The following is a 226452-nucleotide window of genomic DNA, read 5'->3' on the forward strand; positions in this document are numbered from 1 at the left end:
CAGCCAATGAAGCACTTTTTGAAGTATAATCATTGTTGTAATATAGGAAACAACAATTTGCATACAGCAAGCTATCACAAACAACAATGTGATAATGACCAGATAATCTGTTTTAGTGATGTTGATGGAGGGATTGGCCAGGACACAGGGCTAACTCCCCTGCTCGTCTTTAAAATAGTGTCTTTGGATTTTTTACATGCACCTGAGAGGGCAGACAAGGCCTCCGTTTAACATCCCATCTGAAAGATAGCACCTCCAACAGTGCAGCACTCTCTTAATACTGCACTGACAGTCTAGATTTTTGTGCTCAAGCCTCTGGAGTGGAGCCCACAACCTTCTAACTCAGAGGCGAGAGTGTTACCAACTGAGCCACAGCTGTCACTTAGTGTTAGAAGAGGAAATCCTGTCTGCCCAACTTCCTTAACTTCATTGAGGAAGTGGCCCCCCAAGTGAACAGTGGTAAGCACATTACAACAGTGACCACATTCCAAAAGTACTTCATTGGCTGTAAAGTGCTTTGAGACATCCGGTGAAAGGCGCTATATAAATGCAAGTCTTCCTTTCTTTAAGCCTTACAATGTGTAGTAACTAGACTTTTAGAAGGCATTTGACAAATTTTCACACAGTAAAATTAGTTAAGCTCAAATTTGTGGAAATTTGGGTATATTTTGGGCATGGATAAGAAATTAGCTGAAGGGTAGAAAACAATGCATACTCATTGGAGTTACTTCAGGGCATGGGGAAGTACTGAGTGAAGTAAATGTTGTGACCACTACTGTAATTTACATCAATGATTTGAACTCAAAACCCAATGCAAATGTATGAAGTTTGGATATGATACTAAAACTAGGAAGGTCAGTGGAATTGGAGGCAGCTCAGAGATTACAGAATGAGCTGGAAAAATATGCAAGAGGAAAGAACTGTGCCAGATGAAATTGGACTGGTTGGACCGAATGGCCTGTATCTGTGCCGTATATTCTATGTAATCCTATGTAAATTGTGTACAGACTTGTACATGTAAAGTACTGCATGTCAGAAGGCGTACTCTGTAAATAGTGTTGAAATAGCTAAGGATGAAACTGAAAGAGAATTAGGAGTCTTAGCAGACTCCATGCTCGACATGTTCAATCAACACAGAGCAGCAAGCAACAAACGAATAGAATGTGGAACTACACAGATAAAACAAGTCAGAAGAAATCATGGTTTATGCTCTGGTCACACCACACCTTGAATACTATGTTCAGTTTTGATTGACAAGAAACAGAGCCACAAAACTGATCCCTAGTGTTAGGAATCTGAATGACAAGGAAAGACTGGAGAGACATCTTAGTGTTGATCTTATAGACATATATAAGGCAGTAAATAGTATGTAAAAGGTAAATCTGGAATACTGCTTTAAATTTAACAGCAAGGAATAGAACAAGGACACACAGGTTCAATTTAATAAAAAGCAATTTTAGGATTGATATCAGGAAGTTCTTCTTCACACAGAGACTGATCAACAGCAACAGTGTAAAGTCCTGTCCCCTCAGTACAGATTCACACGAGGCATGTAGTGAAGTCAAGGTCACTCTGGACCTGCACCTTTATTTCACAGCTCTGGAATGCTGCACTTGCCTGAGACCTGTCCTTATATACCTGTCTCTTGCAAGTGCACCCCTGGTAGTAAGGTGTGCTGGTGGTTACAGGTCATATCTTATTACAGTCATGTATAGCATGTTAGGATACAGTTATATATAATAATGTAAGATACATGACATCACCCTCCCCCAAGGTCTTATTGTCTTTATAGGTTCAGTCTCTCAGGTGGTCTACGCTCTCGCGTGGAGCGTCTGAGATGTGGTTCAGTTGTTTGCCTTGGTGTCTGTTTTTCTTTGGGTGTGGTTGCTGGTATCTCGCCTGGGCTGTCTGTTTCGATTGGTGTGATTGTTGTTGACTCGCCTGGGCTGCCTGTTGGGATTGCCCTTTCCTCAGGTTGTTCCCTCTGTCTGTCCACCAGGTGTGGTGCGAGTTTCACATTGTAGTCTGCCTCTGGTTCCGCAGTGTTATTGGTAAATCTGCTTTTGACTTGGTCTACATGCCTCCGGCAGGTTTTGCCATTGTCCATTTGTACTACCAGTAGCCTGTTTCCTTCCTTGCCCGTTACTGTCCCTGCAAGCCATTTGGGACCCCTGCCATAGTTTAGTACAAACACTTTGTCCCCTACCTCATTCCATCTCCCCCTCGAATTTCTGTCATGGTACTCAGTCAGCTTACGGCGCTTTGCCTCAACGATTTTGTGCATGTCTGGGAGGATTAATGAGAGCCCTGTTTTTAAAGTCCTTTTCATCAACAGTTGCGCGGGGGGGGAATCCCAGTCATTGAGTGCGGACGAGATCTGTATGCCAGCAGCAGTCGCAACAGGCGACCCTGCAGCGTGGGACCTTGGATTTTAAGCATGCCTTGTTTAATGATTTGCACTGCTCTCTCCGCCTGGCCATTGGAGGCCGGCTTGAACGGTGCCGTCTTGACGTGATTTATGCCGTGGTCAATTATAAAGTCTTGGAATTCTGCGCTGGTGAAGCACGGACCATTGTCACTGACCAGTATGTCAGGGATTCTGTGCGTTGCAAACATGGTTGCGCGGCTCTCCACAGTGGTGGAAGTTGTGTTCGAGTTTAAAATGGTGCATTCGATCCACTTTGAAAATGCATCTACAACTACGAGGAACATTTTGCCCATGAATGGGCCCGCATAGTCTACGTGCACTCGCGACCACGGTTTGGTAGGCCAGGGCCAGGGGCTCAGTGGAGCCTACCTGGGGGCATTGCTGAGTTGGGCACAAATGGTGCACCTTCGGACGCAGAGCTCCAAGTCCGCGTCAATATCAGGCCACCAGACGTGGGATCTGGCTATGGCCTTCATGAGAACGATTCCCGGGTGCTCGCGGTGGAGCTCCCGGACAAATGCCTCTCTGCCTCGCAGAGGCATGACTACTCGGCTGCCCCACATCAGGCAGTCTGCTTGTAGTGATAGCTCATGCATGCACCTGTGAAAGGGTTTTATTTCCTCGGGGCAGGCATCGCAAGCCTCTGCCCAGTCACTGGTTAGGACACATCTTTTTACTAAGGATAACGTGGGGTCGCTGGCTGTCCAGGCTCTGATTTGGCGAGCCGTCATGGGCGAACCTGTGGACTCAAAGGCATTGATTGCCATGACTATCTCACAGTCCTGTTCGTCAGACCCTTCCGTGGTCGCCAGGGGTAGCCTGCTGAGCGCGTCGGCACAGTTGTCTGTGGCTGGTCTGTGCCTTATGGTATAGTCGTAGGACGCCAGCATGAGTGCCCACCATTGAATTCACGCCGAGGCGTTGGCGTTTATTGCCTTGCTCTCGGATAGGAGGGACATGAGGGGCTTGTGGTCGGTTTCTAATGCGAACTTGGCCCCGAAAAGGTATTGGTGCATCTTTTTGACACCGTACACGCACGCGAGCGCCTCCTTCTCTACCATTCCGTACCCGCGCTCCGCCCGCGAAAGTGACCTGGAGGCATAAGCTATGGGTTGTAATTTGCCCGCACTATTGAAATGTGGCAAAACGCACCCGACCCCATACACTGATGCATCGCATGTGAGAACTAGCTTTTTACCTGGGTCAAAGAAAGTCAAAACACTGTTGGAACACAGAAGGTTGCGTGCCTTATTGAAGGCGCGTTCCTGGGCGTCCTCCCAAAACCAATCGCACCCCTTCCTGAGTAGCACGTGGAGAGGCTCCAGCAGCGTGCTTAAGTTCTGCATAAAGTTCCCAAAGTAATTGAGTAGCCCGAGAAAGGCACGCAGCTCTGAGACATTCCGCGGCCTGGGTGCCAGGCGAATTGCTTCTGTTTTGGACTCTGTTGGGCGGATTCCATCAGCGGCAATCCTTCTGCCCAAAAATTCAACCTCGGGTGCGAGAAACAGGCTCTTGGATTTCTTGACTCGTAGGCCTACCCGATCCAACCGCTTTAGTACTTCCTCCAAATTACGGAGATGGGAGTCGGTGTCCCTGCCTGTGATAAGTATGTCGTCTTGAAATACAACCGTCCCCGGGATGGACTTGAGCAGACTCTCCATGTTGCGCTGGAATATGGAAGCTGCCGACCTGATGTCGAATGGGCATCAATTGTACATGAAAAGGCCTCGATGTGAGTAGCTTGGATTCCTCGGTCAATTCTTGCATCATATACGCAGATGTGAGGTCTAATTTTGAGAAAAGTTTACCTCCAGCCAATGTGGCAAATAAGTCCTCCGCTCTGGGCAGCGAGTACTGGTCCTGTAGGGAGACTCTGCTTATGGTAGATTTGTAGTCCCCACAGATTCGTACGGATCCATCAGGCTTCATGACTGGGACGATGGGACTTGCCCAGTCGCTAAATTCCACAGGTGATATAATGCCTTCCCGCAGAAGCCTGTCTAGTTCATGTTCAATCTTTTCCCTCATCACATAGGGTACAGCTCTGGCCTTGTGATAGACCGGTCTAGCATCCTGTGTGATGTAGATTTTGACTTTGGCCCCTTTGAAAATGCCCACACCTGGCTGAAAGAGATGTTCAAATCGCTTTATAACTGTTGAGCAGGAGGTCCGTTCCTCTAATGACATGGCATGGACATCATCCCATTTCCAGTTTAGTTTTGCCAGCCAGCTTCTCCCCAGCAGTGCTGTGGGGTCTCCGGGGACAATCCACAGGGGAAGTTGGTTCACTGTCCCTTTGTGTGTGACAGAGAGCATGGCGCTGCTGAGAACTGGTACAATTTCTTTGGTATAGGTCCTTAGTGTGGTGTCGACCCTTGTGAGTTTTGGTCTGTCTCTTTTACGTGGTCACAGTTGTTCAAATTGTTGAGCGCCCATGAGAGATTGACTTGCTCCCGTATCCAGCTCCATGTTGACAGATATCCCATTGAGTAGGACCCTCATCATTATAGGAGGCGTCCTGTTATAGGAGCAGCGGCCATTGATTGTGTTGACCCGCTGTACACCGGTGTCCCGGGTACTGTCCCCACCATCTTCTGGTCTGCTTTCCGACCCATCTGATTCGTATACCAGCCGAGCTGCCGTTGTTTTGCACATGCGGGCCAAATGCCCTGTATATTCACAATTTCTGCAAACAGCCTGCTGAAATCGACATCCCCTTGACGAGTGCCCACCCCCACACCTCCAGCACAGACCTGTTCCATTGTTCAAAGAGTTCCCAAAGAATGAGCTGCATCTGGCTGATCTCTCTTGAGCTTCTCTCAGTTTGTAGTTGATTGCTCGCATTGTGGGTTGATGAGGTGTGAACGGCCGTTCCTGTGGCCCTTGATGGTCTCAGCCTGCTATCAAGAGCCTGTTCTCCCGGTTTTGTCTGTGTATGGGGGTAGCAGCTTGTTTAGTGCTGTGAACTTCTTCTTCCGATATTTCGTTAGTTGTCGTACCTGCATTGTAAATCAACCTCGTTTCTTCTTCCCCTACCAAGAATGTCTGTGCAACCAGTGCTGCTGCTTCTAAGGTCAGGTTCTTGGTCTCTATGAGCTTTCGGAATATGCCTGCGTGGCCTATTCCTTCAATGAAAAAGTCTCTCAGCATTTCTCTCCTCAGTTCATCGGAGAACTCACATAAACTAGCCAACCTCCGAAGTTCCGCCACGAAGTCGGGTATGCTCTGGCCCACACAGCGTCTGTAGTTGTAGAACCTGTGTCTGGCCATGTGTAGGCTGCTCGCTGGCTTCAGGTGGTCTCCTACCAGTGTGCTCAATTCTTCAAATGACTTGCTTGCTGGTTTCTCGGGTGCCAACAGATCCTTCATTAAAGTGTATGTTTTCGAGCCACAGCTGGTCAAGAGATGGGCTCTTCTCTTGTCTGCCTTATCGTCACTTAACCAGTCTTTGGTTACAAAGCTTTGCTGGAGCCTTTCTATAAAGTCCTCCCAATTGCCTCCCGCATTGTACTTTTCATCTGATCCGTTGTTCGCCATTCTGTGGATTCTGTAATCCCATCCTCGTCGCCACTGTAAAGTCCTGTCCCCTCAGTACAGATTCACACGAGGCATGTAGTGAAGTCAAGGTCACTCTGGACCTGCACCTTTATTTCACAGCTCTGGAATGCTGCACTTGCCTGAGACCTGTCCTTATATATCTGTCTCTTGCAAGTGCACCCTGGTGGTAAGGTATGCTGGTGGTTACAGGTCATATCTTATTACAGTCATGTATAGCATGTTAGGATACAGTTATATATAATAATGTAAGATACATGACAAACAGTTTGCATTTATATAGCGTCTTTAACCTTAGAAAATGTCCTATAGAACGTCATAGTAGCGTAAGGAAAAAAACTTGACATCCTGTCTGACCCTGAACTGAGCTTCCAAATTCATATCCTCTCCATGAGAAAGACCTCTTCCACCTCTGTAACCTCTGCCCCTACCTTTGCCCACCTACTGTTGAAACTGTCATCCATGCCTTCGTTACCTTCAGATTCAACTCTTTCGGTGCTCGTCTGGCCAGCCTCCCATCTTAAAATTTTCCAACAGAAATTAGGAGGGGTGAGTAAAAGCTTGGTCAAAGCTGAGGGTTTTAATGGAATTTTAAAAGGACGATTAGAAGATGGATAGTTGAGGGCATTTAGTTGATAAATTTCAGTGTCTGGGTGGTTGAAGGCATGGCCATTAAAGGTGGTGCAAAGGAATAGAGTGAAGCACAAGAGGCTGGAGTCAGAAGAATGGAAAGTTTGGTGTGGTGAGAATTTTAAATTTGAGGTGCTAGGAGACCAGGAGCCAATAAAGGTCAGTGAGGACAGGAGTTATAGGCAAACTGGTCTTGGTGTGGAATAGGATATGAAGTTTTAGATGACTTGAACTTTAGAGAAACATTAAGATGGGAGGCTGGCCAGACGAGCACTGAAAGAGTTGAATCTGAAGGTAACAAAGGCATGGATGACAGTTTCAAGAGCAGGTAGGCAAAGGTAGGGGCAGAGGTTACAGAGGTGGAAGTGGTCGTTGTCATGGAGAGGATATGAATTTGGAAGCTCAGTTCAGGGTCGGACAGGATGTCAAGTTTGCGAACAGTCTGATTCAGCCTGACAGAGTGACCAGGGAGGGCAAATGGAATTGGTGGCAAGTGGTCCATGTGCTTTCCTGGACTGGCTTTGATTGCTTCTGGGGGTCGAACAAGAATCTTTCAGAGTATTTTTTCCCTTATCAGCCCTGAGAATGTTCTGGTTTTTTGCCTCTCCCAGGAGATTCCCTAGTGGTTGGGTGGTAGTTGGGGGTTGTAGGAAGTGCCTACTCATGATGTTCCAGCCATCATGAGTATGGGGCAAACTTGATGGACTAGCTGGTCTTTTGCTGCCTGTCAAGGGCTGAAGACCGAGGCTTTGGTCTTCCCAATATTTAGCAAATTGCAGCTCATCCAAGACTGGTAGTTGGAAGCAGTCTGGTAACACAGAGACAAATATGTCCTTACTATGCACACGAGGCCCATACTTGAGAGAAGGTCACTCTGTGACCAGTAACCTTTATTAGCCAGCACTGAAGTGATGAAGGTGGGTGGAGCTTCCCCTTTTATACCTGAAAGTACAGGTTAGGAATGTCTCCCACAAGTTCACCACCTAGTGGTCAGTGTTCTCACAGTGTACAACTTAGGTCAGTTAATACATGACAGTGGAATACATGACATCACCTCCCCCCCAAAGACTTATTGGGATCACAGGTTAAGTCTCTCTGATGGTTTATGCTCCCTTGTAGAGCGCCTGAGTTGGGGCTCCGGTTTCTGGGCGCTGGCCTGAGTGTCTGCTGTTTGCGGTGCCTCAGGCCTGTCCGGACTGCCCACAGTGACTGGGCTCTCCTCCACTTGGTTCCGGTATTCGGTCACCTGTGTTAGAGTGAACTCTACATCGTGTTCTTCCTCTGCTGCTTGTATGGGGTTGCTGAACCTCCTTTTTGTTTGATCCACGTATTTGCGGCAGATTTGTCCATTGGTAATTTTAACTGCCAGGATCCTATTTCCCTCTTTGGTAATCACAGTGCCTGCGAGCCATTTGGGCCCTGCAGCATAGATGAGGACAAAGACAGGGTCATTGACATCAATATATCGCGCCGTCGCATTCCTGTCATGGTAGTCACATTGTGACTGACGCCTGCTCTCAACAATTTCTTTCATGGTGGGGTGTATAAGGGATAACCTGGTTTTGAGCGTCCTTTTCATTAGCAGCTCTGCGGGTGGAACCCTGGTGAGCGAGTGTAGTCGGGATCTATTGGCTAACAGGAGGCGTGATAAGCGGCTTTGTAGGGAACCCCCTTGGATTCTGAGCATCCCGTTTGATTATCTGCACTGCTCGTTTCGCCTGGCCGTTTGAGGCCGGCTTGAACAGTGCCGTTCTGACATGGTTGATACCATTTCCTGCCATGAAGTCCTGGAATTCAATGCTTGTAAAGCACGGGCCATTGTCGCTGACCAAGACGTCCGGTAGACCGTGGGCAGGGAACATTGGAATTGGAAAGCAGCTAATGTAATGCCTCTGTTTAAAAAGGGGGCAGACAAAAGGCAGGTAACTATAGGCCGGTTAGTTTAACATCTGTAGTGGGGAAAATGCTTGAAGCTATCATTAAGGAAGAAATAGCGGGACATCTAGATAGGAATAGTGCAATGAAGCAGACGCAATATGGATTCATGAAGGGGAAATCATGTTTAACTAATTTACTGGAATTCTTTGAGGATATAATGAGCATGGTGGATAGAGGTGTACCGATGGATGTGGTGTATTTAGATTTCCAAAAGGCATTCGATAAGGTGCCACACAAAAGGTTACTGCAGAAGATAAAGATACGCGGAGTCAGAGGAAATGTATTAGCATGGATCGAGAATTGGCTAGCTAACAGAAAGCAGAGAGTCGGGATTAATGGGTCCTTTTCGGGTTGGAAATCAGTGGTTAGTGGAGTGCCAGAGGGATCGGTGCTGGGACCACAATTGTTTACAATATACATAGATGACCTGGAAGAGGGGACAGAGTGTAGTGGAACAAAATTTGCAGATGACACGAAGATTAGTGGGAAAGCGGGTTGTGTAGAGGACACAGAGAGGCTGCAAAGAGATTGAGATAGGTTAAGCGAATGGGCTAAGGTTTGGCAGATAGAATACAATGTCAGAAAATGTGAGGTCATCCACCTTGGAAAAAAACAGTAAAAGGGAATATTATTTGAATGGGGAGAAATTACAACATGCTGCGGTGCAGAGGGACCTGGGGGTCCTTGTGCATGAAACTCTTTTAGAGTCTACCTGTAAAACATAAAACATTAAACCGTGCCACCCGCCCTGGATGACACAGCAGACATTTACAAGGCCCTTTTTGTCTTTTTTGTGTTTTTTTTTGTGTTTTTCTTTTTTTTTTCTTTTTTTTTTTGGGCGCTAAAATCACATTTTTTCCAGTGTCCCCTATAAAAGGGGAGGGGGACACTAAAAGCACCGGCAATTAAAACAAATTAAACTTTAAAACGTAAAATCAAATTAAAATTTGGTTGCCGGGCGTGATGATGCACTCCAGTCCCTCCGGTGCCCACCTCTCGCGGAAGGCCGCGAGCGTACCGGTGGACACCGCGTGCTCCATCGCCAAGGACACCCTGGACCGGATGTAAGAGTGGAAGAGAGGCAGGCAGTCAGGTTGAACGACCCCCTCAACCGCCCGCTGCCTGGACCGGCTGATGGCACCCTTGGCCGTGCCCAGGAGCAATCCTACGAGGAGGACCTCGGACCTACCCGCTCCCCTCCGCACAGGGTGCCCAAAGATCAGGAGAGTGGGACTGAAGTGCAGCCAGAATTTCAGGAGCAGCCCCTTTAGATAATGAAACAGGGGCTGCAACCTCGTGCACTCAGTAAAAACATGGAACACGGACTCCTCCAGACCGCAGAAATTGCAGGCAGCCTGGGAGTCCGTGAACCGGCTTAAAAATTTGTTGCACGGCACTGCTCCGTGCACCACCCTCCAGGCCAAGTCCTCGATGAATAGTGGGAGGACTCCCACATAGAGTGCCCTCCATCGGGGACCCCCGCCTCCTCCGGACGGCAAGATGGTACGCCATGGCGTGTCCGGACGGCCGGCGAGGATGGCAAAGTTGAGAGTGTGCAGGAGCAGCCCATACAGGGAACCCCTCCGCGCGGAACTGAAAGGCACGGAGGGGATTTCCCCGAGGCGGCTCAAGTTGTGAGGCGCCGGCCCCCGAGGGAGGTTCCGGGGTTTGGCGCCGATGAGGAATTCCGTCTGGACGGGGGTCAGTTCGGATGGGATCTCCCCACGTGCTTGAGCCTCCTCGATGCACCTAACAGAGTCAGGGCCCAAAGCTGTTTTTAGCGACTCGATGGCTTCGGCCGCGTGGCAGACGTCGGCTGAATTTAGGCGCCGCGCCAGCGTGTCTGGCGCCATCCAGCTCGCTCCTCCGCCATCGAGCAGGTCCCTGACCCTGGTCACCTCACCAGCCACAGCCCGATCTTCCGACCGCCACATAAAACCTCGGTCGTGGAGGTACGGATTCCCGAGCAGCGGCTCCTGCAGGACAGCCGCCACTCCAGCCGGCGGAGAACTGCGCTTGGTGGAGACTTTGTTCCAGACCCTGATGAGTTCCTTGTAAAAGACAGGCAGCTCCCGGAGGGCGGTCCTGACACCCCCCAAGTTCACAAACAGGAGCTGCATGTCGTAGTTGAGGTCGCGCTGCTGGCGGAAGAAATACGTCGCCAGAGCGCACCACCTAGGAGGGGGCTCGACGTAAGGGTATCTCTGCAGGGTCTGAAGACGGAAAGTCGCGAGCTGGGCGCTGACGCACACCAACGACTGACCGCCCTCCTCAAGCGGGAGACTCAAGACCGCAGCAGAGACCCAGTGCTTCCTGTTGTTCCAGAAGAAGTCCATCAGCTTCTTCTGTATCTTGGCGACAAACGCAGGGGGAGGGGTCAAAGTGACCAGCTGGTACCACAACATTGCGGCCACCAGCTGGTTTATGACTAGCGCTCGACCCCTGTAGGACAGCACTCGGAGCAGTCCTGTCCAGCGCCCTAGGCGAGCGGCGACCTTGGCCTCCAGTTCCTGCCAGTTCGCCGGCCAGGCTCCCTCGTCGGGGCTAAGGTAGACTCCCAGATAGAGGAGATGGGTCGTGCTCCAGGCAAAAGGCCTGAGCTCCTCAGGCAGGGAGTCCACCCGCCACTGACCCACCAGGAGTCCGGAACATTTCTCCCAGTTGATTCTGGCGGAGGATGCGGCCGAGTAAATCTCTTGGCACTCACGCATCCTCCGCAGGTCAGCGGGATCCTCTATCGCGAGGAGCACGTCATCGGCGTAAGCCGAGAGGACGACCTCCACGCCCGGCCCTTGCAGAGCCATTCCCGTCAACCTCGTCCGCAAGAGGCGCAGGAAAGGCTCCACGCAGATGGCATATAACTGGCCGGACATGGGGCATCCCTGGCGCACCCCTCTCCTAAAGCGAAGGGGCGCCGTCAAGGACCCGTTAACCTTAATCAGACACTCCGCGGCGGCGTACAAAAGTCGGATCCGGGCGACGAAGTGCGTCCCGAACCCGAAAGCGCGCAGAGTTCCGAGCAGATAGTCGTGATCCACCCTGTCGAACGCCTTCTCTTGGTCGAGGGATAGGAAGGCGACCGACAGACCAGCCTCCTGGGAATAATGGATGAGGTCCCGGACCAGATGGATGTTGTCGTATTGTCCGGCCCGGGACCGTGTCGGACTGGTCGGGGTGGATCATGTGGTCCAGCACGGCACCAAGGCGAGCAGACATCGCCCTGGCGAAGATTTTGTAGTCCGTGCTGAGGAGGGAGACCGGGCGCCAGTTCTTAAGGAGGCAGAGATCGCCCTTCTTAGGCAGCAGGACGATGACTGCCCTGCGCCAAGAGAGGGGCATCTCCCCGGTCGCCAGACCTTCCCCCAGGACCCGCGCGTAGTCGCCCCCCAGGACGTCCCAGAACGCCCTGTGGAACTCCACGGTCAGCCCGTCCAGCCCCGGGGATTTTCCCCTCGAGAGCCGGTCGAGGGCGCCGGTCAGCTCCGCCAAGCTTAGCGGAGCTTCCAGATTTTCGGCGCCGTCCGGGCTGACCTTCGGCAGGTCCTCCCACAAAACTCTACGCGCTTCCTCGCTGGACGGCTCCAGAGAGAACAGGGCCCCGTAATATTCTCGGGCCCTGTTGTTGACGCCCTCCGGATCCGAGACGAGAGAGCCGTCGTCGGCCAGCAGCGTCAAGAGCTGCTTACGGACACTCTGCCTTTTTTCCAGCGAGTAGAAGAAGGGGGAGCCGCGGTCCAGATCCCGCAGGAACCGGATCCGCAACCTCACGAACGCGCCTCGGGACCCAACGAGCTGCAGGTCCTTCAGCGCGGCCTTCTTCGCTTCGTACACCGTCTGCAGGGCCGGGTCCCCGACGACTTGACCGAGACGGGATTCCAGGTCGAGCACCTCTTTTTCTAGGCGCCCGACCCTGGCCGCCCGCCTCTTGGTCGACCCCCTCGCGTACTCTTGACAGAAGACGCGGACGTGAGCCTTGCCCACGTCCCACCATAGCCTCAAGGAGGGGAAGCCCCCCTGCTTCCTTCTCCAGTCGGACCAGAATCGACGGAACGAGTCCTGGAACCGCATGTCCTCCAGCAGCCGGTTGTTAAAGTGCCAGTACGCGGACCCCGTCCTCGCGTGGAGCGAAGTGAGCGCCGCCCACACCAGGTGGTGGTCCGAACACGGCACCGGCCGCATGGAGGCCGCCGGGACGCAGGAAACGTACGCCCGAGACACGTAAAGGCGGTCGACTCTAGACCATCCTACTCCAGGCCTCACCCAAGTAAAGGCGCTGGAGTCGGGGTGGAGATTTCGCCAGACGTCCACCAAGTCGAAGGACCCGACCAGGTCCCTCAACTTCTCCATCGCCGTCATGCACTGCGGGGCACCGGAGCGGTCCCTCGCCTCGAGGGTGCAGTTAAAATCCCCCCCGAGGACAATGCAGTCGCCGACGTCGACGGAGCCAAGAAGAGCGGACACCTCTTCGAAGAAGGGCGTTTGCTGCGGGCCGGGCTGAGGGGCGTACACGTTCACGAGATGGAGCGGCACGTCCCCCAGGCGAACCGTTACGTGCAGCAAGCGGCCTGGCACGGGCTCCTCGACCCCCAAGATCTCCGGCTGAAAATGCGGGCCCAGCAAGATGGCCACCCCACTAGAAGTGGCGGTGAGCTGGTTCATGCGGACCTCTTCTTGCCATTCCAGGAGCCACGTGGCTTCGTCTCCCGGAACGGTGTGGGTTTCTTGCAGGAAGCACATCGCATATTTTCCCTCCCGCAGGAGCGAAAAATTGTTAAATCTACGGCGTGCCTCTCTGCTGCCGTTGATGTTGAGGCTGGCTATGGTTATCTTCATGACTAGAGCATGGTGCAACCTCTACCTAACCTATTGTGGGGGGGGGTGGAGTCGTTTGTTGACCTCCACTCCTTCAGCAGCCCAGCGAGGAACTTTTTGAGCCGGCGCAGCTCAAGGCCTTGCGCCCTTGATAAGGGCCCGCCTGCGGCCATGGTTTTAGCGGTGGCGCAGACGGACGCGACGAGCAGCCCCGGCTCGGACCATCTTTCCAGGGCCAGACGGGCTTGGTCGCGGCGACCCCGGCACTGGACCAAAAAGTCCCGGAGTTCCTCTACGGGAATGAGGAGGGTCTCAGCGGCGGAAGCGAGCAGATCCACCGCCTCACTGGCGATGGACTTGAGATCTTCACCCGCGTCCTCCACTGAGTCCCCGTCCCCCTCCGGGAGGTCGCCGCTAGTAGCCGGCCTGTCGACCGCACGAGGTACGGCAAACGGCCCGGCCGCTCCATCTGGCCCTGGCTCTGCCCCGATCCCACCCCCAGGATCGTCGGCAGAGGAGTCCCCACTGGGCTCTTTTAAAATTGGTGCTGGGTCGGGAAGCGACAGCGGAAGGGGTTCCTCCTCCGCCCCAGGAGCCGGGGAACACGGAGAGACCTGGTTTAGGAAGTTCTCCAGGTCCACCAAGTCCCTCAGCTCCAAAGCAGGGGGGCGAGCGTTGTTGTTCTTCCCCCTCCCCGCCGCCACCCCCCAGCCCAGCGTGTACAGATTCCTTAAAATTCAAAATTTCCGTTTGTGCCGAGTCGAGCAAGTCCCGGGGGAAGTCGGTTATTGGCTGGGCGGGCTCAGGTGCGGCCTTTTTGGCCCCGCCCGCCTCAGTCCCCGGGACGCTCGACCCGGCGGCTACGCATTCTTTCGCTGGCCCCACGCCCCCCACGACAGGCAGATCTTCCACGCCATCCCCAGGAGGCAGCGGCTGGGCAGCCTCGACTGCCTCACCCTCCCCGGGGACAGATACCTCGCGCCTGCAGCGCAATTTGGGGGCGCTGGTGGGGGACGCGGGACACACGGCGGGCACCGACTCCTCCGCGGAGGGATGTTGTTCCCCCTCCGCCTCATTGGGGCGGTGCCTCTTTTTGTTCCTGGGGGTGCGCGAAGGCAGGGAGACCTCCATGTCTGCCGAGGCCTCCCGCTCCGCCCCCCACTTTTCCTTTTCTTGCCCGCGCCCGGGCCCCTCTGCGGTGTTGTTCAAGGGCTCGGGCACGGGCTCAGGGCACCCCGCGCTCGCCGGTGACTGGGTTGGGCCGAGCGCGGTGGTCAAACTTTCTGCCGCACTGAGGGGACCCGCCTCTAGATGTTTCGCCTTGTTCCGCGCCTTCTTTCTGGTCGGACGCTCTCCCTCCCCCCCGCCGGAGGCCATGAAAACAAAGGCCTCCGACGATGCCCGTGCACCTACGGCTCCCGGCACGCGGACGCAACTAGGGGGAGGGGTGGCGGCGGCGCCAGCCTTGGCCGCCTTCGGTGGTTTGGCGGCCTTGGAGGCGGGGCAGTTCTTGCGAACGTGCCCCACCTCCCTGCAGGCATGGCACCGCACGCCGTCCGATGTCCAGAAGACGCGGTAGGCAGTCCCCTCGTGCACCACATTAAAATGCCCTTCCGTCGTCTCCTCCCGCGCCAGCCGGACAAAGAGCTGGCGGCGGAAGGAGAACATGTGGCGCAGGCTGTTCTCCCTGAAGCCGAGCGGTATGGGGTTGATCCCCGACCTTACCTCCCCCAGTTGGTGTAGGTGAGGGAGGAGGAGCTCAGCGGGAACAAAGGGCGGGACGTTCGATATGATGACCCTCTGCGCGGTGGCCTCGAGAGGGTCCACCGGCAGGAACGTCCCGCCCACCGTGAGCCCCTTTTCGAGGGCCAGGGACACCGCCCGCTCCGACCCCAGGAAGAACACAGCCTTCCCAGACATCTTGGAGGCTGCGACAATGGCCGAGGGGCCGACTACCCCAGCCATCGCCCGCACGCACTCCTCGATGCTCATTGTGGGGTGAGTGTAGTTCTTGACCCCGTGTTTCCTGGTTATAAGTCTGAATGGTGGCAGGGCAGCGGGTGGCGCAGGAGGTGCCGTGGAAGCGGTTGCCACCTGCGCATATGTCCTTGCTGGCCCTGCCACCGGCGTGGATGGGGTCGCCATCACGGGGTCCCTTTAAGGGCTACACCCACCCCAAAGTCACAGGCCTTAATGATCTTGGTTGGCCTCGTTTGATAAGACTGAGCAGAGGAGCTCTTAACGAGGCACACCTCTCCCCTAGTTGGCAATTGGGGAGGGGCCTTGCTCCCTCTGCTCAGTTGTTTTATTTTTTTTTTTTAATTTGGAGGAAAGGGCTCTCAGAGAGAGAGGGGAGAGACAGAGAGAGAGAGATAGAGAAAAGGGGGTGCGGGAAAGAGGGAGACTGCGAGGGCAGGTCTCCTCTCACAGCGATGGGTGGGTGTTTTTCTTGGGGTGCACTCCCCAGATGGCAAAAACAAAACACAGTCTTTGGGGTGGTCTTCGGGTGGGGGGAGAAGATGTCTTCACCTGGGGCAGCTAGAGCCACCAGGCACACACTCCTAATGATGTTCAATAGGGTACTTAAATATTCTTCAGCCTGGTAGCTCCAGCTATCCCAGGCTAGGCAATGGGGGGAGGGGTGTTTCAATTGTGTGTGGGGCCTAGTTGTAAGCAAGGCCCCCACACACACTTCCACACACACACACCCCCCGCGATGTTCCGGCCCTCAGTGGTCTTCTTTCCTCCCCCCACCGATACAACAAAGTCTATTGGGGAATGCACCAAAACACACCCACCTGTCGAAGATGTGGAAATGACTCTCCCTCCTTCCACATTGGATGGTGTTTCCTCAGGTTGTTCTTTCCCCCTCTCTCCAACTCTCTGTAGTTGTAATAAATGATAATTGTTCAGCTCTCCACCTCTCCCTCCGGATGTTGAATGGGTAGCAAGCTAGCCCTTTCCTCCTCTTCCTGGGCTGGTCTCAGGGCTCTCCAGGCCTTCCAAGGCAGGAGCAAAAGTTGATAGCTCCTTCTCTCACTGCTCACTCAGCCAACTGAGCAGGACACGCCTCCACTGCTCCACGATTGGTTCCTTGTGCATGAAACTCAAAGTTAGTTTGCAGGTGCAGCAGGTAATCAGGAAGGCGAATGGAATGTTGGCCTTCATTGCGAGAGGGATGGAGTACAAAAGCAGGGAGGTCCTGCTGCAACTGTACAAGGCCGCACCTGGAGTACTGCGTGCAGTTTTGGTCACCTTACTTAAGGAAGGATATACTAGCTTTGGAGGGGGTACAGAGACGATTCACTAGGCTGATTCCAGAGATGAGGGGGTTACCTTTTGATGATAGATTGAGTAGACTGGGTCTTTACTCGTTGGAGTTCAGAAGGATGAGGGGTGATCTTATAGAAACATTTAAAATAATGAAAGGGATAGACAAGATAGAGGCAGAGAGGTTGTTTCCACTGGTCGGGGAGACGAGAACTTGGGGGCACAGCCTCAAAATACGGGGGAGCCAATTTAAAACCGAGTTGAGAAGGAGAAGAAATTTCTTCTCCCAGAGGGTTGTGAATCTGTGGAATTCTCTGCCCAAGGAAGCAGTTGAGGCAAGCTCATTGAATGTATTCAAATCACAGATAGATAGATTTTTAACCAATAAGGGAATTAAGGGTTATGGGGAGCGGGCGGGTAAGTGGAGCTGAGTCCATGGCCAGATCAGCCATGATCTTGTTGAATGGCGGAGCAGGCTCGAGGGGCTAGATGGCCTACTCCTGTTCCTAATTCTTATGTTCTTATTGCCCGTAGACTTTTTACCGTGGCAGAGGATGTGCTTGAATTAAGAATGTCACACTCGATCCATTTGAAGTAGGCGTCTACTACAACCAAAAACATTTTTCCCATGAAAGGACTTGCGTAGTCCACATGGATGCGTGATCATGGCTTGGCGGGCCAGGACCAGGGGCTAAGGGGAGCCTCCCTGGGCACATTGCCCAGCTGGGCACACGTGTTGCACCTGCAAACACAAAGTTCCAGGTCTGCATCTATCCCTGGCCACCAAACGTGTGACCTAGCAATTACCTTCATCATGACAATGCCCAGGTGCTCATTGTGGAGTTCTCTGATGAACACCTCTCTGCCCATCAGGGGCATGACTACTCGGGGGTTTCCCCATAGTAGTTAATCAGCCTGAATCGAGAGTTCATCCCTGCGCCTGTGAAATGGTTTCAATTCCTCAGGGCATGCCCCGTACGTGGCTGCCCAGTCCCCATTCAGGACACATTTGCACACTACGGACAGTAGCGGGTCACTATTTGTCCAGATCTGACGGGCTGTCACGGGTGAGCCTTCGCTTTCGAAAGCTTCAACAGCCATGACCAGCTCAGCAGCATGCTCGGTTGCCCCCTCGGTGGTGGCTAGTGGGAGCCTGCTGAGTGCATCATGCAGTTTTCTTTGCCCGGTCTGTGCCGAATTGTATAGTCATAGGCGGCTAAAGTGAGTGCCCACCTCTGTATGCGGGCCGATGCATTTGCATTTATGGCCTTGTTGTCGGCCAAAAGGGGCGTTAGGGGTTTGTGATCTGTCTCCAGCTCAAATTTCCTGCCAAACAGGTACTGGTGCATTTTTCTTGCTGCATATATACATGCAAGCGCTTTCTTTTCTACCATCCTGTAGCCCCTTTCTGCCTGGGACAGGCTTCTGGAGGCATAAGCTACCGGCTGTAACTGACCCTTGGCATTAACATGCTGCAACACACACCCAACCCCATAGGATGACACATCGCACGTTAAAACAAGTTTCTTACATGGGTCATATAGATTGTTGGTGCATAACAAATTGCGTGCTCTATCAAAAGCCCTTTCCTGACTGTCCCCCCAGACCCATTCACGACCTTTGCATAGGAGCACGTGTAGCGGTTCTAACAGCATGCTCAATTTGGGAAGAAATGGTTTCAATTCCTCAGGGCATGCCCTGTACATGGCTGCCCAGTCCCCATTCAGGACACATTTACACACTACAGACCAAAATAGTTATCAAAATAGTTCAGGAGCCCCAGGAATGAATGCAGCTCCATCGTGTTACGGGGTCTGGGTGCTCTCCAGATCGCTTCCATTTTGGACGCAGTAGGTCTGATCCCATCTGCTGCTACCTTCATCCCCAAGAATTCTACCTCTGGAGCTAGGAAGACGCACTTCGCCTTTTTCAATCGCAGCCCTACCCGGTCCAGTCTGCATAGCACCTCCTGCAGGTTGTGGAAATGTTCTTCAGTATTGCAACCCGTGATAAGGATGTCGTCTTGAAAAACCACCGTCCTTGGAATCGACTTGAGGAGGCTTTCCATATTTCGTTGAAAGATCGCGGCGGCCGAGCGAATCCCGAATGGACATCTGTTGTACTCAAACAACCCCTTGTGTGTCATGATGGTGGTCAGCTTCTTCGAGTCACTTACCAGCTCCTGGGTCATGTAAGCTGAGGTCAGGTCCAATTTTGAAAAAAGTTTGCCACCGGATAGCGTCGCAAAGAGGTCCTCCGCTCTCGGTAGCGAGTACTGGTCTTGGAGTGACACACGATTGTTGGTGGCCTTGTAATCGCCACATATCCTGACCGACCCATCCGCCTTGAGCACCGGCACAATCAGGCTCACCCTATCACTGAATTCGACTGGCGAGATGATGCCTTCCCTCAGCAGGCGGTCCAATTCGCATTCTATCTTTTCCCACATCACGTACGGCACCGCCCTGGCCCTGTGGTGTACTGGCCTGGCGTCCGGGTTTATGTGAATCACTACCTTGGTCCCCATGAAAGTGCCAATGCCGGGTTGAAATAATGAGTCAAATCTGTCCAGGACCTGTGAGCATGATACTCGCTCCACAGAAGAAATTGTATTGACATCGCCCCATTTCCAGTTCATGACAGCAAGCCAATTCCTCTCCAGTAGTGTGGGACCATCCACCGGGACAATCCAGAGTGGCAACCTGTTCTCTGAATCTTTGTGGGTCACGACGACCGTGGCGTTGCTTAGCACCGGAATGATCTCCTTTGTATATGTCCGTAGCTGTGCATCAATCGGCATTAATTTTGACCTCGGACGCCCACAACTTGTCGAACTGTTTGATGCTCATCAGGGACTGGCTGGCCTCTATGTCTAGCTCCATTGATACTGGGATGCCATCATTATCATTGACGTCCTGGTGTATGAACTGTATATGTGTTCCACATGAACTCGCTGAACTTCAGCTTCCAGCGATTTCCCCCAGTGTTCATTTGGCCTCATAGGGCTTACATTGGGCCCGTCCTCCTCGTACATCAACCTGGCTGCAGGCTTCCTGCACATACGCGCCAAGTGACTGCTGATGTTGCAGTTTCTGCAGGTATATTGCTAATACCTGCAAGCTCTGGCTGGGTGTTTGCCTCCACACCTCCAACATGAGCCGTTGTTGGAAACAAAAGGTCCATTACCAGTCGATCGTCTCCGACTGTCTCTGTAACTGTCCTTAAGCGCACTATTGACAGGTGTTGATGGCCCCATTATTGGCCGCATTATCCCTTGCGATGGCATGAATCGCCGTTCAGCTAACCATTGTCTCTGTTGAATTCCCCTTTTGGGTTCGACTACATGCTCGGGCATGTCCGATTGCCCCTGCCTGCCTGGAGAACTGTGTCCCGCGTTAACCATGTTGACTCCCTGTCCATTTACTGCATTTAAGCCAAGATTTTTGTCAAACATCATTCTGGTCTCTTCCTCTCCTGAGATAAATGTCTGGGCCATCAAAGCCGCCGCTTCCAGGGTCAAGTCTTTGGTCTCAATCAGTTTCCTGAAAACCTCAGCGTGCCCGATGCCCTCAATAAAAAAGTCTCGCAGCATCTCCGCTCTGCATGCATCTGGGAACTTACATAGGCTCGCCAGTCGTCGGAGGTCTGCCACGAAGTCTGGAACTCTTTGCCCTTCTCGCCATGTGCATGCTGCTCGCCGGTTTAAAATGTTCCCTGATCAATTTACTGAGCTCTTCAAAAGTTTTGTCCGCCGGCTTCTCTGGCGCTAGAAGGTCCTTCATCAGGGAGTACGTCCTGGATCCACAAACCGTCAGGAGATGAGATCTGCGTTTGTCGGCCGAATCCTGTCCCAACCATTCCTTGGTGAAGAAACTTTGCTGTAGTCTCTCAATAAAATCGTCCCAATCATCACCAACACAGTACCTCTCGTCTGTGCTGCTAGTGGCCATGCTCGCGTGGTTTAAATCCCAGTTTCTCATCGCCAATAATATGTCCTTACTATACAGTATAAATGCACACGAGGCCCATACTTGAGAGAAGGTCACTCTGTGACCAGTAACCTTTATTAGCCAGCACTGAAGTGATGAAGGTGGGTGGAGCTTCCCCTTTTATACCTGAAAGTCCAGGTTAGGAGTGTCTCCCACAAGTTCACCACCTAGTGGTCAGTGTTGTCACGGTGTACAACTTAGGTCAGTTAATACATGGGTTACAATGACAATGGAATACATGACAGAGACAGTGGAATGGACTTTCTGATAGAACAGTCAAGGTCAAAATCCTGGAATCATTTAATGAAGAATTAGGTGCAGCAATGGGAGAAAATGTGTTTCAGATACTGACTGACCCAATGTGCGTTTTGAGCAAATTATGATTATTTAACCTTACTGACCTTTTAAAAGAACCAGTGATTCTTAAATAACTATCTGATTTGATTTTGTATACCGCTCTGCTTCCATGATTTTAAAAAGGAGGCATTAGCTGATAAACTAGCAGAGAAGTGTTGAGCCATTTAGATTAGCAAGGTCTCAGGTTTGATCCACATTCTATGGAGGGGAAATTAGCCTAGATTCCTGCTCCTGATATGTATCAAGAAATCCCTGGCTGTGATAGAGGACCAAATGAAGAGGTGTAGGCCATTCAGCCTCTCAAGGCTGTTCTCTGCCATTCAGTTAGATCATGACTGATCTGTACCTTAACTGCATTTATCCACCATTGCTCTATATCCCTTGATGTCCTTATCTAACCAACATCTGAAAAAAAATAGCAAGCACTCTAGGCTGATTTCACAGTGGTAATCAAATCATGGGAGCCTTGGCTAAATACCTTTTGAGTGCCAATATATTTTTAAAATAAACTTTTTAAAGGAGTATGGCAACAGGGTCTTGCCACTATCACCCACATCCAAAGAACAAAGAGAAAAAAAGTTTTATAAAACCCTGCTGCCACTCAGAATGGCACGAGTACAAGATAAAATATCACCCAACACCTAAGGAACCATAAAAGGAATCAAAACCTTTAAGAGAGGATGAAGGGAACAAAATATGTTCGCTTTTTCTTTTGTTGCTTCAGAAGAACTTCACAGCTTTATCACCTGTAATATTTCAACAGCATTTCTGAATAGTTTCTCAGAATATCTGTTACAGAAGTAACAGTTGATGTTAAATTTTGGGTAGTTTATATTGAAGGCTTGCTTTTAGTAAACCAGTGCTCCTATCCACAGGGGATCCTAATGCTCTGGAATCTGATCCACTTTCATAATGTTGCAGATTTCAGAGTACCGGCAACAACATATTTAATAAAAATCATAATCACAACTTTCATGTTCTGGCCACAAATCTTCCACACGATTGTGAAAAGGTCTGTAATGATCAGGAGTGCAAGAAAAGCACTACAGGCTACAGCGGGATGATTAGCCATTTTTACAGACTAGAGATTCAGTAAACCATCTGGTAAAGCCTAGATTGTATTTGATCCTTCTTAATCTATGGGCCTATTAAATTTAATAATGATCAATTTTGTTTGCCAATTATCTGAGAAGAATTTGAGTAAAGATTTCATATATGTTAAAATATTTTGGTTGAGAAATCTACTATAATAATCAGAGATATTTTACTTGATATGTAAAGTTAGCTCTCGGTCAGGAATAATATTCATAATTCGCTTTGGAGAAATGTAGATTCAGAAGAGATATGAAGGGCCAATCCTGAGCCCAGCCAAAGACGTAATGCTAAACCTAATGCTCAGCCATTGGTTAGGCCACAGTTAGAACACTGTGGCTAGCTTTGGGGTACTACATATATTCAAGGGCAGAATGCAACAACAACTTGCATTTATATAGTGCCTTTAATGTAGCAAAATGTTCTAAGATGCATCACAGGAGTGTCATTGAACAAAATTAGACACCGAGCCACATAAGGAGGTACTAGGACAGGTGAGATAGGATTAAATGAGTGTCTTTAAGGAGGAGAGAGATAGATAGGCTTACGGAGGGAATTCCAGAGCTTAAGGTCCAGGCAGCTGAAGGCATGGTCGCCAATAGTGGAGCGATTAAAATCGGGGATGCACAAGAGGCCAGAATTGGAGGAACGCAGAGATCTTGGAGGGTTGTAAGGGGTTACAGAGATAGAGAGGGGTGAGGCCATGGAGGTATTTGAAAATAAGGATGAGAATTTTAAAATCAAAGCATGGCCGGACCGGGAGCCAATGTAGGTTGGCAAGCACAGGGTTGATGGCTGAACAGGACTTGGTGCGAATTAGAATACAGTTAGATGAGTTTTGGATGAGTTCAAGTTTATAAAGGGTGGATGATGGGCGGCCGGCCAGGAGAACATTGGAATGGTCAAGTCTAGAGATAACAAAGGCATTAACGAGACTTCAGCAGCATATGCGCTGTGGCCTGGGTGGAAATGGGCAATGTTATGGAGGTGGATGACCGTCTTGGTGATGGAGCGGATATGTAGTCGGAAGCTCATCTCAGGGTCAAATAGGACGCCAAGGTTGCAAGTGGTCTATTTCAGCCTCAGGCAGTGACCAGAGAGAGGGATGGTGTTGGTGGCTAGGAAACAGAGTATGTGGCGGGAACTGAAGACAATGGCTTCGGTCTTCCCAATATTTTGTTGGAGGAAATTTCTGACAATTTAGAGACAATGGAGGTGGGGGTGAGGTCCATTGGCAAGACAGACGCATCAACGTCAGTGTTCTCGCTCAGGCCAACATCCCCAGCATCGAAGCATTGACCACGCTTGATCAGATACGTTGGCACATTGTCCACATGCCCAATACGAGACTCGGAGCTTCAACACGGCAAGTGAGCCCAGGTGGGCAGAGGAAACGCTTCAAGGACACCCTCAAAGCCTCCTTGACAAAGTGCAACATCTCCATCGACTCCTGGGAATCCCTGGCCCATGACCGCCCAAAGTGGAGGAAGAGCCTACGGGAGGGTGCTGAGCACCTCGAGTCCCATCGCCGAGAACAAGCAGAAATCAAGCGTAAGAAGCGGAAGGACCGTGCGTCAACCCAGGCTCCCCGACCACCCTTTCCTTCATCCACTGTCTGCCCCACCTGTGACAGAGACTGTAGGTTCCGCATTGGACTCCTCAGTCACCTGAGAACTCACTTTTAGAGTGGAAGCAAGTCATCCTCGACTCCGAGGGATTGCCGATGAGAGCTGGGTGTTGTCAGCATAAATGTGGAAACTGACATTGTGTTTTTGGATATTGTCGCTGAGGGGCAGCATGTAGATGAGAAATAGCAAGGGCCAAAGGTAGATCCTTGGGGGTAACGGTGCGGGAGCAGGAAGAGAGAGATTTCAGGTGATTCTCTGGCTACGAATGAAATCAGGTGACAGCAGTCCCACTAAGCTGGATGACGGAGAGGCGTTGGAAGAGGATGGTGTGGTCAACTGTATCAAAGGTTGCAGACAGGTCAAGAAGGATGAGGAGCTATAGCTTGCCATGGTAAACAGAATGCACTACCAGAACCAGTAGTGAAGCAGAACTGGTAATAGCTTATAAAACACAAGTGGATAAATACTTGAAAAATTACTATTTAAAAGGGATGGGCAATGAAACTAAGTGGATAACCCTTTCAGAGAGCCGGTTCAGGCACGAAGGGCTGAATGCCTTCCTTCTGTGCTGTAAAATCCTATGATCTTTGGAAGTTATGATTGATGGGGGGGGGGCGGCAGGGAGTCTAGAGTGTGTCATTATTTGCAGGGGTTTCCCCAGAGCAAAAGGACATAGGAACAGGAGTAGGCCGTTTAGTCCCTCGAGCCTGGTCCACCATTCAACGAGATCATGGCTGATCTGCGACCTAACTCTATATAGCCACCCGCCTTTGGCCCATATCCCTTAATAGCTTTGGTTAACAAAAGTCTATCAATCTCAAATTTAAAATTAACAATGATCAAAACAGCAATTGCCATTTTCGGAAGAGAGTTCTAAACTTCTACCACCCTGTGTGTGTAGAAGTGTTTCCTAATTTCACTCCTGGTTCTCATTTTTAGACTATGCCCCCTAGTCCCCAACCCGTGGAAATTGTTTATCTCCATCTGTTCCCTTTCATAGCTTGAAAAGCTTTGAGCAAACTACTACAGGGTAGTGTAAAATTTGCTGAGAACTCAATCATTTTTTATAAAATTCATGTCATGGGATGTGAGTGTCGCTGGTAAGGCCAGCATTTATTGCCCCTTGAGGTGGTGGTGAGCCACCATTTCAGAGGACAGTTAAGAGTGAACCACTCTTGCTGTGGGTCTGAGTCTGGTATCATATACAGGCCAGATTGGGTTAAGGACAGCAGATTTTCTTCCCTAAATTAAATTAGTGAACCAGATAGTCATCATTACTGATACTAACTTTTTATTCCAGATGTATTTAATTGACTGAATTTAAATTCCCCATGCTGTGGTGGGATTTGAACTCATGTTTCCAGATCGTTAAGTCCAGGCCTCTGGATTTCTAATACAAAAGCAAAATGCTGCAGATGCTGAAATCTGAAATAAAAACAGAAAATGCTGGAAATACTCAGCAGGTCAGGCAGCATCTATGGAGAGAGAAACAGAGTTAACGTTTCAGGTGGATGACCCTTCGTCAGAACTGGAAAAAGTTAGAAATGTAACAGGTTTTTAAGCAAGTGCATTCCTCTAATTCTGTCCTCTTGAGCATCCCTGATTATAATCACTCAACATTGGTAGCCATGCCTTCAGTTGCCCAGGCCCCAAGCTCAGGAACTCACTGCCTAAGCCTCTCCGCCTTTCTTTCCTCCTTTAAGACGTTCCTTAAAATTTCTCTTTGACTAAGCTTTTGGTCAGCTGCGCTAATTTCTACTTATGCGGCTTGGTGTCAAATTTTTTGAAATCGTGTAATACTCCTGTGAAGCGCCTTGGGACATTTCACTACGTTAAAGGCTCTATAGGAATACAAGTTGTTGTAGGGGCAGGGAAAGGGGAGGAGGGGAAGGAAAGAACAAAAGGGAATCAACTCCAGCACATAAGAAATAGGTGCAGGAACAGGAGAAGGCCATTTGGCCCCTCGAGCCTGCTCCACCATTCAATAAAATCATGGCTGATCTGATCTTGGCCTCAACTTCACTTCGCTGTCCACTCCCCATAACCCTTAACGTTCAAAAATTCTGCCTATCTCCACCTTAACCCTTAACTCCCTTGAACACCAGCTTCCGCAGATGCTGCCTGACCCGTTGAGCATTTCCAGCATTTTGTTTTTAACCTCTAGGATTACTAGCCCAGTAACATAACCACTCATCATAGGCAGTCCCTCGGAATCGAGGAAGACTTGCTTCCACTCCCAGTGAGTTCTTTGATGGCTGAACAGTCCAATACAAGAGCCACAGGCCCTGTTACAGGTGGGACAGACATTCGTTGAGGGAAAGGGTGGGTGGGGCTGGTTTGCCGCTCGCTCCTTCCGCTGCCTGCCTCTTCGCGCTCTCAGCGTTGAGACTCGAAGAGTTCGACGCCCTCCCGGATGGACTTTCTCCACCTCGGGCGGTCTGCGGCCAGGGTCTCCCAGGTGTCAGTGGTGATGTGGCACTTTACCAGGGAGGCTTTGAGGGTGTCCTTGTAGCGTTTCCACTGCCCACCTTAGCCCAGTAACATAACCACTATGCTACCTTCACCCCACATTGCACCTTTGCCTTGTTTGGCTGAGCGGCAGGGGGCGCGCGCATGCGTGCTGGGCTGCGCAGCCTCGGTCGGGGGAGGGACGGGTGTGTAATCTGGAAGCGGTTGGCGCCGGCAGTCCGCGTAAACCGAGAGCACGGAGCTGAAGGCCGAGGGGCGGGCCGTCTGCAAAATACTTAGTTGTTTTTTTTGTCTTATATATATATATATATATATTTAAAATGTTCTAAGCCCGGTATTGCGGAGTAATTTTTCTTCATCGAGCGACATAAAAATCGTCGATTGTGGGGGGGAAGTAAAGCAATCACAAAAAATGCTGAGGGCTCCGTGGAAAGTGGCTCCGCCGCTAAAGGTAGGATGGCGAACGTCGGTCGGTGATGTGATGGCGAATGGTGAGCATTAGTGTGCTGATTCTCCTGTCTCTATGGGGAGCGGGGCCGCCCTTTGCCCTCTCCCTGACAATGAATCGGGCCGCACGGCGCTCCGTCCAGGGCCGTTAACCCAACCGAACTTAGTCGGCCGCAGTGAAGGGGGTGATTGACGTGGGCGTGCACCAATCAGACGGGTCGTTCGCCCCCCTCCGTCTAATCAGCAGCCCGTTGGGGCGGGGCCAGGGACAGTGTCTGCCGGGTAAAACTTATCAGGCTAGGTTGACGTGCAGCCGGGCGGCAATGACAGAGTGGGGATGTTCTAAAGCGCCTGCAAAATGTAATTGGGGGGGGGGGGGGAGTGACACTGTTATTTAATTCAATTTAAAATGTACGACGTCTGGCTGCTACGCCTCCCCCACCCCCCCCCCCTAAATTGGCAACGTAGAGGAAACCATTGTATTTCCAGAGAGAACGGCGTGACCTTGTACGTGAACATAGCAACTTTATACATGTTTGCCAAGAACATGCATGAGTCCCATGTGGGTTTTTTAAAAACATTTTCAGTTCTTAAACTTTTCAACAATCTTGAACTCCCCTGCAGTTCAATATATTTTAGTATGTAGACTTACAGATCTCAGGACACCAGGGAAATAACAGTTCTTCAAAGAGTTGGTAAACCCAGTTAAAAATGTTTTTATTTGTTCATGGGATGTGGGCGTCGCTGGCAAGATGGACATTTATTGCCCATCCCTAATTGCCCTTGAGAAGGTGGTGGAGGCGAGCCGCCCCCTTGAACCGCTGCAGTCCCTGTGGTGAAGGTACTCCCGCAGTGCTGTTAGGGAGGGAGTTCCAGGATTTTGACCCAGTGACAATGGAGAAACGGCGATATATTTCCAAGTTACAATGGTGTGTGACTTGGAAAGGAACTTTCAGGTGATTATGTTCCCATGTGCCAGCTGCCCTTGTCCTCTTAGGTGATAGAGGTCATGGGTTTGGGAGGTCCTGTTGAAGAAGCATTGGCAAGTTGCTGCAGTGCATCTTGTAAATGATACCCACTGCTGCCATGTTGCAATATTTAAGGTGGTAGATGGGGTACCAATCAAACAGGCTGCTTTGTCCTAGATGTTGTCGAGCTTCTTGAGTGTTGTTGGAGCTGCACTCATCCAGGCAAGTAGAGAGTATTCCTTCACACTCCTGACTTGCAAATGGTGGAAAGGATTTGGGGAGTCAGGAGGTGAGACACTCGCCGCAGAATACCCAGCCTCTGACCTGCTCTTGTAGCCACAGTATTTATGTGGCTGGTCTAGTTAAGTTTCTGGTGAATGATGATGTTGCGGAATTCGGCAATGGTAATGCCTTTGAATGTCAAGGAACGGTGGTGAGATGCTCTCTTCCATTACTGCCTGGCACTTGTGTGGCATGAATGTTACTTGTCACTTATCAACCCAAGCCTGAATGTCGTCTAGAGTAGTATTTACATTTCATCTCATCCCATTCTTGACAGATTTCCGAGTAATGTATTACAGTTGAAAGTTACTTTTGTAATTGGGAGCGGGGTTATGTCCCATAATGAAAACTATAGGCGAGACAAGTAGTGGTTAGGCGTACCTTAAAATGAGGTGCCAACCTGGGAAAGCTGCAACACATCATAGGCACTCCCTCGAAGCGAGGATGACTTGCTTCCACGCCAAAAAGGGATGAGTTCGCAGGTGTTTCAATGAAGGACCTAATATTCCAGATACCAAACAACATATTGAAGGGTGGAAGATGCCTGTGCATGGATTTTTTTAACGTGTGGTGGCCGTTGCACACCAGCCATCACACACCAGCCATCACACGGGCTTGACAGAGCTAGGTCTTAGTCCAGTGGCAAGGATTACCTAAGACGAACTGGACACCAGCTCTGCTGTACGGACCGATCGTGCACACATATCGCAGTGTGGGCTGGCCCGTGCTGCCTCTGGGCCCAGATTCGCGCCGCTCCTGGGCCCCGATCACTTCCATCTACAACTGTTCCCGCTCCTTCGCCCATCCTGCTGTGCCTGCCCGCACTGCAATCAGCAACCTGGCTTCGCAGCCGTCGCCCTCCTGCAGCAGCACGCGAGACTCCCTGCAGCGGCATGCAGGAAGGCAGATTATGGCAAAGGATACTTAAAGGATTGATGGTGGATAAGCAATGACAAACATTTAAAGATCACATGGATGAATTTCAGCAATTGTACATCCCTGTCTGGAGTAAAAATAAAACGTGGAAGGTGGCTCAACCGTGGCTAACAAGAGAAATTAAGGATAGTATTAAAACCAAGGAAGAGGCATATAAATTGGCTAGAAAAAGTAATAAACTTGAGGATTGGGAGAAATTTAGAATTCAACAGAGAAGTTCTAAGGGTTTAATTAAGAGGGAGAAAATAGAGTACGAGAGGAAGCTTGCAGGGAACATAAAAGCTGACTGCAAAAGCTTCTATAAATATGTGAAGAGAAAAAGATTAGTGAAGACAAATGTAGGTCCCTTGCAATCGGATTCAGGTGAACTTATACTGGGGAACAAAGAAATGGCAGACTAATTGAACAAATACTTCAGTTCTGTCTTCACGAAGGAAGACACGAATAACCTTCCGAATGTACTGGGGACAGTGGGTCTAGTGAGAAGGAGGAACTGAGGGATATCCTTATTAGGCAGGAAATTGTGTTGGGGAAAGTGATGGGATTGAAGGCCGATAAATCCCCGGGGCCTGATAGTCTGCATCCCAGAGTACTTAAGGAATTGGCCCTAGAAATAGTGGATGCATTGGTGATCATTTTCCAACAGTCTATCGACTCTGGATCAGTTCCTATGGACTGGAGGGTAGCTAATGTAACACCACTTTTTTAAAAAGTAGGGAGAGAGAAAACGCCTAATTATAGACCGGTTAGCCTGACATCAGTAGTGGGGAAAATTTTGGAATCAATCATTAAAGATGAAATAGCAGTGCATTTGGAAAGCAGTGACAGGATCAGTCCAAGTCAGCATGGATTTATGAAGGGGAAATCAGGCTTGACGAATTTTCTGGAATTTTTTGAGGATGTAACAAGCAGAATGGACAAGGGAGAATCAGTGGATGTGGTGTATTTGGACTTTCAAAAGGCTTTTGACAAGGTCCTACACAAGCGATTGGTGTGCAAAGTCAAAGCGCTTGGTATTGGGGGTAATGTACTGACGTGGATAGAGAACTGATTGGCAGACAGGAAGCAGAGAGTCGGGATAAATGGGTCCTTTTCAGAATGGCAGGCAGTGACTAGTGGAGTGCCGCAGGGCTCAGTGCTGGGACCCCAGCTCTTTACAATATACATTAACGATTTGGATGAAGGAATTGAGTGTAATATCTCCAAGTTTGCAGATGACACTAAACTGGGTGGCGGAGTGAGCTGTGAGGGGAACGCGAAGAGGCTGCAGGGTGACTTGGACAGGTTAGGTGAATGGGCAAATGCATGGCAGATGCAGTATAATGTGGATAAATATGAGCTTATCCATTTTGGGGGCAAAAACGCGAAGGCAGAATATTATCTGAATGGCGGCAGATTAGGAAAAGGGAAGGTGCAATGAGACCTGGGCGTCGGTTCATCAGTCATTGAAGATTGGCATGCAGGTACAACAGGCGGTGAAGAAGGCAAATGCTATGTTGGCCTTCATAGCAAGAGGATTTGAGTATAGGAGCAGGGAGGTCTTCCTGCAGTTGTACAGGGCCTTAGTGAGGCCTCACCTGGAATATTGTGTTCAGTTTTGGTCTCCTAATCTGAGGAAGGACATTCTTGCTATTGAGGGAGTGCAGCGAAGGTTCACCAGACTGATTCCAGGGATGGCTGGACTGACATATGAGGAGAGACTGGATCAACTGGGCCTTTATTCACTGGAGTTTAGAAGGATGAGAGGGGATCGCATAGAAACGTACAAGATTCTGACGGGACTGGACAGGTTAGATGCAGGAAGAATGTTCCTGATGTTGGGGAAGTCCAGAACCAGGGGACATAGTCTTCGGATAAGGGGTAGGCCATTTAGGACTGAGATGAGGAGAATCTTCTTCACTCAGAGAGTTGTTAATCTGTGGAATTCCCTGCCGCAGAGAGTTGTTGATGCCAGTTCATTGGATATATTCAAGATGGAGTTAGATATAGCCCTTACGGCTAAGGGGATCAAGGGGTATGGAGAGAAAGCAGTAAAGAGGGAGTGATCAGTCATGATATTGAATGGCGGTGCAGGCTCGAAGGGCCGAATGACCTATTCCTGTACCTATTTTCTATGTTTCTATGTTTCTATGTTTCTATTATCTGAATGGTGACAGATTAATAAAAGGGGAGGTGCAACGAGACCTGGGTATCATGGTACATCAGTCATTGAAGGTACGCATGCAGGTACAGCAGGCAGTAAAGAAAGCAAATGGCATGCTGGCCTTCATAGCAAGGGAATTTGAGTATAGGAGCAAGGAGGTCTTGCTGCAGTTGTACAGGGCCTTGGTGAGACCACACCTTGAATATTGTGTGCAGTTTTGGTCTCCTAATCTGAGGAAGGACATTCTTGCTATTGAGGGAATGCAGCGAAGGTTCACCAGACTGATTCGCGGGATGGCAGGACTGACATATGAAGAAAGACTGGATTGACTAGGCTTATATTCACTGGAATTTAGAAGAATGAGAGGGGATCTCATAGAAATATATCAAATTCTGACGAGATTGGACAGGTTAGATGCAGGTAGAATGTTCCCGATGTTGGGGAAGTTCAGAACCAGGGGTCACAGTCTAAGGATAAGGGGTAAGCCATTTAGGACCGAGATGAGGAGAAACTTCTTCACTCAGAGAATTGTGAACCTGTGGAATTCTCTACCGCAGAAACTTGTTGAGGCCAGTTCATTAGATATATTCAAAAGGGAGTTCGATATGGCCCTTACGGCTAAAGGGATCAAGGGGTATGGAGAGAAAGCAGGATTGGGGTACTGAAGTTGCATGATCAGCCATGATTTTGAATGGCGGTGCAGGCTCGAATGGCCTTACTCCTGCACCTATTTTCTATGTTTTGTTTTGGGTGTCTAATATCGGGCATGCAGACGATGTGGCCCGTCCATCGGAGCTGATCGAGCGTGGTCAATGCTTCGATGCTGGGAATGTTGGCCTGAGTGAGAACACTGACGTTTGTGCACCTATCCTGCCAATGGATTTGCAGGATCTTGCGGAGGCAGCGTTGGTGGTATTTCTCCAGTGCTTTAAGGTGCCTGCTGTACATAGTCCATGTCTCTGAAGCATATAGGAGGATGGGTATCACTACTGCTCTGTAGACCATGAGCTTGGTGCCGGGTTTGAGGTCCTGGTCTTCAAACACTCTCTTCCTCAAGTGACCGAAGGCTGCACTGGCACACTTAAGGCGGTGTTGGACTTTGTCATCGATGTCTGTGCTTGTTGATAGTAGGCCCCTGAGTATGGAAAATGGTCCATGTTGTCCAAGGCCTCATCATGGCTTTTGATAATCAGGGGCTGTACTGTGTGGTGGGGGTAGGTTGGTAGAGGATCTTTGTCTTACGGATGTGTAGTGTGAGGCCCATGCTCTCATATGCTTTGGTGAAGGTGTTGACGATAGTTTGGAGTTCGACCAACAAGTGCGCGCATACGCAAGCGTCGTCTGCATACTGTAATTCAATGACCGAGGATGGGATGACCTTGGATCTGGACTGGAGGCGGCGGTGGTTGAACAGTTTCCCATTTGTTCTGTAGATTAACTCCACTGCGACGTGGAGCTTATTGAGGGTGAGATCGAGTATTGCAGCAAGGGATTGAGAAGAGCTTTGGTGCGATGACACAACCTTGCTTGACACTGGTCTCTACGTGAATTGGGTTTGTGGTGGATCCGTTGGTTAGGATCGTAGCTTGCATGTCATCGTGGAGTAGGCGGAGGACGGTGACAAACTTCTGAGGGCAGCCAAATTTGAGGAGGACACTCCATAATCCCTCACAGTTGACAGTGCCGAAGGCCTTTGAGGTCAAAGAAGGCCATGTACAAGGGTTGGTGCTGTTCCCTGCATGTCTCTTGTATTTGACGCATAGTGAAGATCATGTCCATTGTGCTCCTTAGTGGGTGGAATCCGTATTGCGACTCTGGGAGGAGCTCTTCAGCCACTGGGAGAAGGCCCAAACCCGCGACCTCTACCACATAGAAGGACAAGGGCAATAGGCGCCTACACGTTCCCCTCCAAGTCACACATCATCCTGACTTGGAAGTAAATTGCCGTTACTTCACCGTCGCAGGGTCAAAATCCTGGAACTCCCTCCCTAACAGCACTGTGGGAGTACCTTCACCACACGGACTGTAGCGATGAAAGAAGGCGACTCACCACCATCTTCTCCAGGGCAATTCGGGATGGGCCAGCGATGCCCACATCCCATGAATTAATTTTTAAAAATAGATAAAGCTAAGTTTGGATTTAACTTTGAGGGGAGCAAAGTTAAAGTCCATCTCTGAGTATGAGGCTAATTCTCAATCTGTAGTAGAGGAGAGATGAATAATTAAAGACTGTAGCACTGGTATAGAATCAGTCCATTTGCAATGTTGACTGTTGCTTGATGGGCCTGATTACATTGAGAGTGTCCAGTGACAGCCGTAACATACTACACCAATAATAAATTCAGCAGTGTTCCATAGAATATTTGCTGTTGGCACAATATGATTTGCATGGTTTGGATCTAATTTGAATCGGTAGCTTCACAAAATGATGACTTTTTTTTTTACAATTCTCGGGAAGAAAGTAGTTGAAATGTAGAATTTTAAAAAATAGTGTTCCATGATCAGTTTGCAATCATTAATACTTGTATGCGCCTGTGTGTGTATTGGCATCCTGTGGGCAGCTCCCTCAGCACCTGCGCACACACTCCACTGACTGACGGCCACTCTAGTCAATCGGCGAACACACTCACTGACTGACAGCCACACCAGTCAATCAAAACTTTTTTTTTAATAAACCTCCTCTCCCTCAGGCCCAACAAATGCCGAACCACGGATGCTTCCAGACCAGAGTGGTTCAACCTGTATTTAATTGGAAGAAATTTCTTCTCATTTGGTACTCCTCATCTCAGACCTAAATGGCTTACCCCTTATCCTTAGACTGTGTCCTCTGGTTCTGGACTCCCCAACATCGGGAACATTCTTCCTGCATCTAACCTGTCCAGTCCCGTCAGAATTTTATGTTTCTATGAGATCCCATCTCATCCTTCTAAACTCCAGTGAATACAGGCCCAGTCGATCCAGTCTCTCCTCATATGTCAGTCCTGCCATCCCAGGAATCAGTCTGGTGAACCTTCGCTGCACTCCCTCAATAGCAAGAATGTTCTTCCTCAGATTAGGAGACCAAAACTGAACACAATATTCCAGGAGAGACCTCACCAAGGCCCTGTACAACTGCAATAAGACCTCCCTGCTCCTATACTCAAATCCCCTAGCTATGAAGGCCAACATACCATTTGCCTTCTTCACCGCCTGCTGTACCTGCATGCCAACTTTCAATGACTGATGTACCATGATAACCAGGTCTCGTTGCACCTCCCCTTTTCCTAATCTGCCGCCATTCAGATAATATTCTGCCTTCGTGTTTTTGCCCCCAAAGTGGATAACCTCACATTTATCCACATTATACTGCATCTGCCATGCATTTGCCCACTCGCCTAACGTGTCCAAGTCACCCTGCAGCCTCTTGGCATCCTCCTCACAGCTCACACCGCCACCCAGCTTAGTGTCATCTGCAAACTTGGAGATATTACACTCAATTCCTTCATCAAAATCATTGATGTATATTGTAAGTAGCTGGAGTCCCAGCACTGAGCCCTACGGCATCCCACTAGTCACTGCCTGACATTCTGAAAAGGTCCCGACTCTCTGCTTCCTGTCTGCCAGCCAGTTCTCTATCCACATCGGTACATTACCCCCAATACCATGTGCTTTAATTTTGCACACCAATCTCTTTTGTGTGGGACCTTGTCAAAGGCCTTTTGAAAATCCAAATACACCACATCCACTGGTTCTCCCATGCCAACTCTACTAGTTACATCCTCAAAAAATTTTAGAAGATTTGTCAAGCATGATTTCCCTTTCATAAATCCATGCTGACTTGGATCGATCCTGTCACTGCTTTCCAAATGCATTGCTATTTCATCCTTAATGATTGATTCCAACATTTTTCCCACTACTGATGTCAGGCTAACCGGTCTATAATTACCTGTTTTCTCTCTCCCTCCTTTTTTAAAAAGTGGTGTTACATTAGCTACACTCCAGTTCATAGGAATTGATCCAGAGTCGCTGGACTGTTGGAAAATGATCACCAATGCATCCACTATTTCTAGGGCCACTTCCTTAAGTACTCTGGGATGCAGACTATCAGGTCCCGGGGATTTATCTGCCTTCAATCCCATCAATTTCCCTAACCAATTTCCTGACTAATAAGGATTTCCTTCAGTTCCTCCTTCTCACTAGACCCTCAGTCCGCTAATATTTCCGGAAAGGTTATTTGTGTCTTCCTTCATGAAGACAGAACCAAAGTATTTGTTCAACTGGTCTGCCATTTCTTCCCCATTAAAATTCACCTGAATCTGACTGCAAGGGACCTACATTTGTCTTCACTAATCTTTTTCTCTTCACATATCTATAGAAGCTTTTGCAGTCAGTTTTTATGTTCCCAGCAAGCTTTCTCTGTACTCTATTTTCCCCCTCATAATTAAACCCTTTGTCCTCCTCTGCTGAATTCTAAATTTCTCCCAGTCTTCAGGTTTGCTGCTTTTTCTGACCAATTTATATGCCTCTTCCTTGGATTTAACACTATCCTTAATTTCTCTTGTGAGCCACGGTTGAGCCACCTTCCCCGTTTTATTTTTACTCCAGACAGGGATATACAATCGTTGAAGTTCATCCATGTGATCTTTAAATGTTTGCCATTGTCTATCCACCATCAACCCTTTAAGTATCATTCGCCAGTCTATTCTAGCCAATTCACGTCTCATACCATCAAAGTTACCTTTCCTTAAGTTCAGGACCCTAGTCTCTGAATTAACTGTGTCACTCTCCATCTTAACAAAGAATTCTACCATATTATGGTCACTCTTCCCCAAGGGGCTTCGCAAAACAAGATTGATAATTAGTCCTTTCTCATTACACATCACCCAGTCTGGGATGGCCAGCCCTCTAGTTGGTTCTTCGACATGTTGGTCTAGAAAACCATCCCTAATACACTTCAGGAAATCATCCTCCACCGTATTGCTACCAGTTTGGTTAGCCCAATCTATATGTAGATTAAAGCCCATGATGACTGCTGTACCTTTATTGCACGCATCCCTAATTTCTTGTTTGATGCTGTCCCCAACCCCTCTACTACTGTTTGGTGGTCTATACACAACTCCCACTAGCATTTTCTGCCCTTTGGTATTCTGCAGCTCCACCCATACAGATTCCACATCGTCCAAGCTAATGTCCTTCCTTACTATTGCGTTAATTTCCTCTTTAACCAGCAACACTACCCCACCTCCTTTTCCTCTCTGTCTATCCTTCCTGAAAGTTGAATACCCCGGATGTTGAGTTCCCAGCCTTGGTCACCCTGGAGCCATGTCTCTGTGATGCCAATGATATCTTATTCATTAATTGCTGCCTGTGCAGTTAATTCGTTCACCTTATTATGAATACTCCTCGCATTGAGGCACTGAGCCTTCAGGCTTGTCTTTTTAACACACTTTGCCCTTTTTGAAATTTTGCTGTAATGTGGCCCTTTTTGATTTTTGCCTTGGGTTTCTCTGCCCTCCACTTTTACTTTTCTTCTTTCTATCTTTTGCTTCTGCCCCCATTTTATTTCCCTCTGTCTCACTGCATAGGTTCCCATCCCCCTGCCATGTTAGTTTAACCCCTCCCCAACCATACTAGCAAACACTCCCCCCGAGGAAATTGGTTCCGATCCTGCCCAGGTGCGGACCGTCCAGTTTGTACTGGTCCCATCTCCCCCAGAACCGGTTCCAATGTCGCAGGAATTTGAATCCCTCCCTTCTGCACCACTCTTCAAGCCACAAATTCATCTGAGCTATCCTGCGATTCCTGCTCTGACTAGCACGTGGCACTGGTAGCAATCCTGAGATTACTACCTTTGAGATCCTACTTTTAAATTTTAACTCCTAGCTCCCTAAATTCAGCTTGTAGGGCCTCATCCCATTTTTACCCATATTTTGTATGGTAGAAGCCATTAAAAACATCCCAATAAAGGATAATCAAGGGGCTATAGGGAGGGAGGAACTTGAAACAATCACTCTCACTAAAGAAGTACTCAGTAAAATAATGGGACTAAAGGTGGACAAGTCCCCTGGACCTGATGGCTTACATCCTAGGGCCTTAAATAAGTGGCTGCAGAGAGATTGGATGCATTGGTTGTAATCTACGTAAATTCCCTGGATTCTGGGGAGGTCCCAGCGGATTGGAAAACCGCAAATGTAACGCCCCTATTTAAAAAAGGAGGCAGACAGAAAGCAGGAAGCTATAGACCAATTAGCCTAACATCTGTTGTTGGGAAAATGCTGCAGTCCATTATTAAGAAAGCCGTAGCAGGACATTGAATTATGCTTTTCCAAATCAAGCAGAGTCAACATGATTTTATGAAAGGGAAATCATGTTTGACAAATTTGCTGGAGTTCTTTGTGGATGTAACGAGCAGGGTGAATAAGCGGGAACCAGTGGATGTACTTTATTTGGATTTCCAGAAGGCATTTGATAAGGTGCCACATAAAAGGTTACTACACAAGATAAAAGTTCGCGGGGTTGGGGGTAATATATTAGAAACATAGAAAATAGATGTAGGAGCAGGCCGTTCGTCCCATCGAGTCTGCACCGCCATTCAATATGATCATGGCTGATCATTCAACCTCAGTCCCCAGCCCAGCCTTCTCTCCATACCCCTGATCCCTTGAGCAGTATGGGCCACATCTAACTCCCTTTTGAATATGTCCAACGAACTGGATGCAACAACTTTCTGTGGCAGAGAATTCCACAGGTTCACAACTCTGGGTGAAAAAGTTTCTCCTCATTTCGGTCCTATATGGCTTACCCCTTATCCTTAGACTATGTCCGCTGGTTCTGAACTTCCCCAACATCGGGGACATTCTTCTTGCATCTAACCTGTCCAGTCCCGTCAGAATTTTATACATTTCTATGAGATCCCCTTTCATTCTTCTAAATTCCAGTGAGTATAAGCCTAGCCGATCCAGTCTGACTTCATATGTCAGTCCTGCCATCCTGGGAATCAGTCTGGTGAACCTTCGCTGCACTCGCTCAATAGCAAGTACATCCTTCCTCAGATTAGGTGACGAAAACGGCACACAATACTCAAGGTGTGGTCTCACCAAGGCCCTGTACAACTACAGCAAGATCGCCATGCTCCTATACTCAAATCCCCTCGCTATGAAGGCCAACATGCCATTTGCTTTCTTTACTGCCTGCTGTACCTGCATGCCTACCTTCAATGACTGATGTACCATGATACCCAGGTCTCGTTGCACCTCCCCTTTTACTAATCTGTCACCATTCAGATAATATTCTGCCTTCCTGTTATTGCCACCAAAGTGGATAACCTCACATTTATCCACATTATACTGCATCTGCCATGCATTTTTCCATTCACCTAACCTGTCCCCCTGCAGCCTCTTAGCACCCTCCTCCCAGCTTGCACTGCCACCCAGCTTAGTGTCTTCTGCAAATTTGGAGCTATTACATTCAATTCCTTGTCTAAATCATTAATGTATATTGTAAATAGCTGGGGTCCCAGCACTGAACCCTGCGGCACCCCACTGGTCATTGCCTGCCATTCTGAAAAGGACCCGTTTATTCCCCTCTTTGCTTCCTGTCTGCCAACCATTTCTCTATCCACGTCAATACATTACCCCAGTACCATGCGCCTTAATTTTGCACACTAATCTCTTGTGTGGGACCTTGTCAAAAGGCTTTTGAAAGTCCAAATACACCATATCCACTGGTTCTCCCTTATCCACTCTACTTGTTACATCCTCAAAAACTCTAGAAGATTTGTCAAGCATGATTTCCCTTTCATAAATCCATGCTGACTTGGACCGATCCTGTCACAGCTTTCCAAATGCGCTGCTATTACATCTTTAATAATTGACTCCAGCATTTTCCCCACCACCGATGTCCGGCTAACCGGGCTATAATTCCCTGTTCTCTCTCCCTCCTTTTTTTAAACGTGGGGTTACATTAGCTACCCTCCAATCCATCGGAACTGATCCAGAGTCCATGGAATGTTGGAAAATGACCACCACTGCATCCACTATTTCTAGGGCCACTTCCTTAAGTACTCTGGGATGCAAACTATCAGGCCCTGGGAAAAAGATTAGTGAAGACTAATGTAGGGCCCTTGCAGTCAGAATCAGGTGAATTTATAATGGGGAACAAGGAAATGGCAGACCAATTGAACAAATATTTTGGTACTGTCTTCACTAAGGAAGACACGAATAACCTCCAGAAAATACTAGGGGGCCTTCAGTCCCTTCATTTTCCACAACACCATTTCCTGACTAAAAAGGATTTCCCTTAGTTCTCCCTTCTCGCTAGACCCTCGGTCCCCTACTATTTCCGGGAGGTTATTCATGTCTTCCTTCGTGAAGACCGAACCAAAATATTTGTTCAATTGGTCTGCCATTTCCTTGTTCCCCATTATAAATTCACCTGATTCTGACTGCAAGGGACCTACATTAGTCTTCACATATCTATAGAAGCTTTTGCAGTTTTTATGTTCCCTGCAAGCTTACTCTCGTACTCTATTTCCCTCTCTTAATTAAACCCTTAGTCCTCCTCTGCTGAATTCTAAATTTCTCCCAGTTCTCAGGTTTGCTGCTTTTTCTGGCCAATTTATATGCCTCTTCCTTGGATTTAACACTTTCCCTAATTTCCCTTGTTAGCCACGGTTGAGCCACCTTCTCTTTATTTTTTACATCACACAGGGATGTACAATTGTTGTAGTTCATCCATGTGATCTTTAAATGTCTGCCATTGCCTATCCACCGTCAACCCTTTAAGTATCATTCGCCAATCTATCCTAGCCAATTCACATCTCCTAGCATCAAAGTTACCTTTCCTTAAGTTCAGGATCCTAGTCTCTGAATTAATTGTGTCACTCTCCATCTTAATAAAGAATTCTACCATATTATGGTCACTCTTCCCCAAAGGGCCTTGCACGACCAGATTGCTAATTAATCCTCTCTCGTTACACAAGACCCAGTCTAGGATGGCCTACTCTCTAGTTGGTTCCTCGACATATTGGTCTAGAAAACCATCCCTTATACACTCCAGGAACAACTCCTCCACAGTATTGCTATCAGTTTGGTTAGCCCAATCAATATGTAGATTAAAGTCGGCCATGATAACTGCTGTACACTGTGTCCCTAATTTCCTGTTTGATGCCGTCCCCAACTTCCCTACTACTGTTTGGTGGTCTGTACACAACTCCCACTAATGATTTCTGCCCTTTGTTGCTTCGCAGCTCTACCCATATAGATTCCAAATCATCCACGCTAATGTCCTTCCTTAATATTGCGTTAATCTCCTATTTAACCAGTAAACCTACCCCACCTCCTTTTCCTTCCTGTCTATCCTTCCTGAATATTAAATGCCCCTGGATGTTGAGTTCCCAGCCTTGGTTACCCTGGAGCCATGTCTCCGTAATCCCAATTACATCATATCCGTTAACAGCGATCTGCGCAGTTAATTCATCCACCTTATTACGAATGCTCCTCGCATTGAGACACAGAGCCTTCAGACTTGTTTGTTCAACACTTTGTCCTTTTAGAATTGTGTTGTAATGTGGCCCTTTTTGATTTTTGCCCTTGATTTCTCTGCTCTGCACTCTTGTTTTTCTCCTTCCTACCTTTTGCTTCTGCTCCCTTTTTACTTCCCTCTGTCTCCCTGCATAGACTCCCATCCCCCTGCCATTTTAGTTTAAACCCCCCCCGGACAGCACTAGCAAACACTCTGCCTAGGACATCGGTTCCGGTTCTGCCCAGGTGCAGACTGTCCGGTTTGTACTGGTCCCACCTCCCCCAGAACCGGTTCCAATGTCCCAGGAATTTGAATCCCTCCCCCTTGCACCATTCCTCAAGCCACATATTCATCTGAGCTATCCTGCAATTCCTGCTCTGACTAACACGTGGCACTGGTAGCAACCTGAGATTACTACCTTTTGAAGTCCCACTTTTTAATTTAACTCCTAGCTCCCTAAATTCAGCTTGTAGGACCTCATTCTGTTTTTTACCTATATCGTTGGTACCTTTCTGCACCACGACAGCTGGCTGTTCACCCTCCCCCCTCCAGAATGCGCTGCAGCCGCTCCGAGACATCCTTGACCCTTGCACCAGGGAGGCAACATACCATCCTGGAGTCTCGTTTGCGGCCGCATAAACGCCTGTCTATTCCCCTTACAAACAATCCCCTATCACTATAGCTCTCCCACTCTTTTTCCTGCCCTCCTCTGCAGTAGAGTCACCCTTGGTGCCATGGAATTGGGTGCTGCTGCCTTCCCCTGCTGAGCCACCTCCCTCAACAGTAACCAAAACGGTGTATCTGTTTTGGAGGTGACCGCAGGGGACCCCTGCACTACCTGCCTTCCCTCGCTCTTCCTGATGGTCACCCATTCCCTATCTGGTTGTGCAATCTTTACCTACGGTGTGACTAACTCACTAAACGTGCTAATCACGACATCCTCAGCATCGCAGATGCTCCAGAATGAATCCATCCGCAGCTCCAGCGCTGCAATGTGGTCTGTTAGGAGCTGCAGCCGGATACACTTCCCGCACATGTAGTAGTCAGGGACACTGGTAGTGTCCCTGATTTCCCACATAGCACAGGAGGAGCATGACATGGGTTTGGGCTCTCCTGCCATGACTTAACCTTGAGATTAACTTAATTTGTAACAATGCCAAAGGTTTCTTACTGTTAAGAAAAATAAAAGATCAAATACTCACTAACCAGCCAATCACTTACCCGCTTGGTTGTGATGTCCCACTTCGATTTCTTCTTACTACTTTGTTTACCTTCTGTCCCTGTCCCTGCACCAGCTAGCCTCCTCCGACTCTCGGGCCTTTATAGGCCGCTCGACTGCCCGAATTTCCGCTCCTGTGGCCGCCTCCTCCGACTCTCGGGCCTTTATAGGCCACTTGACTGCCCAAACCCTCGCTCCTGTCTGCAGTCTGGGGTATATTAGCATGGATAGAGGATTGGCTAGCTAACAGAAAACAGAGTTTCGGGATAAATAGGTCATTTTCCGTTTGGCAAACAGTAACTAGTGGGGTGCCACAGGGACCGGTGCTGAGTCCTCAACTATTTACAATCTATATTAATGATTTGTATGAAGAGACCGAGTGTAATGTAGCTAAGTTTGCTGATGGTACAAAGATGGGTGGGAAAGCAAGTTGTGAGGAGGACGCACAAAAATCTGCAAAGGGATATTGACAGGATAAGTGAGTGGGCAAAAATTTTGCAGATGGAGTATAATGTGGGAAAATGTGAGATTATCCACTTTGGCAGAATAAATAAAGCAAATTATTATTTAAATGGAGAAAAATTATAAAATGCTGCAGTACAGAGGGACCTGGGGGTCCTTGTGCATGAAACACACAAAGTTATTATGCAGGTACATCAAGTAACCAGGAAGGCAAATGGAATGTTGGCCTTTATTGCAAGGGGGATGGAGTATAAAAGCAGAGAAGTCCTGTTACAATTGTACAGGGTATTGGTGATGCCACACCTAGAGTACTGCGGATAGCTTTGGTCTTCTTATTTAAGGAGGAATGTACTTGCATTGGAGGCAGTTCAGAGAAGGTTCACTGGGTTGATTCCTGAGATGAAGGGTTTGACTTATGAAGAAAGGTTGAGTAGGTTGGGCCTGTACTCACTGGAGATTAGAGGAATGAGAGGTGATCTTATTGAAATATATAACATAATGAGAGAGCTCAACAAGGTAGATGCAGAGAGGATGTTTCCCCTTGTGAGGAAATCTAGAACTAGGGGCATAGTTTCAGAATAAGGGGTCACCCACTTAAAACTGAAATGAGGAGGAATTTCTTGTAAATCTGTGGAATTCTCTGCCCCAGAGAGTTGTGGAGGCTGGGTCATTGAATATATTTAAGGCGGAGATAGACAGATGTTTGAGCGATAAGGGAGTGAAGGGTTATGGGGAGCGGGCAGGGAAGTGGAGCTGAACCCATAATCAGATCAGCCATGATCTTATTGAATAGTGGAGCAGGCTCGAGAGGCCAAATGGCCTACTCCTGCTCCTATTTCTTATGTAGACATTTTATTGGCTGTCTCTTGCTGCCAGGCACAGTATTACTGAGCAGAGCTTGATTGTTGGTCAGGCTATAACTTATCTTCTGCCTGTTTGGCTGACAAGCTTAAAAAACAAGTATGTATGTATGTATCCGTCAACTCATAATCGTAATTTGCCTGATAGAAGTATTATGAATTCTGGAATAATCTACTCGGTTCTGTGAAATACCAACTTTGCCTCTGCAGTCTTGTACATTACCTTGTTTGCGCCTGCTATGTGTATGCATACTGTTAATTTATCTAGTTTTGTGTGCTGGGGCTACTTTCCTGCACGTTACCCAGTGTTTGAGAGTTGGCCCTTTTGATGATCTGAAAACCGTGCATTTCAAGAATTGGTCATTAGAATATTTTTTATTACTCCACACATTCTAGCTTTAATTCCAAGAATTAGGATGTTCAAGATGTTGGACAAAATGTTCTATAGATAGTTGAAATCCTGTGTGTACAAAGATAGAAGGCACTCTGCATGCCATGTCCAATCTAATCTCTCCCATGCTTAAGTATCCTGAATTCCCTCAGTGTCTGTTCATGTGCACATTTTGGCTGCCAATCTGGACCCAAGCCCATTACAGGTAGAACATCTGAAAACCGGACATTACAGATTGCAGGAGTCGACATCCGTACTCCGGAAATAGGTTTTGAAAACCGGACTTTTTGTTAACGGTGCATGAGTCGTCTAGAATTCGGAAATCTGTTCCAAAAAACGGAATTTTTTTTTAAGGGCGTATGAAGCAATGAGCTGTCCTTGTGCGAATGGCCTTGTAGAAGTCTGAAACATCGTCCCATGTCATTAAAGAAAACTGGCTCAATGAGTACCTCATTAACATACCAATTCCCTCTTTGTCCAAGGGGCTTTAAGCATTTCCCCAAGTTGAATGCAACCAGAAAGTTATATCTTTGTAAATTAACTCTCAAAGACCAAACCTGAGATTATAGTGGAATCCTGTTCCTGCTTTTAAAAAGATCTCCTAAATCCATTAACCATTTCACGCCTGCTAGAAAAATAAACATTCCTGTACAGAGAAAAGAGCACTGGAAGTTTCCCGAGTCCATTGAAATATATATTAACACCATAAAACTCGGCCCAGGGGTTTCTGGATTCGAGACTTCGGATTTCTATTCCGAAATCCAGAAAAAACGGAATAGCCTCGTCCCGCAATTTCCGGATTTCGGAGGTTGTACCTGTACTTGTATCGCCCTATATTTTCTCTCTTGGCCCACTCTCTTCTCCGCTTCCTGTCACCCGATCATGCCACCTTTCATTTCGCCCCTCTCAAGTACTTTTACCCCCAACCAATCGCAACTCCTTTGCCTTCCTTCTCGCCTGCTGCCATTTCAGGGTTGAATCCACCTTAAATAAGCCCACAGCTACCATATGTGCCTCTTGGCATTCTTTGGAGGGCCCATTGAGCCACCTGTTACTGACTCCTTATGAGGAGCAGTTCCAGCTAGCCCATCCTCTCTCGCCGACCTTCTCGCCTTGTATGTCCGCTGACAGCTAAAGTCGCTAATCTCTCCTGTCCCAATCATCCCACTCACCACTACCCCTTTGTACCCTGCCTGCGGATCAGCAATCGCCTCCCTTTTCTGCATTTTCCTCTACGATGTCCATGCACTTGCAAACTAGAATCTTGCCATTCGCAACCTTATTGTAGATGAATGCATTGACATCCTGGCTTTGACTGAAACTTAGCTCACAGTGGTGACATCTTTTTCCTTACCAAAGCCTCCTGGCTTAGCTATTCTTTCCACTGCCTACCCTTCCCAGATCATCACAATGGTGGTGTAGCCATAATCACCAAGTCACACCTTGATATCTCCCCCTACTCCCTGGTACATCTCTTCCTTGGAGCATCTCATCTTGTTCCACAGCTCTTGACTCTCCGATAAAATTCTTGTTGTCGATTGCTCCTGGCCCCACTGAGTTTCTTCCCGAAATATCTTTCCTCCCACTCATCATCATCCTTGATTTTAATCTCCAACCCAGCTCGCCTTGCTTTCTCTCTTCTAAATTCACTGCCCTCCTGTCATCAAAAAAAAATCTCCCTCCATATAAACTCTCCTACCCGTATTCACAATCTTGCCAGGTTCCGTAGTGTCTGTACTCCTATGGTCTTGATCACTGACACGGCCATCTTCCTTGTATTCCGCATCACCTGCGTCCTCAACCCCTTTCCAAGCCCACTTCCTTCTACGTCTGTCTCTGGGGGAAATAAATTGTTTCCCCAAGTCATTTACAACTTCACTTCCAAGCTGCCAAATTCCCAACCTTTGGCCCTCCATTCACCATGATACTTCAAGCTATCAATTTAGTCAACCATTCTCTCACTTCCACCTTTGATACCCTTGTCCCCAGCAAAATCTTGAATCTCTCCCTCCCTCATATCCAAGTGGTACAGGTGAGCGTGTTTGGCATAACTGGAATAGTCATCCATCACCAAATCTGACTGGGCCACATCAAGTGATATCAAGCCGCACTTTCTTCTGCCAAAGCCGCTCACTACTCCAATGGTGATTTTGGAGTGCAAGATGACCCCCCCCCTCCCCCGGCTTTTTTCCACTACCAACAGTCACTAAAATCCTTTCTCCCGCATCTAGCGCCTTCCACAGAAAGCGAGAGGAGCTCATAGGCTCAGTGACAAAGAAGTCCAAAATCATCTGTTTAATTGCCTCTGCTGTTTCTCCCTCTTATTACCCACCAAGCCAAACCACTCCCTTGTCCTGGCTTTGAGCCCACGACTGTCTCTACTTTCTCTCTCATCTCCTCTCTCATGCCGTCTCTGAGCTCATCTCGTGAATAAAACTCTCCGCCTGCTCCTTTTGGACTCTATTACAGTTAAACTGTAAGTTCCAGTCCTGGCCCCCATCCTAGCCGACATTTTAAATGGTTCTTTATCCTCAGGTACTGGCCCCCTCCTATTCAAAACTACCATCATCAACCCCCTGCTCAAAAAGCTTAACCGCGACCCTCCTTGCAAACTACTACCCCATCTCCATCTCCCTTTCCATCAATGTAACATTACCCGCCACTACTTCAGCCTATCGGTTGCTGAAACCTTGAACCAAGTCATTTTCACTTCCATCATCCCATCAACTTCAGCTTACTCTATACTCTGCCCGTATTCTATCCTGCACCAAGTCCTGCTCACCCATTGCTCCTGTCCTCGCCTAATCTACAATATTTCCCAGTTCTTCAATCCCTCAACTTAAAAATTCTTATCCCTGTGCTTTAAATCCCTTTGTGGCCTGAACCCCTCCCCCTCTGTTCCTCTGACTCTGGCCTCTAGAGCATTTCCTCTCTCTTCGCCCCACCATTGGCAGCCATGACCTCAGCTGCCTATGCCTCATGCTCTGGAAATCCCTCACTAAATCCCTCCACCTCCCTTTGCTTATTTAAGACCCATCTTAAAATCCAACTCGGATCAAGATTGTGGCCAGCCTTTTCGTGCAGAATTGTTTTTTTGTTACACTTTGGGACATTTCTACATTAAAAGATTCTTTATAAAAATGCAAATTGTGGTAGGTTAACACAAAGTGGATATAATACTTTCCCTATTATTTTATGCCATGTCCATTATGTCCAATGGTAGACAAAGTCACTCATGAGAGGGCTCTACAAAATATAATTGGATTGTATTCATTAAAATTGTATATCCTGTTTGTCACATCATATCTAATGCATAACAAATGTTAACATTTTCTGTCAATGTTCAAAAATCATAGTTTGTGAGGTCACAACCAGTAGTGCATAATCTGAGAACTCCGTTTTTTAAAATGTACAAGTATTTTATTGAAAAAAATTCCGTCTAAAATGGTTCAAGAGTTGTAAGACAGCAGCAGATGGACTGCATTGTCTTCGTGTCCTGTACTTTCTGATATTTTATGAAAATGTATCTGGGAAATAGTAAATGAACTTGTTGTGTCAATTGATTTATATTGTGCACAGATTTTGAATTAAAATGGGTGCATTAATTAGGGTACCCTTTTCTGGTAACGCTGCATTGAACTGTGTTCTGCCACAAATTCTGCCAGAGCCCGTGTGACAGATGTCAGGTTGCAAATACATCTGAGAATCAGGCTATATAGAGAAAGGTCAGAGGAGGTGAAAAAGAAAATAAGAGGGGCAAAGAGAGAGGGTATGAGAATAGATTGGCAGCCAACATAAAAGGTAATCCAAATGTATTCTACAGGCATATAAATAGGAAATGGGTAGTAAGAGGAGGGGTATGGCCGATTAGGGACTAAAAAGGAGACCTATGCTGGAGGCAAAGGGTATGACTGAGGTACTAAATGAGTACTTTGCATCTGTATTCACCAAGGAAGATGCAGCCATAGACATAGTGAAGGAGGAGGTAGTGGAGACACTTGATAGGATAAAAATTGATAAAGAAGAGCTATTAGAAAGGCTGGCTGTACTTAAAGTAGATAAATCACCAGGAGCAGATGGGGTGCATCCGAGGATGCTGAGGAGATTGAGAGCGGAAATCGCAGAGGCACTGGCCACAGTATTCCAATCCTCCATAGATATGGGAGTGGTGCCAGAGGACGGGGGAATTGCAAATGAACCATTGTTCAAAAAAGGGAGTAAAGATAAACCCAGCATCTACAGGCCAGTCAATTTAACCTCAGTAATGGGGAAGCTTTTAGAAACAGTGATCAGGGACAAAATTAATAGTAGGGGTGGATTAACTTAAGGAAAACCAGCACAGATTCGTTAAAGGCAAATCGTGTTTAACCAACTTAATTGAGTTTTTTGATGAGGCAATAGAGAGGGTTGATGAGGTTAATGTGGTTGTCATAGTGTACATGGATTTCCAAAAGGCGTTCGACAAAGTGCCACACAATAGACTTGCCAGCAAAATTGAAGCCCATGAAATAAAAGGGACAGTGGCAGCCTGGATATTAAATTGGCGAAGTGACAGGCATCAGAGAGTAGTGGTGAATGGTTGTTTTTCGGATTGGAGGAAGGTATACAGTGGTGTTCCCCAAGGATTGATTCTAGGACCACTGCTTTTCGTGATATCTATTAATGACTTGGACGTGGGTGTGCAGGGCACAATTTCAAAATTAGCAGATGACACAAACTTGGAAGTATAGTGAACGAAGTAGCTATTTTTACAGATTTTTTTGACAGCCGTCCGTCAAGCCCCCCCCACCCATATTGCACTTTTTTTTGACTGACAGACGACAAGGCCGCACCCTTTCAAGCTCCGCCCCTGCGCCCCGAATCATTCCCTCCACGCGGTGCCAAGAAGTAGGACTTGAGGCCCAAGACTCCGCTGAGGCCCTGACTCTCTTCCGCCGCTAATTCCCCGAGGACTCGCCCTCACTAGGCCCAACTCGCTCCGACTCTCTTTCTCCCCTTCCAGGACTCCCTAGGCCCCGACTCGCTCCCTCGCCGACTTCCTTCCTCCCCCGACTCGCTAGGCCTCGACTCGCACCCTTGCTGATTGCGGCAGTCCTGGGCCCAAGAGCGGTTAGAATGGGCCCGATTGCAAGAGAGAAGCTGGTGAGTGGGGAGGATGTACTTGGCCTAGGGTACGGCACTTCGGCTGGGGGAGGGATGTACTTGGACTGGGGTAAGGCACTTTGGCTGGCCCTTGCTGTCTTCTGGGGTGCTCTGTCCTCTGTCGCTTCAGGAAGTCAAAGTGGATTGAATTACAATTTGCAAAGTCAGTGAGACCTTGGGATGCACGGTTCCAGTTACACACTCCATTGAAACTTCAGGGTGTGGCTTATCCTCCAAGGGGACCAATCATAGACAAGGGGTGGAGCATGGTGGCCATTTTCACAATACAAATAAGCGCGTCCTATAGTGAACAGAGAGGAGGAAAGTGATAGACTTCAGCAAGCCATTGACAGGCTGGTGAAATGGGTGAATACATAGCAGAAAAAGTTTAATGCAGAAAAGTGTGAAGTGATGCAATTTACATAAGAAATAGGAGCAGGAGTAGGCCATATGACCCCTCAAGCCTGCTCCGCCATTTTATACGATCTTGGCTAATCCGATCATGGACTCAGCTCCACTTTCCTGCCCTGTCCCCATAACCCCTTATCGGTTAAAAAACTGTCTATCTCTGTCTTAAATTTATTCAATCCCCCAGCTTCCACAGCTCTCTGAGGCAGCAAATTCCACAGATTTACAATCCTCTGAGAAAATAAATTTCTCCTCATAGAAACATAGAAAAACATAGAAACATAGAAAATAGTGCAGGAGTAGGCCATTCGGCCCTTCTAGCCTGCACCGTCATTCAATGAGTTCATGGCTGAACATGCAACTTCAGTACCCCATTCCTGCTTTCTCGCCATACCCCTTGATCCCTCTAGTAGTAAGGACTTCATCTAACTCCTTTTTGAATATATTTAGTGAATAAATGGGCGGCCCCTTATTCTAAGATTATGCCCCCTAGTTCTAGTCTTCCCTATCATTGGAAACATCCTCTCTGCATCCACCTTGTCAAGCCCCTTCATAATCTTATACGTTTCGATAAGATCACCTCTCTTCTGAATTCCAATGAGCAGAGGCCCAACCTACTCAACTTTTCCTCATAAGTCAGCCCCCTCATCTCCGGAATCAACCGAGTGAACCTTCTCTGAACTGCCTCCAAAGCAAGTATATCCTTTTGTAAATATGGAAACCAAAACTGCGCGCAGTATTCCAGGTGTGGCCTCGCCAATACCCTGTATAGCTGTAGCAAGACTTCCCTGCTTTTATACTCCATTCCCTTTGCAATAAAGGCCAAGATTCCATTGGCCTTCCTGATCACTTGCTGTACCTGCATACTAAACTTTTGTGTTTCATACACAAATACCCCCAGGTCCCGCTGTACTGCAGCACTTTGCAATATTTCTCCATTTAAATAATAACTTGCTCTTTGATTTTTTTTCTGCCAAAGTGCATGACTTCACACTTTCCAACATTATATTCCATCTGCCCAATTTTTGCCCACTCACTTAGCCTGTCTATGTCCTTTTTGTGTCCTCGAAGATTGCTTTTCCTCCCATTTTTGTATCGTCAGCAAACTTGGCTACGTTACACTCAGTCCCTTCTTCCAAGTCGTTAATATCGATTGTAAATAGTTGGGGTCCCAGCACTGATCCCTGCAGCACCTCACTAGTTACTGATTGCCAACCCGAGAATGAACCATTTATCCCGACTCTGTTTTCTGTTCGTTAGCCAATCCTCTCTCCGTGCTAATACATTACCCCCAACCCCATGAACTTTTATCTTGTGCAGTAACCTTTTATATAGCACCTTGTCAGAATATTTTCTGGAAGTCCAAATGCACCAAATCCACTAGTTCCCCTTTATCAACCCTGTTTGTTACATTCTCAAAGTATTCCAGCAAATTTGTCAAACATGACTTCCCCTTCATAAATCCATGCTGACTCTGCCTGACCGAATTATGCTTTTTCAAATGTTCTGCTACTACTTCTTTAATAATGGATTCCAACATTTTCCCAACCATAGATGTTAGGCTAACTGGTCTATAGTTTCCTGCTTTTCGTCTGCCTCCTTTTTTAAATAGGGGCTTTACATTTGCAGTTTTCCAATCTGTTGGGACCTCCCCAGAATCCAGGGAATTTTGGTAAATTACAACCAATGCATCCACCATCCCTGCCGCTACTTCTCTTAAGACCCTAGGATGCAAGCCATCAGGTCCAGGGGATTTATCTGTCTTTAGTCCCATTATCTTACTGAGTACCACCTCCTTAGTGATTGTGATTGTGTTAAGTTCCTCCTCCTCCCAACCCCCCATTGCCCCTAGACTATCCACTGTTGGGATATTGTTAGTGTCCTCCACTGTAAAGACTGATGCAAAGTATTTGTTCAGAGTTTCTGCCATCTCCATGTTCCCCATTAGTAATTTCTTGGTCACGTCCTCTAAGGGACCAACATTAACTCTAGCCATTCTTTCTCTTTTTATATACCTATAGAAACTCTTGCTATCTGTTTTGGTAGAAAGAATGAGGAAAGGACATATAAACTAAATGGTACAATCCTAAAGCAGGTGCATGATCAGAGAGACCTGGGGGTATTTGTGCACAAGTCGTTGAAGGTGGCAGGGCAGGTTGAGAAAGTAGTTTGGGATCCTGAGCTTCATAAATAGAGGTATGGAGTACAAAAGTGTGGAAATTAGGATGAACCTGGATAAAACACTGGTTCGACCCCAACTGGGGTATTGTGTCCAATTCTGGACATCACACTTTAGGAAGGATATGAAGGCCTTGGAGAGGGTGCAGAAAAGATTTACAAGAATTATTCCATGGATGAGGGACTTCAGTTATGTGGATAGACTGGAGAGCTGGGGTTGTTCTCAGAGCAAAGATGAGTGAGAGGAGATTTAATAGAGGTGTTCAAAATCATGAGGGCTCGGGACACAGTAGGTAGAGAGAAACTGTTCCCATTGGTGGAATGGCCGGGAACCAGAGGACACAGATTTAAGGTGATTGGTAAAAGAACGAGGCGACACGAGGAAAAACTATTTTACGCAGCGAGCAGTTAGGATCTGGAATGCACTGCCTGAAAGGATGATGGAGGCAGGCTCAATAATGCCTTTCAAAAAGAGTTGGATAAGTACCTGAAGGAAAAAAAAATGTGCAGGGCTTTGGGGAAAGGGCGGGGAGTGGGACTATCTGAGGTGCTCTTGTAGAGAGCTGGTGTGGGTTCGATAGGCCGAGAGACCTTCTGTGCTGTAGCCATTCTATAATTCTATGATAACTGTTACAAATCTCTGGTTAGTCCTTAGCTGGAGCATTGTGTACATTTCCGAGAACCACACTTTAGGAAGGATGTTAAGGCCCAGGAGAGGGTACAGAGGAGGTTTACCAGAATGGTGCCAGTTTGGGAACGACCCTGTAGTCACGTTGTTACAGTGCTGCATATTCTAAATGTTTCATGTAATTGGCTGAAATTAGTGGTGTGGCGGCAGGTCAGTGCTATTATATACCAAACCTGTCACTCGATCACGAACTACAGTATATTACAAAATGAAACAATTTGAGTACAGTATTTTGAGGAACAATAAGGTTCTTTCTCCAATAGAGACTTTGGTCAAACTTTTTATTAAACTGTTCTTTCTTCCTCTTCACAGAAGTGCCTTTGTGGTAAATCACAGCTCCGTCCTTTGCAACAATGCCGTGGTTACACAACTGGGAGTACTACTGGGTGTGTATACATATTTTTTAAAAAGGTGGCATATTTATTTCTAGTTCACTTCCTTTTATTGTGTGGTAAGATAGTTAAATATTCCTCCCCCTCCCCAAAAAAAGGAGGGTGCTTGTTAAAAAGAAAGAAAGATTTGCATTTATATAGCGCCTTTCTCGACCACCGGACATCTCAAAGCACTTTACAGCCAATGAAGTACTTTTGGAGTGGTCTAAGAAAAACTCTTCTGAGGTGGGGTTAGTTATTCCTTGTTGCATGTGCATCGCGACCCGAAAACCAGCTTTTATGAGGCCTCACCGGGTCCGTGCGCACTTCATGTGGACCCAGCAAGGCAGGAATTTTCGGCCAATTAAGTTTCTAAACAATTACTGCATTTGTCTTTCAAATGTACTACATTTCATTTTTTTCCACAGTGCCTCAGCAGGCAAAATTGTAGGAGGAAGTGTCCTGTTTATTGGAGGAGGCCTTGGTGGCACTATATTGTATGCGAAGTGGGATCCCAAATTTCGAGAGAATGTAGAGAAAACTGTCCCGTACTCTGAAAAAGTGTTTGAACTGGCCCTTGGGCCTGCACCATATAACATGCCTCTATTAAAGAAACAGGTATGTATGTATAAGACATTGAAATTTATTGCACTCGCACGCCATTGTTCATTCCAGTTGACTTCATAGATTAGTACAGCACAGAAGGAGGCTATTTGGCCCCTTGAGTCTCTGCCGACTCTTACGAAGAGCAGTCCAATTAGTCCCACTCCTCCGCTCTTTCTCCATATACCTGCATATTATTTCTCCTTCAAGTGTTTATCCAATTCCTTTTTGAAGGCTACTATTGAATCTGTTTTCACCTCCCTTTCTGGCAGTGCATTCCAAATCCTAACCACTCTTTGCGTAAAAACGTTTTTCCTCGTGTCGCCTCTGGTTCTTTTGCCAATCACCTTAAATCTGTGTCCTCTGGTTATCAGCCCTTCAACCATTGGAAGCAGTTTCTCTTTAGTTACTCTATCTAAACACTTCATGATTTTAAACACCTCTATCATATCTCCTCTTGGCCTTCTCTGCTCCTAAGAGAACAACTCCAGCTTCTCAATCTGTAAACCTTCACAACTGTAATCCTTCATCCCTGGATCCATTCTAGAAAATCTCTTCTGTACCCTCTCCAAAGCCTTCACGTCCTTCCTAAAGTGTGGTTACCAGAATTGAATACACCAGCTGGGGCCGAACTAATGTTTTATATAGGTTTAGCCTAACTTCTTGGCTTTGGTACTCCATGCCTCTGTTTATAAAGCACGGTCCAGCCCACACTGCGAAATGTGTGCGCACTAGGTCCGTGCAGCAGAGCTGGTCTCCGGTCGTCTAAGTTAATCCTTGCTACTGGACCAAGACTTAGCTCTGTTAAGCCCATGTGGTGGCTGGTATGCAATGGTCACCACACATTAAAAAAAATCCAAACACAGACATCTTCCACCCTTCAAGATTTAGTTCGGACCTGGAATTTTAGGTCCATCATTGAAACACCTGTGAACTTTTTGACGTGGAAGCAATTCATCCTCGATTCGAGGGACTGCCTATGATGATAGAAAGCCGAGGATCCCATATGCTTTATTAACATAGAAACATAAAAAATAGGTGCAGGAGTAGGCCATTCGGCCCTTCGAGCCTGCACCGCCATTCAATATGATCATGGCTGAACATGCAACTTCAGTACCCCATTCCTGCTTTCTCGCCATACCCCTTGATCCCCCCCGAGTAGTAAGGACTACATCTAACTCCTTTTTGAATATATTGAGTGAATTGGTCTCAACAACTTTCTGTGGTAGAGAATTCCACAGGTTCACCACTCTCTGGGTGAAGAAGTTTCTCCTCATCTCGGTCCTAAATGGCTTACCTCTTATCCTTAAACTGTGACCCCTGGTTCTGGACTTCCCCAACATTGAAAACCTTCTTCCTGCATCTAACCTGTCTAAACCTGTTAGAATTTTAAACGTTTCTATGAGATCCCCTCTCATTCTTCTGAACCCCAGTGAATACAAGCCCAATTAATCCAATCTTTCTTGATATGTCAGTCCCACCATCCCGGGAATCAGTCTGGTGAACCTTCGCTGCACTCCCTCAGTAGCAAGAATGTCCTTCCTCAACTTAGGAGACCAAAACTGTACACAATACTCCAGGTGTGGCCTCACCAAGGCCCTGTATAACTGTAGTAACACCTCCCTGCCCCTGAACTCTCATCCCCTCGCTATGAAGGCCAACATGCCATTTGCTTTCTAACCGCCTGCTGTACCTGCATGCCAACCTTCAATGACTGATGTACCATGACATCCAGGTCTCGTTGCACCTCTCCTTTTCCTAATCTGTCATCATTCAGATAATAGTCTGTCTCTCTGTTTTTACCACCAAAGTGGATAACCTCACATTTATCCACATTATACTTCATCTGCCATGCATTTGCCCACTCACCTAACCTATCCAAGTCACTCTGCAGCCTCATAGCATCCTCCTCGCAGCTCACACTGCCACCCAACTTAGTGTCATCCGCAAATTTGGAGATACTACATTTAATCCCCTCATCTAAATCATTAATGTACAATGTAAACAGCTGGGGCCCCAGCACAGAACCTTGCGGTACCCCACTAGTCACTGCCTGCCATTCTGAAAAGTACCCATTTACTCCTACTCTTTGCTTCCTGTCTGCCAACCAGTTCTCAATCCACGCCAGCACACTACCCCCAATCCCATGTGCTGTAACTTTGCAAATTAATCTCTTGTGTGGGACCTTGTCGAAAGCCTTCTGAAAGTCCAAATACACCACGTCAACTGGTTTTCCCTTGTCTACTCTACTGGAAACATCCTCAAAAAATTCCAGAAGATTTGTCAAGCATGATTTCCCTTTCACAAATCCATGCTGACTTCGACCTATCATGGCACCTCTTTCCAAATGCGCTGCTATGGCATCCTTAATAATTGATTCCATCATTTTACCCACTACCGATGTCAGGCTGACCGGTCTATAATTCCCTGTTTTCTCTCTCCCTCCTTTTTTAAAAAGTGGGGTTACATTGGCTACCCTCCACTCCATAGGAACTGGTCCAGAGTCTATGGAATGTTGGAAAATGACTGTCAATGCATCCGCTATTTCCAAGGCCACCTCCTTAAGTACTCTGGGATGCAGTCCATCAGGCCCTGGGGATTTATCGGCCTTTAATCCCATCAATTTCCCCAACACAATTTCCCGACTAAGAAGGATTTCCCTCCGTTCCTCCTTCTTACTAGACCCTCTGACCCCTTTTATATCCGGAAGGTTGTTTGTGTCCTCCTTAGTGAATACCGAACCAAAGTACTTGTTCAATTGGTCTGCCATTTCTTTGTTCCCCGTTATGACTTCCCCTGATTCTGACTGCAGGGGACCTACATTTGTCTTTACTAACCTTTTTCTCTTTATATATCTATAGAAGCTTTTGCAGTCCGTCTTAATGTTCCCTGCAAGCTTCCTCTCGTACTCTATTTTCCCTGCCCTAATCAAACCCTTTGTCCTCCTCTGCTGAGTTCTAAATTTCTCCCAGTCCCCGGGTTCGCTGCTATTTCTGGCCAATTTGTATGCCACTTCCTTGGCTTTAATATTATCCCTGATTTCCCTTGATAGCCACGGTTGAGCCACCTTCCCTTTTTTATTTTTACGCCAGACAGGGATGTACAATTGTTGTAGTTCATCCATGCGGTCTCTAAATGTCTGCAATTGCCCATCCACTGTCAACCCCTTAAGTATCATTCGCCAATCTATCCTAGCCAATTCACGCCTCATACCTTCAAAGTTACCCTTCTTTAAGTTCTGGACCATGGTCTCTGAATTAACTGTTTCATTCTCCATCCTAATGTAGAATTCCACCATATTATGGTCACTCTTCCCCAAGGGGCCTCGCACAATGAGATTGCCAATTAATCCTCTCTCATTACACAATACCCAGTCTAAGATGGCCTCCCCCCTAGTTGGTTCTTCGACATATTGGTCTAGAAAACCATCCCTTATGCTTCCAGGAAATCCTCTTCCACCGTATTGCTTCAGTTTGGTTAGCCCAATCTATATGCATATTAAAGTCACCCAAGATAACTGCTGCACCTTTATTGCATGCACCCCTAATTTCCTGTTTGATGCCCTCCCCAACATCACTACTACTGTTTGGAGGTCTGTACACAACTCCCGCTAATGTTTTTTACCCTTTGGTGTTCTGCAGCTCTACCCATATAGATTCCACATCATCCAAGCTAATGTCCTTCCTAACTATTGCATTAATCTCCTCTTTAACCAGCAATGCTACCCCACCTCCTTTTCCTTTTATTCTATCCTTCCTGAACTGCTTTGTTAACCTGTCCTGCCACCTTCAAAGATTTGTTCACAAAGACCCCTCATCGGTCTCTTGCACTCCCTTTAAAATTGTACCATTCAGCATGTATTGTCTCTCCTCATTCTTCTTATCAAAATGTATCACCTCACATTTTCTGCATTGAATTACATCTGACATTTATCCACCCACTCCACCAGCCTGTCTCTATCCTCTTAAAGTCGATTGCTACACTTCCAAGTTTTGTGTCATTGGCATATTTTGAAATTGTGCCAAGTCCAAGTCATTAATGTATTTCAAAACAAGGGTGGTTCTCATACTGAACCTTGATGAACTGCACTGTATAGCTCCCTCCAGTCTGAAAAACAGCCATTCACCACAACTCTGTTTTCTATCCATGCTACTACTGTCCCTTTTATCCCATGGGCTTTAATTTTGCTAACAAGTCTAAATGGTACTTTTTATCAAATGCCTTTGGGCTTTGACAAATTTGCTGGAGTTCTTTTAGGATGTAACGAGCAGGGTGGATGGGGGGGAACCAGTGGATGTGGTGTATTTGGATTTCCAGAAGGCATTCGATAAGGTGCCACATAAAAGGATACTGCACAAGATAAGAGCTCACGGGGTTGGGGTAATATATTTGCATGGATAGTGGATTGGCTAACTAACAGAAAACAGAGAGTCGGGATAAATGGGGTCATTTCCCGATTGGCAAATAGTAACTAGTGGGGTGCCACAGGGATCGGTGCTGGGGCCTCAACTATTTACAATCTACATTAATGACTTGGATGAAGGGACTGAGTGTAATGTAGCCAAGTTTGCTGACGATACAAAGATGGGTGGGAAAGCAAGTTGTGAGGAGGACACAAAAAATCTGCAAAGGGATATAGACAGGCTAAGTGAGTGGGCAAAAATTTGGCAGATGGAGTATAATGTGGGAAAGTGTGAGGTTATCCACTTTGGCAGGAAAAATAAAAAAGCAAATTATTATTTAAATAGGGAGAGATTACAAAATGCTGCAGTATAGAAGGACCTGGCAGGCCTTGTGCATGAAACACAGGTACAGCAAGTAATCAGGAAGGCAAATGGAATGTTGACCTTTGTTGCAAACAGGATGGTGTATAAAAGCAGGGAAGTCCTACAACTGTACAGGGTATTGGTGAGGTCACACCTGGGAGTTTTGGCCTCCTTATTTAAGGAGGGATATACTTGCATTGGAGGCAGTTCAGAGAAGGTTCACTAGATTGATTCCTGAGATGAAGAGGTTGACTTATGAAGAAAGGTTGAGCAGGTTGGGCCTATATTCATTGGAGTTTAGAGAATGAGAGGTGATCTTTTTGAAACATATAAGATACTGAGGAGGCTCGACAAGGTGGATGCAGAGAGGATGTTTCCCCTCGTGGGGGAATCTGGAACTAGGGGGCATAGTTTCAGAATAAGGGGTTGCCCACTTAGAACTGAGATGAGAAGGGATTTCCTCTCCTGACTGTTGTAAATCTGTGGAATTCTCTGCCCCAGAGAGCTGTGGAGGCTGGGTCATTGAATATATTTAAGGCGGAGATAGACAGATCTTTGAGTGATATGGGGTGAGGGCAGGGAAGTGGAGCTGAGCCCAAGATCAGATCAGCCATGATTTTATTGACTGCTCCTATTTCTTATGTTCTCATACACAACACTGCCTTCATCCACCCTCTGTTACCTTGAGCAAAATGATTTTCTTCTGGTCTACTTTGATTTCCCCCATGCCACACACCATGAATTCCACTAGCAGAATCTCCCAGATACTATGATCTAGACTGGAAATCACTATTTATGGTAGGAATATGCAAGCATTTTGTCGTTGTTGGAGCCATGCATGCCACATACAAAGTTTAATTCCATGGTCCCTTGGTTTGCACATTTTTCAAGTTGCTGATATTAGTAGATCTTAATGCTGTGTTTAGAATATATCAAACAATGAGGCAACAATGCTAAGAAACGGCCTTTCCAAATTCTCAGGCCCATAATATTCACATAACAAACCCACAAATTAAAAAAATATAAGCACAAGCTGGACTGAGCTGTCTGGACTGAGATGATGTGAAATGGTGGGCACAGATCCAATTCCTACTCTGATGTCTCGCACTCGTCTCCTTCTTGACCTGTGGATGTATCTCAGTTCTCAGATATGTGAAGGCAATATCACCTGTTGGGCAGAATCCTTCAAAATAAGTTTCTAGGGCTGGAGAAAGTTACAGATATGGAAGTTAGACTTTGTGGACTGAAACTGGTCTAGTTTGACTCTCCTCCCTCTTCAATTAGCATCCCAAAAATCTGATCGAGTACTTTTATGTTTTTTGTCTGGTTCCTTAGTCACTGCAGGGTGCAAGAATGTGGAGAGCTGGTGGTAGAGCCGTTATTTATTAAAGCTAATACTCTAGAATCTGTTATGCTGAAATAGAGTTTGTGGGTTACAATGTTACATATTTTCGGCAAACATGGTTTGATGCTGTGATATAAATTTCAACATGAGCAACTGTCTGCAGTATCCTACCTATTTATGGTCAAGTATTTCCAGTTCTGAGTTATATTTTGAAGTATGTAGGGTGGCAGTGGTTAATTCTTCATTTAAATTTCTCCTTGTTTTGTTTTAAGGATATGGAGGGTCCATTGAAAATATCAACGACAGCTGAAGTGTTAAAAGAATCCAAACTGCCGCAATCCATGCATAATAACGATAAAGAAGCTTCACCCATTGAAGAGGCCATGGGAGAAAGTAATTCTGAATCTCGTAGTAAAGATTTCAGTGTGCATTATTTAGTGTTGTCTGAAAACCCAGGTTGAGTTTATGAAACTACTCTCCAATACGTGACGAGGATTGTTGTCTGAAATGTTCAGGGTTGAACTGTGATTCTAGTAATAGCTCATCCCACACTAATTTGAATAGGGTATAAATGATATGAGCAATATGACTGTCCTGCTTTGTGCTTCAGTGATGTCTTAAATAGATTAGCCTCAGAAACATTGGTGCTGAAAAGTTCATTTTGATTCAATCTTTCAAACTTTCTTAACAGACGGTTTTTACATAGAATAACGTAGAAATTACAGAAATGGGCCCAACTGGTCTATGCCAATGTTAATGCTGCACACAAGCCTCCTCCCACCATACTTCATCTAACCCTATCAGCATTATCCTCCTAACTCTTGTACTGTTAGTTGACTCAACAGATGAGATGGTAGATGGTAATTAAAAACAGGTGGATACATTAAATCAAATGTGCAAAAGTAACTAAGTTTTTTTTTTTGCATTGCTGAGATTAGAAATTGCAAAACAAAATATACGGTTGTGCTTTTCAGAAAACACTGAGATGTAATAAATAATGGAAAAGCTGCATTTCTTTCAACTTGCCTATGAGCTTATATCCTTTCTCTTGAGGGCATTTGCTCTTTAGTGAAAGACCTATGTCCTCAATTTTCTCTAATTGTACATAGGTTGTGTCTCAGTCCTGTTCTGGGCAAGCAGGCTAATTCCAGCACCCACTGTTGGTTAGTTCCTACAATATGAGAATATTCAGCTGTTTTGCTTCCTTCTGCCCAGCATCATTCAGTAAGGGACTGAGTTGAAAGGAGAATCTAATCTGTTTCCTTCTACTGTAGTTTTAAGTCCAAACAACTAAAATTTATCTTTTTTTAATGCTTTAATTGCGCACTGTCAAAATTGTCTTGCCTTTTTTCATGCATGTTAACAAGTATTGACCCTTTTGTGACCCCTCTCCCTGCATAATCCTTTCATCAATTTGCCCTTCTGCCAGGACATTTGTCCAGTAGAGCTGTAGCGTTGTTCACACAAGTGTTTGAACACAAGTGAACACCAGTTTGAACACAAGTGTTTGAACACAAGTGAACACCAGTTTGAACGCAAGTGTTTGAACACAAGTGAACACCAGTTTGAACACAAGTGAACAACAGTTTGAACGCAAGTGTTTGAACACAAGTGAACACCAGTTTGAACACAAGTGTTTGAACACAAGTGAACACCAGTTTGAACGCAAGTGTTTGAACACAAGTGAACACCAGTTTGAACACAAGTGTTTGAACACAAGTGAACACCAGTTTGAACACAAGTGAACACCAGTTTGAACACAAGTGTTTGCGGGTCAACTGGTGGAAAGCAAACCTTTACTTGAAAGCGATTTAAGAAGTCGCCTTGTACTTTTACCGTGGATTTGAGATGAAGCTGTGAACTGCCAATTGAAGTACTTAATGCAGCATTGGGGAATGCAGGAAAAACTATTTGAATAAGTGTTCAGAAAAGAAAAGAAAATGGGTTTTCTTTTTCTTTTTTTGTGGTGCGGAGTATAGATTAGAGAAGGAACCTTTACTGCATTTACTAATATTGGGACAGGTCTCCGATCAAATCTTTATTTAGTATGGGATAGCATGAACTTTTGAAAATTGAATTGAGGAAGGAGCTTCAAGATTTGGGGGAAGGGCAGATAAAGGATTAAGAGAAGGAAAACAAAGCAATCATAAATAATGAAGGCCTAAGAAGAAGGATAAATAGGAGGATAAGAGATTCAATAGATAACGTCTAGGGAAAAAATAGTTTATTTAAAAAAAAAAAGGAAATCGTGTGCAATGAAGAGTTAGATCCCCATAAAAGTGAAAGTGTGGACAACTGTAGAATGGAACAGAAAAAAGAAGAGTTATTAAGAGAGTGGGGTGGACATTGAAAGAAAACGAAAGCCAAAATATGAAATAAAATAAGTTTTATTAAAGGATAAATATATGAAGGAGCTACAATGAAGAATAAATCTATAGGGAAAAAAGTTGTGGAAAAATGCACCTGTACAAAGAGTCCCACCTGTACAAAGAGTCCCACCTGTACAAAGAGTCCCACCTGGAAGAGTGCATTGTGAAAATATTCGGCTCACTTTGAACAATTATTGGTTTTTCACAAGAAGTGTTGCAAAGATAATATGAAAAGGTATAGTACTCGGGGAATTGGTGCCAAGCCTTAAATCAGTTAGTGTAGAAGCGTGAGGCGAATGCCTGACTGCATTTCTCTCTGATGCTTTACTTGAAAGCATGATTTTGAAGCTGTAATAATCCTCTTGCCTTCCTCAAACCCCACCCTGTATTCAGGATCTTCTAAAGATGCAGCTGCAATTATTTCCGCTGTTGGTGATTCTCCATCAATCCCTGCTCCTGTGGTGCAAGTTGAACCCAGTACCCTTGCCAGTGAGCACAGCCCAGGAACCACGCATGAACATGAAATGGAACACAAACATATTCCAAGTGGTAAGTAAAGTGGATGTATTTATGGACAAACAAAGTTATGCCTGACACACCCAAAGATGATGTTTTGGTTAATTAGAGAGCGCTATTCATCACCAGGTTGCTTATTCTATAGCCTCTTTTGATGACTTTGGCCTTTACATTTTCATATGTATAATTGTTGGTGGAGAAATTGGTTTTAAAAAAAGATCAATACCAATCACATAAAGCAGATGACAAACTATCAGCTGGAGCCTGAGCGATAGAGACTATTGGTTGCAGTACTGCTCAGAGAAAGAGACCGAGAAAGGGAATGACTGTATCCTACCAGCAGTAGACCTAGTTCTAAATGAAGAGAAAGGATACGGTAACATAGATGACTAGCAATCCATAGGCCTGGACTAAAGATCCAGAGACATGAGTTCAAATCCCACCACAGTAGCTGGGGAATTTAAATTCAGTTTATTTTTTTTTAAATTTGGAATAAAAAGCCTCGGGTGAGCCGCCTTCTTGAATACACTTGAATGGCTTGCTCGGCCATTTCAGAGGGCAGTTAAGACTCAACCACATTGCTGTGGGTCTGGAGTCACATACAGGCCAGACTGGGTGAGGATGGCAGATTTTCTTCCCTAAATGACATTAGTGAAACAGATGGGTGTTTACGACAGTTTCAGCATTACTGATACTAGCGCTTTATTCCAGATTTTTATTTAATTAATTCCCCAGCTGCCGTAGTGGGGTTTGAACTCATTTCTCGGAATTATCTGTCCATCTCCTGGGTTAATAGTCCAGTAACATAATCACTATTCTACCGTACCTTATACTTATAATAAATTAGATGGTTAGATGCTTTTAAAATAAAACAAAGTCCCTGAGGGACAACTGGCTTCCCCACCTGTTCAAGAAGATGAGAACACAAATTAGTGAAACTGTAACTGACAGTAAATGAGGGGATAAAATTCTAAGGATTGGTAACTGACCAACATCGCCACATTAGAAACATAGAAACATAGAAAATAGGTGCAGGAGTAGGCCATTCGGCCCTTCTAGCCTGCACCGCCATTCAATGAGTTCATGGCTGAACATTCAACTTCAGTACCCCATTCCTGCTTTCTCGCCATACCCCTTGATCCCCCTAGTAGTAAGGACCTCATCTAACTCCTTTTTGAATATATTTAGTGAATTGGCCTCAACAACTTTCTGTGGTAGAGAATTCCACAGGTTCACCACTCTCTGGGTGAAGAAGTTCCTCCGCATCTCGGTCCTAAATGGCTTACCCCTTATCCTTAGACTGTGACCTCTGGTTCTGGACTTCCCCAACATTGGGAACATTCTTCCTGCATCTAACCTGTCTAACCCCGTCAGAATTTTAAATGTTTCTATGAGGTCCCCTCTCATTCTTCTGAACTCCAGTGAATACAAGCGCCCAGTTGATCCAGTCTTTCTTGATAGGTCAGTCCCGCCATCCCGGGAATCAGTCTGGTGAACCTTTGCTGCACTCCCTCAATAGCAAGAATGTCCTTCCTCAGGTTAGGAGACCAAAACTGTACACAATACTCCAGGTGTGGCCTCACCAATGCCCTGTACAACTGTAGCAACACCTCCCTGCCCCTGTACTCAAATCCCCTTGCTATGAAGGCCAACATGCCATTTGCTTTCTTAACCGCCTGCTGCACCTGCATGCCAACCTTCAATGACTGATGTACCATGACATTTTAATGTCACTTACCGGGAAAATATCTATCAATTTTAAGTGCTTTAAGTTGGAGACCACTTTGGTAAAGCATAACTTGTTAAAGTGCATGGATTATGGAAGAGACAGCCATGCTGGAGTTTCTTTAAGATGTTGCTGATGAGATGGAAAATGTGGTTGATATAAGTTACCAGGGACACCATTGAATTGTGCAGTATAAATGTGTTCAATAGGCAACTACATGTGTTCCTGGAGAGAGAAGGGAATTGAAGAATATGTTGAGTACTTGAGTTGAGCTCTTTTTTAAGGAAACATTTGTGGTGTAAAGCCGTCTTTTCCTGGCCTTTTGTTCTTAAAAGGTGAAAGCTGTGGTTGTGAAAATAAAGCCATCGCAGTAAAAGAACGCTCTTCTCAGGAGGTTGCAGAACACCTAGCTCGACAAGATCAAGAGGAGCACGTCAAAGTTGTTGGTAAATAAAAACAATTTCAGATCCCTTTACTTCCAACAAATATATTTTGTAACTCGCACGAGCCGTAGACGCCATACCCCAACTGCGAGAGTGGTAGGTCTCCCGCCTGCAGAGTTCTTTGGTACATGAGGTTGTCTTTTTTCTTAATTTTCTCCCATCCTCTCCTGCAGGTGGCAGTTCATGCTGAATTAGGGTTCCACAGACTCTTGCAGCTCACTATTTCCTCCAAGTAAAGAAAGAAAGACTTCATTTATATAGCGCCTTTCATGGCCTCAGGATGCCACAAAGCGGCTTTGCAGCCAATGAAGTACTTTTGAAGTGTAGTAACTAATGTAGGAAACACTGCAGCAAAATGCGCACAGCAAGCTCCCACAAACAGCAATGTGATACTGACCAGATCATCTGTTTTAATCGTGTTGGTTGAGTGATAAATATTGGCCAAGGCATCACGAAAAATTCCCTCGCTATACTTCGAAATAGTGCCATGGGATCTTTTACGTCCACCTGAGAGGGCAGTCAAGGCCTTAGTTTAATGTCCATACTCTTAATGTTTTTACCACAAATGGAACTTGTTATTTTCTCTCTTTTATTCTTGTTTTGTTTGCATGGTAAACTTATCTTGTCCTATCTCCCTTGTTTCACTTCGGCAAATGCACCATCTACTGTGTAATCTCCAATATTCAATCCTTAGCCTGTGCTGAGTTAGCTAATCTCACCCTGGGAAGGGGAATTCAGGGTTCCCATTCCTGACTTGCATTACAGTAAGTCCTGTTAGAGAATGCATGTGTAGATGTCAGATAAGGACAAGCTGAGACACGACTTGTGATGGATAGTCAAATACTCTGCCAATGCTCTACCCCAAGGTTCACGTGTGAAGAATTGATCACTTGACATTAAACTTTAGAGAGAAACCAGTGAACCCATTCTGCTTCATTGAATACCCTCATAATAATTGCGTGTGGAGTAAGAGGAAGTTGTTCCGTTGGGACTGGGCTTCACTTGAACCATGCTGGTACTAGTGTCCTGGCGAATCGAATAACAAGGGCTGTAGAGAGGGCTTTAAACTACATAGTGGGGGGGGAGGGTTCAGGTGAATGAAAATTTAAAAAGTCAAAGAGCAAGGAGAAGGCAATAGAGCAGGGTAGCACTGGGAGAAATGATAACCAGTGTGTGACCGAGAATGTATAAACATAAGAGTGTATCAGAAAGTGGGGTCAAAGCAGGAAAAAATGGTAAAAAAAACAAAATGAAAAGCTCTTTATCTGAATGCTTGCAGCATTCGTAACAAAATAGATGAGTTGACAGCACAAATAAATATAAATGGGTATGATCTGATGGGCATTACAGAGACGTGGTTGCAAGGTGGCCAAGGCTGGGAACTGAATATTCAATTTGGAAGAATAGACAGAAAGGAAAAGGAGGTGGGGTAGCTCTGTTAATAAAGGATGGGATCAGTGCAGTAGTGAGAAATGATAAATTGGTTCGGAAGATCACGATGTAGAATCAGTTTGGGTGGAGATAAAAAAATAATAAGGGGAAGAAGTCACTGGTGGGCGTAGTCCAGAGGCCCCTTAACAGTAGTTACACTATTGGGCGGAGTGTAAATCAAGAAATAATGGAGGCTTGTAAAAAAGGAACGGCAATAATCATGGGTGATTTTAATCTTCATATTGATTGGACAAATCAAATTAGCCAAGGTAGCCTTGAGGAGGAGTTCATATAGTGTATCTGAGATGGTTTCCTTGAACAGTATGTTGCGGAACCAACCAGGGAGCAGGCTAGCTTAGATCTGGTACTGTGTAATGAAACAGGATTAATAAATGATCTTCTAGTAAAGGATCCTCTAGGAAAGAGTGACCATAGCATGGTTGAATTTCAAATTCAGTTGGAGGATGAGAAAGTTGGATCTCAAACCAGTGTCCTGCGCTTAAATAAAGGAGACGACAAAGGTATGAAGGCAGAGTTGGCTAAAGTGGACTGGTCAAATAAATTAAAGTGTAAGACAGTTGATAAGCAGTGGCGGACATTTAAAGAGAGAGTTCATAACTCTCAACAAAAATATCTCCCAGTGAGAAGGGAAGAATTTAAAAGAGGGAAGAACTGTCCGTGGCTAACTAAGGAAATAAAGGGACTGAGATTCAGGGTCTCAAAGAGCCCTGTTAATGCCCGTTTGCAGTGACCATTCTTAAAAATCGAAAGGCCGTCACTTTGGGGTCAATTGGCCAACCCGACGTAAATTCAGGTCGGGGATTTTTCAGCCTAGACCCGATCCTGCCCAATTCTGATGACCGTCAAAAGCAAGTCATCAGGGGTTGCACCACCAATTTTATTAAACAAAAATACTTGCCTTCTGATGTTCAGCTCCATCCACCGATCCCCTGCCGCCTGGTATATCTGACAGGTTTTTCTGTCAGTGCACCCTCTGCAGAGTGAGTACGGCCCGACAGCGCAGCGGCCCTTAAAGGGGAGGGCCCACTGCCGTGGTCACAATGTAAAAAATTTTGCCAGCTGACTACCCGATCGGCCGGTGAAGTACTGTCCCCCCCGGGTTCGGCCGGGCCACCAACGGGCAGTCTGGTACTCCCTCTTGGGTGCCAGGCCGCTGGCCTGGCCAAAACCCTCCCTGGTGCCCCAGTGGCCAAAATAACAGAATCTCTCCCCTGTGACGTCACCACTACTCCACCACTGATGACAGCGGCGGAGTCCCGGTCCCGACCGATTTTCAGCCAGTCAGCAAAGCATACAATGTGGCCAAGACTAGTGGGAGGCCAGAGGATTGGATAATTTTTAAAAGCCAGCAGAGAACGACTAAAAAAATGATTGAGAGGGAAGATAGATTATGAAAGTAAACTAGCACGAAATATAAAAACAGATAGTAAGAGTTTCTACAGGTACATAAAAAGGAAAAGAGTGGCTAAAGTAAATGTTGGTCCCTTAGAGGATGAGACTGGGGAATTAATATTGAGGAACAAGGAAATGGTAGAGACTTTGAACAAATATTTTGTATCAGTCTTCACGGTAGAAGACAGTAAAATCATCGCAATAGTGGATAATCAAGGTGCTATAGGGAGGGAGGAACTATCACTAAAGAAAAAGTATTCGGTAAAATGATGGGACAAAAGATGGACAAGTCCCCTGGACCTGACTGCTTACTTCGTAGGGTCGTAAAAGAAGTGGCAGCAGAGAAAGTGGATGTATTGGTTGTTGTAATCTACCAAAATTCCCTGGATTCTGGGGAGGTCTCTGCAGATTGGAAAACTGCCCCTATTTAAAAAGGGAGACAGACAGAAAGGAGGAAACTATAGACCAGTTAGCCTAACATCTGTCGTTGGGGAAAATGCTGGAGTCCATTATTAAAGAAGCAGTAGCAGGACATTTGGAAAAGCATAATACAATCAAGCAGAGTCAACATGGTTTTATGAAAGGGAAATCATGTTTGACAAATTTGCTGGGAGTTCTTTGAGGATGTAACAAGCAGGGTGGATAAGGGGGAACCAGTGGATGTGGTGTATTTGGATTTCCAGAAGGCATTCGATAAGGTGCCACATAAAAGGTTACTGCACAAAATAAAAGTTCACAGGGTTGGGAGTAATATATTAGCATGGATAGAGAATTGGCTAACTGATAGAAAACAGAGAGTCAGGATAAATGGATCATTTTCCAGTTGGCAAACGGTAACTAGTGTGGTGCCACAGGGATCGGTGCTGGGGCCTCAACTATTTACAGTTAAATTAATGACTTGGATGAAGGGACTGAGTATAATGTAGCCAAGTTTGCTGATGATACAAAGATGGGTGGGAAAGCAAGTTGTGAGGAGGACACAAAAAATCTTCAAAGGGATAAAGACAGGCTAAGTGAGTGGGCAAGCATTTGGCAGATGGTGAGGTTATCCAATTTGGCAGGAAAAATAAAAAAGCAAATTATATTTAAATGGAGAGAAATTACAAAATGCTGCAGTACAGAGAGCCTGGGGGTCCTTGTGCTTGAAATACAAAAAGATGGTATGTAGGTACAGCAAGTAATCAGAAAAGCAAATGGAATGTTGGCCTTTATTGCAAAGTATAAAAGCAGAGAAGTCCAGCTACAACTGAGGCCACACCTGGAGTACTGTATACAGTTTTGGTCTCCATATTTAAAGAGAGATATACTTGCATTGGAGGCAGTTCAGAGAAGATTGATTCCTGAGATGATGGGGTTCACTTATAAGGAAAGGTTGAGTAGGTTGGGCCTATATCCATTGGAGTTTAGAAGAACGTGAGGTGATTTTATTGAAACATATAAGATACTGAGGGGGCTCGACAGGGTGGATGCAGATAGGATTTTTCTCTTCGTGGGGGAATCTAGAGCTAGGGGGCATAGTTTCAGAAGGGGCCGCCCATTTAAAACTGATGAGAAATTTCTTCTGAGGGTTGTAAATCTATGGAATTCTCTGCCCCAGAGAGCTGTGGAGGCTGGATCATTGAATATATTTAAGGTGGAGATGGACAGATTTTTGAGCGATAAGGGAGTAAAGGGTTATGGGGAGCGGGCAGGGAAGTGGAGCTGAGCCCAAGATCAGATCAGCCATGATCTTAATGAATGGCGGAGCAGGCTTGAGGTGCCAAATGGTCTACTCCTGCTATTTTTTATGGTCTTAATGTTCTTGTGCCCTGGGATAGACTGGTGGTTCTTGAAGTTTAAAAAAAAACATTTTGTAATGCTGTGCTTTTTAAAAAGTGCATTATTCCTGTGCAGCACTAACATCAACTTTGGAAGATGCTCTTGGTAGAAGTGCCCAAGTAACACTCAAGGCAATTGAAGCTCAGGATTCAGCAATAGAAGCCATTACCTCTCATGCCCAGAGGTTAAAGGAAGCCATGGATGATTCTGAGGTAAAACCTATGAAGAAGACTGTGAACTTTTAAAGTGAAATGTTATTGTAAGGAAATTCTTATTTTAAATCAAGTCTATTTTGTTTGGGGAACTTGGCTCATGTTGTACTTGTTCTTTCCTGCATGGCAACATATGTGTCATTGATAGAATCATAGAATGATACAGCACCGAAGGAGGCTATTCAACCCACCGTGCCTGCACCGGCTCTTTGAAAGAGCTATCTAATTAGTCCCATTCTCCTGCCCATTTCCCCATACCCCTGCAAATCTTTCCCCTTCAACTATTTATCCAATTCCCTTTTGTAAGTTATTACTGAATGTGCTTCCACACCCTTTCAAGCAGTGCACTCCAGATCATCATAATTTGCTACGTAAAATAAATTCTCCTCATCTCGCCTCTGGTTCTTTTGCCAATTATCTTACATCTGTGTCCTTTGGTTACCGACCTGTCTGCCACTGAAAACAGTTTCTCCTATTTACTCTATCAAATCCCATCATGATTTTGAATACCTTTATTAAATCTCCCCTTAACCTTTCCTGCTCTCAGGAAATCAACCCCGGCTTCTGTAGTCTCTCCACATAACTGAAGTCTCGCATCCCTGGTACCATTCCAATAAATCTCCTCTGCAACCTCTCGAATGCCATGGCATCATTTCTAAAGTGTGGTGTCCAGAATTGGACATAATATGCCAGCTAGCCTAACCAATGATTTATAAAGGTTTAGCATAATTTCCTTGCTTTTATACTCGATGCCTCTGTTTATAAAGACAAGAATCTCGTATGCTTTTTTAAACAATCTTCTCAACTTCTCCTGACACCTTCGGGTCTCTCTGCTCTGTCACCCCCCCCTTTAAAATTGTACCATTTACTTTATATTGCCTCTCCGCATTCTTTCGACAAAAATGTATCACTTTGCACTTTTCTGCGTTAAATTACATCTGCCACATGTCTGCCCATATTACCAGCCTGTCTATGTCCTCCTGAAGTCTGTTACTATCCTCCTCGCTGTTTACTACATTTCTGAATTCCATGTTTTCTGTAAATTTTGAAATTATGCCCTGTATACCCAAGTCTAGGTCATTAATATATATCGAAAAGAGCAATGATCCCAATACCGACCCCTGGGGGACACCAATGTATACTTCCCTCCAGTCTGAAAACCCACCATTCCTCTTTTTTGAACAGGGTTGTAACACTTCCAATTATCCAGCCCTATGGCACTGCTCCCATATCTAACAGGATTGACAGATTGTGGCCAAAGCCTCTGTAATTTCCACCCTTCCCTCAGCAACCTAGGATACACCCACCTGCACCAGGTGACTTTTCTGCTTTGAGGACTACCAACCTTTTAAGAACCTCTTTTATCTATTTTTTATCATATCTAACGTTTCTACTACCTCTTCCTTTACTGTGGCTGCATCCTCTGTAGTGAAGGCAGATGCAAAGTATCATTTAGTACCTCAGCCATGCCCTCTGCCTCCACAAGAAGTTCTCCTTTTTGGTGCTGTCTTATTGCTCTGTGTATCACGATTGTCAACTTTATCCAAGTCCTAAACCAGACCGAGGACAGTGCGGGATCAGAGAGTAGAATGATAAGTTGAGTTCTGATATTTACTTTCCTGATGATGAAAATTAATTGAAACCAATAAACGGAGTGGGGAAAAAGGGCTTTGAGTATGACGTTTGTACTCTCGGAAATCCCCAGACAGCCCACTTAACAACTGGACTGTCTGATCCAAAACTTTCGGTGACAGCTGTGATCCCAGTGAATTGTCTGTGCAGCAGTTCCTGCTCCAGGCAGCAGCATTGAGCAGCATGGATCTGTTACTGTCGTGTACTGAATACAAAATCTCCACTGTGATGTTTGTTTGCTTCACCCTATGTGGTAAATGATCTGGAGCATAATCCTGTGTCAAAATGTTTCTGTTTTGTTCTAAATTAGGAATATAAAGAACGTACAATTTATATAGTGCCTTTATTTAGACACCTTATATAGGGCCCAAGTTTCCACATGATTTGCGCCTGATTTTTAGGAGCAACTGGTGGAGAACGTACTATCTTAGAAATCGCAATTCTCCACATTTTTTTTTCTGCAGTTCTAGTCAGGTAGAACAGTTCTACTTTGGAACAGAATTTTTTCTTCAAAAGGGGGCGTGTCCGGCCACTGACGCCTGATTTCAAAGTTTCCACAGTGAAAACGTACTCCAAACTAAGTTAGAATGGAGCAAGTGAAGATTTTTGTAGAACTCAAAAAACCTGTTCTACACATTAAAAAATCAGGCGCAGGTTACAAATTAGGCGTCCAGAACGAGGTGGGGGGGTGGGGGAAGGGAAGTCATTAAATTCTACAATAAATCCTTATTTATACTTCTACAAATATTATACAAATAAATCCAACCTGAATAAACATTTATAAGCAAAGAAAAGATTAAATAAACCATCTTCCTACCTGTGTGAAAGTGCTTCAGACACAGAGAATGCTGCAGTCAGCCTGAGGCGCCCGTTCTTCCTGCGGGGGGGCGGGGGGAGGAGGCGCCTGTTCTTTCCCCCGGGGGGGGGGGGGAAGGCGCCCGTTCTTTCCCGCGGGGGGGGGAAGAGAAGGCACCCGTTCTTTCCCGCGGGGGGGAGAGGAGGCGCCCATTCTTCCCGGGGCGGGGGGGGGGGGCGCCCGTTCTTCCCGCGGGGGGGGGGGGGAGAGGAGGCGCCCGTTCTTTCCCGCGGGGGGGGGGAAGGCGCCCGTTCTTCCCGCGGGGGGGGGGGGAGAGGAGGCGCCCATTCTTTCCCGCGGGGGGGGGGAGAGGAGGCGCCCGTTCTTTCCCGCGGGGGGGGGGAGAGGAGGCGCCCGTTCTTCACGCGGGGGGAGGGGGAAGGAGATGCCTGTTCTTCCCGCGGGGGGGGGGGGGGGGGGGGATGCGCCCGTTCTTTCCCGCGGGGGGGGGGAGAGGAGGCGCCCGTTCTTCACGCGGGGGGAGGGGGAAGGAGATGCCTGTTCTTCCCGCGGGGGGGGGGGGGGGGGGGGAGGCGCCCGTTCTTTCCCGCGGCGGGGCGGGGGGAAGGCGCCCGTTCTTCCCGCTTGGGGGGGGGGGAGAGAGGAGGCGCCCATTCTTTCCCGCGGGGGGGGGGGGGGAGGAGGCGCCCGTTCTTCACGCGGGGGGAGGGGAAGGACATGCCTGTTCTTCCCGCGGGGGGGGGGGAGGAGGCGCCCGTTCTTTCCCGGGGCGGGGGGAAGGCGCCCGTTCTTCCCGCTGTGGGGGGGGGGAGAGGAGGCGCCCATTCTTTCCCGCGGGGGGGGGGGTGGGGAGGAGGCGCCCGTTCTTTCCCGGGGCGGGGGGAAGGCGCCCGTTCTTCCCGCTGTGGGGGGGGGGAGAGGAGGCGCCCATTCTTTCCCGCGGGGGGGGGGGGGGAGAGGAGGCGCCCGTTCTTCCCGCGGGGGGAGGGGGAAGGAGGAGACAGTGAGAAGGCTGCAAGTGCTGATGTGCTGATGGCAATGTGCTTTTATTAAAAAAATGTTCAAAAATTAACAGCTACAAAGAACTACAAAAATGGCCGAGTGCCAATGTTTTTTCCGCACTGCGCGGTAAATAGTACCCGCCCCCTCCCACTTATAAAATCGGCGTGAGTGTAGGCTCCGCCCCCCTGGGCGCCGCGCCAAACAGACAAGGAGCTGCAGGGCGCTCCAGAATCGCGAGTTTTTTTTAGGCGCGAAAAACGGGCACCCAGCTTGGAGGGGCGCCCGTTTTTTATCGTGTGGAAACTTGGGCCCATGGTGTCACATTTTTATCGCATAATACTGTGAAGCGCCTTGGAATGTTTCACTACGTTAAAGGCGTTACATAAATACAAGTTGTTGTTGTTTCACATCCTCAGGATGTCCCAAAGCACCTTACAGCCAATGAATTATTTATAAGTGTAGTCAGTATTGTTCTATAGGCAATAGAAAATGCTGGAAATCTCAGCAGGTCAGGCAGCATCTGTGGAGAGAAAGCAGAGTTGACGTTTTGGGTCAATGACCCTTCATCAGAACCCGACCCGAAACGTTAACTCTGCTTTCTCTCCACTGATGCTGCCTGACCTGCTGAGATTTCCAGCATTTTCTGTTTTTATTCCAGATTCCAGCATCTGCAGTATTTTGCTTTTGTTATGTAGGCAAATGTGTTAACCAATTTGTGCACTGCAAGGTTCCACAAGCAGCGATCAGTTAATCTGATTTTGGTGTTTTGAGGAATAAATGTGGACCAGGACATGAGGACAACTTTGTTCTATTTATTTGGGATGCCTTTCAGATTTACTACATCATTGTGCAGAAGATTTATTTTATTGATTAATTCTGTTCCTGTCAGAGTACTACTGATCGAAAGTCAGAACAGTGGCGAGCCTTGGAAAACGCTCTGAGTGTCCGCAGCAAGGTTGTAGGCAGAGCCACTGAAGCACTGACGAAGGCCAAGTAAGTTTGCGTTTTCTATTTTGTTTGTTTCTAAAATTCAATTTCCTTTTAGATTAGAATAGTAGCTACCTTTTGTCATGAAGTCTTAGTATTACCATGTTTATGATTTGCCCCGAGATCAAGAGATGTTATGCTGGGCAGCCAATATTCAGGGAGAGTTGTGTAAAGTTCAGTGATGGGTAACAGCAACATTAGCATATCGAGTGAAGCAGGTTGGGGTTAAACCTTTCCTTTAAAGTTACACAAATCATCCTGCTTATCCTTGTTGATAATTATAGACGATACTTCAGATATAAATTTCAGATGGGTGAGAGCAGAAGTACCTGTCAGTAAATGAAAAATAAGGAGAGAATAGAAGATAAGTATATTGAAATGTTACTCTTGGATCAAGCATCTGTTTAAATGGAGTAGTAACATATGCTAAAATGAAAGCGTTGTGCTGTTAAAGGGAAGTTGATAGTGGAGTGGGTAAAAACACTAATCTTTCTTTGTAAATGTGAACTTAAATGCAGCCCTTACTAACGAGACATTACTCCGAGTAGCTGATGACACTAATGCTTCGGCTTGACTAACCAAAAATTTACACATGACTCGTGTTTTATCATCTGTTCTTTATTGTTTTTGTTCAATTTTAGAGAAGAATTGGACAATCTACGGAATACAATTGAAGAAGCCAAACAGACTCAGATCTCTGCTGTTAGACCACAGCTTCTGGCTGCAGAAGAGAACCTTCACCACATGATGGTGGATCTGGATCACGTAGTAAGGAAGGTAATAAACAGTTCACTTTTTTTTTAAGTTAAAATAAAACTCTCCCCCTCTCAAGTTTTCCCTTTATCAAAGGCAGCAACTCGTGCTGTGGTACAATTTGACCGGCAGCAGCAGCTTTTAACATCTCTCCAAATTAGCCATTCATCTATCAGCTAGACAGCGTGTGTTGGTGGGCTGATGACTACCGTCGGCTTGTGTATACTCCAGAAGAAATTCTGGATGGCGATCCTGAATGGAGGACCCTGTCTAGTTTCCCGTCTCTACTGTGGACGAATCAGTTATTGTAGCATTTCCATCTAACTTGACATAAAAAAGATCAAATTTGTATTCAAATTAGGAGTCATCGCGCAGTCTCTTTCTTCCTAAAATCTTCATGCTAGTTAAAATAAAATAGTCTTTGAAAACAAGCTTAATGGATGGCCGAATACCGAAGCTGCTTGATTGTGTTGTCTGATAATCATGCTATGCAGCTCTATTTTAGTGAAAATTTACATGACCATCTGCCTTTTGAAGAGCTGAAACAATTAACAAGGTTTGTCATTTACCCATGCTATGTGCAAGCATGAGTAAGAAAACTGTACAGTATCTTTGTGGGAATTTGGAAAATAAATTCAAAGGTTGATCACAAATATATATTCTTGCACATTTAATTAATATTTTATGCTCGGCAAACCTTGTTATACTATGTATCAGTGAATATTCCTGTAGTCAATTCAAGAGGTAACCAAAACTAGTAATAACTCCAGTCTTTGGGTGCAGTATATTGTCAGTAATCCAATCCCATGGGGCTGGTATCAAATGCAGACCACCGAGTTTTGTGGCTTATGACTTGCACTGCATTGAAAGAAAGAAATAAAGAACCGCATTTATATAGCGTCTTTCACGACTTCTGGTCATCCGAAAGTGTTTTACAGCCAATTAATTACTTTTCAAGTGTAGTTACTGTTGTAACGTAGGAAACACGGCAGCCAATTTTGCATAAAGCAAGCTTTTGTGATGTTAATTGAGGAATAAATATTGGCTAGGACATGAGGGATAACTCCTCTGCTCTTCTTCAAAATAGTGCCACGGGATCTTTTTAATCTACCTTGGAGAGCAGACGGTGCCTCGGTTTAACGTCTCATCCTTCAGCTGTTTGGGCTCTAAGCTCTGGAACTCCCTCCCTAAACCCTTCTACCTCTCTTTCCTCCTTTAAGATACTCCTTAAAACCTACCTCTTTGACCAAGCTTTTGATCATCTGCCTTAATTTCTTCTTTTGTGGCTCAGTGTCACATTTATCTGTTTTATCTTGTAACACTGTTGTGAAGCGCCTTGGGACGTTTTATTACTTTAAAGGCGCTATATAAATAAAAGTTGTTGTTGTTATCCCTCCGTACTACACTGGAGTGTCAGCCTAGATTTTTGTGCTCAAGTCTCTGGAATGGGACAACCTTCTGACTCAGAGGCAAGAGTGCGACCAACTGAACCACGGCTGACACTGCATTATATTGCAACCAATGGTCTTAGACAGCTGGTTCCAAATAGACAGTACCTCCATTACAGGTACTTGACCTGACTCGAACTGCAATTTTCCTGCCCTGGAGAGAGTTCTGTGCATGTGCACGCAAATGTACAGAGCTCTTCATCTAGTGTTCACAGTTAAATATTCAGAGATCGTGAGTGGGAGAGTCCATACTCTAAATTTTTAAATCAACTACAAGGCAATTTTAAAAGGTGTCTGGGAGGCTAAGGAGACACATGAGAACTTTGTCAGCCAGGTTCGTTTTCACACTGGAATTGTACTCCCTGCGATATCAAACCCAAGTACAAATTACCAACTCCAGGGGGTCTTACATGTCTTCTTTCCACAGTTGGATTGGGTGCTGAATATACTGTTAGACTCCAACCTTTGTATTGAGTTGTTTTAAAATGATGTTAAAAGCACAACTGTAGACAGCTGGCAACGCCAGAGATTTCTGGATGTGAATGTTGGTCTGGCCATTTGAAAAAAAACACAAGATCCTCCATGAGGTTGAAAATGCGAGTATCAGGAATAATTATTACTATAACAATTAAACTTCAATAGAATGTTTTAAAAACTTTCTCTTTTTTTCTATTTTCTTTAAAAGTATTTTACATTCATTACCGAGTTTAACTTCTATTACTTTGTTACCATACAAAAATAGAATCCTATCTCTTGCCTTGCCTGCATTGTTCCACTGCCCATTTCTGATCTGGGACTCTCATAAGTAAAAGTCGATTTAACAGAAAAACTATTCTAAATGCTTATTAACCAACTAATTCGCAGACTACGTTAATGCTAACCTGCTAGTGTCACTTTTTGATGCCTTTTTTTCAGGTTGGATTTGGAAAGACGAAAGTACCCCATGTAATAAATCGCCAGAAATCCAGGGCTTAACCAGCCTGAGCCCTGGGATTGAATTATGCTCACTTAGAATTTTGGCAGCAGTATTTTATTCTTTATAACCAGTATTCTCCAACAGCTCGCTCTTCCAGATGGCACTGCTTCTCAATCTGAGTAATTGCGGTATCTTCCTGCTGAAATACCTGCTTTTTGTTTAGGTGCAGGCAGCTCAATCAGAAGCCAAAATAGTTGTTCAGTACAGTGAGCTGGTGGCTATGGCCAGGGATGAATTCAGGAAGGAACTGGAGAGCATTACTCCGGATGTACAGACTGGCTGGAAAAATCTCAGTAAGTACAGTATTTGGTTCTTGTGTTGTCATTTTGATTAAGTTGTATTGTACAGTCAAATTCAAATCAGCAAAAGACACAATTACACGAGGCTTTGACTTGAGTATTGTTTCCATAAATTTTAGCACAAAGTTTTTATCTTTTAATTTGCTTTTATAAAAACTATTTGCACCTATATAGCAGTACTTAAATTCACAGTAGTTCTAGATTTAAAAAAATAATGTTTTCAGCAAAGCAACCAAAGCAACAACAATGCAAAAGGAAGATGCTTTTATTTACAGGAAAAAGCAATGAATCCGCACAAGAGTCTTGAAGAATATTATTAGCTTTTGTTTTGATGGCATGTGCAACCAGGATTGTTAAACTTTTGGTTTATTTTCGCATGCATCCTATGAGCTGATGTATAAGTATATATTTCAGTTTTTAATACACAGAACTGTAACTTGTATTTGTTTAAGAAAATATTTGAGAGGGCACATGATTGAGACTTTTAAAATGCTATGAAGAATTGATAATGCAAGTAGGTTACTTGGACTAAACTAGAAGCAATGGGCTAGATTTTCGTTTTTCAGCGAAAACGGTAGTTTTACGCCAAAATTACTATTTTTGCTGCGCTACCGTTTTTAGGCCTAACTTTCAGCCTTTACATCTGGACGCATCGGTAAAGTTGCCATTGCATGAGGATTTGCGGCGCAAACCGCGAGTTTCGGCAACTTTAGTCCAGAGCCGGTAGCGCTGCGAGAGAGGCCTTTGGAGGGGGGGAAAACAAAAAGATATTGTCACAGTGGTTGATACAGAGATTATTGAATATTTTTAAGGGAACATTGGATAAATATTTGAAGCAAGGTAAGATACAGAGACATTGACGAGAGCAGGGCAGTGGAGTTTTGGATTGCTCTTGCAAAGAGCTGGCACACACCTGATGGGCTGAGTGGTCTTCTACGCTGCAAGCTTCTAGGGTTATATAAGTCTTTTCTTGTATCTTTATTCAGTGAGAAATTACTGCTCCTTTATTTTTTTAGTCTTCAAACCATGCTGTAGTAGTTGAAATTGTTTACGTATCAGACCATAAGCAGGCTAAAATAATAATCGTATCTGTTATGGGACTGAGTAGTTCAGTTGATTAATGCACGCAGACATAGAAACATAGAAAATAGGAGTAGGAGTAGGCCATTTGGCCCTTCGAGCCAGCATCACCATTCAATATGATCATGGCTGATTATGCAACTTCAGTACCCCATTCCTGCTTTCTCACCATACCCCTTGATCCCTTTAGCTGTAAGGGGCACATCTAACTCCATTTTGAATATATCTAATGAACTGACCTCAACAACTTTCTGTGGTAGAGAATCCCACATGCTCACAACTCTCTGAGTGAAGAAGTTTCTCCTCATCTCGGTCCTAAATGGCTCACGCCTTATCCTTAGACTGTGACCCCTGGTTCTGGACTTCACCAACATCGGGAACTTTCTTCCTGCATCTAACCTGTCCAATCCCGTCAGAATTTTATGTTTCTATGAGATCCCCTCTCATTCTTCTAAATTCCATTGAATATAAGCCTAGTCGATCCAGTCTTTCTTCATATGTCAGGCCTGTCATCCCGGGAATCAGTCTGGTGAACCTTCGCTGCATTCCCTCAGTAGCAAGAATGTCCTTCCTCAGATTAGGAGACCTTTCACGCCCAGACCTTGATCTGAATTCAGCTCGGCTTCAATACTGGCTGTAATGTGAAATTAGCTTGTCAGTGGGCATTAGTTGCTAGTGGGCATGGCCCAGCACAACACTATTTGACACCAATTGACTCAGAAGTGTAAGGGGAGCTTGGGGTGTGGGTTCGAATCCACACTCCCCTGGGGTTCTGTACATGCGATTTATGAGGATGGGTGAGTAATGAGGCACCAGACACAGTGGGTAAGAGTGCAAAATGGCTAATGTTGTTTATTTAGAATAGTAAACACCAAGATAGAGGGCATAGGAAGAGGTCGTAAATAGCAGTAATGGTACAATCTCACTCAACAGCACAAAAAAATCTCGCAACAGGGAAGGGAAGATAAGAGGTTGAAACATTCCACTCACACACAACCCCACCTCCCACTTCCACCCTTCTTACCAATTCCTATCCTAAATTGAGTCTGTGAGGGGCTTTGGGCTCTACTCACAATCCTATCAACTCCAGGGTCCTGGGGGCCCTTATTGCAGCTCGGGGTCCCTCTGGGGTGGGTTTTACATTGTTGTTCGGTTTTCCTCCTCGATGTTGCGTCGGTTTCTTCTATTTGCCTCTCGGTTGGCTCCTAAGCAAAAAGCTGCTGGAATTAAGCACACCTTCCCCAGAGCAAGGGCCCTGTGAAGAGTTGACTGAACTCCCCTTTAACTCAACTCAACCACAATGAAAACTGACTCCCGCCTTCTTAACTCAACTCTACAACTCAGTGCGAAAGCTGACTCCAACCTCCAACACCTCCAACTCCCAACCTCCAAAACCTCCAACTTTCTTTGTGTGTTTTTGCCGCTTTTCTTAAAACTGCATGTCATTGTCTTGGGTCTTCCTTGAATAAAAAAAGGGTGTGAACGGCAGTTCAATGTGTATTGATCTGTCTGGAATGGGAGATTAGTCACACCTCCTGTATCCTGTCGCTCGCTGATGGGGTGAATGAAGATGATTGTTCACTATCTCGACAGAGGTGCCACTCTGTCTGGGCTGGCCAAAATGATTGCATCAGACCTGTGGGCCTTTGTTTAATTATTCAAACTGATACCCTTAGTGTTGCCTTGTGTATTACTGTGGAGATTTTGCCTGGACATGTTGCCTCTTCTGTGAGGGTTTTACATGAAAAGCTGGAGAAATGTCCTTTTAAAATATAAAGTTGCCTTGTATCCATTTTCCTGGAAGAACCGAATGTACACTCTTCCCCCTTACGGTAGCTGGCACATCCCCCGTCTGGTTCCGTGCCCCGCAACACACTCTGTTACTGTACTGGGTGGCCAGAATCCCATCATTCTCCGCGGTTTACAGGCTGTTGGCTGCAGTTGGTCATTTTAAACATGGCATCTTCCCATTCTCCCTGCCATATGTCTCCGTGGTTGGTTTTGCAGAACCTTACAGAAGCCACAGGCTGCACAGACATGGGAAGTGGAAAATGTCCTCCTGGTGCAGTAGAGGTGCTCTTCTACAGTGTGGGCCCACAGAAGCCAGGTGAGGTAAATGGACAGTGACTCTAATAACACATGCAGTAGGTGACCTGGCAGAGTTTGGTATTCTATTTCTATAAGCTTGGCTTTATGAACCCTGCAAAATTACCAAGAAGTTTAAAAGGAAGAACAAAAGTTCCAGTTGATTTAAATCATGCCTTGAGATTAATCAGGCTAAAACTTGATGTGCTAAATATCACTGCTCCACAGCAAATGTTGGACCATCAACAATGTCAAATTAAAGGAAAAGTTACTTTCTTCCCATGCTTTGTCCTATGCGCTATCTGCACAGGTAATAGTAAGAAAATGACAAAGTTAGAATAACTTGATACGAGCAGAAAGCATCATGGTTTAATTGGTATAGGGGGCTATAGTGAATGTGTAGACAGGCAAGAGAGAATATCTGAAAGCCAGAGATATTTCTGTGCAAAGACAGACTACTTGAGCAAAATGAGACAATTGGTGTAGTAATTAACTATGCTTGTAGACAATAGACTCTTAGATGAAAATTGTATCACATGAATTAAGTTTAAGATAGTTAGGGGAGTTGCTGACGTATAATGGAGAAAGTGCTGACACAGTACAGATAGGAGATATTTCCTTGAATAATACCAGTTAGAAAAGGGATGAACACTGTTGAACAGTAAGGAACATAACTGTGTGAAGCACAGATAGGAAAGTGCTGACCCCAGGGGTCAGCCTGACCCCTCGGGTGTGTGGAATGTTAGGAGAACAATGAACAATGGAACCACAGTGCGACTGCACGAGAGGGAAGACATTGTCGACATGACTACTGCTGTACTTGCCTACTGAACGGTATAAAAGATACACAATATTAGGAATCTGTAGGAACTATAACATAAGAACATAAGAATTAGGAGCAGGAGTAGGCCATTCAGCCGCTCGAGCCTGTTCCGCCATTCAATAAGATCATAGTTGATCTTCTACCTCAACTCTACTTTCCTGCGCTGTCCCCATATCCCTTGATTCCCTTAATATTCAAAAATTATCGATCTCAGTCTTGAATATACTCAAATCCCTCTGGGGTAGGGAATTCCAAAGATTCACCACCCTCTGAGTGAAGAAATTTCTTCTCGTCTCGGTCCTAAATGGCAGACCCCTTATTCTGAGACTCTGACCCCTGGTTCTAGATTTCCCAGCCAGAGGAAACATCCACCCTGCATCTACCCTGTCGAGCCCTAAAAGAATTTTGTATGTTTCAATGAGATCACCTCATTCTTCTAAACCCAAGAAAATATCGGCCTACTCCACTCAATCTCTCCTCATAGGACAATCCCCCCATCCCAGGAATCAGTTTGGTGAACCTTCATTGCACTTCCTCTATGGTAAGTATATCCTTCCTTAGGTAAGACCAAAACTGTACACAATATTCCAGGTGAGGTCTCACCAGGGCCCTATATAATTGCAATAAGATGGTTTACTCTTTTATACTCAAATCCTCTTGCAATAAAGGCCAACTTATCATTTGCTTTCTTAATTACTTGCTGTACCTGCATTTTAACTTTTAGTAATTCATGTACAAGGACACCCAGGTCCCTCTGAACACCAACATTTCCCAATCTCTCACCCTTATTAAAAAAAAATGCTCTGCTTTTCTATTTTTCCAGCAAAGTGGATAACTTCACATTTCTCCACATTATATTCCATTTGCCATGTTCTTGTCACTCACATGGCCTGTCTATATCCCCTTGAAGCCACTTTGAAACCTCTTTGCACCCTCCTCACAACTTACATTCCCACCTAGCTTTGTATCATCAGCAAACTTGGATATATTACATTTGGTCCCCTCATCCAAATCATTGAGCTTGGACTTGTAAAACATCAAGGACCTCAAGCTAACTGTCCATGTTAGTCCTTCTACCATTTGAAGGCTAATGTCCATCAAATAACTTCTATGGAATCTCTGTCTGGAAGGTGTTATTTGGAGATCGACTATGTGACTATAAGCTCGTATAGCCAATATTGATGCTATGACTATTGGGTTGCAGAGCTGTATCTTGAAGTGGTGTGTTCATGCTGAGGTCAGGCTGATGGTAATGGACTCTCGGGTTATGCGGCTGACCCTGTTGTTCAGGAGGAGTTCTTTGTACCTGCTGTCTGTCGAGCAGGGGCTCAAACCCTTGCTGGCTAGTTGGCTCCAGAATGACATGACCTGTTGATCAGAGATTGGAACTGAGTAAACCTGACTGAATTGGTGATCCAATTCTTGTGCCAGGCTGATTGACGTTACTTCAGGACACTATTGATTATTGACCAGCCAGCGTAGCTGGTTGCTGGGCCCTGAAGGTGGAGACCTGTCATTCGTGTTGGAATTCTTCCCACTCTCCAGATAACCCCTTAAGCCAGTACATTAACTAGTACGATGGCCCTAGCTGGAGAAGCAGTAAGAATCTTGCATGTACCCTGGCAAATTGTGTGGCTTTAGCTGGTTAGACTTGAGCAGTATCCCTATGAACACTATGGAGTGAGGGTGGCATCTGTAAGCTTTGGCCAACCTGTGCCAAGCCTTGGGTAAGTGAGGTGTGTAAGCCTTTTTAAGCATGGTTATGGATTTCCATGCATGACAAATACCTGACTAAGAAGAAATAGATTGCCACATATTTACCAGGTACTATAGTATAGTGGTCATGTTACTAAACTAGTAACCCAGAGGCTTGGACTAATAATCCAGAGAACACGAGTTCAAATAACACTGGGTAGTTTGAGAAATTGAATTCAGTTTTTTTTTTAAATGGAAGGAACAGGCACCAGTAAAAGTGACCATGAAAAAAGTGACTGTAATAATCCAACTAGTTCATTCATGTCCTTTGGGGAAGGAAACCTGCCATTCTTACCGGGCCTTGCCTATATGTGACAACAGCATGGTTGACTTTTAACTGCCCCCTGAAGTGGCCTAGAAAACCCACTCCGTTTTATCAAACCACTCATCATTATCAGAGGTAGTCCCTCGGAATCGAGGAAGACTTGCTGCCACACTTAGAATGAGTCCTTAGATGGCTGAACAGTCCAATGCGAGAGCCACAGTCCCTGTCACAAGTGGGACAGATAGTCGTTGAGGGAAAGGGAGGATGATATAGGTTTGCCGCACGCTCTTTCCGCTGCCTGCGCTTGATTTCTGCATGCTCTCGGCGATGAGACTCGAGGTGCTCAGCACCCTCCCGGATGCACTTCCTCCACTTAGGGCGGTCTATGGCCAGGGACTCCCAGGTGTCGGTGGGGATGTTGCACTTTATCAGGGAGGCTTTGAGGGTGTTCCTGTAACGTTTCCTCCGCCCACCTTTGGCTCGTTTGCCGTGAAGGAATTCCGAGTAGAGCGCTTGCTCCGCTACCAGTGATTCAAGAAGGCCCACCACCTTCTCGGTGAATCTAGGGATGAGGAATAAATGCTGGCCTTGTAAGAGACGCCCATATCCCGAGAATAATTTTATTTTTAAATTGCAACAAAATGCTTGCAGCTTGGGTGGAGAATTATTGTTGCCCTTTGCTGGTGTAAATGATTAAAATTGGCTGCTGATGGATTTTATTTATGCATGGCTTTCAGAGTGTAGTGCTTCGGTTTAGAGTTTGTTAACATTCTCAGTTTGTTTAATATTTTATGTCTCTTATTTGTCCTAACTAATTTTGAAGCTATGTATATTATTAAAAAAAAAAGTGAAGGGCTTCCTTACTAAAATGAATGTGTAGTGTGTGTTCTCATTTGCACTGTAACAGTTTGCCTGAGTGACTACTTCTAGTGGTGCTGTTGTCAACTCGCAGTAATTCTTCCCACCCTTTTCATTGCAGAGGTGTCTGATTTAGGTGAGTCTGGCTATAGTTTGTTGTACATTCTTACGAACCCACTGAACCTTAGCCACTTTCATTAGACTGTGAAATCCTTGCATAGTTGAGGATTCTCAGCAGAATAAGGGGCTTTTGAAATCCTTGTCACTGTAATTCAGGAAGTATCGTGATCCTCCTTCCCCAACCCAACAAGATTCAAGGAAACATTGAGTTTCCAAGTAAAAACAGAGTACATACAGAAATTGTAAAATGCTGAAAACAACCCAGTGTATAGTAAATGTTGAAATATTTATGTGCATTAAGTGCTTCTAGTTGAAGAAGTATTTAGGGTGTATTTGCATTATTTTTTTTTATTCGACCATGCTTCAGTTCTATAATTTGTAAAGAAAACGCTGTTTATTGGGAAATGGTGACGCATTGGAATACAAGACACTGCCAGATTAAGTCAGCTGTCAGGAATATGCAGCTTGAGAATAAAAATATCTAGCTCTGAGGTTTCCTCATAGCATAGTGGATAAATGAGTCTTAAAGCATTGAGCTAGACTAGAAGAACCCTAGGTTTGACTGTTTGATTCTCACTGAGTCAGCTGATTTCAGTGAGGCAGTGGTTTGTTGTTAAAATGTGCCATAATTCCTGGGGTAATGAGGGGAAAATTGGATAGGTTACTCCTGCTGGAAAATTGCATTTGTGAAGACATCATTTAGGGCTTGATTGCTCCCACAATTGAATAGCCTGTTGACGCTCAACTATCTAGGCTCATGTGAAGAATCACTTAGCCCAGCATGATTCAACACCTTCAAGAAAAGAGGGGGGGATAGTTGCAGAAAGATGAAAGCTAAATTGTACTGCTGGTACAATAGGAGATCTTTAGAACTTGCAGTATAGGAACATGGTGAGTATGATATAAGGGAACCTGTTTATTGTAGGAGTTTTTGATGCTGACACTGATGGCAAAATGGCTCCAGCATTATTATTGAACGTTTTTCTGAGAACCAAACAGAAAGGAAGCAGCAGTTTCTTGTACTGCAATCTGGTTGCACAACTTAAGCACTGTCTAAATTACTGGGTTGGAGTTCGAACGTCCAGAGTTACAGTGACATGCATTACCTCGGTATTTTATACTTCTATTCCACACTATAAAGTGAAGTTACTTTCCTTAGCATACCATTGTGCTTAGTAAGATTACACCCAAAATGTGAAATCGTATAGCTGTAGAGTAGCTGTTAATTTGACAGATGAGCTATCAGAATTCAAGGCTTTGGATCATATTTACAAATATTGTCCCTGTGCCAAGGAAAGTAATACACGTTTGCTGATCAGAAAGTAATACACTTTTGAAAATCAAAGCTAGCTTAACATGATTCCCAGATTGGATCTGTTCCCTTTTTCTGATGTCTTAATTGGTACCTGTGGTCTACATATGCCACATTTGTTTAATATTCAGATTAAAAACAGAATTGGAATTATATGTCATTCAGTTAAATGCCACATTGGTTATAAAACAATCATAAGCAATGATTTATGGATGTATTTTCCTTCAATATGTGATGAATAATGCTTGCCTAATTTCTGTTTTAAGGATTGTTCACAGTGCTGCAATTACCAATTAGGTTATTGCTAACCTAGTAAAGTTTATTGCCACTCTTACTTACCATGACAGAAAATATAGTTTCACAAATGTTTTTGCAGAATGCTTTCACAAAGGGAATACACACAAGGCTTTCAGATTACAAATTATAATAATTATTACTGTCTTTTAGATAGTTTTAACAAACTATGCTAAAGAATGGAAACAAGTTTTAAAATATTACCATAATCCTAGAAAATATCCCATCTAATATCAAAAATTAATTTATGTATTTATTGGAAAAGTTTTTCCCTTCCTCAACATTACTGTGTACATAGCATACTTTCCAAGTATGGGTTTGTAAATGTGAGCTGCTAAACTGAGCTTTCTGCAAATTCATTGTACTATATGCGTAAAGTAACTGGCATATAGATGTGTAATTGAGATTCTAATTGTGAATTTTTTTGTGTGTTTGTATTTAAATTTTTGTAATACAAAGCAACTTTAGACCCAAACAAATGGTTGTTACCGAATCTGCTAATCCAGAGTATACTTGTTCCATGCTATTTTTAATGATGTTTCCAAACTGTAGCTGGCCAGCTGAGCACTGATGACCTGAACTCCTTGATTGCCCATGCCCATCGTCGTATTGACCAGTTGAACAGAGAGCTGGCAGAACAGCATGTGCGGGAGCAGCAGCAAATTGAAGTGGCGCTTGAGCACCAGAGACTGGAGGATAAGAAAGCTTTGGAATCGGCAGTGAAAAAGGCGCTGGAGCATTATCGATCAGAAATCATTCTGGAGAAGGACAAAAAGGCAAGGCAGAGCCCTATCCTGCAAGAACTTTACTACTCAACATCTCGCAGACACAAACTATATACAGATTATTATAAACACTAGTCAATTAATAACCACATCATCAACCAGACCCTGTGCAGTTAAAATTTGAAAAGCTTAATTTCTCACATTCCTTCCCAGTTCATAGCTGAGGTGATAGAGTGGCAAACCATTTTGAAACCTCTACAGCTGTTGCTGTGAAACCAGCTGAGTCCTGTGCGAGAGCCTTAGAAAAGTGCTGTCCTTTCACACACTTCTTCCCCAAGTGGGAAATTGCAACTGGGAACCTGTTTCCATGGAGAACTAAATTTCCTCTTGTGCAGTTAATCATTTAAACACTGAAGAGAACCTGGAGAAAATACAGATTGGTTATGATTTTAGTAAAACAGAGGCACTGATGGCTACAGAGGATCGCTCTTTCAACCCCAAATTCCACTGATGCTTCACGTCCCTTTATGGTCTAAGTTTTGCCAATTCTGGCACCACTGATGGAGTGTTTCATAACCATGGAATGCTCCATTTTGGAGGGGGATGTTGTCCACACAGTAAAACGTCAGCTGATGCAAAGTAACATTGACACTTACTTGAATGCCCCAGGATAAGACCCCATGGTGTCTTTATCCTTGACTGCCTGTCTGCAAAATATATCTGTATCTCATGCTTAAAAATAATTTTAGTCTGTGTTTTGAGGATTAAAGCAATGTGTCAGCACCCACCCAGATCACGCCACCCTCCACATGATGAAGTATTCATTCAATGTACAAAGATGATAGGTAAGGTGAACGAGGGGCTGAAAGGGGAGATAATGGGGTGCAAAGGGAGATCAGAAATGTTAAAGTATTCTAAAAACACATTGGAATAATTTATACTTACTAAATATTCTCAAACATCATAACTGAGAGGCGGAATAATGAGTGATTGGTTTTATTGATTGACAAATTGGTAACGAAGATGCATAGACTTCGGATTAAACAAATGGGATTGGAGTAGATAACAGTAAATATTTGAAGCAGAGAAAGATAAAGGGAGGGAGTAAACAAGACTGGGGGTTAATTTTGGATTGCTCTAGTAAACAGTAGCAGCGACATGACAACAATCAATCAATTTGCCTTTAAATGAAATGACTACTAATCTGGCCTTCCTGCCCTGCTGCAATTTCACTTTCTATTCAGCAGTATTGGTGTCAGTTGTGATATAGACTACACTATTTCCAAGATGATGGGAAGGCATCAGAGAAAAGAGGGCAAAGTCGAAGTGAAATCAATTGAGTGTTTTTTAAAATTCAGGCAGAAGAAGTACGAGAAGTGATGGAGGCTGAGATGCGAACCCAGCTACGCAGGCAAGCTGCTGCTCACACTGATCATCTGAGGGAGGTGCTGAAGGTTCAGGAACAGGAGATCAAAGGGAAATATCAGGAGGTAAACTGTATACTGAATGTTAAGCCATGTATGGCGAAATAAAATAAAACTTCAAAGGCAGTCATAGCTTGCTCTTCAAATTATTTCTAACGGCTCCCTAATTGCAATGCAGGTGTTTAGTTTTCTCAAAGTATAAAGGTTAACATATTCCTTTGTGCAGTATTTTGTTTCTAACTGGTTAACAACTGTATTAAAGTAATATTAAAAGGAACTTTAAACAAGCACAGTGTGCTGCAAGAGGAAACCCAGCAGTCAGAGATTTAGAGCTTAACATTGCAGGTTTTATTGTGTTTAAAATTCTTGCACTTGGCCTCATGTTTTTAAAAAAAAATGTTCTTTGCAATCCCTCATCACATGCCCTCACAAGTCTCTGCCCGTGTCTATTGATCTGGCCGCTAGATATCTGCAGGTTGGCTCATTCATGAACGTTCGCCTTCTGGGGACTCGCCTTTCCTTTCACATGACACTGCTGAGCATGAATTTGGTGTGAGAATTATGGAATTAGATCCAAATCCGGCACTGTGATACATTGTTTTGATTCGTGCAATATGCTGGGCCATAGGGTCAGACCTAAAACTCCATACGTTAAAGAGAGTAAACCAGATTTTACTGTACATATTGTGTGATTAGTACCTAGAGTTCTACTCGCGTTTGTACATTCCTAATCTTTTGTCCTTCACATTTTGTCCACTATTCTCCCAGTGTTTGGTGCAGTATGATTCCAGAAGCATTGGCAGCCCTTGGGTACCTTGCCCAAATGGCCATTTTGAAGTTGTGACCCTGGACAGAGTGATAGCTGATTAGTTGACATTGAAGGGCATCATGACTCGGGCAGGGCCTGTCCTCACCCAACATTCAGTAACATTAATTTCCAGTAGGGGTTTACTGAACAGCAACCAGTGGTTTTATTTTTCCTACTTCTTAGTCCAAACATAGAAGTCAGTTGCAGTGTACTAACTAACTGACTTAAGCTAACTCAGCACAGGCAAAATGGAACATTGCTCATTTTTGTTTAAACACTGCCAAGTGTAATTTTGAGTATGAAATGTGTGTGTGTGTGCATTTCCCACCTTTCACAATCGGTGTCCGCATCAAAGACTCTCAGATGTCTGAAAAATACAATTAGAGTCAACTTTGAGAAGGACATCGCTGATCTTTCCATTTCCACACAAGCCAATCATGTAATCTTGACTGAAAGTGTCTGCTTACGGCCAATTAGTGCTGAGTTGGGTGCAGTTTTGGTACTTTAAAAAAAAAAGTTTTATACCACTTGATTCGTTGCATTTTTTAAACATTTGCAGGATTTGCAACAAAAGCTATCTGAATATGAGATTCAGTACAGACGCTTATCTCAGGAACAACTGGACAACTTTACCTTGGACATGAATGTAGCTTATTCCAGGTTGAAGGGTATTGAACAGGCGATGGAGAGTGAGTGATTATTTGTCATTGCAAATATATTTGTAAACTTTTGGTAGGATGCAATCAGAAATATATTGCAGCAAATATTCTTATTACTGGAAGATTTTCTGACAAAGAATGTGGGTGAAGAGTCACCAAATTAATTCTTAGGTTATTTTTAAAAACTTAATCCCCGTCTCATGCAGTGGTGTCTGATATCTGTCAACACATTGCTAGAATAATTAATTTGGTTTCTGGTGTAATGCCATTATTGTCCACTGGATGGTGCATATTGCATTTTTACATTATACAGTTGAAAAAGGGAGCACGAGTGAAACAAACATTGACCGGAAGCTTAACAGGACCAGTCATTTCAACACTGTGGCTACAAGAACAGATCAGAGCTTGGGTACTCTGTGACAAGTAGCTCACCTCCAGAATTTCTTCACCATCTACAAGGTGCAAGTTAGGAGTGTGATAGAATACTCACCACTTGCTTAGATAGGTACAACCACAACAACACTCAAGAAGCCACTCACCACCCAGGACAGAGTAGCTCTGCCACTGGACTTAAAATCCACCCCTCCATGCCTGGAGCACTGGCTGCAGTGTGTCCTGTCTGCATGGTTTGCTGCAGCAACTCACCAAGGTTATTTGAACAGCACCTCCCTCCTGTGCGGCCTTAATCACTGAGCAGGACAAGAACTGCAATGTTCTGGGAACACAATCACCTCCAAGTTGCATGCCATATCCCCATTCCTTCATTGTTGCTCAGTCCAAATCCTGGAATTCCAAACCCAACACCATCATGGGAGCATCATCACCACAAAGACAGCGTCAGTTCAAGGCAAAGGGCCCACCACCACCTTCTCGGGACCACCAAGGATGGGCAATATATATAGCTTTGCCAGCATCACCCACATTCTGGGAACAGATTTTTTTTTTTTTTTAAACACAAATGTGAGAACTGGACAGAAGGACAAATCAGGTAAAAGATATTTTGTCCTATGTTGGTCTTGTAGTGTAATAAAAATATGATCGAATCACACTTGCTGATGTGACAGACGAACAGAATATGCGAGTGGGCAAAACTATGGCGGTCAAATTCAATGTGCAGAAGTGTGAGGTCATCCACTTTGGATCCCATTGAAATATTTTCTTAATGGTGACAGACTAGGTAGGGGCTGTGGAGGAACAACACGATTTAGGTGTCTGGGTACACAAATCACTAAAAGCCAGTGCACAGGTACAAAAAGTAATCAAAAAGGTTAATAGATTGTTAGCCTTTATCTCAAGGGGGTTGGAATTTTAACAGTGAAGAAGTTTCGCATCAGTTGTACCGAGCCTTGGTCAGACCCCATCTGGAGTATTACATTCAATTTTAGGCACTGCATCTCGGGCAAGATATATTGGAGGGGGTATAGTGCAGATTCAGCAGAAAGATACCAGGGCTTTTAAGGTTCAAGTTATGAGGAGAGGTTGCATAAACTTGATTTGTATTCCCTTGAGTTTAGAAGATTGAATAATGATCTAGTCAAGGTCTTTAAAATGATAACAGGATTCAATAGGGTAGATACAGAGAAATTATTTCCTCAGGCAGGGGAATCCAGAACAAGGGGGTATAATCTTAAAATTGGAGCTAGGCCTTTTAGGAGTGAAATCACAAAGCACTTTTTCCACAGAGTAGTGGAAACCTCTCCCCTATGGGGTTGTGGTTTCTGAGTCTATTGACATTTTCAAGACTGAGATAGATAGTTTGTTGTTAGGTAAGGGTATCCAGGGATTTGGTTCAAAGTAGGATAAATGGAGTTGAGGTACAGATCATCTAATTGAATGGCAGAACAGGCTCAAGGGTTTAATGGCCTACTCCTGTTCCTATATTCCTACAGTTGGGGCTCTATACTGGACACTGACACAGTCTGATTAAATTACACAATTGTGAGATATTACATGTTGCTAAAAATCAAAATGCTGCTGAAGATGGAAATCTGAAATAAAAACAGAAAATGCTGAAAACACTCGGCAGGTCAGGCAGCATCTGGAGAGAAAGGTAGGGTTAACGTTTCAGGTCGATGACCTTTCATCAGAATTGTTGCAGATTAACAATTTATAAGGAGGAACAGATCCAAGGAAGAAGAAAACAAAATGGTCTGTGACTAGGTGGAGGTCAGGAGATGATTAGTGACAGAAGTGCTGGTGGTATGACAATAAGAAGCAATAATTAGAGAAATATCCAAGCATGTGTATATGGTTACAGCAGAAGAGTAGAGGGTGGGAGAAGGCTCCTGTGATCCGGGAGTATGATAAAGGAAAGAGGCAGATGAGACCAGTGGTGCAGACTACCCTGTTGGCCATATATTAATGGGGGATCCCCACTGCAATCACCAGCTCAGAATCTTCCCCCATATGCCTTGAGTGTTATGACTAAAATGCAAAAAGAACAGTGGGAGGATAACATCTGCTTTGGTACAGATAGACAGTGGCTTTCAAATTAACTTAAAGGCTGGTTGGGGAAAGGTGCTGAGTACATAGGAACAGGAGTGGGCAATTCAGCCCTGCAAGCCTGTTCCACCACTCTTGCATCATAGTAGAGGCAACACATTTCCCCAACCGTAGAAAGTAGGATGAATCGAGCTATATTGTTCCACATGTATATATTTATAATTAACAGCTAGGTACTTTCTTTAATCGCCTTTAGTAAGTTGTATAATGCTGCCTCGTTTCAGGTCATGCCATTGCTGAAGAGGAGGCTAGGAAGGCGCATCAGCTCTGGCTCGCCATAGAAGCTCTACAATACACACTAAAAACGGCCTCTGGTGATAGCCCGACAGAACCGCTACAGAATGCCCTAGAAGCTATTACAAATAGCTGCGGAGATGATCAGTTCACACAGGCCTTGGCTGGAGCTCTTCCTCAAGAGTGTCTCTCCCGTGGCGTGTACAGCGAAGAGGCATTACGTCATCGGTTCTACACAGTACGGAAAATAGCACGGCGTGTGGCCATGATAGATGAGACGAGAAATAGCCTCTATCAATACTTCCTCTCCTACCTGCAGTCCTTCCTATTAATGGAGCCCCAGGTAGCGAAGCCCCCTGCGGAACTTAGCCCTGATGACCTGGACACATTTAAACTATTATCGTACGCATCATTCTGCATTGAACATGGCGACCTAGAGCTTGCAGCTAAATTTGTCAACCAACTTCGTGGCGAACCGAGAAGGGTGGCACAAGACTGGCTGACAGAAGCTCGTCTGACCCTAGAAACAAAGCAAATAGTAGAAATCCTTTCAGCTTATGCCAATGCGGTCGGTTTGGGTACCACACAAGTGGAATAATTCAACAGAACACAGTCCTTATCACGACAGAAAAATGGAGTCCAACCCCATAAGCACTATTCTGTAAGCACTCTGTTACTGACTTCACTGGCTGTTCCAGTGTAATTCCAGTAGACGATACAATGAAGTAATATGTCGGGAATGTGTGTCTGTAATTTGGTATAATAGTTTTATGGATTGGACTTTGTAATTGAACCAAATAAATCATTTCAACGCATTGTATGTTGATTTTTCCCTTCAGATGCATATCAATAAAACCAAATTAAACAATGAATGGAAAATTGATATTGATGTATTAAAGAACATAAAATTAGAGTACGACCAGTTACTAGAACAAGTGATAGTGAATGATCAGATGAGTTCTTAGCTAGCTCTGTAGATGATCAACTAAGGTTGGAATAACTTGTTTAGTTACCCCTTGATTTGTAGTGACTCAAGTCTGTTGAATGACTGGCTCTGTACAGATGCGTTGAGCCCAAGTAAAGACATGAATCATCGCAACATCCTCCAAGAAGATGCCAAGGGTGGAACCGAAAGAGATCTAGGAGTTAGCATAATGTTTTCAGTAAGGCTCTTGAATATTGAAGTCAGGTGCATACAATAGTACTTAAACAAGCACTTAAATGGTAGTACAGGTACAGCGTTTGAAATCCGGAATCCTCGGGACAGAGTTTGTGCCGGTTTTGGGGTTTTTCCAGATTTCAGACAAAATCAATATTCTGAAATCCGGAATCCTTCGGACCGAATCTGCCGGATTTCGAACCTCGCCGCCTGCCGATCCTCCGCTTCTCGCCATTTGCTGAAATGTCTGGTTTTCGGACAATTCCAGATTTTGTATTCTGGATTCGGGACGTTGCACCTGTACTTACAACCACACCCAATGACAGTTGGGGATTCAAACCTGAGCTTAATATCTTCAGCCTTTACGAATCCAAATACTCATTACAATCTGCCAGATTTTATACATTTCTTTTATGCCCTCTTTGACAATCCACACCATTCAGCATTACATAATTATATAAAAGTTAAAATACAACTCCATATAAGGAGAATTTAATTGATTTATCGTTTAATTTTCCTTGTTTAACAAGCTCCCGTTGAGCTAACAAGTAGAACTCCCTTACTTTTATCTTATCAATAGTTTCACTCTTGTTCCACGTAATTGCTATTATACCAAGTGAAACTTAATTACAAGTCTGTTTTAACAATCGCTAAACACCCCAATTAAAAATGCCCAAATGTTTTCCTTTGCAGTTCTAACGTTTCCCACACTGTTATCAAATGATTCTCTTACTTGCTTCATCCTGACACTGGCCCAATAGCACAGTGGTACTTTCAATTGATTTGTACTTCGCTGCTTAACAGGCCATGGCTTAAAGGTTAACAGGAGGGTTGACCTATGAGGAGAGATTGAGTAAATTGGGCCTATATTCTCTGGAGTTTTGAAGAATTAGAGGTGATCTCATTGAAAAATATAAGATTCTGAGGGGGATTGACAGAGTAGATGCTAAGAGGTTGTTTTCCCTGGCTGGAGAGTCTAGAACTAGGGGGCATATTTAAGACTGAGGTTCGGAGGAATTTCTTCACCCAGAGAGTTGTGAATCATCAGAATTCTCTACCCCAAAGGACTGTGGACATGGAATCGTTGAGTATATTCAAGGCTGAGATTTTTGGACTTGAGGGGCATCAAGGGATTATGGGGATCGGACGAGATTGAAGATCAGCCATGATCTTTTTAAATGGCGGAGTAGGCTCAAGGAGCCTTATGGTCTACTGCTCCTTATTCTTAAGTTATGTTCTTTGTATTGTAGTAAAGAGAAATCAATAGAAGTGTAACATTGGTAGACTTCAGGAGAGTCTGATATTTCCTTAGAATAATAGAATCGATGCTTAATACGCCAACAATATAGAGCATTAATAAATATAGCCAATAGTCTGAATTATTTCCCCATCCCTCATTTAGTGTCACAGGACACTTAAGGTTATCTTTAATGTATTTTTCAAGCACCAGGCCATTGTGACATCAAATACTAAAGTAACGGGGAGCTTTTCTATATTTGGTGGGCTGTGAGGAGAGAAGGAAGCAAATGTAATTCAACATGCTCAAGCGCCTATTGCTGGTGAATTGATGGAGAGACCCGCTCACATCTTAACCAGCTTAAATAAGATGTTTGGTGGCCAGCGTCCCATTGAAAATTGTACTTTTGTCATCTTTCAGAAGTTACTTTCTGCATCGAGGATACCAAAGCACTTCAGGGTGCCCTGAGGTTGTGAAATGCAAGTTCTTTCAAAGAGGAATGGCCAAGCTTTTTGTATTTGTGGGATTAACAAAACAGCTTCCTTCCTATTTAAATCTAGCATAAGGCTGTTTAAGCACCATGGGACATTTTTTTATGTTTGAAGGCACTAAACAAGAGCAAGTAATTGTTGGTTGGGGCATCAGTGATGACAACGTGAAGATCCTAACAAATTGGCAACATTTTTGCTGGTTGTCATTGTTAAAAAAACTAATATGTAGGTATTATTCAGGCTGTTTTTCTTGTGTAAACAACTTAAGTTTCTGTAAGTGCACCATGTCTATGAACCAAAACCGATCCCTATCCAACTAGAATGTATAATATAATCAACTCTGGACCACTTTTTAAAGGCTAAATTACTGATCAAATTTATTTACAATTAAAATGATTCACAGAAACAAGATGCAGCACAATCACAGTAATTATAATAAATAGAACAATGATGACTGTTTGCCCATTTCCTTCTGGTAAATTCTTGGAAAGATAGTCACTGGTGGTAAATTCATAAGAAATAGGAGCAGGAGTAGGCCATTTGGCCCCTCGAGTTTGCTCTGCCATTTAATATGATCATGGCTGATCCGATCATAGACTCCAGTCCTGTTCCCTGCCCATTCCCCTTTATCGCTCAAAAATCTGTCTATTTCCGCCTTAAATATATTCAATCACCCAGCCTCCACAGCTCTCAGGGACAAAATTCCACAGAATTATGATCCTCTGAGAGAAGAAATTCCTCCTCATCTCCGTTCTAAATGGGTGACTCCTTATTCTGAAACTATGCCCCCTAGTTCTAGATTCCCCCACGAGGAGAAACATCCTCTGTGCATCTACCTTGTCGAGCCCCCTCAGTATCTTATATGTTTCAATAAGATCACCTCATTCTTCTAAACCCCAATGAGTAGAGGCCCAACCTGCTCAACCTTTCTTCATAAGACAACCACTTCATCTCAGGAATCAACCCAGTGAACCTTCTCTGAACTGCCTCCAATGCAAGTATATCCCTCCTTAAATAAGGAGACCAAAACTACGCAATACACCAGGTGTGGCCCTACCAATACCCTATACAGTTGTCGCAGGACTTCCCTGCTTTTATACTCTATCCCCCTTGCAATAAAGGCCAACATTCCATTTGCCTTCCTGATTACTTGGCTGTACCTGCATACTAACTTTTTGTGTTTCATGTACAAGGACCCCCAGGGCCCTCTACTGCAGCATTTTGTAATCTCTCCATTTAAATAATAATTTGCTTTTTTATTTTTCCTGCCAAAGTGGATAACCTCACACATTACCACATTAAACTCCATCTGCCAAATGTTTGCCCACTCACTTAGCCTGTCTATATCCCTTTTGTGTCCTCACAATTTGCTTTCCCACCCATCTTTGTATCATCAGCAAACTTGGCTACATTAAACTATGTACTTTCATCCAAGTCATTAATATAGATTGTGAATAGTTGAGGACCCAGCACCGATCCCTTTGGCACCCCACTAGTTACCATTTGCCAACCGGAAAATGACCCATTTATCCCGACTCTCTGTTTTCTGTTAATTAGCCAATCCACAATCAATGCTAATATATTACCCCCAACCCTGTGAGCTCTTGTGTAGTAACCTTTTATGTGACACCTTAGTGAATGCCTTCTGGAAATCCAAATACACCACATCCACTAGTTCCCCCTTATTCACCCTGCTCGTTACATCCTCAAAAGAACTCCAGCAAATTTGACACACATGATTTCCCTTTCATAAAGCCATGCTGACTCTGCTTGATTATTATGCTTTTCCAAATGTCTTGCTACTGCTTCCTTAATAATGGACTCCAGCATTTTCCCAATGACAGATGTTAGACTAACTGGTCTATAGTTTCCTGCTTTCGTCTCCCTTTTTTAAACAGGGGCATCACATTTGTGGTTTTCCAATCCGCTGGGACCGTCCAAGAATCCAAGGAATTTTGGTAGATTACAACCAATGCATCCACTATCTCTGCAGCCACTTCTTTTAAGTCCCTAGGATGCAGGCCATCAGGTCCAGGGGACTTGTCCGCCTTTAGTCCCATTATTTTACCAAGTACTTTTTCTTTAGTGATGGTGATTGTTTTAAGTTCCTCCCTCCCTATAACCCCTTGATTATTATTGAGATGTTTTTAGTGTCTTCTACTGTGAAGACCGATACAAAATATTTGTTCAAAGACTCTGCCATTTCTCTGTTTCCCCCTTGTTAATTCCCCAGTCTCATCCTCTAAGAGACCAATGTTTACTTTAGCTACTCTTTTTATATACCTGTAGAAGCTTTTGCTATCTTGTTTTTATATTTCTTGCTAGTTTACTCTCAATCTGTTTTTTAGTCATCCTTTGCTGTTTTTAAAAAAATTACCAATCCTCTGGCCTCCCATTAATCTTGGCAACTTTGTATGCCTTTGTTTTCTATTTGATACCATCCTTTACTTACTTAGTTAGCCACGGATGGATCTCCCTTCTCTTAAAGTCTGTCCTTCTCACTGGATTATATTTTCGTTGAGAGTTATGAAATAATCTTAAATGTCTGACACTACTTATCAACCGTTTTGCACTTTAATCTATTTTCCCAGTCCACTTGAGCCAACTTTGCCTTCATACCTTTATTTAAGATCAGGACACTGGTTTGAGATCCAATTTTCTCATCCTCCAACTGAATTTGAAATTCAACCATGTTATGATCACTCTTTCCTAGAGGATCCTTTACTATGAGATCATTTATTAATCCTGTCTCATTACACAGTACCAGATCCAGGATGGCCTGTTCCCTGGTTGGTTCTGCAATGTACTGTTTAAGGAAACCGTCCCGGATACACTATATGAACTCTTCCTCAAGGCTACCTTGACCAATTTGATTTGTCCAATCAAGATGAAGATTAAAATCGCTCATGATTATTGCCGTACCTTTCTTAAGCCTACATTATTTTTTGATTCATACTCTGTCCAACAGGGTAATTACTGTTAGGGGGCCTATAGACTATGCCCACCAGTGACTTCCCTTTATTATTTCTTATCTCCACCCAAACTGATTCTACATCTTGATCTTCTGAGCCAATATCATTTCTCACTACTGCACTGATCTCATCTTTTATTAAGAGCTACCCTACCTCCATTTTCTTTCTGTCTATCCTTCCAAATTGTCAAATACCCCTGAATATTCAGTTCCCAGCCTTGGTCACCTTGCAACCACGTCTCTAATGGCTATAAGATCACACCCATTTATATCTGCCGTCAATTCATCTATCTTGTTACGAATGCTGCGTGCATTCAGATAAAGAGCTTTTCATTTTTTTACCATTTTTTGCTGCTTTGACCCCACTTTCTGATATTATTTTAATACATTCTGTCTTTTCCTGTCACACTCTGGTTATCAGTTCCCCACTGCTACCCTGCTCTATTTCCGCCTTGCTCTTTGACTTTTAAAATTTCTGCTCAGTTGAACTCTTCCACCCACTATTTAGTTTAAAGCCCTCTCGATAGCCCTAGTTATTCGATTCGCCAGGACAGTGATCCCAGCCTGGTTCAAGTGAAGCCTGTCCCAACTCTTACCCCAGTGCCCCATGAATCGAAACCCATTTCTCCCACAACAGTCTTTGAGCTACGTGTTCATCTCCCTGATCTTATGTACCCTGTGCAAATTTGCTCGTGGCTCGGGTAGTAATCCAGAGATTATTACCTTTGTGATTCTGCTTTTTATTTTGCCCCTAGCTGCTCATACTCCCTCATCAGAACCTTTTTCTTTGTCCTATCTATGTCGTTGGTACCTACGTGGACCATGACAATTTGATCTTCCCCCTCCCACTCGAAGTTCCTTTCCAGCCCAGAAGAGATGTCCTTAACCCTGGCAACACACAAAATGCTGGAAATAGTCAGCATCTATGGAGAGAGAAACTGAGTTAATGTTTTAGGTAGATGACCTTTAGTCATAACAAAGTATAAAGAGTAATTCAGAAATAGGAGGGATCAGATCCGGGGTGGAGGAATGCCAGGCAGACTAAGGTGGGTTTAGAGTGCATGTGCATAAATTTGCAGAGCGTGGTGAATAAGGTTGGTGAGCTGCAGGCACAAGTAGCCACATGGGGTTATGATATTGTGGCAGTAACGGAGACCTGGCTCGAACAAGGGGAGGAATGGACACTTAATATTCCTGGTTATAATGTATTCAGGAAGGGAAACAAAGGAGGGTGGGGTGGTAATATTGATCAAATATACTGTTACAGCACTAGAAAGAGAGATAATGTACTTGAGGGTTCAAAGACAAAATTTGTTTGATTAGAATTAAGGAACAATAGAGGAGCTGCTGGGTGTATACCATAGGCTACCAAATAGTAGGAAAGAGATAGAGGGGCAAATTGCAGAAACATAGAAACATAGAAAATAGGTGCAGGAGTAGGCCATTTAGCCCGTCGAGCCTGCACCACCATTCAATAAGATCATGGCTGATCATTCCCTCAGTACCCCTTTCCTGCTTTCTCTCCATACCCCTTGATCCCCTTAGCCGTAAGGGCCATATCTAACTCCCTCTTGAATATATCCAATGAACTGGCATCACAACTCTCTGCGGTAGGGAATTCCACAGGTTAACAACTCTGAGTGAAGAAGTTTCTCCTCATTTTAGTCCTAAATGGCCTACCCTTTATCCTAAAGACTATGTCCCCTGGTTCTGGACTTCCCCAACATCGGGAACATTCTTCCCGCATCTAACCTGTCCAGTACCATCAGAACCTTATACGTTTCTATGAGATCCCCTCTCATCTTTCTAAACTCCAGTGAATAAAGGCCCAGTTGATCCAGTCTCTCCTCATATGACAGTCCAGCCATCCCTGGAATTAGTCTGGTGAACCTTCATTGCACTCCCTCAATAGCAAGAACGTCCCTCCTCATACTAGGAGACCAAAACTGAACACAATATTCCAGGTGAGGCCTCACTAAGGCCCTGTACAACTGCAGTAAGACCTCTCTGCTCCTATACTCAAATCCCCGAGCTATGAAAGCCAACATACCATTTGCCTTCTTCACTGCCTGCTGTACCTGCATGCTAACTTTCAGTGACTGATGAACCATGGCACCCAGATCTCGTTGCACCTCCCCTTTTCCCAATCTGCTGCCACTCAGATAATATTCTGCCTTTGTGTTTTTGCCCCCAAAATGGATAACCTCACATTTATCCACATTATACTGCATCTGCCATGCATTTACCCACTCACCTAACCTGTCCAAGTCACCCTGCAGCCTCTTAGCGTCCTCCTCACAGTTCACACCGCCATCCAGTTTGGTGTCATCTGCAAACTTGGAGATATTACACTCAATTCCTTCATCTAAATCATTAATGTATATTGTAAAGAGCTGGGGTCCCAGCACTGAGCCCTGGGCACTCCACTAGTCACTGCCTGCCATTTATCTCAACTCTCTGCTTCCTGTCTGCCAACCAGTTCTCTATCCACGTCAGTACATTACCCCCAATACCATGTGCTTTGATTTTGCACACCAATCTCTTGTGCGAGACCTTGTCAAAAGCCTTTTGAAAGTCCAAATACACCACATCCACTGGTTCTCCCTTGTCCACTCTGCTAGTTACATCCTCAAAAAATTCCAGAAGATTCGTCAAGCATGATTTCCCTTTCGTAAATCCATGCTGACTTGGTCCGATCCTATCACTGCTTTCCAAATGCGCTATTTCACCTTTCATAATTGATTCCATTTTCCCCACTACTGATATCAGGCGAACCAGTCTATAATTACCCGTTTTCTCGCTCCCTCCTTTTAAAATGTGGTGTTACATTAGCTACCCTCCAGTCCATAGGAATTGATCCAGAGTCAATAGACTGTTGGAAAATGATCACCAATGCATCCACTATTTCTCGGGCCACTTCCTTCAGTACTCTGGGATGCAGGCTATCAGGATGCAGATGGAAGAAGCTTAGAGTAGTAATAATGGGGGATTTCAATTATCCTAATATAGACTGGGAAACAAAGTGTAAAGGGCAGTGGGGTGGGGGACTTCTGAAATATGTGCAAGAGAACTTTATTGATCAGTGTGTTTTCAGTCCAGTGAGGAAGGAAGCAGTGCTGGATGTGGTTCTGGAGGATGAAGTGGGGAACGTGGAGTAGGTTGCAGTGGGGGAGCATTTGGCAAATAGTGATCACAATTCCATTCGGGTTAGAGCAGGTATGAAAATGGACAAGGAAAAATACTAATTTCAATGAGTTGAAAAGGGATCTGGCCTAGGTGGATTGGAATCAAAGATTGGCAAGTAAAGCTGTAAATGAGCAATGGAAGGCCTTCAAAGGAGATAGTTTGGGTACAGGCTAGACATATTCTCAGGAAGGGGAAAGTAAGAGCATCCAAAGCCAGAGCTCCCTGGATGACTAGGGCTGGGTTTTCGGCTCTCCCGATTTCAGGGCGTTAATCGCGACGGGGCGGTCCCAATACTGCCTGAAAAAAGTTTGCGCCTTCGACTGGAAATTTCAACAAAAAATGAGATCCATGATTGGGTGGAGTTAAATCAGATGTTACACAATGGACTTTGTGCGCCCGAGCTGAAAATCGCAGCTTTAAAAGATGCGGCCATTTTGCGTATGCGCAGTGGCGTTTTTGTTTTCCTGGGCACAGACGTTATTTCAGGCATGGCGGCTTCCTCCGCGCATGCACATGTGACCCGCCCGACTTCTGGCACTTCTGCCGAGATGGAGCAGCAGGAGGGCAGGCAGCGTGCAGCAGGAGGGCAGGCAGCGTGCCAGACGTTTATCAACGGAGGTGTTGAGCTGTTAGTCCACGCAGTGGAGAGGAGGTGGACATCATTCCATCTGGTTGGGGGAGAGAAACCGCTGTCAACAATTTTCAAAAGAGCATGGCGTGAAATTGCTCAGGAGCTCTCTGCGGCAGACACAGTTGCCAGAACTGGCACCCAATGCCGCAAAAAGTTCAATGACCTAATCAGGGTCGTCAGGGTGAGTACCCTTCACATTTATGTATGCCCGCTATCCTTCCAACATGAATGTCAGACACTATGTGAAGTCTTTCATGTATCTACCCATCTTCAAAGTCTTGCAGCCTGTGGTGTGGGTTTCACAATGCATCACAAAGCTGAAGGACGACTTCTCCAGACATTGCCTCTTAATTAAGGATGCACATACCCTCTTGTTCCCTAATTATTGAGAACCTTCCTCGCAATACACTTCCATTGCTGATATGGGTTTCATAATGATCACCTGCAGGTCCTATGCCACCTCCTTCTCACCTGCCAATCACTCACAAAGCTCATGCAACATCCACACAGATTGAAGTGAAGACATTTATACCTCCACACAGTCTCAGCTATTGAACTGTGGTAGGTATATGTGGCACAACAGGAAGTGTAACCTTTCTGAACCCTTCCTATTTTTCTCATTGCAGGCGAAGCTCTCTCACATCAGGTGTCAGCAGCGCTGGACAGGCGGGGGTTTGCCTCAGCTCCTCGATTTAACAGATGTGGAGGAACGGGTGTCTGCCTTCATTGGAGCACCAGCTCGGACAGTTGCCGGGGGCGATGCTGAGACCCCTTCGGGTAGTGAGGGTATGTAAATGGATTGCGCGACTGATGTGACTGCATTGAAATGTATCATCATGGGAGAAATTTGACACTCCACAAATATAAAAATTAGTTTTTCATGGCCAAAGTGTTTGTTTAGCAATCACCAATAAAGAATCAGTGGATGTGGTGTATTTGGACTTTCAAAAGGCTTTTGACAAGGTCCCACACAAGAGATTGGTATGCAAAATCAAAGCACATGGTATTGGGGGCAATGTACTGACGTGGATAGAGAACTGGTTGGCAGGCAGGAATTAAGTAAATAAAGTAAATGTTGGTCCCTTAGAAGATGAGAAGGGGGATTTAATAATGGGAAATGTGGAAATGGCTGAGACCTTAAACAATTATTTTGCTTCGGTCTTCACAGTGGAAGACACAAAAACCATGCCAAAAATTGCTGGTCACGGGAATGTGGGAAGGGAGGACCTTGAGACAATCAGGGACTCAAGGTAGACAAGTCCCCTGGTCCTGATGAAATGCATCCCAGGGTATTAAAAGAGATGGCGGAACTTATAGCAGATGCATTCGTTATAATCTACCAAAATTCTCTGGACTCTGGGGAGGTACCAGCAGATTGGAAAGCAGCTAATGTAACGCCTCTGTTTAAAAAAGGGGGCAGACAAAAGGCAGGTAACTATAGGCCGGATAGTTTAACATCTATAGTGGGGAAAATGCTTGAAGCTATCATTAAGGAAGAAATAGCGGGACATCTAGATAGGAATAGTGCAATCAAGCAGACGCAACATGGATTCATGAAGGGGAAATCATGTTTAATTAATTTACTGGAATTCTTTGAGGATATAACGAGCATGGTGGATAGAGGTGTACCGATGGATGTGGTATATTTAGATTTCCAAAAGGCATTCGATAAGGTGCCACACAAAAGGTTACTGCAGAAGATAAAGGTACGCGGAGTCAGAGGAAATGTATTAGCATGGATAGAGAATTGGCTGGCGAACAGAAAACAGAGAGTCAGGATAAATGGGTCCTTTTCGGGTTGGAAATCGGTGGTTAGTGGTGTACCACAGGGATCGGTGCTGGGACCACAACTGTTTACAATATACATAGATGACCTGGAAGAGGGGACAGAGTATAGTGTAACAAAATTTGCAGATGACACAAAGATTAGTGGGAAAGCAGGTTGTGTAGAGGACACAGAGAGGCTGCAAAGAGATTTAGATAGATTAAGCAAATGGGCTAAGGTTTGGCAGATTGAATACAATGTCAGAAAATGTGAGGTCATCCACCTTGGAAAAAAAAACAGTAAAAGGGAATATTATTTGAATGGGGAGAAATTACAACATGCTGTGGTGCAGAGGGACCTGGGGGTCCTTGTGCATGAATCCCAAAAAGTTAGTTTGCAGGTGCAGCAGGTAATCAGGAAGGCGAACGGAATGTTGGCCTTCATTGCGAGAGGGATGGAGTACAAAAGCAGGGAGGTCCTGCTGCAACTGTATAGGGTATTGGTGAGGCCGCATTTGGTACATTGTACTCTTCAATGTTAACTAAAGAATCAACAATGTTTCAGAATTCCTAGGTGATTTAACTCAAAACACTATTCAGCCTTAAAATGCTCAAATTCATTTTGGATGATGTGAATTAAATGTCTCCCCCTATTTGTACTTTAGTGTTCTGAGGCATTGAATAATACAATTTTGGATTTGCTCACAATCACTATTTTATTGGATATATAAAAGTGTCGGACACTTTCCAACTGTACATCTTGTTTACACATGTTAGTTATGTTCTGAATCATTTTGGAGAAACTATAGGAGGATTCCATTGCTGTCACTGACATCTATGGTTGCCAACTCTGATTTGACGTATTCCTGGAGAATTGGTCATGTAACATTTGATCACATGACACTGTTCATGTGATGGTTAATCACATGACATTTGATTACGTGACTGTTGTGTGTGCGCACTAGGTCCGCACTAGGTCTCCAGTCGTCTTAGTTAATCCTTGCCACTGGATAAAGGCCTATCTCTGTCAAGCCCATGTGGTGGCTGATGTGCAACGGTCACCACACGTTAAAAAAATCCACGCACAGGCATCTTCCACCCCCTCAACTGGAGTTTAGGACTGGAACGTCGGGTCCTTCATTGAAACATCTGTGAACTCTCGTGGAAGCAGGTCATCCATGTTCGAGGGACTGCCTATGATGATGATTATGAAGTGGTGTGGGGCCTTCACATGTACATGTGCAATGCCAACTTCCTGCTATTACCCTGCTGCTAACCACATGTTTGTTGTTTACTGCTTGCAGAAGAACAGCCACAATCGCGACAGGTGTCCAGGGAGCCATGGACATCTGGCCATGGAGGAAGATGATGAGGCGTTCAAGGAGACTGTAATGTCTGAGCCACAGAGCCCACCAATTGGCCCGTCGCAACAAAGCACATCTGGTGATGAGTCCAATTTCCCTGCCTTTGAGTCGTCGGAGGCTCCTGGCCCCAGTCTCCTACAGCAACGCACAGTGCGAGGGGAATCTCGGAGGTCAGCTCTCCGGAGGGTGAGTTGGCAAAGTTGGTGTGCTCAACAACAGGCAGACATGGAACTAGACATGGTGGAAATGTCCAGGGAAAACGCAGGCATGCACCGTGATCTCATGGCTGCATTGGGTCGGATTCCAGAGAGCATCGACAAACTTTCTGCAACTGTTGCGGAGGCAGCATCACACATTGTTGATGCAACTCAGGACTCCAGCGAGGCCACCATTGCCCACTCACAGAGACAGGTGGCCTCCAGCAGTGACAGTGGCGTTCCAGAGTGTGTGGCGCGTGCCATTGATCACGTTGCAGCATCGATCAAATTGCAGGCACAAGCTACGCTGCAGCTTGGTGATGTGACGCGGTCGATGACTGGTGCCATCCTTTGTGTGTTCCCCACTGTCCAACGGGGAAAGGATGGTGCCAAAGCAGGCCAGCAAGTTGTGGAGACATATCATAGAATCATAGAAGTTTACAGCACGGAAGGAGGCCATTTCGGCCCATTGTATCCGTGCCGGCCAACAAGAGGCTATCCAGCCTAATCCCATTTTCCAGCTCTAGGTCCGTAACACTGCAGGTTACGGCACTTCAAGTGCACATCCAAGTACTTTGTAAATGTGGTGAGGGTTTCTGCCTCTACCACCCTTTCAGTCAGTGAGTTCCAGACCTCCACAACCCTCTGCGTAAATAAATTTCCCCTCAAATCCCCTCTAAACCTTCCACCAATCACTTTAAATTTATGCCCCCTGGTTGTTGACCGCTATGCTGAGGGAAATAGGCCCTTTCTATGCACTATGTCTAGGCCCCTCATAATTTTATTCACCTCAATGAGATCTCCCCTCAGCCTCCTCTGTTCCAAGGAAAACAAACCCAGCCTATCCAATCTGTCCTCCTAGCTAAGATTCTCCACTCCTGGCAACATCCTCGTAATCTCCTCTGTACCCTCTCCAGTGCAATCACGTGCTTCCTGTAATGCGGTGACCAGAACTGCACGCAGCACTCCAGCTGTGGCCTAACCAGTGTTTTATACAGTTCAAGCATAACCCCTCTGCTCTTGTATTCTATGCCTCGGCTAATAAAGACAAGCATTCCGTATGCCTTCTTAACCACCTTATCCACCTGGCCTGCTATCTTCAGGGATCTGTGGACATGCACTCCCAGGTCCCTTGTTCCTCTACATTTCTCTGTGTCCTACCATTTAATGTTTATTCCCTTTCCTTGTTAGCCCTCCCCAAATGCATTACCTCACACTTCGCCGGATTAAATTCCATCAGCCACTGTTCTGCCCACCTGACCAGTTGATTGATACTTTCCTGCAGTCCGCAGCTTTCTTCTTCATTTTCAACCACACAGCCTATTTTAGTATCATCTGCAAACTTCTTAATCATACCCCCTATAATCAAGTTTGGATCATTGATGTAAACCACAAAAAGCAAGGGGACCTAGTACTGAGCCCTGTGGAACCCCACTAGAAACATCCTTCCTGTAACAAAAACACCCATCAACGATTACCCTTTGCTTCCTGCCTCTGAGCCAATTTGGGATCCAATTTGTCACTTTGCCCTGGATCCCATGGGCATTTACTTTTGTGACCTGTCTGCCATGTGGGACATTATCAAAAGCTTTGCTAAAATCCATATACACTACATCATATGCACCGCCCTCATTGACGCTCCTGGTTACCTCCTCGAAAAATTCAATCAAGTTAGTCAGACACAACCTTCCCTTAACAAATCCGTGCTGAGTTTCCTTGATTAATCTGTGTCTTTCTAAATGAAGATTTATCTTGTCCCTCAGGATTTTTTCCAATAATTTTCCCACTGTTGAGGTTAGGCTGACTGGCCTGTAATTACTCGGTCTATCCCTTTCTCCCTTTTTAAACAAAGGTACCACATTAGCAGTCCTTCAGTCCTCTGGCACCATACCTGAAGCCAGAGAGGATTGGAAAATGATGGTCAAAGCCTCTGCTATTTTCTCTTTTGCTTCGCTTAACAGCCTGGGATACATTTCATCCGGGCCTGGGGACTTATCCACTTTCAAAGCTGCTAAACTCTTTAATACCTCCTCTCTCACAATGTTTATTTCATCTAATATTTCACACTCCTCCTCCTCAATAGCAGTGTCTGCATCGCCCCTCTCTTTTGTGAAAACAGACGCAAAGTATTAATTAAGAACCTTACACACATCTTCCGTCTCCACACACACATTACCCTTATGGTCTCTAATAGGCCCTACCCTTTCTTTAGTTATCCTCTTGCCCTTAATATATTTATAAAACATCTTTGGGTTTTCATTGATTTTACTTGCCAATAATATTTCATGCTCCCTCTTTCCTTTCCTAGTATAATTTTGAATTTCAGCCCTGGACTTTCTATACTCCTTGAGAGATTCTGCAGTATTTAGTCCTCGGTATCTGTCACAAGCTTCCCTTTTTTTCTTTATCCTATCCTGGATGTCTAGAGCTCTAGATTTGTTAGTCCCACCTTTTTTCTTTAAGGGCACATATTTGGCTTGAACCCTCCGGATCTCCTCCTTGAATGCCTCCCACTGCTCTGATACTGATTTACCTTCAAGTAGCTGTTTCCAGTCCACTATGGCTGAATCAGCTCTCAGCTGAGCAAAGTTGGCTTTTCCCCCAATTTAGAACTTTTATTCCTGTGCTCTGGATGTTGAGGCCCAGCCCCGTCGGAGTCTCAGTGGCTCCCAGGAAATGGAAAGTGCTGCCCTTCTTCAGGAAGACAGCATTCCGGCTCCCACCACTGACTCGCCAACCATGCACCCTACAGGGTACACACCCGAGCCACCAGTGACTGCTTCTGCTGATGATGAGGCGTAGTAGTCCATAGCCGGGCCTTCTAGGCCCAGAGCTAGTCCAGGGCGTCCTTATACGCCATCTGCACAGTCTGTCCCCCTAACACTGCTGCCTTGCTGTATGCGCTGAGGCCTCATTGAGGAGGAGGAGCAGGTGTGGGAGCAGGATGAAGGGGCGGGGGGGGCAATCTCAGGCCAAGTCCCATTAAGGGACCGGTCAGCCTTCTGCAGGTGCCTTACTACATTGAGAACGCCTGTAAATAGTAGTTTCTTAATAATGCACTTGTTAAGTTACTTGCAGCAGAATGCTGTTTATTGTATCATTTGGTTATGTTGGGGGAGCATTGCTTGTGACTTTTTTTGATAAAAATGTCACTTTGATCCTTTGCCATTTGTATCATTCGAAAGTTCAGTGTAGATGTGCCTGTATGTACCTGTATGGTGGCACACAGCATGGCCAGTATTCGATGCATCCCTCAGCTTCCTCCATTCAACCAACCATTATGAGGCTCTTGGACACGGCTTCCCCCGTGGATGGGGTAGCTGTGCAATCGGGGCCGCGCCAGGCACCTCTTCATCGTCCTCCTCCTCCGGAGGTGGGCCTGTAATCCCCAAGTATGGCTGCACTGACAGGTTTTGTCAATGTTCAATTTTATTTCCCCACAAACTTTTCTCTTTATACACAGCAATTATTCCCTTAAACTTCAGTTAGATTTTCCTTTCTCAAGTGTTTGAATTGCAGCTCTACTTAAGAGCCCAAGGAGTTAATTTGTCAAATCATAATTTTCCTTCTGAAAATATTCACGTAAAAGTAAGAAACTATCTTTAAAATTTAATTCAGCAATTCAAAAAATGGTTCCTTGCTGAATTAAGAAAACACATGTCAGCAGAAAGGGTTAACTTCTTTCTAGGTTTATAAGGCGGAGAAAAATATTGTTTGACATCATTACATCACTTCACGTAATTTCATTTTTTCCTTTAAAAGAAAATTCCCGATATTTTTATCCAAGTCTTTTACCTTCAAAACTTCCTCTCCCGATTTTACACATTAATTTCAATTTTAAAAACAAGTGATAGTTTACAAAGTATCGTAACATTAGAGACACAAGTGCTCGCAATTCATTTACAAGGCTACTTCCATATCTTATCTCATCTTCCCCAAAGGGCATTTCTGTCTGAGAAAATGGCATGTCTCAAAATTACAATCTTTTTATTCGAAATGATTTAAAACAAGACCACACATTTTTTATTTAAACTATGTAAGACAATTGCAATAGCTCCATAACTCATTCAAAATAAATCCACACCTGCATTTCCAACTTAAAATGTAATTCAATTCTAGGTACACAATATAAACACAGAAACATAAAAAATAGGTGCAGGAATAGGCCATTTGGCCCTTCGAGCCTGCACCACCATTCAATATGATCATGGCTGATCATGCACTTCAGTACCCCGTTCCTGCTTTCTTTCCACACCCCTTGATCCCTTTAGCTGTAAGGGCCACATCTAAGTCCCTTTTGAATATATCAAATGAACTGGCCTCAACAACTTTCTGTGGTAGAGAATTCTACAGGTTCACAACTCTCTGAGTGAAGACGTTTCTCCTCATCTCGGTCCTAAATGGCTTGCGCCTTATCCTTAGAGTATGACCCCAACATCGGGAACATTGTTCCTGCATCTAACCTGTCCAATCCTGTCAGAATTTTATATGTTTCTATGAGACCCCTTCTCATTCTTCTAAATTCCAGTGAATATAAGCCTAGTCGATCCAGTCTTTCTTCATATGTCAGTCCTGCCATCCCGGGCACCAGTCTGGTGAACTTTTGCTGTACTCCCTCAATAACAAGAATGTCCTTCCTCAGATTAGGAGACCAAAACTTTACACAATATTCAAGGTGTGGCCTCGCCAAGGCCCTGTACAACTGTAGTAAGACCAGCCTGCTTCTATACACAAATCCTCTTGCTATGAAGGCCAACATGCCATTTGCCTTCTTCACTGCCTGCCGTACCTGCATGCCAACTTTCAATGACTGATGTATCATGACACCCAGGTCTCGTTGTACTTCCCCTTTTAGTAATCTGTCACCATTCAGATAATAATCTGCCTTCCTGTTTTTACCACCAAAGTGGATAACCTCACATTTATCTACATTATTCCGATTCTGCCATATATTTGCCCACGCACCTAACCTGTCCAAGTCACCCTGCAGCCTCTTAGCATCCTCCTCACAGCTCACACTGCCATCCAGCTTAGTATCACCTGCAAATCTGGAGATATTACATTCAATTCCTTCGTCTAAATCATTAATGTATATTGTAAATAGCTTGGGTCCCAGCACTGAACCTTGCGGTACCCGACTAGTCACTGCCTGCCATTCTGAAAAGGACCCGTTTATTCCTACTCTTTGCTTCCTGTCTGCCAACCAGTTCTCTATCCACGTCAATACATTACCCCGAATACCATGTGCTTTAATTTTGCACGCTAATCGCTTGATTAGGGACCTTGTCAAAAGCCTTTTGAAAGTCTAAATACACATCCACTGGCTCCCCCTTGTCCACTCTACTAGTTACATCCTCAAAAATTCTAGATTTGTCAAGCATGAATTTCCCTTTCATAAATCCATGCTGACTTGGACCGATCCGGTCACTGCTTTCCAAATGCGCTGCTATTACATCTTTAATAATTGATTCCAGCATTTTCCCCACTACTGATATCAGGCTAACCGGTCTATAATTCTCTCTCCCTCCTTTTTTAAAAAGTGGGGTTACATTAGCTACACTCCAGTACACAGGAAATGATCCAGAGTCTATAGAATGTTGGAAAATGACCACCAATGCATCCACTATTTCTCAGGCCACTTTCTTAAGTACTCTGGGATACAGACTATCAGGCCCTGGGGATTTATCGGCCTTCAATCCCATCAATGTTCCTAACACAATTTGCTGATTAATGAGGATTTCCTTTAGTTCCTCCTTCTCGCTAGACCCTTGGTCCCCTAGTATTTCCAGGTTATTTGTGTCTTCCTTAGTGAAGACAGAACCAAAGTACTTGTTCAATTGGTCTGCCATTTCTTTGTTCCCCATTATAAATGCACCTATTTTGTTTCATTCACTTGGGATACTCTCTCACCCAAGTGCTTACAATTTGCACCAGATTCATCAAATTTCGGGCTGTAATTTAAGGGTCACCCATTAAGGCTCTCCGTGAATCATCTAATTGTCTAGAGGCAGTTATTATCTTTTGCAATGTGTGAGGACACAAAAAATCTGCAAAAGGACATAGACAGGCTAAGTGAGTGGGCAAAAATTTGGCAGATGGAGTATAATGTTAGAAAGTGAGGTCATGCACTTTGGCAGAAAAAAAAATCAAAGAGCAAGTTATTATTTAAATGGAGAAAGATTGCAAAGTGCTGCAGTACAGTGGGACCTGGGGATACTTGTGCATGAAACACAAAAGGATAGTATGCAGGTACAGCAAGTGATGAGGAAGGCCAATGTTATCTTGGCCTTTATTGCAAAGGGGATGGAGTATAAAAGCAGGGGAAGTCTTGCTACAGCTATGTAAGATATTGGTGAGGCTACACCTGGAATACTGTGTGCAGTTTTGGTTTCCATATTTACGAAAGGATATACTTGCTTTGGAGACAGTTCAGAGAAGGTTCACTAGGTTGATTCCGGGGATAAGAGGTTTGACTTATGAGGAAAGGTTGAGTAGGTTGGGCCTCTACTCATTGGAATTCAGAAGAATGAGATGTGATCTTATCGAAACGTGTAAGATTATGAGGGAGCTTGACAGGGTGGATGCAGAGAGGATGTTTCCACTGATGGGGGACTAGAGGGCATGATCTTAGAATAAGGGGCCGCCCATTTAAAACAGATGAGAAATTTCTTCTGAGGGTTGTAAATCTGTGGAATTCACTGCCTCAGAGCTGTGGAAGCTGGGACATTGAATAAATTTAAGACAGAAATAGAGTTTCTTAAACGATAAGGGGATAAAGGGTTATGGGAAGCGGGTGGGGAGCAGAGTCCATGATCAGATCGTCCATGATCAGATCAGCCATGATCTTACAGAATGGCGGAGCAGGCGCGAGGGGCTGTATAGCCTACTCCTGTTCCTATTTCTTATGTTCTTTTATTAGAGTATCTATCTGACACCTGGCTTTGTCAAGATTCTGTTGTTCATGCATTCCATCATCCTGGTCAAGGATGACAGCGCTCTCTCCACGCAGTACATTGCTGCATACACAATCAAACTTTAGACACTCCACTACTAGTATCTCTACCAGTGTCTCATCAGACTGCTTACCTAACTTCACTTCATATTCCTTCCAAAGATCCCCTTTCAGCATCTTGGTGTACGTAAGAGATACTATCGGATAATTTAAACTCACTCCCTCTCACAAGGTTAACCCCACAAGGATTGAACGTTTGGTCAGACGAACCCTTGCCCCGTTGTCTCATTCACAATAAACCTGGTTTGAGTTGTGGTCAAAGTCCCTTCACTGGTCGCCAGTTGCAAGATTTATAATATGTCAGAAGAGACCTGTCCGTGACCACAACAAACCACCCTGGGAACAGGTAGATTGTAAATAAGCAGTTGTGATATAATTACAGCACGAGAAGTCTGTGAAAAGTCAGTCATTTATTTACTTGCAAGGAAGATACGGATATCTCTTATCAGCAATTTACTGAGCTCTAAAATCCGATCTCAAAGATTCACTGAGGTGCGTAGCATTTATACAGAAAGCAAGTAGGCGTGTACATTCATTGTCCATCTACATTACCGTTTTCGATCAAAGATACAGATATATGACTTGTTTTGATAAATTCAGAGAGTTTGGACCTTTGGGGACTTTCTACATTTCTAGCATCCTTTGTTCTAAGAAATGCAGATTGCTAGGCTTCCTGTTGTTCAACACCTAGCCTGACCACAAGTCTTAATATAGACCTGGTGATGTGTGTTGCCATGGCCAATTTTAAAACTACTAATGCAGGCTGTTGGGTAAAGCAGGCCCAATTCCTTCTTCAAGCACAACAGGTTTTATTAAGTAGTTTACTTCCAGTACAAAGAAATAATACTCAACAAGGCGATAGACAGTCTGTTCCTTGAAACCGCAACGAAAGCCACTAAGTGACTGTGGTACAGTCGCTTGCTGTGTTATGTTGACTAGTTCTTCTCCAGTCTTCCTCTGTGTTTGCGCTGCTTTGAGAGTTCAATAGCTATTACTCTTGTATTGTAAGGCTTAAACAGCTGCATCATTCCAAGACTCCTGCCTTTGACCTTCTATAGTACAATACGACAGTCTAATGTTATCTCTATCCTCCCTTCCTTCTGTAGAAGGAATCATTTCTCTTCCGAGAACTTTTACACAGACAACTTTACATATCATTCATTATTGAGCTTGGCGTTGCAAAATCAGAATACAAAGTGATACATGCTGCATACCTTTATCTTACTGATTAATATTCTGGCCTTGACCACTCTAGCTCTAAATAAAGCTCGTCTCAGCAGTTACAAAAATGGTTAACATAATATTGGCTCAATTTACCATGATGCTTTGCTTCTCAATTTTTACAATGGTTAGCTAAGTTTACACAGATTTAGTTACTTTTATCATACAACAGTTAAACAAAAGCATTATTAAAACACTATCACAACAAGCAGTCAAGTTTAATCTTACACATTGACTAACATCCACAGCCCTCTGGGGTTCACCACCCTGTGAGTGAAGAAATTTTTCCTCATCTCAATCCTAAATGCTGAGACCATGCCCCCTTCAACCAGGAACATCAATCATCAATATGCGAGAAATTTTTCACAAACTACAGGAGCAATTGCAAGGGAGTCAATCAATTTCATATTGGTCATTTTTAATATTTCAGATACTTAAAACTTACATAATTTTGTAATATGGCATCAGTAATACAGCAGATTTCCTGCAACTTTTACAGTTTTATTTCAACACACCAACACCTGTGCAACATTCAGTCCAGTGCAGAGGTCTGCTGCTCACACTGGGAACAAGTACCAAGACCAATCCTTAGACAATCATTCCCATGTTTAAAAGGAATAGCATTTGATGGACCCAGGATGATCAAACGTTATTCTCGATCGCTATCACTACTGTCACTACTGTCGCTGCTGGTGGCTTCCAGCTCTTCCAGGGATCTTCTGTTTATATGTGTAAAAAGAAAAAGGAAAAATATTAAACCCGTTTAAAAATAAATTCACCAGTTTACTTTGTAATAGATCTCAATCAGTTGCCACGTACCGTATATACTCGCGTATCCTGCGATCTCGCGTATCATGCGACCCCTAAATTTTCGGCCCCAAAACATGATTTTACCATATATCTCATGTATCATGCGAGTCACTTTTTTGAGATCGAATACAGACCTTAACATGAAACATCGAGTGGATTCTGTTGTGAAAGCTGTTCGCGAATCGAACACCGATACAGCAATCGTTCCAGCTGGCTTGACTAGCGTCGTTCAGCCACAGCCTCTACTGTGTTTGCGGGTAAAAGAAGCATGGGCTGAGATAGATGGAGCCTCTAATAATGCAACAAACTTCAGAGGGAGTTGTGGGTGGCGGAGGTCGGGTCACCGGAGGGGTGGGGGGGGGGTGAAGAGGAGGTCGGGTTGGGTCACCGGGGGGGAAGCGGAGGTCGGGTTGCCGGGTGTGGGGGGGGGAGTTGGGGGAGCGGAGGTCGGGTCGCCGGGGTAGGGAGAGCGGGGGTCAGGTCGGATCCGGTCCGGTCTCTTTCCTCCCCGCCCCCCCCCCCCGACCTCCCTCATCCCCCCCCCGATACAGTACAAGCGACAATAGAGGCTGCAATCCAGCCCAGGAGATACCGGCCGAGATTCAGCGTGGATACGGTCTGCTTAACAGCCTAACAGCCTAATCTTGGCCAGCACTTCACACCCGCAAATTTTGTATCTCGCGTATCATGCGACCCCCCAAATTTAGGTTACAATTTAGGTCTTCAAAAGTCGCATGATACGCGAGTATATACGGTATTTAAAAAATAACCTATGTGCACAGAATCGGCAGCCACATGGAATAGTACGAATGAGGTCGAACATGCACGTTTCCCCTCCGCCCCAGTAAAAAGGGAAACATTTAAAACACTGGTTACAAACTTGAACTATGCTGAGGAGACAGGCTTACTTCTCTTCTTCAGTCAGCTCGAATTCGGTGGTTACCCGGTCGAAGAGCTCTGATGTAGCGGGTAAACTGAAAGCACTGGCTAGCTTCACCAAGTCAAGAGCCAGAGCCTTGTTACCGCTTTCCTTTGCCTGATCCAAAAACTCATCTAGTAGATCTTTACTGCATATAAAATAAAGAGATGTCAGATAGTCCATAAAAGCTCCCCTGTTAAATTTCAAAAACACAATAAGCAATCTCTAAAACTTAATTTTGAAATTTACAGGTCCACACGACATTAATATGAATAGACGAACATTAACACAGGGACAACTTACCCAGGAACTCTGTTGTTTGTTTTAAAAAGTTGCAGCATTCCCCTGGGGACAAAGATGACAAGTTATTGCACACACATTACTGACTGGTTAAAGTCACAAATTGTCTCTCTCTCTCGGGTTGAAATTTCGTCACCAGATGAGAATGCAAGTGATCTACAAATATCAAGGTGTGGAGTGAGACATGCTGTAATTAGGGGAAAATATCTTCCTCGGACTTCCAATACAGCAGGAGCTCCTGTACGATCCACACTCTTGCATATAATTTACAGCACAGGTGACCATTCGACCCTTCTTGCCTGTGCCAGCTCTTTGGTAGAGCTATTCAGTTAATGCCATTCACCAACACTTTCCCCTGTACATTTTTTTCCTTTCAAGTATTTATCAAATTCTCTTTTGAATGTTACTATTGAATCTGATTCCACCAGGCTTTTCCAGCAGTGCATTGCAAATCACAACAGCTCTGTGTAAAAAAGACATTGCCTCAGGTCACTGATCCTTCTGCCACAGAAAAGTTTATTTCCTTCTATAAAAAACATTAATTGGAACTTTTTTTTCATGGGGGGGGGGGGGGGGGGGGAGCTACTGGGAGGTGAAGCTATTGCTCACAGCGGTTCAAGCAAAATGAATGACCTGTCACCTTACTGGCATTCACGTCAAATCAAATTTTAAAGAAAACCTGATAGAGGTACCTGAGTTATGAAGTGGTTCAATGGGGTTGATGTAGAGAAACAGTTTCCACTTGTGGGCGAGTCCAGAACAAGGGAGGCCTAAATAGAAGATAGCCACTAAGAGATCAAATAATTAATTTAGGAGAAAATGCTTTATACGAGAGCGGTGAGAATGTGGAACCCATTGCCACAAAGTGGTTGAAGATAGCATGGACACATTCAAAGAGAGGCTTGATACATACGAGATAGAAGGGAATAGATGGACATGAGAGCAGGATGGGAAGAGTTAGAGTGGGAAAAGTATAAACACCAGCATTGACCAGTTGGATCGAATGGCCTGTTTCTGTGCTGCACATTCTATGTAATTCTACATAAATGTCTCCATCATGCACAGCTTCAAAAGCAAATTGCCAACCAGTTTTTTTCTTTGCTAATTTGTTGGCTAAGTTCAGTACTCATCGAGCAAAGATTGAACATCTTCCTGCTTCAGGCACCTATTGTCAGGAGTTGAGTTTGGGTGAGGAAGTACCTTGTGATTTCACCATTAAGCAGTTTCAGATCAACTAGCAAAGCACAGGCAACAACGGAATTAAGCTCCCTCTACTTTTCCCCAACAAAATAATGCCAAAGTTCTGAAGAGCATTCTCTGCACACTGTTACCCCCTCAGTGAGATTACCACTGAGTAACTAGAGCCAGTTTAGTTTCATTGGGCTCAATTTTCCCCAGTATTTGCACTGTTTTTTTTTTAAAAAAGAGGAGGCTGCTTTTTCTGGCCTAACTTAAAAATCCCCAGTTTCCCCAATCAATTTGCACCAGCGTAACTCAATTTTTCCGAATTTTTTAAGTTAGTTTTTTTTTCAGCCAAAGGGGGCGTAACCAGCCACCTTCGGCACTTCTGGCCATTTAGGGAAGTTTGGCCGGCTGAGAGTTACTCCAGTTCTGATTAGGCCAGCGTATGTAGCCTGTCCTGAAAAACTTTCCCTAGAGTTAAGGAAATTGGCACAGGTAAGGAAAGCAGCTGCCCGGACACAGCGAAAGAATTAAAAAATACATAGCAGCAACTTGCCTCCAACTCCACCCGAAGGCTGTCCAGTCCCATTCTCGGTCCCCGGTTCACACACACAGGAAGGCTGTACGGTTCCATTCTGAGTCCCCGGTTCACACACAGGAAACTGTCCGGTTCCAGGGGGTGGAAGAAAAAGGAGAGAGAGAGAAAAGAGGGAAAAAGAGAAAAAGTGGGAAAAAGAGAAAAAAGAAAGAGAGAGAGAAAAAAGAGAGAGCGAGTGAGCCGAACCTGTGACCGGACAGTCTTCTGTTGAAGGTAAGGTGGTGCTGTGTTTTTCAATTCTTTTAATGTGTTGGGAAGTGGCTGGCTGTATGGCCTCAGCTCGCATTGTGTCCCTGGTTACCATGGCAGCCCGATATTTTTGGCGCAGATCAAGGCTTCACCCCCCCCCCCCCTCAGGTTAGGCCACGCCAAAATGAAAATCCAACCGGGAAACTTGCAACACTTTTTTTTTGGCGTACTTGGCCCACAAAAAAAATCGGGTGTAACTCTTCAACTACGCCAAAAAAATGCTTTGGGAAAAATTGAGACCCAAGACCCACATCCCTTGAAAGTTGTAGGAGAACCCTCAACACCAACAGAGAGCAGACTTGCATTCCATCGGCCGGCGCTGAATATAAACTCATGACAGAAGTGAAAGAATACTGCATCTCACCAGTGAAAGACTCATTAATCCAGTCCCTGCTCCTTTTATATTATTGCCAGATATATTGTGAAACTCAAATTACCAGAGTCATCATTTTTTTAAAAATAGTATTTTAATAACTAGTTTTATTTCTAAAGTATATAAAAAAAGAGATGAAATATCTCCTTCTGCATTAACATGGTCATTTCAAAGAGGGTTTGGCCAGCCATAAATTACTCTCCAGAATACTTACCAAGCATCTTGAGTTCGACCTCCCCTCAAAAGCAGAGCAGTCACATTTCCCAAAGAAGTAGCTGTCCACTGTAAGTTACGGAATTGGTCCCGTATATACACAGCCTTTATATCCAGTGCGCAGTCAGCAAATGCAACTTGTAACTGTAAAAAAAAATTCCACAAACGAATAAAGTACCTCAATATACAAGAACATAAAAAATAGCAGAAGTAGTCCATAAGGCCCCTCGAGCCTGTTCCGACATTCAATAAGATCATGACTGATCTGATCCTGGCCTCAACTCCACTTTCCTGCCTATTCCCCATAACCCTCGACTCCCCTATAGCTCAAGAATTGGTCTATCTCAGCTGTAAATATATTCAATGACTCAGCTTCCACAGCTTTCTGGGGTAGAGAATTCCAAAGATTCATGACCCTCCAAGAGAAGAAATAATGGAAACCTCATCTCCCTTCCGTCCTGGGGATGATGGAATTGGGATACACTTGCAGAGCTTTTGGCAGGATCCGAAGGAGATGCCTTTACTCTTCCCACTGTTAAATTGAAGAAGGTTTTAGCTCATCCACGACTTGATATCGGGACAAACAACCTTCCAAGCCAGGAGGTTTATTCCAGGCCGGAATGTCCTACCTGAGCCGATGCAGGTAACATTACTAAATATAATTACACTGTTCTGTTCTTTCACTTGACTCTTGGGTCTGCTATGGAACTGGACTCATCCCTTCCTAATATTGATGTCTATTTCCTCCTCATTTTCATCCCAATTACTTGTTCCTTGTGTAAATTCCACGCCATTCTGCTCCCAGGTGTCCCAGTCAGAAACCAAGCCTTATGTTCCACCATTGTTAGTCTTCATCAAGACTCTCATTTTATCTTGGTCATAGTTGATACAACCTTTAGGCATTACAGTTGGTTATCTTAATCTTGCCTCAGCTATTGAACTATAATAATCGTGCACTTAAATTTGGTCTCAAGATAAATACGGATAAGGAAATCCATTCGACCTATCTAAGCTCATCCATCCAGAATGAATTTGTGGCTTGTACTCCGCCTGAAAGCCTATTCCTCATACTGTGCGAGGACTGAAGTCATGTTCGTTGGCTCTGGACAAACTCCACACCTTTACAATGAACTCCACCCCCTTTCCTTTGTCACCGTCTTAGGCTGAATCAAATTGTTTGCAATCACAGCATCTTGTTGGAACCAGAGCTGAACCTTTGATCCTGTATCTGTTCCATTAGAGAAGAATCTACAACCACAATTGTAATATCACCACCTCAGCTCTGCCCTTGCTGACCAACATGGGATTCTAGTTCAAGAATCAAATTTAAAATTCCAACCCTCCCCGCAACCCCCTACCCCACTGTACCCCCATAGCCTTGTCCTTCGAACCCTGTTCTACACACGTCACCAAAGTCTCCATTGTTCCAACTCAGTCCTTTCCAAACCCTCTGCATTTTCCACTCTACCACTGGCATCCATACCTTCAGTGCATTCGGTCCCATACTCTAGAATGCCCTCCTTCTCCAAATCCCTCATCCGCTCTCCTCCTTGAAGATCCTCCTCAGAATAAGGGTCTAGTCGCCTCTCTTAATCTTGCCTTATTGGTTTGAAGTCCATTTTTCCTTGCACTTGTGATGCACTTTAGGATGTTTTTTTGTTAAAGGGGATATATGAATGCAAGTTGTTGTTCCTAAATTTGTCCATTGCCAGTTTGTATCCCATAATCCAGTGCCATGGTTTAGTTTGAAGTAATAATGTGGATTGACTTCTATATGGTTTACTATATGAAATACCTCTACAAGGGGCCCTGTCTATCTCCTTTAAAAGGTGAATAGTCAAAGTTTGTCCGGTCTTCCCCATAAAATCAGTTGTCTGATGCTCTTCTCTGCACTGTCTCTGGGGTTTGAATCCAGCCCCTTATGTCTTGGTGGGCAAAACTGGACAAGATAGTCAAGGTGCAGTCTGACCAGAGTACTGTACAGTTTTAGCAAGATGTCCTTTGTGTTGCACTCTACGGTTTTGGCTAAAAGGTTTCGCAACACAATTGCTTAGTTGATTGCTGCCCTGTAGTGACTGGACATGCTAAAAGCCAAGTCTACTGATATCCCCAATATAGTTCAACTTCACCCTCGGTTTCATTGTCGCCGGGCCAAAACCACGGAATTTCCTTCCGCTGCGGGAGCACCAGCCCCACAAGGACTGCAGCGGTTCAAGAAGGCAGCCCACCAACATCTTCTTAGGGCAACTAGGGATGGCCAATAAATGCAGGTCATCTACTTTTTCCCATTGTATGCAATACTTATTTATATTGAAGTTCATCGGTCAATGTATTGTTGCAGTATTCTGCTCTACCTATATAATGGGACATTCATTTATACTTCTGCCTATTAACTTACATTATATTATTGCTACACAATTCAACAAAGTTAAACCCACAAATAACAATGTTGACCTGAAGAACATTAATTACCTCCGGACTGTGTTTGTCCCGACTCATCAGTTTAAGCACCTCCTCCACAAGATCCTGCTTGTTACTGTGACCAAGTTGCTTAATGTCTGTGTGAAAGACAAACAAAATACAAAGACCTCACCCTTCACTTAAGAGTTGGGAAATTTCAATTTTTCTCAATTCCTCCAATGGTCAAACAGGCTGCACTAACCTTTCCAGATGTGTGGAATCAGCTGAAATTGGTTTTCAGTGTCCAATGCCTGCAGCAGATCCTTCATACCTTGCACATTGGGATAGTACAGCTGTAAACATGTTGGCACTTTAGTATTTTCGCCAATTAAATGTTTCTTGTTGTTCCATTAAGTGCAACACTCATTTTTTTTTTAAAAAAAGCACAAAACACTGGAAATACATGGGTCAAGCAGCTTCAGAAAAGGTGTATATCCTCTTCTAGAACTAGAAAGATAAATGATGGCCTCTAACAAAATAGGTGCTGTTATGGCTCCTCTACCTATCTCCTTTGGACCTTCACTACTGAACACCCAAGTCATAACATTTTACCCCTCCCCTCCCCTCCCCCCCCATGTTCTTTATCCTTAAACTGCCTGTTTCTATCCCCTCTCAGAAGTTTATAAGAACATAAGAAATAGGAGTGGGCCATACGGCCCCTCGAGCCTGCTCCGCCATTTAATACAATCATGGCTGATCCGATCATGGATTCAGGCCCACTCTCCATAACCCTTGATTCCCTTATTGGTTAAGAAACTGTCTACCACTGTCTTAAATTTATTCAATGACCCAGCTTGCACAGCTCTCTGGGGCAGCGAATTCCAGAGATTTACAGCCCTCTGAGAGAAGAAATTTCTCCTTATCTCAGTTTTAAATGGGCAGCCCCTTATTCTAAGATTATGCCTTCTAGTTCTAGTCTCCCCCATCAGTGGAAACATCCTCTCTGCATCCACCTTGTCAAGCCCCCTCATAATCTTATAAGTTTTGATAAGATCACCTCTTTATAAACAGAACTATCTCTGCTGGCTCATTCCGGTTCCACCAGGCTTATCTCCCCTTAACCCCAATCTTGCTCCCCTTGTCCAGTTTCAACCCCAATGACCTTTGCGTTCCCCGAGCACGTGGACGACCCTGATGAAAAATCCTGCTGAAAGCACTAACCTACTGTTTCTCTTTCAGGTGCAGATCAATTAGACATATGTTCGTATCACTTTCTGGTTTCAATTCATGTTTAAAAAATAACACAAAATTTCTGCTTTATCTTCAGAACACAAAATCAGTACTTCAGCTGGCTATCGACTGGGAATTGTTATTTTAACTTTATTAAGAACGCTGTAAAATAAACCTACCGACGGAATGAGGGCTTTGTACCACTTGAGAACCACGTCAATGCTCTCCATCATGCACAAGACATTAAAGAACCTCCCACTGAGAATGAAAGACAGAAACTAATCAGGATATTAATGCTCACTAAGGTTTATTACCACCAACAACAGCTTGCATTTATATAGCGCATTTGATGTAGTAAAATAACCCAAGACATGTCACAGGAGCGTTAACACACAGCTGCAAGAAAATAGAACATTTGAGCGCCAAACTCCAATGCAAACAAAAGAGCTTCAATTCTGCCTGTGCACTTGGTGCAACTAAACTTTTACATTTCTCCAAATTAACAATTAACAAAATTCACAAATGACTGTGAGCACTCTCTCAATGTGAAACCTTTGGATCCTAATTTGAAATTTGACTCTGAAATTAAATTAGCCTTGAAGGGGTTTCTTCTGACACCTAAAATCCTTTCCTTTTCTCTGCACTCCTCCAATTCTGGCCTCGTGCGCAGCCCCGATTTGCTTCGCTCTACCACTGGCGGCCGTGCCTTCAGTAGTCTAGGCCTTCAGTTCTGAAATTCCCTACCCCTCTCTCCGCCTTTAAGACGCTCCTTAGAACTAATTTACTTTGACCAAACTTTTGCTCACTGGTGCCAATTTTTCCTTCTGTGGCTTCAATGTCAGAATTGTGTTTGATAACGCTGCTGCAAAGCACCATGGGGCATTTTATGTTAAAGGCGCTATTTAAATGCAAGCTGTTGTTTTACAGTCAACCAATTTCACTCAAGATTCAGCTGTTGTATTGTCAAGAAGTTTCACAGCAATTCTCTGCACAACATCACAATTTAAATCAATTCCCACACTAATCATCCCCCTCGGAGATTCAAAATTACCTCGCTCCAATCTCACTTCCCAACATAAAACAAGGTATTTAGGCATCCGCTTCTTCAGAATCTTCTCCATTCAATTGGTAAAAAACACCTTCAATTAGATTCAAACTCAAGGACCAGTTCTTCAATTACATTCTGCTAGTTTAATTTTTATTTTAAACTGCGCACCCCAATTGCACAGATACACCAGGTAAGGTTGTGGAGGGGTTCTATCACTGGACTAATAATCCAGAGGGCTTGACTAATAAAACCAGAGCGTCAGCTGTGGCTCAGTGGGTAGCACACTCAGACATAAATCTAGGCCGACACTCTAGTGCTGCACTGTCGGAGGTGCTGTCTTTCGGATGAGACGGCAAACTGAAGCTCGTCTGCTCCCTCAGGTGGACGTAAAAGATCCCATGGCACTATTTCGAAGAAGAGCAGGGGAGTTATTCCCAGTGTCCTGGCCAATATTTATCCCTCAAACAACATCACTAAAACAGATTATCTGGTCATTATCACACAGCTGTGCACAAATTAGCCGCCGCATTTCCCACATTACAACAGTGACTACACTCCAAAAGTATTTCATTGGCTGTAAAGTGCTTTGAGATGTCTGGTGGTCGTGAAAGGCGCTGTATATAAGCATGTCTTTCTTTCTCTGAGAAATATATAGGGTTCCAAATCCCACATGGGCAGTTTCAGAATTTGAATTCAGTTTAAAAAAAAGTGTAAAAATCCAACTGGAAGGAAACCTGCCGGCCTTACCCAGTTTGACCCAGGTGTCTCTTCAGTCCCACACAAATTTGGCTGACACTGAAGTGGCCTAACAAACATTCAGTTGTCCCATCACATTTCCAGGGAAGCTAGGGATTGATGACAGCCACATCCTTGAGTGAAAAAGATACATCTTGACACTGGCGGTAGAACCAAGATCACCCATACCATTACGGCACTGGTTTGCAGGGGTTACTTGGAGCTAAAGGGCGGGCGGGGGGGGTGGGGCGAATCCCAGGTTCCAGTGATGGGCTTACTTGGTCAATCATCATCATCATAAGCCCGCGGTCCAAGTATCAGATTATCAGGTTTACAAGCTCTTAATATCAGGTGAATATGTGTCAAACGCTCTTACTAATAAATACTTTGCTGATAGGAATCGCCCAATAATGTCCAGTTGTTTCCAGTTTCAAGAATCTTGTGTAATCTGTAAGCCAATTCAAGGTCTTTCAATTCCAAACACTGCAGGAGGGAAACAAGACAAATCATTTTTGTTAATTTGAATGAGTCAGACTTTGCAGCATTTAAATCTACTGACTGTAGAATTAAGGAACTTAAAAAAGTAGCTTACACACAATGATCATCCTATTTGTTGCATTTTCAAATCTGACAAAATCTGTCCAACTTACTGCCCAATCTCCCCATCCTCCAATTAGTTCCAACTCCACTGGCCCTTTACTAGGGGCCATCAATATAAGATAGTCACCAAGAAATCCAATAGGGAATTCAGGAGAAACTTCTTTACCCAGAGAGTGGTGAGAATGTGGAACTCGCCATCACAAGGAGTGGTTGAAGTGAATATTATAGATGCATTTAAAGGGAGAGTAGGCAAGCATGAGGGAGATGCGAAGAGAGGGTTATGTTGACAGTTAGATGAGGAAAGACGGGAGGAGGCACGAGTGGAGCATAAACGCCTGCATGGACGGGTTGGGCCCAATGGCCCGTTTCTGTGCCGCATATTCTATGTATCTGCATAGAAATTGATCCAATTTACCTTTAAGTACATTAGCTAAACCAGTACGCACTGCCACCAGGTGGCAGTGTTCCAGAGGTCACCTCCAAACAAAATATTTCTCGATTTTAGAATGAGCCCCTCAGTTCTCCTATTCATAGAATCATAGGGGTCAAGTTTCGGCTCGCGTTGCTCCTATTTTTTTGGAACAACTAGTTTAGAATGGAGTATCTTAGAAATTGCAATTCTCGGCCTTTAGTTTGCTCCAGTTCTAGTGAGCTAGAACAGAACAGATTATTTTTTCAAAAGGGGGCATGTCCGGCCACTTACGCCTGTTTTGCAAGTTTAGGCAGCGAAAACTTACTCCAAACTAACTTAGAATGGAGTAAGTGTAGATTTTCGTACGCTCAAAAAAACCTTGCCTACACTTAGAAAATCAGGCGTAGGGAATGGGGGGGTGGGGGGGTTAACAAACACAAATAAAGAGCCATTATCAATAACAAACCAATAAATCAATCCAAATAAATTAAAAAATTAAAAATCACAATAAATTAAAAAAAAAATTTCTACTCGCCTACTGCAGCACCAGGGAGGAGAGGGGAAGAGATGATGGGGTGGTGGGGGAAGAGGGAGAGAAGATGATTGGGGGGGGGGGGGGAGGGAGAGAAGATGATATGGGGGTGGGGGGGAAGGGAAGGGAGAGATGATGATTGGGGGGGGAGGGAAGGGAGAGATGATGATTGGGGGGGAGGGGAGAAGGGAAGGGAGAGAAGATGATTGGGGGGGGGGTAAGGGAGAGATGATGATATGGGGGTGGGGGGGAAGGAAAGGGAGAGAAGATGATGGGGGGGGGGGAAGAGAGAAGATGATATGGGGGTGGGGGAGGAGAGATGATGATATGGGGGTGGGGGAGGAGAGATGATGATATGGGGGTGGGGGAGGAGAGAAGATGATATGGGGAGGGGGAAGGGAAGGGAGAGAAGATGATGGGGGGGGGGGGGAAGAGAGAAGATGATATGGGGGTGGGGGAGGAGAGAAGATGATATGGGGAGGGGGAAGGGAAGGGAGAGAAGATGATGGGGGGGGGGGGGGAGGAGAGAAGATGATATGGGGGTGGGGGAGGAGAGATGATGATATGGGGGTGGGGGAGGAGAGATGATGATATGGGGGTGGGGGAGGAGAGATGATGATATGGGGGTGGGGGAGGAGATGATGATGATATGGGGGTGGGGGAGGAGAGATGATGATATGGGGGTGGGGGAGGAGAGATGATGATATGGGGGTGGGGGAGGAGAGAAGATGATATGGGGGTGGGGGAGGAGAGAAGATGATATGGGGGAGGGGGAAGGGAAGGGAGAGAAGATGATGGGGGGGAGGAAAGACAAGATGATGGGGGGGGGGGGGGGAGAGAAGATGATTGGGGGGGGTGGGGGGAAGAGAGGAGAGAAGCTGATGGGGGGTGTGTAGAGGAGAGATGATGATTGGGGTGGGGGGGGGGGGGAGAGAAGAGAGATGATGATTGGGGTGGGAGGGGGGGGGAGAGAAGAGAGATGATGATTGGGGGGGGGGGGGGGAAGAGAGATGATGATTGGGGTGGGGGTGGGGGAAAGAGAGGAGAGAAGCTGATGGGGGGGGGGGGTGTAGAGGAGAGAAGAGAGATGATGATTGGGGGGGGGGGGGGGTGAGGGAAGATGATGGGGGAGGGGAGAAGGTGATGATGGATGGGCTGCTGCCGCTGCCACCGACTCTGCTGCCGAGGACTTTGGGCGGGCCCCGCACGCAGCCGATGCCGGGCTGTCGATGACTCTGCGGGCGGGGCTCACCCCAGCGAGAGGCCGGGCGGGCGGGCCCCGCCGCCGAGGTAAGATGCGCAGGCCACTCGGCCCGGGGATAGGGGTGACGTCCATTCGGCCTGTGATAGGGTCGTCGCCCCAGAGACAGGACGCCGGCTGCTACTGCGCACGCGCGCAGCTGCCGGCACTGTTTTCGTTGCAGGGCTGTAGCTCCGCCCCCAGCAGCTCCTGCTGTGCCGAGCCGAGGTGGAATTGGGCCTACAGATATTGGAGAATCGCGAGCTAAGTATTCGGCGCAATTTTTGTTCTATAAATTAGGCGGGCCTCTCCGATGTGCGCCGTTCTAGCGGGCGGCTGAAACTTCACCCCATAGAATGCTTATAGCACAGAAGTCAGTAATTCGGCCCGTCGAGCTCAGCTAGTCCCATTCCCCCGCCTTTTCCCCATAGCTCTGCAAATGTTTTTTTTCAGGTACTTATCCAATTCCCTTTAGAAAACCGTGATCGTCTGCCTCCACCACACTTTCCAGGTTTGCACGAACTTTCATCCACATCAACAACTTCCTTCATTTTGCTGTTTAAATCATCTTTTTCCTACTGAATAGATTTAGCTTCCTCAGCCGCTTTGTAACTCAAGTAAACTGAAATGATCTCTGCAACCCTTACCTAAACTCGTCACAGGTTTCTGTATCTCTTTGGTTGGTTCCAATAATCAGGGTTGTCTCTAAGTGTCGGAGACTTGTATACCATGAATGCACTAACAACCCACCATTCTTCTCAAATTCCATACTCTGCAACACTTGGGCCAGCTATTACACTTGGATACTTCTCCTCAATCACTTGAAGTGCAATTCAATGATAACCACACACCTGAATAAATCTGCACAAATGCAGGAAGGCTACTGTTGATTATTCAGACTATTTTGTGGGGTGAGAGTGGGGGTGGAGGGGAAAGAGTATTACATGGAATATACAACACAGAAACAGGCCATTTGGTCCAACTAGTCTGTGCTGATGTTTATACTCCACATTCCATCTACCCCATCTCAGCCTTTCAGCATATCTTTCCATTCCCTTTACTCTCATGTACTCGTCTTGCTTCATTTTGAAAACATCCAAGCTATTTGCCCCAACCACTTCCTCTAGTTCCATATTCTAACAACCCGAGTAAAGAAATTTCCCCTCATTTCCCCATGGGATTTATTAGTAACTATTTTGTACAAGAAATCAAAAGATAGTTTAAATCGAGCTTCTGCAAATCTCGAATCACATTTAGCTTCAATTATAGAAAAACTTCAGATCCGCTTTAATCAGGTTGCATCAAGTCGGAAGAGTGTTTGAAAGGTTGAGCACGCAGTCACTACAGCCAGTGTTGGTGAGATAATTAGTTTTTCCCCCACTGCTCAAATAGCACCACCCTCCAGTTATTAGTTAAGAGACAACCCTATAGTATTTTCTTTCTCCAAGACCGGACACTGGCAGCAGTTACACGAACCAGCCAACCACCAACGATGGAAGGAGGAAAAAACCACTGCTTCATGTATGCAAGTGTAAATGTGTCAGAATGAGATAAATACTTACCAGCCTCATAGCGCTGGTAAAGAAGTTCACTGCAGAGAAAGAAAACAAGATCAGTTAATCTTTTATTGTTAGTGATGTTAGTAGAGCGAGGAGTGCTGGACAGGCCTAATGGCAACACATCCAAAAGATGTTAATGCAGCATACCCTCAGTACTGTATTTAAAGGCCAATTTCCTGGTGAGACTGAACCCACAACCTGCTTACTCACAGGTGACAATGCTACCAAGCTGGTACTTCAGCAGCACTCCTTATACAATTTGTCCTAGAAAAATACACGGGTACAGGAAGAGCATGAAGGATAAAAATCATTTAATGTTAGCTAACTGGATAAACCTTGCCTAAAGTGCTGCTAAACTGTAATATGTTGCTGCACAGCTCAATCCGTCAGCAAATCTGGAACAAACCAGATGATAACAAAAACAAACCGATGGAATTATTGAACATGTTTACATTAAAAAAAATGATTGAATAATTCCGGTTCTACCCCAGGATGAATTACCATTGCTTACTCTACTCCTCACGTACCATCATCAGGATCCCGGGGCTCAAAACGCTTCTCTTTCATGTTATCGAGCACTTCAAAGATAATGTCAGTCTGTGACCAGTTAGCTGCAGCTGTGAGGATAAAGAGGGAAAACATTAGCGCACTGTAGGGAGGTCTGGGTATCATTTAAGCACAGAAGTTGTTTGGTTGCCTGGATCTCCATCAATGAAAGTGAAACCCTGAATCTGCAGACAGACCAAGATACAGATGACGTTGCCCACAAATGCCACGCTGGAATCAGGAACTTCGCTGCACAGCGGGGCTGAATGAAATCATACAAGGCCATTGAGTGATTTGAAAATAAGGATAAGAATTTTGAAATTGAGATGTTGCTTAACTGGAAGCCAATGAAGGTCAGCGAGCACAGGGGTGATGGGCGAGCAGGATTTGGTGCGAGTTAAGACACGGGCAGCCGAGTTTTGGAACACCTCTAGTTTACGTAGGGTAGAATATGGGAGGCCAGCTAGGAAAGAGTTGGAATTAAGTCTAACATAGAAAATAGGTGCAGGAGTAGGCCATTCGGCCCTTCGAGCCTGCACCACCATTCAATAAGATCATGGCTGATCATTCACCTCAGTATCCCTTTCCTGCTTTCTCTCCATACCTCTTGATCCCTTTAGCCATAAGGGCCATATCTAACTCCCTCTTGAATATATCCAATGAACTGGCATCAACAACTCTCTGCGGTAGGTAATTCCACAGGTTGACAACTCTCTGAGTGAAGAAGTTTCTCCTCATCGAGGTCCTAAATGGCTTACCCCTTATCCTTTGGACTGTGTCCCCTGGTTCTGGACTTCTCCAACATCGGGAACATTCTGCCTGCATCTAACCTGTCCAGTCCCGTCAGAATTTTATATGTTTCTATGAGATCCCCTCTCATCCTTCTAAACTCCAGTAAATAAAGGCCCAGTCGATCCAGTCTCTCCTCATATGAAAGTCCAGCCATCCCTGGAATCAGTCTGGTGAACCTTCGCTGCACTCCCTCAATAGCAAGAACGTCCTTCCTCAGATTAGGAGACCAAAACTGAACACAATATTTCAGACGAGGCCTCACCAAGGCCCTGTACAACTGCAGTAAGACCTCCCTGCTCCTATACTCAAAACCCCTAGCTATGAAGGCCAACATACCATTTGCCTTCTTCACCACCTGCTGTACCTGCATGCCAAATTTCAATGACTGATGTACCATGACACCCAGGTCTCATTGCACCTCCCCTTTTCCTAATCTGCCGCCATTCAGATAATATTCTGCCTTTGTGTTTTTGCCCCCAAAGTGGATAACCTCACATTTATCCACATTATACTGCATCAGCCATGCATTTGCCCACTCACCTAACCTGTGCAAGTCACCCTGCAGCCTCTTAGCTTCCTCCTCACAGCGCCACCTAGTTTAGTGTCATCTGGAAACTTGGAGATATTACACTCAATTCATTCATCCAAATCAGTAATGTATATTTGTAAATAGCTGAGGTCCCAGCACGGAGCCCTGCGGCACCATTAGTTACTGCCTGCCATTCTGAAAAGGATCCGTTTATCCTAACTCTCCTGTCTGCCAACCAATTCTCTATCCACCAATACCATGTGCTTTAATTTTGCACACCAATCTCTTGCGTGGGACCTTGTCAAAAGCGTTTTGAAAGTCCAAATGCACCACATCCACTGGTTCTCCCTTGTCCACTCTACTAGTTACATCTTCAAAAAATTCCAGAAGATTTGTCAAGCATGATTTCCCTTTCATAAATCCATGTTGACTTGGACCGATCCTGTCACTGCTTTCCAAATGCGTTGTTATTTCATCTTTAATAATTGATTCCAACATTTTCCCCACTACTGATGTCAGGCTAACCAGTCTATAATTACCAGTTTTCTCTCTCCCTCCTTTTTAAAAAAGTGTTGTTACATTAGCTACCCTCCAGTCCATAGGAACTGATCCAGAGTCAAGAGACTGTTGGAAAATGATCACCAATGCATCCACCATTTCTAGGGCCACTTCCTTAAGTACCCTGGGATGCAGACTATCAGGCCCCGGAGATGTATCGACCTTCAATCCCATCAATTTCCCTAACACAATTTCCCGCCTAATAAGGATATCCTTCAGTTCCTCCTTCTCACTAGACCCTCGGTCCCCTAGTACTTTCAGAGGTAACAAAGGCATGGATGAGGGTTTCAGCAGCGGATGAGCTGAGGCAAGGACAGAGACGGGCGATGTTTCAGAGGTGGAAGTAGGCGGTCTTAGTTATGGTGTGCATGTGGTCGAATGTGACACCAAGGCTGCGAACAGCCTGGTTCAGCCTCAGACAGAAGTTGGGGAGAAGGAGCTAATCCAGGGGTTTATCCAGACCCATCTTGTGATGGAGTCAATCACGCACATTAGCTTTCATTGTTCAGTGTGAGGTACAGTACCTCATACCTTAACCCACCCACCCACCGATTGTATGGAAACTGTGATTACACATTACGTCCCAAGAGATCCAGCTTTTAAATCACAGCAGCAGTGGCTCAGGCATAGGCGATTTTTATCGTGCAGATGCTCCTTGAAAAGTCCACCACACGTAGGCTGAACAAAGAACACCCACACTCAGCTCCCATTATCCAGCTGAGGTCTGTACCCCTGCGCCACTCATCATTGCCAGCTGTTCTGCGTACCAGCCCACGACACAGTCAGTCACTTTAGGCAAACAGCAAGTTAACCGCAACCACTAAATGTTTCCATTTCAAGTATTTCCCCAGAAAAATGCATGGAGTAGAGGATAATTACATAATCTAAATTATACATGCAAAATCAGTCCCCAGACTGGGTGTGATTGATGGGGGAAATTACCCAATCACCTACATTCTGGCCCGGACTTGTGGTGTCATTATATGCTGCCTTTATTATTTAGGACACTCAATAGGATTAGCTCCGGACATATGGAAAGGCTTCAGTGCCACAACTCATAAGGCACAAACCTGCAAGCTAATCAAAGCACCTCTTCGGAACAGGAATGGTGTCACACTTCCTATTGAACACACTCTTAAAACCAAATACAGGCCACCTCGACGTTTACTGCTCCACAACCAGAGCGTGGAACACTACCAAAGAGCAAGTTAAATGGTGGATAAAATCTAAATTAGAATACACACAGAGAGTGATGGTTTATTGAATTGGTTATTATGGCTTGACACTTGCGACCCAAGTGGTTGGTTGCAGCTGCTTTATTGCATACAGCCCAAATCCCAGGCACACACGCTCTACTCTACAGCCCATGCCCCAGGCACACATGCTCCACTCCATACAGCCCATGCCCCAGGCACACACGCTCTACTCCACACAGCCCATGCCCCAGGCACGCATCTCCGCTCCATACAGCCCAGGACCCAGGCGCGCATGCTCCACATGAGGAGAGCCAAGAAGTGCACTGCAGACAATTTAGGACATGTTGCCTTTTGTTGAGGTGTAACTGAACTGGAAGCCAGTTAAAAAGTAACACTATATCTAAAAAAAAAATGCTAAAAAAATAATTCCACTTGCATTGCACTTACTTGCAATAACTATGGTTCTCTTTATGATACGAAGAGCTACAGTTTCTAGCCTGTGTTCACTTACCAGATTTATAGAATATACCAAGTAGGTGATCGAAGGTGGCCAAACTTGGTTCTAAAAAAAGGCCATTAAAAAAAAAGAACAGGGTTAGAACTCACATGAACTGGAATGTGTTTCATGCTCGAAAGAAAGAGAATAAGGAAAAAATAGACCAGAAATGAGACACGCCTGATGCGCCTTCAGCTAAAATACAGACAGACCATAAGATAATCAGAGCCACCAACACCTTTACACCGCCATAGTTCAAAAAAAGAATCACGTTAACAAATTTAGGATCGCACTTCCTTTAGGTTGAGTTACACTCAAAACCTTTTCAAGTGCTGGCTCAGATCTAGGCGTTTTTCTCGTGCAGACGCTTCTCAAACAGCCCACCACATGTAAGCCGAGCGAGAGACATCCACACTCAGCTCCCATTCTCCAGCTGAGGTCCGTACCCCTGCGCCAATCATCATCGCCAGCAGACAGGTTTATTTAGATTCATTTTACACACACAACTAGAATACATTAAAAATCTTCACTTGTGGCCTACAAAACCGTACTCCCTGTAGACATGCTCGGTCACACTTTCCCCATTAGAAGTTGCTACATCATTTATAATGGAAACTGCCTATGTCAACTTCTCATGATGCAATTACACCTTCCCACCAATGGTGATGCTTTAGCACCTCAGATTCACACCTCCCAGCTCCTCAGTTCCCAGTGTAGAGAAACTCCAACTTTTACTACTTTGCTGTCCAAATTGATGCAAAAAAAAACTATTTAATATAAAAATCTAAATATTTGACAGAATGTACAACTTTGAAATGGGGACAGAATTAGATCTGTGCTCCTTGGTCCAATTATTCCCTGCCCTCTAATCCTACTTCACTTCAAGATTATACTTGGATCTTGACTAGGGGAATATGACTAGGATATACATTACTGCACCCATCCTATTCCAGTTTACACTTTGAGGAACTGAGATTACTATGATTATTCAAACAAAGCATTTCACGATTTCATAAAAAGGCAGTGATTCCCTTTGCGATGTTTGGCACATCTGGCACGCTCCCAGTCCATTCCCCACCCCCACTACAATTCTCTCCGGAGCATAAAAACATAAGAAATAGGAGCAGGAGTCGGGCCTCTCGAGCCCACTCCGCCATTTAATAAGATCATGTCTGATCTGATCATGGACTCAGCTCCACTTCCCTGCCTGCTCTCCACAACCCTTTACTCCCTTATCGCTCAAAAATCTGTCTCTATCTCTGCCTTAAATATATTCAATGACCCAACCATCCACAGCTCTCTGGGCACAGATTTACAACCCTCAGAAGAAATTCCTCCTCATCTCAGTTTTAAATTGGCAGCCCCTTATTCTGACTATGTTTTAGTTTGAGTTTCCCCTATGAGTGGACATATCCTCTCTGCATCCATCTTGTCAAGCCCCCTCATTATCTTATATGTTTCGATAAGATCACCTCTCATTCTTCTGAACTCCAATGAGTATGGGCCCAACCTACTCAATCTTTCCTCATAAGTCAACCCCCTCATCTCCGGAATCATGTGAACCTAGCGAACCTTCTCTGAACAGCTTCCAACGCAAGTATATCCTTCCTTAAATACAGAGACCAAAACTACGCAGTACTCCAGATGTGGCCTCACCAGTACCCTGTACAGTCCTAGCAGGACGTCTCTGCTTTTATACTCTATCCCCCCTTGCAATAAAGGCGAATATTCCATTTGTCTTCTTGATTACTTGCAACTAACTTCTTGTGTTTCATTCACAAGAACCCCCAGGTCCCTCTGTACTGCAGCACTTTGCAATTTTTATCCATTTAAAATTATATTTTCTATTTTTTCTGCCAAAGTGGATAGCCTCACATTTTCCCACATTATACTCCATTTGCCAAATTTTTGCCCACTCAGCCTATCTATATCCCTAACAGCACAGAGCATCTTTACCACACAGACTGCAGTGGTTTAAGAGGCAAAATGATCTAGTTTGTAAAGAGTGCAATGGTAAGGTGTTTCTTCTTTAATTTTCACCTCTGAGGTCTGCTGAGACGTCATAGGGAATCTCGCCCAGGTTCCCAACTTTCATGTGAAGCTACGCCGGCAAGCCATTCACACCCATGCCTGATCCCGTTAACATCCACGGTAACACTGAGCAGTTATCAGTAGTAGGAACAGTGGTTGATTTTCTCTCTCCAGCCAAGTGTTCAGTTGCTACACCAGCTAAGACAAACTAAAACCAGGAAACCTTTTTTAAAGAAATATTCATTCTGGGGATTATAGGCATCACTGGAAGTCCAGCATTTATTGCCCATCCCTAGTTGCACGAGAAGCCGAGACACCTTCTTGAACCGTCGCAGTGTGTGTGGTGAAGATGCTCTCAGTGCGGTTAGGGAGGGAGTTGCAGGATATTGACCCAGTGACGATTAAGGTACAGCGCTATATGGCAAGTTGCTGTGCATTCAAGGTACGGTCATGCTTTTACAATTCAATTATTGTAGCATCAATGTACAAAATAACTAATAAATACTGCGATACATGGGGTAACAAACATAAAAAGGACAATGCTCAATTACGTACCAATATTTAGGGATTTCATTTCATTCATTATTTGCAGAGAAAGCCCTTTGGCAATTGAACCGCACTTTCGGAGACTTTTCAATGCAGAATTAAAAGTTAACAAGTTCGGCTGCACCTTTTGTTCAGCCATTTGCTTCAGCAGCTCCTGTTTTAAAACAAAGTCAAAGGAAGAGTTCATCAAGGAACACGAACACCATAATCAAATACCGATATCACATTGCAAGATCTAAAACATTCCCGCAGCCATCATCATCATAGGCAGTCCCTTGGAATCGAGGAAGACTTGCTTCCACTCTTAACATGAGTTCTTAGGTGGCTGAACAATCCAATAGAAGAACAACTGTCTCCAACACAGGTGGGACAGATAGTCGTTGAGGGTGAGACTGGTTTGCCGCAGACTCTTTCCGCTGCCTGCGCTTGACGACGATACTCGAGGTGCTCAGCGTCCTACTGGATGCGCTTCCTCCACTTAGGGCGGTCTTTGGCCAGGGACTCCCAGGTATCAGTGGGGATGTTGTACTTTATCAGGGAGGCTTTGAGGGTGTCCTTGTAACGTTTCCGCTGCCCACCTTTGGCTCGTTTGCCGTGAAGGAGTTCAGAGTAGGGCGCTTGCTTTGGGAGTCTAGTGTCTGGCATGCGAACTATGTGGCGTGCCCAGTGGAGCTAATCAAGTGTGATCAGTGCTTCAATGCTGGGGATGTTAGCCTGGTCGAGGACGCTAATGTTGGTGCGCCTGTCCTCCCAGGGGATTTGTAGGATCTTGCGGAGACATCGTTGGTGGTATTTCTCCAGCGACTAGAGGTGTCTACTATACATGGTCCATGTCTCTAAGCCATACAGGAGGGCGGGTATTACTACAGCCCTTTAGACCATGAGCTTGGTGGCAGTTTTGAGGGCCTGGTCTTCAAACACTCTTTTCCTCAGGCGGCCGAAGGTTGCACTGGAGGCGGTGTTGGATCTTGTCGTCAACAACTGCTCTTGTTAATAGGCTCCTGAGATATGGGAAGTGGTCCACGTTGTCTAGGGCTGCGCCGTGGATCTTGATGACTGGGGGGGGGGGGGGGGGGGCAGTGCTCTGTGGTGAGGACAGACTGGTGGAGGACCTTTGTCTTACGGATGTTTAGCGTAAGGCCCATGCTTTCGTACGCCTCAGTAAATACATTGACTATGTCCTGGAGTTCAGCCTCTGTATGTGTGTAGACGTAGGCGTCGTCCGCGTACTGTAACTTGACGACAGAGGTTGGGGTGGTCTTGGATCTGGCCTGGAGACGGCGAAGGTTGAACAGGTTCCCACTGCTTCTGTAGTGTAGTTCCGCTCCAGCGGGGAGCTTGTCGACTCTGAGGTGGAGCATGGCAGCGAGGAAGATTGAGAAGAGGGTTGGGGTGATGTAGCCCCATTTGACCCCGGTCTGGACATAGATTGGGTCTGTGATGGATCCAGTGGTAAGGAACAGTGCATGTCGTCGTGGAGCAGGCGGAGGATGGTGACGAACTTTTGGGGGCATCCGAAGTGGAGGAGGACGCTCCATAGACTCTCGCGGTTGACAGTGTCAAAGGCCTTCGTAAGGTCGAAGAAGGCCATGTATAAGGGCTGGTACTGTTCCCTGCAGCTGTCACTGCATGATTCCCGCAGCAACACACCAATGAAAGGGTGGTGGAAGCAAATGCAAGAATTACTTGCAAAAGGGGAACAGGACAGAGACACACAGAGGAAAGCTTTGCAGGACTATGGGGAACAAGCAGTGGACTGTTCTTTTAAAGAGCGGGCACAAGCATGATGGGCCAAATGGCTTCCTTTTGCGCTGTATGATTCTATGAAAGGAATTGAAGATAAAAACACAGACGTAGGCAGGGCGAGTGATTCGTTATTGTTTGGAAACCAGCATTTTCACCGTCTTAGAATGCAAAACTCGGAGAAGAATCACCCCACATGTGGCAAGAAATGAAGTGTGCACGGTTTATTTGGCATGTCACAGAATACAAAATGCTCTTTGCGTTGAGCCCAAGTAATTGTCTCCTATGGTGCCCAACCAGTAGGGCTCAATAATGCAGATTGTAATATTAAGCCTGATGGCCTCACAGTTTTCATTGCTGTGCTGGTCCTAAAATTTCATAACTTGTATTTATATAGCGCCTTTAACGTAGTAAAACATCCCAAGGCGCTTCACAGGAGTGTTATAAGACAAAACAAATAAATTTGACACCGAGCCACACAAGAAGAAATTACAGATGATCAAAAGCTTGGTCAAAAAGGTAGGTTTTAAGGAGAGTGTTAAAGGAGGAAAGAGCGGAAGAGAGGCGGAGAGGTTTGGGGAGGGGGGTTCAAGAGTTTGGGGTTCCTATTACCTCTGGGGTGGGATAGTGAGGTGTGGTGTTAGGGCCTTCTATGAAGTTCCCTCTTTGGTTGTTCACCGTCCTCAGGTTGTTGAGTCCATGACAATACAAATTCTACTTGGCCAATTGGATCCAAGTGCGCTTAATGGCTTTTTAGTTCCAAAGTTGGCTCTTATTTTGGGGACACGAGGACTGAGAAGTGAAACATGTGGCATCAAGCACTCGGGTATAAAGCAGATCAGATCCTTTTCTTCTTAGGCAGTCCCTCGGAGTCGAGGATGACTTTCTTCCACACAAAAAACACGAGTTCTCAGGTGACTGAAGAGTCCAATGCGGGACCTACAGTCTCTGTCACGGGTGGGGCAGATGGTGGTTGAAGGAACAGGTGAGTGGGGTGCCTGGGTTGCCGCGCGCTCCTTCTGCTGTCGACGCCTGGCCCCAGCTTGCTCCCGGCGAAGAGACTCGAGGCACTCAGCGCATTTCTCTTCCTCCATTTTGGGCAGTCTTGGGCCAGGGATTCCCAGGTGTCGGTGGGGATGTTGCACTTTATCAAGGAGGCTTTGAGGGTGTCCTTGAAGCGTTTCCTCTTCCCACCTGGGGCTCGAAGCTCCGAGTAGAGTGCTTGTTTTAGGAGTCTCATGTCAGGCATGCGGAAGATGTAGCCCAACGGAGCTGATCGAGCGTGATCAATGCTGGGAATGTTGGCCTGAGTGAGAACACAGACGCTGGTGCATCTATCCAGACAATGGATTTGCAGGATCTTGCGGAGGTAGTGCTGGTGGTACTTCGCCAGCGTTTTAAGGTGTCTGCTGTATATAGTCCGCATCTCTGAGCCATATAGAAGGGTGGGTATCACTACTGTATCTGAGCAGGTTGGATACAGTTGCATTCTTTACATCACCCCAACAATCTCAGAAACACCACTGTGACAAGTCTCACCCGTATAAAGACACAGAACGGTGGCAATACACAGCACCTTGATCATCACCCGACAGTGCAAGACAGGTTAATGCTGTGGCTTTCTACTCACCAGAATAAAATCCACTTTCTCGTTGTACATCTCCTTTAATTCTGGGACCGCTGATATTAGTGCATTAAAAGTATGAACATCCGCTGGAAGACAAATTAAGTAACCTGCATTCCAATAACATTCAAGAAAATATATCCTATTTAAGCTGCTAATTCTCTTTTGTTACTACCCACTCAAATTATTTTAAATATTGATACAGATCAGAAATAGTGTAGCCTATCAAACTGCACCATAAAATTAAATAAAAGCTGTACTTCCATTTCTCAGTTGTTCTTTATTACAGGTGCAACATCCCGAATCCGAACTCCGAAAACCAGAATTGTCCGAAAACCGGACATTTTTGCGCATAGCTGATGGAGTCGTCCGGAATTATTGTCCAAAAACAGGACATTTTTGAGGCAAAACCCAAAACCCAGCACGGATTATGTCGAGGATTCCAGATTTCAGACAAGAAAATCAAGCCTGAAATCCAGAATCCGCTACCGAATCCATGCCGGATTTCGGACCTCGTCACTCAAAACCCGGCACTGGCCTGAAATCCGGAAAACCGGAACAGACTCAGTCCCGAGGATTCCGGATGTTGTACCTGTATTAGTGTTGATAGCTTAGAACTGGATTTGGGGACACTAAGGGAATCAAAGAATATGGGGACAGTACGGAAAGGTAGAGTTGCGGCAGAAGATCAGCCATGATCTTATTGAATGGCAGAGCAGGCTCAAAGGGCCGAATGGCCTACTCCTGCTCATATTATGTCCTTATGTATCTACTGGTTGGAAGCAGTTTGAAAGAATGCAGGTTTTCTACAACATGCCATACAAAATCTCAGTTGGGCCAGTCAAGTAGGAATTCAAGACAAAATAGTCATCCCCAGACTGCCTCCAGCCCCAGTTAAACGTGAGGCAACTTAAAACAGCAAATTAACATAGGGATTCAGAGATAACACTGAACGATTATCCAGCCATGCAACAGAATTCTACCTAACCTCACCCCGCCCGCCCCCCCCATAAATTCTCAAAGTGACACCCAATGCCTCTAAAGTGTGCTTGGTAGACAATCATAGACCGTGCCAAAAAAGGTTCTTTTAAGTTTGTTTCCTCCCTGAAGTCGCCATGTGGCTGCTGACTACCAACCCAACAATGTTTAGAGAGTGAAATGGAGTTGCGGTACGGATCAGCCATGGTCTGATTGAATTGTCTATTCCTGCTCTCAAGATACTATGCCCCAATCAGGACTACCTGCAGTCATATATACTGCACAACGAAGACACCTACATCCATTCAAAATTTAGGGAATGTGTACAATCAGTTAAACCACTTTTCCAACACTCACCTTTCATGCGGTTGTTCAGCAAGTCGGTGTACATGTTGATGGCCTTTGTAGAAGCGCCATACTGAGCAAACACAAACGGGAAGTTAGCTATACTTCAAATCAAAGGCACGATATAAAATGAGTGGCATGATGGATCACCAACAATACCTTAATCATTCCTCGAATCATCGTACAAAGAGAATGTGCGTTCCTTTCGGGCATCAGGTTAAATATCCTCTCCGCATTATTGTTCTCCCTAAACAGAAGGAAAAATATAAAGTTTCAGTTTAAACTATTTCTCAAACATACGTGTGATTTTTGGTAGGGTTTTAAATGAAACATTGGATAACAAGCAAATGACAGGATTTAAGTATTTTTTAACTAGTGCACTTCGTGGCAACAACTTGTATTTAAATTAATATAGTGCCTTTAACGTAGTGAAACGTCCCATGGCGCTTCACAGGAGTATGGAGATAAAAATTTGACACAGAGCTGCGTAAGTAGAAGTTAGCGCAGGTGACCAAAAGCTTGGTCAAACTGGTATAGAAACATAGAAAATAGGTGCAGGAGTAGGCCATTCGGCCCTTCTAGCCTGCACCGCCATTCAATGAGTTCATGGCTGAACATGCAACTTCAGTACCCCATTCCTGCTTTCTCACCATACCCCTTGATTCCCCTAGTAGTAAGGACTTCATCTAACTCCTTTTTGAATATATTTAGTGAATTGGCCTCAACAACTTTCTGTGGTAGAGAATTCCACAGGTTCACCACTCTCTGGGTGAAGAAATTCCTCCTCATCTCGGTCCTAAATGGCTTCCCCCTTATCCTTAGACTGTGTCCCCTGGTTCTGGACTTCCCCAACATTGGGAACATTCTTCCTGCATCTAACCTGTCTAACCCCGTCAGAATTTTAAACGTTTCTATGAGGTCCCCTCTCATTCTTCTGAACTCCAGTGAATACAAGCCCAGTTGATCCAGTCTTTCTTGATAGGTCAGTCCCGCCATCCCGGGAATCAGTCTGGTGAACCTTCGCTGCACTCCCTCAATAGCAAGAATGTCCTTCCTCAGGTTAGGAGACCAAAACTGTACACAATACTCCAGGTGTGGCCTCACCAAGGCCCTGTACAATTGTAGCAACACCTCCCTGCCCTTGTACTCAAATCCCCTCGCTATGAAGGCCAACATGCCATTTGCTTTCTTAACCGCCTGCTGTACCTGCATGCCAACCTTCAATGACTGATGTACCATGACACCCAGGTCTCTTTGCACCTGCCCTTTTCCTAATCTGTCACCATTCAGATAATAGTTTGTCTCTCTGTTTTTACCACCAAAGTGGATAACCTCACATTTATCCACATTATACTTCATCTGCCATGCATTTGCCCACTCACCTAACCTATCCAAGTCGCTCTGCAGCCTCATAGAATCCTCCTTGCAGCTCACACTGCCACCCAACTTAGTGTCATCCGCAAATTTGGAGATACTACATTTAATCCCCTCGTCTAAATCATTAATGTACAGTGTAAACAGCTGGGGCCCCAGCACAGAACCTTGCGATACCCCACTAGTCACTGCCTGCCATTCTGAAAAGTCCCCATTTACTCCTACTCTTTGCTTCCTGTCTGACAACCAGTTCTCAATCCATGTCAGCACACTACCCCCAATCCCATGTGCTTTAACTTTGCACATTAATCTCTTGTGTGGGACCTTGTCGAAAGCCTTCTGAAAGTCCAAATATACCACATCAACTGGTTCTCCCTTGTCCACTCTACTGGAAACATCCTCAAAAAATTCCAGAAGATTTGTCAAGCATGATTTCCCTTTCACAAATCCATGCTGACTTGGACCTATCATATTACCTCTTTCCAAATGCACTGCGATGGCATCCTTAATAATTGATTCCATCATTTTACCCACTACCGATGTCAGGCTGACCGGTCTGTAATTCCCTGTTTTCTCTTTCCCTCCTTTTTTAAAAAGTGGGGTTACATTGGCTACCCTCCACTCCATAGGAACTGATCCAGAGTCAATGGAATGTTGGAAAATGACTGTCAATGCATCCACTATTTCCAAGGCCACCTCCTTAAGTACTCTGGGATGCAGTCCATCAGGCCCTGGGGATTTATCGGCCTTCAATCCCATCAATTTCCCCAACACAATTTCCCGACTAATAAGGATTTCCTTCAGTTCCTCCTCCTTACTAGACCCTCCGACCCCTTTTATATCCGGAAGGTTGTTTGTGTCCTCCTCAGTGAATACCGAACCAAAGTACTTGTTCAATTGGTCCGCCATTTCTTTGTTCCCCGTTATGACTTCCCCTGATTCTGACTGCAGGGGACCTACGTTTGTCTTTACTAACCTTTTTCTCTTTACATATCTATAGAAACTTTTGCAATCCGTCTTAATGTTCCCTGCAAGCTTCTTCTCGTACTCCATTTTCCCTGCCCTAATCAAACCCTTTGTCCTCCTCTGCGGAGTTCTAAATTTCTCCCAGTCCCCGGGTTCTCTGCTATTTCTGGCCAATTTGTATGCCACTTCCTTGGCTTTAATGCTATCCCTGATTTCCCTTGATAGCCACGGTTGAGCCACCTTCCCTTTTTTATTTTTACGACAGACAGGAATGTACAATTGTTGTAGTTCATCCATGCGGTCTCTAAATGTCTGCCATTGCCCATCCACAGTCAACCCCTTCAGTATCATTCGCCAATCTATCCTAGCCAATTCACGCCTCATACCTTCAAAGTTACCCTTCTTTAAGTTCTGGACCATGGTCTCTGAATTAACTGTTTCATTCTCCATCCTAATGCAGAATTCCACCATATTATGGTCACTCTTCCCCAAGGGGCCTCGCACAACGAGATTGCTAATTAATCCTCTCTCATTACACAACACCCAGTCTAAGATGGCCTCCCCCCTAGTTGGTTCCTCGACATATTGGTCTCGAAAACCATCCCTTATGCACTCCAGGAAATCCTCCTCTACCGTATTGCTTCCAGTTTGGTTAACCCAATCTATGTGCATATTAAAGTCACCCATTATAACTGCTGCACCTTTATTGCACGCACCCCTAATTTCATGTTTGATGCCCTCCCCAACATCACTACTACTGTTTGGAGGTCTGTACACAACTCCCACTAACGTTTTTTGTCCTTTGGTATTCTGCAGCTCTACCCATATAGATTCCACATCATCCAAGCTAATGTCCTTCCGAACTATTGCCTTAACTATTGCTCCTTAACCAGCAATGCTACCCCACCTCCTTTTCCTTTTATTCTATCTTTCCTGAATGTTGAATACCCCTGGATGTTGAGTTCCCAGCCCTGATCATCCTGGAGCCACGTCTCCGTAATCCCAATCACATCATATTTGTTAACATCTATTTGCACAGTTAATTCATCCACTTTATTGCGGATACTCCTTGCATTAAGACACAAAGCCTTCAGGCTTGTTCTTTTAACACCCTTTGTCCTTTTAGAATTTTGCTGTACAGTGGCCCTTTTTGTTCTTTGCCTTGGGTTTCTCTGCCCTCCACTTTTCCTCATCTCCTTTCTGTCTTTTGCTTTTGCCTCCTTTTTGTTTCCCTCTGTCTCCCTGCATTGGTTCCCATTGGTTTTAAGGAGTGCCTTGAAGGAGGAAAGAAAAGGAGAGAGGCGGAGAGGTTTAGGCAGGGAGTTCCAGAGCTTGGGGCCTAGGCAACAGCGATTATAATCAGGGATGCTCAAGAGGGCAGAATTAGAGGAACGCAGACATTTTGGGGGGCTTAACCGGAAATCAATGTTGGTCAGCGAGCATAGGGGTGATGGGCGAGTGGAACTTGATGTGAGTTGGGACACGGGCAGACGAGTTTTGGAGCCTCTACATCATGAGCAGTAATGGCCCGGATTTTATTGCCAGAACAACAGTGAGGCTATTGCCGCTCTTTGGAACTCTCTACCCCAAAGGGCCATAGATGCTGAATCGTTGAGCATATTCAAGGCGGAAACTCTAGAGGAATCAAGGGATATGGAGATCGGACAGGAAAGTGGAGTTGAGATCGAAGATCAGCTGTGTTCTTATTGAATGGCGGAGCAGGCTCGAGGGACAGTATGGCCGACTCTCGCTCCCTATTCTTATGTTTTTCTGAAAAACCTCTGGACAACTGTACTCGAGATGAATGCCGAACGCCGTTCCTTTGATGCGGGAAGTAAAATTTGGGCCAATAAGTTTGATTTGTTAATCTGCATGATGAAATGAAGGATGAAATATTGCACACTGATAATAAAGTCACCTCCAGCAGCCATGAACCCTAAACATTTTGTAAAAAGGAGATGGTTAAACAGCTGTAGCAACAGTAAAGCTCAGATAGGTAAACATTTTATTTTGTCCTTGCAATACCCAATAGACCCTTTTTTTAAAAAAGGGACAAACTCAGGTTAGGGTCAGGAAAATGGGACAAAATGGGTTTCTTCTTGCCCAGTGCTGTTCTTTGCTAAGATACAGTTCTACAATACGAGCTGCCTTCCAGGATCTCATCCAAGTGGCCTGGATATCGATTATCAATAATGAAAGTTTCCAAATTGCTGTTAAAAGCCCAAATAGTTAACTAATGTATTTTGGGGAAAGGAACCTAAAGCAGAGAAGTCCTGCTACAACTGTACAGGATATTGGTGAGGCCACACCTGGAGTACTGCATAGAGTTTTGGTCTCTGTATTTAAGGAAGGATATACTTGCATTGGAGGCTGTTCAGAGAAAGTTCACTAGGTTGATTCCGGAGATGAGGGGGTTGACTTATGAAGATAGGTTGAGCCTATACTCATTGGAATTCAGAAGAATGAAAGGTGGTCTTATCGAAACATACAAAATAAGGAGGGGGCTCGACAAGGTGGATGCAGAGAGGATATTTCCACTCATAGGGGAAACTAAAACTAAAGGACATTGGGCCCAAGTTTCCACATGATTCGCGCCTGATTTTTAGGAGAAACTGGTGGAGAACGGACTATTTTAGAAATCGCAATTCTCCACATTTTTTTTTCTGCAGTTCTAGTCAGGTAGAACAGTTCTAGTTTAAAACAGAATTTTTTCTTCAAAAGGGGGCGTGTCCGGCCACTGATGCCTGATTTGAAAGTTTCCACAGTGAAAATGTACTCCAAACTAAAGTAGAATGGAGCCAGTGAAGATTTTTGTAGAACTGAAAAAACCTGTTCTACACATTAAAAAATCAGGCGCAGGTTACAAATTAGGCGTCCAGAACGAGGTGGGGGGGGGAGGCGGGGGTAAGGGAACTCATTAAATTCGACAATAAATCCTATTTAAAATTCTACAAATATTATACAAATAAATCCGACCTGAATAAACATTTATAAGCCAAGAAAAGTATAATTAAACCATCTTCCTACCTGTGTGAAAGTGCTTCAGCCAGGGAGAATTCTGCAGCCGTTCGTGCCGCTGAGCGGGAGGGGGGGGTGGGGGGAGAAAGCCGTTCGTGTCGCTGAGCAGGAGGGGGAGGAGAGAGAGAGGGAGGGAGGGAGGGAGGGAGAGAGAGAGAGAGAGAGAGAGAGAGAGAGAGAGAGAGAGAGAGAGAGAGAGAGAGAGAGAGGGAGAGAGAGAGAGGGGGGGGGAGGGAGGGAGAGAGAGAGAGAGAGAGAGGGGGGAGGGAGAGAGAGAGAGAGGAGAGAGGAGAGAGAGAGAGCGAGCGGGGGGGGGGGGGGGGGAGAGAAAGAGAGAGAGCGGGGGGGAGGGGGGGGGGGTGTGGGCGGGGGAAGGGGAGAGCGGGTCTCGGGTCGGGGCGGGAGAGAGAGGGGGGGGGGGGGGGGAGAGGGAAGGGGAGAGCGGGTCTCGGGTCGGGGCGGGGGGGGGGGGGGAGGAGAGCGGGTGTCGGGTCGGGTCGGCGGGGGGGGGGGGGGGAGAGCAGGTGTCGGGTCTTGTCGGGGGCGGGGAGCAGGAGCTGGCCGTGGGAGGAGCTTTATTCCCGCAGCCCCAGTGAGGCCATTCAGCCAGGGCAAGGGGCTGCGTGCTTCAGGCCCCTCCCACACAGTTCGGCGCCTGGAGCTACTGCACTTGCGTGCCGACTGTAGCGCACATGTGCAGAGGTCCCGGCACTGTTTTCAGCGCCGGGACCTGGCTCCGCCCCCCCCACAGCTCGTGCTGGCTGCGCCGAGGGCCAGAGGACCTGTAAGTAGGTGGAGAATACCGAAGATTTTTTAAGGCGCCGTTTTAGGCGCGAAAAACGGGTGCCCAGCTCGGAGGGGCGCCCGTTTTTTTTCTTGTGGAAACTTGGTCCCATTGTCTCAGAATAAGGTGCCGCCCATTTAAAACTGAGATGGTGGAGGAATTTCTTCTCTCAGAAGGTTGTAAATCTATGGGATTCTCTGCCCCAGAGAGCTGTGGAGACTGGGTCATTGAACAGATTTTTGAATGATAAGGGAGTAAAGGGTTATGGGGAGCGGGCAGGGAAGTGGAGCTGAGTCCATGATCAGATCAGCCATGATCTTATTGAATGGTGGAGTGGGCTCGAGGTGCCAAATGGCCTACTCCTGTTCTTATTTCTTATGTTCTTATGTAGCCCTACACCTGGTCTGGCTTACACACTCCTTCAGTCCCATGCTATGTGGTTGACATATTAATTTTTTAATATAATGTGGTCTCAGACATTTTTCAGCACAGATTCTGTCATTAACGTTCACTCTGAAACTCAGATTGCGCAGTGGGCTAGTCATCATTGACCACTTTTAGGTTTGGACATCTACTTTTTAAAAAAAAACCAACACTCTGACAATGCTCTCACAACCACCACCCCACACTAATCTCCCTGCCGTGCTCATTAAATATAAAGACCCTTGCAAAATATAGCCAAATTTAAAAAAAATACCCAAATGAAAGAAGGATTAAGGAAAAAAATAAAATGAAAAAGGATACAGTTCACATAAAGACTTGGCAAAAACTAGTGTACATCTTTTCCAAAAAGGGCAGAACTGGGAGCACCACGTTTCCTAAGAACATAAGAATTAGGAGGAGTAGGCCTTATGGCCCCTCGAGCCTGCTCCAACTTTCAATAAGATCATAGCTGATCTACCTCAACTCCACATTTCTGCCCGATCCCCATGGAGTCCAATAATCTATCGCAGCCTTGAATATACAGCGATTCAAAAGATTCACAATCCTCACCAAAGCCCTGCACAATTGTAGCAAGACTTGCTTACTCTTATACTCCAACCCCCTTGTAATAAAGGCCAACATGCCATTTGCTTTCCTAATTGTTTGCTGTACCTGCATACTAATTCATGTGTTTCCTATCGGACATCTAAATCTCTGTGAACATCAACACTTAATAGATTCGCCCCATTTAAAAAATATCCTGTCCTTTTCCCAACTCAATGTCCTTCAGGAAAAACTGGGGATGGACAATAAATGTGACCGTGCTAGTGTTGCCCACATCCCAAAATGTAATCCCCTGGGTGAGAGATCAGTTCGATCAGCACTGACTGGAGATTCAACCCTGGAACCTTCTTGGCTTGTGAAGCTCAACACCACACTGGGCAGTCGCTCTACCAAATGAGCATCGACACAGCTGCTACTAATTTAATGAAAATTTGTTGCTAAAATAGAGGTCAAAAACTGTAAAGCCAAACAAACAGAACTTTCTAGGCACTCTGCATTTCACTGCCTAGAGTTTAAAGGTTGAAGCAACCTTATTTGTTGAAGAAGACTGAAATAAAACTCAACAAACATAGAAAATAGGTGCAGGAGTAGGCCATTCGGCCCTTCGAGCCTGCACCACCATTCAATAAGATCATGGCTGATCATTCACCTCAGTACCCCTTTCCTGCTTTCTCTCCATACCCCTTGATCCCTTTAGCCGTAAGGGCCATATCTAACTCCCTCTTAAATATATCCAATGAACTGGCATCACAACTCTCTGCGGTAGGGAATTCCACAGGTTAACAACTCATCTGTGCATTGAGTGAACCCACCAGGAGGCAGATGTTATAATGTTGTAGTTTTAATCCCCTCCCCCACCACAACAACTTCACCGAGAACGATAACGTTGCCGAAGCAGAAAGCTGTACAGTTCCCGAAAACACGAGCATTTTACCTCCAGGTGACACTAAGCAAATCTGACGCTTTGCGTAGACGACCCTTCCGCCTCTTCTGCAAATCCCCGGTCACCTCGTCCTAAAGGGACACATCCGCAAGAATTATTACACAACTCCTTGGTAAGAAAAAGCACAGATACAATTTTAAAAACAGAACGCCACACTTCAAACATCGCTCTCTACATCATCAACAGCTGCGCCAAAAATATCTGGCGGAAATGAAATTCTTAACCGGAGAGAAAGATCAAGGAGGAAAAATATCTTCACCAGTTTTTAAAATGAATATTAAATATATAAGAAACAAAGTGTCAATGCCAAGTCTAAACTGTACAAGGTTCTCAGGCGACAGAAGTGTTTAGCATCAACAACAATGTGCATTTATATAGCATCTTCAATGTAGTGAAACATAAACATAAGAACATAAGAATTAGGAACAGGAGTAGGCCATCTAGCCCCTCGAGCCTGCTCCACCATTCAATAAGATCATGGCTGATCTGGCCGTGGACTCAGCTCCACTTACCCACCCGCTCTCCGTAACCCTTAATTCCCTTATTGGTTAAAAATCTATCTATCTGTGACTTGAATACATTCAATGAGCTAGCCTCAACTGCTTCCTTGGGCAGAGAATTCCACAGATTCACAACCCTCTGGGAGAAGAAATTCCTTCTCAACTCGGTTTTAAATTGGCTCCCCCGTATTTTGAGGCTGTGCCCCCTAGTTCTAGTCTCCCTGACCAGTGGTAACAACCTCTCTGCCTTTATCCTGTCTATCCCTTTCATTATTTTAAATGTTTCTACAAGATCACCCCTCATCCTTCTGAACTCCAACGAGTAAAGACCCAGTCTATTCAATCTATCATCATAAGGTAACCCTTTCATCTCCGGAATCAGCCTAGTGAATCGTCTCTGTACCCCCTCCAAAGCTAGTATATCCTTCCTTAAGTAAGGTGACCAAAACTGCACGCAGTACTCCAGGTGCGGCCTCACCAATACCCTATACAGTTGCAGAAGGACCTCCCTGCTTTTGTACTCCATCCCTCTCGCAATGAAGGCCAACATTCCATTCGCCTTCCTGATTACCTGCTGCACCTGCAAACTAACATTTTGGGATTCATGCGCAAGGACCCCCAGGTCCCTCTGCACCGCAGCATGTTGTAATTTCTTCCCATTCAAATAATATTCCCTTTTACTGTGTTTTTTGCAAGGTGGATGACCTCACATTTTCCGACATTGTATTCCATCTGCCGAACCTTAGCCCATTCGCGTAACCTATCTAAATCTCTTTCCAGCCTCTCTGTGTCCTCTACACAACCCGCTTTCCCACTAATCTGTGTGTCATCTGCAAATTTTGTTACACTACACTCTGTCCCCTCCTCTAGGTCATCTATGTATATTGTAAACAGTTGTGGTCCCAGCACCGATCCCTGTGGCACACCACTAACCACAGATTTCCAACCCGAAAAGGACCCATTTATCCCGACTCTCTGCTTTCTGTTCACCAGCCAATTCTCTATCCATGCTAATACATTTCCTCTGACTCCGCGTACCTTTATTTTCTGCAGTAACCTTTTGTGTGGCATCTTATCGAATGCCTTTTGGAAATCTAAATACACCACATCCATCGGTACACCTCTATCCACCATGCTCGTTATATCCTCAAAGAATTCCAGTAAATTAATTAAACATGATTTCCCCTTCATGAATCCATGTTACGTCTGCTTGATTGCACTATTCCTATCTAGATGTCCCGCTATTTCTTCCTTAATAATAGCTTCAAGCATTTTCCCCACTACAGATGTTAAACTAACCGGCCTATAGTTACCTGCCTTTTGTCTGCCCCCTTTTTTAAACAGAGGCGTTACATTAGCTGCTTTCCAATCCGCTGGTATGTCCCCAGAGTCCAGAGAATTTTGATAGATTATAACGAATGCATCTGCTGTAACTTCCGCCATCTCTTTTAATACCCTGGGATGCATTTCATCAGGACCAGGGGACTTGTCTACCTTGAGTCCCATTAGCCTGTCCAGCACTACCCCCCTAGTGATAGTGATTATCTCAAGGTCCTCCCTTTCCACATTCCTGTGACCAGCAATTTTTGACATGGTTTTTGTGTCTTCCACTGTGAAGACCGAAGCAAAATAATTGTTTAAGGTCTCAGCCATTTCCACATTTCCCATTATTAAATCTCCCTTCTTATCTTCTAAGGGACCAACATTTACTTTAGTCACTGTTTTCCATTTTATATATCTGTAAAAGCTTTTACTATCTGTTTTTATGTTTTGCGCAAGTTTACTTTCGTAATCTATCTTTCCTTTCTTTATCATTCTTTGCTGTCGTTTAAAATTTTCCCAATTTTCTAGTTTCCCACAAACCTTGGCCACCTTATACGCATTGGTTTTTAATTTGATACTCTCCTTTATTTCCTTGATTATCCACAGCTGGTTATCCCTTCTCTTACCGCCCTTCTTTTTCACTGGAATATATTTTTGTTGAGCACTATGAAAGAGCTCCTTAAAAGTCCTCCACTGTTCCTCAATTGTGCCACCGTTTAGTCTGTATTTCCAGTCTACTTTAGCCAACTCTGCCCTCATCCCACTGTAGTCCCCTTTGTTTAAGCATAGTACGCTCATTTGAGACACTACTTCCTCACCCTCAATCTGTATTACAAATTCAACCATACTGTGATCACTCATTCCGAGAGGATCTTTTACTAGGAGATTGTTTATTATTCCTGTCTCATTACACAGGACCAGATCTAAGATAGCTTGCTCCCTTGTAAGTTCTGTAACATACTGTTCTAAGAAACAATCCCGTATGCATTCTATGAATTCCTCCTCAAGGCTACCCCATGCGATTTGATTTGACCAATCGATATGTAGGTTAAAATCCCCCATGATTACTGCCGTTCCTTTTTCACATGCCTCCATTATTCCCTTGATTGTTGTCTGCCCCACCGTGAAACAACCCAAGGCACTTTACAGATGCGTAATCAGACAAACAAATTGACAGCGAGCTAAAGGAGGGGACATTAGGACAGGTGACCAATGGCTTGGTCAAAGAGGCAGGTTTTAAGAACGCAATAGGGGCAGGAGAAGGCCATATGACCCCTCGAGCCTTCTCCGCCATTCAATACGTTCATGGACTCAGCTCCACTTCCCTGCCTGCTCGCAATAACCCTTTATTCCCTCTCGAGTGTTTGAGATGGAGGTTTAGGGAGGGGATTCCAAAGCTTAGGGCCTTAACAGCTGAAGGCACAGTCACCATGCAATAATGGTGTGCATTTTTGCTTGTAATGAACCCTGTTGCACTCTCATTGACAAACAGCCAGCAGCATGCTATTAATGTGGCACTCTTCATACTTGATCCACAGCTTCTCTTGGCTCAAGCTGATCTTCTCGAGGTGGCTCTTTATCGCCATAAACACAAAGCAGATTCAACAAGGTATTCGTGGTTTCAAGAGACACAGGAGTCCCTGTTGAGACAAAATAGAAATATAAATCCTGTGATTGCCACCTGTGTCAGGCAATGTGTCCAGTTAACTGCATAGCTTCCTGGAGGCCCAGCGTAGGCCACTTATCGGCTTTTCAATTCTGGGATTTCGAATGGGCCGCACAGCCCATTAACGGCATCGTGCACTCCCCAAAAATAAATGATAGGGAACATTGGTCTCAGGCAATGTTTCCCCCAAGGGACATCAATCGCGAGGTCCCACACATGCCACTGCAAGAGATACCGCGCGGCCGCACAGCAAATTTAAGAGGGATCACGCACCCCCAAAACATTAGCAGGAACATCAGTCTCAGGTCATAGTGAATCATAGAATGGCTACAGCACAGGAGGCCGCCATTTGGCCAGTCGGGCTCGTACCAGCTCTCTGCAAAAGCCCTTCAGCTAGTCCCACTCCCCCACCCTTTCCCTGTAGCCCTGCACATTTTTTTTGTAACTTCAGGTATTTATATAATTCTCCTTTGAAAGTCACGATTGAGTCTGCCTCCACCACCCTTTCAGGCAGAGCATTCCAGATCCGAACCACTCGCTGTGTAAAAGTTTTTACTGGTGCTGCCTTTGGTTCTTTTGCCAATCACCTTAAATCTGTCTCCTCTGGTTTTCAACCCTTCTACCAATGGGAACAGTTTCGATCTACTCTGTCTAGACCCCTCATGATTTTGAATACCTCGATCAAATCTCCTCTCAATTTTCTCTGCTCCAAGGAGAACAACCCCAGCTTCTCCAGTCTATCCACATAATTGAAGTCCCTCATCCCTGTGTAAGGGGTGGTTTGCAGGGGGTCAGCTTTCCCTTCTGACCTTATATGAGCGGTTCCGAATCGTTCCCACACCCTTGGTTCTAGACACTGGGATTATGAAGGGACTGTGACAGACTTGGACAGACAATCGGTTTCAAGGTAAGAAGCAGGTATGGCTTTATTGTGTTTAAAAAGAAGTAAAAGGCACACCTTTAATAACACACAGACCAATACACACTGAAGGGTACAACACATTGAATAAAATGTCAAATTACAGCCTGTGGGGAAAAGAATACAACTTAAACTCTAAATGGGGTAAAAAGGAGAATGCAGATACATTTACACAAGTTATCCCAGCCTCCCCCCTCCCAATTCCCCTAACTAACTAAGTTATAGCTCTGAGGGTTCAGGGGCTATGCTCACCAATCCCTTTCGACAGTTGCCGGTGAATCACGGTTTCGGGGTTCGCTGCACTTGGCCTTCTAGGCGAGCCGTACCCCGGACGGAGGAGTGGACTTCGGACTGCGTAGTCTTCGGTTGGGGTGCATCCGTTGATGCGGTAAGTTGCGTTTTGGATGTTTGGGGTAAGTACCCACTTTCTTTGGTTAGGAATAGTTTTAGCTAGTCCCCTTTGGTAATTTCTCACCCGTTGGGTCATTCAGAAGTAGATTGTAGAGTGGAAGTAAGGGTTGATTCTTTGGTTTTTGCTGAGTTGGTTTCGGTTGGTCGTTTCGCTGGTTGTGGTGGCCCGGGTTGTCAATTTGGTTGCTGAAAACCTTCCATTTCGTGGGCCTCGTGCTCGGTCGGTTCCTGATGAGTTCTGGTAGTTTCCGTCACTATTCCATTTCTTCACTGTAGAGCAAGCAGGCTGCTTGTGTCTGTCTGTGCTCCTGTCGAGTCTGTGCGAGTTCCAGTCTCTGTGTTCTGCTAGCTTTGAGTTCTGCTAGTTTTCCTGTGTTCTGCTCGTCTGCGTGCTGCTCCTCTCCTTGTAAAAATTGGGGGATAGATATACGCCAAAAAAAGGCTCCGTTATCTCCCATCAAATCTCTTGGGCTCTGTTTAAACTGTACTGTCCATTGATTTTCAAATGTCTCCTTTGTCAGCAGTAACTCGATTAGGGTGTGAGAATGTGCTATCACTGGTTTTGCATTGTTTTAGGATTGTCCAGTTTCTTGACCATGATTTCCATTGTGCTTGATTGGGTAATTCAATTATCTCTTAGAGGGTGAATAGTTCCCCCAGACAGTCTGGGGTCTTTAATACACGAATTTGCTTCAGACATTGGCTTCACCTCCTGTATTTGGTAACTCTTTTTCGCAGCCAAAATGTTGTAGAATCTTAAAATTGATAATGCTCCTTCCCATAGATGTTTAGGGGATCTCAAGCTTTTGTAATTTAGGTCCATTTTGAATTCCCTTTCCTATGAGTCCAAACACTGGGGGGGGGGTGGTCTCCATGAATGCATCCCCTTTTATCCCCCGCAGCCTTCGTCTGCCCCTTTAAACTCATTTTAAAAGCCCAGAAGGGATTTTTCTCCTCTGTAGGGGAAAGGTACCTTGAATCTTTGCGAGATATTGGTAAATTCTACACCTGGAACCATTCTTTTCTGCACCCTCGCGAAGGCCGTCATATCCTTCCTAAAGTGCGATGCCCAGAATTGGGACATTGTACTCCAGTTCAGGCTGAAACAGCGTTTTATACAGGTATGCTTTAATCATCAAAAGATTTAGATCAATGACTTCAAACTGACCTACTTTTGTCCAGCAGCAGGTTTGAGCCAGGTGTTTGAAGGGAAACCTCAGCCAGAGTGGTTATTCAGACTGAATATGTAAAGCACATCAGTTTCCTGCTAGGCTGCTGATGAGAGTCTTTTAATTTGGGAAAGAAGAAACTGCACCACTCACCATCTTTAGGTGACTGCAGTGAAAATGTTTAAATAATATCATTCAACAGAGAAAGGGGCACTTGGGAGCAGAGAGGCTCAAGGTGTGGAACTACTAATATAATAAGTGTCACAAGACTGATTTTACATATGGGCCAAAAGGGAAAGAATGTCCGGATGGTGAATTCTCCATTTGAAGTATCCTCTCCTATATTTGTGGGAAAAAGTCTAAATATTTCTTAGCTGTATTATAGTACAGTGAAGAGAGCACCATTTCTGGCCTCCCTCCTTACAGGGCTACTCCAGGTAATGGGGAGAGGCTATTTGTGTCATGGACCTGATTCATTCATTCGAGGACAGAGCTTTGGAATGATCCGGAACCATCAAATCCCAGAAAAATGACATTACCATCAGAACCAAAAAGCACTCTCCCAAGATCGTCCTTCTCCTTCAAGTGCAGGTAAAAGCACGTCATAGAATGGCTACAGCACGGAAGGCAGCCATTCGGCCCGTGCCGACTCTCTGCAAGAGCACCTCAGTTAATTCCACTACCCCACCCTTTCCTCATAGCCCTGCAAGTTATTTTACTTTCAAGTGCTTATCCAACTCCCTTTTGAAAGCAGTGATTGAGTCTGCCTCCACCATCCTTTCAGGCATAGATTCTAACCATTTGCTGTGTAAAAAAGTTCTCTTATGTCACCTTTGGTTCTTTTGCCAATCACCTTAAATCTGTATTCTGGTTCTCGGCCCTTCTGCCAATGGAAACAGTTTCTCTCTGTCTATTGTCCAGACTCCTCATGATTTTATCAAATTTCTAGTCTATCCATGTAACTGAGGTCCCTCATCCCTGGGATCATTCTCGTAAATCTTCTCTGCTCCCTCACCAAGGTCTTCACATGCACTTTACGTCCATGTACTTTATATCGCCGACTTGAGATGGATCTTATGTCATTTTTTTTCTGTCTCCAATAGCAGTTGGTAATTCATCATCATTATCGGCGGCCCCTCGTATCGAGGATGACCTGCTTCCACACCAAAAAGGAATGAGTTTGCAGGTGTTTGTAATTATTCCGCCACTCACACCCGATCTAGACAAACCTTTTTCTAACTTCTACCACCTCAAGTTGGCCCATCATCCCTTTTGTCTCTCTAATCTCTCCTACCTTCCACCCTATCAGACCTTCCCTTTTGTTCTTTCTTCCCCTCCCCCTTTCAGTGCTCCTTAAGAATCTGTTCATTTCAAACATTCGCCAGTTCTGATGAAGGGTCACTGACGTGAAACGTTAACTCTGTTTTTCTCTCCACAGATGCTGCCTGACCCAGAGATTTCCAGCATTCTGTTTTTATTTCAGATTCCAGCATCTGCACTATTTTACTTTTGTACTCTATATCGTGTTTAGCAACAGCTGACACGTGATGGAAATCAAAGATTACCTGCTTGCGCAAGTTGGTCGTACAGATCAACAGAAGCTTTCACTTTCCTGAGCTGAATGTGTTCTTTTAGGGCAGCCTCACTCACATCATTTATCAGAGGCTCCAATTGCTCTGGCATCAGACACTACAAAAGAAAACATTTTGCTAACTTGCTTTGAACAACAACTTCATTTATATAGAGCCTTTAATGTAGAGAAATGTCCCCAAATTCTTTATCGTGTAGGTTATAGAATGGTTTGGGGTGAGGGTGAGGGGGGTGTGGCACACAGTAAGCCACGGAGAGATAACCCAAAGCTCAGTGGAAAACACAGACATTAAGAAGGCCTTTGGAGAGTTTAGAGAAGGGAGTCCCAGAAAGTAAGGCTGAAGTGACTGAAGGTTCCACCTCCAACACATGAAGAATTGCCACTTGAATGAAATACTAGAAGGCTGCTCATGCCCATGGAACCATATCTCAGGATGATTCAGCACCTTCAGCAGAGGGCAGAAGACTGGAGTAGGGAAAAAAGAGCAACAAAAATAAAACTGGTCATCAAGCTCAGAGCAGGCGGAGATTCCAGCCTGTGAGCCTCAAGTCAGGAATCAGATGCTAGAAGAGTACTTGAAAATAGATACATTAAGAAAATAGGTTTAAGCCTAGGTTCTACAATGGAGAGCTTTAATTACAGTAAATGATTATATTTACACAGGAAGGATACAACTTACGGGTATAGAAGGTTCAGCAAAATCCTTCTGGAAAAGGTTGGGATAGGTGTTAACAATATACTTGGCAGAGTTACGTCCAGACTCGTGTGACAATGAGTAGAGACGCTGCAAGAGAAGGAAAGGATGTTCAGGTTTACCTTCAGAGAGTTGTGCAACTTGGCCAAGATCATCCCAGAAGAGTTTAGCAAAGTAACCACATGATAATCAAATGTATTTCCCACTTTCTGATCAGACCCAACCCCCCAAAAAACATCCCCTCAACTTGAAAAGCACTCGGGCCAAGTGTAAAAACCTTATGTTGTGCTAATCCTTCAATGGATTTTCAGTTACATCCTTGAACTTTCTCTTTTCATGAGCACACTATCATCGAACAGGACTTGAATCCTCTGTTAAAGGCTCCTTTTAACATATTCTACATCTTCTTTATAAGGCTAAATATATCGGCGGCGTTGCAAGCAATTAAGAAAGCAAAAGGTATGTTGGCCTTTATTACAAGAGGATTTGAGTACAAAGAGTAAAAACATCTTATTGCAATTATATAGGGCATTGAAGACCAAATCTGGAGTATTGTGTAGTTTTGGTCTCCTTACCCAAGGAAGAATATACTTGTCATTGAGGGAGTGCAACAAAGGTTCACCAGACTGATTCCTGGGATGGGCGGGGAGCTGGGGGGGGAGGAATTGTTCGATGAGGAGAGATTGAGTAGACTAAGCCTATATTCTCTGCAGTTTGGAAGAATAAGAGGTTCGCTCATTGAAACGTACAGGGCTCGACAGGGTAGACGCAGGGAGGATGTTACCCCTGGTTGGGGAGTCTAGAACCAGAGGGTCACAGTCTCAGAATAAGGGGTCGGCCATTTAGGACTGAGATGAGGAGAAATTTCTTCATTCAAGAGGGCGGTGAATCTTTAGAATTCTCTAGAGGGTTGTGGAGACTCAGTCATTGAATATATTCAAGGGATCTATAGATATTTTGAATATTAAGGGAATCAAGTGATTATGGGAATAGTGGCGTTGAGGTCGAAGACCAGCCATGATCTCATTGAACGGCGGAGCAGGCTCGAGGGCCCGAATGGTCTACTCCCGTTCCTAATTTTTATGTTCGGACGCCAACGGAATGCAGACTTAGCTGTTGCGAGACGCCAACTGAAAAGTTGCTGTCAATCGCTGCAGAGCCGAGCGCAGCTTGTGATTCACGGATCCCAGGGGCGCACTGTGTGAGTAAGTGTACCTGGGATCGTGCTCCAATGAGGAAACAGAAGGTCTCCCATTCTCCTCTACTAGATACTGTGGAATAGGGAGAGTATAGCATAGAAACATAGAAAATAGGTGCAAGAGTGGGCCATTCAAGTCTGCACCATCATTCAATATGATCATGCAACTTCAGTACCCCAATCCTGCTTTCTCTCCATAACCCTTGATCCCTTTAGCCGTAAGGGCCACATCTAACTCCCTTTTGAATATATTTAACGAACTGGCCTCAACAACTTTCTGTGGTAGACAATTCCACAGGTTCACAATTCTCTGAATGAAGAAGTTTCTCCTCAGCTTGGTCCTAAATGGCTTACCCCTTAACCTTAGACTGTGATCCTTGGTTCTGGACTTCCCCATCATCGGGAACATTCTTCCTGCATCTAACCTGTCCAATCCCTTCAGAATTTTGTATGTTTCTATGAGATCCCCTCTCATTCTTCTAAATTGCAGTGAATATAAGCTTAGCTAATCCAGTCTTTCTTCATATGTCAGTCCTGCCATCCCGGGAATCAGTCTGGTGAACCTTCGCTGCACTCCCTCAAAAGCAAGAATGACCGTCCTCAGATTAGGAGATCAAAACTCTACACAATATTCAAGATATGGCCTCACCAAGGCCCTGTATTACTGTAGTAAGACCTCCCTGCTCCTATACTCAAATCCTCTCGCTATGAAGGCCAACATGCCATTTGCCTTCTTCATCGCCTGCTGTACCTGCATGCCAACTTTCAATGACTGATGTACCATGACACCTAGGTCTCATTGCACCTCCCCTTTTATTAATCTGTCACCATTCAGATAATAATCTGTTTTCCAGTTCATTGGATATATTCAAGAGGGAGTTAGATATGGCCCTGACGACTAAAGGGATCAAGGGGTATGGAGAGAAAGCAGGAAAGGGGTACTGAGGTGAATGATCAGTCATGATCTTATTGAATGGTGATGCAAGCTCGAAGGGCCGAATGGCCTACTCCTCTACCTATTTTCTATGTTTCTATTACACATCACCCAGTCTAGGATGGCCTGCTCTCTAGTTAGTTCCTTGACATATTGGTCTAGAAAACCATCCCTTATACACTCCAGGAAATCCTCTTCCACAGTACTGCTACCAATTTGGTTAGCTCAATCTATATGTAGATTAAAGTCACCCATAACTGCTGTACCCTTATTGCACGTGTCCCTAATTTCCTGCTTGATGCCATCACCAACCTTCCTACTACTGTTTGGTGGTCTGTACACAACTCCCGCTAACGTTTTCTGCCCTACCCATAATGGGCCCAAGTTTCGGGCGCCGATCTGGATGCCCATTTTTCGCGCCACAAAGTGCGCCTAAAAAAACTTACAGATTCTCCGGCTCCCTGCTGGTCCTCTTGAGTCGGGCGCGGCGCAGCACGAGCTGTGGGGGGCAGAGCTAGGTGCCTGCGCTGAAAACAGTGCCGGGACTTCTGCACATGCGCGCTACAGTGGGCGTGCATGTGCAGTAGCTCCAGGCGCCCGAAGCACGCAGCCCCTAGCCCTGGCCGAATGGCCTCACTGGGGCTGCGTGCATAAAGCTGCCTCCCACGCCCAGCTCCTGCTTCCTCCCGACTCGACTCCCGACGCCCCCCCCCCCCCCCCCGGACTGGACCCAACCCGCGCCCCGCCCCCCCCTCCACCCAAACCGACCTCCCTCCCACCCCACCCTCACCGGACCCAACCTGACCTCCCCCCCCCCCCACCCGTGCTCCCGACCACCCCCCCCCCCCCCCCACCCCCTCGATCCGACCTGCGCTCCCGACCCGACCCAACGCCACCTACCTGTAAATCTGGTGCTGGGGACGGGCCCTGCCTGAAGTCTTGGGCCCGGTCGCCGGGCCCATTCAGCCTCTCCTCCCTCCCCCCCCCCCACTTCTTCTCTCCTCCCCCCGCCATCCCTCCCCCTGCACCCCCTCTACCCCACTCCTCCCCCTCCCCTCAGTGTCAGAAACACAGACACTGACAGAGAGTGAGAGACACACACAGACAGACAGAGAGATGGAGACACTGACAGAGACACACTGTGGGGTGTGGGCATCCCAGCACACTGTTGGAGGGCTCCCGATGCTGCAGTCGGCAAGTAGAAAATGTTTTATTTATTGATTAAAAAAAAAATTATTTCTTATTAATTTTTTTTGATTGATTTATTGATGTTTTTATCATTTATTATTGATGATGGCTCTTTATTTGTAAAACTGAAGTGTTTAATGTTCGTAAACTCCCCCCCCCCCCCCCCATTCCCTACGCCTGATTTGTAACCTACGCCTGATTTTCTGAAGTGTAGACAAGGTTTTTTTGAGCGTACAAAAATCTTCACTTACTCCATTCTAAGTTAGTTTGGAGTAAGTTTTCACTGCTGAAACTTTGAAAACAGGCCTAAGTGGCCGGACACGCCCCCTTTTGAAAAAAAAAATTTTGTTCCAAAGTGAAACTGTTCTAACTGACTAGAACTGGAGCAAACTAAATGCCGAGAATTTGAATTTCTAAGATACTCCGTTCTACACCAGTTGCTCCAAAAAATCAGGAGCAACTGAGGCCGAAACTTGGGCCCATAGATTCCACATCATCCAAGCTGATGTTCTTCCTTACTATTGCATTAATCTCCTCTTTAACGAGTAACGCTACCCCACCTCCTTTTCCTTCATGAATATTGAATACCCCTGGATGTTGAGTTCCCAGCCTTGGTTACCCTGGAGCCATATCTCTGTAATCCCAATTACATCATATCTGTTAACAGCTATCTGCGCAGTTAATTCATCCACCTTATTACGAGTGCTCCTCGCATTGAGACTCAGAGCCTTCAGGCTTGTTTTTTTTTTTTTTTAAACACACTTTGTCCTTTTAGAATTATGTTGTAATGTGGCTCTTGTTGATTTTTGCCCTTGATTTCTCTGCCCTCCACTCTTGTTTTTCTCCTTCCTACCTTTGCTTCTGCCCCCTTTTTACTTCCCTGACTCCCTGCGTAGATTCCCATCCCCCTGCCATATTAGATTAACCCTCCCCAACAGCACTAGCAAACACTCCGCCTAGGACATCGGTTCCAGTCCTGCCCAGACGCAGACCGTCCGGTTTGTACTGGTTCCACCTCCCCCAGAACCGGTTCCAATATCCCAGGAATTTGAATCCCTCCCCTTCGCATCATTGCTCAAGCCACGTATTCATCTGAACTATCCTGCTATTCCTACTCTGACTAGCACGTGGCACTGATAGCAATCCTGAGATTACTACCTTTGAGATCCTACTTTTTAATTTAACTCCTAGCTCCCTAAGTTCAGCTTGTAGGACCTCATCCCATTTTTTACCTATATCGTTGATACCTATATGCACCATGACAGCTCCGAGACATCCTCGACCCTTGCAACAGGGAGGCAACATACTATCCTGGAGTCTCAGTTACGGTCGCAGAAACGCCTATCTATTCCCCTTACAATAAAATCCCCTACCACTATAGCTCTCCCACTCTTTTTCCTGCCCTCCTGTGCAGCAGAGCCACCCCTGGTGCCATAAACTTGGCTGCTGCTGCCTTCCCCAGATGAGCCATCTCCCCCACCCCCCCCCCGCCAGTACCCAAAATGGTATATCTGTTTTGGAGGGAGATGACCGCAGCTAATGTTGATAAAAAAGTTTTAATGCATTTTGTACCATGAAAGTTCACATGAAGATAGTGAGGGGCAAGGGAAGAGTATTTTTGATTTAAAAAATAAATTTGCAAAACTGTCAATTCCCTGAACAGTCTCTCCCTCGACCCAGTCTGGATTTACATTCCTTTTCGTATACATTTAAAACATAAAAGCATCAGATGAAGATTTTGTATTGACGGATGTCCCCTTACACTGTGCAAACAGGCTGCTGCGCTCGTTTGTGGCAACTGTAAAATTTTCAAGAGAATTGCTGGGCAGTTAGCACAACTCTATAGCAGAAATTAGGATTTTGATGTCGAAGCGGATAATCAGTTAAGTCAGAACTTGACATTTAGCACATATGGAAATCCAGAACTCGCTGTCCATTTCAAAGCTGATAATGACAGCGCACTCAAGAGTACACCATCATATCGACTGCAAATTCTGCCCCATCCACATTATGTAACCTATGTCGGTAACATGAGTTACACAAGTTTCCATTTGGACTTTGACACAAATATCGGGTATATCAAAAGGTCAAAAGATTGGTAGGTTAAGTTGTTTATAAGTAGTGTGCTGAGAAATGGTCACATCCTTAAAAGTCACTAGATGAGAATCATAAAAGCAGTTCCTTCTTTTGGCTGTCTGAATCACTACCCATCCTTCTTTCTATTTCATTTTTTATTCTCTCCTCACAGGACAATTCTCTCATTCCAGGAATCAGTCTGGTGAACCTTCATTGCACTCCCTCTAAGGCAAGTATATCCTTCCTTGGTAAGGAGACCAAAACTGTACAGTGCTCCAGGTGCGGTTTCCTCAAGGCCCTATATAATTGCAGTAAGACTTCTTTACTTTTATACTTCAATTCTTTTGTAATAAAAGCTAACATAACACTTGCTTGCTATACCTGCAATGGTAACTTTCAACCTTGATACAAGAGAAAAAAAAGAGATCGTTGGTCACAGAATTACAGGTAACAGTTCAATCAAATGGGCTTTGGAACAGTCCAAGACACCCCTGAGCTCTTGGACAGGACTGCTGCCGTGTGTAGACTGCCACTCAGCGCCCACACAATGCTGAATTCTAACCACTCTACGTTGTTGGGTCCTTTGACAGGGGCATAGTCTCATCCTTTTTGGAGTGGAAACGGGTCATCCTCGATAGGCGGGACTGCCTAATAAAATATTCATGGAAAGCAAGGCGGCTCAAATGCAACATGCAGTCAACAAGGTTGCCATGTTGGCGTACTTACAAACTCAGGCGATGTCCTGGGAATAAGGTATGGGTCATCTTGGAACCTGTAATGTACAGCTGTGTGGTCCTGTGAACCAAAGCAAACACATTGAATATCGACAGCCAACACAGAAAAAAACTTCTTTCAAGTAGAAGATTATATAATAAAAATACCCACTCTGTTCACTGTAGCAGCAAGAGCTTGAAGGACTGCTAATTTGTCCCTAGGAAACAAAAAGTTGACAGCACTAGCTGAATATTAGCTAATGTAAAAATCAAAATCAGCAAAGTTAATATTTCAGTAATCTTGTACTAGTTCCCCCTTTACATAGAATTTACAGCACAGAATCAGGCCCAACTGGTCCATGCCCTTGTTTATGCTCCACACAAGCCTCCTCCCACACCTCTTCATCTAATCCTATCAGCAGAAACTTCTAATTTCTCCCTGAAGTACTTATCTAGCTTCCCCTTAAATGCATCTATGTTATTTGCCTTAACTACTCCTGGGGTAGCAAATTTCACATTCTAACTACTTAGAAACATTTCAACGCAGTAAGGCGTTACATGGATGCATATATTATTCTTGTGCTACATTCTTAATCCATCAGGTCAAATTGTTCACCATCAGTGGCATACTGGGAACCATTCGCACTGCACCCTACAATTAAAAATTACATGTGGCTGTATTGACATTTCAGTGGCAACACCGAAGAGACACATTCTGAATCATCATTAACATCCACCAATCATCTTCCTACCGTGTTTTAATTATTGTAGCACAATTCATGTAGAATACTTTGGCTGAGCTGGTTAGAGCACAACATTAGAAAATAAAGCACTTACCAAGTTTTTTTTCTTGGAACGACTATTTCTTCTGCAGTATCTTAAAAACAGAAACACAACAGTGAATCCCCCAGTGAGGTTTGGCAGGATAGTACATGGCCAGAAATGGGATCTGTCGGCCCAAACAACTGGGACCTATAGCAACACTACCAGCAATGACAAAAGTTACCTGTCTGTTTGGGTGTAGCGTACTGACAGAGAAAAGGACTTGTGGAATAATTCCTGTCAAACAAAATTAGTAACATTAAATCAGTATTTGTAAAAAAAACAGAGTGTTACCACTAAATCACACTGACCCCTCCCTCCCCGCCATAAGAGTTTACAGCACAGCAGGAGGCCACTTGGCTAATCATGTCTGTGCCAGCTCGTGGCTGCAGCAATCCAAAGCTAATCCAGCTCTCTCCTCAAAGATTCCCATCCCCAGTGAATAAGCTGTATGCTCTCTATGGCTCAAAGGGAATAAGGGGCTCACCTTTTCAGAATGGTCTGAGAATTTGAACTAAGAATATCTAGGAGGAGGCGGGAGCTCGGAGCAGCGCGAGTCCGGGGTCGGCGAGAGGCGTACCGGTGCAGCTACAGGGAGAAGGCAAAAAAACAAAGGTGACGTCACAGCCTAGGGGGTAAGTGATTGGCTGGTGATTGGTGAGTAGTTTTTCTTTTTCTTCTTATATTGGTCAGTAACTTTTAACATTGTTATTACCAGTTTAAGTGTATCTAAGGGTTAAGTCATGGCAGGAGAGCTCGGTCGGGTGTTATGCTCCTCCTGTACCATGTGGGAACTCAGGGACGCTTCCGGTGTCCCTGACGACTACGTGTGTGAGAAGTGTATCCGCCTCCAGCTCCTGACGGTCCGCGTTGCGGAATTGGAGCTGAGGGTGGATTCACTCTGGAGCATCCACGATGCTGAGAATGACGTGAGTATCACGTGTAGTGAGTTGGTCTTACCGCAGGGAAAGGGTCCACAGCCAGATAGGGAATGGAAGACCAACAGGAAGAGTAGAGCAAGGAAGGTAGTGCAGGGGTCCCCTGCGGTCATCCCCCTGCAAAACAGATACACCGCTTTGGGTACTGTTGAGGGGAATGACTCATCAGGGGAGGGCAGCAGCAGCCGCCAAGTTCATGGCACCGTGGCTGGCTCTGCTGCACAGGAGGGCAAGAAAAAGAGTGGGAGAGCGATAGTGATAGGGGATTCAATTGTGAGGGGAATAGATAGGCGTTTCTGCGGCCGCAACCGAGACTCCAGGATGGTATGTTGCCTCCCTGGTGCAAGGGTCAAGGATGTCTCGGAGCGGGTGCAGGACATTCTGAAATGGGAGGGAGAACAGCCAGTTGTCGTGGTGCACATTGGTACCAACGACATAGGCAAAAAAAGGGATGAGGTCCTACGAAACGAATTTAAGGAGCTAGGAGCTAAATTAAAAAGTAGGACCTCAAAAGTAGTAATCTCGGGATTGCTACCAGTGCCACGTGATAGTCAGAGTAGGAATCGCAGGATAGCGCAGATGAATACGTGGCTTGAGCAGTGGTGCAGCAGGGAGGGATTCAAATTCCTGGGGCATTGGGACCGGTTCTGGGGGAGGTGGGACCAGTACAAACCGGACGGTCTGCACCTGGGCAGGACTGGAACCAATGTCCTAGGGGGAGTGTTTGCTAGTGCTGTTGGGGAGGATTTAAACTAATATGGCAGGGGGATGGGAACCAATGCAGGGAGACAGAGGGAAACAAAAAGGAGCCAAAAGCAAAAGACAGAAAGGAGATGAGGAAAAGTGTAGGGCAGAGAAACCCAAGGCAAAGAACAAAAAGGGCCACTGTACAGCAAAATTCTAAAAGGACAAAGGGTGTTAATAAAACAAGCCTGAAGGCTTTGTGTCTTAATGCAAGGAGTATCCGCAATAAGGTGGATGAATTAATTGTGCAAATAGATGTTAACAAATATGATGTGATTGGGATTACGGAGACGTGGCTCCAGGATGATCAGGGCTGGGAACTCAACATTCAGGGGTATTCAACATTCAGGAAGGATAGAATAAAAGGAAAAGGAGGTGGGGTAGCATTGCTGGTTAAAGAGGAGATTAATGCAATAGTTAGGAAAGACATTAGCTTGGATGATGTGGAATCTATATGGGTAGAGCTGCAGAACACCAAAGGGCAAAAAACGTTAGTAGGAGTTGTGTACAGACCTCCAAACAGTAGTAGGGATGTTGGGGAGGGCATCAAACAGGAAATTAGGGGTGCATGCAATAAAGGTGTAGCAGTTATAATGGGTGACTTTAATATGCACATAGATTGGGCTAGCCAAACTGGAAGCAATACGGTGGAGGAGGATTTCCTGGAGTGCATAAGGGATGGTTTTCTAGACCAATATGTTGAGGAACCAACTAGGGGGGAGGCCATCTTAGACTGGGTGTTGTGTAATGAGAGAGGATTAATTAGCAATCTCATTGTGCGAGGCCCCTTGGGGAAGAGTGACCATAATATGGTGGAATTCTGCATTAGGATGGAGAATGAAACAGTAATTTCAGAGACCATGGTCCAGAACTTAAAGAAGGGTAACTTTGAAGGTATGAGGCGTGAATTGGCTAGGATAGATTGGCGAATGATACTTAGGGGGTTGACTGTGGATGGGCAATGGCAGACATTTAGAGACCGCATGGATGAAGTACAACAATTGTACATTCCTGTCTGGCGTAAAAATAAAAAGGGGAAGGTGGCTCAACCGTGGCTATCTAGGGAAATCAGGGATAGTATTAAAGCCAAGGAAGTGGCATACAAATTGGCCAGAAATAGCAGCGAACCTGGGGACTGGGAGAAATTTAGAACTCAGCAGAGGAGGACAAAGGGTTTGATTAGGACAGGGAAAATGGAGTACGAGAAGAAGCTTGCAGGGAACATTAAGGCGGATTGCAAAAGTTTCTATAGGTATGTAAAGAGAAAAAGGTTGGTGAAGACAAACGTAGGTCCCCTGCAGTCAGAATCAGGGGAAGTCATAACGGGGAACAAAGAAATGGCGGATCAATTGAACAAGTACTTTGGTTCGGTATTCACTAAGGAGGATACAAACAACCTTCCGGATATAAAAGGGGTCAGAGGGTCTAGTAAGGAAGAGGAACTGAGGGAAATCTTTATTAGTCGGGAAATTGTGTTGGGGAAATTGATGGGATTGAAGGCAGATAAATCCCCAGGGCCTGATGGCCTGCATCCTAGAGTACTTAAGGAGGTGGCCTTGGAAATAGCGGATGCATTGACAGTCATTTTCCAACATTCCATTGACTCTGGATCAGTTCCTATGGAGTGGAGGGTAGCCAATGTAACCCCACTTTTTAAAAAAGGAGGGAGAGAGAAAACAGGGAATTATAGACCGGTCAGCCTGACCTCAGTAGTGGGTAAAATGATGGAATCAATTATTAAGGATGTCATAGCAGTGCATCTGGAAAATGGTGACATGATAGGTCGAAGTCAGCATGGATTTGTGAAAGGGAAATCATGCTTGACAAATCTTCTGGAATTTTTTGAGGATGTTTCCAGTAAAGTGGACAAAGGAGAACCAGTTGATGTGGTATATTTGGACTTTCAGAAGGCTTTCGACAAGGTCCCACACAAGAGATTAATGTGCAAAGTTAAAGCACATGGGATTGGGGGTAGTGTGCTGACGTGGATTGAGAACTGGTTGTCAGACAGGAAGCAAAGAGTAGGAGTAAACGGGTACTTTTCAGAATGGCAGGCAGTGACTAGTGGAGTGCCGCAAGGTTCTGTGCTGGGGCCCCAGCTGTTTACATTGTACATTAATGATTTAGACGAGGGGATTAAATGCAGTATCTCCAAATTTGCGGATGATACTAAGTTGGGTGGCAGTGTGAGCTGCGAGGAGGATGCTATTAGGCTGCAGAGTGACTTGGATAGGTTAGGTGAGTGGGCAAATGCATGGCAGATGAAGTATAATGTGGATAAATGTGAGGTTATCCACTTTGGTGGTAAAAACAGAGAGACAGACTATTATCTGAATGGTGACAGATTAGGAAAAGGGAAGGTGCAACGAGACCTGGGTGTCATGGTACATCAGTCATTGAAGGTTGGCATGCAGGTACAGCAGGCGGTTAAGAAAGCAAATGGCATGTTGGCCTTCATAGCGAGGGGATTTGAATACAGGGGCAGGGAGGTGTTGCTACAGTTGTACAGGGCCTTGGTGAGGCCACACCTGGAGTATTGTGTACAGTTTTGGTCTCCTAACTTGAGGAAGGACATTCTTGCTATTGAGGGAGTGCAGCGAAGGTTCACCAGACTGATTCCCGGGATGGCGGGACTGACCTATCAAGAAAGATTGGATCAATTGGGCTTGTATTCACTGGAGTTCAGAAGAATGAGAGGGGACCTCATAGAAACGTTTAAAATTCTGACGGGTTTAGACAGGTTAGATGCAGAAAGAATGTTCCCAATGTTGGGGAGGTCCAGAACCAGGGGTCACAGTCTGAGGATAAGGGGTAAGCCATTTAGGACCGAGATGAGGAGAAACTTCTTCACCCAGAGAGTGGTGAACCTGTGGAATTCTCTACCACAGAAAGTAGTTGAGGCCAATTCACTAAATATATTCAAAAGGGAGTTAGATGAAGTCCTTACTACTCGGGGGATCAAGGGTTATGGCGAGAAAGCAGGAAGGGGGTACTGAAGTTTCATGTTCAGCCATGAACTCATTGAATGGCGGTGCAGGCTAGAAGGGCTGAATGGCCTGCTCCTGCACCTATTTTCTATGTTTCTATGTTTCTAAAAATGCATCATCAGGTAATAGATCACTGCCAAATCCCCACATCTGGTTTTGGGACTCCATTCCTTCAAAAGCATAAAAGGAGGGTAGGAGAAATTTTGTTTATGAAAAAAAGGCCAACCAAGAAACGCTGTAATGATTTGGGCGTCATGTGGGAACTCCAGGACGCTTCCCGTGTCCTAGACAACCACGCGTGCAAGAAGTGTAGTCAGCTGGAGGAGCTCAAGCCCATGAGGGTGAGGGCGATGGTTCCTCTGGGAGTACAGCCAGAGCCAAGGAGAAATATCTGGAAAGCAATAGTGATAGGAAATTCAATAGTCAAGGGAACAGACAGGCGTTTCTGTGGCCGCAGATGTGATTCCAGGATGGTATGTTGCCTCCCTGGGTTAAGGATGTCACTGAGCAGCAGGTCCATATCAGTATCAATGACGTAGGTAGAGAGGGATGAGGTCCTGCAGGCAGATTTTAGGGAGCGAGGAAAGAGATTAAAAAGTATGACGTCAAAAGGTAGTAATCGCCGGTTTACTCCTGGTGTCACAAGCCAGTGAGCATAGAAATAGGAGGATAGAGCAGAGGAGTGTGTGGCTGGAGAGCTTTGGATTCCTGGGACATTGGGACATGTTCAGGGGGAGGTGGGACCAGTCATAGAATCAGAGAATGGTTACAGTACAGAGGGGGGGGGGGGGACATTTGGCCTGCTGAGCCTGTGCCGGCTCTCTGCAAGAGCACTTCCGCTAGTCCTTTCCCCATAGCCCTGCAAATTTTGTTCTCATCTTTTCCTTCACTTATCCAATTCTCCTTTGAAAGCCACGGCTGACTACCACCCTCTCAGGCAGTGCATCCCAGATCCCAACCACTGGCTGCATAAAAAGGGTTTTCCTCATGTCGCCTTTGGTTCTTCTGCAAATCACCTTAAATCAGTGTCCTCCGATTCTTGACCTTTCCGCCAATGTTTCTCTCTACCTGGACCCCCTCAAGATTTTGAACACCTCCATCAAATCTCCTCTTGGCCTTCTCTGCTCTAAGAACAACAACCCCAACTTCTCCAATCTATCCACATAGCTGAAGTCCCTCATCCCGGTTATTATTCTTGTAAATCTTTTCTGCACCCTCTCCAAGGCCTTCACATCCTTTCTAAAGTGTGATGCCCAGAATTTTAGAGGTTCGTCATAACTTCCTTGCTTCCTTCCTTACTTACAAAAGGCCCAGGATCCCGTATGCTTTGTCAACCATTCTATGCAAGAAACGGCAGTGTTGCCCGGGCAAACAATGAACCAGTTTACATTTAGCATAAATGCGACATTACAGTTGAACATAGAAATTTACAGCGCAGAAGGATCACATCAATGCAATCAGATTACTGATAAAGCAGCGTGCAGCAGCCGAGTGATTGCAGCGCCGAGCACGTGGCTTCCCTGAATAATGGAACGCTGTCTCACTCAAGGACCATGGAACGCGCACTCGCTCGAGCGTCCTTGAACAATAGCCCCGGATTGCGTTCTACAATCGAACGCGGGGGACCGAAACATTCCACCGCCCATTCATAAAGATCTGGCGTGGGGAGGGTTTGGATCACGCGCTCGTACTACAGCCGTTGATCGACTCGACTCCCCTCCCCCTCCGGAGATGTCAGGCGGCGCGGCTCGGCCTACCCTGCGCGCTCTCGCCCGCATCGCAGGCCGCCAAGATGGCAGTGAGTGGTGGGGGGGGGGGAAGCAGGAGCTTCAAAGTGCAACCCACCCGACTCCTGCCGCCGCACCAATGGGTTAGATAACTGCCTCACCTGTGCGCTCTGACGATGATGATACTGCTGCTGCTGTTGCTGCCGCCGTCACCCCTCTCCAGCTGCTGAGCCGCGCCGGTCCTGCCGACCAGCCGGCGGCAGGCGCGCACGCAGGGCGCCGCCATCTTGCTTCTCGGCGCACAGCCTGGCGGGAAGGCGCGGCACCTACCAACAGCCGCTCGAGGGAGAGCTTCAAACTGAGATTCACCGAAAGAAAGAGCATTTCAAACCGCAGCGACTCGAGCCGCATGAAATACCTGGTGTGGTATCAGTTAGATATTTTCTGTTCACACCTCATGGTGCACCTTGTTGTTTTAATCGGTGCACTGGGTTGATAGATTGTGTGTGACCACCCCCCTCTTCTCAACTGTGTTCAGGGTTGCCCTGACACCCCCCCTCCCCCCCATGTGGTGGCTGTTGCTGAAGTTAAAATAGTTGTTTTATTTCATACTTTCTTTATATTTACCCCCACCACCCCGTGAAGGCAACAAAATGTTCATTGGGAAAGAAATCCCCTGGAGACGCCTGGAGAGCATTTCGTTCAACGTGTACTCAGCGGAAGAAATCAGGTCAGAGTACCCAGCAAAGGCATGTTGTGGCAGGCGGCTAGATTCAGCAATCCGGCCTTTGCAGCCTCACTTTGCACCACACACTCCTTATTAACGATTTCGTTCAATGTTAAGCAAACGTTTTCAATTAATTTGTGGTGACACTTAACATTTCTTGTCTTATTTTCTGATAGTACATTGCACAATCTTTAAAATAGCTGACTGTCTTTCATAAATTAGAACTAGTGGGTACTCAGGAATGTGAAGGACTGGAGATGTTTGCACATGTATCAATATTTGCAGAAACATTTAAAAAACACTACTTGGCAAGTCTACAGAAACTAAGGTAGAGGTAGAAAAGATGTTTCCACTTGCGGGGGAGAAACAGAACTAGGGGCCAGAAATATTAACTGACTAGGCTCTAATGGAGCATAAAGGCCGGCATGGACTGGTTGGGCTGAATGGCCTGTTTCTGTGTCGCATATCCTATGTAATGATAGTTACTGTACCTGGGGCCGTCTTTCGTGTTCTCGCCATCCTCAGTGAATCATATATCCTCGTTGATCCCACTGGTAACAACGATTTATCATGGCAAAATTACTTCAAGAGAAACATGTGATGGATTGCGATCTGCGTAGATCAGTGCCTGATCAGACTAGGGCAAAACCTCAAAACAATGTGTTGTGGTTAACCTTGAGGGGTTGAACCTACTCAGATGGGATTGGGCCCAGATAAAAATAACATCCCAGCGGATGTGTTAGCAGCGACACACTGTGCCAAGTGCACCTGCTGCACTATTGCTAGATCCTTGTCTGGCGGACCAGCTAAATTGTCCTCATCCACTCAGACCAAAGTTGAGGATATGAGACACATAACATCCTACTACCTGTCCTATAGGCAACCGGTTCCGACAACCAGAGTCCAAATGGAGACGACGAAAGAGAGAAGGATGACGGGTGCCCCAGCTAGTCAACAGCGCAGGGAGCACTAGCTAGCATCTGAACCCAAATGTACTATAATAGCCTATATGCAATCAAGGGTACAGATAAAGAGACAGTCTTAGGCGATTTCAAGGATAGACCCAACGCTAAATGACGAGAATTGGTATTCTAGAAACATAGAAACATAGAAAATAGGTGCAGGAGTAGCCCATTCGGCCCTTCTAGCCTGCACCGCCATTCAATGAGTTCATGGCTGAATATGCAACTTCAGTACCCCATTCCTGCTTTCTCACCATACCCCTTGATCCCCCTAGTAGTAAGGACTTCATCTAACTCCTTTTTGAATATATTTAGTGAATTGGCCTAAACAACTTTCTGTGGTAGAGAATTCCACAGGTTCACTACTCTCTGGGTGAAGAAATTCCTCCTCATCTCGGTCCTAAATGGCTTACCCCTTATCCTTAGACTGTGTCCCCTGGTTCTGGACTTCCCCAACATTGGGAACATTCTTCCTGCATCTAACCTGTCTAAACCCGTCAGAATTTTAAACGTTTCTATGAGGTCCCCTCTCATTCTTCTGAACTCCAGTGAATACAAGCCCAGTTGATCCAGTCTTTCTTGATAGGTTAGTCCCGCCATCCCGGGAATCAGTCTGGTGAACCTTCGCTGCACTCCCTCAAGAGCAAGAATGTCCTTCCTCAGGTTTGGAGACCAAAACTGTACACAATACTCCAGGTGTGGCCTCACCAAGGCCCTGTACAACTGCAGCAACACCTCCCTGCCCCTGTACTCAAATCCCCTCGCTATGAAGGCCAACATGCCATTTGCTTTCTTAACTGCCTGCTGTACCTGCATGCCAACCTTCAATGACTGATGTACCATGCACCTCCCCTTTTCCTAATCTGTCACCATTCAGATAATAGTCTGTCTCTCTGTTTTTACCACCAAAGTGGATAACCTCACATTTATCCACATAATACTTCATGTGCCATGCATTTGCCCACTCACCTAACCTATCCAAGTCGCTCTGCAGCCTCATAGCATCCTCCTCGCAGCTCACACTGCCACCCAACTCAGTGTCATCCGCAAATTTGGAGATACTACATTTAATCCCCTCGTCTAAATCATTAATGTACAGTGTAAACAGCTGGGGCCCCAGCACAGAACCTTGCGGTACCCCACTAGTCACTGCCTGCCATTCTGAAAAGTGCCCATTTACTCCTACTCTTTGCTTCCTGTCTGACAACCAGTTCTCAATCCATGTCAGCACACTACCCCCAATCCCATGTGCTTTAACTTTGCACATTAATCTCTTGTGTGGGACCTTGCCGAAAGCCTTCTGAAAGTCCAAATATACCACATCAACTGGTTCTCCCTTGTCCACTCTACTGGAAACATCCTCAAAAAATGCAAGAAGATTTGTCAAGCATGATTTCCCTTTCACAAATCCATGCTGACTTGGACCTATCATATTACCTCTTTCCAAATGCACTGCTATGACATCCTTAATAATTGATTCCATCATTTTACCCACTACCGATGTCAGGCTGACCGGTCTATAATTCCCTGTTATCTCTCTCCCTCCTTTTTTAAAAAGTGGGGTTACATTGGCTACCCTCCACTCTATAGGAACTGATCCAGAGTCAATGGAATGTTGGAAAATGACTGTCAATGCATCCACTATTTCCAAGGCCACCTCCTTAAGTACTCTGGGATGCAGTCCATCAGGCCCTGGGGATTTATCGGCCTTCAATCCCATCAATTTCCCCAACACAATTTCCCGACTAACAAGGATTTCCCTCAGTTCCTCCTCCTTACTAGACCCTCCGACCCCTTTTATATCCGGAAGGTTGTTTGTGTCCTCCTTAGTGAATACTGAACCAAATTACTTGTTCAATTGGTCCGCCATTTCTTTGTTCCCCGATATGACTTCCCCTGATTCTGACTGCAGGGGACCTACGTTTGTCTTTACTAACCTTTTTCTCTTTACATATCTATAGAAACTTTTGCAATCCGTCTTAATGTTCCCTGCAAGCTTCTTCTCGTACTCCATTTTCCCTGCACTAATCAAACCCTTTGCCCTCCTCTGCTGAGTTCTAAATTTCTCCCAGTCCCCGGGTTCGCTGCTATTTCTGGCCAATTTGTATGCTACTTCCTTGGCTTTAATACTATCCCTGATTTCCCTTGATAGCCACGGTTGAGCCACCTTCCCTTTTTTTATTTTTACGCCAGACAAGAATGTACAATTGTTGTAGTTCATCCATGCGGTCTCTAAATGTCTGCCATTGCCCATCCACAGTCAACCCCTTCAGTATCATTCGCCAATCTATCCTAGCCAATTCATGCCTCATACCTTCAAAGTTACCCTTCTTTAAGTTCTGGACCATGGTCTCTGAATTAACTGTTTCATTCTCCATCCTAATGCAGAATTCCACCATATTATGGTCATTCTACCCAAAGGGGCCTCGCATAACGAGATTGCTAATTAATCCTCTCTCATTACACAACACCCAGTCTAAGATGGCCTCCCCCCTAGTTGGTTCCTCGACATATTGGTCTAAAAAAACATCCCTTATGCACTCCAGGAAATCCTCCTCCACCGTATTGCTTCCAGTTTGGTTAGCCCAATCTATGTGCATATTAAAGTCACCCATTATAACTGCTGCACCTTTATTCTGACGCCCATGAAGATATATGAGGCCCCGCGACACTCCACCCTCTGCCATCAGCAGGCCCAGCCCACCCCGCGCCTTGGGATGTTTCACTAGATTAAAAGTGCTATATAAATACAAGTTGTTGTTGTCAAGGAGCAGCAGTATAAAAGGATGATCAGCTGGGCATTACAAGTGGCCATGAGGGAAAAGCGTGAAAGACTCGCTGTATGAATTGAGGCAAGGGAAGGGCAATGCTAGTGTGAACTGGGGGCAGAGAAGAAGAGTGGCTCTGTGAATCTGACCCAAATTTCCTTGCAAGAAATGAGGTTGAATTCAAGCAATTTTGCAATTTTTCTATGGGCTTGGTGATGGGTTTCTGTAATTGTCAGAGATCTGGCTGAGCAAAAGGGTGATTTTTATCTTTTCATTTTATGTGTAATTATTGCAGAAAGCAAGTATGTTGTCTCTGTGAAGTGCCTTTGCACGCCTTGCTACTTTTAAAGGTTCTATTTAAAAGCAAGTTGTTTTTTTTGTTGATAAACCTTTCAACTGTACCCGCTGCATTAATTACTGAAAATGTAGATTTCTTGTCTATTCGCACAGTACACTGATACTGTGTTCTCCACATATCTGCTTAATTAGATACATATATTTTATTGTTAATTCCAAGGGAAAAGATCATGGCAGCCTGTTTGGTTGGTTCCAAAGTTCAAAACGTATCATGCTGTACTCTCTCTTGTATTGCTGAATAACTTAATTTTCCAAAAAGCTATGCAGCTTCCTTTTAAACCTTCTTAACCTTCCTTGCTGCTATGCTCCACCTCACAGTTGATAAGCTGCCCGCTGGAATGGAGCTAAATGACAGAACCAGTTGGAAGCTGTTCAACTTTCGCCGTCTCCAGGCCAGGTACAAGACCACTCCAACCTCTGTCGTCCAGCTACAGTATGCGGACGACACCTGTGTCTGTGCACACACAGAGACTGAACTCCAGGATATTCGACGTATTTACCGAGGCGTATGAAAGCATAGGCCTCACGCTAAACATTAGTAAGACAAAGGTCCTACACCAGCCTGTCCTCGCCGCACAGCACTGCCCCCCAAGATCCACGGCGTGGCCCTGGACAACGTGGACCACTTCCCCTATCTCGGGAGTCTCCTATCAACAAGAGCAGGCATTGATGATGAGATCCAACACCGCCTCCAGCGTGCCAGTGCAGCCTTCGGCTGCCTGAGGAAAAGAGTGTTTGAAGATCAGTCCCTCAAAACTGTCACCAAGCTCATGGTCTACAGGGCCGTAGTAATTAATACCCGCCCTCCTGTATGGCTCAGAGACGTGGACCATGTACAGTAAACACTTCAAGTCGCTGGAGAAATACCATCAGCACTGCCTCTGCAAGATCCTGCAAATCCCCTGGGAGGACAGACGCACCAACGTCTGTGTTTTTGACCAGGCCAACATCCCCAGCATTGAAGCACTGACCACACTTGATCAGCTCCGCTGGGCAGGCCACATAGTTCGCATGCCAGACACGAGACTCCCAAAGCAAGCGCTCAACTCAGAACTCGTTCACGGCAAACGAGCCAAAGTTGGGCAGAGGAAATGTTACAAGGACACCCTCAAAGCCTCCCTGATAAAGTGCGACATCCCCACTGACACCTAGGAGTCCTTGGCCATAGACCGCCCTAAGTGGAGGAATTGCATTCGGGAGGGCACCGATCTCCTTGAATATCGTCGCCGATAGCATGCAGAAATCAAGCGCAGGCAGCGGAAAGAGCATGCGGCAAACCAGTCCCACCCACCCCTTCCCTCAACGACTATCTGTCCCACCTGTGACAGAGTCTGTGGCTCTCGTATTGGACTGTTCAGCCACCAAAGAACTCATTTCAGGAGTGGAAGAAGTCTTCCTCGATTCCGAGGGACTGCCTATGATGATGATGATGCTGATGACTCTTGCTCAAGTACTGTACCTAAATCACTTCAATACTTAATTTAAAAAAAAGTAATTAAAGATCTCCCTCCTGTCAGATGAAGTTTTACAATGAAAGTGAAGAGTGGCGAGCAGATGCTTTCATTGACAGCAAACAAGGAAAATACTGGTCCTGGGCCACACTCTCAACTCTTCCTCTTGTCCTGCCAAAGGATGGCTCTGAGCAAATGTCTAGAAGCATTTGGTTTTAAAAAATCAAGTTTGTTGTGTTTTCTTTTGCTATTTTAACATAAGGCAGAAGTGACTAATAATTGTGATGCAGCTCAATCAGAACAGTTTAGCTCATCAACTGGGGGCCATCATCATACGCAGTCCCTCGGAATCGAGGAAGACTTGTTTCCACTCTTAAAATGAGTCCTCAGGTGGCTGAACAGTCCAATACGAGAACCACAGTCCCTGTCGCAGGTGGGACAGATAGTCGTTGAGGGAAGGGGTAGGTGGGACAAGTTTGCCACACGCTGTTTCCGCTGCCTGCGCTTAATTTCTGCATGCTCTCGGCGCTAAGACTCGAGGTGCTCAGCGCCCTCCTGGATGCGCTTCCTCCACTTAGGGCGGTCTTTGGCCAGGGACTCCCAGGTGGGGATGTTGCACTTTTTCAGGGAGGCTTTGAGGGTGTCCCTGTAACGTTCCCTCTGCCCATCAAGAGTGGGGGTCATACATATAAAATAGTCACTAATAAATTCAGCAGGGACTTCAAGAAAAACCTCTTTACCCAGAGAGTGGTGAGAATGTGCAACTCGCAACCACAGGGAGTGGTTGAGGCAAATAGTATAGATGCATTTAAGGGTAAGCTAGATAAACACATGAAGGAGAAAGGAATAGAAGGTTATGCTGATGGGGTTGGATGAAGCAGAGTGGGAGGAGACTCGGGTGGTGTATAAACATCGGCATGGCCCAGTTGGGCTGAAAGGCCTGTTTCTGTGCTTATACATTCGACGTGATTCAGTGTAATGAAATGTTTTTGAAGTTAGGATCATAGAAATTTACAACATAGACGGAGGCCATTCGGCCCATCATCTCTGCGCTGGCAGAAAAAGATACCACTTTCCAGCTCTTGGTCCGTAGCCTGTAGGTTATGACACTTCAAGTGCACATCCAGTACTTTTTAAATGCAATGAGGGTTTCTGCCTCTACTATCCTTTCAGGCAGTGAGTTACAGACTCCTACCGCCCTCTGAGTGAAATAATTTCTCTTCAACTCCCCTCTAAGCCTTCTAACAATTACTTTAAATCTGTACCTCCTAATTATTAACCTCTCTGCTAAGGGAAATAGGTCCTTCCTATCCACTTTGTCTAGGCCTCGCTCAATCTTATAAACCTAAATTAAATCTCCCCTCAGCCTCCTCTGTTCCAAAGAAAACAACCCCAGCCTATCCAGTCTTTCCTCATAGCTAAAATTCTCCAGTCCTGGCAACATCTTCGTAAATCTCCTCTGTACCCTCTCTAGTGCAATCACATCTTTCCTGTAATGTAGTGGCCAGAACTGTATGCAATATTCTAGCTGTGGCCTAACTAGTGTTTGATACAGTTCTAGTATAACCCCCCCCCCCCCCGCCCCCTGTGTTCTAAGCCTCGGCTAATAAAGGCAAGTATGCCTTCTTAACCATCATATCTACCTGCCCTGCTACCTTCAGGGATCAGTGGACATGCACTCCAAGGTCCCTCTGTTCCTCTACACTTCACCATTTATTGTGCATTCCCTTGCCTTGTTAGCCTTCCCCAGTTGTAACCCAGTTCTAGTACCTGACTGAGATAAATGCAGTTTGTACACTAATTGAACAGTGTTGGGCTGAGCCCCTATGCTGTAAAATGTAGACGTGTTGTCAGGAACCTCTTGGAATTATTTGCATTGCTCCTGTAATGATTGTCGTTAAAGTAGTAATTATTAGGAGATAAGTTTGGTCGATTTAGCAATATTCATTTGTCCTTATTTAATGACTGACCCTTCATTTGGTTAACTCAAAATGTTATGTTTTTTTTTCCCTTAGGAAACTGAGTGTAAAGGCAATCACTAATCCTCAATTCCTGGATAGCTTGGGCAACCCATCAGTGAATGGTCTGTATGATCTGGCATTGGGTCCAGCTGATTCCAAGGAAGTATGTGGGACCTGTGCACAGGATTACAACAATTGCCCTGGACACATGGGCCATATAGATCTCCCGCTCACCGTCTACAATCCCCTATTTTTTGACGTAAGTATTGTTAGAAGCTGTAAAGATACAATAATGTGAGTAATATATACAGCGGATAATAGATCTGTGGGGATGATTGCTATTTTTGGTGTGAATTATAGTGGGAACTTCAGCATTGGGGGAATTAAGAGAATACACTGGTAAATTACCACATGTTGGTCCACTGTGATTAGTTTTGTTCAAGGTGCTGGAATTACAATTCGTAGCAAAGAAATAACTTGTGCGACAATTGCAATTTCCCCTCCCTCAAAAGAGCAGAGGAGGCTCAAAGTAGCATCTACAAGATGCATTGCAGCAACTCGCCACAGCTTCTTCTACAGCGCCTCTCAAACCCGCGACCTCTACCACCTAGAAGGGCAGCAGGCGCATGGGAACACCACCAACTCCAAGTGCCCCTCCCAGGTCACACATCATCCTGCCTTGGAAATATATCGGCGTGGATAATTAATAATGGGAAGTGGGGAAATGGCAGAGACTTTGAGCAAATATTTTGTATCTGTCTTCACGGTAGAGGACACTAAAAACATCCCAATAATTGATAAACAAGGAGCTATTGCATGGGGTGGGGGGGGCACGGACGATGACTTAAAACAATCACAATCACTAAAGATAAAGTACTAGGCAAACTAATGGGACTAAAGGTGGACAAGTCCCCTGGACCTGATGGCATGCATCCTCGGGTCTTAAAAGAAGTGGCTGCAGAGATAGTGAATGCATTGGTTGTAATCTACCAAAATTCCTTGAATTCTGGAGAGTTCCCAGGGGACTGGAAAACCACAAATGTAACAGCTCTATTTAAGAAAGGAAAGAGACAGAAAGCAGGAAACTATAGACCAGTTAGCCTAACATCTGTCATTGGGAAAATGCTGGAGTCCATCATTAAGGAAATAGTAGCAGGACATTTAGAAAATCATAATGCAGTCAAGCAGAGTCAGCATAGAAGGGAAATCATGTTTGACAAATCTGCTGGAGTTCTTTGAGGATGTAACGAGCAGAGTGAATAAAGGAGAACCAGTTGATGTATATTTGGATTTCCAGAAAGCATTCGATAAGGCGTCACACAAGGTTACTGCATAGATACACCGTTTTGGGTATTGTTGGGGGCGATGACTCATCAGGGCAGGGCAGCAGCCAAGTCCATGGCATCGTGGGTGGCTCTGCTGCACAGGAGGGCAGGAGAAAGAGTGGGAGAGCTATAGTGGTAGGGGATTCTATTGTAAAGGGAATAGATAGGCATTTCTGCGGCCGCAATCGAGACTTCAGGATGGTATGTTGCCTCCCTGGTGCAAGGGTCAAGGATGTCTCGGAGTGGTTGCAGGACATTTTGGAGCAGGAGGGTGAACAGCCAGTTGTCGTAGTGCATATAGGTACCAACGATATAGGTAAAAAACGGGATGAGGTCCTACAAGCAGAATTTAGGGAGCTCGGAGTTAAATTTAAAAGTAGGACCTCAAAGGTAGTAATTTCAGGATTGCTACCAGTGCCACGTGCTAGTCATAGTAGGAATCGCAGGATAGCTCAGATGAATGCGTGGCTTGAGGAGTGGTGCAGAAGGGAGGGATTCAAATTCCTGGGACATTGGAACCGGTTCTGGGGGAGGTGGGACCAGTACAAACTGGACGGTCTGCACCTGGGCAGGACTGGAACCAATGTCCTGGGGGAGTGTTTGCTAGTGCTGTTGAGGAGGGGTTAAACGAATATGGCAGGGGGATGGGAACCTATGCAGCGAGACAGAGGGAAGTAGAATGGGGGCAAAAGCAAAAGATAGAAAGAAGAAAAGTAAGAGTGGAGGGCAGAGAAACCCAAGGCAAAAATAAAAAAGGGCCACATTACAGCAAAATTCCAAAAGGGCAAAGTGTGTTTAAAAAGACAAGCCTGAAGGTGGATGAATTAACTGCACAGCAGCAATGAATGAATATGATATAATGGGCATCACGGAGTCATGGCTCCAGGGTGACCAAGGCTGGGAACTTAACATCCAGGGATATTCAACATTCAGGAAGGATAAACAGAAAGGAAAAGGAGGTGGGGTAGAGTTGCTGGTTAAAGAGGAAATTAACGCAATAGTAAGGAAGGACATTAGCTTGGATGATGTGGAATCCGTATGGGTAGAGCTGCGGAATATCAAAGAGCAGAAAACGCTCGTGGGAGTTGTGTACAGACCACCAAACAGTCGTAGTGAGGTTGGGGACAGCATCAAACAAGAAATTAGGGATGCGTGCAATAAAGGTACAGTAGTTATCATGGGCGACTTTAATCTACATATTGATTGGCTAACCAAACTGGTAGCAATGCGGTGGAGGAAGATTTCCTGGAGTGTATTAGGGATGGTTTTCTCGACCAATATGTCGAGGAACCAACTAGAGGACTGGCCATCCTAGGCTGTGTGATGTGTAATGAGAAAGGACTAATTAGCTGCCATGTATCTTACATTGTTATATATAACTGTATCCTAACATGCTATACATGACTGTAATAAGATATGACCTGTAACCACCAGCATACCTTATCACCGGGGGTGCACTTGCAAGAGACAGGTATATAAGGGCAGGTCTCAGGCAAGTGCAGCATTCCAGAGCTGTGAAATAAAGGTGCAGGTCCAGAGTGACCTTGACTTCACTACATGCCTTGCGTGAATCTGTACTGAGGGGACAGGACTTTACAGTGGCGACAGGATGGGATTACAGAATCCACAGAATGGCGAACAACGGATCAGATGAAAAGTACAATGCGGGAGACAATTGGGAGGACTTTATAGAAAGGTTCCAGCAAAGCTTTGTAACCAAAGACTGGTTAGGCGACGATAAGGCAGACAAGAGAAGAGCCCATCTCTTGACCAGCTGTGGCTCGAAAACATACGCTTTAATGAAGGATCTGTTGACACCCAAGAAACCAGCAAGCAAGTCGTTTGAAGAATTGAGCACACTGGTAAGAGACCACCTGAAGCCAGCGAGCAGCCTACACATGGCCAGACACAGGTTCTACAACTACAGACACTGTGTGGGCCAGAGCATATCTGACTTCGTGGCGGAACTTCAGAGGTTGGCTAGTTTATGTGAGTTCTCCGATGAACTGAGGAGAGAAAAGCTGAGAGACATTTTCATTGAAGGAATAGGCCACACAGGCATATTCCGAAAGCTCATAGAGACCAAGAACCTGACCTTAGAGGCAGCAGCACTGGTTGCACAGACATTCTTGGTAGGGGCAGAAGAAACAAGGTTGATTTACAATGCAGGTACGACAACTAACGAAATAATGGATCAAGGAGTTCCCAGCATTAGACAAGCTGCTACCCCCACACACAGACAAAACCGGGAGAGCAGGTTCTCGACAGCAAGCAGTGGCAACAGAAGCCATCAAGGGCCACAGGAACGGCCGTTCACACCTCATCAACCCACAATGTGAGCAATCAACTACAAACTGAGAGAAGCTCAAGAGAGATCAGCTAGACGCAGCTCATTCTTTACAAGCAGTCTGTGCTGGAGGTGTGGGGATGGGCACTCGTCAAAGGGATGTTGATTTCAGCAGGCTGTTTGCAGGAACTGTGAATATACAGGGCATTTGGCCCGCATGTGCAAAAAAACGGCAGCTCGGCTGGTATACGAATCGGATGGGTCAGAAAGCGGACCAGAAGACGGTGGGGACAGTACCCGGGACACCGATGTACAGCGGGTCAACACGATCAATGGCCGCTGCTCCTACGACAGGACGCCTCCTATAATGATGAGGGTCCTACTCAACGGGATATCTGTCAACATGGAGCTGGATACGGGAGCGAGTCAATCTCTCATGGGCGCTCAACAATTTGAACAACTGTGGCCGCATAAAAGAGACAGACCAAAACTCACAAGGTTCGACACCAAACTAAGGACATATACCAAAGAAATCGTACCAGTCCTCGGCAGCGCCATGCTCTCTGTCACACACAAAGGGACAGTGAACCGACTTCCCCTGTGGATTGTCCCCGGAGACCCCCCAGCACTGCTGGGGAGAAGCTGGCTGGCAAAACTAAACTGGAAATGGGATGATGTCCATGCCATGTCATTAGAGGAACGGACCTCCTGCTCAACAGTTTAAAAAGCGATTTGAACATCTCTTTCAGCCAGGTGTGGGCACTTTCAAAGGGGCCAAAGTCAAAATCTACATCACACAGGATGCTAGACCGGTCCATCACAAGGCCAGAGCTGTACCCTATGTGATGAGGGAAAAGATTGAACACGAACTAGACAGGCTTCTGCGGGAAGGCATTATATCACCTGTGGAATTTAGCGACTGGGCAAGTCCCATCGTCCCAGTCATGAAGCCTGATGGATCCGTACGAATCTGTGGGGACTACAAATCTACCATAAACAGAGTCTCCCTACAGGACCAGTACCCGCTGCCCAGAGCGGAGGACTTATTTGCCACATTAGCTGGAGGTAAACTTTTCTCAAAACTAGACCTCACATCTGCGTATATGACGCAAGAATTGACCGAGGAATCCAAGCTACTCACCACCATCAACACACATCGAGGCCTTTTCATGTACAGTCGATGCCCATTCGGCATCAGGTTGGCAGCTGCCATATTCCAGCGCAACATGGAGAGTCTGTCTGCTCAAGTCCATCCCGGGGACGGTTGTATTTCAAGACGACATACTTATCACGGGCAGAGACACCAACTCCCATCTCCGTAATTTGGAGGAAGTACTAAAGCGGTTGGATCGGGTAGGCCTACGAGTCAAGAAATCCAAGTGCCTGTTTTTCGTACCCGAGGTTGAATTTTTGGGCAGAAGGATTGCAGCTGATGGAATCCGCCCAACAGAGTCCAAAACAGAAGCAATTCGCCTGGCACCCAGGCCCCGGAATGTCTCAGAACTGCGCGCCTTTCTCGGGCTACTCAATTACTTTGGGAACTTTATGCAGAACTTAAGCACGCTGCTGGAGCCTCTCCACGTGCTACTCAGGAAGGGGTGCGATTGGTTTTGGGGGGACGCCCAGGAACGCGTCTTCAATAAGGCACGCAACCGTCTGTGTTCCAACAATGTTTTGACTTTCTTTGATCCAGGTAAAAAGCTAGTTCTCACATGTGATGCGTCAGCATATGGGGTTGGGTGAGTTTTGCAACATGTCAATAGTGTGGGCAAATTACAACCCATAGCTGATGCCTCCAGGTCACTTTCGCGGGCGGAGCGCGGGTACGGAATGGTAAAGAAGGAGGCACTCGCATGCGTGTACGGTGTCAAAAAGATGCACCAATACCTTTTCGGGGCCAAGTTCGCGTTAGAAACCGACCACAAGCCCCTCACATCCCTCCTATCCGAGAGCAAGGCAATAAACGGCAACGCCTCGGCGCGAATTCAACAGTGGGCACTCATGCTGGCGTCCTACGACTATAGCATAAGGCACAGACCAGGCACAGACAACTGTGCCGACGCGCTCAGCAGGCTACCCCTGGCGACCACGGAAGGGTCTGACGAACAGGACTGTGAGATAGTCATGGCAATCAATGCCTTTGAGTCCACAGGTTCGCCCATGACGGCTCGCCAAATCAGAGCCTGGATGGCCAGCGACCCCATGTTATCCTTAGTAAAAAGATGTGTTCTAACCGGTGACTGGGCAAAGGCTCTCAATGCCTGCCCCGAGGAATTAAAACCCTTTCACGGGCGCATGCATGGGCTATCACTACAAGCAGACTGCCTGATGTGGGGCAGCCGAGTAGTCATGCCTCTGCGAGGCAGAGAGGCATTTGTCCGGGCGCTCCACCGCGAGCACCTGGGGATCGTTCTCATGAAGGCCATAGCCAGATCCCACGTCTGGTGGCCTGGTATTGACGCGAACTTGGAGCTCTGCGTCCGAAGGTGCACCATTTGTGTTCAACTCAGCAATGCCCCCAGGGAGGCTCCACTGAGCCCCTGGCCTACCAAACCGTGGTCGCGGATGCACGTAGATTATGCGGGCCCATTCATGGGCAAAATGTTCCTCGTAGTTGTAGATGCATTTTCAAAATGGATCGAATGCACCATTTTAAACTCGAGCACAACCTCCACCACTGTGGAGAGCCTCGCAATCATGTTGGCAACGCACGGAATCCTTGACATATTGGTCAGTGACAATGGTCCGTGCTTCACCAGCGCAGAATTCCAAGACTTTATAATTGACCACGGCATAAATCACATCAAGACTACACCGTTCAAGCCGGCCTCCAACGGCCAGGCGGAGAGAGCAGTGCAAGTCATTAAACAAGGCATGCTTAAAATCCAAGGTCCCATGCTGCAGTGTCGCCTGTTGCGACTGCTGCTGGCATACAGATCTCGTCCGCACTCACTGACTGGGATCCCCCCCATGCAACTGTTGATGAAAAGGACTTTAAAAACAAGGCTCTCATTAATCCTCCCAGACACGCACAAAATCGTTGAGGCAAGGCACCGTAAGCTGACTGAGTACCATGACAGAAATTCGAGGGGTAGATGGAATGAGATAGGGGACAAAGTGTTTGTACTAAACTATGGCAGGGGTCCCAAATGGCTTGCAGGGACAGTAATGGGCAAGGAAGGAAACAGGCTACTGGTAGTACAAATGGACAATGGCAAAACCTGCTGGAGGCATGTAGACCAAGTCAAAAGCAGATTTACCAACAACACTGCGGAACCAGAGGCAGACTACAATGTGGAACTTGCACCACACCTGGTGGACAGACAGAGAGAACAACCTGAGGAAAGGGCAATCCCAACAGACAGCCCAGGCAAGTCAACAACAATCACACCAATCGAAACAGACAACCCAGACGAGATACCAGCAACCACACCCAAAGAAAAACAGACACCAAGACAAACAACTGAACTACAACTCAGACGCTCCATGCAAGAGCGTAGACCACCTGAGAGACTGAACCTATAAAGACATGCGAGGAGGATGCTGTGAGGCTGCAGAGCGACTTGGATAGGTTAGGTGAGTGGGCAAATGCATGGCAGATGAAGTATAATGTGGATAAATGTGAGGTTATCCACTTTGGTGGTAAAAACAGAGAGACAGACTATTATCTGAATGGTGACAGATTAGAAAAAGGGGAGGTGCAAAGAGACCTGGGTGTCATGGTACATCAGTCATTGAAGGTTGGCATGCAGGTGCAGCAGGCGGTTAAGAAAGCAAATGGCATGTTGGCCTTCATAGCAAGGGGATTTGAGTGCAGGGGCAGGGAGGTATTGCTACAGTTGTACAGGGCATTGGTGAGGCCAGGATACCAGAGCTGTGAAATAAAGGTGCAGGTCCAGAGTGACCTTGACTTCACTACATGCCTCGTGTGAATCTGTACTGAGGGGACAGGACTTTACATTAGCAATCTTGTTGTGCAAGGCCCTTTGGGGAAGAGTGACCATAATATGGTAGAATTCTTTATTAAGGTGGAGAGTGACACACTTAATTCAGAGACTAGGGTCCTGAACTTAAGGAAAAGTAACTTTGATGGTATGAGGCATGAATTGGCTAGAATACACTGGCAAATGATACTTAAAGGGTTGACGGTGGATAGACAATGGCAAACATTTAAAGATCACATGGATGAACTTCAACAATTGTATACCCTGTCTGGAGTAAAAATAAAACGGGGAAGGTGGCTAAACCGTTGCTAACAAGGGAAATTAAGTATAGTGTTAAATCCAAGGAAGAAGCATATAAATTGGCCAGAAAAAGCAACAAACCTGAGGACTGGGAGAAATTTAGAATTCAGCAGACGAGAACAAAGGGTTTAATTAGGAGGGGGAAAATAGAGTACGAGAGGAAGCTTGCCGGGAACATAAAAACTGACTGTAAAAGCTTCGATAGATATATGAAGAGAAAAAGATTAGTGAAGACAAAAGTAGGAACCCTTGCAGTCAGATTCAGGTGAATTTATAATGGGGATCAAAGAAATGGCAGACCACTTGAACAAATACTTTGGTTCTGTATTCACGAAGGAAGACACAAATAACCTTCCGGAAGTACTGCGGGACCGAGGGTCTAGTGAGAAGGAGGAACTGAAGGATATCCTAATTGGGTGGGAAATTGTGTTAGGGAAATTGATAGGATTGAAGGCCGATAAATCCCCGGGGCCTGATGGTCTGCATCCCAGAGTACTTAAGGAAGTGGCCCTAGAAATAGTGGATGCATTGGTGATCATTTTCCAACAGTCTATCGACTCTGGATCAGTTCCTATGGACTGGAGGGTAGCTAATGTAACACCACTTTTTAAAAAAAGGAGGGAGAGAGAAAACGAGTTATTATACACCGGTTAGCCTGACATCAGTAGTGGGGAAAATGTTAGAATCAATTATTAAAGATGAAATAGCGCATTTGGAAAGCAGTGACAGGATCGGTCCAAGTCAGCATGGATTTATGAAAGGGAAATCATGCTTGACAAATCTTCTGGAATTTTTTGAGGATGTAACTATTCGAGTGGATAATGGAGAACCAGTGGATGTGGTGTATTTGGACTTTCAAAAGGCTTCTGACAAGGTCCCACACAAGAGATTGGTGTGCAAAATCAAAGCACATGGTATTGGGGGTAATGTACTGACGTGGATAGAGAACTGGTTGGCAGACAGGAAGCAGAGAGTCGGGATAAACTGGTCCTTTTCAGAATTGCAGGCAGGGACCCCAGCTCTTTACAATATATATTAATGATTTAGATGAAGGAATTGAGTGTAATATCTCCAAGTTTTCAGATGACATTAAACTGGGTGGCGGTGTGAGCTGTGATGAGGACGCTAATAGGCTGCAGGGTGACTTGGACAGTTTAGATGAGTGGGCAAATGCATGGCAGATGCAGGAAATGTGGATAAATGTGAGGTTATCCATTTTGAGGGCAAAAACAAGAAGGCAGAATATTATTTGAATGGCGGCAGATTAGGAAAAGGGGAGGTGCAACGAGACCTCGGTGTCATAGTTCACCAATCATTGAAAGTTGGCATGCAGGTACAGCAGGCAGTGAAGAAGACAAATGGTATGTTGGCCTTCATAGTTAGGGGATTTGAGTATCGGAGCAGGGAGGTCTTACTGCAGTTGCACAGGGCCTTGGTGAGGCCTCACGTGGAATATTGTGTTCAGTTTTGGTCTCCTAATCTGAGGAAGGACGTTCTTGCTATTGAGGTAGTGCAGCGAAGGTTCACCAGACTGATTCCAGGGATGGCTGGACTGACATATGAAGAGAGACTGGATCAACTGGGCCTTTATGCACTGGAGTTTAGAAGGATGAGTGGGGATCTCATCGAAACATATGATTTTGATGGGACTGGACAGGTTAAATGCGGGAAGAATGTCCCCGATGTTGGGGAAGTCCCAGAACCAGGGGACACAGACTTAGGATAAGGGGTAGGCCATTTAGGACTGATATGGGGAGAAACTTCTTCACTCAGAGTTGTTAACCTCTGGAATTCTCTACCGCAGAGATGTGTTGATGCCAGTTCATTGGATATATTCAAGAGGGAGTTAGATGTGGCCCTTATGGCCATAGGGATCATAGAAAACATAGAAACATAGAAAATAGGTGCAGGAGCAGGCCATTCAGCCCTTCTAGCCTGCACCGCCATTCAACGAGTTCATGGCTGAACATGAAACTTCAGTACCCACTTCCTGCTTTCACGCCATACCCCTTGATCCCCCGAGTAGTAAGGACTTCATCTAACTCCCTTTTGAATATATTTAGTGAATTGGCCTCAACTACTTCCTGTGGTAGAGAATTCCACAGGTTCACCACTCTCTGGGTGAAGAAGTTTCTCCTTATCTCGGTCCTAAATGGCTTACCCCTTATCCTTAGACTGTGACCCCTGGTTCTGGACTTCCCCAACATTGGGAACATTCTTCCTGCATCCAACCTGTCCAAACCCGTCAGAATTTTAAACGTTTCTATGAGGTCCCCTCTCACTCTTCTGAACTCCAGTGAATACAAGCCCAGTTGATCCAGTCTTTCTTGATAGGTCAGTCCCACCATCCCGGGAATCAGTCTGGTGAATCTTCGCTGCACTCCCTCAATAGCAAGTATGTCCTTCCTCAAGTTAGGAGACCAAAACTGTACACAATACTCCAGGTGTGGCCTCACCAAGGCCCTGTACAACTGTAGCAACACCTCCCTGCCCCTGTACTCAAATCCCCTCGCTATGAAGGCCAACATGCCATTTGCTTTCTTAACCGCCTGCTGTACCTGCATGCCAACCTTCAATGACTGATGTACCATGACACCCAGGTCTCGTTGCACCTTCCCTTTTCCTAATCTGTCACCATTCAGATAGTAGTCTGTCTCTCTGTTTTTACCACCAAAGTGGATAACCTCACATTTATCCACATTATACTTCATCTGCCACGCATTTGCCCACTCACCTAACCTATCCAAGTCACTCTGTAGCCTCATAGCATCCTCCTCGCAGCTCACACTGCCACCCAACTTAGTGTCATCCGCAAATTTGGAGATACTACATTTAATCCCCTCGTCTAAATCATTAATGTACAATGTAAACAGCTGGGGCCCCAGCACAGAACCCTGCGGTACCCCACTAGTCACTGCCTGCCATTCCGAAAAGTACCCATTTACTCCTACTCTTTGCTTCCTGTCTGACAACCAGTTCTCAATCCACGTCAGCACACTACCCCCAATCCCATGTGCTTTAACTTTGCACATTAATCTCCTGTGTGGGACCTTGTCGAAAGCCTTCTGAAAGTCCAAATATACCACATCAACTGGTACTCCTTTGTCCACTTTATTGGAAACATCCTCAAAAAATTCCAGAAGATTTGTCAAGCATGATCTCCCTTTCACAAATCCATGCTGACTTGGACCTATCATGTCACCATTTTCCAAATGCGCTGCTATGACATCCTTAATAATTGATTCCATCATTTTACCCACTACTGAGGTCAGGCTGACCGGTCTATAATTCCCTGCTTTCTCTCTCCCTCCTTTTTTAAAAAGTGGGGTTACATTGGCTACCCTCCACTCGATAGGAACTGATCCAGAGTCAATGGAATGTTGGAAAATGACTGTCAATGCATCCGCTATTTCCAAGGCCACCTCCTTAAGTACTCTGGGATGCAGTCCATCAGGCCCTGGGGATTTATCGGCCTTCAATCCCATCAATTTCCCCAACACAATTTCCCGACTAATAAAGATTTCCCTCAGTTCCTCCTCCTTAATAGACCCTCTGACCACTTTTATATCCGGAAGGTTGTTTGTGTCCTCCTTAGTGAATACTGAACCAAAGTACTTGTTCAATTGGTCTGCCATTTCTTTGTTCCCCGTTATGACTTCCCCTGATTCTGACTGCAGGGGACCTACGTTTGTCTTTACTAACCTCTTTCTCTTTACATACCTATAGAAACTTTTGCAATCCGCCTTAATGTTCCCTGCAAGCTTCTTCTCGTACTCCATTTTCCCTACCCTAATCAAACCCTTTGTCCTCCTCTGCTGAGTTCTAAATTTCTCCCAGTCCCCAGGTTCGCTGCTATTTCTGGCCAATTTGTATGCCACTTCCTTGGCTTTAATACTATCCCTGATTTCCCTAGATAGCCACGGTTGAGCCACCTTCCCTTTTTTATTTTTACGCCAGACAGGAATTGTTGTAATTCATCCATGCGTTCTCTAAATGTCTGCCATTGCCCATCCACAGTCAACCCCTTAAGTATCATTAGCCAATCTATCTTAGCCAATTCATGCCTCATACCTTCAAAGTTACCCTTCTTTAAGTTCTGGACCATGGTCTCTGAATTAACTGTTTCATTCTCCATCCTAATGCAGAATTCCACCATATTATGGTCACTCTTCCCCAAGGGGCCTCGCACAATGAGATTGCTAATTAATCCTCTCTCATTACACAACACCCAGTCTAAGATGGCCTCCCCCCTAGTTGGTTCCTCGACATATTGGTCTAGAAAACCATCCCTTATGCATTCCAGGAAATCCTCCTCCACCGTATTGCTTCCAGTTTGGCTAGCCCAATCTATGTGCATATTAAAGTCACCCATTATAACTGCTGCACCTTTATTGCATGCACTCCTAATTTCCTGTTTGATGCCCTCCCCAACATCACTACTACTGTTTGGAGGTCTGTACACAACTCCCACTAACGATTTTTGCCCTTTATTGTTCTGCAGCTCTACCCATATAGATTCCACATCATCCAAGCTAATGTCTTTCCTAACTATTGCATTAATCTCCTCTTTAACCAGCAATGCTACCCCACCTCCTTTTCCTTTTATTCTATCCTTCCTGAATGTTGAATGATCAAGAGGTATGGAGAGAAAGCAGGAAAGGGGTACTGAGGTGAATGATCAGCCATGATCTTATTGAATGGTGATGCAGGCACGAAGGGCCGAAAGGCCTACTCCTGCACCTATTTTCTATGTTTCTTTGTTTCTATGTAAGATAAAAGCTTATGGGTTTGGGGGTAATATATTAGCGTGGATAGAGGATTGGCTAACTAATAGAAAACAGAGACTTGGGATAAATGGGTCATTTTCAGGTTGGCAAACTAACTCGTGGCGTGCCACAGGGATCAGTGCTGGGGCCTTAGCTATTTACAATTTATATTAATGACTTGGATGAAGGGACCGAGTGTAATCTAGCCAAGTTTGCCGATGGTAGACAGGTTCCGTGAGTGGGCAATAATTTGGCAGATGGACCATAATGTGGGAAAATGTAAGGTTATCCACTTTGGTTAGAAAAATAAAATAGCAAATTATTATTTAAATGGGGAGCGATTACAAAATGTTGTAGTACAGAAGCATCTGGGGGTTCTTGTGCATGAAACGCAAAAAGGTAGCATGCAGCAACAGAAAGTAATCAGGAAAGCAAATGGAATGCTGGCCTTTATTGCAAAGGGGATGGAGTATAAAAGTAGGGAAGTCCTGCTACAACTGTACATGCGTTGGTAAGACCACACCTGGAGTACTGAGTACAGTTTTGGTATTCTTATTTAAGGAAGGATATACAGGTTGAACCTCCTTTATCCAGATTCCTCTGGACCTGGCCTGTTCTGGATAAGGGATTTTTCCAGGCGAGGGGTGGTCACGTTTAATTGGATGGTACAGATTCCAATCCTTATGAGATATCGGGGCTGGCTGACTTGGGGCTGGGAGTGCGGCAGAGAGGGCGGGGGGTGGGATGGATCGTGGGGTCAGGCCAGCGATTGCGGGAGTCGGCAGCGAGGAAGGACTTCAATTTGTTAATGTTGGAGTTCTGTGCATGCGCCACCCGGTGGCCGGGAATGGTTCTGGTTGAGGGATGGTTCCGGATAAGGGAGTTCTGGATTGGAGGTAGTTCAGAGAAGGTTCACGAGGTTGATTCCTGAGATGAGGTTGTTGTCATATGAAGAAAGGTTGAGTAGGTTGGGCCGATACTCCTTGGAGTTTAAAAGAATGAGAGGTTTTATTGAAACATATAAGATTCTGGGGGGCTTGACAGAGTAGATGCAGAGAGGAGTTTCCCCCTCATGGGGGAATCTAGAAATAGGGGACATAGTTTCAGAATAAGGGATCACCCATTTGAAAAAGAGATGAGGAGGAATATCTTCTCTGAGGGTCGTGTGTCTTTGGAATTCTCTACCCCAGTGAGCTGTGGAGACTGGGTCTTTGAATATATTTAAGATGGAGATCAACAGATTTTTAAATGATAAGGGAGGCAAGGGTTATGGGGAGCGGGCAGGGAAGTACAGTTGAGGGCAGGATCAGATCAGCTATCATATTGAATGGCGGAGCAGGCTTGAAGGGCCAAATGGCCTACTCCTGCTCCTATTTCTTATGTTCCTTCATCGTCGCTGGGTCAAAATCCTGAAATTCCCTAACAGCACTATGGGAGTACCTTTACCTCACGAACTGCAGCGGTTCAAGAAGGCAGCTCACCACCACCTTCTCGAGCGCAATTGGAGATGGGCAATAAATGTTGGCCTTATCAGCGATGCTGCATCCCAGGAATGAATAAAAAAGAAAAAACAAGTCCTCGGCACTCTACTGTGTGCTCCCTGGTACATGTGTGTGATATTTTCAGGGAGCTCACAGCACACAGAGCCTTAAGATGGCAGAATCTTCCAGTCAGGTGACCTGGTCCCTTTATTATAAACAGCACTGGCTGCAGTGCCACAGATGGAGCTACAGACATCACACTTCCCCCTTCCTTTACTCTACCTCTATCATGATTCTGTTTTCTCCTCTTTGCATTTCTTCAGGGATGTCACGTTGCTTTTTCTCTTCATGCTTCTTTTTCTACATGAATGAACTGCCAGTCACAGCTGAAGAGATTGGTAGAGTAACTAAATGTGACCCAGTTATGTCAAAGGTGTATGATTATATTGCAAATGGATGGCCAAAACAGGTAATAGGCAAAGATATTCATCCATTCTTCATTCGTAGGAATGAATTATCAGTCGATAAAGATTTTATCAGGTGAGAGTGAAGAACCATCACCATAAATGGTTAAAGTGGTTTCAAGGAAGAGTGGTGAAGATATGTGGTCCTCGCACTTATTTGGTCAAGATGTTTGATCATGGACAGGTTAGGTTTGTTCACATTGATCATATTTTACCTACAGACATGGAAGTAGTTGAAGGTGGGAATGATTCAATTATTTCTGACTCATCAGATAGTTTTGATACACCAGTAGCATATCCTACATCCAATGTACTGGAAACACATCCAAGAGAAAGTCAGAATTTAAGTCTGAGTCAGGCAAACAAACAGTCTGAAGTTAGAGAGAGTTCAATTGGAAATCAAGGGCATCCCTTGGAGGAAAACTTTCCTCAGGATTAGCCTCGAATAAGTATACATTCAACACCATGTTTGGAAGGTTCTGTTCGAGAGCGAAGGTATCCTCTTTGAAACAGAAAACAAGTGGTTAAGCTTGATTGTAAATATGGCAGAATAGGTCCACATGTTTTGTTATGCATAACCATGCAAGTTATGTATGATTTTGTTATAATTACTTCTTCATTAAGGAGGGAGAGGTGTAATGTCTGTAGCTCCACACGGTGGAACTCCTGTGGCACTGCAGTCAATGCTGTTTTTAATAAAGCAACCAGGTCACCTGACTGGTGACTTCTGGAAGATTCTGCCATGTTCAGGCTGTGTGTGCTGTGAGATCCCTGAAATATCACAATGTGCATCATTCAAAATCGGCACAATGCCTCACCAACCCAAAAATGAGTGCTGCTAATGTTAGCGGAGAATCGCTTAAATCTTTTGTATGAAATTCCCCTGTCTGCAATTTTAACAGTTACACATACTAATATCGCCAACAGTAATTTCTGAGCTCTTGAGTTTAATAGAGAATACTCAGTGCTAACTGGCATCCTGTTGCTATTTTGGGCACTACATTTTATATATTGTCTCAGGTCTTTGCTTTTCTCCAGTAATGGAACATTTAAACACATGTCACCTGTTGCCCACTGGTTCTTGTGGATATGTAAAAAGAGGTCACCAGTGAAATCCATTCCAAAAATGTAATCTAGCTGCACTATGTGGACAGTTGCATAGTGTAATTTACTTGTATCAGTAAGTTATGTTTATTACAATCAGTAATTCACACACACATTTTCTTCTTTTGACATTGACTGCCCATGTGCATTTATCAGATAATTCTGTGATTTATAATCTGCATGCAATTGAGACTGCCTCTGGATATTGTCTTTGATTCTTGATTCAGTGTTGCATCTGTGAGTTGCTGTAAAACAGGAAATATTTAGGTCTGGTATATTTCACAGTACCAGGGTTCCTGGGCCTAATTGCCTAAAATGTTTTAAGTCTCAGGATACTCGCGTGAAATACAGTTTTAGCAGTTCTAATCTTTCCTCATGTTTCTCATCTCACTGGCACTTCAATTTTATTCAGGCGCCTGATTAAAGAGCCAGGGCTCTGTCTTTTCTTGGTTGCCTGAGCATAGAAGAAGTTCACAGTCGGCCTTAAAGCTAACACCTCCTCTACTCTTCTGCAGTCACTAACGCTATTTAAAATTAGAGATGAATTGGAGCATGTGTTGACTACAACATCAACAACAACTTGTATTTATATAGCGCCTTTAACGTGGTAAAACATCCCAAGGTGCTTCACAGGAGCGCTCAAACAAAATTTTACACCGAGCCACATGAGATACTGGGACGGTTTTAAGGTGTGTCTTAAAGGAGAAGATAGAAGCAGAAAGGTTTAGGGAGGGAATTCCAGAGATTACGGCCTAAGCAGCTGAATGCTCGGCCATCAATGATGGAGAGATTAAAATTGGGGGATGTGCAAGAGGCCAGAATTGTTGGAGCGCAGAGATCTCGAAGGTTTCTAGGGCTGATAAAGGCTACAGAGATAGGGAGGGGCGAGGTCAGGGAGGGGTTTGAAAACCAGAATGAGAATTTTCAAATTGAGGCCATGACTGACCAGGAACCAATATATATGTCAGTGAGCACAGGGGCGATTGGTGAACAAGACTTGGTGCGAGTTGGGATACGGGCAGCAGTGTTTTGGGTGACTATAACAGCCTTACAATCAGCAAGTGCTTTGCTTTGCTCACCAACACTTTTGATACATTTTAAACTTGGCTAGTGACTGCAGTTTAGCAGAGGATGTGTTGACTCCATGACTTGACTACTGTAACAGCTGGTAACTCGCTCCAAGTGACCAGGGAAAGGCAGAACACTGCTATTTTAAACAGGTGGTTATGTTTTAGGGGTTTATCTTACCCCATTTTTGGGTTCTGTATTTCAAACTACTCTAATTGATGATCGCTAACTCCTTTAAACCCTCTTGAGTTTCTCTAAAGAATTTGAAACTTCTACTCTAAACTAAATTTTTTATTTGTGTATAATTGTTCTTTTCATATTCTCACCAAGTATCGAGCGAGCAAATGATTTAACGTTTCAGATAGATTCACTTTGAAGATTACAGAAAGCCTCGTTCCTTATCAAAAGTTTCAGATAGAGTTGAGTGATTTGAAAAGACAAGCTTATAAATCCTGCTGAAACAGCAACCAGAGCTCGGCGGAATTTCATTAAAAAAAAATTGTCAATTAGACACGTATCTGAACAAATCACCAAGCATGTTTGTATTTGAATTGAGTGGTTTGGCTCCTGTTTCAAATAACTGCCTGGTAACTAAATAAACAGTTTACCGAGTTAACAATGTATCGAGTCAAACAGGAACCTGATTTTTAAGAGTAGCTGTTTTTTTTTAAGCCCCTTGTGTACCGCAACAGAATTAAAGAAGCTAATACCATGCTCGATTTTTGTCCCACATTCTTCTTATTAAAATTAAAGTGTTAAGGGCAGAAACAGTGTTAGCGATTGTAATATGAAACACACCATGTCGTACTTAATTATTTTGCAATTCACTTTTATTGTGCAGGGCTATTTTGTATCAAGAAATTAACTGGTTTTACAGCATTGTTTTATTCATTTAAACTTGAGTTAACTTTAAACATTTTAGCATGGGTTTCTTACCCTGTTTTGTGATTTTAAGTTTATTTGAAGGATTAAGCTCTGATTGTTATGAGATAATGGAAAGATGAAACACTGTTCAGGTCTGGTTCTGAAAGGAGATCGGAATGACTGAGTGGGATGGAAAGGAGTTATGGTTTCATCTCATTTCTCTGTGATAAAGATTTTTTCTTTGTTTTTAAACAAATACTTTGCTACACAGAAACTGTATTTTGTAATAAGAAGCTCCTGTTTGAATTGCCATATGCTGACATGTCCACGTGCAGTGATGTACCTGCTGCTAAATCAGCTACAAATTGTCGATGCTGGAGCTATTGAGGCTGTTTATGAAGTGGAGAAAGTACTGAATGAGGTAAGCACTTTATATTGATATGAAACATCCTGAACCATTTTCTCTCGATGCTTGTAAGATTATTTTTGTTTCTGTAAGATACTGAAGAAATGTGATTTCAACTAAGTTATTCAACTTTGGCAAATTTGTAAGTGGCTGCTTTCGCTCAGTGGCAGCATTCTCGCATCTGATTCTAAAGATCATTGCTTCAAGCCCCTTTCCAGAGAGTGGAGAATGTAGGCTGACATTTCAGTGCAGTATTAGAGTGTTGGAGGTACCATCTTTTTGATTGAGACATTAAATTGAAGTCACTTCTGCCTGCTTAGGTGGATATAAAAGATCCCATGGCACTATTCAATGAAGAGGAGGGGAGATTTCCTGGTGTCTTAGTCAACATTTATCCCTGATCCAAAACCACAAGAACAGATGATCTTGTCATTTATCTCATTGCTGTTCATGGGACCTTGCTATGCGCAAATTGGCTGTCGCATTATAACAATGACTGCACTTCAAAAGTAACTTGATTGGCTGTGAAGCACTTTGCGACAACCATGAGGATGTTGTGAACAGTTGTGGGAAAAAAATGATGTTTGTAGATAATTAATATGCAAAATAAAAAAGATTAAAGACAATTCATTTTCTCTCTCATCACCAATTCTCCTTATCCTTAAGCCCTTAATTCATGGATCTTTGTCTAAGTACCAATATTTATGAACCTGGACAGTTAATTCCAGCAGGTTATTTGACCACAGGGGGCATCACAGCTGAATCCAATGCTCTTCTCACCTGAACTTTGCACAGGTGCACATCTGGCTAGGATCTTTAAATATCAATCTGGACCAGGATTCCAGGCCACTTTCCCCTCCCTCATCTTGGATGCTTGATTCCAATTGTAGTGCCTCGACTGACAATTGAATGTCAGCTGAGGCTCAGCAGTAGCACTCTTGCCTCTGAGTCAGAAGGTTGTAGGTTGAAGTCCCACTCCAGAGACTTGAACACTCCAGTGCAGTACTGAGAGAGCGCTGCACTGTCAGAGGTGCTATCTTTCGGAAGAGACGTTAAACCGAGGCCCCATCTGCTCTCAGGTGGGCGTAAAAGATCCCACAGCACTATTCAAAGAAGAGCAGGGTGTCCTGGATAATAATTTATACCTCAAAAAACATTAAAAGAGATTATCTGGTCAACAACAAATTTGCGTTTGTAGGACCTTGCTGTGTGCAAATTGGCTGCCACGTTTCCTCCAGTACAACAGTGACTACACTTCACAAGTACTTGATTGACTGTAAAGTACTTTGGGAAGTCCTGAGGTGGTGAAAGGGGCTTTTTGAAGGCAAGTCTTTCTTTGCTACCACCAAGACTTGAGATTAGCTTACTCAGCACAATCAAAGATTGAACCTGAGACCTTGTTCTATATGTCTCAAGTACTCAGTGGATAAACTTACTGAGCTAGTGGAGGAGCAGTTTAACTCACTGCAGTTTATCGTATTTATATAGTAGACTCTGCTATTACTGTACATTGACAGCAGTCCTTGGAGAATACTATGGCACAGGCTATCTCAGCTCAGGAAAGAAACACGACAGCAGGTGGCAGCAGAGAGAAGAGTAAGAGCATACATTTTCAATATTTCTTTATTATGGTTTGATATAATCTTGTTTTACACAGCTGCTGGAGAAGAATTCGAAGGCCACAGTGGATGATATCCAGAAAGCACTGAACGAGCATACACAGATTGTGCTGAACAGTCGTGTGAATTGCGAAGTTTCACAAGTAGGTGTAAAACTGATTTCTATGTGTAGCCTTGTACTGTGCCCATTACATTTTCAGAAGGCATTTGATAAGGTGCATCGTAAGAGGCTGGTTGCATAAATTCAGCTGCATGATATAAGAAAAAGTAGTGCCATAAATAGAAAGTTGGTTGACGGATAGGAAACAAAGAGTTGCTGTTGCTCGGATTGGAGAAGGGTTGCGAGTGGTATGTTGGACGTGAGGTCCACTTTTGTTTCAGTATCTACAGATATTGGGACGTAGGCATAGGGAGCACACTCCTGAAGTTTGCTGATGACAAAAAGAAACTCGAGGCATTGGCAAATGAGGAGGACTTTAAAAGAATCAGGAAAACATTGGGAGATTGGCGGAATTGGCAAACATGAGGCAGATGTCATTCTTGCCTCAGTGGTGGCACTCTCACCTCCTGAGTTCAAGCCCCACTCCAGAGACTTGAGTACATAATCTGGGCTGAGACTTTAGTACAGGGCGAGGGGAGCGCTGCAGTGTCGGAGGTGCCAGCTTTCAGATGAGGCATTAAACAGTCGCCTCCAAGGTCATCCCATCCTTTGTTGTCGAGCTACATTACGCGGACGACGCTTGGGGCGTCTGCGCACATTCAGAGGCCGAACTCCAAGCCATCGTCAACATCTTCACCGAGGCATACGAAAGCATGGACTTTACACTAAGATAAATGTCCTCCATCAACCGAACCCCGCCACACAGCACTGCCCCCCCCCCCCGGTCATCAAAATCCACAGCGCAGCCTTGGACAAAGTGGACCATTTTCCATACCTCGGGAGCCTACTATCAGCAAGGGCAGACATCTTCGACGAGGTCCAACACCGCCTCCAGTGTGCCAGAGCAGCCTTTGGTCGCCTGAGGAAGAGAGTGTTCGAAGATCAGGACCTCAAATCTAGCAACAAGCTTATGGTCTACAGGGCAGTAATGATACCCGCCCTCCTATATGACTCAAAGACGTAGACTATATACAGTAGACACCTCAAAGCGCTGGAGAAGTACCATCAACGCTGCCTCTGCAAGATCCTGCAAATCCCCTGGGAGGACAGACGCACCAATGTCTGTGTTTTCGACCAGACCAACATCCCCAGCATCGAAGCACTGACCACACTCGACCAGCTCCATTTGGTGGACCACATCATCCGCATGCCAGACACGAGACTCCCTAAGCAAGTGCTCTACTCGGAACTCCTACACGACAAGCGAGTCCTAGGTGGGCAGAGGCAATGTTACAAGGACACCCTCAAAGCCTCCTTGATAAAGTGCAACATCCCCACCGGCACCTGGGAATCCCTGGCCCAAGACCACCCAAAGTGGAGGAAGAGCATCCGGGAGGGCGCTGAGCACCTCGTGTCTTGTCGCCAAGAGCTTGCAGAAATCAAGCGCAGACAGCGGAAGAAGCGTGCGGCAAACCAGGCTTCCCACCCACCCTTTCCTTCAACTGCTGTCTGCCCCACCTGTGACAGAGACTGTAATTCCCATATTGGACTGTACAGTCACCTGAGAGTGGAAACAAGTCTTCCTCGATTTCGAGGGACTGCCTTTGATCTGATCAGCCGTGGGCCTGACTGCCTCTGGTAGATATGCAAGATCTCATGGCACTATTCGAAGGAGAGCAGGGGAGTTATCCTTTTATCCGGGATAAGCAGATTATCTTGTCATTTATCTCATTGCTGTTTGTGGCATCTTGTTGTGGCTAAACTGGCTGCTGCATTTCCCTACATTAGAACAGTAACTATATATATATATATATATATTTTATATAATTAAACACTTCATTGACTGTAAGGCGCTTTGGGACATCCTGAGGTTATAAAAGATCATAAATGCAAATTCTTTAAAAGCAAGCTTTCTTCTTTGCTTTTCTTCCCTTTTTTACTTGTTAATTTCTACCACCACTCCACTCCATTAGCAAGTTGCTGTTAGAGCTGATCTATAATGGGAGTTAGGGGATGTGCGGGAATGCAAATGTTTCACTCGTTCGAAAACTTTCCCTCCTTCGCTATGGAGAATGCACCATCTCCCCGTGCAGCCCCAGCCGAGATCAGAAACTTTGCATGTAGGATGAAATGGTGACTGGAGATTCTGAGTGTTGCACCCAAAACAGTTGTGCTGTGCCATACTCTGCTTGTGTCATTATAGCATGAGGTTTGAATGGCCTCCTAATTGGTGGTAAGCAAAAGGGTGCAAAGGCTCTTTGTATATAATTCAATAATTCAGCAATTGACTTAGCCTTTTCTATTTTTGTGATCTCGCGTTCTGAGTTTTGTTCTGTTCCTACTTTCGAAAAACCTTGGTTTTGTTTCAGTTTTTCTTTGTTTATTTGCTAGATTGGAGGGGGACGGGAGGGGGAGGAGAAGGGGGGAGGGGAGGGAGGAGGAGGAGAAGGGGGGTGATGGGGGGGGGGAAGAAGGAGATATCGGGGGGGGGGGGAAAGGAGATATGGGGGTGTGGGTAGGAGATATGGGGTGGGGGGAAGGGGGAGGGAGGCTGAACGGGCCCGAGACTTCGGGCAGGGCCCGTCTCCAGCACCAGATTTACAGGTAGGTGGCGTTGGGTCGGTGGGAGGGAGGTCGGTTCGGTTCGGGTTGGGGGGGAGGGAGGGAGAGGGAGATCAGGTCGGGTCCAGGCGGGGGGAAGCGGGAGTCGGGTTGGAGGCGGGGGGCGGGAAGTGGGAGTCGAGTCGGGTCGGGAGGAAGCAGGAGCTGGCCGTGGGAGGAGCCTTATCCACGCAGCCCCAGTGAGGCCATTCGGCCAGGGCTAGGGGCTGCGTGCTTTGGCCCCTCCCACACAGTTTTGGGCGCCTGGAGCTACTGCACATGGCGCGCATGTGCAGAGGTCCCGGCACTGTTTTCAGCGCAGGGACCTAGCTCCGCCCTCTACAGCTCCTGCTGCGCTGCGCCGAGCGGCAAACGACCTGCAGGGAGCTGGAGAATCTTAGGCGCACTTTGTGGCGCGAAAAACGGGCGTCCAGGTCGGGAACGGCGCGGCTCGAAACTTGGGCCCTATAAGTGGGAGAATTTGGACAGTTCTGTGGATGGCCGCAGAACCCTTGTACCTTGTCCAAGTGACTATTTCTAAGTGAGTTTGTCTAGATATTTTTGAATGGTGGGAAATGTTTGCATTCAGAGGGATCTGGGTGTCCTTGTTTATGAATCACAGAACGTTAAAATGTTTTAAAAATACATTAAGAGCAAGAGAATAACGAGACAAAGAGTGGGGCCTATTAGAGACCATAAAAGGAAATCTGTGTGTGGAGGCAGAAGACGTGGGTATGATTCTTAATGAATACTTTGCATCTGTTTTCTCAAAATAAAGGGGCGATGCAGACTTTGAAATGAGGGAGGAGGAGTGTGAAATATTAGATGAGATAAATATAGTGAGAGAGGAAGTATTAAGGGGCTTAGCAGCTTTGAAATTGGTAAGTCCCCAGGCCCGGATGAAATGTATCCCAGGCTGTTAAGCGAAGCAAAAGAGAAAATAGCAGAGGCTCTGACCATCATTTTCCAATCCTCTCTGGCTACAGGTGTGGTGCCAGAGGACTGGAGGACAGCTAATGTTGTACCTTTGTTTAAAAAGGGAGAAAGGGATAGACCGAGTAATTACAGACCAGTCAGCCTAACCTCAGTGGTGGAAAAATTATTGGAAAAAATTCCTGAGAGACAGGATAAATCTTTATTTGAAAGCGGGAGGGTGAACAGCCAGTTGTTGTGGTGCATCTAGGTACCAACAATATAGGTAAAAAAACGGGATGAGGTCCTACAAGACGAATTTAGGGAGCGAGGAGCTAAATTAAAAAGTAGGACCTCAAAGGTAGTAATCTTAGAATTGCTACCAATGCCATGTGCTAGTCAGAGTAGGAATCACCGGATAGCTCAGATGAATACGTGGCTTGAGGAGTGGTGCAGAAGGGAGGGATTCAAATTCTTGGGACATTGGAACTGGTTCTGGGGGAGGTGGGACAAGTACAAACCGGACGATCTGCACCTGGGCAGGACCGGAACCAGTGTCCAAGGGGGAGTGTTTGCTAGTGCTGTTGGGGAAGGGTTAAACTAATATGGCAGGGTGATGGGAACCAATGCAGGGAGACAGAGGGAAGTAGAATGGGGGCAGAAGCAAAACATAGAAAGAAGAAAAGTAAAAGTGGAGGGCAGAGAACTCCAAGGCAAAAATCAAAAAGGGTGACATAACAGCAAAATTCCAAAAGGGCAAAGTGTGTTAAAAAGACAAGCCTGAAGGCTCTGTGCCTCAATGCGAAGAGTATTCATAATAAGGTGGACGAATTAACTGCACAGGCAGCAATAAATGAATATGATATAATTGGCATCACGGAGACATGGCTCCAGGGTGACCAAGGCTGGGAAATCTACATCCAGGGGTATTCAACATTCAGGAAGGATAGACAGAAAGGAAAAGGAGGTGGGGTAGTGTTGCTGGTTAAAGAGGAAATTAACACAATAGTAAGGAAGGACATTAACTTGGATGATGTAGAAACTGTATGGGTGGAGCTGCAGAATACCAAAGAGCAGAAAACGCTAGTGGGAGTTGTGTACAGACCACCAAGCAGTAGTAGTGAGGTTTGGGACAGCATCAAACAATAAATTAGGGATGCGTGCAATAAAGATACAGCAGTTATCATGGGTGACTTTAATCTGCATATAGATTGGGCTAACCAAACTGGTAGCAATACAGTGGAGGAGGATTTCCTGGAATGTATTAGCGATGGTTTTCTCGACCAATATGTCGAGGAACCAACGAGAGGGCTGGCCTTCTGAGACTGTGTGATGTGTAATGAGAAAGGACTAATTAGCAATCTTGTTGTGCGAGGCCCCTTGGGGAAGAGTGACTATAATATGGTAGAATTCTTTATTAAGATGGAGAGTGACACAGTTAATTCAGAGACTAGGGTCCTGAACTTAAGGAAAGGTAACTTCATAGAAACATAGAAAATAGGTGCAGGAGTAGGCCATTCGGCCCTTCGAGCCTGCACCACCATTCGATAAGATCATGGCGATCATTCCCTCAGTACCCCTTTCCTGCTTTCTCTCCATACCCCTTGATCCTCTTAGCTGTAAGGGCCATATCTAACTCCCTCTTGAATATATCCAATGAACTGGCATCAGCAACTCTCTGTGGCAGGGAATTCCACAGGTTAACAACTCTGAGTGAAGAAGTTTCTCCTCATTTCAGTCCTAAATGGCCTACCCCTTATCCTAAGACTGTGTCCCCTGGTTCTGGACTATCCCAACATCGGGAACAATCTACTCGCATCCAACCTGTCCCGTCCCGTCAGAATCTTGTATGTTTCTATGAGATCCCCTCTCATCCTTCTAAACTCCAATGTATAAAGGCCCAGTCGATCCAGTCTCTCCTCATATGTCAGTCCAGCCATCCCGGGAATCAGTCTGGTAAACCTTCGCTGCACTCCCTCAATAGCAAGAACGTCCTTCCTCAGATTAGGAGACCAAAACTGAACACAATAATCCAGGTGAGGCCTCACCAAGGCCCTGTACAACTGCAGTAAGACCTCCCTGCTCCTATACTCAAATCCCCTAGCTATGAAGGTCAACATACCATTTGCTTTCTTTATCGCCTGCTGTACCTGTATGCCAATTTTCAATAACTGATGAACCATGACACCCAGGTCTCGTTGCACTTCCCCTTTTCCTAATCTGCCACCATTCAGATAATATTCTGCCGCCTTGTTTTTGCCCCTAAAGTGGCTAACCTCACATTTATCCATGTTATACTGCATCTGCCATGCACTTGCCCACTCACCTAACCTGTCTAAGTCACCCTGCAGCCTCTTAGCGTCCCCCTCACAGCTCACACTGCCAACCAGTTTAGTGTCATCTGCAAACTTAGAAATATTACACTCAATTCCTTCATCCAAATCATTGATGTATATTGTAAAGAGCTGGGGTTCCAGCACTGAGCCCTGCGGCACTCCACTAGTCCCTGCCTGCCATTCTGAAAAGGACCGTTTATCCCGACTCTCTGCTTCCTGTCTGCCAACCAGTTCTCTATCCACGTCAGTATATTACCCCCAATACCATGTGCTTTGATTTTGCACACTAATCTCTTGTGTGGGACCTTGTCAAAAGCCTTTTGAAAGTCCAAATACACCACATCCACTGGTTCTCCCTTGTCCACTCTACTAGTTACATCCTTAAAAAATTCCAGAAGATTTGTCAAGCACGATTTCCCCTTCATAAATCCATGCTGACTTGGACCGATCTTGTCACTGCTTTCCAAATGCGTTGCTATTTCATCCTTAATAATTGATTCCAACATTTTCCCCACCACTGATGTCAGGCTAACTGGTCTATAATTACTTCTTTTCTCCCTCCCTCCCTTTTGAAAAAGTGGTGTTACATTAGCTACTCTCCAGTCCATAGGAACTGATCCCGAGTTGATAGACTGTTGGAAAATGATCACTAATGCACCAAATTCGATGATATGAGGTGTGAATTGGCTAGAATGGACTGGCAAATGATACTTAAAGGGTTGACGGTGGATAGACAAAGGCAAACATTTAAAGATCACATGGATGAACTTCAACAATTGTACACCCTATCTGGAGTAAAAATAAAACAGGGAAGGTGGCTCAACCGTGGCTAACAAGGGAAATTAAGGATAGTGTTAAATCCAAGGAAGAGGCATATAAATTGGCCAGAAAAAGCAGCAAACTGAGGACTGGGAGAAATTTAGAATTCAGCAGAGGAGGACAAAGGGTTTAATTAGGAGGGGGATAATAGAGTATGAGAGGAAGCTTGCCAGGAACATAAAAACTGACTGCAAAAGCTTCTATAGATAAGTGAAGAGAAAAAGATTAGTGAAGACAAACTTTGGTCCCTTGCAGTCAGATTCAGGTGAATTTATAATGGCGAACAAAGAAATGGCAGACCAGTTGAACAAATACTTTGGTTCTGTCTTCACGAAGGAAGACACAAATAATCTTCCGGAAGTACTAGGGGGCCGAGGGTCTAGTGAGAAGGAGGAACTGAAGGATATCCTTATTTGGCGGGAAATTGATGGGATTGAAGGCGAATAAATCCCCGGGGCCTGATCGTCTGCATCCCAGAGTACTTAAGGAAGTGGCCATAGAAACAGTGGATGCATTGGTGATCATTTTCCACTGGATCAGTTCCTAGGGACTGGAGGGTAGCTAATGTAACACCACTTTTTAAAAAAGGAGGGAGAGACAAACATAGAAACATAGAAAATAGGTGCAGGAGTAGGCCACTAGGCCCTTCGAGCCTGCACCACCATTCAATAAGACCATGGCTGATCATTCCCTCAGTACCCCTTTCCTGCTTTCTGTCCATACCCCTTGATCTCTTTAGCCGTAAGGGCCATATCTAACTCCCTCTTGAATATATCCAATGAACTGGCATCAACAACTCTATGCGGTAGGGAATTCCACAGGTTAACAACTCTCTGAGTGAAGAAGTTTCTCCTCATCTCAGTCCTAAATGGCCTACACCTTATCCTTAGACTATGTCCCCTGGTTCTGGACTTCCCCAACATCGGGAACATTCTTCCCGCATCTAACCTGTCCAGTCCCGTCAGAATCTTATACGTTTCTATGAGATCCCCTCTCATCCTTCTAAACTCCAGTGAATAAAGGCCCAATGAATTCAGTCTCTCGTCATATGTCAGTGCAGCCATCCCTGGAATCAGTCTGGTGAACCTTCGCTGCACTCCCTCAATAGCAAGAATGTCCTTCCTCAGATTAGGAGACCAAAACTGAACACGATATTCCAGGTGAGGCCTCACCAAGGCCCTGCACAACTGCAGTAAGACCTCCCTGCTCCTATACGCAAATCCCCTAGCTATGAAGGCCAACATACCATTTGCCTTCTTCATCGCCTGCTGTATCTGCATGCCAACTTTCAATGACTGATGAACCATGACACCCAGGTCTCGTTGCACCTCCCCATTTCCTAATCTGCCGCCATTCAAATAATATTCTGCTTATGTTTTTGCCCCCAAAGTGGATAACCTCACATTTATCCACATTATACTGCATCTGCCATGCATTTGTCCACTCACCTAACCTGTCCAAGTTACCCTGCAGCCACTTAGCGTCCTCCTCACAGCTCACACCGGCACACAGTTTAGTGTCATCTGCAAACTTGGAGATATTACACTCAATTCCTTCATCTAAATCGTTAATGTATATTGTAAATAGCTGGGGTCCCAGCACTGAGCCCAACGGCACTCCACTAGTCACTGCCTGCCATTCTGAAAAGGACCCGTTTATCCCGACTCCCTGCTTCCTGTCTGCCAACCAGTTCTCTATCCACGTCAGTACATTACCCACAAAACCATGCGCTTTGATTTTGCACACCAATCTCTTGTGCGGGACCTTGTCAAAAGCCTTTTGAAAGTGCAAATACACCACATCCACTGGTTCTCCCTTGTCCACTCTGCTAGTTACATCCTCAAAAAATTCTAGAAGATTCGTCAAGCATGATTTCCGTTTCATAAATCCATGCTGACTTGGACTGATCCTATCACTGCTTTCCAAATGCGCTGCTATTTCATCCTTAATGATTGATTCCAACATTTTCCCCACTGGTGTCAGGCTAACTGGTCTATAATTACCAGTTTTCTCTCCCTCCTGTTTTAAAAAGTGGTGTTACATTAGCTACCCTCCAGTCCATAGGAACTGATCCCGAGTCGATAGACTGTTGGAAAATGATCACCAATGCATCCATAAAGCAGGTAATCATAGATCGGTTAGTCTGACATCAGTAGTGGGGAAAATGTTGTAATTAATTAAAGATGAAATAGCAGCACATTTGGAAAGCAGTGTCAGGATCGGTTCAAGTCAGCATGGATTTATGAAAGGGAAATCATGCTTGACAAATCTTCTGGAATTTTTTGAGGATGTAACTAGTAGAGTGGACAAGGGAGAACCAGTGGATGTGGTGTATTTGGACTTTCAAAAGGCTTTTGACAAGGTCCCACACAAGAGATTGGTGTGCAAAATTAATGCACATGGTATTGGGGGTAATGTACTGACATGGATAGAGAACTGGTTGGCAGACAGGAAGCAGAGTCGGGATAAACGGGTCCTTTTCAAAATGGCAGGCAGTGACTAGTGGGGTACCGCAGGGCTCAGTGCTGGGAACCCAGCTCTTTACGACATACATTAATGATTTAGATGAAGGAATTGAGTGCAATATCTCCAAGTTTGCAGATGACACTAAACTGTGTGCCGGTGTGAGCTGTGAGGAGGACGCTAAGTGGCCGCAGGGTGACTTGGACAGGTTAGGTGAGTGGACAAATGCATGGCAGATGCAGTATAATGTGGATAAATGTGAGGTTATCCACTTTGGGGGCAAAAACACAAGCAGAATATTATTTGAATGGCGGCAGATTAGGAAAAGGGGAGGTGCAACGAGACCTGGGTGTCATGGTTCATCAGTCACTGAAAGTTGGCATGCAGGTACAGCAGGCGATAAAGAAGGCAAATGGTATGTTGGCCTTCATAGCTAGGGGATTTGAGTATAGGAGCAGGGAGGTCTTACTGCAGCTGTACAGGGTCTTGGTGAGGCCTCACCTGGAATATTGTGTTCGGTTTTGGTCTCCTAATCTGAGGAAGGACGTTCTTGCTATTGAGGGAGTGCAGCGAAGGTTCACCAGACTGATTCCTGGGATGGCTGGACTGACACATGAAGAGAGACTGGATCGACTGGGCCTTTATACACTGGAGTTTAGAAGGATGAGAGGGGATCTCATAGAAACATATACGATTCTGATGGGACTGACTGGTTAGATGCAGGATGAATGGTCCTGATGTTGGGGAAGTCCAGAACCAGGGGACATAAATCTAAGGATAAGGGATAAGCCATTTAGGACTGAGATGAGGAGAAATTTATTCACTCAGAGAGTTGTTAACCTGTGGAATTCCGTACCGCGGAGAGTTGTTGATACCAGTTCCTTGGATATATTCAAGAGGGAGTTAGATATGGCCCTTACGGCGAAAGGGATCAAGGGGTATGGAGAGAAAGCAGGAAAGGAGTACTGAGGGAATGATCAGCCATGATCTTATTGAATGGTGGTGCAGGCTCGAAGGGCCGAATGGCCTACTCCTGCACCTATTTTCTATGTTTCAAAGAAAAGACTTGGATTAATCAAGGAGAGTCAGCGTGGATTTGTCAAGGGAACATCCTGTCTGACTAACTTGATTAAATTTTTCGAGGAAGTAACCAGGAGGGTCGATGATGGCAGTGGATATGATGTAGTGTATATGGATTTTAGCAAAGCTTTTGATAAGTTCCCACATGACAGACTGGTCATTAAAGTAATAGCCCATGGGATCCAGGGCAAAGTGGCAAGTTGGATCCAAAACTGGCTCGGAGGCAGGATGCAAAGGGTAATGGTTGATGGTGTTTTTGTGACTGGAAGGCTGTATCCAGTGGGGTTGCGCAGGACTCAGTGCTGGGTCCCTTGCTTTTTGTGGTATATATCAATGACTTGGACTTGAATGTTGAGGGTATGATTAAAATGTGATTGATAATGAAGAAGAAAGCTGCGGACTGAAGGAAGATGTCAATGAACTGGTCAGGTGGGCGGAACAACGGCAAATGGAATTCACTCCGGATAAGTGTGTGATAATGCATCTGGGGAGGTCTAACAAGGCAAGGGAATACACATTAAATGGTACCACACTGAAAAGTGTAGAGAAAAAAAGTGCAGGCCCACAGATCCCTGAAGATGGCAGGCCAGGTAGATAAGGTGGTTTAAGAAGGTATATGGAATACTTGCCTTTATTAGTCGAGGCAGGGAATACAAAAGCAAGGAGGTTATGCTTGATCGGTATAAAACACTGGTTAGGCCGCAGTTGGAGTACTGTGTGCAGTTCTGGTCACCATTATTACAGGAAGAATGTGATTGTACTGGAAAAGGTGCAGAGGAGATTTACAAGAATGTTGCCTGGACTGGAGAATTTTGGCTATGAGCAAAGATTGGAGATGTTGGGTCTGTTTTCTTTGGAACAGAGGAGATTAAGGGGAGACCTGATTGAGGTGTATAAAATTATGAGGGGCCTGGGTAGAGTGGATAGGAATAACCTGTTTCCCTTGGCAGAGGGGTCAACAACCAGGGAGCATAGATTTAAAGTAATTGGGGGGGGGGGGGGGGTTTAAAGTAATTGCGGCAGGGGGGGGGGGGCGGTTTTCGGCGAGACATGAGGGGAAATTTATTCACCCAGAGGGTGGTGGGGATCTGGAATCACTGCCTGAAAGGGTGTTAGGGGCAGAAACCCTTACCACATTTAAAAAGTACTTGGATATGCACTTAAAGTGCCGTAACCTACTGAGCTACGGCCCAATTCTGGAAAGTGGGATAGGCTGGATAACTCTTGGTTGGCTGGTGTGGACACGATGGGCCGAAATGGCCTCCTTCCATGCTGTAAATTTCTATGATTCTATGTTAACATGCAGCTACAGCAAGCAATTAGGAAAGCAAATGGTATATTCGCTTTTGTTACAAAGGGATTAGAATATAAGAGTTAAGAAGTCTTAATGCAGTTATACAGGGCATTGGTGAGGCCACACCTGGAATACTGCATATTGTTCTGGTCTCCTTATCTAAGGAAAGACATACTTGCCTTCGGGGGCGTGCAACAAAGGTTCACTAGACTGGTTCCTGGGATGAGGGGATTGCCCTATTAGGAGAAATTGAGTAGACTAGGCCTAGAGTTTAGAAGAATGAGAGGTGATCTAATTGAAACATATAAAATTCTTCTAGGGCTTGACAGGGTTAATGCTGTAAAAAAATTCCCCTAGTTGGGGAATCTAGAATACGGGGTCACAATCTCGGTATGAGGAATCGGCCATTTAGGACTGAGATGAGGAGAAATTTCTTCACTCAAAGGGTTGTGAATCTTTGGAATTCTCTACCCCAGAGGGCGGTAGATGCTCAGTTGTTGGGTATATTCAAGACAGAGGTCGATTATATTTTTGGGAACTAAGGAAATTAATGGATATGGGGATAGTGCAGGAAGGTTTTGAGGTAGAAGATCAGCCATGATCTTGTTGAATGGTGGAGCAGGCTCGAAGGGCGAAATGGCTTATTCCTGTTCCTATTTCTTATGTTGTGTTCATATGGGTGTCAGCAGGCTATTTAAACATGGAGGGAGTTCTGTTTTCATCTGACATCAACAATTGGCACTTTGGTAAAAGAGAGGGGTAACATGGCAAACTAAAGCAAGCAAATTAATGAAAAGATACTGCCTTGATGATAAGTGTATTCAGGTATTTTTTTTTACATTTTACCAGTAACATCACATTGTGTTTCTGTTGCAAGGTGAAAAATGTGAGTGACTGCAAGAGTAAATTAATAGGAGATTTCTGGAAAAACTACATGCACTCAAGAAAGTGTCCAAACTGCAAGTGAGTGATGCATCTTCATAACGTGGAGTGAGATTACTTTGTGCGTTGGAATTAAAACATGAGCCAACTGTCAGTTTATTTGTATTTATTTTTTGCTCATGCCCACCAAATATCTCCTGGGACCAAAGGTGGTTAACATGTTAATAGATAGACCTTGCATTAAAGTTTAATCTCTTGGTTTGTTAAGATTAACATGCAAATTTCCTCTTGCTTTCCTTCTAGCCCACATTACGTTCTTGGCACTAGCTATAAAGGTGGCATTAAGGGTCACAAGCGGTTCAGAACAGAACAGGAGCTATAATGAGGAACCCCACTCTTTTCAATCCACCCATTAACATGAGGCTGGACACGCAAGGGATAGGGGCAAGAAAAGAGGCTCGGGGAGCTGCGACATAGAAGCAAGGTCATAAAGATCTACCGCTATCTCAGCCAGCGTGTCAAATTTTGTATTAATCGTGCATGGCAAGGCCGGCATTTATTGCCCATTCCTAATTTCCCTTAAGAAGGTGGTGGTGCGCCATCTTCTTGAACCGCTGCAGTCTGTGCGGTGAAGGTACTCCCACAGTGCTGTTAGTGAGGGAGTTCCAGGAAGGGAACGTGGAGGTGGTGGTGTTCCCTTGTGTCTGCTGCCCTTTGTCCTTCTAGGTGGTAGAGGTCGCAGGTTTGGGAGGTGCTGCCAACAGAGCTATCTCGACCTCGTCAAGGAGCAATGTGCAAAGAGGCTATGTTCCAGTGAGAAGTAAATGAATTGTGCCATCTCCTAGAAGAAGCCCTGTGATCAAAAGCGCAGCATGCTGCAACTAGCAGTAAAAGTGATGATGACACTCAGCTTTGCCAGAGACTTGCCAAGGCCAATTATCGCTGCCCTTCTGTTGCTCCAGCTGAGATCAAATAATTCAGCACAAAGTAGAGAATTAAACCGTGGACCTTTGTGTCCTTTGTGGCTTTAGCTACCGGGAACTGATGTGAAATATTTTTATTCTCGTGCAGTTTTGGCTCTGCCGTTATTTGTATCTTATTATAATCTTCCCTAATACTGCAATATGTAAATCCAGTGGTCACTATTGCATGCAGAAATCAAGCGCAGGCAGTGGAAAGAGCGTGTGGCAAATCTGTCCCACCCTCCCTTACCCTCAGTGACTATCGTCCCACTTGTGACAGGGACTGTGGCTCTCGTATTGGACTGTACAGCCATCTAAGGACTCATTTTAAGAGTGGAAGCAAGTCGTCCTCGATTCCGAGGGACTGCCTATGATGATGATTGCCTAACAAGCACAACAGTTTTTCTATGAGTATTTTAGTTATAGAAATTTTACTTAAAGCAGAAAGTAATCAGATGTTTTTTTTTTAAAACAAAAATATAGATTCCTAATTTCAGTATCCAAGTTTGTTCATGCAGTGTATTGCTGAGCTGATGTGGAGGGTTTCAAATGACCAAATGAATGAGGAAGAACCTTGGATACATGGCTAGAATCTTTTAGAGATGTGGGGCAGGAGGGAGTGTCCAAGTGGGTGGGGAATCCTTGCAGCTGTTGCAGGTGAAGTGTCAATTTTGAAGACATGGAGAGGGATCTTGGGCATGATAAGTGGGAAGAGAATGCCGAAAGCACAGTGAAGGAGGAATCTAGGGGTAGATGGTTGGCAGAGGAGCAGTAGAGGATTTCAGAAAGTGGAAGAAAGCAGGGAGCTGAGAGACCCATAGCAAGAGAGTTCATCTTGGAGACTTAGCAAGGAAGAAAGTGGATTCGAGGGAGAGAAATGGCCCCTCATACAGAGTCAACATTGTTTTGAAAATTATTAGCAGCTCTTGGCTAATGTTTGAAAAATCAACTGTTCTTAAAGTGTATCATCAAAGAAAGTATAATGTGCCATCAGAAAGATGAATTAACATCTGTAAGTTTATAGGGCTCAAGTTTCGGCTCGAGTTGCTCCTATTTTTTTGGAGCAACTAGTTTAGTATGGAGTGTCTTAGAAATTGCAATTCTCGGCATTTAGTTTGCTCCAATTCTAGTTAGTTAGAATAGTTTCATTTTAGAACAGTTTTTTTTTTCAAAAGGGGGCGTTTCCAGCCACTTACGCCTGTTTTGCAAGTTTAGGCAGCGAAAACTTACTCCAAACTAACTTAGAATGGAGTAAGTGTAGATTTTTGCACGCTCAGAAAAACCTTGCCTACACTTTATAAATTAGGCGCAGGCAGCGAGAGATAGAGAGGGAAGGGAAATTAGAGGGAAGTTAGGGGATTTTACAAAGCATTAAACACTTCACTTTTAACCATAGAGATGCATAGAAACCATCATAATTTTTAAATAACAATAAATGAACATTAAACCAAGTAATAAAAATTAGAAGTCCTACCTTGCCGACTGGAGCACACACTGGAATTGGCGTATTTTGTACCTGGACGCTTATTAATTTAGGTGTTTATTAATTTGGTGCTTCCACATTGCAAGATTCCACTTTTAGAATTCCAACCAGTCCGGAATAAAACCAGGGCGTTTCTCCGCCAGTCTAGGCACGCTCCCCGCGGATGCGGTCTTGAAGTGTCATCTCCTTACTTTGCTGAAATTTGTGGTTGTCAGAGAATGTTCAAAGACGTGGATCCCAAGTCCAGCTCAGAGTCGTCAATATCGGGCAGGTCCCACATCACGAGTCCTTATCAGCCACTTACCTGGAGTGTTTTCTCACAGCCAGAACATAGTCTTGTTAAATGGGGCAAGCTGCGTCTGTCAATATGAGTTGTGTGCGAGTTTTCTGCCCTGTTACTGATCATCATCCCAGCGATAATCGGTGTGGGTGTCTCTAGGAAGCTCGAGTCCCGATAACTATTTAAGCACACCTTCAATGCCCGGGGAGCCCATTTGGCCAGGGCTAGGGGCGGCATGCTTCGGGCCCTCCCACGCAGAGTCGCAGAGATTAGCACTGCGAGGAGCTTACTGCCGGCACTGTTTTCAGCGCCGGGACCTGGCTCCGCCCCCCCACCCCTTGTGCTGCGCTACGCCGAAGACGTCCCGAGGAGCTCGGAGAATTAGAAGGTAACTTTTCGGCGCCCTTTTTATTCTAGAAGGTCGGCGCACCTCATGGGGCCGGAAACTTGGGCCAATAATGTGGTTCTGTACACTCCTTTACTGTGTGTGAGTGAGAGACAGCGCTAAAGTTGGGGGAAGAGGACATTGTGGTGGCACAGTGCGTTGACGTAAGGAACCAGAGTTGGGGGGGAAGGATCTCGGTTTCAGTTTGTGACCTCTCCTGTGTCACCAAGGAGAAGTCAAGGAGAGGCCAAGCACCTTCTCGCTGAAGCTTTAATCCCAGGATACTGTTGTGCGAGCTGAAGTGTGACTGTGCTGTTTGTAAGCAGTAGGCGTGTAGCCCAGGGAGAAGTGCAAAAGAGAAATAGTCAGAAAAGTAGAGTGATTTTTACCCTCTTCAAATTTATATTGAGGGGGAAAAAGTGCAAAGGAAAGGAACCGAAGTCTGAAGCAATCTGCTGTTCTTTTCCATTTACCCTTCAAGAACATTTCATTAGGATTAGTAGATGTACTCTTGATTGTGTTTACTGACTAGAATGGGTGATAAAGAAGTTACGCATTCATAAAAATTCTTGTTTATTTCCTTCTCTGTAGAGCTGGAAAATCAATTGTGCGAAAGGAACACAACAGCAAACTAATTGTGACGTATCCCACAGCCGCACTAAAAACCAAAGGGAAAAAAACCGCAGGCGAAGCTGTGGAAGACAGCGGAGGTAAAGCTGCATTAACACTTACCTGTGCACCACATCCTTCCACCGATTGTGAGAGTGGATGGGAGCAGTGCTTCCCTGGCAACATTAAAAAGTAGCAAACATAAAGGTCCCAGAAGGCCCATTAGACAGTGTGGGCACTGTTTAAATGTGGATTCGCACTGCGCCTGTTAGGTACTACAACCCCGGTGTGAAGCCACAGTGCTGTGAGACTACCTGCTAGGGATGCTCTAACTTGTAATATGCTCGGCAATCAGATCGCCAACCTGACTCCGGAGTTGCATTACCCCTTTCTCGTTGATGCGTACCTGAGGCCATTTGCACTGGCATGGAAGTGATAGTCTGATGGTATGGTAGCTTACTTGACTGGCATTTTTTCTGTTCTGCCTTTCAGTCTTTTACTAGCCAGATCCTTTAGTGAAAACCTTTGACACTTAAATGTCTTTACGAGTGACTCCTGTGTTTAAACCCTTTTACTGCTGGGATTGGATCATGTAACTTCTAAACGTAACATAGTTTATTTCCGCTGCCCCGCCCCGACCGGCCTCTCTCTCGAGTATGGATATTGGACGCTGTCTTGTACCTTGCCCAATTATAAGCCTTGATAGTTAGTGCCAGCAGCCTATTTGACCCTGGTGTGCATCACAGCTGATCCTGGATGACTTTATTAACTTACCTAATCAATGGAGGGTAAAGCCACTTGAAGTGTCTCGAACATTGTTCCTGTTGATATAAGCTAATGGCACAAACAGGAGACCATCACATCTGTATTCATTTAGCTGTTGTGTGGATCTACGTGCTGAGCCATTGGGGGAAGCACTGTAAATCAGTCTCTGGGATGAGGGACTTCAGTTATCAGAGAGACTAGAAAAGATAGGATTGTTCTCAGAGCGGAAAATGTTATGGGAGATTTAATAGGGGTGTTCAAAGTTTTGAGGGGTTTTGATAGAGAAAAGAGGGAGAAACTGTTTCCACTGGCAGAAGCGTCAGTAACCAGTGTACGCAGATTTAAGGTAATTGGCAAAGGAACCAGAGGGATGGTGTGGAGAATTTATTCACACAGCCAGTTATGATCTGTACTGCTTGAAAGGGAAAGGGAAAGGGTGGTGGCAGCAGATTCAATAACAACTCTCAACAGGGAATTGGATGTATCAGAAAAATTTACAGGGCTATGGGGAAAGAACAGGGGAGTGGGGCTAATTGGATGGTTCTTTCAAAGAGCCGGCACAGGCACGATGGGCAGAATGGCCTCCTGTGCTGTATGATTCTAGGATTCTATTAGCATGAAGGAATTTATAATTCTAAATTTGAATATTTCTCCCACACTAGGTGATAGAGAAACTACTTTAATTAGATTTTTCTAGAGCATATCTGGAAAGCTTACCCCAATAGTGTTTTTTGTACATCCGTGTTTACATTTAATTCTGTTCTTTTTTGCTGTCATTACTTTACCGTCTTTAGCTCAGTTGGTCGCATTCTTGCTTCGGAGTCAGAAAGTTAGTTCAAGCCGTGCTTCAAGACCTGAGCTCATTACCTATGCTGACACTTTAGTGCAGCACTGATGGATTGTTGGTTTGAGTGGACGTAAAAGATTCCATGGCACGGTTCCCTTGGTAAAAACAGAGAGACAGACTATTATCTGAATGGTGACAGATTAGGAAAAGGGGAGGTGCAACGAGATCTGGGTGTCATGGTACATCAGTCATTGAAGGTTGGCATGCAGGTACAGCAGGCGGTTAAGAAAGCAAATGGCATGTTGGCCTTCATAGCGAGGGGATTTGAGTACAGGGGCAGGGAGGTGTTGCTACAGTTGTAAAGGGCCTTGGTGAGGCCACACCTGGAGTATTGTGTACAGTTTTGGTCTCCTAACTTGAGGAAGGACATTCTTGCTATTGAGGGAGTGCAGCGAAGATTCACCAGACTGATTCCCGGGATGGTGGGACTGACCTATCAAGAAAGACTGGATCAACTGGGCTTGTATTCACTGGAGTTCAGAAGAATGAGAGGGGACCTCATAGAAACGTTTAAAATTCTGATGGGTTTAGACAGGTTAGATGCAGGAAGAATGTTCCCAATGTTGGGGAAGTCCACAACCAGGGGTCACAGTCTAAGGATAAGGGGTAAGTCATTTAGGACCGAGATGAGGAGAAACTTCTTCACCCAGAGAGTGGTGAAGCTGTGGAATTCTCTACCACAGAAACTAGTTGAGGCCAATTCACTAAATATATTCAAAAGGGAGTTAGATGAAGTCCTTACTACTAGGGGGATCAAGGGGTATGGCGAGAAAGCAGAAAGGGGGTACTGAAGTTGCATGTTCAGCCATGAACTCATTGAATGGCGGTGCAGGCTAGAAGGGCTGAATGGCCTACTCCTGCACCTATTTTCTATGTTTCTATGTGTCCTAGCCAACATTCATCCCTCAACCAACCACCAAAACAGATTAACAACAACAATAGCAACCTGCACTTATTTGGCACCTATAACATAGAAAAACACCCCAAAGCACATAACCAAGAAAATGGACTGCGAACCACAGCAGGAGATATTAAGGAATTTGACCAAAAGCTCCGTCAAAGAAGTGGGTTTAAAGATTGGAGGGAGGTGGAGAGACAGCAGAGTTTAGGGATGGAATTCCAGAGTGTGGGACCCAGCAAGCTGAAGGCATGTCTGCCAATGGGAGGGATTCAGAAGATTTCAGATATACGGAAAGCTGGTGGGGGTGACAGAGTGGTGAAGCCATAAAGGGATTTAAACATGAAGGAAGGAAGCCATTGCTGGAGATGCTCTGGCTAAGATCAAATAGGCAATAGTGGTCATTATGTTGTTGCTGTCCTTGGGACCTTGCTGTGCACTTAATTGCTGCCAGGTTTGCCTACAGTATTTATTCTTCAAAAGTAATTCATTGACTAAAGTGTTTTGCAAGACCCTGAGAACATAAAGTGCTATATAAATGCAAGTTCTTTCTTACTGTTTTATGTCATGCACTTGTGAGCAAACGTTTATTTATTTTTTGTATCTTTTGAAAAGGTCTTGACGATTCACTATTTGGAAAACGAGGATTTCTGACTCCCTCTACTGCCAAAGACCACGTGCTGGAACTGTGGGAAAATGATGGTAAATGGTTTATGAGTGCATTTGGGACGAACTAAACCCTATTGAAAGGCTCTGAGCGAGAGTGAGATGGAGAGAGAATTAAACTATACATCAGGGATATTTATGGAAAGAAATAAAAACAGAAATTGCTAGAGGTGGACAATTCTGATTGAAGGGTAAAACTGCCTTTCATTTTTCGGATGCTGACATACCTGCTATGCATTTTCTGTACTTATTTCAAATGTCCAGTATTCACAGCCTTCTCTTTGTGTATAAAGGTGATAGTGATTCGGTGCTAAGGAGTAGAGAGATAAGGCCTGCAATCCCTAGCAGACATGAATAGAGAACTGGTTGGCAGACAGGAAGCAGAGAGTAAACGGGTCCTTTTCAGAATGGCAGGCAGTGACTAGTGGGGTGTACCGCAAGGTTCAGTGCTGGGACCCCAGCTATTTACAATATACAGTAATGATTTAGACTAAGGAATTGAATGCAATATCTCCAAGTTTGCAGATGACACTAAGCTGGGTGGCAGTGTGAGCTGTGAGGAGGATGCTAAGAGGCTGCAGGGTGACTTGAACAGGTTAGGTGCGTGGGCAAATACATGGCAGATGCGGTATAATGTGGATTAATGTGAGGTTATCCACTTTGGTGGTAAAAACAGGAGGGCTGATTATTATCTGAAAATGGTGACAGATTGGTAAAGAGGGAGGTGCCACGAGACCTGGGTGTCATGGTACATCAGTCATTGAAGGTTGGCATACAGTTGCAGCAGGCGGTGAAGAAGGCAATTGGCATGTTGGCCTTCATAGCGAGAGGATTCGAATATAGGAGCAGGGGAGGTCTTATTACAGTTGTACAGGGCCTTGGTAAGGCCACACCTTGAATATTGTGCACAGTTTTGGTCCCCTAATCTGAGGAAGGACATTCTTGCTATTGAGGGAGTGCAGCGAAGGTTCACCAGACTGATTCCCGGGATGACAGGATTGACATATGAAGGAAGACTGGATCAACTGGGCTTGTATTCAATGGAATTTAGAAGAGAGAGGGGATCTCATAGAAGCATATAAAATTCTGAAAGGATTGGACAGGTTAGATGCAGGAAGAATGTTCCCGATGTTGGGGAAGTCAAGAACCAGAGTTCACAGTCTAAGGATAAGGGGAAGCCACTTGGGACCGATATGAGGGGAAACGTCTTCACTCAGAGAGTTGTGGGCATGTGGAATTCTCTACCACAGAAGGTTGTTGGGGCCAGTTCGTTAGATATATTCAAAAGGGAGTTAGATGTGGCCCTCACAGCTAAAGGGATCAAGGGATATGGAGAGAAAGCAGGAATGGGGTACTGAAATGCGTGATCAGCCATGATCATATTGAATGGTGTTGCAGGCTCGAAGGGCCGAATGGCCTACTCATGGTGGGGTGGGCAATAATCAAGGGAATAATGGAGGCATGTGAAAAAGGAACGACAGTAGTTATGGGGGATTTTAACCTACATATCGATTGGTCAAATCAAATCGCAGGGGGTAGCCTGGAGGAGGAATTCATAGAATGCATACGGGATTGTTTCTTAGAACAGTATGTAACAGAGCCTACAAGGGAGTAAGCCATTTTGGATCTGGTCCTGTGTAACGAGACAGGAAAAATAAACGATCTCCTCGTAAAAGATCCTCTCGGAATGAGTGATCACAATATGGTTGAATTTGTAATACAGATTGAGGATGAGGAAGTTGTGTCAGAAACGAGCGTACTATGCTTAAACAAAGGGGACTACAGTGGGATGAGGGCAGAGTTGGCTAAAGTAGACTGGAAACGAGGACTAAACGATGGCACAATTGAGGAACCGTGGAGGACTTTTAAGGAGCTCTTTCATAATGTGCAACAAAAATATATTCCAGTGGAAAAGAAGGGCGGCAAGAGAAGAGATAACCAGCCGTGGATAACCAAGGAAATAAAGGAAAGTATCAAATCAAAGACCAATGCGTATAAGGTGGCCAAGGTTAGTGGGAAACTAGAGGATTGGGAAGATTTTAAGCAACAGCAAAGAATGACAAAAAAGCAATAAAGAAAGGAAGATAGATTACGAAGGTAAACTTGCGCAAAACATAAAAACAGATAGTAAATTTTACTGATATATAAAACGGAAAAGAGTGACTAAAGTAAATGTTGGTCCCTTAGAAGATGAAAAGGGGGATTTAATAATGGGAAATGTGGAAATGGCTGAGACCGTAAACAATTATTTTGCTTCCATCTTCACAGTGGAAGACACAAAAACCATGCCAAAAATTGCTGGTCATAGGAATGTGGGAAGGGAGGACCTTGAGATGATCACTATGACTAGGGAGGTAGTGCTGGATAGACTAATGGGACTGAAGGTAGACAAGTCCCCTGGTCCTGATGAAATGCACCCCAGGGTATTAAAAGAGATGGCGGAAGTTATAGCAGATGCATTTGTTATAATCTACCAAAATTCTCTGGACTTTGGGGAGGTACCAGCGGATTGGAGAGCAGCTAATGTAACGCCTCTGTTTAAAAAAGGGGGCAGGCAAAAGGCAGGTAACTATAGGCCGGTTAGTTTAACATCTATAGTGGGGAAAATGCTTGAAACTATCATTAAGGAAGAAATAGCGGGACATCTGGATAGGAATAGTGCAATCAAGCAGACGCAGCATGGATTCATGAAAGGGAAATCATGTTTAACTAATTTACTGGAATTCTTTGAGAATATAACGAGCATGGTGGATAGAGGTGTACCGATGGATGTGGTGTATTTAGATTTCCAAAAGGCATTCGATAAGGTGCCACACAAAAGGTTACTGCAGAAGATAAAGGTACGCGGAGTCAGAGGAAATGTATTAGCATGGATCGAGAATTGGCTGGCGAACAGAAAGCAGAGAGTCGGGATAAATGGGTCCTTTTCCGGTTGGAAATCAGTGGTTAGTGGTGTGCCACAGGGATCAGTGCTGGGACCACAACTGTTTACAATATACATAGATGATCTGGAAGAGGGGACAGAGTGTAGTGCAACAAAATTTGCAGATGACACTAAGATTAGTGGGAAAGTGGGTTGTGCAGAGGACTCAGAGAGGCTGCAAGGAGATTTGGATAGGTTAAGCGAATGGGCTAAGGTTTGGCAGATGGAATACAATGTCGGAAAGTGTGAGGTCATCCACTTTGGGAAAAAAAAACAGTAAAAGGGAATATTATTCGAATGGGGAGAAATTACAACATGCTGCGGTGCAGAGGGACCTGGGGGTCCTTGTGCGTGAATCCCAAAAGGTTAGTTTGCAGGTGCAGCAGGTAATCAGGAAGGCAAATGGAATGTTGGCCTTCATTGCGAGAGGGATGGAGTACAAAAGCGGGGAGGTGTTGCTGCAACTGTATAAGGTATTGGTAAGGCCGCACCTGGAGTACTGCGTGCAGTACTTAAGGAAGGATATACTAGCTTTGGAAGGGGTACAGAGACGATTCACTAGGCTGATTCGAGAAATGAGGGGGTTACCTTATGATGATAGATTGAGTAGACTGGGTCTTTACTCCTTGGAGTTCAGAAGGATGAGGGGTGATCTTCTAGAAACTTTTAAAATCATGAAAGGGATAGACAAGATAGAGGCAGAGAGGTTGTTTCCATTGGTGGAGGAGACTAGAACTAGGGGGCACAGCCTCAAAATACGGAGGAGCCAATTTAAAACCGAGTTGAGAAAGAATTTCTTCTCCCAGAGGGTTGTGAATCTGTGGAATTCTCTGCCCAAGGAAGCAGTTGAGGCTGGCTCATTGAATGTTTTCAAGTCAAAGATAGATAGATTTTTAAGCAATAAGGGAATTAAGGGTTACGGGGAGAGGGCGGGTAAGTGGAGCTGAGTCCACGACCAGATCAGCCATGATCTTATTGAATGGCGGAGCAGGCTCGAGGGGCTAGATGGCCTACTCCTGTTCCTAATTCTTATGTTCTTATGCACCTATTTTCTATGTTTCTATGTTTCCCCATTTTACAGATATCACGGCTGCATGACCTTATGCAATGCAATGAAATAAATAATGTAATGAAGTTCAACACAGATAAATATGAGGTATTTCATTTTGGTATGAAGAATAGGGAGTTCACTTATTATTTGGAGAGTCCGAGTCGAGGTGGGGTAGAGGAACAAAGGGACCTCGGAGTACAAATACACAAATCACTAAAAGTTGAGTCACAGGTTAGCAAGGCCATAAAAAAAGCTAGAGGTATAGAATTGAAAAGTAGGGAAATGTATCGAGCCTTGGTTAGATCACACTTGGAGTACTGCGTACAGTTCTGTTCGCCATATTATAAAAAGGATATAGAGGCACTGGAGAGGGTGCAGAAAAGATTTACAAGGATGATACCAGAAATGCAACAGTATACATATCAGGAAAGAATGAACAGGCTGGGTCTCTTCTCTTGAAAAAAGCTGAGGGGTAGCCTAATAGAGGTCTTTAAAATTATGAAAGGTTTTGATAGAGTGAATACAGAGAGAATGTTTCCACTTGTGGGGAAAAGCATAATTGAAGGCCATCAATATAAGATAGTCACCAAGAAACCCAATAGGGAATTCAGAAGAAACTTCTATACCCAGAGAGTGGTGAGAATGTGGAACTCGCTACCACAGGGAGTGGTTGAAACGAATAGTATAGATGCATTTAAGGGGAGGTTGGACAAGCATATGAGGGCGAAGGGAATAGAGGGTTATGCTGATAGATTTAGATGAAGAAAGACAGGAGGAAGCTCGAGTGGAACATAATCGCCGGCATGGACAGTTTGGACCGTATGTCCTATGTAATCCTATGTATGTCCAGTTGTGGCCTATGTATGTGACCATCTTGCAGTACCAGAGGTCCAGTCCCTCTTTCACTATCTTAAGGGCCTGCACTTAATTTTTTGGTTACATTTTGGCCCCCATATTTCTCACCTTCGGTCACGCGGTCAGCAAATCTGAGGAGTTCCCAGTGGGTCTGTTCCTGAGCCTGGCTAAAACTGACATCTGCAGGTCGCAAGAAAGGTCGCTCCGACTGCTTGTTGCCACTCTTCTGAAGCCTTGTGCGTGCCTGAATGACCCTGGAAAGAGGTCACGCGGTGACGACCTGAAGCCTTCCATGACCAGTGGACATGGCAGCATATTGGTTGCACCGTCGACCATGATCATCGTATTTTAATTTAACTCACGTGTACTTTTAGTTTCGATAGACCACTCGTATTTAGAGGCTTTTTGTAGTTTGTATTCTAGTGTGGTGGCATTGCCCTGACCCAGCTTCACTCCATTGGTCTATATGAAATAGGGTATAGCAGAACTCCTGACTCTTGCCTCATCTGCAGGATGTGATTGCACTGGAGAGGGCACAGAGGAGATTTATGAGGATGTTGCCGGGAGTGGAGAATCTTAGCTATGAGGAAAGATTGGATAGGCTGGGTTTGTTTTCCTTGGAACAGAGGAAGCTTACGGGAGACCTGATTGAGGTGTATAAAATTATGAGGGACCTAGCTATAGTGAATAGAAAAGGCCTATGTCCCTTAGCAGAGGGGTTAGCAACCAGGGGGCATAAATTTAAAATAATTGGTAGAAGGTTTAGAGGGGATTTGAGGGGAAAGTTCTTCACTCAGAGGGTTGTGGGCGTGTGGAACTCACTGCCTGAAAGGGTGGTAGAGGCAGAAACCCTCACCACATTTAAAAGGTACTTGGATGTGCACTTGAAGTGTCGTAACCTGCAGAGTTACGAACCTCGAGTTGGAAAGTGGGATTAGGCTGGATAGCCTCTTGTTGGCCGGCGCGGACACCGATGGGCCGAAATGGCCTCCTTCTGTGCTGTAAACTTCTATGATTCTATGGAGGGATGAGCAGGACAGTGCGAGAAGAATCCCGAACTGATGAAAGAGGCAGGGAGGAGGAAACTTGGGAGGAGCTAAGGAAGAGTGGAAGAAGTGGGGAGAGGGACATAGAATCATAGAAACTTACAGCACAGAAGGAGGCCATTCGGCCTGGCGTGCCTGTGCTGGCTTTTGGAGCAGTTGTGCTTAGTCCGACATCCCTGCTTTTTGTCCGTAACCTTGTAAGTTTTTTAACCTCATGTAACCTTCCTACTTCCTTTCAAAATTTTTTATAAAATCAGCTTCCTTTTCAACTCTGAGTGTAAAAAAATTCTCCTCATCTCCCCTCTAATCTTTTGCCAATGATTTTGAATCTAAGACCTCCGGCTATTGACCCACTTACCAGAGGGAATAGTTTTTCTCTGTCTACTCTTTAAAAAATCTCTATTAGGTCACCTCTTAACCTTCAATTTCCAAGGAGAACAGTCCTAACCTCTGCTCATAACTGAAGTCCTTCAACCCTGGTAACCATCTCATCTCCTGATAAACTGCCAAAGTTACATCTTTCCTGACGTGTGTTGTGCAGAATTGTCCACAATACTGCAGCTGAGGCCGATCCAGTAACCTGACATTGCAACGGGAGAGCCAAAGCCAAGCATTGTGTAATTTTCTGTGACAGGTTATACATTAATTAAGTTGCTTTGGCTTTCAGCAAAAAAGATTTTGTCTTGTACTGCTTGCTATTTATGAGAAAGATGTTTTTGTACAGTCCTTCGATGGGGTATTTTATTTTTTGCACTTCAAGGCCAGTAATATCCTTGTTGAGGAGTTGAACACTTTGCACTCATTGTGACATGGAGAGCACCCAATTCAGGTATGGCACAAGTTGGGTGCAGTGTGTACTAGTGAAATTCATCTACTTCCCAACCAACCATCCTTGTGGCCTGAGTGAAATTTTCAGTTGTGCCAAATTAGTGTCTTACATTATGCACATGCACCAGGAACTGGATTGGGATATCCAAATTCAGCTCATGTAGGGCCCTTGGAGCAAGTGTAGATAGGAGAAATTCATATCATCGGTCTGGGCTGAATTCAAATCTGCATCATGACAGTCAGAAGATAATGTACTAACCCACAGTGCTGCCCAGTCCAGATGTGTGGGCTGTTCATAAACAGAACACTCAAATTGAAATGTGACTATAGGAATTCAAAAGCAGTTTTACTGAGAAACCTTTGGTAGTTTCTGATGTACATGCAAAGAAAGCCCAGGGAAATAATGGTACATGCAAAATATGCACCCACATCCTTCATTGTAACCAATCCATCTTTTCCCTTAGGCTTCTTCCTGAAATATCTATTTCCCGGCTTGGGAATACATGGAAGTACAAAGACCAGCTGGAACCTAGACATGTTTTTCCTCGATCTCGTGGTCGTACCTCCTTCCAGGTAAGACTACTTCAAAGGGACAAGTTGACAATCAAAAAGTATTTTAAAGTGGTAATTTAGTTTAACAGCACTTTCTTAAAAAAACATGTAATTGCAGGTCCACAGACCATAAGAATTGTTATAACGTTTGAGTCATTTTTATAGAGGTGGGAAGAAGCACGTTTCTTGTGCTATTGGTATAAAATGCCACAAAAGATTTTCAGTGTGATTTGGGTGTCTGTGCATTCGGCAGGTTTCGTCCAATTAATCGGCTTGGAGACCAGATGTTCACCAATGGCCAAACCGTTAATCTACAAGCAGTGTTGAAAGATGTCCAAGTGATCCACAAGCTCCTGGCTTTAATGGCACAGGAGCAGGTCAAGACCACACAGCCCATTCAGACTGAGGAGATGGAGACACCGGTAAGAATGAAGAAGACTTGATTATTTTTTAAGTTTGTTTAAATAAATGAAAGCTAGGCATTGGTAACTAAGTCCATTTGAAGCACATCTTTAGTTAGCTATGCATCTCCTCTCTGTGCACTGGTAGGACAGCACCCACCGTCATGACTCATGTACAAACAGGACTTGTGGCCCAATGGGTCAAATCCACCCCATGAGGTCCTTTTGTTGGTAGCTGAAACTAACTGTTGTTGACAAACCCGTGACCTCCACCACCTGGAAGGACACATGGGAACACCACAACCCTCCAAGTCTCACACTATCCTGACTTGGAAATATATTGCCGGTCCCTCAGCATTACTGGATTAAAATCCTGGAACTAGCAGCATTGTGGGAGTACCATCACCGCCCGGATTGCAGCGGTTCAAGGCGACTCACCACACCGTTAATTGCTCTGAGGAAATCTTCCCCTTGTGCATTAATGTACTCTCAGACAGTTGTGATTAAAAGGTTTTTCCAGCTATCCGACTACCACAGTCTGAACAGTTGCTGAAACTCGTTGTTTAGGCTCACGTGAAGAATGGCCATTTAGTTGAGGCGAGAAGTGGGGGGGGTGGTGAGGGGGGGGTTGTAGGGGAGAGAGAGTGGGTGTAAGAGCGAGAGGGGGTGTAGGGGAGAGAGAGAGAGATATGTAGGGGAGAGGGAGAGGGTATTTGGGAGAGAGAGTTAGAGGGGGGTGTAGGAGACAGCTGACCTTCCTAATGCCTGCCCCCCAACCAAGCCTCGGACCACCAACCATCAATAGCGCCACACCTCGCCGTAGGCATTTAGGCTTATACAGCAGTGCCTGGTCTCCAGTTGCCTTGGACCCCTTTGCCACTGGACCAAGACATTTGCTCAGCTAAGCCGGTGTGCAGTGGCCACCCCAATTTAAAAGAACTCACGCACAGGCATCTTCCACTTAGTTAATATGTTCAGGACCTGGAATGCCAGGACCCTCATGGACAATCCCAACAGCAACAGGCCGGAACGCCGCACTGCCATAGTTGCCGGGAACTTAGACGTTTTGACATCGACATCGCCGCCCTAAGTGAGACTCGGCGGGCAGGGTAAGGTCAGCTCAAGGAACAAGGTGCAGGCTACACCTTCTTCTGGAAAGGAAAACCAGAGGAAGAACGCTGCCTTCACTGAGTCGGCTTTGCCATCAAAAATGAGCTGGTCGACTGCCTCAAAGACTCCTGCGGGGTTAACGAACGCCTCATGACACTTCGTCTTACCCTGTCCCGGAACCAATGCGCCACAGTCATCAGTGTGTATGCCCCAACACTCGATGCAACGGATGAGGCTAAAGAGGGTTTTTATTTCAACCTCAAGACATCCCTGTCTCGTGTCCCCATGGGCGACAAACTGATCCTCCTAGGTGACTTTAATGCCAGGGTCAGCAAAAGACACAGCCCTCTGGGAGGCGTGATTGGCAGAGAGGGGGTAGGGAAAGCCAACTCCAGCGGTACCCTACTCCTGACAAAATGTCTAGGACATGAACTTCTTATCACTAACACCCTGTTCCGCCAGAGGGACAAATACAAGGCATCGTGGCAACACCCTCGCTCCAAGTACTGGCACCTGCTCGACTATGTCATCGTCCGAGCCAGGGATCACAAGGATGTGCGCATCACCCGCACCGACAGGAGCTGACGACTGCTGGACGGGCCATCGCCTAATCCGATCCATCATCAACATTAACATAGCCCCAAAGCAGAGGGGACAGCAGAAGCAGTGCCGCAAAAAAGTCAATGCCGGGGCAGTTAAAGACCCAGCTAAGAGAGCCCTATACAGCCAGCGCCTCACAGCTAGTATGTCGTGCCTTGATGTCCCTGAGATGCTTAATCCCCATAGCGCTTGGTCTGCTCTCCAGGCCTCTATAACCAGTGCCTGTGAAGAGACACTTGGTCACTCAACCAGAAAACATCAGGACTGGTTTGATGAAAATGATCAGGAAATCCAAAAACTAGTAGATCGCAAGCACATAGCATTTCTGAGCCTCAAGCAATAACCCAATTTGGGAGCAGCAAAGCAACGTTGCAGACGGCTCAAGGCTGAGGTCCAACAAAAAATCCGGGACCTAAAGAACAAGTGGTGAATGGAGAAAGCACAGGAGGTACAACAACTGGCCGACAGCCACGATAGGCGAGGATTCTTCATCGTCGTCAAGGCCACTTACAGTCCAAACTCCCAAGGCCCCACCCCACTGCTGGCCAAGAACGGTGAAACACTCATCAAGGACACCGAGGCTGTCAGGGCCCGATGGAAGGAGCACTTCGAAGATCTCCTCATTCGAGACTCTGCCTTTGACTCAAGTGTTCTCGACTCCGTCTCGCAGCATGCAACCCGCCATCACCTCAGTGAAACCCCAATGTTGCACGAGGTAGACAAAGCCATAAAACAGCTAAAGAATAACAAGGCTATGGGTGCGGATGGAATCCCTGCTGAGGCGCTAAAGGTGGGCAGCGGAAACGTTACAAGGACACCCTTAAAGCCTCCCTGATAAAGTGCGACATCCCCGCTGACACCTGGGAGTGCCTAGCCGAAGACTGCCCTAGGTAGAGAAAGTGCATCCGGGAGGGCGTTTAGCTCTTCGAATCTCAACGCCGAGAGCGTGAAGAGCTCAAGTGCAGGCAGCTGAAGGAGCGTGCAGCAAACCAGTCCCACCCACCCCTTCCCTCGACGATTGTCTGTCCCACCTGTGACAGTTGCATCGGACTGTTCAGCCACCAAAGGACTCACTTCAGCAGTGGAAGCTAGTCTTCCTCTGCCTATGATGATGGTAGGAGAGAGAGAGAGAGAGAGGGGGTTGTAGAAGAGAGAGAGAGGGGGTTGTAGAAGAGAGAGAGAGGGGGTTGTAGAAGAGAGAGAGAGGGGGTTGTAGAAGAGAGAGAGAGGGGGTTGTAGAAGAGAGAGAGAGGGGGTTGTAGAAGAGAGAGAGAGGGGGTTGTAGAAGAGAGAGAGAGGGGGTTGTAGAAGAGAGAGAGAGGGGGTTGTAGAAGAGAGAGAGAGGGGGTTGTAGAAGAGAGAGAGAGGGGGTTGTAGAAGAGAGAGAGAGGGGGTTGTAGAAGAGAGAGAGAGGGGGTTGTAGAAGAGAGAGAGAGGGGGTTGTAGAAGAGAGAGAGAGGGGGTTGTAGAAGAGAGAGAGAGGGGGTTGTAGAAGAG

General features: G+C 45.3%; 3 protein-coding genes and 3 non-coding genes across 10 annotated transcripts; 2 read left to right on the plus strand and 4 right to left on the minus strand.

Moving 5' to 3' along the window:
* The first annotated feature begins 26329 nt into the window (after positions 1-26329).
* Positions 26330-92479, plus strand: immt (inner membrane protein, mitochondrial (mitofilin)). Of its 2 annotated transcripts, XM_070866857.1 has the most exons (15): positions 26330-26619; positions 52106-52179; positions 52593-52782; positions 59151-59271; positions 61641-61796; positions 63825-63935; positions 68670-68806; positions 73147-73250; positions 73886-74021; positions 76585-76714; positions 83708-83722; positions 85865-86088; positions 87396-87527; positions 88829-88958; positions 91655-92479. In XM_070866857.1, the coding sequence occupies exons 1-15, from the start codon at positions 26581-26583 to the stop codon at positions 92260-92262; spliced, it is 2307 nt and encodes a 768-aa protein (XP_070722958.1). In that variant the 5' UTR covers positions 26330-26580; the 3' UTR covers positions 92263-92479. The 2 variants fall into 2 exon arrangements, with proteins under 2 accessions (XP_070722958.1, XP_070722959.1); XM_070866858.1 differs by lacking the exon at positions 83708-83722 and having other exon boundaries at positions 26331-26619.
* Positions 92480-112067: 19588 nt separating this feature from the next.
* Positions 112068-168648, minus strand: ptcd3 (pentatricopeptide repeat domain 3). 4 transcript variants are annotated; one of them, XM_070866859.1, is made up of 24 exons: positions 168515-168648; positions 162142-162194; positions 161973-162012; positions 161308-161353; positions 161149-161217; positions 155012-155116; positions 154307-154430; positions 150104-150216; positions 146745-146824; positions 138841-138928; positions 138694-138754; positions 137365-137447; positions 134001-134145; positions 131430-131480; positions 127825-127914; positions 127301-127329; positions 123331-123437; positions 121351-121429; positions 120204-120294; positions 120014-120099; positions 117543-117685; positions 114930-114971; positions 114616-114774; positions 112068-113616 (listed from the first exon to the last, which is right to left on the minus strand). In XM_070866859.1, the coding sequence occupies exons 1-24, from the start codon at positions 168637-168639 to the stop codon at positions 113547-113549; spliced, it is 2079 nt and encodes a 692-aa protein (XP_070722960.1). In that variant the 5' UTR covers positions 168640-168648; the 3' UTR covers positions 112068-113546. The 4 variants fall into 4 exon arrangements, with proteins under 4 accessions (XP_070722960.1, XP_070722962.1, XP_070722961.1 ...); XM_070866861.1 differs by lacking the exon at positions 168515-168648 and adding an exon at positions 168171-168196; XM_070866860.1 differs by lacking the exon at positions 168515-168648 and adding an exon at positions 167930-168083.
* On the minus strand, positions 130338-130476 carry LOC139253022 (small nucleolar RNA SNORD94). The gene has a single exon (XR_011591815.1). It is a non-coding gene; the product is annotated as a small nucleolar RNA SNORD94 (small nucleolar RNA).
* On the minus strand, positions 131747-131884 carry LOC139253011 (small nucleolar RNA SNORD94). The gene has a single exon (XR_011591804.1). It is a non-coding gene; the product is annotated as a small nucleolar RNA SNORD94 (small nucleolar RNA).
* Positions 145291-145377, minus strand: LOC139252922 (small Cajal body-specific RNA 18). Its single transcript, XR_011591716.1, has one exon. It is a non-coding gene; the product is annotated as a small Cajal body-specific RNA 18 (non-coding RNA).
* Positions 168649-168706: 58 nt separating the features above from the next.
* On the plus strand, positions 168707-225298 carry polr1a (RNA polymerase I subunit A). Its single transcript, XM_070859673.1, has 10 exons — positions 168707-169083; positions 176634-176838; positions 194454-194603; positions 196246-196350; positions 208690-208775; positions 212396-212514; positions 215539-215625; positions 222757-222865; positions 223098-223266; positions 225161-225298. The coding sequence occupies exons 1-10, from the start codon at positions 169007-169009 to the stop codon at positions 225296-225298; spliced, it is 1245 nt and encodes a 414-aa protein (XP_070715774.1). The 5' UTR covers positions 168707-169006.
* Positions 225299-226452: the final 1154 nt, after the last annotated feature.

The sequence above is a fragment of the Pristiophorus japonicus genome, chromosome 2 (assembly GCF_044704955.1).
Source record: "Pristiophorus japonicus isolate sPriJap1 chromosome 2, sPriJap1.hap1, whole genome shotgun sequence".
In the NCBI taxonomy this organism is placed as follows: domain Eukaryota; kingdom Metazoa; phylum Chordata; class Chondrichthyes; family Pristiophoridae; genus Pristiophorus; species Pristiophorus japonicus.

Excerpts from the sequence above, each read along its gene's own strand:
- polr1a (XM_070859673.1), top strand. The coding sequence starts at position 169,007 with ATGTTCATTGGGAAAGAAATCCCCTGGAGACGCCTGGAGAGCATTTCG. Across the intron at positions 196,351-208,689 it reads TGAATTGCGAAGTTTCACAA|GTGAAAAATGTGAGTGACTG; the intron begins GTAGGTGTAAAA and ends TTCTGTTGCAAG. Across the intron at positions 212,515-215,538 it reads AGCTGTGGAAGACAGCGGAG|GTCTTGACGATTCACTATTT; the intron begins GTAAAGCTGCAT and ends TCTTTTGAAAAG.
- ptcd3 (XM_070866859.1), bottom strand. The coding sequence starts at position 168,639 with ATGGCGGCGCCCTGCGTGCGCGCCTGCCGCCGGCTGGTCGGCAGGACC. Across the intron at positions 154,431-155,011 it reads TTGCTGAACCTTCTATACCC|TGTCTGATGCCAGAGCAATT; the intron begins GTAAGTTGTATC and ends TTTCTTTTGTAG. Across the intron at positions 117,686-120,013 it reads GGGACAAACACAGTCCGGAG|TTACAAGTTGCATTTGCTGA; the intron begins GTAATTAATGTT and ends TTTTTTTTACAG.
- immt (XM_070866857.1), top strand. The coding sequence starts at position 26,581 with ATGCTGAGGGCTCCGTGGAAAGTGGCTCCGCCGCTAAAG. Across the intron at positions 68,807-73,146 it reads AAGCCATGGATGATTCTGAG|AGTACTACTGATCGAAAGTC; the intron begins GTAAAACCTATG and ends TGTTCCTGTCAG. Across the intron at positions 87,528-88,828 it reads TCAAAGGGAAATATCAGGAG|GATTTGCAACAAAAGCTATC; the intron begins GTAAACTGTATA and ends AAACATTTGCAG.